Source organism: Archocentrus centrarchus, chromosome 24, assembly GCF_007364275.1.
Source record: "Archocentrus centrarchus isolate MPI-CPG fArcCen1 chromosome 24, fArcCen1, whole genome shotgun sequence".
NCBI classification, from domain to species: Eukaryota; Metazoa; Chordata; class Actinopteri; order Cichliformes; family Cichlidae; genus Archocentrus; species Archocentrus centrarchus.
Window position 1 is genome coordinate 27,835,088 of NC_044369.1, and position 288,358 is coordinate 28,123,445.

Here is a 288,358-nt window from a genome sequence, read left to right on the forward strand (position 1 = left end):
GGAGGGGCAGTCATCTGCTGTGACTGGCTGGGGTCAACTGACTACGACAGAGAAACCCCAACAATCAGGCAGCTCTGCAGCAGGCAGTAGAAAATCAAACTTGTGAGCTCGCTAGTGTTTCTACCATCTCATTAACATTACTGTGAGGAGATTTTCCCTTCAGTAATGATCACCCATCTGCAGCATTTTACACTAACAAAAATATCCTCAGTGAGCTTTACGAGCATGCTACTGCTCCCAAAGGTACTCTGCTGTAAACTGCTGTTACAGTAGCTGACGTAGGCTCATTTTAAGATTAGACATTTGTTCATTTTATACGTGCCTCTGACAACTTGCTTTATACACTGCTCAAAAAAATAAAGGGAACACTCAAATAATACATCCTAGATCTGAATGAATGAAATATTCTCATTGAATACTTTGTTCTGTACAAAGCTGAATGTGCTGACAACAAAATCACACAAAAATCATCAATGGAAATCAAATTTATTAACCAATGGAGGCCTGGATTTGGAGTCACACACAAAATTAAAGTGGAAAAACACACTACAGGCTGATCCAACTTTGATGTAATGTCCTTAAAACAAGTCAAAATGAGGCTCAGTATTGTGTGTGGCCTCCACGTGCCTGTATGACCTCCCTACAACGCCAGGGCATGCTCCTGCTGAGGTGGCGGCTGGTCTCCTGAGGGATCTCCTCCCAGACATTCCCAGACATCCCAACATTCAAAAGTGACCAAAACATCAGCCAGAAAGCACAGGTGCTGCAGAACCACTCCTTTATTGAGTGTGTCTTGCTAATTGCCAATAATTTCCACCTGTTGTTTATTCCATCTGCACAACAGCATGTGAAACTGATCAGTGTTGCTTCCTAAGTGGACAGTTTGATTTCACAGAAGTTTGATTTACTTGGAGTTATATTGTGTTGTTTAAGTGTTCCCTTTATTTTTTTTGAGCAGTGTATTTAGAAAATCTCCTTTTCAGATGGCCGTATTTCTGCTATTCATGTTACTTCAGATCTGGCAAATTCTTATTCACTGTGGCGGTCGGTGAAAATGATGGTTTTGGTAATGATATTTAATCAACAGTCTACAAAGAGGTGTATTGCACGTTACTTTGAGATTGGGCTCAAAGAAAAATAGCCTGTAGTTCTGCAGCTGCAGCCTCTTTCAGTTCAGCTATTCCCCAGAAACTTTGCTGGTGTGTGGATTCATTAAATAATAAAGTTTGATAGCAAACTGACACACAGGACTCTCCTTACACACAGTCTGGTTATAATTCTCCAGCTCGCTGGGTGAACAGGGCACCCTTGCTGTCCAGAGCACACATTTTGGCCGACTCACATGGAGTTATTTATTGTGTAGGCTGAGTACAATTTGCAAAAGGCCTGATCTGGCCCGCTTTTGACACATGGTGTTGGCTCGGTTGCTGTCACATGATCCAAGTATGCGTGTGTGAGTGGATGTGTGGCATTTTTCTGAAATTAAGCCTCATTCAGCCACAAAGTTTAGCTGCAGCTCTTAGTCAATCCTTATACTACTTACTGGTATGCTGTACTGAGCTTTACTTCTGAGTTTAAAATATCAGCATTACCCTTCTTGAGGCTCCTGCAGTCTCTCTTAGTGTGATTAGGAGGCTGAGGTACACCGAATATAAATCTAAAGTCAATGAAAGATGTCTTGCTAACTATTAGAACATTTATCCAAAGTTAATCCTACAAGTTTAGCTTGGTAATAACTCATTTATACTCAACTGTAAGCACAACTTACAACTGAGTATAACGTTATCTCAGTCTGATCAAAGCAGCAGCACACAGTAAAAAAAAAAGAATAATTTGACAGCATCCTGCTTTTCTTTTACTCCATCACCACATCCACCCACATCTCCCTGTCTCATTATTTCCTATCCATTGTTTTGCTCTCTTCTCCTGTCCTTTGTTCTCTTTCTGTATTTATCTTCTTTTATTCTGCTCTCGCACTCTTCTCCTCTACCCTCCCTTCCACTCCATCATCCTTCTCTCCACTCATCTTCCTCCTCCTCATTGTGATCCTCTCCCTGGACTTCCACACAGCTCCAGCAGAGGTCCGGCCAAAGCAAAGGGGAGTGCGGCCTCAGAGCTTCATAAATCCAGTCTGTAATCAGCATGTACCGGCCATAATGAGCACAAGATAGTAAAAATATGTCTATTATCTCTCAGCATGAGGCGGTGAGGGAGTAGACACTCTGGATACACACTTTTTTGAAGCTGTTCCAGTGGCATAAATATCTGTCTTTACATGGAAGTATGGACACACACACACACATGCACACACACACAGTATATTTTAAGGGCTGTCACTGGGTTCTACATGAAGTAGTTCCATTGGGTGTAGGCGTTCTGATACAGTGTATGTAGTACTGTAGGTACTCTAACAGAACAGAATGCAGTGATTTCCAGATCATTTCATCCCTGTCTGAAAATACTGTAAAACCAGATGCTGCAGAGGGCGTATTGACACCTGGACTCCTCGGACACGACTGTAAGAATCATGTTCTTTGACTTCGTGAGTCCTTTCAACACAATCCAGCCACGGCTGCTCAGAGAGAAGATGAGGATGATGCAGGTGGAGTCAGCCCTGGTCATCTGGACCATGGACTTAGCCTGCAGGCCACAATATGTTCCCCTGAGGAACTGTCTCCAGTAAGCTGCTGACAAATAGAGGGGCTCCACTAGGGGCCGTAATGTCCCCCTTCCACTTCACAATCGATACATCAGACTTCCAGTACGACTCCGACACCTGCTTTCTTCAGAAATTCTCTGATGACAGCGATCGTGGGTTGTATCAGTGAAGGATGGGGAGAGGAATTCAGGGCCACAATCAGAGACTGTGGACTGGTGCAACCTGCTCACCTTCTACCGGACTGTGGTGGCTAGTGCACTGCTCTTTGGTGTGGTGTGTTGGGGGGAGGGGGCTCACTCTAGACACAGAAACAGACGGGATAAACTCATAAAGAGTGCGAGCTCCACAATTGGGACTCTGTTCAGCAGGTGGCTGGGGTGAGGATGCTGAGGAAAGCACCTTCGGCCACAGGCTGAGACCACCTCAGTGCAGGATGACCGCAGCAGCACTTACAGGCTGTTGGTGAAAGAAAAGGTGATGAAACACTGGGAAATTTCCCCGGTCCTAACCTTTGAGAAATGTGCATGAAATTTACATTTTTTAGAAACGGGCACAAAGATCAGCTTTAGTGGACATTTTGTCCTAAGCAGAACTGGCAGAAGTCATTCACGTTCGTCCTGAATGACAGGACTGAAAATTCTGGCACTAAAATTCAGCACATTGTTTAAAGTAAAAGTAGTTTCCAAGATGAGACTGCATTTAGCTCAAGGTGACTCAACAACATCAGCAAGCACTGACTGCAGCTGGGTAAGTCATGTAGAAACGGTGGACAGAGTGGGAATTAGAAAAGCTGCATATTGTTAGTATTTTTGAAAAGTTGAAGTTTAGGATATGTTACTAGCTGAGACGTCAGCTGGGCTTTAAAATCAAGGCATACAGCTGCAAAACTGTATGTCTGCACAGGCCAGTGAAGCTGCACACTTACATCCATCTCTGCTCAGACACAAAGCCCAGCTTCCAGCTTCCAGCTGACCTTGATCTGTGCCATTTGACTGCAATGTGTACTCTGAATGTGTCGTTAAGTGGAACACAGGTGTGATTAGTGGTCTGCAGTCACTGTGTTGAGCCCTGTGCTGTACTGCTAACACAGAGGCTCAGGTTCACATCTACCCTGAGGCTGCTTCCTCCCAACCTTCCTGCCCTCTCTCTGCTATCCTGATGCAATAAAGGCTGTAAAAATGTTTAACAATACAAACACATTATTTAATTTTTCCAGGCTAACTTAAATGAAGCATTTAAAAGCTGCAATTTTGTTTGTTTTTTTTTAATTTGTGTTACTTTTTGGAAAGTTTGCGCGCTCACAGATGTGTTGCTTTGCTTTGCCCCTCTCTAACCTCTGCTGTAGCAGTCAGACTCCAGCAGCTCCAAATTAGTCATCAGTACACATGGGAAACAGAGGAGAACCCCTCCATCCACCCCCACACCGAGACAGATTTATAGATGCAGCCTTGAACGTTGTGCTGTTGCTTGTGGAGCTGAGCCCATTTTATTCGAGGGGGGGGGACTTCCAGTTAGTCTTGTGTCTCATCTCTTATCCACACTACAAACATTGACATAACTTACTGGTTCAGATTCTTATTGTTGAAATTATATTGCAATCATTCAGCAACAAATGATGAAATATGGATGGAGATACAGACACACACTAATATTGGAGTGTTTATATTGACTTCATGTGATTGAGTTTTACTCAGACAAGAAGTTTTTATAATTATATACAGAGAGTATGTAACACTGACTCTCCAGAGTAAAAGACATCCATAAAATCTTCTGAAATTTGACCTTTTTTTAAGCTGCATTTTGTTTTTGGATGGTTTGGCGGTGCGGGCTCTGCTCAGACACAAAGGACAGCTTCCAGCTGACCTTGATCTGTGCCATTTGACTGCCAAAATCTAATCAGTTCATTTTGCAGTCCAGGAGAACACTCATGCCAAATGTGAAGAAATTCCCTCAAGATATTCATGGTCAGACAACCCCAAAGCATAATGTCTCCAGACCTAACAGATTAACAGCACAGACTTTTTAAGCTCTTACAGTGACAAGTGTGTGTGCAAGTGTGGAGCATTAGAGGACGCCGTTTTGATATGGGTAGTGTATGGGGTGCACAGTCAGTATGTGGGGGTAGAATGGTTCAGCAATCTGACAGCATCCTGGTAGAAGCCGTTTTTCAGTCTAGACGTTTTTCCACGGATGCAGCGCAGCCTCCTTCCAGATGGGAGAGGGGTGAAAATGTCTGTGGGTGGGGTCACAAACAATGCAGGTAGCTCTTTCCCTGCATCTGGTGGTGTAGCTGTAGATGAAACGGTAAATACGAACAGCTGAGAGTTTATGTTTTAGTTAAAGCATTGAAAGGAGTTCGACTGTTGAGGTCTAAATGACAAACTGGTAGTGCATCAGTGACTTGCATCAAATGAAAGTAAGCACTGAGTGCAACTGGAGTAAGTTAGGTAAGTTTGAATCAAAAGTGAAGTCGTAGTTTACATCCATGCCTGCTTAGACACAGAGCCCAGCTCCCAGCTTCGAGTTGATCTGTGCCATTTGACTGCCAAAATCTAATCCAGGAGAACAGGAGGAGAAATTCCCTCCAGATCTAGTGGAGTAACCATGAGACTTTAATTCTAAAATTAAAGTAATTTTTAAAAAATTAAAACAGAAAGAAAGAAAAGAAAAGAAAAAGGAATAGTGTCTTGTATGCACACCTTTATTTTTGAACTGAACTTTGTTAATTCATCTGGTTAATAAAGGCTTGTAAAGCAGGTGTGTTATTAGAAATTGTCAGCTGTGAAGAATGCCAGTACATTGTAAACTGCTGATAACCACAGCTCTCTATCAATACCTACAGGAAACCTAAGATGGACTTTCCAAAGAAGTTAACGGTGCACTTTTTAATCAGAGTTTAGCATCAAGTCAGTTAAACTTCTGGGATATTGATCTGGGCAGTTAGGTAGCAGAGGGGGTTGTTGATCAGCTTCAGCTGCTTTGTTGTTAATGAAATTAACAGCAGGTGCACTAAAGGGGCAACAATGAGACAACTGGGTGAAGGCCGTCTCATTAGGAGCGTGCCCTGATGTTGTCAGGCATGCACACAAGCATGTGGGGGCCACACAAACAACTGAGTATCATTTTTGAGCTGCTGCAATGAAATTTCAGCAAAATTTGACTAACCTGCCACACAATTTTTTTCACTTTGATTTTCTGAGTCACTGGGACACACAAACGCCCCTCCACCATGATAAGGTGGCAATTTGCTGAGGGACAACACAGCCCCAGGGATCACTGGGCCTGCAGGGGTGTGATTGGGAGGAGCGGCCTGCCTGATCTGAACCTGAATGGTGTTTTGTTATTGGACTTCTGTGCAAATCAGTTTGTCAATAATGAACACCATGTTCAAACATAAGGATGTCCATAAGTGCACATGGCACAGGACACCCCAGGTCAATGATTGATTTTGTAATCTTATCATCAGATCTGTGGCCGTATGTTCTGGAGACTCAGGTAAAGAGAGGAGCTGAGCTGTCAACTGATCACCAGCAGTTGGATCAGGTGGTGGGGGAGGATGCTGGACAGACCTGACGTACCTAAACATATTGTGAGGGTGTGCTGGGAATGCCTGGCAGAGGCCCCAGTCTGTGAGATCTTCAACTCCCACCTCCAACAGAACTTTGACAGCATTCCGAGGGAGGCTGAGGACATTGAGTCCGAATGAACCATGTTCCACACCTCCATTGTTGAGGCTGCTGCTCAGAGGTGTGGTTGGTGAATGTCATGGTGGTAATCCCTGAACTAGATGGTGGTCACCGGAGGGAGCCATCAAGCTGAAGAAGGAGTCCTATCAGGCTTGGAAAGCCTGTGGGTCTTTGGAGGAAGCTGATGGGTACCGCCAGGTTGAGTGGATCGCGACTTTGGTGAGGCCATGGGAAAATACTTCTGGCAAACTGTCAAACGACTCAGGAGGGGAAACAGCACTGGTGGGGCACTCCTGACTTCAACTGAGGCTATAGTTTTTTTTTTTATTTTTGGCCACAGCGGCTTTTTGTGACAGTGGAGAGAGACAGGAAATGGGGGAAAGATACAGGGGAAGACACACGGGCAAATCGGCGCCGGGACGCGAACCCGGGCTCAGAGTAGAGCTGCTGCTCCTCTACATTGAAATGAGTCAGTTGAGGTGGTTCAGACATCAGTCTGCGATGCCTCCTGGCCTCCTCATGGGTGAGGAGGGGCAGGGGCAGACGCAGGACATGCTGGAGACACTGGCTGTTGGCTGACCTGAGAACACCTCAGTGTTCCCCTGGATAAGCTGGAGGAGGTGGCTGACGAGAGGAAAGTCTAGGTTTCTCTGTTTGGGCTGCTTTTTTATTCACTTTACGTTACTTTTAAGTCCCTCTGCATGCTCAAAAACAACTCTAAGAGCTACTCCAGAGTAAACAAATCTGGAACTGAAAGCAAAAGCTGAAAAATATGCAACAGATTAACTTAGATAAGCTTATTTATTAACACTCATAATTGGTAAAATTCATGAAAAGCTTACATCTATGCCATTCATTGGGAGAAATCTAACTCTGACACACACACACACACACGCGCGCGCACAATAAGCCTGATTAAATTTCCCACAAATGCAATTAAATCAGGTTTATTACCTTTTTTTAAAAAACACATTTTGCTGCTGTCTATGGTCACACTAATCACTTCCCCACACCAAATGAAAAAAAATATCAAATCCTTCTAATTACAATCTGTTTTTTTTAAATGCTTTTATTACAAGGAGCTCACGTGGGGTAGGTTGAGCTCGGATGGGATGAAATATATAGGAAGTGTTAAACCATAACAAACCTGTACGAGCGTTTACTGTAGTCGGTGTTTAAGTGAAAGGAAAAGGTTACATTCTGTGGCATAGCTGTAATGAAAACTAAGTGGTCAGATAGCTGCCGTGTTCCCACAACAATCCCTCCCTCACAGCTGTCCATCCTCTTTACTCCTCCACACACACACACACACACACACACACACACTAAAATCCACATAATGAAGAAAGAAAACCTCACAAACCTATTGTTTATTTATTTAAACGAAAGCACACAGGTGGCCAAACTCTTCCACACTGTGAAATTAACATCTGAAAAACGCTGTACAACATTTATAATTAAGATAATAGAGTTACACACTGAGTTACACACTGTTCCTCCATGTAGTGATTCTTTGATTAAACAAGCAGCCGTTTTATTTCCTGGTATTAAATCAGTTCCTGATCAATCTGCTGTCTTCTGCTTAGATAAGGATGAAACAGTCTCAACAAGAGTAAATGTGAACCTGTTTGGGCTCCACACACACACACACACACACACACGCACGCACGCACGCACGCACACACACGCACACGCACGCACACACACGCACACTTTGATATTCAAGAAAAAAAAAAGGATTTTTGCACAAAGAAACATTTTTTTTTCTTTAAGAGACATTTAAATTTAAGAAAAAAACCCCCAAAAACACCAGAAGTTAAAAATGGCAACTTTCATTGTAGCTGATGGTTCCAGCCTTCATATTCAGATCAAATAAAATGACACATTTTTTCATCTTTAACATCTTCAAAACATTTGTCTTGCTTTCCTTCCTTTGCTTTTCTTTAAGTATGTATCAGCAACAATGTATCACATACTTTAAAAGTACTGCTCAAAGTTACCAATTACTGCACATTAATTAACCAGCTGGTGATAAGACACAGGGTGAAAGTGACATCTAATCTATTTCACTCTTTGTCTCCTTGTGAGGCAGGACTCATTGGGTGTGTCCCGTCCTGTCCAGGTGGAGGCATGTGACTGGCTGACAGCAGCTCTCCCACACTCCCACAGTAGAGCAGGGAGCGCATGGGCCATTTCTGAGGAGAGAGACAGTAACAGAAATTAGATCAACTCTGATCAGGCATCCATTAGGATTCTGTAACACTATGCTTGAATTTTACTCTAAGCACTTATGTCATTGTCACGGCACATTCTGCAAAATGTAAAGTGGAACCAGCTCATTACACTCACAGTGAGATAAAACAAACATGCTTGTCTTTTTCTAATCGTACCGTCACCAACTTTAACATTTAACATGCTCACTGAGGCCTGTGCAGACTGACATGGAGCTCTTGGGTTTGTTGCAGTTTCTCTGAGCTTGGGGTGAATTTGGGACTCCAGAGAAGACTGACAGCTGTCTTGAATGTTTTCTACTGGTGAATAATCTCAGTTATTTTATTTTCCCAGTCCCCACACACCAAACCATACTTGTTGTGTGGGGACTGGTAAAAATAAATAAATAAATAAATAAAAAATAAACGCATCAAGTGAACTTCCAGCTGGATCGTAGTGTATGTGTATGTGAGGATGTTAAAATATTTTATGCTTTTCAGATGAAAGCTAACTTTGTATAAAACATTGGAAACTAGTACTAAAGCTGTGCTGTTAAGGTCTTTGAGTTGTGATTTGGTGCCATATAAATAAAACTGAACCTGAATGCCGCAGAGCAGCAAACTTCTCAAACTTTTATAGACAAATACAGAGAATATAACCTCCATGTAACATTTGCAGTTTTATGTTTATCAACTGATGGTTTAAATGCAATATTAGTTTTATGGACTGAGGCCTAGCTTACATTGGCATGTTATTTAATGCACTTATGGTGGTGTTTTGTGCAAACACTATGAACAGATCAGTGATTCCAGAGGGCCAAAGTACAAATTTGACTTGTTGATAAAAGTCTATATAATTATTAAACAGGTTGTATCATGCATGTCAGTAAGAGTCTGTAATCATTGTTGGGTCTTTATCTTACAATATAAAAGCACCTTGAGGCGACTACATAGATAACGCATACCATGGCTCGCAGTAAGCTGTCAGCTCCTTACCTTAACAGGATGCAGGTATCCACCTGGCCTTGAGGGCAGTGTTTGCTCAGTTAGTGTCCCTCCTTGGTCCAGGGTCTCTGTCAGGTAAGCTATGTAGTTAGTAGCCAGAATCAGAACATCCAGCTTGGAGAGCTTGGTGTCAGGTGGGACTGAAGGTAGAGCTGCCTGCAAAGAGGACAGAGCCTTTCCTTCAACTCTGTACAAAATGGGCAATGAGTGTACAAGAGATGGAACGACTCGTGTTCTGAGTCAAGTCAACAGAAACTAACATCTGTGTGTCCCGCATACCTGCAGAGTGTGGAAGGCCTGCCGCAGGTTGCGTACTCGGCTCCTCTCTCGAGCTGCGTTTTCTGGGGATTGCTGACTCCTCAGCGCCCTGCTCAGGACCACAGACCCACAACCAGAACCAGAGTTCGACCTGGACCCGCACACTGATTGTACCTGCTGCGAAGAACAAGCTAAGAATCTGACATTTCTACTGACATTAAACTGAATATCTACCGGTAGTATAAAAAAAAAGGCTTCAAATGTTTTTTAAAAAAAAAAAAAAAAGTTTTTTTTTTAAACATCTGAATCCAGAAGTACTACCACCAATATTTTACAGCACAATTCTGACATGAAAAGAGCAGCAGCGTGTTTAAAGTTAAGTTCTGCATCAACAGACAAGAAAACAAGTCGACCTGCATGATTTTATCAGCGCACATCAACACACCATCGCTGCTGCTGCTCAACAACATTATGCAACAACTACCAACCTGAATTTCATGAAATGTGGTCGGCATGAACATAAGAACCAGTTACACTTTGTTCTGGAATTTTTTAAATGCCAACAGCAGAGGACACGTTCTCTTCTATAGGTACTAGGCTTTTGTTAAGATAACCCAGTTTCTTGGTGATGTTTCCATGTCTCTACCATTAATGTAAAGTTATTAAACCAAACCATGGAAGATAAAAGATGGAAGAGTTCTCCATCCTGCACACATTGCTCTGGAAAAACACATTATTACAATCTAACACTGTATCAGCCTGCACCAGTCTGTCAAGAAATATCGACTCCATTTGACTACTTTTAATAAAACAAAACACATTTTATAGATGCTTTCAAGAAATTCTTCATATCGTGTAAGAAAGGTTTTGCAGTCTCAGTTGCTGAAAATGATCAATCACTACATTGCATTATTTGTCTGCATAAATCAGAGTCACGCGTGAGTTTAAGTAGGTGAAGAAAAGAAAAAAAAAAAAAAAAAACTGGACCATTGCTTCACACTCACCCATTTCTTGGGCTCCCGACCGCTGCGTGCGCTCTGCTTGTGTCCGTGCAGGGAGGCTGGGCTCTCGGCCGCAAGAGGCTGCCGGCTCTGTGGCTCAGCTGTGGAGCAACAAACCAGCTGGTGGTTCTCTGCAACCGACATGAGACCTTCCAGAGGATTCACTGCCATGGGTGGGTGCTGCAGCAGATTCCCTTTAAGTCGTAAGAACTTAAATTACGGTCATTCAGTCTGTTTTCTTTGGCTGGATGAAGCTTTATTTTCCAGCGCTGGATATTGTTGTGAGAGTTACTTTCTTTTTCTAGGTACTCTGCTGAACCCGCAACAAAACACAGAGTCTGAGGTCATCTCTTCATCTACCGTGAGCACATCTTTGAAGTTAAATCTGGATAGAAAACATAACTGAGTGAAGAACAGTAGAAATGCTCATCTGATCTCATGAAGCCATCTTTGAGATCATTTCTTGCTGTGGGCGGCTCCAAGCTCCTTTTCAGAGTTCATGAGAGCTCTGTGGGACCCCAGTTCCACTTTGGCCCTTAAACAATGGCTCCTTTGCTGCACATCACTGTCCATCCAGGGACCCCCTCCCAGTCTGACCGTCTGTCTCATTCCCTCGCTCGCTCTGGCTCTCCGTGCCTCTCTGCTTGCTTCCTTATCGGGTGAGGTAATGTGGGGAACTTCATGAGGTCCTTATCTCGGCCGGCCGGTCATCCTGATCCTCCCCTAGCTGCGTGGGTGCCAAGAGTTGCAGGCAGGCAGTCAGGCCTGGGGGAGTATTGCTATGGGAGGGTGTCCTGAGCCAGGGCACTGGGGGGCCTTGGGAACCTCAAAGCTGTGCTAACAGCTGGACTGGGGTGGGAAAAAGAGTCCTGGGGCAGTGCGACATTGAATGTAACCAAGGAGGGAGAAATGCATTTTGGATTGTTTGCAAACATTTGCAGTCTTTAAGCACTTTTGACTTGAAAAGTCATAAATCTGATTTTGTGGCAAACTAATGTTTTACATTACACCAGCAAGGGCTCAGGATAGCAAGCTAGCCAGAGCTGTCAGATCTAAATCTTGGGTAACCCCAGCAGTGAGGCTCAGCTCCCTGTTCCACATATGAAAGAAAGAGCCTGAAGTGCAACTACTATTACAATAACTGCCTCAGAGGCAACTTACTCTACGTGGCATGCAGCAAAGGTCAGCCGAGCGGGTAAGCAAGAATGGAAGCAATGGAATCATCATCTTGATTATTTAAGCCTAAGCTTCTTAACAGCAGAACAAACACAGCCACATAATTCACTTATTAAATCTCACAAAACACAAAGGTCTGTTTAGGAAAGGCCATTACATAAGAATGATTTAACCTGCTCAGACCCTGTCCAGAGTTTACATTATAAACTACATGAACGGAAATTTATGGGAATTTAGAAACTGGAATATTGCTTGTGCTGAAACTCACTCAAGTTGGTGAAAAAGAAAAAAAAAAAAAACACACTAACTGGTTAATGTGAAACCTCCCTCCAAGTCACAACTGTTAGAATAAGAAGAAATATACCACACGTATGCACTCGTGCACACAGGAACACTGTTTTAATGTATTTGGCAGCGCAGGAAGATTTTGCAGAGAGGTCAGAGTGACATGTCAAGAAAAGAAATTCCACTAGACCCAAAGACAGTTTAACTTGGGTTATAATCATAATAAACAACAATGAACGTCAGGTTGAGGCAAAAAGCACTGATCTGGATAGAAAATTGAGACCATTGTTAGACGATGGAAAGCTTCCACTACAGACTGTAGTACATAAACTGTACTGAAAGACAAAAAAAAAAAAAAAAAAAACAGCTGAAAAGGTTCAGGAGACCTTTGGGGAGCGGGACCGCTCACATTTGGTCCCATGATGAAGTTATCTTTACCAAAGTGCTCCGAACAGCCTTTCCATCTTCTAACACTTCAGTCATGAATTTATAAGCAAATTATTGAGAGTACACAAATTGCCGTTAACTAGGTTAGAAATAGCTGCTTGAATACAAAACAACAACAACAACAACAATATATAACAGAAACATACAGTGAATTTAAGTTGTGAGGCTTATTTTTTTAAAACTTGATTCTTGATGTTGTGCTGATGTTTAGCAGTCGATGGACAGACAAGAAACAAGAACAGAGGCACACGACACGCAGCAAATGGTAGCTGTAACCTACAGGAGGGAAAGCCTTTAGTGTGGGAGAGCTCATTTACAGAACACTTCTACCACCAACCTTCACGTCTGAGCAGCCTTTTACTGCATCAAGTAATAGTTGCTGTCCATAGAGCCTTAACCAGCAAACTAGCAGATGGGTTGCCAGATTGGGTCTGTGGCTTTGTGAAATTAAACTTGGATTTCTTAAATTTCTACATAGATGAAATGTGCAGAAACACATGCATCCATCTCAAAAACGAGGCTTCAGCAGTGGAGCTATGTGCAAGGCTCAAACTGCAAACTAAAATGCGAAAACTTAAAAGGAAGTGTCAGTTTTATTGGGTCTAAAATGGAGCAAACTGTCAGTCTGGTGATCTTTGAATGGTAACATCAGGGGTGAAAGTAAGCCGGTACGGTCCAGTACTGCGTACTACTAAAAGATTCTGCGTTGGTACGCAGTACCGGCAAGAGTTCATGCGGCTGTGGCAAGAATTTAAAACTGCTTTCACCCCTGAGTAACATGCACAAAATTACAGAACGCAGTTCTGAGTTTTATGTCTCTGGTGACTTTCAGAGACAACAGCAGATTCTGAAAACTCAAAACACTGTTTCACCCTTCTTTATGAAACCAAACGCCATCATTCAAATAAATTAAATGTAAATAGATTCAGTATTATACTGTATTCAGTTTATTCGAGATCAGGGAACACTGACTGGGATTTAACCCTTTCTTCACACTCTTACTTTACTGTCAGGCCCCTAATGATGAATTTCAACTTACCAAAGTAATAAATATTTTTTTAAAAATTAACTTTGGGCTGAGGCTTACACCAACACCAAGAAAGTGTAAACTGTGGCAAGTAGCAAATCAAAAGCTAAATGACACAAAACGATCCACACTGCAGACCCTTGGCACATAAACCAAAGGCAGCGTCTGCACAGTGTGGAGAGCAAACTGTGTGGAATGTTTAAACAGATCTGACTTCAAAAAGGTTTTCAACTTCCAAAAGTCAGTTTTGAATGACTCTGCAAAATAATTAAAACATAATCTGAAGCTTTAAGGTAATCAAGTGTTATCACTGTTGTGGCTTAAGTGCAGAGGGTTCATGCTATCAGACAGAGGAATGCCTGGCACCGTGTTTGTGCTGTCAACACAATACCACCGAGTGACCCCTGACCTCCCATCTGCAGCTGCTTAGTAAACTGTTCTCAGAACCACGAGGCTGAGAGATGCTGTAAGGAAGTTAGAAACTAGTGAACTGACCACAGGACTGAAGGTGCTGGTACTCGCAGAAAGATTTATTTTTTTCTCTCAATAAACTGTAGTTAAAAGATGGATGTAGCCACCGCGACATCAGCCACTGTGGTGTAAAGTCCTGTTTTGAAACCTCGACTTCAACCTAGTGGCTGTCGCCATCTTGATGTTTTGAAACCAGACGTCGTGGGAGAGAGAAAACCTGATGGAGAAACCGAGGCTCTGCACCATCATATGGGAGCAACTTTGTCAATACTGAATGAAAATGACCCTACAGCATACCCTGCTTTGCCATCTACTTTTCCTTTAAGTTGGTCAACAATTTGCAAAGATGATACCATGTTGTATTTAACAAGACATGAAACTAGCAGTTGACACCAAAAGCCCATCAGTGAAGTGTTTACTGAGGGCACAGATCAAGCGAGAAGCTGGATCATTTTTTCCCCACAGACTTAAACACAACCAGGATTCTCACTGCAACCAGGGTTGCCACCCCCTGCTGGCCTTTAGTGAGAATGCAGGTTCAAGCATTCCACCTTGGCTTTACTTTTCAGACCCAGCAGCTACGCCCATCTTTTACATACATTTCATAAAAATAAAACTGCATTCATTTTTTTAAACGCATTACTAGAATGACATTTTAAAAGTGTATTGAATATAAGCTTAAGTATGAATAAATGAAGTATGAAACAGTAGATTGAAAACAACCTCAGATTTTTATATTTCATAGTAACCCAACTTCTCAAACTTTCAATTACAGCCATTTCTTTTTGTTTCTCTTCTTGACTAAGACTGCATATGACTTTATCATAGTGTCAGAGAGCTATACTATCTTACAGAATCCACTTCAAATCAGAAATACAATCCTTCATCTAAAAATCACAGAGTCTATGCTCACTTACTGCTCAGGTCTTAGTTCCTGTTGATGTCTAGCTATACTTCTGAATTTGTTCTAGTTTGTTCACCTTGCCAGTCCACCCTCTACTCTTTCATCTTCTCCACAATTTTTGTGAACTTCTGGATGTCTTCTGCCATCAACTGAGGCTCTTCCATAGCAGCAAAATGACCACCGCGGCCCATGGGAGTAAAGGACACAAGTTTACGGTATTTCTGCTTGACCCATAGCTTTGGTGTGTGCATCAGCTCGTTGGGGAAGCAGGCGAATCCCGTGGGAACATAGACTGGTATCCTGGGAGGAGAGGGTAACAGCCATTCTGAATACTGCAAGATGAGGTCTTTAGATTACTCCTAACCTGCAGGCTAACCCACAGGGCACAGAGCTGTGAAAACTCTTAAAAATTCAGCAAATTTCAACCCATCAGATGTTGCAGACATGCTTTATGGGGTCTGGTATTCCAATCTAATCCAACTTTATTTATAGAGCGCTTTAAAAGACAACAAAGTTGAACAAAGCACTTTCCAGATAAAAGACAGCAATACATTGGATTGGATTGGTATTCATAACAGCTATGAAAAAAAATAAATAAATAACAATGGCCGTTTGCTATCGCTCACCTCGCATGTGGAGCATCAAGACCTTTGCCAAAGTTTTCCTTGTAAAACCTCATGGAGGAGATAATGCAGCCAGACGTCCAATAGATCATCACATTTGTCAGCAGGTCATCCAGAGAGAACTTCCTGCAACACACGAGCCCGCTGATATCACACTTCTGACAAAAGAAAGACTAAGGAAACAACTCTGTTTCAGGATATAGAACACTGCTAAATACATATGCTACTACCAAAATTCACAACTTCCTGTAATCTTCCAGAATCATAAGTCTAATATTAATAGGCCATATTTTAATGCTCTCTTGTATTCACCGTGTGAGTCCTCCATCCTCCAGGTTCCTGAAGTCGTGGTTTGTCCATGTGGAGAACTTCTCCAGAATGTAGGCAGCTAGACCCACCGGAGAGTCATTCAGCCCTCGACCTCAAGAGACAGAAAGTCGAGAACAATTCAGTGTACAGAAAATATTTTTAGGAGTCTCGAGCATTTTTATCTTTTCTACAAAAAATTTGAAGAGCGATTAAACTAAATTCCCTAGTCAGACTTAAACCAGGTTATGCAGCTTGAAACCATCTTCTCTGCTCTTACCCACGGTGTCGGGCTTGGTGGCCTGGATGTGCATGTAGCCAGTTTCTTTGATGGATTCTACCACCAGCTTCTCCATGCAAGGAAACAGTCGCTGAATATCAAAGTCAGTGAAGTCAAACAGCTTAGGGAAGTGGCGGCCAAGCATGATGGACAAAGCCATGGAGAGCCCGGGCTTGGAGGGCGGGGCAAAGTTCACATGCAAGCCTTTGACAGTTCTGGGGTGTTAAAAAAAATAAAAAATTACAACAAAAGTACATCACTGTTTAAAAAAAAACAATGTACAGAAATAGGTAAATGTTTGTATACTTCACAGAGGTCGACTGTTAGAACAAGCAGTTGTATACTACAGAAAAACAATGATATGCTCTGAGTTTATTAATTTATAAGCAGTAATTTTCAGGTACTGAGGCAGTTCCTGTGTCACATACTTGGGTTCCAGCTGAGCCATGTTGGTGGTGACCAGCCAACCCCAGTCTCCTCCATGAGCGTAGAACTGCTGGAAACCCAGACGCTTCATCAGCTTGTGGAAGACTCGAGCCGCGCAGACTGAATCGAAACCTGTTCACACGAGGATGGAGTTAGAAACTTTGTCTCACAAACAGCGACATCTGCAAAGAGCTTCCTAGTAGATAATCATTCACCCTTACTTTGAAACTTCCGCCCCTGCTAACGCCCCCACCCCTTCATTGATATCAATCAGCTGCTTCTCCTCAGACGATCTCATCCCTACAGTTAGCCCTACTGCAGCTTCACCATCTTAACCTGCAGCCTTGCTCTGGTGCTCAACTGTGAGCTAGAGGGCCACTCCAACCTGAACCTGCAGCAGGTGGAGAAGTGGTTCACATGGTGCTTTTTCCACAGCCCTGTACATGTTTGTGCACATATCAAGTGCTGTGCAATAAAAGCTGAAATATTTTGTTGTCTCATATTCATCATTTCCACAGCAAAGATATAGAGACTGTTCCAATACTATGGAGGGGAGTGTTTATCAGCACCAAGCCTCATGCTGTTTTAACCCATTTTTTTTTGCTTATTTGACAAAAATATGGAATTACATTTTTTAATCCATTCTTTTTGATTATTTAATGTCCTTCATATACTTTGTAACTGCTTAGGATTTACTCATTAGATATTCCAGGTGAAACCACCCTGCACCCAACATTTCACCTACATCAGATATCATTACTGTGGACTTTTGACCCTTGTGATATTGTGAAAAGTCTAATAGTGATAACGGGATAAATGTCCCACAGCTAGCAAAGAAACCCCCAAGCTCACCTTTCTTATGTGGCGCTTCAGAGAAACCATACCCTGGTATGGAGGGACACACCACCTCAAACACCAGGTCGCCTGGGCCCGACGGCTCTGTGAGCAGAGGGATCAATCCATAGAACTCATAGAAGGAGCCGGGCCAGCCGTGAACCATTATCAGTGGAACAGCACTCGTCCCTTCTGGAACCTTTTTGGGTTTCACATGCAGGTAATGGATATCAATGCCTGGACGGAAGTTTAACAAACAGGTTAGAGAGAACAAACAAGATTCCCCTTCATGAACGTGCCAGCGGAGCAATCCCACCTTCAATGTTGGTTTTGAAGTGAGGGTACTGGTTGAGCTTGTCAACCTGTTTCCTCCAGTCAAACTCATTTCTCCAGTAAGAGACCACCTTCTGCAGGTAATGCGAGTTGAAGCCATAATTAAACTGGCTGTCCTCCAGTGAGGGAAAAGGACGCGTCTGGTCGATCCTTCTGTAGAGGTCCTGACAGGAAATGAGAGAAGACATGTATATGATATGATATGATATGATATGATATGCAAGTGTATGTGTGAGATAAAATTTCTCAAGGGCCAAATCAGCATCTATCCTGTGTGACAAACTAAGAGAGAGACTAACCTCCAGCTCTTTATCGCTGGTGGTTACTTTGAAGGGCCGGATGGTGTCGTCCTCCCCAGCATCATGCGGTGCTCCAGAACCCCACCAGCCATCCTGTGTCATCAGAACCTGACTCCTGCTCCTCTGAACCAGGAAGTAGATCAGTCCACCAATCACCAGGGCAACCAGCACCTCTGTGAACATGATCAGAGGCGTCTGCAAGAATGAATGGAGAAAGATGGGACAGAGGACAGGATGAAATGACATGAACACCAAGCACAGGCATCATTTAAACTACACAGAGGCCAATTTTACTATCAGTCACTTACACACTGTGCTGTGGCTTTCTTCTCAAATTTTGAAAGTTCAGTCACTGCTGAATCAGTCTGAATCCTGAGCGTTTGGCTCAAAAGGATTACCTGCACCAACCCTGCACCTTCCCCTCCAATTACGAGGGTTAAGCAAAATGTCAAAGAAGTAACTTAAAGGGCCAAATTGTATGTTATTTTTGACATCAATTCACGGACCGGAAGTGGGCGTGGCCGGATGTGGCCCGCGGGCCGCAAGTTTGGACTGCTCTAACAGTAACGCAGTACTGTGCAAAGGTCTTCAGCCACTCCTCAAGTCTTCATATTTTGCTAGGAAAACGGTTGCAGTGATTTATTAAAATGAATATTAAATAAATAAATGGAAATACAGTAAATAAGGCAAAAGCAGAGTTTGTACAATTCTAACAAGCTTGAAAGTCAAGATCCAGACAGGTCATGTTTGCAAATGAGAACTGGTCCTCAAACATTTTAGCTGGTAAAATAAAAGGTTTAAAAATATTTGGTTATGACCACCTTTATTCTTCAACAGAGTCTGAACTCTCTGATTCAGCTGTCTGTCATTTCTTTAAGTTGTCTCAGGAATAGTCCTCCAGGCTTCTTGAGAGACATTCAAAGTTCTTTTTTTTGTTCTGCTCTGTCCAGATGATCTCACACTGCTTCAATAATGTTGAGTTCTGTCCATGACTGACAGTGTTTCATTGTCTGTTTGTTCTGTCCAGGTATGATTTGACTGCATTGACTGGATTTGGGATCATAGGCATGCTGAAAAATGAAGCTGCCAATCAGATACTTTCCAGATGTTATTGCATGGTGGATCAAAGTCTGTCAGAAGGTCCACTTAAATGCATTTTTTTAGTGTTTTATTTTATGCTTTTACTTATAATAAAGCTACTATTGGTACTTTTAGTTGAGTTGAGGTTGAGGACCTGAATAAAAACATCCACCAGTCTGACAGACTGTCACTTATTTCGAGTCATTTTCACAGCCACGAGTTTAGAAAAAAAAACAAAAAACATGGAGCGCACAAACAAAGGTGTCACTGTTGTTTTGTTTGGTTGTGTTTGGGGCCAGCTAACAGGATTAGAGAACAGGGCAGAGATCCTGAGAGCTGCATGACAAAGCTGTTCACATTCAGGAGGGCTGCACACACAGACACACTCACACTGCATTTATCTGTGCCTACCATGCAGGCAACAGGGCATTTCAGAGCCAGCTAACACAGGTCAAACTGCCAACCACCGGTGGAAAAGTCTGGACTGACACCACGTTTGCTTATGACGACCTGTCGGCCATCAGCTCCTCTCAAATCAAATAAAGTGGGTCTGTTTTCTAGCGTAAACTCAGGGTGCCCAAAAAGTCATGACCTGCCAAATGTCTAATATCTTTGCTTATATTGGTAAATACACTGCAGTCACCAGGATTTATGAAGGGTTTATATATAAAATAAAGAAATCACCTGTTCTGCAAGTATCTTTATGACGATAATCAATCTGGTCCTTTTTGGCCACTTCCAATATTTTGATAGAACTGTGATCTTATATTTGCTGCTATTTGTGCTGCCCGCTTGGCCCGGTCAGTCTTTAAAAAGACATTTTTAATGTCAATGACACTTTTTATTCGGATAAACAAAGAATTAAAGTCGCTTTGCCAAAAACTGACTGCAGCTTCTACCCTGTGACAGGAATGTTGTTTCTGTCTCACAATGACATCACTGTGAGACATGTTTGACACATGTTTCGCAGATTATAGGCCAGCGAGTCGTTTACAACTGTTTAAATACAGCCAATTATTATTTTTTTTTTTTTGGCAAATACCGGAAACCACTTTTTGGAAGACAATCATGTTTTTTGGCACAACACCTCCGTACATACGTATATTTAAAGACAGGTAGCTGCTGCTCTGAGTCTGCGCAAAGACGCTACCGTCTGCTCACGGAAAAATAAATACTATTATAAACATATAGAAATGTTTCCGTTTCACTCATATTTTACTCACAAATATTACAATAACGCTGTTGGTCACTGACGAAAGTTACTGACGACGACGGAGTGGGAACTTTAAGCGCAAACGCAGCTTTGACAGCGTTTTCGGACGCTGGTCGCTGCTGCTTCTGATAAAGTCACAACAGTTCAACAGTCGGGGAAATTTAAAGGCACTCACATTAGACAGTTCCGGTCCAAAGCTCTGCACACCGAGGCCCTGAAAGCGTGTCCTTCCCGGTCCTGACTCACTGAGCTCCAGCAGAGCTGCAGCCAACGGTGTGTCCAAGTTCACCGTCTGCAACACAGCGAGCACGGAGGGGCAACAGGCGAGAGCAAACCTTTGTCCTGGAAACTTAAAGCCTGTGGAAATATCAGAGAAGGATCATGGGGGGTGTAGTATTTTATGAAAAAAGATATTTAAAGCTGTATAGACCCTTTTACCGCCTCCGTCACCACTGCTTACAAACTGTAAAAGGGTCTGTTAGGCTGGAAAAGCAGGAAATGAAATGGAGACCAGGAATTTTATAGTTAAAAATAATTTCAGTTTACTCAAAATAAAAATGAAATCTAACTAAAAGGATAATCTGTGCATTAAAAACTGAGATAAAAAAAAAAAAGTACATTTCAGTTCAGTTTTAATTCAGCTCACAGCAATAGTTGTCTCAGATCAGGACTGAGGAGCCTTCCAGTGCCTCAATACAAGCAATGGACCCCCCCCCCCCCCCCCCCCCCAAACCAGCCTGATGGACGGGCCTGGGGGGTCCAGGCCTGCCCAAAAAAAGTCACTGTGCCCCCTCAGCTGAATTCTGCTGATACATTTCAATTACAGGTGCATCAAAGCCAGAACAAACAGACTCAAGAACAGTTTCTTCGCCAGAGCAATCACCACCCTGAACTCACACACTCACCCACTGTAACTGTGCAACACCCACATCTCTGTGCAATATTAGATTATTCATACTGAACAATATCTAACATTCCTATATGGTGTAATATCCAGTATTCATTCACTAGTGCAATATTCATTCACCAAGTGCAATATTCATCATCTTCATTATTATATGTATACACATATTTACTTTTCTTACAATGCACAGATGCACCAATGTATGTATATATTTTTATACATTCTATTTTTTTGTATATTTTACACATTGTTTATTTTCTGTATATCTCTTGATTATATTGATTATACTAGATTATAATATTTTTATTTTTATTTTCGAGAGTTTGATTTTCTGTTACATGGCACTGAACAGGAGTGGCCCTCCAATCTCATTGTACATCCTGTATAATGACAATAAAGGCATTCTATTCTATTCTATTCTATTCTACATTAGTTGCACTGCAAAGGACTGGCAGTTAACAGTGGATCTGGGCACATTATTGTGACTGTCATTCCCTCAGAGGCTTCAAATCAGCTTGCCCTGATAAAACTGACTGTGCACTGGGAAGATCACACAGAGGAAGACGTAATCTGTCATTTCTGCATGATAAATAAATGCAGAAGAATAAATAAGAAATGTAGCAATTGAAAAGCTTTGTTTCTGAAAGGCCAAGACAAGACTCTGCTCTTAAACCAGCTGAGAAGCCATACATGTGCATTTGTGACTTCATCATGGAGCTCAAACTTGTGCAACAACAAATCATTGTGTGTCAAACTGACCCAACATTCCTGTCGAGGATGATCCCCAGTGAGAGCTGGATCTACTGCTGTGATCCAGAGACCAACAGCCAGTGATATTCCTTAAGTGTTTGAATCAGAAATTTCAAAAAAGTTATTGAGACTTCCTCCAGCAGCCGTTCAGCCAAACCACAGCTTCTTTTTGAGGCCGCCTCACAATTCCCTGTAGCAGCTCTTCAGAATTCCAGTGTTGCACAGTTATGAGGAGTTTGAAGAAGCCATCGATTATGGCATCCAGAACTCTCCTGGATTTGGACTTCCCTAACTTCCAAATCTTTTTGATCATAAGCCAAGTTTAACCTCAGCATTTGTGGTTTCAATCAAAAATTTACATTTTCTGTTTATTTTTTAACCCCTTGCATGTTATTACAGTTCATCCTGCATTTTGTGATGAAACATTTAAAAAAAAAAAAAGCTCTCTAAACATCTCAGTAAATTAGAATATCAGGATTTGTCATTTCAAAAACACAAATCATAACTTGCAAAATTTTAAAAGGCTTGAAATATTTTACTGTGTAGTGTATCTCGAGAAATGGCTTTTTTAAAATGCAGAGAAACAACAAACAATACAGAAAAAAATCTGCACTTTTATTTTTTTTTATTTTAATAAAAGTTTTGTGAACCCATCTTGGTGAAACAAATCTGCAGCTCCATATGGATCGAGCTGTTTGATGTTACATTATTAAAAGGAGAAAGTTCTTTATACAGTAGAACACGTGGTCTTCTGCTTTATTCAGGTAGAAAACGTACCCAGTGACAGTTTACAGGAAACAAAAAAAAATTCTGTAAGAAAATTTGTACCTAAAGGTTGTTCAAAGTTGCTTTTTGAGAATTTGTGTCAGAGCTAACAGTATCCACATCTAACAGATAATCTCTGTTAGCCATATGTTTGAGTGATATTTCATTTTTGACTGCAGTGGGCCAGCTTTCCATCATTAAACGGACCTGAAGATCGCCACACAGACTGCGCTGAGCTGGCAGAATGTCATCAAACTGGTGCAGGACTTCCTGAGACACTTTGACTCCACACTCTCTTCCACCAGACCTTAGGTCAGTCAGAAATAGGAACAAAGTCAATCACTTCACCGGGAACCATCCTTTAAGACTGCAACAAAGTTTTTTAAACTTGTCATTTAAAAGCATCTAGATGTGATTAAAAAAAAAAAAAGTATGATTGTTTAAGTTTGAAATCGGGCCACTTTGCTAATAGAAGGTATGTGCGTGATGTCATCAAACAGAGCTAATGGCAGTTATGCAGCACTGAGAGGCAAAAAACAAGAAGCAGGTTTAGTTTCTATGCAGCAAAACAAAAACACACTAATCACTTGCAACAGTGCATGGACCACCTGCTGTGATCAACCTTAACACCATTCTGTTTAACGAACTCTAGTGATGAGGTCAGCAGAAAGGAGTACACAAAACAAGGTGTGGTCCTCAATCTTTTTTATAAACAAACACAAGGCGGAATAACAGCAACATGGCCAGATTTCAGGAGGCACTATGACCTAAAACATATGGACTAAATACATTACCTGTGAGGAAGGTGATACACGGCTTCTGGTTTACCAGAGTGGCGCACAGGTCAGAGGGTGTGATTGTTCCAGAGGTGTTTGTGCTCATCAAGCTCTCTTTGCATAACACTCATAAACACACAGTGGAGAAGGGATTTATGCTCATGACTGCCGCTGAAAAGATGCCTCTCTCTCTCAGGTCACTGAAGAGTTCAATCCAGAACTGAGCCCTAATGACAGAATTACAACACACACAAAATGTAACTAAGGCAAGTGTTCAATGTAACCGTTATGTCTTATAAAAAAAAAAGAAAAAAAGACTGAATTCATGTGAAGAATCCTGAACTCTAAACTCTTCAGTCATACAATTTAAAAAAAAAAAGGCAGATTATGTTGTTCTGAAATGTAACACCAGTGCACTGTAAAATGCAACAATTAAGCAATTTGTAATAAAATTATGAATCCATGTGTGATTTCTGCATTTACTGACTGAGCTTAAGAAAAGTTGTAGCATACAAGCTCGCACATATAAAAATAATAGTTTGTTTCTACATGAATACTGAGGCTGGGATCACCTGACAGTTCCAATCCACACAGAACTCAAAGGTAATTGATACCCTCAATATTTTGTACCACAGTTTTTTTTGGTTTTTTAAAATTATCTGAGATGAATCACTCTCATTTAAAATTTGAACCACTCTTCTTAAATTTGCTGCTTGAGGGCTCAGATCTGAAGAGGCCCTTCTCCTAACTGTTGCTTTTTAGATCTCTACAGGCGTCAGCTGGGTCCCACAATATGGACAATCCATTGCCTGGTGCAGAAACACAAAGTAAATGCCTGTAATATCAAAATGCCATATTAAAATCTACACACATATTTAGGTACACTGAAAAGCAATACTGAGAGCAGTAATCCACATTGTGATTACTTCACGTTTGATTTCGTTTTCAGGTTAATAAACTTGTGATATTGTGACAAACATTAATACCTTTCACTCACAGTACTTGTTCTTCAGTTAAAATAAAATCTGAAGCTTCGTTATTACATAGCTAACACTACTCTGCTTTTTAACAAACTCTGTAATTAGCTATGTATGCATATTTCATATATCTACAGTATTATGTGGATCACGCAGTTAACACACACATTACCTTCTATCCTTTTGTCCCTCACAACACTGATGAATCCTCCGTCCTTAGCATGTTTTAGTTTGTCCGCAGCTGGTCCGTCACGTTATTGTCTCCCCAAAAACACTTCTGCTGTGTTTTTGTGAGCATTTGCACTGTTGCCAACTTCTGTGTAAGAAGATTCACTGTCGGCCTTCTCTGAAAGTTGCTAGAAGTCGCTAAAGAGGCCGAAGCGAGGTCCTGGGGGGGCGAGGTTAGGGTTTCTCTCAGTGCGGAAGCGAGGTCCTGGGGGGGTCCTGTCGGTGCCGAAGCGAGATCCGGGCAATGCCGAGGCTGTATGTCCACAAAACTACTGGCTTTCTGGGATATCACTAAAAAAAAGTCTCCAAAAAAACAAAAAATTAAAGAAAAGTCACTAAACTTGCCCGTTTTGGGGGGGCGGGGGTCCTGAAAAGTCCATTTCCATTTTTATTCCAACTCCCGTTTTGTTTTTTCAACTTCCCTTTTTGTTTGTGCGCTTTTGCACCGTTTTTCTATTTGCTGGTGTTTTCTTAAGTTTTCCTGCATTTGTCCTCTTGGGGCCACTGTAATAAAGTCCAGATTCACGCAGTCTTCTCTGAACAGTTGATGTTGAGATGTGTGTCCTACTTGAACTCTGTGAAGCGTTTATGTGGGCTCTTATCTGGGGTGCTGTTAACTTGCGGTTAGTGAGGCAGCTAACTCTGATGAACTGATCCTGTGCAACAGAGGTAACTCTCGGTCTTCCTTTCCTGGGGCGGTCCTGATGAGAGCCAGTTTCATCACAACGTTTGATGGTCTTTGCGACTGCGCTTGGGGACACTTTCAAAGTTCTTGAAATCTGTCGGATTGACTGACCTTCATTTCTTAAAGTGATGATGGACTGTCGTTTTTCTTTACTTAGCTGAGTAGTTTTTGCCATAATATGGATTAGAATATTACTCAAACGGGGCTATTCACTGTATACCAACTTTACCTCTTCACAACATAACTGATGGTCTCAAACACATTAAGAGGGCAAGAAATTCAAGAAATTAACTCTTGAAAAGGCACAGCTGTTAACTGAAAGTCACTCCAGGTGGCTGCCTCATAAAGCTGACTGAGAAGATGTGCAAAGCTGTCATCTAAGCAAGAGGTGCCTACTTTGAAGAATCTACAATATAAAACATATTCTGGTTTAACACTTTTTTGTTCACTAAATAAATGTCATATGTATTTCTTCATAGATTGGATGGCTTTAGTATTGCTCTACAATGCAGAACATTTTTAAATAATAATAAAAATAAAAAACACTAAATTAGAAGGTGTGTCCAAACATTTGGCTGGTACTGTATCTACCTAACCCCAATCAATCCAGTCTTTTTTGGCCACTTCAAATATCTTGATAGAACTGAGATGTTATATTTGATGCAATTTCTGCTGCCCTCTTGGCAAAATCTGACTGCAGCTTCTACCTTGTGACAGGAATGTTGTTTCTAGCTCACAATGAGTTGATATCATTCACGAGAGTCATGTTTGACAGATTATAGGAGTCGTTTACAGCTGTTTAAATCCAGCCTTCTTTTTTTTTGGCAGACGGCAGCACCTCCGTTCACACGTACACTGCAGCAAGAACGGCAGCTGCTGTTCTGAGTCTGCGCAAAGACGCTACCGTCTGCTCAAGCTACAAACACAACTGATAGAAATGGTTCAGTTTCACTCATATTTTACTCATAACTATAATAACGCTATTAATCGACGGAGTGGGAACTTTCAGGCGCACTAATATGTCAAAGTTAAGCGCATCCAGCTGTTTACTGAAGCTAGGCCGGGTAAACGCAGCTTTCAAAGCGGTTTCGGATACTGGTCGCTTCTTCTTATGAAGTCAGGGAAATTTATCCCCACTCACGTTAGACAGTCCCGGTCCAAAGCTCTGCACACCGAGGCCCTGAAAGCGTGTCCTTCCCGGTCCTGACTCACTGAGCTCCAGCAGAGCTGCAGCCACCGGTCTGTATAACGGTCTGCAACACAGCGAGCACCGAGAGGGAACAGGCGAGAGCAAACCTTTGTCCGGGAAACATAAAGCCTGTGGGAATATCAGAAAAGGGTCATGGGAGTTGTAGTATTTTATGGAAAAGATATTTAAAGCGGTATAGACCCTTTTACCGCCACTGTTTACAAACTGTAAAAGGATCTATTAGGCTGGAAAAGCAGGAAATGAAACGGAGACCAGGAATTTTATAGTCAAAAATCATTTCAGCTTACACAACAACAGAAATCAAACAATCAAAACTTGACATTTAAAACTGAGATTTTAAAACATGTACATTTCAGTTCAGTTTTAATTCAGTTCACAGCAACAGTTATCTCGGATCAGGACTGAGGAGCCTTCCAGTACCTCAGTACAAGCAATGGACACCCCCCCGCAGGTCAGCCTGATGGACGGGCCTGGGGGGTCCAGGCCTGCCCAATAAAGTCACTGTGCCCACTCAGCTGAATTCTGCTGATACATTTCAATTAAAAGTTACATTAATTCATACAATCTGATAATGAAAAATGTAAACACCCAAATCACACATAAGTTACTGCGGCGCGAGCTCAGATTCATTATTGGTCCACAGCGATTTGGTGCTTCTGCAGCAACCCCAGCAGGACTGAGGACGACACTGAGCGAATGGGCCTGTGCTCCAGCACATCAAATTCCTGATCCAACCTGTATGTGACATCTTACTCAGCCACGAAAACCTCCAGATGTGGAGCATGGCTGAAACACCTTTCTGTCCACTCTGCTCTGGGTGAGGGACACTGTCCAAAGGCCCTTGGAGAGGCTCACTACCAAGTGTTGCCATGACCAGGCGCTAAAGGCAGTTTCTGAGAGTTTCTCCACTGTCCTCTCAGAAAGCACATAACATTTGTCAAAGCAGGAGACAGACTGAGACTGCGACCTCGAGCTACTGCAGGGTTCTTTTCCACTGAACTGGCAGAGAACAGTGGATCCGGGCACATCATTGTGACCAGACATTGTCATTCCCTCAGAGGCTTTAAAACAGCTCGCCCTGATAGAACTGACTGTGCCCTGGGAAGATCACATAGAGGAGACCTTTGAGAGGAAGCTGTAATCTGTCTTTTCTGCATGATAAATAAATAAGAAATGGAGTAATTGAATAGCTCGAGAACATACAAAAAGCTCAGAAAAGCTCGAAAACTACCTGACTGAAATTTGGATGATAAGGCGCTCATTCTGTTCTCCCTGTACAGTACTGCTCTTTACATTTTGTAACACAGTAATTTAACACATCGGCGTTGCATTGCTGAAGTAACCATACAAACGTTACTGAGAAAATAATGATGTTATTACTTGCTTTACATAATCTCTCCAATAGTATATGCACTCAGGACAGATAGAAAAAAATCAGCAAATGTGCCTTTTCTTGCACACTTGCTCTAAAATGAGCTGACTTTGGTTGATGTGGAGGGATGACACCAATTGTAGAGCGGTCTACAAATTTTAAGAAGTGGAGACATGAAAATTACTAATTTTTTAATTGCACAAAAGGACAACAACATGACATTAAAGTGCAAACTGCACCCAGTCCAGAAACAGCTACCTACAACTCTAACCATAGACTGTATATAAAAGATGGACTCAGTCACCTGTGACATCAACCCTTTGGCTTTATTGTTTTGAAGCCAGGAGTGACATTATTTAGATAAGAGGGCCATATGCTTGTTGACTAAGTGTTGAGCTACTTATCAACAAACAAGACTGTGCTCCTAAGTCCAGTACTGAAAACAGTTGTGTTATACAAAGAAATCACCCCCTGGTACATCTGCTATAAAGGGAAACTATCCATAGAGGGCAAAAACGGTTTTGTCCCAGGTTATAAACATGCTTCATAATGTTGTAAAGCTGAGTGTTTTAACATGGAAGTCTGTGGGGATCGACTTGTTTTTGAAGCCAGACTCAAGTGGCCGCCAGAGGAACTGCAGCTCTTGTCATTTAGTTATTATTAATCTCTGGCTCTCTTCCAGTATGTCTTTTGTCCAGTCTCTTTCCCCTCACCCCCAACCAGTCTCAGCAGATGGCTGCCCCTCCCTGAGCCTCCAGCCTGGTTCTGCTGGAGGTTTCTTCCTGTTAAAAGGGAGTTTTTCCTTCCCACTGTCACCAAGCGCTGCTCATAGGGGTCATTTTGACTGTTGGGTTTTCTCTGTATTTATTGTGTGGTTTTCACCTTATGATAGACAGCGCCTTGAGTCGACTGCTGTGATTTAGTGCAATATAAAACTGAACTGAATCACATCCACATTAGCTTCATTTTCAGTCTGAAAGATTTCTGCATGCGTTGCTTGCTGCTGACGCAGAGCATCTGCACTGCTAACACAAAACTAGCTGTTAATAATTCCACATCAACAGAAAGATCTTGTGTCCTTTCATTAGGACCGAGATTTGTGTCAGTGTGTTTCACACATTTTGTTGGTGGTAAATATGTGACGATACATCTTACAGACATGTTATAAATATGCTAGGGTCTACATGACATTTTAATCACAGGATCACATTTGCAGTTAAAACAATGATAATACAGAAGACAGGAAAAGGAAATACTGTAAATCTTTATTTTGTGCTGCAACATTTGTACATTTGTATTAGCTTTATCCAGCTGCTGTCACAACTACATCCTCACAGACAGCCTCCTGAACCTGGCAATATCCTTATTTGCTGCTGTCATATATCAAAGTACATCCAAATTATTGCTCTCCAGTCAGTCAAAGCAAACAAGTTTTGCATTACCACAGTAGGTCCTGGAACAAAGAATGGTGACATCTCAAGGATCACACTTACTGTTGTTCCCTGCTCTATTTAGGTGAAGCGTATATACACCATTGTGTCCAGAACCAAGGCAGATCTAAGGGTGGAAACAACTACAGTGGTCAAAATTAGGAACTTAAAACTAAAAAGCAACATTAAATATCTAATAAGAAACATTACTACCATTACTACTTTTAATTAAAACAGGATTTTAAAAACAAAAATAACAATATTTACATGGTATTCAGTCAGAACAGCATAAAAAATGCTACCTAAATGAGTTATCTATTGCTACTTGTATCATCACCTATAGCTGCACAGGCGTAAAAATATTTAATTTGGATCTGAAAATGCACAGGACACAAATGCTGACACAGCTGACAGCTCCTCATGTTGTCACAGTGTAAACTTCACTAAACGGTCACTGTCAGCTGACCCGGCAAGTTAAAGCTTAAAAAAACCAGATTGATGTGGCACTGCAGGGAAATTATCACCCAGGTTATGACAGGAAACTAACATGAAATTACAGATAACTGAGGAAAATGTGGAGTGAGAAAAAAAAAAAAGTTCTATCATCGGTGATGTGAGAGTCGCCACGTGCTCATAACAACAACAAAAAATAAACATATTAACAAGTTTATGTGACATTACACTCATAATTACACACACTGCCTCCCAGAGAGCACCAAGGAGGAAGACGTGGACAGTGAGTGAATCTGAGGTAGCAAAGCCAAATTTAAACACTTTGGAAGTGATTACGCGAAAAGAAAAAAAATAAAATAAAAATGCTTTAACGCATTAGTGCATTTTTTCTTGAAGCCTCTAAAATCATTTTTACAATCTCAAATCAAAACTAGATCTCTATAAAATTATTCACATCAGAATTAAGACAAAACTTTTCTAATCTGACTTTCCAACAACGTCCCTGGTCCTGAGAAGAAACACGAGTCCTAATGTACAGCTTATCAGAGAGGGTAGCATTTTTCATCCCATCCTTCACAATACGCACAAGCTGATGAATTCTAACGGGAAGGCGTACTTACATAATCATTCATAATAGCCAAGCTGATACTGTAGCATTTTTTAATAGGGGCACAACGAGTAACATGTACCAAAATGCGAAGCGTGTGGTGTTATTTTTGAAGTATAAAAACAAAATATGTATATACAAAAATATACATCGTAACAAGACATTCCTAGCAGAGGTGTTTCATTTTTTTTCCCCGCATTTTGTAAACTTTTACGTATATGTTTTTATTTATTTTTTAAATGATAAAAAAGGCAATTCTTCAAAAAGTCTATCATAATTTTTTTTTTTCCTCCATCAAAAAATTCAGTGCTCCTTCAGTCCGGAATTAAGCAATCTTTAAAAACAAAAAAAAAAAAAAAAAAAAAAAAAAAAAAAGTATAAAAAGGTCAAATGAGTCAATCCATTCATATTTTTGAGAGCCTTCACACAGCTGTTTATATTGGGTTAAGAAAGTCCTCAGCTCTGAGTGTCCGGGGTCGATGTCCTCAGTAGACGCGGGGAATGATCCGGTAGCGGACAGTTCGGCAGTACTCGTCCCACGCCGAGCCGTACTTCCTCCTGCACTCGCTCATGTCACGCGAGTCTCGGTGTACGAGCAGAATGATGAAGTAGATCATGTAGTACCACGGCAGGAGGTGACTGAAGCCTGCAGGGACAGCGCAAGACAAACATCTTGTTAACATGACAACAAAAAGGTCCTGCTCTGAGCACAATTACCTCCTTTGTGTTTCTCTAGTCTGGTTACACACACACACACACACACACACACACACACACACACACACACACACACACACACACACACACACACACACACACACACACAGACGTAGAGAATCAGAGCAGACTGATCATCTGTTTTTCATCTGCAGTCTCCACTTTCAGGTCTACTGAGGCCCCGTTTACACGTTGCCGTTTCAAAATGAAAACGGCGTCGTTTTGATGTGTTTCACCCTTCCGTTTACACGACAACAGAGTGAAAAACGATGTGTTTCGGAAACTGGGTCCAGAGTGGAGCGTTTCAGAAACGCACCAGCTTGCGTTCTCGTGTAAACACTTGAAACCGGGGTGACTCAAAAATGGGTGACTCGCACATGCGCACTATGGTTGCGACGGCCACAGTTTTCCGCGCACGCGAATTTGATAAACAGTATTCGCGGATTCACGAGTGCTTCTTATGCTTTTCTTGTGTTTTTACCGTTTTGTAATTCAGCGTTGTGTGCAGCAGCGATCCAACCTCATCGTCAGTCCACACAAAACCTCTCACATTGGCCGTTTTGTAAGTAATGAACAATTTGCCGCACAACCTACTGTGTCCCTTCACGCATGCATGTCTTGGGTAAACAAGCTTTTCAAAGAGAAAACCAACGCCAACTTGTGGCCTGGCATGGGAACTACATCGTGTTCATCGTTTCACGTGTCATCGTGTAAACGCAGATCGTTTCTGAAACGCTATCGTGTAAACAGAAGGCTGAAATGCATCAAAACGGGGCCCTAGATTTCTTCAGAAAACGTATGTTCTTGGCACGATATGTTTTGTTGAGTAATGACAAACAAACAAACCCACTATGTACGCTCTCAAGTCATCAGGCTAAGCAAAACCAATAAAACACAAACTTCATTATGACAGGTTTACTGCATCATTGTAGGGCTTCTTGAAGCTGGCTGAGCCCCATTTGAATCATTTGTTCAAAAATCACACTATGTCCACAAGAGGGCAAACCAATACAACAAGAGGCCTAACTCTAGAGAGCTACATTAATGTCAACATAACATTCTCTGTTTCTACACATCTCAACATCAACAACTGAAATAAACAAGTTAGGCAGTACAGGATGGATATTTGATGCTTCTTCAGCAGAAAGCTTGACAGCTGCTAGAACTAAAGGCCTGCAATTAAGCTGATGTTCAGCCTCTTATGTTCCCTATTTGCCCCACAAGAGTCTATCTGAAATCTGAGCCAGTGAGGGCAGCACCTACTGCACACAGCTATTCTGACTTTGATACACAGTATGCAGCACTGTTAACCCTTCAGCGGTGCTGGGTCCGACAACTTTCCAGGTAAAAGCGTAGATTTGAACTCCGTGGTGCTGGAGAAAAAGATGCCCGTCAGCAGAGCCGCTTTATTTTCCATACTTTAAATATGATCAAATGTAGAACATTCATCGACAGCTCCAGCTCACTGTGGGAAGGAGCTGGAGTTTTCAAACAACTGATACCAATAGGCTGCTATTATTATAATGTTGCTCTCTGCTGCTACCAGTTGCATTGCCTGTCCTGTTCCTTGGCTCCTTCTGTATTTAGCATCCTACATTCCTTATTACAAGCAGTGTAAATGTCACACTCACCACAGGGTAGGGACCAGGCCAGAGCCATGATGAGGTCTCCCAAGTAGTTAGGGTGGCGGACCACTCCCCACCAGCCAGAGACCAGCAGACTTTTCCCGGTAGCTGTGGGGATTGTTTTCAAATCTGCAGGAGACAGAACAATAAGAAGATGATTAAAGACCAACATGTCCCATTTATCACACACACACAATAACTCATTTATGCTGTATTTTTTCCTGCTGTAATGTTTACAATAAAAAAAGCACGATCAGGTCCAACCTATCACAGGATCAGATTAACTTGAGTATTTTAACTATTTTTGGGTAAATAAACTGAATGAAAATAAGGAGAGGATGCTATGTGAGTAGTAGAACTATTAATCAAATACAATGCCTTAAAGATGTGAGAAAAATAATCTAGAATGACTTCTGCTGAAGTAATTCAGCCCAGAGATGCTCTAATAACAAACTATCACCATGTGGTTTCACAACTCAGCCACAGTCAGTAACTATCACGTGGAGTCAAAACAAAAATGTGTCTTTAATGGACTCTTTAATCTCAGTATTTTTATTTTTATTTTTTTTACCTCAGAGGGAAATAAAGAAATGTTCAGGCAGGAAAAGAAAAATGATCTTGTTCCATAACCAAGACTTAATTTGGGATAACCCTACAGGAGAACTTACGGGACAGTTTGGGGTCTGATGGGTTTCTCCTGAAGGCATTCTTCTCAGAGTTGGATTTTCTGAAAATGTAGAAGCCGATGACTGAAATACAGAGACAGAGAGGACACGGCCATCAAACACCAGAATGACTCAAATGTTAAGTCTTTCAGAAATACACCTCCTCTACGTAGTAAACTAAAAGAACAAATGAAGAGGATGAGTGAGTTCAGTTTGATGCTCCCACTCACGTTTGAGTATGACGATGGCTGTGACTGCTGGGAGGCTCAGGGAGTTGGGATGGCTGACCAGGTAATAAGCTTGCAGGGTGTATGTAAAAGGAACCCACACCAGATCACCAAAAGCCAGCATGAAGCCAAAACCATCATGCATCAAGTCCATGGTGGTCAGAATGGCCTCCTGGGTGATAAACACAGAGTCAGCATTTGTGTCATCTGAACAACAGATATAATGGCAAGTTCACAAGTTTTGTACCTGACCAGTTGGTTAACGTGAAACTGTAATATATTTGAGAAAAGTGTTGATGTGCTGCACGTACCTCATTCCAGAGGCCGTCCACCACGTAGAGCAGCTGGAACAGGTTCACTAGGATCATGGCATATGATGGAGCATCAAGATTCTGCTGCTTCATCTCAGCCAGTGCCATGGCAAAGTTGATCAAACACTGAACAAAGAAAGACACATAAAGCCAAGATTATTATCAAAAGGCAGCACCAAACCAGGATGTAAAGAATTAGCAGAAGACTGAAGCCTATGAAGCTCTATAAGCCATCGAGGTTTTGGAGACACACGACCACTAATCACATGACATTAAACCTGGCAAAAACCTCCTCGTGATTGCTTAGGTTGCTAGCACACCACTGTGGCCATAGCTTGAACAGAAGTGACAGACTTGTCTACAAACACTGTCCAGATTCTCTCCAAGCTGTAGTGAAACTGTGAAAAGTGCGATGGAAACAGGAGATGGAGACCGCTGGCCTTCAAAAGAAAAAAAGTGGTGGAAACAAGCTTCCATAAACATGCTTCAAAGGGCACTCCATTTCTGGCTTGTGTCACACTGAGCTGTATTACTGCTCGGCTAGTAGTTAGTCAGCATTTGCGGACAAACGTTGAAAACTACAGGCAACCGTGGCAATCTGCGAGCAGCCAAAGCAACCACTAGGAGGTTTTTGGTCCAGCACCTTTGAGATTTCACCCAGCGACAGCCGCCTTACAACCAGTCAGATGCAGCAGAGAGCACAATATGTGCAGAACATTACAGACACGCTATACAGATGAAGCAGTAACAGTAATTTTAATTTGAAGCACTGGTTTGATTAGAATCTTGAGATTACTTCTCAATTAATGAAAGTGCTCACTACATGTATTTTTTATTTTTTTTTTTAAAACAAAAGATATCTCACCCAGCCAATCAGTCCAGGGCGCATCTCACAGAAGAATTTCAGATCAAAGTTTTTGATGCGGGGATTAAGCTCATGTCCTTTGAAAAAGTCATAAACCACATTGCCTGGAGACAAGACAGAAGCAAATTTAAAACCTGCAGATTTACAACAACTGGTAAATTAAAATAAAATAGGTACAACAGAATCTATGCGATCAGTGAGCTCCTTACCAGAGTTTCCTCCTAGTGCCAGCTCTGCTGAGCTGGCATAGCGAGAACGGACATACAGGTAGATGCTCAGCAGGACGGAGATGATGAAGGTGGCTGTCGCCAGCTGCAGGAAGTGGCTGTGGATGTAGGTGAGATCAACACCCTGGAGCACTGCTATAGCCGCCACTATAGCACTCACCAATATGGCAAAGAAACCTGAAGGTACACAGAGAGGTTGACAGATAAATGTACTGAAAACATAAACTAAGCATCTTCTCATTCATTCAAAAACTACAAATCAAAACTTACGAAGCAGAATGGTTATCCAATTACAGAACAAACATTTGGTACAATGTGGGAAAATATTTAAAAAAACAAAAACAAAAAAAAATCTCAACATAGTCCCCTGGGCTTACTAATTTTTCAGCCCAGAAGAGCAGATGCTACGTTTAAGCTTTGGGCTTCTAGAGGGTTTGAAATGATTCAAGATCTGTACGATCCACACATGATGTTAGCATGTTTTGTAAAAGCACGTGAAGCTTATGATTCACTCTGCAGACCACTGCTGAAATAATGATGATGAAGGAATTTTTAAGAAAGATTATAAAACTGATGTGATACCCTGTTTACAGTTTACATTCTGAGCTCAATGCATGGAAATAAACTGGAAATCAACATGTGCTGTAAGTCATACTTAGACAATGAATAACTCGTAACTGCAATTAAGACATTTCTACTTCATTTGTGTCCACAGCACCACAACTAGAATAAGAACGAACAATTATACAAATACAACCATGACAAAAAGTCAAGTGGAATAGTTCTTTGTTGTAAATTATGCTGTTTTTTTTTTTCTTAATTGTTTGACATTTTAATGGAATGGATTTGTTTGTGTGTTAAATAATAAAATTATTTTTTTGCCATTGTGTGTGTGTGGTGTAACATTTCTGAAACACCAGCAAAATGTAATTCCTTTTCAAAATGAACACACCAATCTGGTAGCGCAACACAACACAGCTCACTAAAAGCTTAACTGTCAAATTGCTGAGTGGTAGAGAAAACTTATCAAGTTCACTAAATATAACAAAGGGAAAAAATATGGATTTATCAGTTCAGATGAGGCTACAGTTACAAGTGATCATTACTGAACTGAATTAATACGTTTTCATTGGGAGCTGCTTCATAACGACTCACCATTGGTTCTGTACTTCAGCCTCTCTCCAGACCTTAGTGGCATGCCCTCACTCAGCTACAGACAAACAGACAAAAAAAAAAAACCATCACTTTAGTGTTACAACTTTGATAGAAGACTAAGAGACTCAGGTTGAAAGCCAAACACCAGTTTAGGATGTACATTTTGACAAAGTGCTGTTTAGACTGAAATGCATCATGTGTATTTGATTTAGACACTCAGTGAGCAGGAGGTATGCCCAGTTAGTGGAAGATGCCAAGCAGAAAGAACAAGAGCTTCCCTTTCTCCTGTGAAATGTCTCAGTGTTACTACAGACCTTTAATCCAATTTCTGCCTGATGTCTGCACAAATAAACAAAATAATTTCCAGCTCAGGTGGGTAATTTCCAAACCTGTTAATACAGAGAGCTGGGCAGCCACCATCCTATTAGGCTGTATCTAATGATATTACACAGGAGTATAGGAGGCTGCATTCATGCATGACTACACTTATTTCTTCTGTCTCTAAATCATACATTTATCCTTGCATTTACAAATTTCAGATCTTCTCACTCACTTTTCCAACGGGCAGGATGTAAAGCAGGGCCTGAAATAAGATCCAGAGGATGACAAAGCCAAGAGCCTGGGCATCCCAGAAGGCGTCAAGTGGAGGCAGAGGAGGGGGGGCGTTGACCAGACTGGGGTCCTTCAGGTTGACTTGAAGTATTACAAAGAGAACCCAGGCTGGCAAGAAGAGCAGCCAGAAGTACGCTCCTGGGGGCAGGAAGACACAGCAGGGATACTAATGATGTCAGTTTGGTCAGGTTCAGTCTTCCCTTAGCATCTCTGCACAACTAGCTAAACACCACTGATACACGGACAAACACACACAGAAATGAACTGATTACACAGCTGAACCATATGTGAGTTAGAACAAGGTCTGTACAAGCTCACAGCAGTGAGGCTGTGGCACGGCAGCCAAACAGAGAGCAAAGAGCTGTTTTCTGTATAAACATGACAGTGTTTTATTCTTTTAGTAAACCAAGCTGTGTTTATGACAATACGTGATACATGGTAAGTAAAATGTGCAAAATTCTGTCTCCACTTCCACTATCAGCGCAGTGGCAGACTGTGGACTTACATGAAGTAGGTCAAGATATAAAGAGCAGACAGAAAAGTAGAACCCAATATGACAGTCCCTAAACAAATACTACATTTTAGCTTCTGTTTATATTGTGTCAGAGGAGATATTAACATAAAGCACACAAAAAGAAAATACATGAACAAAAAATGGGATTCGCTTCATTTACGTGTGCACCAGACAGCATTTAAAATTAAACTCTGAAAGAATACTACATGAAATACTGACATGAAACTACATTTCCTCCTACCTATCTTCCCACCAAAGTCGAGAGGGGTGGAGTGGATGGCGGCAGGAGCCGGAGGCGCCTTAGCCTTTTCTAGCAGTTCTGGTTTGGCATCTCCATCGGCCTTCCTGCGGCGTAGATTGTAAGGGCCTTGGTTTTTCTCAGACTCTGCCTCCACCTTAGCTTCAGACTCCTGGAATATGATTTAAGTTTATTTAGAATTATATACAAATCAATGATCACATCTAGATTACAGCATAAAAAGCGTAACCATTTCAACAACCTAACAGATCAGCAGGATACTGCAATCTACCATCTTTATCAAAAAATGAAAGAAAAAAAAGGTAAAAAACTAAATCATAACAAAATGAAATGGCAAAATTCAAAGACTCCCAGCATTATAAATTCAAGGCCCATAATAATTGTCAAAATTGCCCCCCCCCCCCCTCCCAAAGAAATTTTTTTTTTTTTTTAGCCTGTCATGTCTGGCATCTTTCACAATCGGAATGATGATCCGAATGCACTGATGTACCAAACATATTTGCTTTGACAAGAACAGCTCTATATGTTTCCTATAGGCTCTTCTTGTTAATGTTTGCAATTTTATTTTTATTTATTTATCTTTTTATTTAGTTATTCATGCCAAGTCTGACAGGCAACAAGGAAGGGGCAAGAACAAGAGGTGGGGGGGAGAAAAGGGGGGGGGGGGGGGGGAAGAAAAGGAAGAAAGGAGATAGAAAAAAATTTAAAAAAAATAAAAAAAAATAAAAGGGGTTGATATACTCACACACACACACACACACACACACACACACACACACACACACACACACACACACACACATATGCACCTACATATACACACACACACAAACACACACACACAAGTTTATTGTTTGTAGTAATGTGTGTGTATGCGCCTTTGTCATGCAATGTATTCGATAATGAGGGCGAGAAACTGCAACCATGCCCCCCGCGATCCAGAGGTAGATAGGGAAGGACCCAGGGGACCCAGGCCATCCACAGCACAGGAGCTCAGAAGACTGGGGGCCACACATCCCGATGGCAACCGCGTACACTCCCCAGAAGAGGAAGGAGGGAGGCTACAGACGGAACCCCCACAATCCAGGGGCTAGAGTCCAGAGAGCCAGAGACGACGGGCAGCCCACCCCCCCCCCGGCAGGCCGGCACCCCCAGCACGAGCCAGGCATGCGGCCCCCGAGGCCCCAAGCGCCCGAGAGCAGCCCGACACCCGGCAGAGCCCCCCCACGCGCCAAAGAGGCCCAAGCCCAAAGAAATTTGATCATGCATTCAGAAACACCTGCACAGGTCTGAACAACTTACAACCCACATTTACAGCCACAAGAGAGCAAACCGATACAAGACACAAAACTACAGCTATAGTTACATTTATCACAACATAAACACGGCTTTTAAAAGACATCTACAAACCTACACCACTACCCACACTCACAAGACAGAAATGAAATAATTAGGACATTAAATGTCCTATACAACTTAACCTGAGAAAAAGATTATTGTTGTTTGCTGCTGTGAAGAAACAATAATCAGTTTCTCAGCAAGAAACAATCAGAAATCTGCGATACTGTATATGAAGCTTTTTACCACAGAGGTCAAAGTTTTGTATCTCATGCAGCAGATTACTTCACACAGGACTTTTTTTAAAGCTGGCAAAGTAAAGCAGCAGCACATGTTAGTACAACATGTGACTGGTTAAATGAAGCACAGTCTTGTGAGAGGAGCCCCTCTCAGTTAGAAAACACGCATTGGGCCCCCAGCGTGCATGCATCATGACATTCCATCAGCTCTAACTTACCTCGAAGCCCGTTCGCTTTCAGAAAGTCAGTAGCGCCTAGAATATCAGCTGGTTTGCTTTTTGTTATCCCTTTGAACCCACTTTTTTTGGTTTTTTTAACTTTAAGCGATCTTCATAAATGCTTCATTTGGGGACATTTTAAACATTTTCAGCAAAATTTCCAAACAACGTTTTTTTTTTTGTTTTAAAGTACAAGACAAAACTCACCTCAATGACTTTGCTAGCAGTGTTATTCTCCTCTTTCTTTTCATGCTTATTGTTGCTACTGTTCTCTGCTGGCGTTGTCTGTTGCTGCTCGTCAAACAATGGAGGGTGATTGATGGAGATGACAGAGAGACAAAAAGGGAAAAAAAAAAAAAAAAAAAAAAAGATATGTGAGGAACAGACAGAGGGAACGTGAGTGTTATGGTCAAAAGCCAGAATGACAGACTCACACTTTCCCGACAAGGACAAAGTACTGATGATTTAGGACATTTGACAATGGGCTGAATCTTGCCAGACAACTGTAGACCGTTTTATTTTAAAGGCCACTTTATTTGTTAATGGGACAACTTCAACTTTCTGTATCACGGAGACTTGTCATCTATAGTGATATTTTTCTTTTTTGTTTTATTTTGGTTCCACACTAGGAACGTTCCTGGCAACTAAATTGCATCAATTAAACAAAAGAGAGAGAGAGAGAAAAAAAAGAGACAGGTCGAGGAGTCTCAAAGGCAGAAAACCCTCAGAAAATATTCGAAACTGAGCACATTTTGAACAAAGATAAACATTAGCCAAACAAATATTTTGTGTGTATTTTCATAGCCAAATGAAACCATTAATTACATTCTTTATTAATCAAATCAGGTTTTAAGTGTCGCTGAAATGTGCGGCTCTTTGTGCCGTGCATAACATAACCTACAACACGCATGTCCCTTAGTTTCTTCCATGCTAGTCTCCACATCCTGGTGCAGAATATGGTCACACCAGCTTCAGCTGACTGGTTATATTCGAGTTCCAAAGTTGGCATATAGTTTGTTACACATCGAAGTACTGCTGAACAGCACTGGTTAGCACGGCTGTGTCTCGTTCACTTTCCATCTCTGATCATTTACAACTTCCACTCCTAGAGGGTGCAAGAGAGAAGGCGTGGCCACCTGACTTGGCTACAGCCCCAGGCAGTGGCTGGTGCCATCATAACAGCTTTGAATTGGTAACTTCTTTTGTATAATAATTAAATGAGAATAATACATTTGCCTGTCTAGAAGTTCTAGAAAGGCCAGCAACATTTAAACACCTAGTTGTGCAGATCCCTAGTATGCACAAGAGATTCTTTATCTCCAAAAAATGTGATGAATTACAATCCTGTGGTATGACACGGTAAGTATTTTGTGTTGGAGCACAAAAAAAAATCACCACTAGTGTATTTTGTCATACACCCATGTGGTGAGATGAAATAGCAGAACTTCATCAATCACTGAACCACCATCAGCTAAAAATTAACTCAGTCTTAAACATGACGCAATATTACTGTCTAACCGAGACTGTAACTGCTTCTTCCAGGTTTACAACACTTTGCGGAAATGTGCTGCTCTGAGGGTGGAGAGCATTGCGACCTAGTCGCATTTCATTCTTATTGTTACAAACTTTTCATGAAGCATTTGGTGGGTACTTAGCTCTCTGCTTCTTCATTTTTCCATTTCAAACTCCACACATTATTCTGACACATTTCTAACTGACGACACCATTTGATGGGAGTGAAGTCTTACAAAAGTGAGTGTCAAGGCTACTGGGAAGTCATCAAGGCCATGTCTGTCTAAACAACCCATTGGCAAACACCATTACAATGAAATGATTGTGAAATTAATACAGTCAGGTAAGTGCTAAAGAACAGGGATCTCTACATATAGTACAGTACAGTACCTTGATTGTGACAGTTACCTGCTATACATTGTTTTTGCCAGCATCCTTTAACCTTTCTATCAGCCTTTCCACAACCACAAATATTAAATGATCAGACAATATCAAAGCAGCTGCAGCACTTACCAAAGGGCTGAGCCTCACTTCCACTGTATCCTTGAGCTTGCTATCCCTGCGAGAAGACGGTGCACTCTCTGTGACAGCTGTGACAGCTGTAGCAGCAACCGCTGCCGTAGTACGAGAGGATGAGCGGCGTGTGGTCCTTGCCGGGGAGCGTGAGCGGCTGCGACGGCGGCTTGGTGAGCGGGAACGAGAACGAGAGCGGGTCTGGAAACCACTTACACTCTGAGGGAAACAGGAAAGGGAAAAAAAACAAAATGAAAGAGGTCTGCTATCAGTTGCAAAATTGTTTAATCATAAAGATTAAGAATTAAAGCTGAATTTTCAAAGGGTATTATAATAGTTTGGATATATTCCTGCCCCATACCCATGACAATCCAGCTTAATATTTAGTGAAAAAATGTAGACATTACAACCACAGAGAGCCCTTTTGAATTAATAAGTGAAGAGTCAGCTGCAGTTACCAAGATACTGTGACTCTGGTCCTACCTTAATGTCTTGCTCCTTGAGCTCCAGCTCCGTGCCATCTTTGTAGATGACAGTATAGAGCTGGGTTCTGGGCTTAAAGCCCAGCACCTTGACCTCATAGTACAGGCTGCTGCCAGGCCAGCGGCCCATCACCGTGTCCCCTTTCTGGTACTTCACAGTAGGCATCTTTATTTACCTGAAAAGGAGTGAAACACAACAGACCAAGAGCTGAGTACAGAAGAAAGTGCAACAAGGAGGGGAGAAAGTGGCTGAAAGTGAAACTGAGAGGACAAGAGACGAAGGGGAGCAAAGACACTTGACTAGACTGACAGGAGATGTAAATAAAAGCAGAGCATCACTGTATAATTAAAAAAAAAAAATCAAAATAAATCAAACAACAAGTAGCAATATCTAGTACATTTGGCATCATATTCAAGCGCGAGGTAACTTGCCACTCTAAATACAGTTAGGATGAATCATTTGGTAAATGGACTGGGTCTTATATAGTGCTTTCTACTCTACATGAGCAATCAAGTGCTTAATAAATGCTTATCATTTGAAACAATGATGGCATTGTCTCTGCTTGCAGCCCTTTCTGTCTCCTTATGTACCACTTGAAGCACAGCATGCGTTTATACTTAAGCAGTCTGCTTGAATGGTGATAGCAGCATCTCAAAATCTCAATGGGTTCATCGTCACTTGGACAGCTTTGGCAGTTACTTTGTCTTTTGATACAGTGCAACTATGGCCGGACAATAAAGCTGTAGAGTGATTGTCAATAGTTAATGATCAGTCATCTTATTAAGTTGTTCTGACGCTGTACCAAACTATCAAAAAATTAATCACAAACATGAATAATCTCACAAAATGTGCTTTGCAAACACAGAAAGATGCAGCTACAGTAACGTCATGTTAGTGAAGCTGAGCGTTTTTGCATAACCATGTTGGCATTTTGAAGCCAGGCATGACAAGCAACGGTACATCCAACTAAGAAATCAGACACAGCACCCTGATAGGTTACTGTAAGAGTCTGTGTCTGCATGCAGCGTTTTTGCTTCCACTGTGTTCATTTTCTATTCAAATCCCATAAATCACAGCAGTGACAGAGCTCAAAGTCCTCAGCAGAAAAATACGCCTAGCATAAAGCATTTTTGTCAACTCTGCCCAAAGCACTCTCAGCTAAAAACAGCGGGACTTTTGGAACAACACCGCACTTGTCGAGAAGAAGTCCTTTGTTTCTCATGACCAAAATGAAGGAAAGGTGAGACTAATGATAACACTGACTCACGGTGGAGGGGAAAGAAGAAGAAGAAAAAAAAAGCACAGAATAATGTATTTTTTGTAACCTAGTAGCGATAAGTGTTTGAGAGCTGCACTATGAAAATTAGACCATGAGTTCTTCTGGCATAAAAAGCACTGCCTGTGGACACAGACCCTAAAGTGTAACCTGCTTTATAATCCTTCTGGACACTAATCAGACCATAATTTACAAAATATCATATTATAGTCAGTAAAACCTGTACCTAGAATTTGAGACCATAAGCTCAGCATTAAAGTGTTTACTGAGCTGATGGAGAACTTCTGTACAACCACTCATTTAGAAAGAATGCAGGTTTCTGCACTGGCTTCAATTTTCAGAAACATAAGCTAGACCATCTTTTTGCAAATTACTGCATGAAATGCAATTTATAATGTAAGTGCACAATGAAATAGTACTGAGAAAGTATTAAACCAAACATGCTTTAAGCTGTGAGAGGGTCTTGAGCTAAAATAGTAACTTAAGCAGACAAGAAAACCTACACTGAAACTACATTATTAGAGATAACTGGGCTGCAGTGGCACCCCTCACCAAGCATTTACGCTTTGAAGAAATAAGAGAAAATATATCTAACCTGAGGACATCATAAAGCTACGGACAAGACCTAAACCCCAGGGGTAAACCCTCAACTAAACAGCTATACAAAAAAAGTCCACCCAGTCTTCACTTCTGATTTCTGCTTTTGGCAGATGTGTGAACCAGCTTGTCAGAACGGGGGTGGTGAAACTTTCTGAGCTCATCCTCATATAAAAAGGTTAAATGCCACTTTTAGCAACCAACTGCCAAGCTTGTTTCCGGCTACATAATGCTACCCTACAAAAGGGATGATAAGTGATGATCCTTACTGTAAATTTAAACGACAATGATCAACCACTATTTGTCTTTTCTATTTATATCTTTGTTTAAATGGTGTCTGTTTATCCACCCAACCAAGCTATAAATATTCACAGTTTACAATGTCACAACTGACAACCTGTATTAACTACACTATGGAATGGCAAAATCCTATAGTGGTGCTCACCACTGGACACAAAGAGGAGGGCCAGGCGAGGTCAGCATTATGGAACATTAGTGACCCGGGAGGCTCAGTAGTGTGTAGAAAACCAGCACACTACTGCAGAATTGCTGACAAGTGTGTCCCTGTTAGGTTTACCCAGAGCAATGTGTCCCAGTGACTCACTCCATTCAAGTCACAGCCAACCAGGCAAGGAATTTTACACCACCAACTGTCTCTGTATTCATAAGTGAATTTAATACTTGTAAACTTACATTTATCTACTAATAGTCCAGTAATGAAATGTTGCAAACATATTTTTACAGGTTAGTTTGCGGGAATCTGTCTGTAGTAGCTGCAACTGCACAAATGACAAGAAGCTAAATTGTAATTTATCAGCCACAGCATGAACCCAGTGTGAGATGGTCACTTTTATAACTGAGTTCTCAGAGTCGTCAATCATCCTCCAGAAAGCAGCACTTGAAATTTTTACAATTTTTCAGCTGGCAATTATTAAGTTTAACCATGCACAGACCATTCTGTAGAGGTCAACCAACCAACCTATAGTAACTGATTTAACTCCTCGATTTGCCACCTCAAGAAAACATGGGACAAAAACAACGATAAATTAGCACATTAGCATCCACATGGAAGGAATGTCTGACTTTACAGCGTTCAAGACAGGCTTTGGTTTCAGGCTCTACAGTCAGTTCTGTGCTGATAACAATTTGAAGTCACATACCCCAATGACAGCATCCTGTCAGCAGTGATGCTAATTAAAATTCCAGTGGTTATCACAGAGCCATGCTCCAGTAAATGGCAGGTACCATGTAGGAAGTGCTGTGAGGTTCAAACCAGTCATTTAGATCAAAGCTATTATAGTGAACTAAAATTAACTAGATGTGAAGAAACATTTTAGTGAACTCAAAAACTATACTTTAGAAAAAAAGAACTAAAATGACCTAAAGACTTTTTCAGTATGTATGAGGGTTTTTTTTTTAACATGAGTTTACTAAGATGCCTATATGACTGTTGTATTAGTATATTACTGTATTGTTCTGAATGTCCTAGATCTTACAATCTGACAAATACCACCTACATCAATAACATCTAAAACTAAAAGTGAAACTAACAAAGAGGAAATTAAAACTTAACATTTTAAAATATTAAAACTAAACTGAAACAAGCACACCCATCTGGGAATCAAAAAGCCAAACTGAAAGTGAATTAGAAATGGAAAATATTAAACTATATTAACTCTTTTCCAAGTTGCACTTTCTACCCTCAACTGGCAGAAACTAAGCATCATGCAGCCATCAAAGAACCACTTTTTGTTCAACTTGACAATTACAAGGTTGATGAAACACTGACAAGCCTGGTGCACATCTCATCAATCTCCCGTTTGCCTTTATAATCACACAGCAACTTCGTTGATTTACAAAGACTACACCCACTGCTAACTGATACAATCTTGTAAAAACACAAAAATCCACAACATGTGCGTGAAAACCCATCTCACAACACGACACACCCAAAGTATGTCCCAAGGCTGCTCTCCTGGCTGGCGTGCTGGCTTCCATATGGGATGTGGTGAATCCTGACTGAGTAGAGTTCCCCCATCAGATCAGCCTCTGGGCTGATGAAAGGATATGACTAACGTGGGTGGAGTTTAAAATAGAAGTCAGGGAGAGACCCCCTCCTCCCCACCGCTTTGTGCTGAAAAGTGCTCCACCTGGTACGGAGACCATTTGAAATGCAATGTGTGAGTAAAAGTTGTCCCACCAAAGGTTAGAAAAGATATCTTTGTGAGCAAACCAGAAAATTACGTATTATTCAAACGTCCCAGGAGTAGGACAAACAGACCTGCTCTAAGAAACGAGACAGACAACGCACAGCAGCACAAATTTTACTCTCACTGTCAAGGCGCCATCAAAAGTCAGCTTACTACAGTGTATAGTCACACTGTAGTTCACACAATCCTATGTTAGTAAAACATTTTACATAATAATATTTAATGAAAATCGTATCAAAATCTCTAACAGGGGACAAATGTAACTAATGTGGTCCCAAATGTCCAAAAAAGCCCACTTTTCTAAGCACTTGCCTCCCTTTTCACTGCGTTTCTATTATATATATGGGATATGACATAGACGCAAATACCTGGAACTCGTCAAACTGGCGCTCATAACAACCGCTTTAACTGCAGTTTTTGCGCTTAGGCTTACGGAGTAACAGGCGGTGCTCTCGGTTAATGCCGGTGTGCAGGAGCTGTTTCTTTAACGAAATACGCTAGCATGGTTAGCTCGGAGATAGCGCTGATGCAGCTAAAAGCGACAAAAAGGAAAGGAGGGAAAACGTCATGCATTCAAATACTGTTGGCGAAGAAACCAAAAGCACCCGCCATAGAAACAATGCGTGGCCACGCAGGAATAGGTTCGAGAAAGCTAAACTCACTGACAAGAACTCAGCAAAGTCTTTTAAATAATGATGCACAGGCAGCTGGAAACACGACTGAGCTAACGTTTAGCGTTACGATGTGTTAAAGACGACGTTTCACTGGCGGGCACCGTCTAATTTATGAACGAAGTATGTTTGCCTATCGTTAATCTGGATGTTGGCGAGTAGCCCGAACAGAGGTGGGTAGTTACCATTGCAGTTCCCCTTCCCAAAACCCACAAATTCTAATAAAACTTTGACCTATCGATGAGAAAGGTTGCCACTTCACGCTAAAAATAATAAGTCCTACTGTTTTTCAACTTCAACAAAAAGCAAGTTCACATTCCAGAAATTAGACGGAAGCCTACGACGCCGTTATACGGCCAGCTTGAATTAGCTTCGGCTAAGCCCCAGTTTCCCAACAAAGAGAAGCGTAAAGATAGTTACTTCTTGCATCTCAAACACATACGCCGGAAAGCTGCACTTACCTTAATATTGCGCGAATGATTCCAGTAAATAAAACAGATAAAATATCCGGATCACGACGATGAATTAATAAAAGAAGCTTTATATTTCAAAAACGAACTTTGCTAACGTTTGACGTAGAGCTCGTCCTCCCTCCCTCTTCGGGCAAAATCCACCAGTAACTCGGAAGGCGCGAAGGCTTTCGATTGGTTAGTCCAGCGTTCATTTCAAACGATTCTATAATTTCATTGGCTATTGGTGGATTTTAACTGTGTTGGGATTGGCTTTGAGGGAGTCACGACTATTTTGTTTACTGGTATCAAATGACCGTCAGCCGAAACAGCAGTATAGGTAAAAATATCCCAAATTAAACAATATTTAAATGATAGGAATACTTTTGCTTCATAATCGCGAATATTCTGGAGGGCATAACGGAAATTACTATACTGAAACTAACAATAATGTAATAAAATAATCACGATGTAACTGTATTATTAAAATATATATTGCAAGTAATATAAATGTAAATATATGTTAATACTTCACAATTGCTACTGTTCTTGATAAATGGTTTAGCTGATTGCAGTAACAAAAAAAAAAAATGTAGTGAAAGTGAATGGGAAACATCCAGATTTGCTCTGCAGATAACTGATACCCATTCTTACTTTGCATGCACAAGGCAAAGGCTCTGGGGACACATGCTTTCACATAAATCACTTTAATAACACACCTGTGCTGCATGCATTTAAATGCAGCATTTATCATAATACATTACAAAGTGTTTACATAAAAATTGCATCATTATTTTGCTGGGTAAACAGTTTTCTGTCATCATACTTCTTGTTTGCTGTAAAGATGATGCAGCAAAAGGAAACCCTAAAATCAGAGTCATTGTGCATTATCTTTCTCATTATAAAGATACTGATTTAGGGTTTTTATTGCATACAACAAATTGGGGTGCCCATTCAAAGAGGTTTGGGCCTTTCCCCCAAGAGAAAATCATCAGGATTGTAATCAAAATATTTTTACACCAATTTTTATAAGTAAGGTTTAATTTCATAAAGCACAAAAACACATTTATCAAATGGCAAAACCCCCCCAAAAAACAGGAAATGTATACACTTCTATTCACGCTTCTATCAGTAGTCACCCCCCTAAAGACCTGTTTTAAGGCAGAAAAATACCCCCTCTGACAGGTCTTACTGAACCAGCTGACAAAACTGGACTGTAACCTGTTGGATTGTATGTGGGCTTCTCTCTAAAAAAGATCCGAGGCCTCTAAAACAGTCTGTCCTATTTAAAGTGAACTTGCACCTGTTTGAATATCTGCTAGATTAAAGATTATTACAGTATGTTGTACTGAGTATGTTACTGGTGCATGTGTGTGAGCTGAGGATGACTGCTCCAAACACTACCAGTAAAGTGAAGCAGAAACTGAGTGTGACAGCAGAATACCGTGACTTATTTGCATGGGGGACCTGATAGTTGTGACTCATTATTGGCACCTGCCGCTCAGAACTAAAGCTCAGAAACGCAATAGGAGGAAGAGGGCTGATTTTGAAAATTCAAACTCGCCAATCGAGTTAGAGCATCGGTGCCGTCTCATCTTCCTCATCTCTGCAGCTCAGAGTGTTTTCCTGTCTCAGTGCAGCTTTCACCACAGTACAGCTCCTCCATGGCTGCAAGTCAAACCAAACCTCAAATGAACTGCAGATGCACTGCCAGAGCGCTCTATCCGCTCCACCCACAGGAAGTGTTGCTGTGTGTGTTGTAAGGTGAAGCTTCACAGGAACCAATAAAGTGAAGTTTATGCTATGAGGCAAGTCACCCAGAAAATTCATGGTTATTATTAAATCCACAACAAATAACAATTTAAACTCAAATACTGTGCTGTTTATATATATATATATATACATACACACACACACACACATATATACATGTACATATGTATATGTGTGTATACATAAACATTTTAATGCAAATACATTTCTTTTTTGTAAAATAACCTAAATGAAAATGTACAAATTCAATGACTGTCTTCTCATGAGTCAGTATATTGGCATATTTACTTTTAATAAGATTGAGATGTGCATTGTTGTAACACTTTCTCCACGTCTTGCACCTTTCCTTTGTTTTTGTCATATTATACACATAAGCTGCATAAGAAACCCCAATTTGACAGCGAGCTGTAACTAGAAGCCTCTGCAAGTAAACAAAGACAAAGCAAGTAACCAACGACGAGCCCCCAAAAAACATTATTTTGCACTTTCAAAAAAAGAGGTGACAGATCCAGATCTTGCAAAGTGTTTGAGCATTAATGTATTCATTTGACTTGAGAAAACCTATAACTTGCAGTATTAGGTTCAAGTCTTAGTCTCCATCTCCCTCCTGTCATCCTTTTACCCAGCAGCAGTCTGACTGAGCTGACAGATGTCAGCGGCACTAAAAGGAAGACCGTGTGCAGATCGTGAATGCTTTCGATAACTGAGCTCAGTTTCAGTTAGTTTCCCTCTTCCTGTTCACATCTGCTCAGCGTGCACGTGACCCTCTGTGTCAGACATTTTGTCACTGTTGACGGGCTGTGAAACGGAGGCTGATCTGGTGCAGTGACAGATGTGGGAGGAGAAACTGGCCAACTGAGTCCTACAGAGAGCTCAGAGGCTGGTTATTGACTTTGAGAGGGATGCATCCTACTTATTTGCAGCTCAACGTTTCCATTCTTGAAGTCTCCTAGATCAGTTTTGTGTAAGTCAGTGTTGGTTTATCATAAACAGGGCTTTGGTGCAGCCCCTCACTTCATTCCTCTCTGTGAAACAAGCAGTTTCAGCCAAAGTCCTTCTAGAATCAAGGAGCATTTATTTGGGCAATTATTTTAAAATTTATTTCAAGTAACTTTAATTTCAGTGCTTAACAGGACAAACTGCACAGAATTACCAGTCCTAACACAAAATAATGCTTTAAAAAATTTGCTTGTTGCTCCTAAGTGTCTCTGGTGTTAGCTACCTTTCACATCCATTTAAGCCCACTTTTTAAAAGACTGGCTATTCCTCACAAAGATGTGACCAGCATAGGTGGTGCTTCTTTGAAAATACCATGTTGGGGATGTCTGAGGTCATACAGAGGCAAAAATAGAAAAAAAAAACCCCAAAAGTCTAAAGCCTCAGGTTTTGGCTCACAGGAATTACTTGTACATATGGTGAGATAAACATAGTAAATCTTTCAAAGAAATTAATAGAAGTGTCCTCTACAGGAATCATACCTACCCCTCTTAGTGCCTAGGGTGGTATGCATCTCTTTCTCAAGCTCAGGTCCCCTATCAGAGGTCTGGGAGTTTGAGGATTTTGTGCAGTACCTTAGCTCCCTAAGACAGCCCTCATGTGGACAGAGAAATCAGATGACGTGCCTGGAAGCCACTCTTCCAGTTAGGGGGGGTCCTATTAGCACTGAAACTACCTTTGACTTTACCATCCGCATCTGCTCCAGTTGTTCCTTCCTGCTCCATAATGTAGTGGTTAACACGTTTGCTTGGCAAAAGAAAAGTCACAGGAAGGCCATGTGGCATAAAACTCTTCCAAATCAAACATTTGGAGCTACCCACTCTGGTGACCCCTTGTGACAAGGGAGCAGATAAAGTTACTTTTCTGCTCCAGTTGTTCCTTCCACCCCAGTACTTGATTTTCTCATGCTCCTTGTTCCTGATTTCGCCATTGGTGGCTTCCCCTATTAGGACTTGAGGCCCTCTAATCCATGTGCCGTGCAGATATTCTTGTTCACCATCTCAGCCACCTGTCAGTGTATGCTGTCCCAGCTTGCATCTTAGATTTTGCTATGTGCTGAACTGTCTTTTGGCTACTTTTGGTACAACCTGCACATTGGGTCCTGTGCTGTGGTAGACCCCTGCCTCTATTGATTTAGTACACACGTACTAGATCCAAAGATGTTAGTGTGTAGCATTCATGATCCTATATAAGTGTTTCCAGGATTACTGTTGCAGTGGGATATATGACCTCATTGGTTGTGAGACCGATAGTATAAAATAGTGAGTAGACTGAATATCTGCAAGCATCTCTCAATGGCAATTTGTCAGTGAGTCTCTGGCATCACCAGCAGTTTATATTGACCGTTGTGGAAATGTAACATTAGCTTAAATGTTCCCATAAAACTCTGAAAAATGAGTCTCAAAAGTCTTGTTCAAGTTTAAAGCGGTGATCACCATTTAAAGAAACCAGTTCTAGTATTGTATTGCAATTTTTATTTCATTTGCTCAAACAAAAACAATGTTAGCATGTAAGAAAAGACTAAACATGAGAACAGTATGGTACAATTCAGATGATAAAAGAATAAGTCTGGAAACCTCTCTATGAAACTTACTTCAGCCAAAGTCATCTCTGCAATTATTTCTGCAAATTCACAACTTTCATTCCCTCAGCTGGGCTTACAAAGTGTTTCCATCATTGAGCAGACTTCACAGCTGAGACCAAAACAGTTTGTTTTTTTCCCCCCTCAGAGATTTCCAAGCATGTAAAGAAAGCTAAGCTGCTGAACACAAGGTTTCTGTGACATTTAAAATGGCATGAGGGAACACAGAACACTGCAGCCAGACTCATTTGGACTTCCAAACAGGGCTTTAGGTTTACCAAAAAACAAAAAAAACAAACCACAAAACCCAAAAATCACACACTGAAGATCATCTTTGAACCCTCATAGGCCTTGTGTATCAAAGTTTGATTGTACTTCTGAACTGTAAGAGAAGCAACATGGAAATAAATCAGTTATTTTTAAAAAAATGTGGTGCAAAGATGTTTTCTTGGTGGGAAACAGTACCAAAGTCATTGAATTCTCCCTTTAAATCAACAGGACCAAGATGAACAAAGAAAAAGAAACTGCAGGTGATCATAATGACAGTCCCATAGATATTATTACTAGTCAACTTTAAATCTTTGACATATTAAATGCAACTTCGGAACAAGGCACAAACCACACAGCTCCACAAAGAGAAACCTTTCTCGATCAAAATGTTTCACTTTCATTGTGACATCTTTCTGCTTTTGACAAACTAACAGAAAAATAAAATAAAAAGGCGACTTTGCTGAGAGTGATCATGATTAGCAGGAGACCGCCGGGGTAAAATCCTTTGGTGAGGGAGCCACACTGTTGGCAACAGAGGCTCTAAGCAACTGCTGTCACGCTGGATTGCTTTGTGGGGGGGTTTTTTTGTCTTAAAGTGCAATCGATGCTGTGTAAACACTCTTGGTGAATGAGTTGATGAAATGGCTTTATTAAGAGGATAAACCTAAAAATACTCCTCCACAGATCATGGCATGTCTACATATGAAGTGAATGGTTTTTTATTGTGTTCACAGTACTTCTGAACCAATCTCAAACTAATAACAGTAACTGAAGGGGAAAATGTCAATTCTTAGCGCGTGATGTCTGATCTTATGTAGCAAAGCTATAGCATCAAAGCCCTTAAACAGTTGTGTAGAATGAGATCCAACAGAGGTGCCAACAGCCACCGAAAGATAAGATTATCAAGCCTTCTGCTCGGACAAGAAGTTTAAAAGCTCTGAGGATAACTCATTAGCCAGTTCACCCAAAGGTTCATCTAAAGGGGACCAGCCACCTATATTCTACAGTTAAAGAGAAAAATTTGACAGTTGTGTTATGGTCTCTTTGGTCTGGGAAAAGTCTGAAAATTAACCCTCATGAAGTCAGGTCATCTCAGCCTGGATTACAAAGAAAACCTGCCATTACACTGAGGGATTTGAAAGGTTTCACTTACACGTGCTCGTCATGCTTTCATTTTTCAACTGCTAGCCAATGATAGCGGCTGCTAGCCAATGATATGTCATAAAAACATCCATAGAATGAAAGATGGTTGCTTGTGAAGTCTGTTTAAATAAAAATGAAGGAGCTGTGTAATCACCTTAATGCAAATTTACAAAGTTGGACACAAACAGCTAATTTAGCTAATGCCAAGTGCGGATCAGCACGCTGTTAGCCTGCCCTGTGAGTAACTGGTGGTTTTTGATTTGACGGTTGCATCTGCAAAGATACCCCCCCTCCCAAAGGTCAGGGACTAAAGCAACCAGCACCTGAGAAGGCTGCCTTAGGGAGGCTAATGAACCGCTGATTAGCAGTTAGCGGTATCCGAGCTAGCTGCCTGTCAGTAACTTCCACAGAAATGACCAGCTTCTTCAATTTGATGCCAAACAGCATGTTGCAATGACCTCAGTCTTTTGGCATATTTTCAAGACACGATTTTATTTGCTACCGGCAGCGCTGGAGCATGTGAACAATCTGGCTGGCAGATGCTATAAAGTGTTCTCAACTCTCTCAACAGTACAATCAGCAAAGGATCACAACTCTGAGCAATGCATTGTCACCCCATTCAAAGAGAAACTTGTGACAGTGCTGCCAGAGAGTGACCTGTGGAGATGGTATGCTACTGCTTTTTAAGATCTCTGTTTCATGCTTGCAAAAACTGAGATTCCACAAAATATACATTATAGATGCTCACTTTAAAACTCCTGCAGAGCCCCCTGTGGCTGTTAGCCACTTATGATACTTGATTGCATTTGGAAAATGGCCCCTCTTCAGGATCTCATTCAGCCAACAAGAGTACAGACTTTTATCCGTTACCCCCACCTGTAACGTATCTCTCTCACATTGATTGTATTTTAAGCACTAAAGTTAGAGACATGCTGAAAGTGATAGTTCACTTATCTATGTCAAAGCATGGGGTAAATACAGTTTGTCATGTTAAGGACAACAGCAGGAGAAAAAGGCAAAGAAAAAAAAAACAGTAAGCACTGGTGAAAGAATAAATGGCACATTCATGTCCTTGTATGGACACCATCTCTCAGATATTTGGGTTGTCCGGTGCACCTTTTGAAAAAAGTTTAACTGTATAAACGCTTTAAAATGAAAACAACGGATAAAGAAAAAAAAAAAAAAAAACAGTTCATCTCCAATGTGGCTACAGATACAGTATCCTAGGATTTATAGAAAAAAAATGTGTTATTTAGAAATGAATTCCATGAAATTATGTCTTACAGTGTTGCGCTGCTATTCAATCACATCAGCCTTCAGTTTTACAGAAAGGTGGCGCGGTGACACAGTAACATCCAACAGGGCCTCAGAAGGGCCAAAAAAGGACAGACAGACACTGAAATGTTTGGTGGAGTTCAGGAGCGGGGCTGTAAAAAGAGATGCTACACTTATTGCTTGTATTAAAACTTGTGACGGGTAATGCAAATTCGTGGCAGACCTGTGACCCTCGCTGTACTGAGAAAACAAATGCACCGAACGGAGCAGATAAAAACGACAGACTGAGAGGGAAGGATGAGAGAGAGAGAGACTCTTTAAAATCAAAGGAACATCTATCTACACGTCTGGCCGGGGTGCATGGATTGTGAATCAGCACTTCTGCTCAACAGGTAAAGTTTGGTATAGAGCGTCAGTGTCTCCTCTACCTGCTGCTCAACAGAGAAATGACAGAATGCTTGCTTCGGGAGGGAAACAATGCCTCTGATGATGATGATTTCACAGATGAAGAGACAGGCCAGAGAGCATCCTGTTTAAAGATTGGATTATTGAGCTACTCATATGGCCGTAGATCCACACAGAAACAGACATGGTGGAGAGATACTCTTTTTTTTTTTTTTTGTCTAACTTTTTCTCTCTTTTGTATATGTTCAGGTTAAAATAGTATTTGAGGAAGACGAGCTTTACAGTGTCCTGCAGTGGTGGACTCCACCAGAGACTGTCGGTCCCTCATACACACACGCTACCCCTATGGCATTATGGGAAAAAAAGTTTTTAAGTTTCCATCCTTCCTCTCTCCGCACTCTCGACAAAACTTTTGATAGCGAATCACAAGAGTTCTGATTCTTAGCAACTTGTGGTTAATACAGTATCACTGAAGAGTTCACTATTGGATTTATTTTCTTCTTATTGTAGGACAGAGAGTGAGGAGCCATCTTTGCATAAAGACATTCGGCTCCTCTGTCCTCCAGGATGCCCTCAGCAGGAGGGCGAGAGGAGAGAGGGGGCTGTGGGAGGGGGCAGTGGGAACACGAGGCTTTGCAGAGTGGATTCTGTGAGTCACAGCTATCAAAGACTACAAATCTCCCACCACCACCTGTCCGCTGTTGTTCTGTCTGACACCGCTCTGCACCAAATAATGTCCTCTCTGTGTGGTAATATGATTGTTGTTGTAATCGCCATCTCCACCATTTTTGTTGTTTTCCGTTGTTATATTGTCATGTCTTAAATGGACCGTGGTTGTCTGTCGGTTCTCGTGGATGTTGCTAACAGGGAGTCTGGTTCCTCTATGCTGTGCTGGATCTACCCAGCTCCTCCCGGATTGCTGAGAAAACAGAACAAAAACACAGGCATGTTCTCAACTTGGATCACAATAAATGAAGCCAACAACTTCTTCTAATGGTCCCTCAAGGACGGCTTCAGGACTGAGTCAATCTCCCAATGTTAAAATGCCCCAAATTACAGTATTAAGAAGCAGGTTTACTGCTTGGTACAAGAAATAGCTTCTATAATTTTACCCATCATGACAGCATGACATGACATGCACAGCAGGTGAACCTTTGTATAAGTGACAGAGTGCTGTAGCACTGAACTACACTTCTCCATGGTGTATGTGCTGTTGGCCCCTATTAGAGCAATGCCAATGGAATTATCTGCCACATAGTGCGACTTCCTTTGAGTTACAGACCTATATAGACCTATACCAATAACATGATGCTTCAGATGTGGTGAAATTTTAGTATTTTGGTAGTCTCTAAATTAGCACTAATGAGCATATATCTGTTTTCTGCACCACATACACTACAATGCACTGCTAACCAAATATGCTAGCTTGCTTAGTGGATAACTTAGCACTTTAGCTTCTTGTCCAAATATGATCACATCTAGCGCCTAAATAAATAAATAAAAATTTTAAAAGTGCAGTGTCCAGAAACCAATGGGTAAAAACCAGAGGGGTAAAGGCCATCTTTTATATACAGTCTATGGACACAATGCTTCTATACTATGATGTACAGCTAACTTGGTTTGTGTGGCACCTGCCTACAAATCCTGCCTACTGTTGCAAAACAACAAACGGCATGTGAACAGACAGCTTGTGGCTTCATTTCATGAACATAAACCTTAATCTCACATTTAAAGGTGTGAGCCTTAATAATTTTGCACATTACCTTTCAACATCAATGAGTGTACAGTGAACCCTCGTTATAACGCACTTCACCTCTTGCGGCCTCGCTGTTTCACGGAAACTGTTTCGCTGTTTTTTTTAGTGCAGTTTTTTATGCTTTTTTTTTTTTTTTTTAACAGTCTATGAACACGCATCGTGTTCTGCGTCCTGATTGGCTGTCAATCTCCTCCGTCCCTCGTCTCTGTCCAGCACAGAATGTGTTCGGCTTGAAAACAGGTTTTGATCTTTGGTTTCCTTCTATAGTACTGTATAATAACTGTAAAAAATAAAGCTGACTACTTTGCGAATTTCGCCTATCGCGGGTTATTTTTGGAACGTAACCCCCGCGATAAACGAGGGTTCACTGTACATTTCTAAGAATAGAGTATGCAAGCAAGTTTTTCACTTCCTGTATTTAACAGCATTTGAGTGTAATATGGGCTGTCGTTGAATAGATTAAGTAATCCCCACAGTAGAAGGATGGAAGGATTACTGCTGCATTGTCATGTTTAGTATTTGATGCATGGATTCACTGCAAAGCCTTCATGGTGTTTCTGCAGGACGACTAAATGTAGTGATAATTACCATCAATGAGCTCTTCTTTTAGTTTTGACAGTTCCTTCCTCATCTCATCAAGAATGTCCTAAAAAAAGAAAAGAAAAAAAAAAAAAAAAAAAAAACAGAACAAAGTCACATTTCCATGTAAACATGATAAATATCAGTGAGGGGACAAGCTCATGTGTTCATTTCAGCCTTCTGCCTGACAGCTTTCTTTGGTGTTTGGATTGATTTACTGTAGGCAGAGACACTGCCAACTGGTAAAAGAAGATTCCATGTGTACTTTACAAAGTAACTAATCCCTGCTTAGGGAATCCCTGTAGGATTAGGCTAAAGACTTACTTAATGACACCAAGATGCAAACAAATGGACAAAAGTATACAAGGAAGTATTAAAATGATGAGCCTCAACTTTGACCTCTAAGTTTTTGCAGCTACAATTTCCCTGAGTGAGAAAACGGCAGTGACGGTGAATTGGGTGACGGAGTTTGTGGGCCGTCATGTCTCACAGTCTTCCTACTGTGACCAGTTGTAGTGACAGATAGGGAAACCCCGACGGACTCTTTACTTATCTAAGAGGCTCATTCACATTAGGTCAGAGGGAGGAGCTGCCTTCTAACAGGACTGCACACACCCACAGCACCACACTGCTGAACCTCTAACAAGGCAGCATGAATAATGAAGAAACAGCTCACACTGACCAATGAAAATACCAACATCAACATAAGCTATGCATAATTTGTTAAAGACTAATGATTTTTTTTTATACTCGGGACATAACTTTAAACTATTTAGACATCAGAAGAAAGTTGTTGCATCTGCTCTTAGGAATGAAGGAATGAAATATTTGCCTAAAAATGTCTACTTACCTGTTTCAATCTGTCATAGTCAACAGCTTCTGTTGGCACACCGTTGGCACTTAAGGATGCAGTAGGTGTAGGAGTGGATTTAGGCCTATGAGAAAAAACAGTACAAATAAACTCAGTGTTAAAAAAAAAAAATAAGACCTTGCAAGAGCATGATCAACACCACCAGGTACAATGTGATTATAATATGAGCAATAAACACAGGTTTTAATCTCAGTAAAATGATTTAAAACCAAAGAATGTGACCTCATACTAGAATGTCAACTTTTGTTTAGATGCTTGCAAAGCAACTTGCCCTACACCACAAGAGAAAACAGTAGCTGATAAATACGTCTCAAAATTTTATTCCACTTTAGCCTGAGCAGGAACTGTACACAGTTGAGATGGCCAGTTGAACAAATAAAAACAAATTAGATGCAGTATTTTACCAGCATTAGATCCCATTTTCTACACAAGAGCTAAAACTCGCCAAACATGTCTGTTTATTAGTACGCTGTGACTGCACACACATTGAGCGTTTTCTCTCAGTCTGATATAAAATGTGCACATGTGTTAGCAGCCAAATCCTGGTTGACGCATGCACAAACACTGGGAAAGTGTACACAGACATGCAAGGAAATACACGGAAAAGCAAGCACACAGTCCTCAGCCGCCTACGAAACTGAAATGAAAAGGAACCCAGGTTTTTACAAGTGTACAAACAACCTCTGAGCTCGAATCATTGTACTGCCCTCCTCCATACTGGATGGACCATTCAAACAGTCCACCATGTTGGTTGGAAAAAGTAAGTGAAACCTCAACAAAGCCAGAGTTAAGAGTTAAATGTGCATGATAATCTTCAAAAAAACATCACGTCTATCTTGTTGTTTCACAAGAAGCATCAACAGCTCTCAGAAGCTTTATGGTTGAAAACGGTCTAGAAAGAGTAGCAAAGTAACTTCAGAGAGTTTAGATATTATTCTACTCACAGTCAGACAAACTGTCTGTAAATAATAAGCGCAGCTACTGGGAGTGGGATCAACATTCAGTGTGGTTAAAAACACCTTAAAAAAAATCACAGCTACATTCAAAAATGATAAAGTTGTGCTACTGTTTGGAAAAACAATTCACTATGAATGACAAAACGAGTGCTGCAACATGAAAACCTCGAGGTAAAGCACAGTGGAGGCAGCAGCATGAAGCTCAACAGAACTTGGGTATTCATTCACACATCAATATGATCTCATGTCTCTGATGTCCACCTCAGTGGATCATACTGGTAATACACCAAAATATTAGATTCACTTTTCACACAGTGGCTCAATCTAACATCGCACATACAAGCTCTGAGGAGCTGGCAGGTTCAAGACTGGGTGCATTGGATATTTGCCTTTTCACATGTACCTCTCCCAGCTGATGTCTAGGAAAGTTAAGGGTCTGAGGCAGTCACACCAAATATCCCAGGAATGTGGCTGACCTCAAGCTTCTCTGGAAAGAATAATAATATAAAATTTCTTCTGAACACTGTGGAAGACTGAAAAGCTTGTAAAGGTTATTGCTTCCAGATAAGGTTCACTTACATTTCCCACCAGAACTGGAAATATTCAATGTGTTTGTTATTAGCTTATGCACATAACGTTTGTCTAGACAGAGATCAGACCACATTCCTAAGAGTGCAAATACACTTTCCTACCCCCATCTCTTTAAGGAGGAAACCTGAGGTATGGTACAGTTTCCTTGAACCTCTTTTTTTTATTAAGGCTGGTCTTGCCCTACACACCATGTGAGGGGCAGAAAACTCACAGAGCAGCCAGTTACTTTCAAGAGAGGAAGTGTGAGGAATGGGAAATGAAGGAAAAGGAAGTGACCTAAGCAGCAGGTCATTAGGCAGCTATGGGACTGGAAAAAGAAAAAAAAAAAAATTTGGAAATGGTTTGTGTGGTGTGTTTGCTTTATTTTTCATGGTGGCCCCAGAACAAAAGAAACAGTGGAGGTAAGAAACAGATTGAGGAAGAACAATCACTATGCAGAAATTATACAATATTTGCACAAAAATTAAAGAAATTAAACAATTTGTTTGGTTTAATGTGTGTAGTTTGGTGTGTATGTGTAGATTGTATGCAGTCATCTGTATGAATGAAAACTTTGTTGTGTTTTCTTTAAAATTTTAGTAGAGGTTTACCCCAAATGCTACTCACTGCACCACGATGGACCATAAAAAAAGTAAAATTAATGTTTCTTTCTGTTCAGATCATAACGGTTTATAAAGTTTGAAATGACTGTAAAAAATGTTCAGATGCAGTGTAACACTACAGGTGACAGACTGCTCAGCTCTCTATGGGCTGCATATTAAAGTCAATTTTAATAAGCTGGAATCAAAAACGCCCATCTGGTCTCCTCTCGTGTGTATGCACACACACACACACACACACACACACACACACACACACACACACACACACACACACACACACACACACACACACACAGTTATCTGGGAGAGCCTGCTGGAACTGTTCTGGCTCTTTAAAGATAATACTCTGCCAAGTCTACTCTACACTGGGTGGACACACATTTTTGTGTTTGTGTGTTTGATAGGGTGGGTGTACAGTATGTGACGCACACATATGGATTTCCCTGTTTTTAAAAAAGTTCCGAGTGCAGCGGGCACACAGCATGCAAACACAATGACTAGATTACATTTGAAGTCCAACCATCCACACACACGTTGATTTAGAGCACACCACTTTGGACCAAATGGCACATATCAAACAACAGACGAACAGAGGCAGCCCCCTGCAGCCTGACAAATGTGGTAAAGAACACAAAGCCAACACACAACTCAGTCCAAACATCCAAGCATTTCAAATGAACTCCTCTCCAACAAAACCATCACAGCAAACCTCAATTTTAAAGGGAGTTTGATTTGAAGAAAATGTTTTCTCAAACTTTTCAGGGCTTTTTCTCTCTACCTGTTGGAGGAATCTGCTGCCATGGGATTTCTCCACGGAGACTCGCGTCTGTGTGAGCAGCAGAAACACTGACTTTACAAATTACAGTGTTAGATCTGTCCACGCATAGCAGAATGCCAGCCTAATGGGAAAACTCCATTTATGAGTCCTACTAAGGGGTTGTGTAGATGTACAAAAAAAAAAAAAACCCCAATACACTGTTTTGTGATATGGATTTCTGATATAGGTGTTGTTAATTACTTTTTTTTTTTTTTTTTTTTTTGGAGTTCCTCAAGGTTCAACACTGGGCCCCACACTGTTTATATTGTATATAAACAGCATATCCAGTGTCTCTGAATTGTTGTATCTTATAAATTTCATGTGCTGATGTCACTCATTTCAACTACTTTGTATTCTGGGAAAACTTTGAAACAGCTTCTGATTTCAGTGGAAACAGAATTGAAAGTTTTAAATGTTTGATATTATAATTTATCCCTGAATTAAAGTAAAATAAAGTATATAACATTTGCCAGTAAATATTAAAAAAAATTAAGCTCGTCGCTGCTGAAATAGTGTGAGAAAATTGATTTTTGGTTGTGATAACATCACAAATTATTTTGGAAATAAAGAATCACAAATCAATATATTTATGTTTTTGTTCTCTAATAGTTACATAGATTACCTACCATGTGGTGGTTTGAAAAAACAAGTACAAATACTATAAACCAGCAGATTATTTAAAGGACACGTTAAAATGTTGTGATTCAGTTGATCTTAACACCAACACAAAGTAATCAACTTTATTTTAAGGTGGTTTGAAATAAGAGAGAGAAAACATGAACTCAGGGAAAAGGTACGTAAAAAAAAAAAAAAACTGGGGCCAGGACAAATTTTTTAAAAAAAGGATACATCTCTATCAATGGGTAAACTTATGGAATAGTTATGATGAAGAATTATGAATGTGTAGTTTGCTATGTACATTAAAAAAATGATGTAAACACAAAACTACGATGTGGTTATTTGTTTGTGTCTTGTGTTATTTATTTTAATTGTACAGCTGCCTGATATACACAGCTTTCTACCAGAAACTATCCATTTTGATGGAAACCATGAGCTGTTCCTAAAACTTACCAAAGAAAACTGAAAATAAATCCACTTAGTCTAAAAATAATTCCACATTTACTGTTGGTTTCATCAGGTCAACTAATTCATTCAAATTCCCTCATCTGATCAGGTAACTTAGTTGGACATTTTAAAATTTCTTAATTTGCTAATGTTATGAAATAGCTGTCCCTAGATTGATGTAGCGTAAATAAGTTATGGCAATAGACTATATATGGTTTCATCACACTGGCTAACCTTATCTTTTAGCTGGTGCTAACAGTTATAAGTGGAAATGCTAATTGGCTAAGTTAAGCGTGATGCTTAACGGGACTGATTTTAGTCATCAGTAAATCATGTCATGGGAAACTAACATTTGATTTCTGCAGTAATCGCATGAGGTGGTTAGCCAGCTAGCCACAACTTAGCTAGGAACATCACCAACACATCGCCATCACATACATCAGAGAATGATGTAGTACCATATTTATGGCATCTTATGCTTATGAAGTACATATTTTGTAATATTTGGGTGACTATTGTGCATACCTGTCAAATCTCCCGTTTTGGCCAGAAAACTCCTCTATTTTACCCCCCCATCCCGCCGTCCTCCTGTATTATTTTCCCGTAAATTTCCCGTATTTTAATATAATTTTTAAAAAGCATTCCTGTGCTGCTCCACACTGAATTCTGTCACTACCTTCGCGAGAACTGCCACCTGTAGTAGCCTGGATGGCAGTTCTCGTGAGGTTAGTGTTCCCGGAACAACAACTGGACCTTGGTTGGGCTCAGTGTTGCCAACTTAGCAGCTTTTGAGACTCCCGTAGCGACTTTCTTTTTTTTATTCCAAAAAGTGACTAGCAACAAGCTTAGCGCCTACCCACTCCTTCCGCCCCCGTCCCTGGACCTCGCTTCGGCCTTTATCAAGTTTTGAGACAGCCGACAGCAGGTTTTCTTACACAAGTTGGCAACAGTGGCCCGGATAAAGGAGGAGGGTTGAATGTTGCTAGCTTCATTTCATAAAATTCATTTGTAGTTCTAAACATATTTAGGGTGTTTTTTTCTTCACTTTTTGTCTCTCCAAAGATCTTATTCCTCTCTCCTACAGCCTCGATTGGAACTACTGCAAATGGCCAATCATGCAAATTAGGTGATGATGTCATATAGTAACTCTTATTTTCGGCGGCAGAAAATTTCCCTTATTTTAAATACAAAACGTGACAGGTATGCTGTTGTGTGTGAAAATGTGTGGTAAGGAGGCTTATAAATCCATCCTCAAGCTCACTCAGGTTAGCAGAAAAATAGTTTGAGAGATTTGCCTGAGTTATGAGACATTTCACTGAACTGATGGAGCATTTATGTGCTTAGGATGTGTAAAATAAGATGGATGTTAACCACGGAATGATACATTTAGACAGTGAAACTTTGGAAATCATAATTTCGATGGTACATGTGTTTGAGAGTCTTTTTAAAAAAAAAAAAAAAAAAAAAACTTCCCGAGTAAGTCTAGCCAAATCTGATACTTCATTTTCTCTCGTTCATTCTCACACACAAAAGTGTAAGCTGATGATCTGACGAGTGTGCACACGAAGGCCACAGAAGCTTTAGTGATGTTAGCCAGCACTGGACGGCCCCAGCAGTGCATCATGCTAAAGCTGGGTGATGCTAATGCTTCGATACGTCCTCCTATAGTTTCAGTGGCTGAGAAGAAATTATGTTCAGCTGCGTCACTGCAGCCATTCACATAGGCAATGATTATCATTCATATCAGTGTTAAAATAAAGAAAAGTGTAACTAAGGACATAAATGTGCTTAAAATGTAACAACAAATGACAGCATAGCACAAACTTTAGAAGACTTTTCCAACAGAGAAGCAGGAAAACAGTGTACCTTCCAATAACTGGAGATTTGCTACCATTCATGGTGTTTGTTCTTTCCCATGGCTTCCTGGGCATGTCTGGAAAACAAAACAAAACATAAGAAATACTGAAACCAAACATGAAGATCAGTTATTCAATAATCAACAGGAAAATGCTAAATTAATGCTAACTTGGTTTCAGGAAGATGCTCATTAGCTCCATTGTCTCAGTCTTTGACACTCACCTGGTGTGCTACAAGCTGACACTTTAGGGGTCGTGTTTATCTCACCCACCTCCTGTTGGGTACACAGAAACAGGGTTCAAAGATGAGTCACAGTGAGGGTCAAGAGTACGGCTTGTGATAGAGTTTAAACAGAATCACTGGATGTCTTTTAAAGAAGTTTCATCTATAAGACCAACTTTAAACTGACTGAATTCATTTTACATTGAACCCTAAAACTTTCAGAGACTAAGACAAAATGGTGATGTGCAGGAATGAAATGTTGTCACATGACAAAACAATGCTCCCTTTAAACTGACCACATATCTAGAGGCACACATTGTAAACATGGACTGCAGTTACTATGTGCAGGTAGGATACTGTAGAGGATTTGTAATTACCTATAAATAAGTTGACTCTTAAATACCTGCATGCAAAAGTATTTATACTGGCCCCTTGGCCTCCCTACTTCCACCACCCCTATTAAGCTTCCATCACCAAATTTCTGTTGATTTTCCCACATTAAAAGCCTTGATGGAAAAAGCTGGATTTTGACTTTGGTTTTTTTTCTTCATAAAACATCTATAAGGAAGTGTTTAGTTTTATATTTAGTTTAGTTTTTATATTTTACTGGTATTCAATATTCAAAGCATAGAAAGTGTTATGGCACATGTTCAGCAAATAGAATTTGTGTTGTGGCTTTCTACTCTGGAATGATCAAGACATAACGAGCAACAGAAAACTCAGAAAACAAAGCAACATCTCACTAAACACAACATTTAAATCAATCATTAAATCAATTACATTTAAGTCCTTTTTTGTTATCTTCTATTACTGCTGGCTCTTACGTTTCCTTTTATTCTTCAAATTTTTTTTAAATTATATGTTGGTTTAATATTGCAAAGCATCTGTAAAGTGCTGCATAAACAATGATTGTTTATATCTTTATTACCACACAACTCAAAGACCTTCTTTTTTGCAATTCAGGTAAGTACTAGAACCTTTACACCAGACTGGAATCTAGACTGTGCCATCCTCTTAAGCCATGTAGACTTTCATACTGATGAAGCACTGAGTGATCGAAGAGCAGAATGAATCTGAATGATTCAGCAGACAGGAGAGCTACTGTCTGATGCAGCAGTAATGCCATTTGGACCAAATTCAAACACAGTGCTGATATGACAGACATGAGAGGCTCGAACCATGGCTCTGATGATACTTACTGATCTCTGGTCAGGCTCAGGTGACGAGCCCTTCTCTGCAATTCTTCTCCTGTAACATGTAGAGCCCAGACACAATGAGCACGAGTTAAATATTGACTGATAACAAGCATCATTGTATTTTTTATATGAGACATACACCACTAGAACAGTGCATATACAAACAAAAATAAGGAAAAGCAGAATAAGTCCACTATAAGATTTATAAATGATGTGAGTCTACCTCCTGGCCAAAAGGGCACTCATCTCCTCCATAAGCCCTCCTCCTCCAGGAAGAGGCCCGTTTCCTCTGGCCTCTGATTTGGCCCCCGTGGCCCCCGTCATGGCTGCTGCCAGAGCCGCCCCTGCATCGTCACTCTGAAGGGCCACAAGCAAAAACACATCTAAGATCTTTATAAATAGAGGAAGGTATTGACACGGTTTTGAGAATTAAAAAATATTTTATATCATAAAAGCCATAAAAAATGAAAAGCCAATATAATTTCTGCCCATATTTTATACTCATGTTAAAACACACAAGTAGCCGTGTAGTGTTTGGCAGGCTGTGAGCTTTACATGAAAACCTCCTCTGAGCCGTGACAGATGGCAACTGTGTGTGTGTGTGTGTGTGTGTGATCATGTGTGAACATGGTGTGTATGCATAATGTTTTAGTGACAGTGACTGTGTGTGACAGCTGTGTATCACAGAAGAGACACACAACTGACTGTATGCATACAAGTGCTTTCCTAATGCTTCTATGCACTGTGTCTCAAATGGTTCACATATGAAGACAGTAACGAATGAAGCGCTCACCCTTGGCACTTTGCGCAGCTTGGCTCCAGCGAGGGCAGCAGCCAGGCCTGAGAGGGGGCGGTCCTCTGCAGGAGAGAACAGTCCGGTGGGAAGAGGAGGTGCTGGGGGTGGTGGTGGGGCTCCGGGAGGGGGACCTGGTGGAGGAGGGGGCGTCCCGCCTGGAGTCAGTGTTGGAGGGAGCGGAGGAGGTGGCGGAGGTGGAGGGTGGCCGGCTGGGGTGGTGGGGGTGACGGCCGGGGTGGCGGCCGCAGAGTTCACAGTGGAGCCGGGTGGCAGGGGTGGAGGTGGGGGTGGGGTGGGAGTGGTCAACCCCGAAGTCTGTCCCACGTCTGTTGGGGGTGAGGGGTGGGATGAAGAGTGAGGGATGGGTGAAGACAAAGGGAGAGAAAATTAATTAAGAAGAGTCGTGGTTCAGACACAAACCTGCCGACTCCAGGATGTCTGGATAATAACTAAACATACTCCAGGGCTTAAATGGAACTCTGGGGTGTGACCACACAACAGAGCGTGATTGCTGCCCATGCTGTTAAGGCAATGAGTCTGTGTTACATTAACAGAAGTCTATGAAGTATCTTGTTGATTCTGTTTTACGCTTAAGTCAATCAAATATCACTGTTTTTGCTTACTGGTTTTCTTTTGGGGGCAGGGCAAATGTTCTTTAGAGCAGGGGTGCCAAAATATTTTGCATGGAGGAAAAACCCTCTATATATCCAGAGTATATGATTTCTCAGCAGCAATGACTGATTTGACTTTTTTCCCCCCTCCACTTAGCAGGGATGTGCATCTATCAGCTGTGCATCTCAGTACTGACTGATATCAGTGTATCTGTGTCTGACATTTATCTGTCATTTCATATTGATAGTGTGCTGGCTACCTGTAAGCAACTGTCTATCAGACTGATTGTTAATTAAACAGCATTATTGGCACAGAATTTCATGATTGCTGCATCCTCTATTTTCCATTATTCCTTTCCAAATTCTTTATGTCAAATTTCCCTGAAATAAAGACGAAAGCAGAGCAGCAATAAATGTTTCAGCCAAAATAAATCTTTGTTCGGTTACATACTGCCACTGGATCTGCTGTGCAGTAAAGGTGGATTTTATTTTCCAATGGAACACAACATATTAAAAAAAAGGTATGATGGCATGCCACATCATACCAGAGCAAATTTGTTTTATTAACATGCACATTAGCGAGTGGATTCGTGCTTATGTGGGAAGTCAGTCATCACAATTGCTTTTAATAGTTTACTGAAAACCCTGTTTGGACTATTTACAGTCCAATAAACAGAACATGTGATCCACACCAAGCATTCGATTAAACTTTCTGATGCAATGACATGCACACAGACACATGCACAGCAATGCATAATGACCAAAAGACATTTATGAGAGGAAGTTGGGCAGAAGCATTAATTCATAGATGAGTCTCTATAAAACAAACAGATGTTTGCTTCATGTGTGATATTAAAGCAGTTTGTTATCAGTATAAATCCATGATCAATAACCTATGGTGGAATGTGAACCTGCTGAACTGTGGTCAATATGAGACAAACAGACCAGCCTCTATCAGCCAACCAATGTGATGAGCTCTGAGGGCCAGAGGTCATCAACCTTTTTGGCTACTAAAATAATCATCACAGGACAAAATCAGCCTCTTTTCCCACAATTTTTTTTTAGCTCAATCACTTTTAGGTGCATTGTCTAGAGGTGCACCAATAAGTTAAGAAAGTCATCATAATGGGCTGATCTATTTCATGATGTTCTCTGTTTCTCACTTGTCAGAAGCAGCACAGCTATTGCTAGTGGGACAATTAACATACAGAAAAATAACAGCAAAAGGTCAGCAGTTGGGAAGCATTTCAAATTGTGACACCAACCGCTTTTCTTTAAATATCTGTAACAGTTTTTCACTTTACTGACTGTGAAAAACCTCATACGATCCCTCTTATTAGCTTCTCTCAGTACGTTTGGCTCAACACTTGTTGGACGCTTTTATTGTAGTTAAGGTAACATAATGGTGTTGTTGTCAGCTTGATTAATATTACTTCATCCGTCTCTTGTGCCTGTGTGTGTGGAGGTGCACTTACAGTGAGACAGAGCAGGGGAAGGAGAAATGAGTGAGACCATAAATATCAGCAGTGTGAAGTACAGACTGTCACACTGAGCAGAAATCAGACTACTGCAAATAAATTAGATGAATATTAATGAACATAAATACAGTTCACTTATTTACTTTTTATTTATCTTGGTTCGGTTGTCATTCATTATTGTAGTCATGAATACTAATTTAGGGCATTTATATTCTTGCCTGTATTTCTTACATTTTATTTCTCAAAGGTGGTAAAGCAATAAGTCAAACCTGATTTTTAAGCAATAATTCATCATCTCTTCCTCACAATGAGGACTGCAGCTCGTTAATCTAACAGCAGATTGGTCCTCTGCACTTGGACTGTGACTGGTGCACTCCTGACATTACAGACCAACTTCATGTGAATGAGATTTGAAAGGGGACAGCCTGTGCTTCCAGCTGTGCCTGCACACAGGGAGGGAGTGTATAAAAAGTCTAACTGCCTTACACACTGGCTAGTAAAGAATCAAATTATGGAGAGTGAAAAGTCAAATGTGGAAATCGGATTACAGGAAAATACACTGAACTTTGTCTAAGAATGATGAAAGAAAACCAAATCTGGCAAGTGATGAAGAAAGCAAGAGTTTTATGCAGGCCCGTCAAAGACACAGACATGCCATGCTGAAGACAGACAAGACAGATTTCATATCCAATGAACAGCCAGCAAGCACATAAAAATACACAGACTTCATGAGACTGACAAAGAAGATAGACAAGCTGGAACTACAATGGATTGAGTTGAGTTACAGCAACCAGGAAAGAAAACTCCTCTGAGATCAGTCTGTATCATGGGATTTACTTTGTGCTGTGGCCAGTTCAGTAGCAATGTAAACCCCCCACCCCCCCCTGTTAGAGTGTGAGTTGCAAGCAGTGAAAGACAGAGGGGAGAAAAGCAGTGAGAAAGACAGAGCAGAATGCAGACTGGAGGCCTTACCCTGGGGCTGGGGCTGACAGGAGGAATCCCCCTGAGCCGAGTGGGGCTCTGGGCCTGCGGCTGTGTCCAGCTCTCCTGGCCCCGACAAACCCAGGCCCACAGGGAGGGAGAGGTGTTCAGCAGAGGCAAAGGTGGCGGCAGCAGCTGCAGCGGCAGGGGGCGCTGTGGAGGGAGAGGGCACACCAGGAGCCTGGGATGAGGAGGGGGGAGACGAGACGAAGGAGGAAGATGGAGGAGCTATGGGGGAGGGGAGAGGGGGAGGAGTAGGTGGGGGAGGTGGTGTTGGGCAGGTAATGCCAAGGGGGGTGTGGCTGTTTGGGATGGTCACGGGAGAAGGTGCGGGGAACATGGGTGGGCCGTTGGGGGATGGGGAGGGCGGCTTTTGTGAGAGAGGGGATGGCGCAGCAATTGGGATAAGTGGCCGTGGACCTGTGGCCTTCCCCGGAGGGCTGCTTATCATGACCGGGGGAGAGGGGGGCAATGGAGTAAAATTGCACGCTGACCACACCACAGACTTGGGTGGAGGAGGAGGAGTCGGGGCGGGAGCAGGCGCAGGTGGCGGGGCTTGAGGAAAGGCCTGCTGTCGCCTCGGAACTGTAGCGTAGTGAGGCAGGACGGGGTGGAAGGCAGAACCGAGCGAGGTGGCAAACCGGGAGGCCGAGTGCCTGAGTGGGGGGGTTGGGGGTGTGGTAGTGGAGGATGGCGACTGGGTCCCAGGAGCTGGGTAAGCGGGTGTGGACAGAGATACGGGTGTGGAGGGGGTCCTGCCGTACTCCTGAGGTGTGGGGGTGCACAGCGTGCTTTCGAAAGCTGAATGTGCGAATTGGACAAAACCGAGGTCAAGGACAAGACAGGACAGAAGGGGACAGAAGGAAGGAAAGAAGGCAGGAAGGAAGCAGCCGTCGTGCACACAGGAGGGAAAGACAGCAGGTCAGGAGAGATAGACGGAAGAAGGGAGGGAGGAAAAAAGAGAAGGGGGCAGATGAAGCAGGAAAAACCAGCACAGAGCTAAACTAAAGTCTTCCTCCAGGTTGTGTGTACTTTCTTAGGCTGACGTGATGCTACAGTGTTAGTGAACAGGTGTTAGCACTGTGGACAGAGCCAGAGAGAGAAAGCTTTCAGACTCCCGCTTGCTGAAAGAAGAGGGAAAGAAAGAACGTACTGAGGAGGACAGTTAAATAAAAGCTTACCACTTACAGTGGGTACGGAAAGTATTCAGACCCCTTTAAAATTTTCACTCCTTGTTTCATTGCAGCCATTTGCTAAAATCAAAACAGTTTATTTTATTCCTCATTAATGTACAGACAGCACCCCATCTTGACAGAAAAAAAAAAGTAGAAATTTTTGCAAATTTATTAAAAAAGAAAAATTTGAATATCACATGGTCATAAGTATTCAGACCCTTTGCTGTGACACTCATATTTAACTCACATGCTGTCCATTTCTTCTGATCCTCCTCGAGATGGTTCTACTTCTTTCATTGGAGTCCAGCTGTGTTTAATTAAACGGATTGGACTTGATTAGGAAAAGCACACACCTGTCTATATAAGACCTCACAGCTCACAGTGCAGGTCAGAGCAAATGAGAATCATGAGGTTGAAGGACTCAGAGACAGAATTGTGGCACAGATCTGGCCAAGGTTACAACAGACTTTCTGCACCACTCAAGGTTCCTAAGAGCACAGTGGCCTCCATAATCCTTAAATGGAAGAAGTTTGGGACGACTAGAACTCTTCTGGCCGTCCAGCCAAACTGAGCAATCGTGGGAGAAGAGCCTTGGTGAGAGAGGTAAAGAAGAACCCAAAGATCACTGTGGCTGAGCTCCAGAGATGCAGTAGGGAGATGGGAGAAAGTTCCACAAAGTCAATTATCACTGCAGCCCTCCACCAGTTGGGGGTTTTTGGCAGAGTGGCCCAACAGAAGCCTCTCCTCAGTGCAAGACATATGAAAGCCCACATAGAGTTTGCCAACAAAAAAAAACAAACACACACACATGAAGGACTCTCAGACTATGAGAAATAAGATTCTCTGGTCTGATGAGATGAAGATTGAACTTTTTGGTGTTAATTCTAAGCAGTATGTGTGGAGAACACCAGGCACTGCTCATCACCTGTCCAATACAATCCCAACAGTGAAACATGGTGGTGGCAGCATCATGCTATGGGGGTGTTTCTCAGCTGCAGAGACAGGGCGACTGGTTGCAATTGAAGAAAAGATGAATGTGGCCAAGTACAGAGATATCCTGGAAGAAAACCTCTTCCAGAGTGCTCAGGACCTCAGACTGGGCCGAAGGTTCACCTTCCAACAAGACAATGACCCAAAGCACACAGCTAGAATAACAAAGGAGTGGCTTCACAACAACTCTGTGACCATTCTTGACTGGCCCAGCCACAGCCCTGACCTAAACCCAATTGAGCATCTCTGGAGAGACCTGAAAATGGCTGTCCACCAACGTTCACCATCCAACCTGAGGACCTGCAGAGGATCTGCAAGGAAGAATGGCAGAGGATCCCCAAATCCAGGTGTGGAAAACTTGTTGCATCATTCCCAAGACGACTCATGACTGTACTAATTCAAAAGGGTGCTTCTACTCAATACTGAGCAAAGGGTCTGAATACTTATGACATATGATGTTTCAGTTTTTCTTTTTTAATAAATTTGCAAAAAAAATTCTACATTTCTGTTTTTTTCCTGTCAAGATGGGGTGCTGAGTGTACATGAATGAGAAATAAAATGAACTGTTTTGATTTTAGCAAATGTCTGCAATGAAACAAAGAGTGAAAAATTTAAAGGGGTCTGAATACTTTCCGTACCCACTGTATCTCACTCTGATATAACAAAAAATCCAGAGTAAAGACCAATGTGCCAGCGTGATGAAGCTCATTCAACACCAGAAACACTAGAACAGAGAAATGAATTCTATACATCCTATGCAGCATAGTGGCTACATTAAACAATGGACATTTCCTCAAATGTAAATGTCATACTACTGTATGACTCCAACAATATTAATAAGGTATTAACAAAAAGAAGGCGCTTGATCAGGTCATAGTGATGAAAGTTTTGTGGATAATCATACAGCATAACAGTTGCAGGAAGAATGACCACAGCATAATTCCTAATACAATATTCTTATGCACAACAACACTAGCTGTGCTATTCAATCTGACATCATAGATGGCTAATGTCTGAGAAGTCTGTCACCTATTTGCGCTAACATGCACCTCTGTCAGGTGATGTCTAGAGAAATAAAATCAAAATGATCTGAATGCCAGTCTTTAAGTCCAGCAGCCATCTTGAAACATGTCCACGCACTTATTTGGTCATTTTGAAGCATTATCAAAGTTAATTAATAAAATATAAAAATAAAATTTGTGTCAAAGGTTTGGTGACTTGACCCAAAATAAAGATTTAAAAAAAGCTTTTTTAAACCAGCAGTTATACTTCTATCACCACAAGATTCTCTGAGTGCCACGCCTCTCCGATAAAGTCTGACAGAAGTCAAAGTACATCTTTCTAAAAGGCTGGTTACATACAAATTTGGCCATCTGGTAGATAATAATTTTGCAGATGATATGATTGCCTCTGTCAGTCTATCGCAGTGAATCATGTTGATGGTTGTTTAAAGTTTTGTGATTACCTTCAAAGGTGCAGCAGCTTTATACTCTGCAATCCATAACAACTGATACCCATCTTTCTCATCTTATCGCTCATTTTTTTTCCCTCCAACATTTGTCTGTCGGCAGGTGAACATTTATTTGCTCACATTAACACAATCTTCACTCTCCACCTTCCCTACTTGCCAGGTTAGCTTCCCTGTCACATCGGCCACTTATCAAGAATGAAAATCAAGTTGAAGAATCACTTAAAAACAAAACAAAACCAAAAACACAATCGCAGAGGCAGAAGTATGAGAGGATATAATGATCCAAAAACTGCAGCCCTGAGAAGACGACTATGAATGGGACATCAGCCAAATTTAAGTTTTGATTTTTAAATGTCTGTTCCTGGAACTTTTTGATCACACCTCATTCATTTTAATGGGATGCAGGAGGATCAGTGGAAGCACAACTTCCTGTCTTAAATCAACTGTGTGTTAAATTCCATTAAATTCCCTCAGTCCAGCCCCCTCTAATTACTTTGATTGTGCTCCTCTAGTGCTTAGCATAGCCTGGACGGCGCTCTCTGTGGCTGCCATATGTTATCTGTGTGTGTGGATGGTGTAATCCTCAGTTCACCTTCTGCTCTACTTCACTTGACTTGTGCTGTAATTACACACATTTTTTTTCTCCTCTAAGTCTTGTGATTGGATTTTAGGTTTTTTTCCTCAATGTTCAGTCTAATACTCTGGACTTACTATAAGCTTGGAAAGAAGGGTGACACTGACATGATAAATATTTACTGATTGATTTGTACTGCAGATATCAGCTGTTTTTATAGGCACTCTCACTGCCTTACTTTTTCAATAGCTGCTTATTAATTTGAATCCTATGTATTGTGGAAAAATAGACACTATATTTTGGACTGGGGGTGGGTTTGTAAATAGTTTTGTGTGTCCCCATAAGGACATTTGTTTTATTATTGGTGTTTCCCTCCCTGATTGATTCCTCTTCTCTCTGCTTATTCTCTCAGATGAGTACCCTGAGAACTTATGCTGCATTTGCCATTTATCCTAACTGGAGCTAATGCTCCCTCAAACTTAAACTCCAGTTCACACCACACACAATCTACCCTCCATGCTTTCCTCCTCCTGGTTTCAGCCAGCTTTCTTACATTCATCAAAAACAACAGCTCCCCACAACCTTACACTGTTCTCTTTCTGCCTCTCACTTTCTGCTTTCTCTCATCTTCCAGCTTCTCCCTGTGGTTTCTATTTCTTCATCATTCCACCACCTGTTCTTTCATCCTTTCAATCTTTGTCTCCCGGTTGCTCAGGGCAGGTCTTGTGACTGAAGAGGCCCCGTCCTTGTTCTGCCAGTCTACAACAATCAACACATGAGTACAACATGGAGAGTTGGACACATGCACACAAGAAAATCAAGTGCAGAGGAACGGGAAGACAACAAAGCCGTACTGCAGTCAAGCTCGCCTGTGCCAAACCGGCCCCACAGCCTGGACATAAATGAAGACACAAAAAAAAAGAGAAAAGGCCCAACAGAAGCAACTATGTAGCTGTATATTTTACACACACACACACACACACACACACACTGCTCCTGACAGATCACAGATTTTATGACAGATGCCCTTTCTGATGCAGCCCTCACATTTATCCAGGTCTGGGATCGGCACTGGGACTACACTAGCTCGTGACCCCCGGAGGATGGGTTTGTGTCTCCTCCTGATCTCGGAGAGGGGATCTTTCATGTATAAGGAGAATGTGTTAACCACACATTTTTCTAATTAATATCTATAGCTCACAGATTGTATAAAAAAGATGGCTGTAGACACTCTGGGAGGCACGAGTTTCTAGACTCTGCATTCTGAAGCGCTATCATCCAACTTTAAGCCAATCCCCAACTTAAAGCAAATATCCAAACAAATGAAAAATGTATGTATTGTAAATTTGTTATGGAGGGTAAAACTGTTTGTACCAAGCTGTACCAGCTGCTTTTTAAAGCTGTAAAGTAAGGCATTTTAACATAGGTGTCTATGAGGATTGAGTTGCTTTTAAAGCCGGCCTCCAATGGCCATTTTATTAACTCAAGTCTTTATTGCACTTCTCATGTTGCCTTCATTTTTTATTTCTGGAGGTTGGCTCTTGGTTTCTGGACTCTGGATTTTGAAGCTTCAAAATTATCGCGTTGGTTGTTGCTATTTTTTTAATTTATTTAAAAATAAATAAGTGTCTATATTTAAACTAGTGGGTGGAGTGCTAAGTTATTGGCTAATGCCAGCAACCCTGATTAGTGAGTTGGAGTCATTAGCTATACAGGTAAATGCACAGGCACATACAGTGCTAAGTAACAGACTAATAAAATACTAATATTTCACTCTACAAAACTTTAGGTTATTTGTATAACCCTAGTTCTCAGAGTAGCATGAGTGAAACCTCTCACTATGGGAGGTGCCTCTCTACATATTCCTCAGAAGCATTTCTCTCCTTCCGCCAATCCTAATTGGCTGGTGATCGCAGAACCACACACCCTTGAGTTGCTTGTGCTACTACGGAGTCATTATTCAAGACAAGCACCTTGTCTTGCTTCGCCCCAGCGAGAATGGCTGTCTGGTGAGTCATGTCATGCATAATACTCTGAAAACTGGGGTTATGCAAGTAACCTGATGTTGTCATTCCTAGCATTTGTTTCAATGTCGCACTATGGTAAATGGAGACTCCTGTATTGCCAGACAAGCTTATTTCAAGCAATAACCAGCAATTAGCAAACATCCCACCAGTCCAAGTGAGAACCAAGAGTTCAGCACTACTTGGGCTACACTTGAACTGAACACATCCAGCCTGTAAAACTGGACAAAAGTCTGTGGTGAAGACAATCTTGCTGCTGCGCAGATGTCCTGGATTGACACCCCTTTAAACAGGGCCTAGGATGCTGCCAGACCATGAGTGGCGTGAGCCCACAGATACTCTGGTGCCTCCAGCCCCTGACTCATATAACCAAAACCAATTGCCTCCATACTCCACGGTGAGAGCCGTTGCTTAGTTGCATTATTGTCGTTGCACTTGCCCTTATGAAGGCCAGCCCAGAAAACAAGATGGTCAAACTCTTAGCCCTGTCCAAATAGGCACGCAAAACACAAATAGGGCACAGCATGTGTGTCCTACTTGTCACGTGTACACATGACCCAACCACCTTAGGCACATAGGCTGGGTTGGGTTTCAGCAACACTCTGGTCTGCCCTAGGACAAACTGACTAGGGTGTGCTAAAAGTACATGAATATCGCTAACATGTTTAGCAGAGCAGCAACATTGTCTTCACAGATGCTTGAAATTGACCTCCTGCACTAAATGTTGGTCTATGCAAGACCACAGATGAAGGGGGGGCTGGCTAGCCGTTTTATCACTAAACACCAAATAGCAAACAGCAACATGGCAGCCAAATACACTAACAGTGAAAAAGGCCTTTTGTTTGTCTGGATGTGGGTGGAAAATGGTAAAATGGTCTGCCTTTAATGGGAGTATGGGGTTCCTGGAAGATGCCATAGCCAGCCACAGATGACAGAGGGTTGGGCTTTGGCAAAAATCAATCCGCTACACAGGAGGCATGCACAGCAAGCCGTGCTTCTCCATGGCCTCAAAATCCAGGAAGCCCCCTGTATCAGGCTTCTGCTGCTGACCAGTCGGTCCTTCAATGAGAGCATTACCTCTTCCAGCATCTCCTGGAAGACTGGGAGTAACTGTTTTGTCACCACGGTGGCCTGGAACAATTTACTCCCCCTGTAACATGATTGGTGGTCTCCATTATCATGCTGGGAATATTCAGCCTGGATGCAGCACTTTTGCACATGTTCTGTTCTGAGGTGTCCTCGTCATTAGATATGAGCAGCCCTGAGTTGCCCTCATTGTCATCCCCATAATCTGACTCCAGTACATGTTCCATTGGCTGCGGCGCAACTAGGTCTAAGCTGTGAGCCCCGGCTGGTGCTAGTGCACGGTTCGGCTTCCACGTCTCCTTCCCCGTCACCATTTGTTGGAATCCTGGCTGTGGGCAGGAAAGGATCTGTTTCCGACAGGCTAGCTTGGGCACATGAACTGGGGCCTTTGAGCACAAGCTGGGCACTTTCCAGCCCGAGGCAACACGAGCAGACCTGGTGTGTGTGTGTCCTTGCAGCAACAAAATATAGACAAAATGCAGAGTCGAGCCACGGTCTCTACTTCCTCTGGTGTGACGGCTCCATCGTCACTTGCTGGAGTCCTAACAATAAGGATAGCGGGTATGCTAACTACAGCAGAAAACGGTGTTTGCTGTTATGCTAAACCCTACAACTAAAACCACCTTACCAGACTGCTAAGTGGTATGACACCCTGGTCTATGGTAAAGACTTGGGCTCAGGATGAAATGAGCAAAAAGGGCAGCCTGGTGACAGAAGTTAGCTCAACACTCCTGTCTATCAACAGTTAGGACAGCTAGCCTATAATGCAGGTTGAGATATGCTCCGAAGCGAGAAGTGTTTGAATAATGACTGCGTATTAGCACAAGCTACTTATGGGTGGGCGGTTCTGTCTGACATGGTCGTTGCAATTGCCAGCCAATCAGGAAGCGAGAAATGTTTCTGAGGAATACGCAGTGAAGCGCATCCTACAGAGAGACATTGAAATGAATGTTAGGAATTTGAACTGAAGCTGATACGTCTTGGGCGGTCTGTACCACACAGAGAGCCATATTGTTAGTCACATATTTCCATGGAAAATTCTCCAAAAGGCACCAACAGCACAAATCCAGTCAAAAGGTCAAATTGAGTGATTTAGAGAAAAACTGAACAGCAATCACATAACGGCCCAACTTCTTGTTAAATTCTGATTTGATTGTGAGAGGAGTGAGATTGTGTGCTAGCAGCTCTCTCACAATGACTGCAGTGTTGCTTCAGAATTTGTAAATAGCAATCACTGCACCCGGTTTCTTTGTATGTTATTCTGCATGACTGCATTCACATGCACGTACACACACACCAACACAAACATCCAACCCCGGGGAGGGTCTCACCAGCATTCTCCCTGATGATGTATTTTTAGGCTCTGAGTCAGGCCACTGAACTCTGCCTGCCTCTGTGTGGATGCTTATGCACGCATATGGTAATTGGCCAAGCGTGGCACTGAAGCGTGTCATCCAACACGCCAAGCCTTCCCTACTGACCCAGTAATGGATTACAGCAAATTTCATTCTTATTTGACAACCTAGAAGCTGCCTGGATATTTTTGTACTACATGAGCGTGCACCCACCTGCGGCTCCTCCCCATCCCTGCTGCTCTATTTACGTGGTAATTACATTTGACTGCAAATATTTGCACTCATTTTCTATGCTTGACTGAACTGATTTGTTTCTTTAAAAAAAAAAAAAAAAAGAAAATCTTTTCTTGCTACATTGACGAAGATAAATCAGAGTTTATGAACAGCAGAATTTTTATTTGTGCATGGGCTGACAGCACACTTTCTAAAATGACACATTAACACTTGAATTCATGAGGCTGGACTGACTCTCCCCCCATGCCTCAGCAATCTGTTCACAGTGCCTGGCAGATGAGCTTCCTGTAACTCAGCACCAATGAGGATAGATGAAAACCTAATGCTTCTCTTCATTCAGAGAGAATCCACTTCCTGTATTTTCAAGTACTGCATGCAGTAACCTGTTTTTGGACCATCAGAGCGTTTCTACTGGAAGCATGTTCACCTGCAACTTCGGAATAATATATTATTTAAAAAGGACCTATTCTGCTATTCCTTATTTTCTGTTATATGTATACTGCTCCAGTGGTGTAATCTCACATTAAACATGACAAAGGCATCAATGATGAGGTCAGCACATGTATTCCCTATGAACCTAAAGCTCAGGCTTCAGGCTGATTTTTCTAGCCTTGGCTCTTTATGACATCAGTGGGAGCAGACATCCCTAGTATGGTCATCTCAAGCACACAGCGCTGGCTGTGAGCACAGAAGCCCCTCCCAACTACTGTTCAAATTTCATTTGCGAGCTGCAGCCAATCAGAAGGCGACTCTTTTAAAGGGAAGGAAAGGCGCTAGGACTGATCGTTTTAAGTCCACAGATTATACTCCTCTGTGGACACTGACACAGCTGGAGACACCAAAGCCAAGGAGTCGATCCCGTTATACTTCTTTGAAGTCCACGGCCTGAGGCGCACGTGTTGTTGGTGCACTGTAATTCAAAGTCTCTGCAGATGACAAAATTTACGTCATTCAAACCCAAGCGGGCCCTAGCGGACTTGCAGACGTGCAAGTATCACCAACGCCTTAGACGGATGAACTGAGGGAACCCAGTATAAAATAAATAAGCATAAAATAAAGTAATGAAAGCTCATTCAAAAAGTCAGCATGAATACAAAGAAAATCTAGAAACTGGAGTGCGCTGCTGATGGACTTTATTAACCCACAATGCACTAGAAAAGCAGGCGCTGCTCACTGCTGGGAAAAACACACTGAGGCATTTTGAATTGGGGTGGATGGGAAAAAACACAGTGGTTAAAGGATAACCCATTTTCAGTGAATTCTGCTTTATAATAACTGAACTAAAATTTATACTGCTAATTAAAATAGTACACTTAAAACACCACACATATAATAAACTGCTAAATAATAACAGTAACGATCTTGCATGTAACAGAGACACAAACATTTCACTAATGTTCCACATGACACAAATCACCCTTTTAAAATGTACTTTGGAGAGACATTAATGAATGATAACACTCATCATTGAAATAATCTATAATTACTTTTATAGAGCTTGCAGTCACACGTGAGACAAACTGATCCTTTGGGCAGAAAACGATCACATTACTAATATTCCAAAATGAAACTGAAGTGTGTGCAGGAGCAGAAAAAGCAAAGTTATTACTCACCAGCGTTGGAGATGCGTCTCCCTCTCTCCCAGTCCTGCTGCTCTCTGTCCAACTGCTCCTGCTGCTCCTTCTCCAGCCGCTCTCTCTCCACCTTCTCCCTCTCCATCAGTTCACGCTCGGCACGCTCCTGCTGCTCCTGGCGCTCCCGCTCCAGTCGCTCTCTCTCTGCCTGAGCCTCCCTCTCCTGACGCTCCCGTTCCTGACGTTCGCGCTCCTGACGCTCCAGCATCTCTCGCTCCAGGCGCTCTCGTTCTTGACGCTCCCTCTCCTGACGTTCCCTTTCTTGGCGCTCCCGCTCTTGGCGCTCCTTCTCCTGATGCTCTCTCTCCATCTCCTTCTGTCTCTGTGCCTCCTGAAGCTGCCTGGAGGAGCAAAAGAGAAGGAGGAAGAAAAGGAGTGATGCACGCAAACCGGAGAAGGGAAAAAAAAAAAATAAAAAATCACCTTGTTTCTATTGTCTTGAATAAATTAACAAAAAAAAAACTAAGAACCTGCTTAAGTCTACAATCGAATGATGAACGTGTTTATTTAAGTAACTGAAGAGATGAAAAATAAAACCAGATAAAAGAGTAAAAAGTGTCAATGCTGTGAATTAGTTGATGACCCTGGTGACCTACAGGCAATTACATCATTACATAAGACACATCATTATATAATAAATTCTCCTAGGCGCAATGACCATGCTGTTATGCAACTTCAGCCAACTTAGTTAAAATCTGGCCACATTAAAAACCACATACACCGAGCGCCTGAGGTGCACAGAGCCAGGTGTCTGTCAGAAAAAATATGACACGCAAATGTTCAAAACTCTCAGCCACCCCCCCCCCACCAAAGAAATCCTAATATTGACCCTAATAGTGTGTTCAGCACAGATGGTGTTTGCAGATTCATGTTTGGCCACTAGGTGTCAGCAGAAGGCTGAAGGTGTCGGGCACTGCAGCAGCAGAGGGAGACGCGAGGAATGGACCGTGTGAGGAATGCATGCGAGTGTGAGCGCTTGTGGAAATGAATTCAACTATAACAGAAAGGAAGCCATTTTTCATTTGCTGAGATTCTGTGACGAGATCCCTGCGGGGGAACTGTTCTGTTGTTGCAGCAGTTTGGGCAAAAATATCAAAAAAAGAACATTAATAAGAATAACCAACATAACACAGTGTGAAAACCAGGACTAACACATTAAGCACTTTTTAAAAGCAGAATAACTGAAGAAAGACCAAACAATATTCAAATGATGCCCCGTAGTCAGGGCTTTTTCAACAACTGCTATCAGGATATACAAGTACTTAATACTGCAATAATCCATACAACACAGTATTCTGTGTTTTCTCTGACTGCACATGACAGTAAAACAAATCTCTCTGTTTTGGACTGTAGATCAGACAAAACACTAAATTTGTGTTTCCAATATTCACAGTTCAGGGTTTTTGCTTTTTATCTACAATAAATAAATGTGACATCAAACAATAACTTTATATAATTAATCTTACTGGATTTTCTCAGATTATTTTCTTAAATGCAACATGTGCCAGCAAGCTGACAGGAAAAATAAGACATTTTGAGACCTTTTTTTTAAATTTCAACTTTCAGATTCTTTAATGACAAACAGGAAGCCTGCAACTTATTCTATATGACACACACAACAGGCTCTTGTAGAGATGCGGACTCAGTGAAAACGTGTGTACAGACTCGATAAGCTGTGCGGCAGAGCTCACTGGGGGAATAAACTGGAATTTTATTTTTACAAATTAAAGGAAAACCCATGGAAAAAAATCCCATTAGCTTTTTGTCAAGTGAACAAGGATGATCCCAATTACCAGGTTGACCTACGAAAACATTCCAGCAGCACTCTGTGGGGTATACATTTTTAATTGTAGTGCCCTTTTTGGGTGTGTGCTACAGGTGTTAGTAAACTGCCATCACCATCATGTGTTTGTCAGCCCCTCATGAAGACCTTGTCTTCTCTAGAGCAGGTCATGCTGACGATAAGAGATCAGCACATACAGCCCCACCTGCTGCTACACTTCTTTAAATGATACCGTCCATGCCAGGAAAAGCCTGTGGAGCTCAGCTAGTACGAAGAGACGGTCTCAGCACTGTTTACTACCACTGAGACTGCAGCTGAAAGAACACAGCTACATGCCAAAAGAACAGGCTACTTAATCAACACCTTCATTTAATTGTAATTACAGATAAATTACAGCGAGGCTCTGCCCCTCAATGGGCCACTGATACTGAGAGTTCTATAAGCTTCCACGGTATTCCCCCCTGGCTGTACATAGACGTTTTTAAAGGTTATAAAGTGCTTTTTCAACCTTACTGAACAAACAATCACACAGTGTTTTTTTTTTTTTTTTTTTAAATACTTTACATACTATATAGTACTTGCACACACACACCTCAAAAACTACAGTTTTGGCCACAGCAAATGCGTTCAATATAACCTGCATTATGTGTTTAACTTATTCTTTTTTTCTTAGGGTAAGTGAAGCCAGATAAGGAAGTGATATCCTGTTGAAATAGCTTCACACGACACATCCCTGCTCCACTGAAGAATACACAGATGAGCCATCAGAGCCTCCCTCCTTCATTGTAAAGCTAGCATTGTTTTGTGTCCTTTAAATTGTTGCTCATTTGTATGACACAGATGTCAAAGAAGCAACTCAAACCAGCCTACTGTAAATAAAAGATGTGTACACCTCCATACACACTAACAGGTACAGAATTGATGCACAACTAGGAAGTAAATTACACGGGCTGTCCCGAGTCCATCATGATGGCCGACGAGGAACGTGAAGAACATTTGTTTACAAAAAAAATATCACAAATAGTGTGTGTGTGTGTGTGTGTGTGAATTGGGGGAAAGAGCAAGAGATAAAACGTGAGGCAGGTGCAAACTGTGGGAGGGTGTAATCTGTCAGGTTCTCACACAAACACACACAGTTCCCAAGAAATCTTTCATTTAATTGAAAAGCCTAGACTGTTGTCATAGTCGATGATTAACTGGGTCATAAATTACATTGGTTGTAAATAAGTGAGTGTTACATTCATAAATTACACAAGAAGAGAAATGGTGGGAAATGACGCTAAATGCCAAAAGGCATTTTCTCTCTCTCTCTCTCTCTCTCACACACACACACACACACACACCCCAACTGAGATGCTGTCAGGTCACTTGCCCTCACTCATCCTGTTCTTCTGAAAGCTGACTCACAGCTAAAAGTCAATCATCAGCACAAACGTTGCTTAATGCAAACACTCACTCCCTTTACTTCCATCAGCCTGAGGGGGACGCACAAACTGCACTCCACCTGCCACACACATGCACACACACACACACACACACACGCGCGCGCGCGCGCGCACACACACACACGCAGAGGAAGGTTTGGATTTGTGGGTTCTTGCACAGCAGCAGATATTTTCCAAACCAATGCAAGCAGGTGACTTCACTTATGAAGCCAAGGAAAGGATGACAGATTTAACATCTGTTTCAAATCCTAACTTTACAGTGATACGTTTTAAACTGCAGAAGGAGTTGGCACATTTTGGAACAGCTTCCCAGGCAGGGCATAAAATAAAACTGGAGTTCCATTTAACATCATAATATGATGACAGGCAGGATTAATGACTGTTCACAATAAAAGTTCACTCAGGTCCACTACCTCCCCCACCCTTCTGTGCACATATACTTACCAGCCACTTTGTTAGGTATATCTGTTCAACTAGCTTGTTAACACAACTATCTAATCAGCCAATCACAGGGCAGCAACTCCAAGAGATGGTCAGGACAGCCTGCTTAAATTCAAAGTGAGCATCAGAATCAGGAAGAAAGGTGATTGAAGTGACTTTGCACGTAGCGTGGTTTGTGCCAGACAGGCTGGTCTGAGTATTTCAGAAACACACGCAGCCATCTCAAGGTTTTGCAGAGAATGGTCCAAAAAAAGAGAAAGTATACAGTGAGCGACAGTTCTGTGGGTGAAAAATGCCTTGTTGATGCCAGAGGAGAATGGCCAGGGTACTTTGAGCTGATAAGAAGGCAACAGTAACTGAAACGCCCGCTCACTTCAACCAAGGTATGCAGAAAATCATCTCTGGATGCACAACATGTTAAATCTTGAAGGATGTGGGCTACAGCAGCAGAAGACCACACTGGGTGCCACTTCTGTCAGCTAAGAACAGGAAACTTGAATGGTAGAGTCAGAATTCCTCATGAACAGCATGAAAACATAAATCCATCCTTCCTTGTATCAGTTGTTCAGGCTGCTGGGGCAATGGTGTGGGGATATTTTCTTGGCACACTTTGGGCCCCTTAGGATCAATTAAGCATCATTTAAACAACGCAGCCAACCTAAGTATTGTTGCTGATCATATCCATCCATTTATGAGCAGTGTACCCATCCTCTGATGGCTGCTTCCAGCAGGATAACACACCGTGCCATAAAGCTCAAACCATGTCAAACTGGTTTTTTGAACATGGCAATAACTATACTCATTGTACTCAAATGGCCTCCATAGGCACCTGATCTCAATCTAATAGAGCACCTTTGGGATGTGGTATAATGGGAGACTGACATCATGCATGTTCAGCCAGCAAATCACTTGATGCTACATCAAAATCTTGAAGGACTGTTTGTAGCACCTTGTTGAATCTACGCCATGAAGTATTAAATCAGTTCTGAAGCCAAAAAGGGGCTCCAGCCCAGTACAAGCAAGAGGGACGTAAAGAAGAGGACAGTGAGTGTATGTGGAAAGCATAAGGCGGGGAGAGCAGCACATAAAGGAGCAGCCATCAATGACAACAGATCCTGTATGTCAGCAATGAAGTCAGAATGAAAGGAGGAGCTGGGGGTGGAGGTGGGTTTCAAAGGAGCATGCAGATGTAAAATAGTTTTTCTAGTATTCACAACAACATACTCACACAGAACTTTATGTTATGTACTTAAAGGATTTTTTAAAATCCATCACACTCAGATACTGATGGATGCACTGGGAACAAGTGTGAACTGAAGAATCGGTATCTAACCGTTAGATAACCTGCTTTATGTCCTGCGCCACCACCAACCTATGAGGAAACTGGATGTGTTAAAGTATCAGCTGAGCAGTCAGCTAACGTGGTGGCACTGCAGCTCAGCTCGACTTTGCAGCCTGCATGAACTAATGCTGCGTGCTCAGTTTGACTGCTGCTGGTTTAAAAGCTTGATGAGAGAAGAACAATTTAACAGGTGAATCATTTCAGTGTTTTAGCTTCATTATGACTGATTCAGAATAGAAGATGTACTCAGTCTATTCTGACCAGCAAGATGCAAAGAGGTGACGAGATCTAAGAAAAATCTCTTCCTTCAGCACTGGTATGAATCAAACATAGCTTTCTCCCATTTCCCACTAGCAGAGAGAGAGAGAACTCCAAAGGACGGAAAGATGGAAGGAAACGGTGAAAGAAACACAGCATGGTATCACCATGACCCAATAACAGGGGAGCCCATGGAAGGCTGCTCCCTCCTTAACTCCCCCTCACTCACACACTTAAACTGTCCCAGTTCTCACGGTGCCTCAGCTGTGCATTGATGTAATTACAGAAAAAAACGGGGCAAACCTGGATTCACGGCCAATGGAAGCACAGCAGAGCCACGTCTCTGAGGATTTCACAGTCTTCTCTGGGGGCTTTCCTCATCTACAATAACCTACACTCTGATGGCAAATTAGTCCCTGTGGGATCCTCACTGCTGCAACGGCATCAGAACATCTTCAGGATTAAATATAGCTCATAATGTCACAGTTGATGGCAGTATCATCAGGCAGATCAGAAGGGGGTCCACGTTTTTCATTCATTTTCCAATTTTCTGTGTGAGGATAGCTAAAGCGCTAGCAGCAAAATGTTAACAGGGTTGCAGCTGGTACAACTGGTGCAATCTGCCAACCAGCAATGTTGGAAGGCAATCTTTGTGTTCTAAATCCATATGTGCTTTATTAGACAGAGAGAGGAAGTGTGGAGCTAATCCTCTGTAGTGTCTTGTTTGTGGAAAAAAGACGACTGTTAGCTGTGGTTGGAATTCCTGCCTGACAAGAACGGATGAAAACACCTACAGGTCACTCATAAGGCTTCCCAACAATTTAATATTTTTGCAAAATTTAAGGTCATCTGGTCCTGGAGGAAAAAAAACTGCTTGATGGTCAGAACATGAACAGAAGGGCTTACGGGGGACTGGCAGTGATGCAACTCACCAGCAACACACACTAATTTAGTGGGTCCCCTGGACTCTCAATAACTACAGAGGAGCTTCAGCTCCTCAAAGTTTCCGCTACTGTTATAAACCAGTGAATTACTACTGAGTTCAGCTGCTGAGGATTGGATTTAGAAGTTTAGTGACAAAGTGAATTTCTGCTAAAACACTGAGCACATCAGGGGTTATTACCAATCACAAGCTGCCTCACAATGAAGGCAATTAAGGTATTTGAGAAAAGGTTTTCTTCACATAATATTGTGCTCTATTTCAGTCAGAATTACTTTTAAATTGTAGAATATATACAGAATATAACAAAGTATATATACTATAGTAGATATTATGAGGTATGAAAAAAAACTCCCATATTTCTGATCTGTGTGTTATATTGATTACATGAGCAGTGTATTCATGGAAAGGACCACTGGGGTGCCTTGAGTGAATTTTAACAAGTTATTCCAATCACTTATTTAATCTGAGCAGTGATAAAACAAACAAACGTGTTTTTACATTTTCCCAATACTGGAGGGGATCCAGTGCTGATAGATGCATCACATTTCCATACTTAACTTCTCCCAGTACTGTAATGCTGAAGCAATGGTATCATGAAGCTAAAGCAACAAGCTGACTGACTGGAGTCAGCCAACTGTGTGGACAACATGCATTCAAATAAACGGTGTCTAAAACAAGTGACAGGTTCCAGTTCAGCATCTTGCTCTTAGAATTTTTAATATTTATAGCCAGCTTATTACCTTTTAGCCACTTTTAATAATACCTATAAAGATCATTTCCAACTCTGTATTTTTATTCTGGGATACTAGAGAACAGCTTGGCATAATTCACAATTTAGACAAATTTTCCTTATTCTTCTTATAAAAGGGCCTCAGGTTCTTCCTCAGGATGAATTGAGCCATCTTACCTCCCTTCCTGCTCCCAGGCCACCCTCCCTGATGTGGGGATTGACTGCCCCTCAAACAGAAGTTTTGAACAGCAGGTGGGTGGGGCTGCTGTGCTTCTGACCATATTACAGATATTCACTTTATGACATCAAGATCATCAGCAGCCCGATGACCTCGATATTTGCAGATCTTAAAATTTGAAACTTTGGCCATGTTACATATGTTTATAGTACTGTTAAAGCTGCACCTTCTGTGTATTTTGCTTCCAATGAGGCAGACTTTCATGTAATTTTTAAAGTGGTCTTGAGCAATAGTTCTTCAGGCTTTCTGAGGGTCTTTCAAAGTTTTGATTTGCATATTTTTTTTTAAGGTACTTAACACTGACACACGAATCATTCAAGCATAAAAAAGGCCCCTAATTTAAGAGATGAATCACTGTTGTGTCTGCACATAAGACAACTTAGCAAAGAACCAATTTTAAATTGCACCAACAAGATGATTCCCAAAGAGATATTGGTCCAAAACCTGCCATATCGTGGCATGGTGTGCTGTGAGTCCTTAAAAAGGAGGAAAATGGGTGAGTGGAGGCCAACAGAAGAAGTGGTAGGTTTAAAAAAAAAAAAAAAAAAGAAAAAATTATCTACATACCTGGATAGAAAACACAGTGGAACACCATCAGTCATGGATCGGCCTCCCCAGAGCCCGGACCTCAACATTATTGAAGCAGTGTGGGATCATCTGGATGGAGAAAAAGGCAGCCAACATCCAAAGAAGAGCTTTGAATGTCCTTCAAGAAGCCTGAAGAACTGGCTCCTGGGTGGCTTAGTGGTGAAGCCGGCGACCACATACATATGCCGCGTTGCGGTGCGGGTGGTGCGAGTTTGCGTCCCGGCCTGCCGCCAATTTGCCCGCGTGTCTTTCCCTGTATCTTCCCCCCATTTCCTGTCTCTCTACTGTCAATAAAAGCTGCTGTGGTCAAAAAAAAAAAAAAAAAAAAAAAGAAAAAATTTGAAGAAGCCTGAAGAACTATTCCTGACACCACTTAAAGAAAGGACAAAGCTGCTTCAGAGAGTTCAAACTGTGTTGAAAAATAAAGGTGGTCAAACCGAATTTTGACTTTCAACCTGTTACAATTGTAGAAACTCTGTTTTCGCCTCATATACTGTATTTCTATGTATGTTTGCACATTTTTTAATAAATTGCTGCAACTGTTTCCCACTTTCCGAGCAAAACAAAGTCAAGACCTTTGCACAGTACTGTATATATGAGACCAGAAATAAAAACAATAGATCCACTGTAACATCCATGCTACAGCGTTGTGTTTCCACAGGGACTTGTGTCGTAGGGGCACATTCCAACAGAGAAACATGAACTACTAGAGATGGTGTAATTTATCTTGTGTCTTCTCCATTTTGGTGAAGGACTTGCTGAATCAGTCCTAATTAGAGTGGAGAGGCAACCTCAGCTCTACTGCTGTCCAAGTTTGTTTCCTTTGTTGCAGTTAAATGGCTCTGCTGGTGTTGATGAATGTCTTCAGGCTCAGAGGATATTCCGACTCTTGACTGATGGAACCAGAAAAGCACACAGGAATCATGACTTGGTTGTTTCAGGATTCCAGGTGGAATATAGAGTTCTCACTGCAGGTTGATGCTTTTAGTAGTGCGCCAGCAGCTGCACAAATGTATACAAAAATGCTGAAATTTATGATTGTAACACACACACACACAGCATTCTTCTAAGGAGGAGATCATGACATTCCTACACAATGAGAACACCAAGTTAAAGTATCCCATCTGGAGAGATGTGGTTGTGATGAGTGTGAATGGGGGTAACCCGTGTTCTCTTGTATCTGTATGTGGAAGCAGGACACAGAGCCTGCAGTCTGTCGGGGCGACACCTTCGAGGGTTACTGTAGCTTTTCAGCTGATGTCATGCGATAATAATACGTGCATTCCTGTTCAGTGAGAGCAGCTTCTCTCACAGCCGGAACTTCACAAACACACACACACACACACACACTTTCATTAGGTAGGAATGACCGATGATTCCTCCTCACACACACTATTGTGGAAAAAGAAATGAGTGAAGTCCCTTTTACTTAGTGGAACGCTGTCTCGATGGTAAACAATATATCAAATATAAATTCTGATCAGCTCCTAATTCAGCAGTTACACCTTCTGATTGTGAAGCATTTTAAATTGGACATACTGCCATATCTAATGCAAAGAAAGTAAAACAACTAATAATCATGAAAGACTGGTAACGAAAATGAACGCAATGATGCTCATCATTATCAGTCATGTCCAGAATATAAAGCGACTTATTAATCTCAGGCATTCTGCATTTACAAATGTCCTTCATTATAATAAAATTTTGCTTTAGTAAAGTTTAGTTCTGTCATGGTCTGCTGCCTGCTAGCCTCCCTGTCACCCTGGATCAGGAGGTTGAGTGGATCTCCGTCCTTCCAGGCAGAGCCTGGATTCGTCCACACCTCGTCAGCTGTGGTATTTCAGGACCAGCTCAACCATCCAGTCTCTGCCAGATTATCTGCCTCCTTAGAGTGGAAACTAGGTTCACTGACGTTAAATTTTGGTCACTGCCATGTTGGTTTTTGGGTCTATATTTGGACCAGAAGGTGGAATGCTAAGTTATCAGCTAAAGTTACCAAGACTGATTAACAACCAGCATCCACAAACTGTGAAAGCGCAGCACACAGAGATACCTGCTGGTTAGTCATAAGTAGCAAACTAATAAAAATCCTTAATTTCACTCAGCAAAGCTGAAGCAGCAGGCCATATTATTCCATATTATTGATCAAATGATTCCATTCAAATCCTTCAAAGGGCACCAACAGCACAAACATGGCGGAGAGGTTCAGGTCAGTGTCTGTGGTGAGGTCTTACAGGCTGTTATCTGTGTCAGCATCACCTGCCAGTCAAAGCAGTCACACAAATTTAAGTCTTAACATTTAAATGAGTGAATTATAAAAAGTTAACACCTCAAATAATTGATATGAAGAAGAGAAATTAAATGCAGAAGCCAAACAGTTTCATCTACCTGACTAAAATCAATCAATAAATAAAAATGTTATGTTCATGGCTGATACTGTGTCCAAACTTTTGTCGGTACTCATATATATATATATTTTACAGTTTTCTGTCTAACAGATGGATTTCAGCGACATCCGTTGTCTTTTCCAGAAATCTTTCATGCAATGCCAGTTTGACAATATTTAATAAATTTGAGTGTTTCGTCACTTCCAGGAAATTGATGCCACAACTCCCACATTAAATTCCCTTTTCTATACAGTCTGCATATTTCCTGCCTCCGATGGGTGAATCAAAAACAAGCTCCTCTTCCCTCCGCATCCCTCTATGCCTTGCAGGGAAACGTCACAGGATTCAAAGCTGTGAAAAGCCTCCTGCACCATTTAACTGGCGTCTCACTCGCCTCGTGACAAGAGTTGCTGGGAAACCGTTGCTATGGGAGCGTGGGCGGCAGCACGGCACACCGCGTGCACATACGCACACACGCGCACGCACACATATTCCTTTCCTCTTTGCAACAACTTACTATGACTGACTTCAGGACACTTGGGGAGTCAGAGAGGATTTGGGATAATTTTGAAAACATCAAAAGGCTTTCTGTCAAAACTGAGAGCCACAAAAACCTGGAGGAAAACAGCTGCACAGGCACAACGCAAGTAAGTATAGAACAGAATCTGCAGTCAGGGTGTAAGGACCAAAGGGGCGCAATAGGAGTTCATTCTTTAAGGTGAACAAGAAATGCTACAAAAACTGCAGAAACACTCGCTGGATTTCTCTCATAAACCACTTGAACACTTATAATGAACTGAAATTAAAAAGACGTCAATAAGGTGGAAATGGAGCACATGAGAAAAATTAGTGTAAAGTGAAATAAAACACCTAAAACAAGAAAAGGAAAAAGTTTGAAAGTCACCATCAGGTTCAGCGTTATCAGTGGACAGGTGTCCCCACAGCGGTCTCGGCCTGGAGCCTCTTCCACGCCAGCACCTCACACATTCTTCCACAGACCCCCCCCCCCCCCCCCCCCCCCCCACACACACACACACTGTTTCCATATTACCAGCAAGCTCCAACGTTCACTTATTGATTCATTATTAATTGAATACCTTAGTACTTAATGACAGTCAGCGGTCTACAACACAGCACAAAGTTTGTCGTCACAAACGCTCGCTGAGAACCACTTTCAGAAGCAGCAGCTGTCGCTCGCACACGCTCACATTTTTACACCGTAATACGTCCACTTTAACAACGTGAAGAGAAGAAACCAACAGTGTGAGGGTCTCTCTCTCTCCACGTCGATATTCTCGTTAAACCGTGTCACGCTGATTATTCACCGCACCTTCCTTTTTCCTTGATATTATCAAACATCAGAAACACGATTAAAATGTCAAAAGTTTCACATTCAGCTTAATCAGATGCCAAAAAAGCTAAATTAAGTTAAACTGACAATAGGAATTAAATGTTCATTTAACACTGAATCACCTGTAAAGAGAAGCTTCTATGTGATGTCAGTGTAATCTGTCTGAGCGCCTGCTGTTTCAGGTGATTTGTTTTTACGTCGTCATAAATCACAAGAGCTTCGATCCATTAGCCGTAGGACTCGCTGACCCTGGAAATATTTCTTGCATCTATATAGCGTTTCATACTGAAACTCTGCTGTGGCTGTGAGACATCTCGGCTGTATGAACACTTGTTCTTCCTCGGCTGAAAATGATGTCACATTCTGGTTTTGCCATTTTGCCACAAGTGACAACTGCGCTGAAACTCCTGGGACACTCAAAGTCTGGCAAAAGCTGCCGGCCAGCTGGAGTCAGTGGCTCGCTTGATTGGCTCGCAGAACCAGGAAATGTTGTCTGAATGGATAGGAGCCCAGATGGACCATATGGACCTACTCTATTAAGAATCCAGCCCAAATGTGCAATATGCACAGACACACACTCTACGTGTCATGTGACCCACCGAAAAGAGCCTAACCTTGCTATCAAAGCTAGAAAACATACTGGTCTTGGTGGTGTGTATGCTTGTATGTACAGTGTGTGCGCTCATATCCAACACCGTCATTTGAGAACATCTGTGGATATCACCGCACGCTTGTGACGATGTTCACAGCAGAGAGCACGTTTCCACCTGCAGCTGCAGTGCTCTTCATCCTCCAACAGCGAAAACGAACAGAAACACATATTTATGTTTTCCCTCTCCCATACCTCCATCCTCGCTTTCATTCAAGACGATGCAACACATTTCCATTCTCTCCCCCGACACACTCACTCGCTCCCACACAGCGCACAGCTATTTCTACCACAGCCCATTATTTCCAGCTCGTGTCTTTTTAATCTGAGGGTGGTACCCTGCATTCCTGAACAGGTGGTTGAGCAGCACTTTTTCCCTTAGCTGCTGAACGAATGAACACATCCAACAAATACTTCCACCGATCCGTCACTCATTCCTGAAGCGGTGCGGTCTGCCTGCCCTGCGTCTGTGTGTTCATGAAGAGGAGGATTAAACAGGAAATGGAGAAGACATGGTGATTACTATGAAGGTGAAGGGCAGAGAAAAAAAACATGTGCATCATTTTTTCCTCCTATCACATGACTCAGTGGAAAATCCCTTCACAGAGATGTTTTGATATTCTAGGCTTCCCACAGTAGAAGGATCTCAGTGTTTGCTTCTCACACAGAGCGGAGACCCACAAGTGAGCAAGATGAAGCCACACTGATGAGTGTGGAATGTGTCTGAATGAACATGTGTGGTCACTGAGGAACGAGGTGGTCCATTTGATGGTTAGCGGATCTCAAAATGAGGCATAGAGGAATTTGGAGAGAAGGAAAGAATCTGCTTCCCATTTATTAACCCATATCCACAATCTCCAATTCTTTATTTACTCGCCCTCTCCATCCATCTCAGGGTACAAGGCTCAATGGATTCAAAAGCTGCTGCCACTGATAATCAGCACAATCACGTGGAGAGGTATGATGCATCTGTATCCACATCCAAAAGAGGACATCATGAAGAACATCTCCACCAGGGCCAATGAGAAATACCGCTTTCAAGTCTGGTGATGGGGGTGAGCTCAGAACAGTGAGAGCCAAACTGAACCATACTGTAAGAACAAAGTGTGCCCATGCTGGGAATATGCTAAATTTCTTCTGTGACCCTAGTAACACTGGGTACATTTGGCAGGGGAACGCCAACACCCCTGCAACAAAAGCTAATTTTCACCCTGACGAGAAAGCGCTGAATCTCCATGTGGCTGATGTCCGACCCTGAGCAAAGGGAACGTATGGAAGGCTGCAGGTCCTGACAGCATTCCAGGACGAGTGCTCAGGAAGTGTGCTGACCAGCTGGCACATGTCCTTACGGACATCTTTAATACTTCGTTGGAGCATACTGCTGCTGTTCTATCAGGTTTCAAATCTGCCACTGCCATACCAGTGCCCAAAAAAATCCACTATCACATGCAATCATACTGCCCTGTTGCACTCCCATAATGATGAAGTGTTTTGAGAGGCTGGTAAAGGACATCATCATCTCTACACTGCGTCCCTGACAGTCTGGACTGGGCACTGGTACTGTGCAACATCATTTACCAGCTTCTTCTGACTATTAGCTAACCCAGACAATGGGCTAACTGCCCAACATAACAGCTAGGTGGCCTTAGTGTGCTACCTTGTCTCTGGCAAAATACTATCTGAAGTCACATGATTCAAAAATTATATTTGCAGGCCCAACAGTCCTTCATCTTTTCCCAAAGCTTACAGTGTGTTTGCATTCATTTTAAAGAAGCAGAAGGATTGGTACTATTGTGTGTTTCATTTTTACACTACTCTCCTCACTCTGCCTCTTCTCCCACCATCACCCTCCTCACTGCTGTCATCCTATTCTCTTTGGTCTGCACATCCTTTGCTCACTCTAACGGCTTGATCCTGGCCTCTGTATCAGCAGATGACCTCACTCACTGATCTACTTGCTGCCTGTCTGTCATCCGCTGCTAAGTGTGGAACGTGACCGGAACTGGGAGAAAGAACAAGGCAAGGTAAGAAGGAAAAGAGACACGACAGCAGGCAGAAACTAAAGCACGAAAGAGAGAGAGCAAAAGGAGAAAGGAAAAAAGAAGAAATGGAGAAGCTGGCAGCCAGACTCACATTCACCTCAAACAATTAAAAGCACCACTGAGTCACACAATGTTTTACTGAATGTGTGAACAAGAGAGAAGCAGAGCATGACTGAGGGATGGCACAATGACCACAGCAGAGTGTGGAAGAATCCATATTTTAGCACAGATGATCCTTGAAGTAATCCGACCTCTATCCCCTAACCCTGGTAGTGACTGTGGCTTCCACACAGTCACAAGCATTTGGGTAATTATGGCGGTCACATAGCCAGGACAGATCCTAGAAGGGGTCCCTACACAAAGTACGCGTATCACATTTCATAATGTGTGAGCGCCAAATACACAAGGACGGACACACACACACACACACAAAGATGCAATTAGGTCTGATCTCAGCTAGAGTTCATGTCCAGTATTGACTCCTATTGACTCCATGCTGATGGGAAAAAAACATCATGACTACTCTGCCTAACATGCTGTTGGTCTACAGTGCCTGTGAAAGTGTCTGTTTGGCACTGAGATATTGGCAGCAAATCTTTTAACTCATAGAAGTTATGAATGTAATTTGCTGGTACTTTCCTTTCACTCTGGCAAAAGCTTCTTTTGGGGGAGGGGATGCCAGAAACAGTATATACATGATTACACTTCACGTGTGTCTGAATTCTGCAGGAATGCACGGATCATCCTGCAAAGGAAACTCACACCAGCAGAGACTCATGACCATCTATCCCAATAGGGCTGAAAAATCTGCTGTGAGTTTTACCAGCTTTGCTGTAGCAGCTGGTCAAAAAGGTGCATCTAAACCTCTGCTAACTATTCCACGCAAGAAGCACAAACGCATCACATTTCACATCACAATTATAGTCAAATTCCAAGTGTCCAACTTTTGGATAATGGGACCCCTGGATCCATCACGTTTCAAGCTTTCCCTTTGATGTCCCTATTTATTTGTCCCTTCATTTCATTCCCTTCATGATGTTACGTATGGTATGTGCTGCTCTTTGTCCAAGTTGTTGCAATAAGGTGGAGCTGGTTGGCTCATGTGGTGCACACTTGACTATAAAGAGCACCAAGTGTGAGCATCTCAGTATTTTCTGCCTGAACAGGTTCTAAACCTTCGCCAACAGCTGTCCTGCATTAATGCAGCCCTGTGTGTAACTATGTAACTGTGTGTGTGTGTGTGTGTGTGTGTGTGTGTGTGTGTGTGTGTGTGTGTGTGTGTGTGTGTGTGTGTGTGTGTGTGTGTGTGTGTGTGTGTGTGTGTGTGTAACTGTTCCAGGGCGTCTGTATTACCTGAACGAAAGACTGGCCTTGTATGGAGAAGAAAAACAAGGTTTTGTCTGAGTATACGTATGCATAAGCCTGTATATCCACAGCATCTGGAGGCATTATGTTCTAGCTGAGCTCTTCTCGTGCTCACTTGAAGAGCGACTGAGTACATGTACATTACAACTGTTTGTGCATCATTCTCTGGTGTTCAGTTTAAATGCCAATACAGCCAATCACAGGGCATAGCTACTGTTTTTCTGTTTATTTTGCTTATATCATGAATTCAGGCTGCTGGGTCTAAACTGTCCCCCTAACCTGTATATAAAAGATGGACACAAACACTGTGACATCACCGACTGGTTTGTCAGTACTGTTTTCCTTAGGGTAAGTGTTTTGGTTTGTTTTGTTTTTCTTGCTCTAAATCCCACCTTGCCTTATCATCCTTTTGGACAGTAATGGGGAACCATAACTTACAAAATAATAATCACTGACACATTAAATTAGTGACTGACACTATAAAATCATTAGGAAAGGGTTCACTCACTACCAACAAATTTTTTCATGCAGTAAATTAGAAGTAAAAAGTTGTCGATCACTGCGGTTTTTGTTTACCGACACGAACTGAGGACAAGCAACTGTTTCACATGTGTGCATAAAAAGGCATGGAGGGCCAGTTTTTTTGTTTATGCTACAAAGTAAAGAGAATTGTTTTATTAGTAAGAGGTGAAGAAGCGAGTGAGGCAGGCTGGAGTGGGTGGTAACGAGGGTCAGGGGTGAAAGGGAAAGTTTACAAGTTTACAAGACCTTTTTTCTGTGCACTTTGGCAACAATCGGCTAACTTCTGTTTGTGTGCAGGGTGGAGGAAAACAGTGAAGTAGTCTACAACTTTTGGGGGGGGGGCATATGGATATAATATTAACAAATTGTATATATAACATATTAATTTGATTTTTACTGCGGTAAAGTGCAAATTGGGATTTGTGTCAGCATCATGCAATTATGCGCCACTGCATCCCAGGCCATGCTACAATGTAACACAAAAGCAATGTAACAAGCAGTGTAAAGAATTACTTTGTCCAGGTAGTACTTAAGCTTTCTTTAAAGTAATAAGTAATGTGTAATGCATACTTTTTGGTAACAACCCCACCAGTGCCCAACACCGATTTTAAGCATGAAAACTGGTTTTGCTGCATATGGGTGGTCCTTACCTCCTCTGCAGGTCCATCTCCTCTGGTGTGGGGCCATTCTGAACCTGGGGGCCCTGTCTGGGCAATGTGGGGCCTGTAGAGGGCAATACACACAAAGACGACAACTGTTAGTCAGCTCACGTGATCATTGTTTCAGCCAAAGCACCTGACCTATCAACATGCAAGGTCGTATAAGGTAACTCAGGTCGAGAGCTGTTGAAAACAGTGCAGAGAAAACAGGCAGATTCTGACGGTTGTCACAGGAACCCAATATATGGCAAAATATCTGCAGTTTATCTGACTTCTGTAGATCTGGGGCGGCTTCATGTCCTGTAAGGCCATTTCTGACAGAGAGGCGCGTATTTGCCAAGAATGGGAGGTAAATATTTGGTGCTGCGCTGTAGCACATTCTGAGAGAAAGAAAAACAGCAACACCAAAAACTCTACCTCTACACTCTAATGACCTCACATTTCATATCAGATCCAAACATATATGACAAAAGTATCTGTGCCATATAATCTGATTTGGTACTCATTCCTTGTGCATACACAGTCTGCTACACTACAGGTTCAAGTCCTTCCACCTCTCCACCCTCCACAGAGCAGGATTCTCTTTCTCCTCATGTTCACTGAGATGTGTCTCAGGCTCTGCTGACGGGGGGCTTTGAGCCCAGGGGACAGAGTGCGTCCAGTTAGATTTGTTTTTACAGGAGCAAAGGAGTCACATCACCACAATAAACACATAAAGACAAAAATAAAGGTGCTTTAAGTTGAAAATAAAGTAATAAACACTGATGTTGGGGCTGGCAATCAAAGTCCAGAATGTGCAAATGACTGAATGAAAATTATTTTATTAGTAACTGATTACTGAATTTAGAACTTTCAGTCATTTTTCTAAAGAACTTTCTGAGCAGGAACACGATGTATCCATATCACCATAAATACTACATGATTCCAATCATTCATGCGGTGCAGTTATTACATTTGTTTATGTTCTAAAAATAGAATCAGTATTTCCGTCTTCTACAATCTCCACCATATCAGCACACGCTCTTATTAGCTCCTCTGTCATCTTTCATCAGCCAGTTTATCAACAATAACTGAGCAGCTGCTACAGGTAGGTGGGTGTGTGTGTTGTGTGTGTGTGTGTGTGTGTGTGTGTGTGTGTGTGTGTGTGTGTGTGTGTGTGTGTGTGTGTGTGTTGTATGCAGATAGAGCAACAGACAAGTTAGAATCATAATAAGGGTCCAACTGAAGACAAACACACAAAGCTCTGAGAATCTGTCAGGTTTTCATACCAAGCATGACAATTTATATTAAAGGTGACCTGTTCTGTTCCACAGTTTTATTCTTGGAAGTAGCATTACATTATTTACAGAAACATGTGTTTGTTTTTTTTAATAAGTCTGTCTTGTCCGGCAGCTTTTGTAATCAGAATTATGATCTGAACGCACTGTTGTGCCAAACATATTTTCCAAGATGAGCTCTACAGATTCACTATAGGCTCCTCTAGGTAGTGTTTTTTCTTTCATTTATTCATTAATTTGTATTATTCATATACGTGTATATGTATTATGACAATGCCAGAGCTGAGACAGAGAGAAAGAGAATGTATCTGAGGCAAAGAAAGACCCAGGAAACCCAGGTCGTCCGCAGCCCCCCCAAGAGCATTTAAGACCCCGGGCCACACATTCCATTAACAACCACATGCCCACCCCAGCAGAGGTAAGAGGGACCCCCCCTTGCCGAAGGGCAAGAGCACCAGAGAAGCAGAGGCAACGGGAAGCCGGTCATCCCAGCACAGACTGATGGTGGAGCCCCAAGGCCCCAGCAGAGACCCCGCAACACAGAAGAGGCCGCCCTGAACCACTACCCCCAAGGGAGCGGGCCAACAACCACACCAGAACATTCGGCCACGTCACAGAACCCCAAAGCGGCCACACCCCTGGGGGGCAGCAGTGACCGGTGAGGAGCTGCAGAGAAGATTATTTACAGTTTGAAATAATCTTCAGCCATTTTAATCTGGGCTTCGGTGCAAACGCTGTCTGGAACAAACCATTTTAGCTTCAAGCCAGCTTTCTTCTGATTGGCTGCCCCTCATAAATAGGAAGTGGATGAGTGTTTAGAGCAGTCTGAAGCCTGAGCTTTTGGCTCACAGGGATTACTTGTACATATGCTGACCTCATTATTTGAAACATTGGCCAGAAAAAGGAAAAGCAGAACAGGTCCAGTTTAACCTAAGGGGGAAGCAGGATTTGAACAGAGGAATTAAAAATGAATGTTTGTCCAATATCTACACACATTCATTAGGGACATGCTTTTATGTAAAAATATACACTAACAAAGACCAAAGAACAAAGTCCTGGCATGTGTGAAACGCTCACAGACAGCACTGTCTAATTTACACTTGCTAATGAGCCAACTTTTACCTTAAGATGAGCATGGTCAGAAGAACCAAAACTGTGCTCTGTGCATCAAACACACACAGAGCAATCAGAAGATTCTGGGTCTGCATGGAGCCGAGCAGGGAGCAGATTTGACTGTAATTAGTATTCAGCCAAGTGCTGACCATATCAACAGACAGAGAGAGAGAGACAGGAAGATAAAACAGGCAGAATCTGGGCTGCAGCCAGGCTCATGACTGCATCTGAATACCAACTTGCTCACACACATTGCCTCTACTTAACACTGCCATTGGTATAGACAGCAGCTACTTTTCCCACAAGGGGAGAATACGAGGTTTGCCACGACTCTGTCAAAGCAATCAGAGCACAGGAAAAACAGATCTCTATTTTACTTTTTTTTTTTTTTCCACTTGCCATATCCCAGCTTTTTTTGGTTCAATTTCAGACTTTTAGATCATCTGTGGGAAATGGTGAAGAATTTTCATCACCATAAAAGGACAGTTAACAAAAGAGAATGCAAGTGGAAGCAGGCAATAGGTGAAATACTGATAATCCAGTACAAAGGGGATGTAGGAGTCAGCTTGGTGCCATTAAAGCTTCTGGTTGGTCCATCTTTTGCTGCTAAAACAACCCTGACCAGATTTTAGCAACACATCCTTGAAGTCCTGTAAGCTGCGAGGTGGGGCCTCCATGGATCAGCCTTGTCGAGCACATCCCACAGATACTCGATTGGACTGAAGTCTGGGGAATCTGGAGGCCAGTTCAACACCTCAAACCTGTGCTCCTCAAACCACTCCTCAACCATGTTTGCTTTGTGGCAGGGCGCATTATCCTGCTGAAAGAGGCCACGGCCATCAGGGAACATCGTTTCCATGAAAGGGTGTACATGGTCTGCAACAATGCAGGTAGGTGGTATGTGTCAAAGTAACATCCACATGGATGGCAGGACCCCAGGTTTCCCACCAGGACATTGCCCAAAGGATAACCCTGCCTTTTCCCCATAGCGCATCATTTTATTACATAAAAATAAAGGCATTTACCATCACACCAACAGCCATTTTAAAATCACTTATTAACCTGACAAGCAGGTCTTTGTGCAGTTTCAAACCTAAAACCTTCTTGCTGCCAGGAGACCAACGCGCCACTATGCCACCAAGCTATTTGTTAAATTGGCTAACTCATGTTACTACCACGTCTTCAAATCCCACCTCTAGCAAACTTGGGACAGCATTCAGAGGGAGGCTGGGAACACAGAGTCCGATTTTCCACGTAGTTTTCACTGGCCTCCATTGTTGAGGCAGCTGCACGGAGCTGCCATGAGGTCGTGCCCATCGCAGCAGAAACCCCATTAACCAGATTATGGATGCCAGAGGTCAAGAGGGCAGTAAAGCTGAAAGAGGAGTCTGAATAAACGTGGTTAATTTACTGGATTCTGGAGGTTGCTGGTGGGTAAGGACAGCCCAAGCAGTCAAAACTCCGGCGTGCGAGTTCAGTGAGGATGTGGAACAAAATCTTGGAGATTTGGGGGCAGTGCTGGATATCTCAGTGGGGGGGGAAGCAGTTTTCCTCCCCAAATATATACAGGTGGGATGGAGTGCTGCTGGCCTCGACTGGAGACAGTCAAGTGGTGGAAGGAATACTTTTAGGACTTTTGAGTATTTTCCCAGAAGAAGTAGAGCCAGAGGATTTTTTTTTTTTGGAGGGGGGGCAGCCTATCCATCACTGAGGCTGAACTACCGAGTTAGACAAAAACAGGTCCAGGAGACACTGGAGAGATTGTCGTCTCAGCTGGCCTTGGAGCCCCCCCCCCAAAAGGAGCTAGAGGCAGTAGCCGGGAAGAGGGAGGTCCGGGCAGCTCTGCTTAGACTGATGCCGCTGTGACTCAGACCAGATAATCTATAATATATACCCATTTAATTATTAACTGTAGTTTGCATCTTTCAAATTTAAACTGTTTTAGGAACTTAAAACTCAGTAAATATTTAATGAGTTACAGAACTCTAATGAAGTTATTTAGATACGAGTTGCAGCATCTGCTGCAATAAGGTCAAAATTCCTACACATTTTCATAGGGAGAAGAAAATCATGGCGGCAAAGGAAGAAAAAAAAAAAAAAAGTTTTAGATTTCAAAATTCAAAGTGAGACAAACTCAGAGCCTAAATTTGAGAAATAAAGTTGAAATGCTGAAATCAAAGTGACACAAAGGTCAAGTTCTCTCAGCATTTTCTTCTTATTTGTAGAGTATTTGAACAAAGCATGTCTGTCAGTGCTTTCAGCAAACTAAACGTGTCTGTGGTTTCAATATTTATTTAAGCCACTTTTTTTTTTTTAAATCCGTGGAGCAGCAAAAATCCTCAGAGGAAGCTGTGCATCAGTGGAGTGTTTAAAAAAAGAGAACGGTACAGCCCCCTGTGGTGTGTGCTGACTGGAAACCGCTGCAGACAGTTACTCAGTGACAACACATCAGGTCTAACTACACTTTTCATCAAAAGGTTCATTTATATTTTCTGAGGACAGCCAGCACTCATCCATAAGCATTATTCCTACCATACCTTAGACCAGTGTTTTTCAACCAGTGTGGATCTCCAGTGTGGATCTCCCAGGGCACACTAGTGTGCCGCGGGAGATCGTCAGGTGTGCCATGGGAAATTATCCAGTTTCACGTAATATGCCACAAGTGTCTGTGCTGTAGTAGTGACTGGAGCATAATCATGTAATACTCTTCCATATCACTAGACTAGATAGCAGCAGGTAGCGAACTGCATTGTACACAAAGAGAATTAAGCCGCTTTTCCATACGGAACTACTCGCCACGGGTCGACTCGACTCTCCACGATTTGACGGCATCTCCATTAGAATCAGGAACACTTTGCCGGTCCTTTTTCCTTACTCACTCACCCGAGGTTCTAAGCGATCAGAGGCGATACAATGTGACGCGGAGGACAGCCTGCCACTGATTGGCCTGGGAGTGTCGTCACTAGCGGAGGCATGAGAGCGACTCCTTCACCACAATCATTTTTAAAACCCCACAGCAAGAAACTGGTGGCATTCAAAGCACCGGCTGAACGCCCAGACCGACAGTTCTCAGCGGTAGTTTTGCAACATGAGAGCCATCTGAAACGCACACAGCATACATATTATAACCCTACTAGCCGAACAGCTGGTTAGCACAGAGCCTGAGGCGGCTGATCAAAGGAACTTTGAATTACCGTAATAACGTGACCATTTGTCCTATCGGTTTCTGAAAGCTGAGAAACTGCACTTCACAACCAATATAGGGTATTACTGTGGTGTTATTACGGTAATTGTTGCCGTAAGTCCGCGAACGGCGGCTCTTTTGAAGTACACTGAGCAGATTATGACATGTTCGGTGGTATAGGGTTATAGTTAACAATGATAACCTTCATCCATTAAAACATTGTACGGGGACTTATGCATGATGATGATATTAAACTGGCATTAGCTGTGAGCTTGCCTCTATCTCATGTATTGTGTTGTGTTATTCCTGGTAACAGAATGCTTTTGGACAGAATTAGAGTTTGAAAAACACTGAAGTTTTCTACTATAAGACCACATTGTTGTGGCATTTATGTTCATGCTGTGTTTTTGAAGTGGACATGTTAAGTGCACTTTTTATTTGAAAGTATATATTATATGACAAAGTTCTTTTTTGTGTTTATTTGATTCCTATTCAAGACACTTTGATAAGAATGACTATATTGTTAATATAGGCTACAGAGTATCATTTTTTAACATTTTTGGCTGGTGATTTTGTCAATGAAAAAAAAAAAAATGTACCTCGGCTCAAAAAAGGTTGAAAAACACTGCCTTTGACCAGCCCTGGGTATTGTTGGTTGTCCCTGACGGCTTGTGTGAAGTCAATGGGAAATTAGGATTCTGACCTAAATAAGCCACCAAACACTCTTTGATAAACTCCCCATCAGCTTACTGTTTCTTTTGATTTTGTTGGAAATTTCAACACAACTTTGTTGCTTTCATTTTGAAGCCAACTGCTATTTTTTAAATTTACATACATGTGTGTGCAAGCGAACGCAGCTCCACTGCAAATGCATTTTGAGCCCACGTTAGAGACGTGAATCAGCTCGCCCCAAAAGATGAATGTAGAGTTTTTAACAAGACATGGACTTCTAAGTATTTATTTACTGAGGTCAGAAGTAAAGCTGTGTGCTTAGTTTGTGGAGAGCAGATTGTGGTGTGTAAGGATTACAATTTGAATCGCCATTATGAGATTAAACATGCAGAGAAAACAAACTGGGAAGAAGAAAGCGGGAATGGAAATCTGAACCTTTGTTAGCAAAGCTGCAAAAGCAACAAAGGCTTTTTAACCACGTGTTAAACATCCAGGAGCGGGCGAGTCCGGCTTTGTGATTTACCACCAAATGGCAAAAGACAGTCAATAAGCCATTTTCTGATGGGGAGTTTATAAAAGGGCTCTAATATGCCCTGAGAAAAAACAATGTGTGCCCCCCCCCCCAGGTGAACGGTAACCAGATGGATCAGGACATCGTTTTTCAAATGAAACTCCAAATTTCCCACCAAGTGGACAGTTTTGACTTTTTCCCCTTGGCTTTGGACCACACGGCCCAGTTACTCATCTCAGTACGTGGAATAACTGATGGAGGAGCTGGCAGTAATGAACTGAATGAAAGGGACTACGACAGAGTAAGGTGTTCACAGAGGTTGCTGCATGCTTGGATATGTTGGGGCTGAAACGGGACCAACTGGCTACAGCTGATGGCTGTGCAAATCTGACAGGGAAACATGTCTGATTTTTGAAGCAGATGCAAGAACATGACTGAAATGAACCCAGAGCTGAAATCTGTATTTTTGTGCTGTATCATCAGGAGGTGTTGAATAAGTCGGGCTAAAAATGAACCGTGTTGTTTTAGCTAAAATAGTTAACTTCAACTTTATGTGGCCCCTTGGGGAAATTACCTGCCCAGCCCCACCCTAGAAGACTTAGAAAAGACTAAAGTCACTCTTGCGTGTGTCACAGGTCAAGAGGTTTTAGTCAGATTAAAGACTGGAGATTCACAGGATCCCTATTTGCAGGACTACAACTACTACAGTTTCCCATGATAATTTCCCATCATGCTCCTGATAGAAATTTATAAGAAAAAAAAAATTGAACAATGTAGCAGAAAAAAAAAAGTTTCTTTGAACAGCGTCGCTCTCAGCCGCTCTGAAGCCTCACTGCTCACTCACTCAAAGCAGAGGGAAAGCCCTCAGATTTCTGCTAGAGGAGTAAGGACGAGCAGCAAAGTAACCACATTAGCAACAACGAGGTGAACTCAAGCGTGATGGAGGCAAGAGCAACCGAGATGTCAGGTGCACAAGCTAAGATGGGTTTTATTTCGGACTTAAAAAAAAAATCGTCAGAATCCCAGCACTGAAAAACAATAGTTGATTATTTGGGCCCAGCCCTATATTATTTGATCGGGTATTTTATAAATAAAACAGCATTATTGTAAATGGATTTTTAAGCTAGTAAGGAAGAGCTGCATCTTAATAATAAAAGGTGCTGCTCCTAAAGTTACTGTGCTTTAAGCATGAACAAACTGAGGAACAAAACTTTGGAAGCAAAATCAAAAACAAGGGAAATAATTTAATTCCTGCAAGACGCCTTTCTGAGCAAGCCTGAGGATAGCACTGGCTCTGTTTCATGTGAGCACAAAGTAGCCTCCTCTACATGTAGCTTTTTATCCACATCATCTCATCACCATCTTGATGATTTCCGTCTAGTCCAGGCTTGAAATACTACCAAATTAAAGCAGTCTGTATCTGTATCTGCAATTGCTGACATGGTCCCTCGTCTCCATCTTCCGCTGCCTGTGGGTGTAATTGTGTTACTGTCTGCTCTAATACAGCTTATGTGCTAATGACAGGACTCAGACAGCAGCCTAACAGGGCAACAGCCCCTAAAGCTGCTCAGGAGGGATGACTTTAAATCAAATCACCAGGTCAGACGCTCATTTAGGTCTCGTTTTCTCATTAGACCAGCTTTTTATTACCGTATCTTAGTATTTAACTATTTAAGTACAAGGAAGTAACTCAGAGTGCCCCCTCGAAACATTCAGCCAGCCTCCTTTCTTGTCAAATGGACGATATTCAGAGAGCTGAATTGATCCAATGACCCAAGACAGCAGCACTTAGACTCGGCTCGCTTCCAAAAACACTATTTGACACAAGGCTGGGAAAACAAGAAGAGGCAAAGAGTAACGACAAAGAGAGGCATGACATACTTAGAGACGAAAAACTCCACAGCAGTATATCATTAGATCACCATCTAGTCCTAAAACAGACTTTTAGAAAGGAGAGTGTTTGCTATACGTCATCTCAGCACGAGTACAAGGCAGACAATACTTCATAGGAGACAACAAAATATCTATAATTGCCTTCCACTTGCAAATCTGATAGCTAACTTTTCTTGAGCAGACTCCAACCTTGAAATGTCCCACAGATACAAACAGTACAGCAGCCACTGAAGGCCATGACTCCCATATACCTACATAAGGGCAGCATCACTGCGGGCCTCCTCTGGCAGCAAACATAGCGCCACAGTCCGTGTGAGGCCCCGTCTGAACCGTTGCCAGGCCTCAGAGTCACTACCACCCTACTGCCAGCTCCTCTTGCACAGTCCTGGGAGGTCACATATAAAACCATAGCTCAGGCTCTCCAGAGGCTCCTCTGTCAATTTCCCGTGCCTTAGTTCTGCATTGTCCACACCGCTGGAGGTTTCTAAGGCAGACTAGTGCTTATGAGCTAAAGTTCCATCAAAAGAAGACCGCTTTTAATAAAATAAAATATTGAGTGTTCTTCTGGTGCAGCGGTGGCACAAGTTCTTTATCCTCTGCAGTCTGATGTCTTGATATCCAGACGGTTCACCTTTCAAAATGATGCTGGAATGCTGGGTGTGGTTCCTCTTTGTGCCAGTTCTCCAATAGATTAGAATTGATGGGAACAAAGGAAGAGGAGAGGGAGGGATGGAAAGTAGGAGGGAGGGATGAGCATAAGAGGGAGTGAGAGAGAGCAAAACTGCTTGAGATTAAGAGCGAGCAGAAAGAAACTGCCGGAACATAAAAAGATAAAGAGAGCAAAGGAAAAGAAAGAGAAATGGAGACAGAGAGAGAGAGAGAGGCTGATACAGGATGTGGTAGGATCCTCTACCTGATGGGTTGGTCGGCCAGTTTGTACTTCCTGGATCCATCTATTATTTATACGCTGGATACAGAGAAGGACACAATGCTGCTGCTCTCAGTATCGCTACCAGTGTGTGCATGGGGAGATAGAGGGGCTGAAACTCCGTGGTTTGTCATTTCACATAAATGTAGAATGCCTAAATTATTCATTCATATGATGAGAAATAGCATCAAACAAAGTGTTGGTTCACCCAAGTTAGAAACACACACAGTGTCTAGACCTGCAGACAGAATGGGTTTTAATCAGCCTGAGGCTTCTGTGAGACTTGAGTGGCACCGGACAATAACCACACCTCTGAACCTGCACACTGACTGCCACAGAGTTGTTTTGTGATAAAGAGGGTAGTGGGGCTACGTTGTCGAAATGCCTTAGGGGGTCACTATGCAGCCCTTTTGTAACCACCAATGTTCAAGACCCCCAAAAAAAAATATGTAAATTTACACCATTTCTGCAAAGTTTCATGAGCATGTTTGGTCCTTCAAAATGAGTCAACGTTAATGATGAGTACAGGTGGAACAATTCCTACGCACTGAGTGCTCGAGCCCTAAAAACCATCCAAATAATGATTTTACTTGATACACAACAGGATTTATCAGCCATTGTCTGAGCCTGGAGTAGGACAAAGATAAAATTAACTATCCATGTGCCATTAAAGAAATTACAGACAGACAGACCCAGCAGCCTGAATACAGATGTACAAAAAAAACACTTTTCAATGTACTATAAATAACTGTTAGACCACAAGAGCTGGACACAAAACACACAAGAAGAACAGGAAAAAGAAAAGGTGACACGAACCAAAAGAGACAGACTGTGTGTCTGTCAGAATGAATGAAATGAGCGGACGGGCTCATTGTCCTTTGTTTTACCCTCTGAACCATTTTTTAACTGGCAGAAAAACAAGCTGTCATCAAACCTGCCAGCCGTCCATGTGTATACAAGTGAGGAGCTGACACTGTCAACTGCCAGGAGGTCAAAGTATTTCTGTAATGTATGTGGCTGCAGTGGATGAGCATTTATTGGCTGCATTCCTCCATAAACATGTCCATCCGTCAAACTGTTAGGCACCAACGTGCTAAAAACCACACACATGTTATAAATAATGCATGAAGCTCAGAGTCTCTGCTTTGGTACACACTTTGATCCACAGCACCTTACAGGATCACGAGGGCCCACAGGTTTTTTTTTTTTTAGCATGCATGGCTCCAGTGGGGAACCAATGCCAGTAATGTGTCACACACCTAAAAGATGCAATCGCAGACAGACTCCCCTGCAAAACTGAACGAAATTAACCGGACTGGATGGCAGAAAGTTCAGAGAGCAGGATTACAGGCACACATTTTTACACACACACAATCCTCACAGTATCATATAGATCATGATGTCATCCTCCAAGCTCTGTCGTCAGGTAAAGTGACAGCATCTATAGCAACAACCTGTGATTGGCTCCAGCCCATGTAGTTAAAGAAAACAACACCGATTATTCTATTAAATATTAAACCCGTGTTCTCCACCTATGTGTAGGCAAAATGCTGATTGGTTTAAAACGGGCTTGAATAGGAAAGGAAGCAAAAGTGGAGTTCACTGTGAAGAGGAAGAAACATTTAAAAAAATGTATAGCCTTAAAGTTACAGAGTGTAAAATCTCTCCACTAGCTGTCAATAGATTGCAGTCAACTGAATTCTGTTTTCTTACTCCTCCCAATTCAAGTGCATAATCCTAGCTATGGTAGCTGCTATAGGACAAAACATGTTTTAGTCAGCCAAGAGAAACCAAAAAGATGACATTTACACTGTACTCATAAGGCCAGTGTGTTTCTACTACTGTTTGGACCAGATCTGGATCTGAGGTTTGTCATATCTGTGGAAGGCTGTCAGTCACCTCGGCCGGTCCACTTGAGGACACGTGAAAGGAGTCCGATACAGGTCGATGAGTCTGAGAAGCTCATTTCTGACCGATGACAGCGATGAGGAGAGTCGTTGAGGATATGCTGAACAACAGTAAAACTGCTTTTGCCGCTGTTAGTTTCACTAATACAGCCAAGAGTGTAGCCATCTTTGTTGTACTCTGACACTTACAGAATAAACTCTCATATGATGTGTAATCAAACTGTTTATCAGAGGTAAAGTCTGCTTTTTAGGATGCTTGAGCTAAATGTTAGCTGTTGTTGTTTAGCCAGCTTGCTGTCAGCTATCTGTAATTGCAGTTTAAGTAATTGCAACAATATTTGGAATAAATAAAGATGTTTATGCACACTCTCATTTGTTAGAGCCCTGACTTCAGTTCAGGAGATGAGGCTAAAGGTGAGGAGGAATGACATTTTAATAAGATGCCGGTAGCGCCGTCTCTTTCCTTCACGTTTTCGATTCTTTGCTGTGACTAAATTCTAGATTTTTCCCACCAAGCAATAGACAAGTCACCCACTTCTGACCATCATGACAGAACGCAGGTTTAAGGTGCTTCAACAATACCTTCAGACCCACTACATCCATTTTTATTTTTTTTTACCTCCAGTATGTGCTTTTCATAGAGCAGTGCATGTCTGAAGTTCTCCTACACACCGGCCAAATGCAGGCAGAATTGTAAGAAATTACAAGGAACTGAGTATTTGTGACTGAGCTGGGAATGTGCCCTCTACCTCCCTGTCATGGTTCTTGCTGAAGGGTCTTCAGGAAAGCAAGGTGAAATGGTTCTTTACGGGTCTGCTTAGTACTCTCCATCAAAAACCATTATATAGGATAGCAAAGGGAAAATGAACCACCTTCCAATTCTCTTTGGCTTCCAGCTCTTCTCATCAATTGTTCTCCTGCTACCTGTCCACTCCCTTACCTCTGTTAACCTCATCAATGACTTCATCACTTCAAAGCAACCTTGCCATGATTAACCTTATTGGATGGCTGATGTCACACTAAGGAGGAACTTAAAAGCTCACAGGTGCACTCCATTAAGTGCAATGACTTTCAAGGTCTATTGCAAAGTCTTAAGGAAAGTCACATTCTTCTCTTGGCAAAGTGAATGAATTTTTTCTTTCATGTGTCCAAATTTGAAAGGACCCGGGCCTCTGGAAAACCCTGATAAATAATTTACAAGTTAAGAATTAAACTTGTGAACTTTTTCTAAAATGAGATGGAATTTTTATTTTTTTTTTTACCTAGTTTGGACCTGTTCAAGGCAAAGCTTAAAAAGGCTGTTACTCCTTAATTTAGGAAAGGAACTTTAAGACAGGTTTTAGCCCAATTACTCAGAGTCTGACTCACACAGAAATGGTATCATTACAGGACCTCTGACTTGATCAAAGAGAGTACATTAATTATTATGTTAATTAGAAATAAATCCTATTACAGACAGACTCGCAGGAGCTTAAAGTAGCTGCGGGTCCAGGGTGAGCCGAGTCGTCTCCATCTGCTTTTGCATCTCCAACTGATTCAGTGTGTCCTGTGTGTGCAGGGATTATTTTGGGGCTCATGGGAGTCAGGATGTCTAGAGGGGCAGCAGGATATTGATATCCATAACTGCTCGGCTCCACATTTCCATCACCACCCCATGAATGACTGCTGGAAATCCAACTCCAACCCACTGCCCTGTCAGAATATCTGAGTGACAAGACAGGGATGATCCTGAATCCATGTCAAATGACAGGGATCATGTGTCAGTGTGACACAACATACAAAAATGTACTTAATATAGTTTCAGATCTGCCTGGCAACATGTGGAACGGCTTATTAGATGGCCTTGAAGGGTTACGGTAAACAGGGTAAAGCAGGAGGTTAGAATTAGCAGGAACCAGATAATGAATTTTTGAGGTCACAGATGCAATGAGAAGCATGGTAATGTTTTTTTTGTCTTCTGTGTGAGTGGACTTCTTTCTGCAACCACAGGACTCTCCCCCGCTGGCCATTTAAATGAATACAGGTTTGAAGAATTTCCACTTTTAATCAGATGGCTCGTGAGAAAATCCAGAATGAAAGGGACCTGTGGAGCTACAGCCAAAAAAAAAAGACATGGGAGCATACTTTAGCAGAATGATTTTACAGACGAAAAATCAGCTTCCCTGTTAGATTAATTTAAGGATACAGCTTAAACATTACTTTAATTCAATCTGGATAAAGAAATAAAATAAAATTTTATTTACAGTCAGTTACGGTACAACAGGATTAATAATTCAGGATGATTTTGGGTCAGAAAAAAAAAAAAAAAAAAATCAAAAAGCAGAAGGCTGCGTCACCAAATGGCCCTGATCTAAAGACTAAGACACGGCAGAAAGCCGCTCTGGCTGGGATGTTCCTGTAAAGCTGCTACCTCCACCTCACCCACGAGAATCTTTTAGACACACAAAACCAATACTGCCATGAATTATATATTACTGCATGACTCATCAGCTCGCCAGGGTAATGGCAGCAACAACAACAACAAAAGCATGACACAGTTTGGGCCAGCGTGTGAGAGGATACACAACCGGACAACAACAAAGAGGTGCAGCGCTGTAGTCAGATGCAGTTTTCAGTCGTCACGGTGAAAACTTAAATTACAGCAGCATAAGAGGGGGCAGGGACTTTAAATCACTTTTTATATAAAATCAATACATTTATACAAATATGTAACTACGCACACTTGTCAGTAATTTTAAACTGAATTTACGGCCCACCTGCAGTACCTTCGCGACCCACCCGGGGGCTGTGGCCCACACTTTGGGAACGACTGGTCTAGATGATCGCTGACATCCCCAGCCTCCCAGCTCCTACAGAACCCCATGATTTTTATTTAGCAGATGATTAATGAGTGCCAGTTAAATAACACAGATTTGGTTGGTGCAAGAAATCTTTACATTCCACGCTGTAAGATTAAAGCACAACTGACTGGTGGGAAAGTAATGACGAGCAGGAGATTTGGCACATACCATATAATGGGCCATTAACCAGAGACCAAAGGATGGAAACTTATTAGTGTGAGTCAAGTCTTGTGGTGTCTGTGGATGTTTTAAGCATCTCAGCTGAAAGATGATGACAGCCATGATTATAGCTTGGTTGCTGGCTTTTTAACTCAAGTGTTTTGTTTACTTCCTCGTGAGTTTTGGCCAAGTTGAGGAAGTTTTGGGTTCCGAAAGGGGTTTTTCTGCATTCATTATGATCTTTCCGCTGAGCTGGTCCCGTACTCAAAGGAAAATGTGCCTGTCCATATTCTAGACAGTGTAGGCATTATTTGGTCTCATTTAAACTTAACTGGCTGCCCATCTATCATAATGGTGATTGGAGTTTGTTCACCTGAGGGAAGTTACAAGTTTATTTTGAGTCTGACACACTTCTAGTGTCAGTATAAGCATAGACCTCAGCAACATCACAGTTGGACAACCAATGCAGTGGCCATAAACCAGGATAGGACAGCTGTCTTAACAGGAGAAGGAAAGAAACTAAAATGGCTTGTTTTAGACAGTGGATGCACCAAGACCCAGTTTAAGATAAATAAGGATCATTTTGAACTTTGAGTCATGCAAAGCTACTCTAACAAAGTCCACAAATGAAAATATGGAGCTAAAAATGAGCATATAATGTCCCAATTAACACATGTTCAGACTCCTCTCAGGATAGTTGGTTTCCAGTGCGTTTTGTATTTTGAGGACTCTGAAAGCCTGTCACTGCACTGGCTTTTTGGAATTTCTATCCTCATAACTGCGTTTTTACCCTTGAACAGCATGCAAATAAATCTGCATTTATCATCACACAAACACAAAAGAACTCGAGCTGCGGCTCACGTGTACAATTAAACTTGTTTCTCTTTCAAAGACCACGAGACCATGGCAACTGTGGTCACTCTTCCCTCCAGCCTTTCAACACTGTTGCTACATGACAACTAGAGCCCAGCTTAACCAATGAAATTACAGGGCAGCTCCGTAGCCAATCGGGTCTCTGCAGAGGCCTCACTTCCGGCTGACATGTGTCTGAGGCTTGTGGCACAAAATGCTGAACACTGACACACACACACACACACACACACACACACACACACACACACACACACACACACACTCAGAGATTTTCAGCACATATTATTACTAAGAGAAGGCAGCAGTGGAATATATTTATGTGACAGTTCACTTAACTCAATGACACTGAGTGAGGATGAACCATCTCCACCTTTTCTCTCTCTGCTAACTCAAGAGTAAGGATGTGATGCCTTGCTGATGGATAAACTCTTTATTGTACCCATGAAAGATATTCTATTAAAAATGATATTAAACATAAATAGGATTTGCAGCATATTTTAAATAGCAGCAACTAGAACGTGTTTGGCTATTTTTTCCTATATTTCTATATCTTATTCTTAATCAAAGACAACACAGATGGACACAAGACAACATAAAACAACGAAGCAAACTAGCAGAACAGAGCCCGCCTGCAACAGTCCTGTCAGGTTGACTACTCACTCCTGAGGATGATTTGAGCACGGCTGATCTTTTGCTGCTCCTGGGGGAATCGGTGAACTCTCGCTGCAGCCGGCATGTCTGCGGATACTTCTGCAATGAGGGCCCTAAGCGCTCCTTGTTTGATCAAACCACAGGGAGCAACAGTCAGAATATACACGAGCAAAGCTGGTGGACCTCTCACTTCTCAAACCCTGCTTTTCTGCCTTTTTGAAACTTTGACTCCTCTCTTTTTCTCTTACCCTGTCCTATTGCACACAGCTTTCCCTGCGTCTCTAACTTCTTTGCCTCTGTCTCTCGAGTCCAGCTGTGCAGTCGTCTGCCAGCGTGCGTTTTGATGCCAGAGACCGTGAGCTCATCGAGAAATAGAAATGTGGGGCAGTCTGTGGTGGTGGGGGGGGGTCTTCTGATGCAAGCGTGATCACGCGCCGTCACATTAAAACAAGCAAAACACATGCCAGGCTGGCGCGGTGCATGGTTGCTGGACCCAAAATTATTTACACATCCTCTCATCCATGACCTGCAAAAACAAACCCCCTCCGCCTGGGGGTGGGGGGTGGGGGATGCACAGGCTGTTTCCATGGGACGAGGGATGAAGTGCCCCTGAGTGAGCCTCTCTCTTCATCTCCAGCTCTCAGTTTTCAGCCCCTCCTCCCCAACAAAGGTTTCACAAGACCCTGAGCCACATGCTGCTGGCAGCAACAGTAAAGACTCAAAATAAATGATGATCCCCACTTAGCAACTTTTCACATGTCTCTGTGGAGACAAGCTTTTGCCAAGTCTGACAGTGGCTGTCCAGGCAAACAGACCAAAGAATTAGACACAGCTATTCTGGCAAGGCTTTCATTCCAGAACTGTTAGCTCATCTCACCTCCATTTGGTTAACGTACCAATGCAAATAGCAACCTTTAGGAAGGCTGGAGGAATAAAATCCATGCTCTAATCGAAAATCTTATTGCTCCAGGTTACAAAGAAAGATATGCACAAGGAGGAAGACCAATGAAAAGGTAAGCCTTAAGCCTTTAACACAGACAAAGAAGTCAGAGGATAAACAAAAATGAATGTACAGATGAGGGGAGGACCAGCGGCTGTACTGTGAATGCAATTTCAACACATCCAGGATGTGTTTTCCTTCACTGGCTTCACTAAACCCAACATCAGCAAATCGTGCTGAAAAGTCACACACAGGTCGTTATCAACTGGATGTGTCAACTCAGGGTTTCCCCCAATTAAGCTGCAAACACGGCTGCATAAAGAGAGACAATGCTGGCAGCATATGACCGGTCACAAACACGGAGAGCTGACAAAGAGTGAAATATATCACAACAATTTCAAGAGGTTAAACACATAATAAAGGCTAAAAGTAATGCAGATGGTGCAGCCAAAGCAGCAGTGTGCTTATGTCTGATGGGATAAGTGCAGTGTAGAACGAAGTATTAAAAAAGTGCAGTAATACTATCTGTATGTAGTAAGTGCTTTGAGTGGTCAATTATGCAGAGAAAGTTCTATTAAAACAAACCAAAAAAAAAAAAGAAAGAAGTATTTTTAAAGCCAGAAAGGGGAGCTAAAAAAAAAACAAAAAAAAAACCCGACACTTTGTCAAATTCTACAAGCTGCAACCCATCAAGTGTTAAATGCTCCAACAGCAAGCAGAGAAATATGAACGTGAAAGCAAACCAGGAAGTAGTGCTTCATAGTACGCATTTCTGGGATCCACGGAAAACAGCAACACTAGGCTTTGGGAACACACACACACACACACACACACACACGAATAGTCAAGAGAAAGAAGTGGACCTTACATACACCGAGCCTGAGAAATGAGGCACAGGTGGAACCAATGACAGGAGGTGGATGATCAAAAAGGTGATAAAAACAGAACAGAAAGGATTTACATTTGATCTGATTTAATCCACCTCTGCTGGCACTCAGTGATAGAATGTGATAGTTATACTTATAAGGCTGATTAAATTATAAAAAGAACAATTATAATGTGATGATATTGTATTTTTATTTTCAGAAGATGAGAACTACTCAGCACTAGCTTGACAGGTGCATTCCACTCCTGTTTACTCAGGCCACTTAAGATATTTCCAAACAGCTCCCTCCACCACAACGGACTTCAATTTAAAACCTCAAAACTGTGACTGCTCCACATTGACATTCACAGCATCATATAGTGAATCTACTGTTCTACCACATCCCAGAGGTGGCAAGAAATTTTGGTGCTGTAGCTCAAGGTTCAGCATGCTGGGCATTCAGAGATGCTATTCTTGGTTGTAAAAAGTGGTTATTTGAGTTACTGTTGCCTTACCGTCGGCTCAAAGCAGTCTCGCCATTCTCCTTCGACCTCTGGCATCAACCAGGCATTTTTATCCAGAGACCTGCCGCTCACTGGATATTCTCTCTTTTCAGGACCATTCTCTGTAAACCCTGGAGGTGGTTTTGTGCAGGAAAATCCCAGTAAATCAGCACTTTCTAAAGTGCTCAGACCAGCCTGTCTGGCACCACATTCAAAGTCACTTAAATCACCTTTATTCCTCATTCTAGTGCTCAGCTTGAACTTCAGCAGGTCGTCTCGACCATCTCTGCATGTCTAAAAGCTTGGAGTTACTGTCTGATTAGAGATCTGTGTTGATGGGCAGAGGAACCGGTATACCTGATGATGCAGCCAGTGAGTGTACGTTTCAATTTAAAACCCAGAAAAGACACCAATAAATGTTGTTTAGAAAAGATAAACATTAAAGTGTTTGTGTCACTTCATGTTGGAGTTCTCTCAATGTGATGCGAGTGGGACGGCTGTAGCTCAGGAGATAGAGCGGGTTATCAATCGGAAGGTTGGACGTTCGATCCCCGGATCCTCCACTCTGCGTGTTGATGCTGGTCATACTCCTTCTGCAACTTTTTCAACAGTGTTTTTTCTAAGCAGCGAGCAGCTGGCACACAGGTCAGGCCAGGACAGCGCTGTTTTTCTGAGCCTTTATTCAACCAGGCCACATTTAAATAAAACTGCTGGGGAGGGGAGGAGGGGGATGAGAGAGGGCACAACATTTATCCATCCATCAACTCATTTCTACCTATGACCTCATATCCACCTTTATGTCTGTAACTCTCTGCTCTTACCCCCCCCCCCCCCGGGCTGTGCCTGGACCTGACAGAAGCGGATTACCAGCCAGACCACAACAGACGGCTGGCAGGTCTGTGACCCATCCCTCCCTCTCCTGATCCCTGCCTTCCTTCCCACTCTACTTTGGCCTTTTTAGGAGAAAAATAACAACACAGATGAACTAAGTGTGTGCTGACTGCACCCCCACTCATCCACAGTCAGAACAGAAACAGTCAACAGTGAGGTGGACGAGCTGGTTCCAGTGACGTCAGACGGTGACAGAACTGCGTGTGTGCCGTTTGTAGAAGTCATCCACAGTAAATACACACGCCTACTGTATACAACCCATCATCACAGTGATGAGTGTTTGCCTGTATTTTAAGTGCTCATAGATGCACATGTGCTTTCCACATGGCAGCAGGGAACCATATCTACTTGCTTCCCTCAGATGGAAACTATTCTGTGCTTTGTTCAATAGCTTACTCACACATTCCTACCCTCAGATAAACACACGCACACATCGCAATTCTCTCACCTGCATATATAGGAATCCTTCCTTACATAACTAAAAGTGTGATGACAGTGAGCTGGTTTTCAATGTCAGTCAAACAGCAGCAACATAAAAAAGGACTGCTGTGCCCTCTCTGAATCCTTTCAAACAGCTGAAATCTTAATCTTCTCTGGGTCAAACTGAACTTCAAAGAGACATCAAAGCACGTCCTGATGTGAAGCAGCATTTATGGGAGCAAGAAATCAGTTTTATCTCTCGTGATATTGAGTGTGGGCTTCCCTTTTGCAACTGTGGAGCATCTCTTCATTAGATACACTCAGGAGGGGGCTCAGAGGAAAGGAAATAAATCAATAAGTCACGGAGGGCAGAGGTCATCCTGACGTGGTTTCCACATGTGCTAAGATACTTTAATCCACTGTCAGCGAGGATTTATTAAGGGTTTAATGCATGACTCCTCGCTGTCGCTAAATCAAGACCCCTGTAACATGATGATGTCCCATCAGTTCATTTGTTCTGTATGTTTGGCTTCCTGGTAAGGTCTTTTGTACACTTGGATTGGCCTTTTTTTCCTTTAACCTCCGTCTAACCCTCCTTTTATCCAAGTTTGCACATCAAAAAAGTGCCCAAACTATCTACAGTATGCTATTTGTTCTCAGGACTCAAACTGATGGAGTCTGCACTGAATCAGATAAAAGAGGTTTTAAGTGATGCAACTTCTGTGTTGAATTGAAATCACTAGTACTTAATCTGCCTGCCTTCTCAACAGGGGTGTTTTAGATCCTCCTAATGCATCGCTGAGTCAGAAGAAAAAAGCATCAATACCAGGGAGAAAGAGACTGCTTCAGCTGCCTCATGGAAGTTGCAATGGACTAATTTTTCATATAAGAAAAGTACCTGTGCCATATAATCTGGTTTGGTGCTCATTTCCTCTGCGCGCGCACACACACACACACACACACACACACACACACACACGGCAGGTTCAACTCCCTCCGCCTCTTTTTAACATTTGGATTTCCTACACAAATAAAATATGCAGAGTTTCAGATATGTATGGAGTAAAGTTATATCCACACTAAGGTGTGTCACAACTACTAAAAGTTTCCAAATAATTAGATGGCACACTTCTTAGTCTTGTTTACATGATCCAAAAATCAAGCAGAGGATTAATTCAGGCGGCCCACAAAGTTCAGCTAAACTGCAATCACGGCCGATCGCCTGGTGGCTGCGCTGAGACTCTTCAGCTTGCTGATCTTAAACAGGGTGTTCGGTTATTTAACCTGATTTAGCCTGGCCACAGTTACTGCAGCGGCTAAACCCACCCGACCTGACTAAAGTCATATCTGTCGCAGTATCACTGCCAAATATAAATCACTGCAGATGAAAACAACTTCTTTTGACTGTACCGTACCTCTGACTACACTGAGTGTAAAAGCAGCTGCACAAATGAGTCTGACTGGAAAAGCTAGCTTCAGGAGCGGCTTCCATGACTATCCTCATCCTGCAGTTTGTCTTGTTCCAATTAACTGTGCTCACTGGCCGAGGCCGTACCATTCGAGTCACGTCTCCACTGATTACTGAACCGATCCTCTCGAGGAGAAACTCTGCCCGGATCAGGTCGCCGATTTCCACTATACTGTGAAGCACTTTAGGTAAAAGCTTAGACAGCCAGTTCTAAGTGCTACTGAACTGTAAATCCCAGCTTTATATTTAAGCACTGGTGGTGAGAGAGCCACAAAACAAGTCAAACAGAACTTCCCATTCAGAATATTCCTCTTGTCTTTATGTTTATTATAGTGGTCACGGCATAAATCATTACTGTACACCACATCAAAGGGAAGGCATTAAAAACAATCATTAAAAGCTTCCACTGTATGACTCACATGCGTGCGCTAATATGAGTGATGTGGCTGATGCTGCATCATATGGCAGGGTTCATCCACCCTCTGAGTGAGTGATGGAGGGCGAAATGCATGTGTAGCAAGGGACCGTCAGGTCCACGGGCAAATGCGGCCGGGACAGGCGCCACAGAGTGCAGCTGTCACGACAGAAATACAGTAGCAAAACAGTGGGGTGAAAGGGGAAACCCCTCTGGCTTCTGTATGGAGCTCACTGCACCAGGGGTGGCGGGGCAGGAAAGGAGTGTGAGAGGAATGAGAATGACAGGGAGCAGAGGGGAAACCGGAAAACAATGTTTGGAATATTTCTGGCATTTCCAATAATCTGATGGAACAATCTACTGACTTTGATACAAGGATTAGGAATAACTTTATACTTCTGCTCCAGAGGCAGAACATATAAACACATTATATGTAACAAAAGTAATGACAAACCCAGATGCAGACTCCATCATGTTAAAAGTACAGTAGCTGCATATTCATTCCTTCAGCAGCATTACATATTTTGACTTTTTTTTTTAACCAATAATCCAAAAACTGTGTCTGTCTGAGGTCATTTGGGTTCTACAGTGGCTCCACTCCATGTGCACGGGGAGGGGTATACATGCTCACACAAACACATTTGACCATCAATGCATTCACCTGCCTTTAAGTTTAATCATGGCTACCAAGTGCCTAACATAAAATTTAAAAAGGGCTTTTTTTTAGGGTGGGGGGGCTGGTCATAGTCCAAGAATCAAAGAGTTCCTGTGGGACCAAAAAATGTGTTTTTCTGCTGGTAATTCCTAATAAAGCCCAATCAGTATGGGATTTTAAAGAGATATTGATATCTGGGGAGTTAAGAATCCAATATTTCAATCAATCCATCCATCCATCCATCCATCCATCAATCCATCCGGTTGCTTCCCTGTGCCTTCGGGCTGGGGAACGTGTCCTGACTGCAATCTCATTGTACATCCTGTATAATGACAATAAAGGCATTCTATTCGATTCTGTTGTTTGCGCCGAATGACAGTTCAGAGCACCCAACCTTTTTGGAGTGGCTGAGCGGGCTGCTCGAGGGCGCTCCATCCGGTGACTCCATCGTCCTGCTGGGAGACCTCAACGCTCATGTGGGCAATGACAGTGAGACTTGGAGGGGTGTAACTGGGAGGAACGGCCTGCCCAATCTGAACCCGAGTGGCGTTTTGTTATTAGACTTCTGTGCAAACCACAGTTTGTCCATAATAAACACCATGTTCGAACATAAGGATGTCCATAAATGCACAAGGCACCAGGACACCCTAGGTCCCAGGTCGATAATCAATTTTGTAATCGTATCATCAGATCTGCGGTTCTGGACAACTGATCACCACCTGGTGGTGAGTTGGATCAGGTGGTGGGGGAGGATACTGGACAGACCTGGTGTACCTAAACATGTTGTGAGGGTGTGCTGGGAACGCCTGTCAGCAAGATCTTCAACTCCCACCTCCGGCAAAACGTCGACAGCATTCCGAGGGAGGCTGAGGGCATTGAGTCCAAATGGACCATGTTCCACACTTCCATTGATTTTTTTTTTCTTGCTTTTGGACAAAACAAATAGATTTCCCAAACATTTTTAGTTATTTGTTTGTTTACACTTGGCCCGACTCTGCTCAGATCAGCTATTTGCCAACAGGAAAATTGCAGGGTAATATCAACACTCACAGCATGGGTTTAAGTGCGTTTCTTCAGTCTCTCCTTTACTTTGTAAATTATCATTTCATCACCGATTTAGAAATGCCATTACAGATATATCGGCAAATAGCCAATATTGGCCCACAAATAAATCAGCCTAATTTTTATCATGTTTTTGGTCGAGCAGCAGGGACATAACAGCACCATAAGCCATTTTAGAGGATCCAAAATTTTTAATTTTTGGCATGTAGTGAGCAGGAGCAAAGAATTCGAGAAATAATTGTAAATAATTATTTTAGTCATTCATTGAGAGCTAGCTCACCCCCAGCTGCTCCCGTAGCTGAGGAGCAGCCAATTTCTATACAGTGTAATTAACAGGAAGTGGAACGGCTCTCCTACCTCAGCTCTATCACTCTAAACCTCAACACTGTCGTCCCCAAGAGAGCTCGACACGTACACATTATAGTTGCTTGTTTTGAGTTTTCCTTTATTTCTCGTTCACTCGTGTAGTTTGAATGAGCAGTTCTCAAGAAAGCAGCGACCCACAGTAAGCCTGTTCAGCACAACCACACTGTGAATATACACGATGGCTTTGTGACTGCCTTAATGTGACATGTTCAAGGGGACATCTGTAAACTGCACATACAAAAACATGGTTATATGCTCATCAAAAGGACACTGAACTAGTTCCTGTTATTTTTAATTTAGCAATTAACAGAAAAGAAAAAAATAAATAAAAATATGGGTGACTCAACATGCACTACTTTATCATCCTAAAAAGCTTTGGTGCCAGCACCTATTGTAGCTCGACTCCCACAGTCCTAAACGACTGTCCACAGAGTTGCATTTTGATTTTCTCTGGTCATATTTGGGATGACAAAATCCTGCACAAATTCCCTTCAGCTCTGTGTAAATGTCTCCTCATGTCACTCCACTCTGTCTCCCTCACTCTCTGCAAAGTCTGTTTTGCCTCTCACACGCAAACACACCACACATGTCTTAGCCCCATTAGCTTGATGAGGCGCGTCTCTATCAGGTTAATTAGTGGATGGGATTAGAGTGTGATGAGAGGTATGGCTTAGGGAGAGAGGAGGGAATGGTAGAGGAGAGAGGGGGTCACGTGGAGAGCATCTGGATGCTGGGATTGCACAAATGCAAGCAGGCTGCAATTAAAACCATCTTTATTGTATTAAAACAGAGGAAGACAGGAAGGAGGGAAGGAAAGGTTTCCACAGAGACTTCTCTTTCAAAAATAAGGCAGCTGAAGACGAGTCTCTACTTCAGAAACATCTCCCAGCCTTTCCCACAGGGAGGCGAATGCAGGCACGCAGGAAGGGGATGGAGCAAACTAACAAGCGTGTGTTCAGAAAGCCAAGGTCATGGAAGTTGGAGTCTGCAAATATCTGCTGCAAAATTAGATGAATCTATGAGCGGATGTGAATGAGACTCTGCTACTGTCTGCGTTCTGATCAGATCTGGAGTCAATAATATGTTTGATAAATGAATTTATTGTGAGAGGTGACTGGTAATCAAGCCCAGGGATGCTTAAAATGAAAAAAAAAAAAAAAAATTTAGTGTTACCTCCTGGCTGCGCTTTGAGCTCTAAATGAAAGTCATGTTCCAAATGTTTGCTTCGTGCAACAAATTAAGACATTTCACGCTGATCACTGCTTCTGGAAAAAATTGTTTTGTTCACTCAAAAACATTTTTATTGCCGACATATGTTCTTATTATTTTTTTTTTTTCCCCCACACAAGTATTAATCTCATGTGCTACACCTTCCTGTCTGTGTTTCATATCCACAGGCTCCTCTTGGCTGCACAGTTAAGTATAAAGTTAGTGGTGCTACTTCCAGTAACGGGTCCAAAGTGCAGCAGGAGCTTCAGCTGAATGCTACATTATTGGATATGTGGAAATTCCTCAGAGCTGTGCAGTAAAAGAAATGAAACCCATCTGAGGCTTGGGTTTGAATGGACTTTCAACATATGAATGCAAACATCAGGAGATGCTTATAACCTCTGAAGCTGAACTAATGTGAACAGAAAATGCTGGCAGTGTAAATAGGTGGGATGTTAAAGTATATTTGTTATGTTGCAGAAATTTTAAGGGTGACTGCGAGTTCTGGACCCCAGCGAGGGGAGTTGGAGGCTGCTTGCTAATGTTAGCTGACACAGACTTAACAATCCACCTTCTCATCCATATATGGTCACTTCTGGCTCCAAAAAATCCCCCTTCAAAAAAACCATTGTGGCAGCACAGACAGTGTAACACGAGTGTATAAACTGCATTGTTTTTAATGGCCACCAAGAAGCAAACTTCCAGTCCGATAGCCTGAGCCCTCTGCTAAGCTCTGGCCTCAGTAAATACGTTCCTGATGGGTTCAGTCACTAGTTTCAGGTTAAACTGAATAAAAACATTAAGTCCATTTTGTAAATTTTGGTTTCTAAGTTTCAGAAATTATCCAGGGTTTGCTCATTGGATAATAAGTTCTGATTGACATGTCATTAGCCAATGACTTGTCAATGAATGTGTAGTTCCACAGTCAGACCCCCCCTCCCCTCCACTTCTTCACATGCACACTCAAAACATCAAGATGGAGCCTCATCTGAGGTTTCAGGACAGGCTGGCAGCCCAGATGCTAAACCGAGGCCTTAAAATGTAGTCATTACTTCCATCTTTTATATACAATATAGAGAGCATCTGATTATTGAACAGTCTGATTATCAGGACTGATATTCAGCATATTTACAGTTGTTTTTTGTTTTGTTTTAAGAAATACATGATAACAAGTAAATATGCAGCCCCACAGAATTATTTACACATCACAAGTGAAAGCCTGCAAGCTTTAAGCAGAGAGCAGTGGACTCCCTCTGAAGCAGAGCTGTGGCTCGAATACAGGCGAATATCACTGAAGCTGTACTGAACATCACAGCGCTCTCTGTTTGACTTCATTAGTGATGAGCATCCCCCCAGTTATACTGAAATGCCTGAATAAAGCATTTTGCAGCAGTAGCATACAATTCAGGCTAAGGCTAACAGGCTTAACATCAAACTAGCAGGACTGCAAATCACATCTAAAGGACCTTTAATAACCTGCTCCAGCTGACAGGAGTCCCACCCTAGCACAGACGCCGTCACACAAAAACAGGAGGAGGCGAAAGGCTCGTGCTGGCAAACTGCCAAAGAGCAAAAGGTATGCAAGCAGCTAAGAAAGCAGGCAGCTACGAGCTCCCCAAAAACAAACAGCTAATATTTTAAGGTTTTTTTTGTTTGTTTGTTTTAAATTAAGCAATGAAAGCACAAGTTCATTTAAGGGTAAGAAAACAAGGAAGAATATCTGACATAAGTGCCGAAGAGGAGATGGAGAAAAGAGGGTTACGCGATGCTGTTACATCTGTTACTATTCTTTGTTTTTATTTATTCAAGAAAGGGAAGCGCACATTATTTAATATAATCATGTAAATGTGCAGCGTTAGCCATTTAGACTAATTTTCCTCTGTAGTCCTTCGACAGTTGATAAACAAAGAAAAATTACAGAGAGCAAAAGAATATATCTTCTTTAGTGTATGCAGAAATTTACAATACAATGACACGCAAATTACTTCATGACAGCATGTACACTCCCTTGGTGTACCTTGGTGTAGACATGTGTACATGTAGTACATGTGTAAGTACTAAAGAATGAAAGCAGCAAAGTTTGGTTTCTAAATTCTGACGCTGAGATATTGATGGTGAAGCGCAGCTGAGAAGCACGAACACTCAGGAGGTCTCACCTGTGTCCTGCGAGTTGAGCACCTCCAGTGCGTGCATCATGGCACTGGCAAATACGTTGGCGTCCTCCTTGCTGCCAAAGTTGAGGCCGTAGACCTGCCGGGCATCACGCCACTGGTGGAAGGTCTGTGTGGCCTGGTTGTACTTCAGCCCCTTGGGAATGGCACAGTTTATCACCACCTGCAGACGCCCGCGAGTCAGAGAGGGAACAGAGAAAAGAGACGTTTATGATTTCAAGTCTGGAAGAGCCCATGCTTTACCTCAGGGGTCAGAGCGCTGTCTGCTCTTATGTTTTTAAAGGGTCGTGAGATTAAACTGACAGGAAACAGCATTTCAAGTTAAAAACAAAATGAAAAAGTGACATGTTTGAAGGCTCGGCTCAAACAGCTTAGACATCAAACAGATAAAAAGAAACAAACAAAAAAATATGTATTTTGGTCTCAATCGGTCATTCTCTCTCCAGGTCATGATATTAACACAAACACCTCTTCAATCTCACCCCACATATATTACCAAAAAAAAATCTCTCCAATTAAACACAATGTGTCAACAGTGCGACACTGTCGCCTGTTACGTTATTTAAGGTCATTACTTGCTCATAAACAGACTTTATGATCCCCTCACTCTGGTCTAATTTAAGGTGCCTTCAGTGCTCACATCAGGGATTTTTACTGCCCGGGGCGCACAGCCAGAGACGCCTCGAGGTGCTCTTCTGAGTTAAACAAAACAAATGAGGTCCCAAACTGCCATCCCCAGACCCTACAAGAGACTGACAACATTTTCTTCTCTCCACTCCTTCACATGCAAAGTGAGAAATATTTTTAGAAGATCACGAACTTTGCAAACAAAGACAAATTAATCATATCTGCTTTCTCTGCTGTTAAAGTGAAACCTCTTTTTTTTTTTCCCAACAAAGCGTGCATAATTGAAGCAGCATAATCAGCATTATCAGGAAATGTTTTGGCACCATGATGCAGTTGATGTACAACACACCCTCTCACACACACACACAGTATTTTGTTACAGTTCATCTGATATAGCCCATATACCCTGAAAAGACGTGTAATGCGGATTAATCTCATAATCGCTGTGCCATCTCATGTCCAAACTAATAAGAGAATAAATTCAAAACATTCCCCAACAGGGACCCAGCGGTTCAAAGCTTATCATACGAGGTTTGGTTTCTGCCGCTTCCTGATGTAAATGAAGGATTAAACTGTACTGATACAAGGCTTCAAGGTAATACTTCCTCCAGAAGACACAATACTGCTTTGGCCAATAAAATACCTGCAGACAATCTGCTCATTTATGGAACACAAGGGAAGAAGTTTATTTTACCACAGAAATGATCTAGTGTTTATTTTTTTCCCTCTAAATGTCTCTCTGGTAGCTAAGAAGAATTCCCATAACCGCTTCCTATTGTTGATTGACCGGATAATACAACAAGCAGCAAATAAATGTGCAGAAAGACTGAAGTCTGTAACCGGAGATGCTTATTGTGGATGGCAGTGAAACAAATAAAGGAAATCATATGATAGGCAGTGCCACACAGTGAGAATCAGCCTGGAGTGTGAGGCGCCAACACAAACACAGCCAGTCCAGCATCTGACTCGTCCATGTTTTCCTAGACCTCGTTATTCATGTTACCCACACGCCCGCAAATAATTTTCATTAGTTCTGTACTGTGAATATGAGACAAGTGTTTCAAGATAGTCACAAAACTCCATTGTCTAAATGCTCCAATTTGCTTCGTATGTTAAAATTCCAGATGGGAACCAGATGTGAGATTGGAGGATTGGGAAGCTGCTATAAAAGGTGTTCATATAGTGTCAGTTTGAACAACACAGATTTTGTGCTGTCCCAGAACAAAGATCCCCAACGTCAAAGAGTCACTGATATATTTGGTCTTGTGATGGGCTGGGAATGAAAGTGGTGACTGTCATTACTCAGTGAAAAAGACCAAATGCCCTTACTGATGAATTCCATTAAGACTCCCTTAACAGTTACCATTATTACTTTTTTTTTTATTGGCAACTAGCAATTAAAGTCAAAGTTATGAGGGCATAATTGTTCCTTGTCCTAGAAGGCTAATAATAAGAAACATCCAGAAATCCAAGTCTCAATAACTTTGAGAGACTGCTGGATGGCAAAAATACTATTTCTGAATGATATTCACTGTTCTGGATGGACAGAGCAGCATTTCCCACACATATACTTTACTTGGGGGGGGCTGCCCAGGTATATTTTGAGATTTATTTTTTCATCTGTTCGAGACATGATTGATTAAAATTTCAATCTCTGCTAACGAGGCAGCTCCAGTTCTTCCCATCTCATTTGTTCCCTGCAGGGAGGCTGGTCAGGTCTGTTGATGTCTCATCTTTCTTGGGACTGCAGCTGTTGATGGTAGTTTTCTTCTGCCCTAGAGAGCCACTGCAAACTGGAGGACCACTCTATACGGACGGCCACACATGAGCAGTTTTTCCTGTTATTCTTCTTTCAAGTCCACTTGGAGTCTCCCTGAAGGGTGTGTGTGTAGTTGCTGAATTATAGTTGGATTCACCATTTGATGAGCAACTTTACATCACCTGAAACCAAGCAGACCCTAACAGACTCGCCGATGCAGAAACTACAGGAAGAATAAGTGGTTCAACTGCTACACCAAAGTCATCGAGGTAACACACAGGCCCAGACTGGATTTAGAGCAGCACAGCATGGACAAAGACTCAAAACTGGGATGTTGCAGTTATGATTTTTGCTCAATTTATGATTACAGTACAGGTAATTCCACCTCCTTAGCCCTACTGTTAGTTATTCATGCTGCTCATGCCACTGGCTACAATATTTGACCATTATTTATAGAGCAATTTTAAGAATCTACAGTAAGGCAGGAGATGAGAAGGGAAGATGGTGGTATCACACTTTACTCTCCTCCCCACCTGCAGGAAAACTCACAATAAGAGGGTTGCTGAGACAGTGTGTGCAGCCCCATGGGGGGGCAGAATCACTGACAAGCTGTACACACACACAAACCCCTACACCTTTTCTCTCAACGGCTTCATGCTGTATTGATCTGCCAATGGATGAATATACATGCAGAGCACATTCATACAGCTGTTTGCGAAAGTTTGGGCATTAAACAGCAGTCTGAACATTTTCAGCTCTCACATCTTGCAGCTTCTCTCGCATTGGGTTTCCTGCAGGGCCATTTGCCTTTTTTACAATCCAAGAATTTGCTCAAGGGTGCCCAAACTTTTGCATACAACTGTGCCCATGGTGCATCAGCTCTGATTAGGATGCTTTTATCTAAACTGAGGATTATCTTTGCTCTCAAGCTATGAGCCATTTCAGCTAATCTGAGCTTCTTTCTGCTCAAATGTCCTCATTTTCCAGGATTCTGCTGTGTACGATTGAATCACTGTGTGTTGTGTGTTCATACATGTGCAGCTTGCCTCAATATACAATGCTTGCACATTTAGGCAGCAGGATGTGCTGACAAACACAGAAATAAGAGGAGCTGGAGAGAAGAACACGGCCGAGGACTCAGAATACAGGTTCAGTGGAAGGTCAGCACAAGTGTGCAGTCCTGCATTAAGCAGAGGGATTTCATTTGGTTTGCACCAGCTGATGTTTTTCCCTTCCAGTGTATCTTTTGTTATCACAGGCAAAATCTTTCACACATAGAATTAGGAATCAATTGTGCACTTAGATATTTGTTCTTAAAAATGAAGTCATTTCCAACAGATAAAAACAACTACTTCAAAAGAATTACCAGAACATTTTATAAAGGCACTTGTTCTTCAACTTTGTGTTTAGTTACTGGGACCAGACATGGATTAGAAACTCCACTAGAGGTAAGGGCAGGGATAAGGTTAGAGTCAGGCTTTGGGCCGAGCAGGTAGATTTTCAGAAAACAGAAGACGTCACCTTTCAAACACACTCATTCATTTTGGCATTTAAGTTTTGCTGTTAAAAGCTTCATAATTTTGGGGGTTCCAAGCTGGATTTTAACTGAATGTGACCCACTTCCCTATTCCTAACCCTAGATGGGTCACCAATGAACCGGTGGATTTTAAAATGTTATAACCAATTGGGTACTCAAAAAGGGGTGGCTGATATAACCTCTAAATTATATCATGATATTCCAAGCAAAATTTGTGATAATACTTTTGACAATATAGAAAAAAAAAAAACCCTGAACAATGTTTTATTGATGCTAACAGGCAGCAGCATTTATAAGTGCAAGTAAATGAAGAACACTGCCAGTTATGGTCACTGATGCCACACTTTCTAATTGGACGTGTAAATCTATTGAAACAAGGTGGCAGCTTATCTATAGTGCAATAGTGCTCTACTCTTTCCCCTCCCTGATCCTGGTTCTGCCAAACGTTTCTTCCTGTTTTTTGTCTCACTGTCGCCAAGTGCTTGCTCGTGATTGTTGGAATCGTCTCTCTTGATATTACAATATTATATACTATATTGCGTGGTAATAATTAAACTGTGTCAGTAATGCAAATGTGGTCACATAAATAACTGTGTAATTGTTCTCGCATGCTTTGGCACCGTTCTGGTCACACATATTTTTCTGTTCAAATGTTCTACAGATATTGTGACAGTAACACTATCATGAAGCAAAAATGTAACATCATGACAGTCTCATCCACTGACCTGATGATCCTGGATCTTGCGTCCCACTACACGGAAGGCGTTGTTGCCTGTGTGGTGGTAAATGTGGACTCTGCTGAAGCCCGTGGAGCCACCGGCTGGGACCCACTTCTTGTTGGCATCGTCATATACCATGACAGCGGCTCGCGCCTGGCAGATACTCTGTTCACTGCAGGAAGAAGAGACAGAAGTTCATTCGACTGTTGTAGAAATCTAGTCTTTGACTTTCCCCATTTCCCTGTAAGCCTTTGAGACGACCTCGTCTTTGTGACTGCAAGTACAAAGATGATCCCACAGGTATACAAACAAGCCAAATGAAAGCTGAGCGTGCTCCACATGAGCTGCTGTTATCATTTAAGAGACAACGGCATCTTTCCTCTGCTCAGTACGGCCTGCCTCTGCAAGCTGCTTGGTAACCCACCTCCATCCCAGCTCCTCCTCCTCTGATGCTGTGTTGGACTTAATCAGTGTCATTGTTGCTGCTCTGTGCTGGGGGTTTTGCTCCTGCTCTCCACCCCATGCTGGGTGGGGAGGTCTCAGAAGAGAACCACACTGCCAATTATGAAAAACTGGAGATGGTCCTGACTGAACTAAGTTTGTGGTAATAGTTTATGTGACTGCGTGTCTCTTCTCAGTAATCACTTATATTAATCAGTGTTTAACATGGTCCATATTTCCTCTGTAATCAAACATAGCAGTCTAATGTCAGTTTAATCATAAACATATTGCCTCTTGAAGGCAGCAAGCAAATGCCTTCATTACTGTAACTGATCAATTTGAACCGATTCGCATAAACTTGAACTGCAGTGCGCGCTGACTAAAAACCCACAGCCCTTCAGATGCCTCCGAGCTCCTCAGTGACACATTACTAATCATCCAGCTGCACATACCCTTAAAACAGCACAAGAGGAAAGAAGTGAAACATGAAGAGTGAGGACCCAGATGGGACATGAACAGGTAGAGAAACAACGTAAAGACTGACAGCGAGGGAAGACTGCGCATTGAAAACACTGCCTCCAGTATTTTCTGCTGCGATGGCTACATCTGCTGCCACACAGCTGATTTAAAGCTCAGCAACTCTCTGGTACTCAGTCGCCTTAGTCTTCCTGTTAGCTTTGCAGCTTTGGAACTGCAGTTCCTGGAGTGGCCACTTGAGGCTGGCTCCAACAACAAATCACTCCATAGGCTCCTATGTTAAAATGCCCACAATACAGCTTTGAAAGTTACATTTTTTAGAGCCTGATACAAAAAAACTAAAACAAAAAAAACCAAACAGTTTTGGTCTCTGGATGCTTTCCCGTCCATAACTGTACAGATTGTGATTTGTTTTTTTACATCTCATCTATCTGGTTTTACTTGAGGGTTAAAGTGAGGGGTGTGGCCGACAGACAGATGTGGCTTACAGCTGTCTTCCAGGCCTCACCTCTGCTAACTGCACTCAGCTGACTGGACCTCCTAGCTGTGTTTGTGGTATCAGTGCCTTTTGGCGCATTTTAATAGAACAGTGTAGATAACATGGCTTGGTGTGCAGCTGAATGTAACAAGTCCCAAATCTTAGCTTTTGTTCTGTGTAGTCCAAAAAAAATGAACAACTGCTGTAGTGAGTGAAATGTCCATATTTTATTAATCCATTAGCACCAATTAGCAAGTTTGCGTGCATGTGCATTGCAATTGTACAGATTTTAGATGCAACTTGCCAACTGAGCTTGCTAACATTAGCTGGCAACTTTGAAAATCACAGGGTGACAAGATTTAATTATCATTTAAAAAACAATTTCCACCTTTGAGCACATAAAAAAAATTAATCTGTGTCACTTAATAGTTACACACAGTCTTCCTTAGCGTGGCGACATGTCTTGGCAATTAATAACAGACGATCTAGACATTGTGTGTCTGTTGTGCAGCTGGGAAACGCCAAAGATTTTTTTGTTTTATGTTTATTCAAAAAGGTCAAACTGAAGAGCAGCAGAAGCTGGCAGCCTCTATGCCATCCCTGCCTGATAAATATCCATGTCTTTCAAACACCATCTCTCTGGCTTGTTATCCATTTGTAGCCTCCAAGCCCAGTCTGATACTCATAATGGCATCATGATCATCATCATTTCCTGACCTAGAGCCAAATTTGGTGGGCTAACCTATGTTAGAATTTACACTCTGAATACAAGCAGTTAAAGACACACAAGAGAAGACGAGAAACAGAGGGTGTGTTTGAGAGACAGGAAGTGTAAAAATGACAGGCACAAATTGCTTGGGGAAGGGTGAAAAGGGAGTGAAAAGAGTCAGGGAGGAAGTGATGAGAGGAGGCTGTATCCACTTCCTCGGAGACGCACACTTTTTTTTTTTGGTTAAATATAAAAGAGTCAGTGTTAGAAATGCATGAAAATAGAGGCTTTATACTGAGAAGAAAAACACTTCCCCGAATGTCAAACATGAATGAGGCTAAGACACACACACACACACACACACACACACACACACACACACACACACACACACACGAGTGAAAACAGTCTCCTGAATATGCCAGCGCTACTTAACATGCATCTCACTCCAGGTTTGAAAGAATTTTCTGTGGAATTTTAAAAAAGAAACTTCCTGAGACAGCTCCAAAACATTTACAGCCTGTGTGTATTGTGCACGTGTTCACTCCACAGTACAAACTCAAGGACACAAACACACACACACACGAACAACATGATTCCATATGCACAGATCCTCACATTTCCAGCTCTCACAAACACTTTCACGCCTCTGCTTGAATGTGCTTCATTATGGTGGGACTGCGGTTAACACCCCACAGCCACTGATGAACTTACAATATGATTTAATCCCAAACCTCTCTGAAGATGAGACTTCACACCTCAGCCCTCATCTGACATCAAACTGGTTATAGCTCCGAGCTAAAACACACTGGAGCTGGAAATGAAGGCACGACCATTAATTCATGATTACTGTGAATTCTTCAATATTCTACAGGCACATTATTGAAACCTTACATCTCTATTATACCGGCCAAACGAAGTGAGAGCCAGTAATGTTTTTCCTGAGGCTCAGAGGAGCAGCTACAGTGATTAGCTGTGGGAGTGGAGGCTAAACCATGTGCATACAAGTTTTAGGTCTCATGTCCTGATCCCCTCCACCCCCACCCCACCGATTTAGCACAGAAGATTTTTTGTAAATAGGCAGGATCACCCCCAAGATATTCAGTGTTTGTTCATTGGGTGAGTTATCAGTTTTTCCAGAGTTGGGATTCAGATATTTTTTCCTTTCACCCATAAATAAAGAAACGGAATCTAATCTCAGATTCTTTGTCTTAAATCTTGTTCACAGCAGAGATCAGTGTGCTTCGGTCCAACACACTGCTGCTAATTTAGCTAACTTGTTGCTAGATTTGACTGCTAGCCAACTGTCCCCTTTGGGCTGATTCTGTTTTCAAAAAAGTCCTACAAAAAAATAAATAAAAAAAAATCTGTAGTGCGTTCAGTCATGCCTTGCTCATGCTGCACTCAGTGTTTACTGGATGAGCGAGCAGCCAGACTTCAGAGGATAACGGTGCAGTGGTTCACTGCGAGGCAGAAGAGAGACCTTACAAAGCCCAGAAACCTGCATTTGGGACAGCCTCATAACAATGCAGTGTATCCACTGTAAGCAGACACTTGTTGTCACGGTTATTGTGCTTTGATCTCTTTTTTGACTTTGTATATTTCCAGGGCTCTCAAAGTGCCAGCAGACTAAACCTTCCTAACAATGTTGTCCAAATAAATAAATAAATGAATAATAATAAAAAAAAAATACTACCTCACTGACAGAGTTTAATGTTAAGTGTTGTTTTTGTACTGGTTTATAGTATCTCTGCTACATCTCTGAAATGACATTACAAATACAGCATTTTTCTTGTGTGAGTGACACTCAGATGTGAACATTTTGTGGACTGAGACCAGTTTCAAGAAATGCCAGGTTATTTGCTGTTGCCATTTTGATCATCACTGTGGACAAACATTGTTTCAATATCAATATAGAATCCAGCCACTTCATTAGGTATGTGTGTTCAGTGGTTCAGGCTGCTGGTGGTGCTGTAATGTTGTGGGGATTATTTTATAGACACACTTTGGGCCCCTTAGAACCAACTGAGCATCGTTTAAACACCTCAACCTGCCCCAGCGCTGCTACTGACCACAGTGTACCTCCTGCTGGTATGACTTGGTATCCCAGGGCCTCCTGGGATTGTACAAATGGATTTGAGACACAGGCTGAGTGAATGCAGCCATTCAAAAGGAGGCACCTCGAACCATCACATCTGAGCAGAAAAAAAAAAAAAAAAAAAAAAAAGTGATCTGGTGCATATTTTGGTGACTGTGGTCACTTTGTTTGGTCAGATATGATGTCACATATTCTCTTAGTGTGGAATAGGCTCAAGACCACTGCAGACCACAGCCTGCAGCGCTTTAAGTCAAACTCACCGCAATGGGTAAGAACGCTTTTAAGCAATTTCTTGACTTTACATTTTTATGCCATGAATGTACTACAGCTTGCATGTGTGTGATTAGAAGTGATTCTGTTGAAGGTCTGAATCCTATGGCAGACCGTTTTAACATAAAATCCATTTGTCTGACTATCCGTAATTACATTTCAGATATCTAAAACTGCATTTTGACTAGACAAAACTACATTTTGACTATCCAGAATGGTAATTTAAGATATCCGCAATTACATTCTGACTAGTAAGAATAATAATTCAAGATATCTTCAATTACATTTTGACGAGTCAAAATTCCTTTCAAGATATCTCAAATTACGTCACCGGAGTCGTCATTTGACGGGTCACACATCCGTAATTACAATTTAAGATATCCAAAACGTAATTATAACTAGTCAAAATGCAGTTTTAGATATCTGAATTTAACGATTGCGTGAAGGCCCCCTTGTGCTGTACTGAGCTGTCCAAACAATTGCCTGTGTAGAATTTCAGGTGGCTGCAATGGTGCTGGCTGTTATGGACAAAATTGTAATAAAATGCAACAATATAGAAAGAGCTCCTCAGTATGGGATATGCGGAGAGCGCGAGAATCGTGAACTTAAAGACTGCTTCAGAAATATGCACAGAATCTCTGATTTTATGGCCGTTTTAACAAACTGCCTTATAAACATTCTGCCAAAATGCTCCGTAACTCAAGATCTCAAACGTCATTCTGACTAGTCAGAATGTTAATTTAAGATATCTTAAACAGAAAAGCCGTCTAATTCACGATATCTCTAATTCATTTTGAGATATCTTAAAAGGCATTTTGACTAGTCAAAATTACAGTTCTAGATATCTCTAATTTAGTTTTGCCTAGTCATTATTTGCTTTCAAGATATCTAGATTTAATTTGCACTATTCAAAACTATTTATCGCCTATCTAAAAATACATTTACGATATCTTGAAATATGGTGTCATTTAAGATATCTTTAATTAGAATTATGACTAGTCAGAATAAAAAACAAGATATCTTGAATTAACTTTATGACTAGTCATACAGTAATTTAATTGTAGATATCTGAAATGTGAGTTTCAGATAGTCAGTAATTCATTGAAGATATCTTGAATTGAAGCCGCCATACAAATGAATGGTAAATCTGACGTCATTTCGACTAGTCAGAATGTAGTTAGAGATATCTCAAATAGGTATTTTGTCTAATCAAAACATAATTAGAGATATCTTAATTTACTAATACGTCTAGTCATAAATCAATTTCAGATATCTGGAATGTAAGTGTGGTGAATCGGATTTTATGTTAAAACGGCCTGCCATACGAATCCTCTTTGAACCTGCTGCGAGCTAAAAGGCCAGAGGAATCCGGACAGTCATCAGGGAAAGAAACCGTACAATTCCCTCTTATTTACATTAACAGCAGCATCATTAGCATTCCTAACTGAGATGAATGTCTTTACAGCTACTTTAGTGATATGTCTCAGACAGTCACAGTGAAATGCGGGCTTCTGCTTAAGTACTTGACTGGTGTAATCTAGTCCTGTTGACCCTCCTCGTCTCCTTAACCCTTCCACTAAACACATCAGCTACCCTTTCCCTGCCTCTGTCTCTGAGCTAACACTGCGACGCTGTTTCTGTATCAGGATGACTACAGAAACAAACACTTTTTCCTATTTCCAGGATACTTCAACAACAACGTTAGAGAGCAAGCAAGCTTATGTTAGCTGGCTAGTTGCTGCATTAGGTGAGAAGCAAAGGCAGTATATAAGATGGATGGAGCTTCTGGTTGTGAACAGTGAAACTAATGCAGAGGTGCCTTAAAGCTCCATCCTTTTAATGACCTGCAGGGGCCAATACCCGTGGCTGTAAAAAGACTGGTCATATAGAAGTGGGAGAGTAGACTTGACCTCTAAATGCTTTGCTGATGAGATTACGGTCTCATATTGGTCTCTGCTCTCATCTTACTCTAACACACAAACTCCTACTACAACATCCTGATTTCAGCAGCCAAACCTGGCACACAGGTACATATTAGTCCCCTGAAGGTTCCCATCTATATCACATATGACTTTGCTGCCTAGCAGCCACAAACTGGCTAAAACAACCCATTTGTAGAGTTTTGCACTTTATCAAAGCATGATATTTAAATTTCACAACATCTAATTTATATCCACAAAATTTGAATATTCTGATATATATGATACAGTGCCATGAAAAAGTATGTACCCCTCTTGATTTCTTAGGGTTTTTTTTTTTTTTGCATATTTGCCTTTCATGCTTACAGATCTCAGATCTGCTTACTTTACAAACTCCTTTAAAGCTCCTTTACATTTCATGTAATACAAGATTACAGACTAAAAATACTGTCTTCAGTTTTTTCTGGATGCCATTATAGACAAACCACAGTTTTAAATGGGTGGATATTATTTGCCTGTTAAAAGGAAAAGTGGATGAACGAACACACACACACACACACACGCACACTCACTCTAAGGACAAATGTGCAGATCTGCCGAAAATAGAAATGGAGAATGGGATATGAAATGAGAATATTTTCATCTCCTTCATTAATGTTAATGAAGCTCCGAGTTTGGAGCGGTTCTGACTTCAAAGAGGAACAGAACAGCTCCAGGGGCTTCACCGCCGTGATGTCACGTCCTGCCAGAATCAGAGTGGGTGAGGTGCTGTGGGTGTACAGGGAGCAAAGAAGTGCAGAGGAGAAGAGGGGAGCACAAAAAAGGGAGGCCAAATGAAACAGAAATAAGACATGATGGGAATCACTGATTTGCCTTTCCCTGACCTGAGCTTATTGAAGCAAGGCACGGAAGACTGTGGTGTAAGTAAAATTTCTGATTACCTGCCAATTACAGACTCACTCCATCACCACTGCGCCTGGAAATTGCGACTTATTTCATGGCTGATAGGCCAAAGTTACGTAACCAGCCAAGTGACTTATCTAAATATAGAAACAAACCAAATATGGCTAACTGAAATCTCATTCAATGTGTCTGCCAATCTGACAAAGCCAGGAGCTGAATGATGAATTCATTCGTGTCATCATGCCAGCCACACAGATCCTTCTGAGCCACCGTATGTGGAGTATCACTGTGGTATCAGTGTGCTGATCTCGTCACAATACAGACCATAAGCCTCCACACTAAACTGTCTGATTACATTTTAGACCAGATTCCTTAATGTGCTTATTCATGGCAGTGCTGCCAGTCTCCTGTAGGTTTATTTTGGTACGAGCTGCCCAGCTTTACAGATGTCCCCCACACAACATCTGTGTTGCCACTCATCTCATGGTGCTCAAAGCACCAGAACATAATTAGAAAAAACTAACCAGGAAACTCAAAAATAATTAACAAAAATGGGCAAATTATTTTGCCTCTACCGAACGGCACATGCCCACCATAACACCGTGCCGAAGGCAGTGTGCATCCATCACAGGATGAGGGGCACATGCCAATAACAGCGTGATATAATGCAAACACAACAGTATTGCTACAGTACTGTTTTTATACAGCTGTGCTTACTGGGCATTCACTTTATCCCCTTTTCCTGGATTAAAGATACCGTGTGTAAAATCTCACCACTAGATGTCAGTAGATTGCAGACTTGTCAACTGCTTTCTTACCCCTCTAAATTCAAGTGTACAATCCTAGCTACGGTGGCTGCTGTAGGAACAAACTAGCTGCTGTTCATCTGTAGTGAGTCATTTACTCTGAAAGAGGCTGCAAAACTTTGTGAAAAGCAGTCCGATACGAGTCCATCTGTCACATCTGTGACAGCAATACGGAGGTAAGTTAGTGAGGATATCCTGAACTTTTCTGTTGGTAAGTGCTGCTGTTAGCCGCCATTAGCGAAACTATCTGTGATAGATGTAACATTGTTGGACTCGGACACTTGGCGAATAAAAGTGTGTTTTTTTTAAAGACACTCGAGCCTAACATTAGGTGCATTGTTTCTACTAATAGGGAAGGGGGTATCATTTTTTGCTTTGGTTTTTTTTTGGCTTCCAAGCACTTTCCTTTATTACTTTCCGAGTTACACCAATGAGGTTAATTTCATTAAACTCTCAGTGGTGTTTTTTGGCCTGAACAGATGTACAATCACTGAGACTGTAAACACTTAGTTGCTCAGACTCAATCAGGCATCAGAAAACAAATTAATAAAAGGGTGCCCCTGACACGTACAAGCGCACACACAAACACACTTCTCAGAATAGATTCATTAACATGACTCACAACAGAGGAATTTCATCTTTCTGCCTCCTTCTTGCTCTTTAAACTGACTTGCTGTCTACAGTTTGCCCCATTTGGCTGACAATAAACTGACACTCTGCTCTGAAAAGCCAGAGTCAGCCGTTTCCAAGCTGGGGGAGGATGATAAATCCTGTGAAGCTGAAACTAAACTTGCAACTGAACCAAAATGAACGTTGGGGAAAGCTTTTCCCAGCTCGTGCGTGGAATTCAGCAGGAGTTCCCGCTGTGAAAATGCACAAGAGGGGAGGAATAAAAGACAGAAAGAGAAGCATACTGGGATTAGGAACAACATGAAGGTTTGTTAAGGGAGGAAGGCAGCTGGCTGTAGACAGAAGGAAGGAGCTCAGGATGGAGGAGCTCTAGGGAGCATCCCGGCCACATCTGCATCCTTCCTTTTCATTCTGCAGCCATGACTTCAACTTTCAGCGCACCCTCTCTGTTTTCAGCTCAACTTCTAACTTTCTGTCCCACTAAATCACCCTCCTGCTGCTTTCTTCAAACCGTTCTTTTCTCTCTCTCTCTCTCATTCCACTTTCCATTTCATTAATCAGCCATCATTTATTGTGTGGTGTAGGGGTTTGCTCATATGGAAGTGATCGGGAGCAGACGGGGAGGGAAGACAGAGGCCCACAGACTAGAGAAAGTTCCTGTTCATCCACTGCCTGCAGTTCCTGTACTAGTGTTAGGTAGCAGAGAAAATTAAGAGATTTTCAAGTGGGCTCAGGAGACTCTCAGGGGTGACTAATAAGGCTTGATTTCAGGATTTCAATATCTAGACAAAATGCAAAAGAATCTCTGTGAGGGATTTGCTCCATATCCTCAGCAAAGACCTCCGAAAACTACAGAATCTGACAGAAATCCCATCAAAGTTCAACATTAAGCTGTAAACAAGAGCAGCAGCTGCCGATGTTCTCACACCTTCAGCCTTTACGTTCGCTCTGCCTTCCTCCCCTTTATCAGAGGATAAAGGTGAGCCATCAGAAATACGCTGACCTTTCCTTTTCAACAGGAAACTTGGACACAAAAAAATCATGCCAGAAGAATGTTAACTACCTTCAAGAGTGTCAATTGTGACATTTTCGCATGATTTTAAACTATTCAGCATGTTTCATAAATTATATTCAAACAGAAGTCAACACATCAACTGGCAACAGAAGTCCTCTGGTCACATCACAGTCAGGACTCGGATCAGTGAGATCATGCAGATCTTTGTGTGATTGATTTAAAATCCATTTGTGACAGCAGTCCTGTACTTCCCACAGAATCAGTGGGCATTTGTGGAGTAAGCAGGGGTGCGCGCGCACGCACACGCACGCACACGCACGCACACACACACACACACACACACACACACACACACACACACACACACACACACTCACTCAAAGCTCTCATCTAAATTATAAATGCTATACTGCTTTAAATACTACTAATACTACCTTTAATAATCTCTGCTTTAACTGATAGCAACCACAGAAACTGTGTGATTACTACTTTTAGTGTCAGGATGACCACAGACTCACAAAACTTACAAACTAGTCAGTGAAGACAGCAGACAGTGGGTGATCCTCACAGTGAAATTCAGTGACCAAGTCCCACGCTCCTACTGTAGACCCCCTGTTTCGACCACCATAACTTTTTATAGGAACTACAGACCAAGTAAGAAACCCAAGCACACAGCCACATACTGTATGTATGTGTTGTATGTCTGCAAGGAGATTAACTACTTTCTACTTTTCTGATAAACACATATGCGCACACACATATACACACTGTATTGTGTAGCCATGAGAAAATACCCACAGCTCTTAAGTGTGAGTCATCCACTCTACCAGATGGTAGAAGAGAAAGATGGATCAGGAGAGGACCACCATGTGGCATGATAGCTGTAAAAACACCTGAGGTGTGACAATGGAGCCATCACTACTAGTGGCTATATATAACCCAGCACAGCCCACTGTGTGTGTGTGTGTGTGTGTGTGTGTGTGTGTGTGTGTGTGTGTGTGTGTGTGTGTGTGTGTGTGTGTGTGTGTGTGTGTGTGTGTGTGTCTCAGATAGATGGCACTAGCCCTCCAGTCAGATATGAACAGCCACAGCAACACTCAGAAATGAAACAAGCAAAGGTCACCATCTGGCCAGTAATTTGAGCAGTAATCAATAAGGAGTTAATTTTGTCATTTATAGGTGCTATAAATCCTTAAAGGGATTTATGACCCCAATGCTGCAAAACTGGGACTAAAATGACAGCTCACTGCACTAAACTGTCAATAATAAGCCAGAGAAAAAGCTCCTTAATGAACAATGACACTGAAAAAACCTCAGGATGGTATCGCTGGTGGTGATGGTGGGGTGTGTGGGTGTGTGTGGTGGTGGTGTCATCATTATGTGATTACACTTGGTTTGTAGACAAAAAAAAAAAAAAAAAAACTCTCACACACACATCATTTTAAATACACACACATCTGCCAGAGCATTAGAAACCAATGACTAATGTTAATGTGTTTTTGGACCAGCAAAACATTTTCATGGTTCTAGCAGCCATTAAAGGCAGTGGACTCTTTTCTGTGTGACTAAACTGCAGGAACTGGGTTCCACTGTAGTTGTTAAAACTCCAGTTTTAGGATTCTTGGTAGAATGGTAAATGGACTGGTCCTTGTATAATGCCTTTCTACTCAGTTGAGCACTCAAAACACTTTCTCCTGTGCTTTGACTGTGCCTCATTCACCCAGTCACACACACACACATATTCGAACAACACTTATCTATACCCTAGTGCTCTAACATTCACACACACACACTCACTCTCTGATGCATCAGGGGCAATCAGTATCTTGTAGGACATTTTCCAGCATAAGAGGAGCTTTGAGTGTCTCAGGTGTATTGTTATAGGTCCACACAAAGTAGACTCCACAAGGTTGATGCGTTTGTCAGGTCATGTTTGTAAATTAGAACTGGTTCTCAAACATTTTACCTGGTAAAACAAAGGTTTAAAAAAAGAAAAACAACAAAAAAAAAACTTCATCCAATATCCACGGGTTTCTGGAAGACCGTACGCAGGCTGCCATGACAGACTGCTGCTTCCGCTGTACGGTTTCTTACTTCCGGTTACCCAAAAATTCAGTTACTTTGTGCTATAATGGGCGGCTTTATTGTTGGAACATGAGCTCGGATTCAACTTGTGCTGCTGTCTTTCTGTTTCAGTAATCTGAACATTCTGATATCCAGATAATTGATATACCTTCCACAGAATAGCAGAACAGAATGAATAGAATAGAATGATTTCCCTAATCAGCGATACAGGAACAGCTGACTGTCTCCACCGCTCCACTTTCCCTTAGCATGACCCATGCTAAGTGCTTAGCTTGGCCGATGCGCTTGCTCGGCTCTGCAGCTGCTTTAAGGAAAACAACGTTGCCTTGTTTGTTCAGCATTACTTTATTGATTTTATTGCTTTGAAGGTAATCTGGTGCTCTTATAATTACGTGATTCCTTGCCATCAACACCTTCGGAAAAAACAAGGCAATTGATAATGTCGCTGTAGCTGACTTTGGGCCATAGTTTCATGTCATTTACACAAGTGATGGGTGAGGCTCTGTTACCTCGCTGCTTTTTAAAACATCCTTGCAATGTATCCACCTCCAATGTGGTACCATTTAGGCCAGGTAAAAGAAACTGCAGTGTCACAATGTTTAAATGTGTAAGCCCGCAACCGTAAACAACAACGCAAACGGAAGTAAACTACCGGCTTCCGCTATGAATTATGGGTAATGGCGTAAAGTCAGGAATACTGTGGATATTAAGCAGTTTAAGATGTACAGCTAAATAAAACAAGCACCTTAATCACAGCCAGCAATGCAGCTCCAGCACAGTTTAAAGTAGCAAGACATCAGTTGCCCCACCCAGCCAAGAAGGACAAGTTCATTTACTAAAACAGTATATCAAAAGGATATAACGGCCGCTTCTGAACGTGTTCTGCAATTCAAAGGTTGCAGCTCCACCCTGGACTAAGGAGACTTTATGCTTAATAAGGAACGCTAGCTGACACTTAGCTTATGGAGCTGAGAGATGACCAGATGTGACTAAAGGCTAACAGAAGCTGCATGAAAGTTAACAGTCTACAAAAAAGACAAAAAAAAAAAAAAAAAGTATCTACAACACCAGACATGCATTTTGTTACATCGTCATTGCACAGTTACCATTAATGACTGTAAAAACAAAACATTAATGCTTCTTTATTCCATTTAAAAGTCAAGGAATTTAACAAAACTGCTACGTTACAATAGCACCAGCTTTGTCACTCCCTTAATTATTTTCAAGTCACCTAACGCAGGTCATTATGATGTAAAACATTACTGTTTGCTAATTACCTGAACCAGTGAGTGGACTAAGTTGCAGTCTTGTTTAATGAGTTTTAGGGCCAGATCCACAGAATCCTTTGGATTCAATTAGGCTTTGTGGAAGTCCCTCACAGAAACCATTAGCTGACTGGAGAGGCCGATCCTCAGGGGAATGATCCACAGGTGGCACCCGCCCTTCCCACTGATCTGTCCCCCCCCGCACACACTCATCTTTTATTAGTGACTCAGTCCTTCTCAGCACCACAGTAACCAGCATCAGTGTCACCCCCTCAACAAGCCCACTCTGGCCTTTGCTCAAAGGAAACACCACACTGCCCCAAATGGCTTACACAGAAATCAAAGAATAACTCAGACACATTTGACTGACATATTAGTAAGAAGAGCAGGAGAGGTCCAAAGTTATTTTAACAAAAAGAAGTCACGACGATAAAGGAGCAACTCTTTGAGGGGAAAAAGCTGAATACATGAGTGAAGTATAAGAACGGAGGGAAAAAGACTAAAGTTCCACCAGAGATCACTCAGAAATGACAAAAACCAACTGGAAATCTTTCAAGTTAACAAAAACAGGAGGCCGTTCCAAGCATGCACTTAACATACTGCAAAACCAGATGACTACTCAACCCAACACAATCCAGCTTTTCAATTCTCTGTTGTGTTTGTTCAAGCCACTATGTTATCACTGGATGACTGGGCATGTTTATGACACACGCGCACGTATATCTAGAGGTGTTTACAGGTAGTTTTCATGGCTCAGATTGCAGCCTGTGTATTAACTGGGGGTCTGGCTCGTTTTACAAGAGTCCAATCACATTCCTATTCACACAGGGACAGAGTACACATTGATGGCAGAGCAGGTCTGCACTGGACTAAGCTTTCACTCCTCCTCATAAGCCATTGAAACACACAACAGAAGCCTTCAGATGCAAAACTGTACAGGTCTGCTTCAGCAGTCAGAACACAATGCTGGATTAAGGCTAAATGTCCTCAGAGTTCATAAAATACCTCTAAAGTTCTGTTTGCTAAATACTCCCACAGTGCTCAGAAATCTCAGAAAGCACCCTTTATTTAGGTGAGGCCAGACAGAAGGCAGTTATGCACCATGGCTTTTAAAATAGGTTTGTAAGAGTAATAAAATAGTGAGTATAGTTATCATACACAATTCTTTTGGTAAGATGTGTCTCTAAAGTTCAAAGTTTGAAGCTGGTTAAGGTGTTTTAAAAGTATGCCATTAGCATTCAGTTTATTAGAATAATGCTAGATCAGACACTTAAATGCCAAAGCCAAATAATAGACATGTACAGAAATATTTTGTTGGAGTGTAATCATTTTATAGCCAAAACCAATGCATTAAGATTTAAAGAGGGTTTTGCTGAGTTTATAGTTCTATATCTGTTTTATTACACATCCACATTTTTTGTTTTGACTTTTGTTTTCTTGAGAAGTACGCATCAGGGAAGTCTCTTTAAACGCAAACCAAAACCCCACAAACCGTGCATCTTGAGCCACCCTTCATTTCTTTTCATTTTTCTAGGAAAAATGGTGCAGCGACTGAATAAAACGTGCAAAACATACTTTTCTGCATTCATAATTCCATCAATTTTGACAAGATCTCCAACACTACTGGCTGAAAAGCCCCAAACCATGAGAGCGCCTCCACCCTGTTCCACCCACTGCTGTACTGCCTCTGTACTTACTGATTAACACTTGAGCCAAAAACATTCAATTAGACCCGTTACCACGTTTTTCAATCTAGTTCTTGAGTAATTTTAGATACCTGAGTTTTTTCTCCACGTTTCCTTCCTTGAGGTTTCTTGACAATCACGCTTCCACTGAGACCATTTCAGAAAGAGGGGTGAGAGATGTGCCCTGTGTCAGGTCTTTGCTTCATGACATGACTTTCAAATAATCATCTTTTGTTCTCACTTGTCCAGTTTCCTCAGACTTTAAGGACTCACTGCACAGAATGCCGAGAGATGGCAAGTTTTCAGCAAATGGCTTTCTGGGAATCATCATATTGCTGCCAAAATGCTACTTTATGCCTGTCAAACTGTTTTTCATAGAGTCCAAAAAAAAAAAAAAAAAGAAATTATGTGTTTGTGTGACAGGCTGATAGTAACAAAGTGTCTTAAGATGCAATTTTAAATAGGTCCTTTGCTAAGGTGTCTTATGTACAGACAGCACTTGTTTAGGTGCCTTTTCTATGCTTGAATGATCCATGGGTCAATGTTAAGTAGCTTAATGCACAAAACCAACCAACAACAACAACAAAATGCAGCATTCCTGATCAGGTATAAGGACTGGATGGAAAAAGCAGCCAATGTCCAAAGAAAAACTTTGAGAGACCATCAGAAACCCCAGACAACTATTCCTCAAGACCACTTTAAAAAATAATAATTACAAGAAAGCCTGGCTTCTTTGAAGTCACAAAGAAACACAAACCTAATTCTGATGGGGTCAACTTCAATCCCAGCAGATCATCTGATCTCACTGTAAATCAATGGCACCTAATGCCTCACGTGATACTTTTCCATAAATCCTAACAGCAAGTCTCAGTGACTTGCAATGCTGGAAAGTAACTCTGCAAGCCACCTCTAAAAAAAACTAAACAAAAGTTCTTAGTTTCATCCCTTCCTCTCTCCAAGTGAACACATCTGGGCTATTGAGCCAAAGTAAAACACTCTGACATTTTAACAAACCAACATCAATAAATAAACAGTCTTCGTGTTTAACATCACGTTACAGCTGCTTAGTGAACATGTTAGCAATGTAGCTGGTTGGATCCAATCAAGCCCTCAGGGAGGAAGGCACACGGGCATGGGAACAGAAAATCCTTCAGTCAACTCAAACAGGGTTGACTCCAACAGGAAAAACACTCTCGGATACACAAATTGAGAAACAAAAACTGAACTGAACTTTGGCTTTTAGTTGAGTGAAAAAGGATTTTATGACTATATATAATTATTTTCTTTTATAGCTTTTGCTTATTCAACACTAGTATTCATTAGCTTCATTATTGATCTATTGAACTGACCCATGTGTCTTTTCTTGGTAAATGCCAAATCAGTGATCAAATAAGGAATTATCTTGTCTTCATAACTGTTGAAAGCCCAAACCATAGCTATATGCTCCGTATAAATTAATGTCCTTCTCGTGCTTTTACGGTTTGTGGTAACTATTTTTAAAACTTCGAGGAAATGAATTTTTGGATCGACTCCAAAAATATCAGTTTCTGTCTGTGAAAGCCAGGAAAGGGGCAGACAATAAAAGATGGCTAGCTTAAACAGATGGTGGCTATAAAATGTCCACTATAAGCTAAAAGAAAATGATTATGCTGAACTGGGAATCATGCAAAGCTACTTGAGTCAAAGAAAAACAAAATGGAGTTGGAAATGAGCGTCGCTGGTCCCCTTTATGAACGCCAGAAACAGAAATAAATCCGGGTCAAAAGTGTTTAGTATGCTAACAAGTTTGCAAAGGCAAAGTTAACATCCTGATTCCTGGTCCTACTTCTAAAACAGACCAGACAATGTGACAGAAAGACTCTAAAATCAACAAAAACAGTCATTCGTGAACATGAGGCCTTCTCTCCCCATTGCTCAAACGTGATCATCGCTTAAGGTTCCTACAGTATGAGCACAACAGCAGCCGGACTTTGCCACAGATTAAGTCTGTGACAGCAAGTACATACCGGTGGATTTCCATTTTGGAGGCCAGTACACATCTCTGACTGAGGATGAAGCTGGAGGCTTTGGACTGTGGACCAGAAGACTGGATCTGCATGGCTCCACACAGCCTTCCTGCTGAAGTAACCCAGCCAGCCCCACTCGTCACTTCTCCACCAGCCCTTTCCTACCTCAGCTCTGCTGTCTCGGGGTCTTGTTGCAGCTGCCTCTATTTTGCCAAAGTAATATCCCTGCTACCAAACAGCTTTCTTCATCATCCAAAGCAGGGTGCCAGCCACCCCCTCCCCTCCCCCCACCCAACCCTTCCCCCTCGTCTCTTTAAAGCCCCCTTTTCAGGGTGATTCCTTCCTTATTCATACATGCGACAAACAAGTCAGCCAGCAAGCAGGCAGGCGAGGGAGCCATCCAGACAGTCAGCCAGCTGTGTTTTTCCCATGGCAGCAGCACCAGCCAGCAAATATGCGCACGCTTCAGTCTTGGCTTTTCGCCGCCGTGGCGACAGCAGGGGTATCCAGGCAACAGGCTCCCGCTCCTGCACAGCCCACTTCAGTGCTCCTGTGGAAGAGGCTGCTGTGGAGAAATCAACACGGTGGGATCCCGCAGCTCACAGCGGCTCAACCCAGGAGGTTGCGAGTGGGGGCAGGGGTGTGAAGGGAGGTATCCTTCACGTCTGTTGCTCTCCTTCCCTTTCTCTCGCCTCGCTGCTCCTGCTGCATCTATCTCATACCTTTTGTCTCTCACTTGATCACCTCTTCTTTCAGCTGCCTCTCCCCTCCCTCCCTCCCTACTTTTATCTCTGTGGCTATCTACGCTCACGTTCTCGCTCACACTCTCTCTCCCCCTAACTCACCAATACACCCACCCAACTCCGCTCTCTCACTCTCTCCAAAATAAATACGCTAAGGAGAGTGAGGAAGAATGAGCAGCCAGAATTAGTGATGTATGGTGGAAGTGGAATAAGGATTAGTTGAGCATTTCCCAGCGTGTGACATACATGAGGGGTTCTCTCTCGTCACAGCAGGCAGACATTCGCGGCGCTCTTCATTCCCGCTTCTGTGTAGTTACAATCAGTTCTTTCAGTTTCAGCTATAATCAGCTGGCACTGTGCCGAGCGATGCCATGTATCAGCGCACTGAACATACACACTGAACAGAGTCAATAATGAACCCCACTTTTATGAATCTACCTAACAAGTCACTAGTGCTGCCAGTCAAGCCCACTATTAAATGCAACATATGACCGCTTTCGATAAAGGCTCGCGTGAAGCAGGATCTGTATATAATAGGGGGATTTTTAGCCAATATTTGGGCTTTCCCACTGTGCTGCTATTCGCTGTTCTGCAGCCCTTACTGGGTTGTATTGGTTGCTATGCCAACTTTTATGTTAAATTGGGAACGAGCTGGGCATCTCTATTCCCTGTTATGCTTTGTTATGAGTATGCAAAGGAGCCTCAAGAAAACACTCATATTTTAAAGCTTTACTTATCAGTTTTATACCTGATAACCTGGTACTGAGAGAACAGAGTGTCATGTGTCATGTTTGGGAAGCAGTTTCCTTTTGTGGTCGCATGGCATCCTGCTGACGTGAAGGTGAGATGTATTAATTACTGATGTGATGAAGAGAGATCAGGTGATCAGAGGGCATCTGACATACTGTATGAAGAATAAAATGTACTGATCACCATAGTCCACCTTCTCCAAATTAAACAGGACATCATCAGGCTGGATTTTCATTTCAGTTATGATTTGGGCTTTCAGCCCAATTTATGTTATTAGCTCGTCCTTTTCCTTTACAGCAGTGCATTTCTGCCTCTCTCTAAAATGTAATGCAAGCACATTTACATAGTGCTTTTCTATTCTTAGTGACAACTCAAGGCACTTTAGACTGCAAGCCACATTTTAACCACAAATCGACGGCCAACTTAAGAGCCACCAATTAACCTAACATACATGTCTTTGGGCTGTGTGAGGGTGCTGAAGCACCCAGAGGAAACCCATGCAGGCACACAGAGAAAATGCCAACTCCATACAGAAAAGCTGGGATTTGAACCAGGAAGCTATTTGCTGTGAAGTGACAGTGCTGACCATTGGACCAGCGTGCCGACCAAATTAACTTGCCAATTAGTTTACGGCTAAGCGAGCAGCTTTAATATGTCATTGCCAAGTTAAGGGAAGCACTGCTCTGTAAGATCACTTCACGATTGCACAATTTGTAGTTCAATGTGACAGAGTCGAGAATATTCACAAATTCATTAAAGAGCCTCATTAGTGTTTGGATTCAATTTCTTGAATACATGTGCAAGAAGCTGTTGGGACGTTGTTTAAAGTGTTCACAGTTTTGATTATTTCATTGTTTTCTTACTTTTAAACTAGCAAGTTAGACATTTTTCCCCATTTAAATCAACATTTAATTAGTTGCCAAGTACATCCCTAATCCTGCTCACACAGTGTCCAATCAGTTTTGTGGTCTTTAGGTCTGGAATCCAGTTTCATATACTTGTAGGACTGATTCCATGCTCATTTAAAGATAGTGTGATGAAAGGCAGTTTTCCTGGCACAAAAAACCAAAACAAAACAAAAAACCATCAACCACCACAACAGCTGCTGAAAGCCAAACTCTTATTTTAAACAGCAGTATCAATGTATCCCTACTGTACATGATTTCCAGCCCTCATTTCACAGGTTGAATTTGGCCTCCTGTGCAGCTGTCAGATCAACTTGTTGAACACGTTTTCTTTTTTTCAGGGTTAGAATTAAACTCGTGTTTCACCCTGAAGGCTACAAACTAATTCAAGAATGGATGTAATTACTACAAGAGCTGAAAATAAAGGACTTTTAAAAAAAAAAAAATTCCCATCGGACAGCTGGCTTGACAGGCATGAAATCAGCCACAAATAAAGCAGTGAGTTTCTATTAGTGCGCAAGGGCTGACATGCGCTGTGCTTTCAGGGTAGGACACAGAATACATAAAACACATGGAGAGAGAGACACACACACACACACACACACACACACACACACACACACACACTCTCTACACAGGGCTGCAAGGGAAGGCTGTACCAAACTCTCGGAGGTCGGAACAACAAGAGCTGGGGGATACATATATGCGCTATTGTTCAGCACATTAAATCTGATGCTGAGGCAACACTGAAAAACTGAGCCTTCAACACAACACACTACTGAATGACACGTGCATACAGACACAAGCATAAAGTACAGCAGAAGCAATGGATGCACCAAATGTATAAATGACTTATCTCGCATCAGATTTAGAAATAAATGAAGATATAATTTTATACAATTACTGGTTTGGTCCTAAAGTAGAGCTGTAGAGCTGCCAATGTAACAGACAGACTTATTAAAGGGAGAGGCAGCATGTGCCCTGGGAAACGGGCCCTGACGGATGAAAGGTCTATGCAGAGAGCAGTTTGTCACACTCCACTTAAGCACAGAGCCGAAAGCTGCCTAAAAACGCTGCGCACACATCACGAGCTATTATAATCAATTTGGGGGGGGGTTGAGGAAAGAGGAAAAGGGAAAAAGAGGACAGTGTGAGGCACCTGTAATAAGCTGCTGCCTGTTTTAGCAGCACAGATGATGCGAGGGAGGAGAGGAGAACAGGGGGGAGGAAAGAGGGGGTGAAGAAAAGGGGAGGGGGAGCGAGAGAGGCAGAGCGACCAAGCGAGAGAGAGAGAGAGAGAGAGAGAGAGAGAGAGAGAGAGCGAGAGAGAGAGAGAGAGAGAGAGAGAGAGAGAGAGAGAGAGCGAGAGACAGAGCAAGCGAGTGAGCCACAGAGAGAGAACAAGTGAGCCCAGTCATCAGTTATTTCTATCTGAACATCCATTATAAATGCTTTAGTGATGTGACGTCCACCAAAGCTTAGTACCTGGCACACTTAATTTAGTCAGTGTTTTAACCTCCAACATGCACAACCAGACTTTGGCTGATCACTACAGCCAGCAGTGACTTTGCACAAATTCAGGTTTGTAATTTGGAAATTAACAGCCTCACAGTTACAAGAGGCCATTTTATTTTGTTTAACAGCACTCAAAACTGTGTTTACAAAAGGAGAGAATAAAACAAACTTTCAGTCAGGATCACTGTAATCAAGGATTGTTACTTCAAGAGAGCAGAAAGCAGCAGCAAAACCAAGCACAGAGCAGGTAACAACAACAGATATAATGTAGATTAAGTCAAACAGCAGTCTGATCAGCCTGAAGGAGCAGGAGGGGTGGAGGTGGGTTGCCAAGCAGCTCGATGTGCAGTGGTACCTATTCTACTCATTTTCAGCTATTGTTGGACTCTAGTTAATAAGAGCTTTGAATGATTGGCAGTTCAGCTTTTTCAGTGTATTTATTTTATACTGGACACCATTATTTTACACTGTGTGTGTGTGTGTGTGTGTGGGGGGGGGGGGGGGGGGGGGGGGGGGCTGACAGGGATAACCTGTACACATACTGACCTTATAATTTGAAACTTTAGCATTTTTAACATCTTAATATGAGCATCCACTATGGTAACAATGGGTAAGAAATATGGAAAAACATACTCAACATGGCCATATCTTACCACTGGCTTTACTAATACTGATCCAGGAAAAAGGTGAAAAGAGAATGAGTGTAAGATCTGAAAAAGACAGATGCTGGAAATAGCTCTGCTAATAGAAACAGAGCAGGAGAAGAAAGAGATTGAAGTGAGCAGCAACTCTTTTCTCCCCCGAGGCCTGATGCCATTTCAGGTTGTGTCACCGCAGGAGGCTGCCGGGCACAGGTGGCTCAAATGCCACAGACAAACACACAGCTCATAAACCACGAGCTACTTCCCACACAGTTATTTCAAAAAAAACCCCCAGAGACATGAACACATTGTACTGCATCCACTGAAAAGAACAATATTAACAGATTGTATACCAGAAAGCTGCCAAAATATAGCTTTTACACCACAACATGAACCATACTGTCATTTTTTTAAAGTCTTGCATTTAATACATTTTGTAAAGAAGCTTACAAAAAGTGTGAGTAACAGCATTAGGTAGTAAAGACGGACATTTGGTGCTAATCTGTAGAGCCCAACCAGAGACAAGAAATTAATCTCCTTAATCTCTTCTGAGTCCAACCAATGTAAAAATTTTAAGGCTGATAGTGATACCAATATTTGGTGATTTCAAAATCCGACATATCGGCTATATTGCTACAAGTCATGGATTACTTGTTTACTTGGTTGTTGTGTTTGTGGCATTCCAAACGTGTGTGTTGAGCATCGGCCAAGCTAAGCACTTAGCATGGGTCATGCTAAGGGAAAGTGGAGTGGTGGAGTCAGCCAGCTGTTCCTGTATCACCCAATTAGGGAAATCATGTAATCACGTGGCAGCTATTCTGTGGAAGGTATATCACTTATCTGGATATCAGTGTTCAGATCACTGAAACAGAGAAACACTGGACTGGCCGAAGGCTGTGATCGGGTAACCGAATTTTGTCATTAACTCTGGCTCCGACTTTGGGTAACCGGAAGTATAAAACCATACAGCGGAAGTACAGTAGCAGTCTGTCATGGCAGCCTACGTACGCTCTTCCAGAAACCTGTGGATAACAGGAATGACTACTCAGCTGTTGAGTCTCTAGCTGTCCATGTCCACAATGAGTAAGATCTAGGCTTCAGTCCAACCACAAACTGTAGACACCTGAGAGTCAAGGCACAGGGCACAGAGGCACATTTTAACAGAGAAGCTAGTGTTAGCTCAGAGCAGAGGGAGGAGAGGAGAAATGGCAGCAGAATTATAACCTCAAATGTTTGCCCATCTCCAGTGCTTCACTCAACAGTCACGATCCAGAAAACATTCCATGTATTTTTGCAAGTAGCTCGAGTCAAAACTTCGATTAGCATTTGATAAATAATGTAATCTAAGATTAACTTTTAATATGAACAAATAAAACAGAATTTTATTCAAATGAGTATCATTTACATTTTTATTCTGATTTAAATGAACCACAGTCCACTTCATTTACTTTGAATACAGCCAGTCTGTAGATTACATGGTCACAATTACAAAAACACCAATAGTAGCAGTCCTGCTGTTGCTGCTTAAACAGTCAGTATGGTCAATACAGGCCTCAAAGGAGAGTTTCTACTGCAGAGAGCAGTTTAAAAAACAAACAAACTTGTGGTTGTTTTTAGGGAAGTACTGACAGTGACATTATTATTATGAGCAGATACTTTCCCCCAGTCTTTTATTTTTGCTTTGTTCTTATTCATCACCTCTTTGTTTCAAATTAACAAAAAAGGGCTCTTTTGTCAAGATATCTGACTTGTTTGAAGTCTACATAACAAATTTTGAATTTAGTCTGTGCTAAATTGCCACTGGCATCTGCAAACTAATATATCGGTGCATCCTCACGTGTGTTGCTTGTAGCCCGACATCAGGACAGATCAAACACAAAGACTGAAATAAACCCACATAAATATTACAACAAAATCTGCATTTAATTATAGACACTGTCTCTCCCTTTCCATCATCACCCACTTACATCAGTGCGGTCTTGAAGTGGGCCTTTGACCCGGTCCCACTGAGAGGACAATAACTCACTGTCAGCCCTCCTCTTTAATTACACTCAAAAAACAGCCTCCTCTTCTTAATGTGTGTGTGTGTGTGTGTGTCTGCATGCGGGGGGGGGGGGGGGGGGGGTGCTGAGCAACGAGGATGACATCACTACACTAGTCAGCAGTACTTTTTGCCTCAGCAGGCAAGAGGAAGGGAGGAGAAGGAAAAAAAAAAAGGAAAACAAAAACAAAAGCACAATTATAGCTGACTAAGAGGAGAGAGGGGGCAGCTTTTATTTTCTGTAACTGCCATATGTCTGTGTATCAGGCATTTAGTAAACAGATGCATTAGGTTATATTGGAAAAATTTCATTGGTAGACTAACATGTTCAGAACATTACATTGACTCAGACTAGAAAAAGTCAGTTTGGACACAACAGAGGGATCCTGGTGGGACATTTGACATTCAGCAATTGGTTAGTCTTGCAACATTAAAGCTTCAAATTATCCATAATGCATCATTCATTCTACAGCCCCAGTCTCCCAGCTCACGTCATGGATCTTCCTAAAATAAGTCATGAAAACTTGAATCCATGGGATCTTATCAGATCCTAAAGGAATACACCAAATGCTTTTAGTGTGGAATATTTCTGCCTTCTGAGCCCAGTATCTGCATTTCCTTGAATTGCTGTATGTGTATTCTAGTCAGGCATTCACATAAGATGATATCAGCCAAAACAAGTCCCTGCAATGATAATGAAACAAAGCTCTCCTGTGTGTACATACGTGTGTGTACATAAGAAACAGAGCTTTAGGATTTGGCAATTACATGAAGTTAGTCAAAGTTTTCACCCCCCCAAAAGAAAATCTCATTAGGAGACTTGGTGTGTGGAACAATCAAAGTGTTATGGCAACTGTAGGTACACACTCTCCTGAAAGAAAAAGATTTTAATGATGGAAAAAGACAAAACATTAACTTTTTAAATAAATAAGGATGAAGAGCACAAACCCCGAGATTAAATAGGGATAGTTATGGGTTATTTAACAGTAATAAATGATTTGATTAATGTAAACCTGGACAGTTTGCCACACTACAAGCACTATTTGGTTATACAAAATTGTTATTTTTAAGTTCTGTTTTTTTTTTGTTTTTTTTTTAAATGTGATTATTGTATTGATGTGACTCTACTCGACTGCTTTTGCAACAGTATTTGTTTCTGTTTTGTACAAATAATTTTGTCATCAGCGACTTCACTTAGCTTTTTAAAGACCAGTGATGAATGAAGGAAAATTGTTGTGGTACCAAACAGTTTTCCAGGAAAGTTTAACAGCACGCAGGGACAACAGGGAGAAGGGCAGATGATGCAGATGAGGGGAGCTGAAATATAGCCTGAGAGAGGAAAAGAAAGCTGGATGTTGGTGGAAACCCTCGAGCTGAGCCTAATCTTGGTAGAAAGGGTAGATGCCAGTAGTCCATGAATCACAAAAAATACTGCTTAACCCAAGTGCCTCCAGAGGACTGGCTCATCTATGCTGACGTGGACATAAACCCAGAGATGATCAGCTGCTGTCAGAGTTGACAGCGAGCAGACGGTGGAGCAGTTTCATGTCATTTAGAAAAAATGTCCAACCCCAAAAAACACTCTCCTGCTGAAACACAGACATGCACGTCTCTCAGGGGACATGCATGGCTAATAAGCTCCGTATCAAGTGGCAGACAGGTGCGCCAAGACTGCTAAGGAGGTTTGTCCACAAGACAGTGCTGGCTCTGTGGTAACAATAGTGCATTTAATCCCTAACAATAACCGATATAGTTGCTGTTCTCATATAGCACACAGGGTGTGAGAACACTGCCTGCAATACACAGATAGCTTCTCATTACTGCACAGATCCAAAACTGACCGGAATACAGCAGAAGAAAAAGCAGCCTGTGTCCTTTAATACCTCTCCTGGGATGCTTTCAGGTACCCTGAAATGTACATGGATCATTTTACATGACAGGGCACCAAAGAGGACAACCTGAAACAGATAGGGTTCAGCAGGAGCCTGGCATGCTGGACAGGCAATTTTTCTCTGTTCTGAAATAAGTCAAACACTTATGCAAAGCACTATTTTTTTTTGGTTTGTTTGTTTTAAAGCTTTGCTGTCATCTACTGTGACATACTGGATACATACCTTCACAGCTAATGACGTGACAGTAAATCATTAGTGAACATTTCAAGTTCACATCAGAAAATACATTTTACAGAATGCTTGTGATCTCTTTAGTAAAAGCAAAGACAAAAGAATCACTGCACACATACAAACCCATGAGCATTTTCCATTGTCTTACTTATGAGTGCACTATATACACTATATTGCCAAAAGTATTCACTCACCCTTCCAAATCATTGAATCCAGGTTTTCCAATCACTTCCATAGCTGCAGGTGTATAAACCAAGCACCTAGGCATTCAGACTGCATCTATAAGCATTTGTGAAAGAATGGGTCGCTCTCAGGAGCTCAGTGAATTCCAGGGTGGTACCGTGATAGGATACTACCTGTGCAACAAGTCCAGTTGTAAATTTCCTCTCTCTACAGTCAAGGGTTTATGGATGAGTTGTTGGCGTTCTCAATCGCTTCGACTCTGTTATGATACCACTAAGCTGTAGACCACATAAAAATCACAGAGCCACTCAAGGATGCTGAGGCGCATAGTGCGCAGAGGTCCCCAATGTTCTGCAGTCAGTCAGACCTTCAAACTTTCTGCGGCCTTCAGATTAACCTCAACATTAACCCACCTTGATTTGCCGCCAAACGCTGTGTACAGCCTCCAGTTACAACAACTGCAAACCAAGCACTAGGTGACATCTTTGCTGTTTTTTGACAAACCAATAAATATGCTTGGGAGAAACAGGCCATGGGAAGGAGGATAGACAGATGGACTGACCTCACGCCCGAAGAACCAAAAAAATACCTGGGCTTGTTGCTGTATGTCGGTCTGCAACTTCCCCAAAATGTCAGACTTTTGGCCTACCCAGCGACAGTGATGTCCAGAAATAGGTTCACTGTTATCACCAGCAACCTTCATAGGAGTGATCCAGAGGAGGATACAGCAAATGAGGGGAAAAGGGGAACAGAGGAGTATGACCCACTCCAAAAACTAAAACCTCTCCTGGAGATGATCAGAACACGCTGCAAAAATGTTTATCATCCAAAAGAGCATATTTCTGTTGCCCCTAAAGCCCGGATAAAAGTCAAACAGTATATGAGGGACAAGCCGACAAAGTGGGGGCTAAAGTTCTTTGTGCTGACTGATGTAAATGGGTACACTGTAGATTACAAGCTCTGCACTGGCTTTCTTTTGATGTGAGCTCGTGAAGAAAGGCTACCTGGGCAGTGGCTACATAGTGTACTGTGACAATTTTTACACCAGCCCTCTCCTTTTTCATCATCTGAGCCAATAAGGGTTTGGAGCGTGTGGCACTTACCACCAGGGCAGGGTTGGTGTCCCCACAACCCAAGAAAATGCTCTCAACAAAAATCAAAAAGAGGCTCCATCTGGTGGATATGTGACAGTAAGCTGCTCTTTGTCAAACGCATGGACACCAGGGAAGAGTCCATGTGCACCACTGTCCATCCTGTTTACACTGGGAAGACCGTCCTGCGGTGGCAGAGGGACAATGATGGGCAAAGTCAGAGGATCCCCGTGTCCAGGCCTACAGCAATGGCTGAATACAACAAATACATGGGGGGGGGGGGGGGGGGGGGGGGGTGGACCAGATGTTGGGAACAAACTGCACAGGAAAACCAAAAGATGGCAAATGACTGTTTTTCAGCACCGGCTGGACATTGCTGTCACAAATAGTTTCATTGTGCACAAGGAGCTCAGCAAGGCACAGCAGCAGAAGACCACGACACGCCAGGCTTTCCAGGAGGAGCTGAGTGCACACCTAATCGGCGTGCCACTGACCGGCCCACCTCGTCCTCCCACTCAAAGGCCACTTCCCTATCCCAACATGCAAAAATGAGTGCACAATGTTTACACAAAGCAAAATAAAAAAATAAAGATATAAAAATAACTTGAGTTCCTTCTCTCTCTTTTTTTTTTAAATTTACACACACACACACACACACACACACACACACACACACACACACACACACACACACGGGCTGCAACAAAAGGTTATTTTGGTAGTTGAATAATGTGTCAATTATTTTATCGATTAGTCAACGATTATTCCAATCTTACCTCACCTGTTCAAGCCTGCCCACCTGTTAACATCACCTTACTGTCTCTTATAAATAATGACCCATAAAAATACGAGTTTGAAACTAATCAAATGGATTTTTAACATTAATGTGACATCACAATAAATATCAAATAAACAATGCATATTAAATGCATATAAAATTTTATTTTTAAATGAAAATATAATGTGCATATAAGTAAATAAAAGTGGCCTCTGTCCAAAAGTTCAAATAAGGCTTCAAATTCAATCAAAAAAAGATTTTTCCGTCCAAAACAGCTAAAAAGTTTACAGCTGACTCAGTTCATGAAGAGGTTTACTATTCAGAATGAACGCTGATAGTAATGCGAGAGAGAAAAAAAAAAGGAACCAGTAGCTGCTCCTATTGTCCTTCACTCATTAGCTAACATAACTGAAATGGTGCCACTTAGCAAACATCATCCATGAGAGCTTGTTTCCGAGAGGCAAACAGAAACATTACTGTACAAACATTAACAGGTATCAATGTTTTAGAGAGGCCCTAACTCTCTAAAACATACCCATCCAGAGCTGATGTCACAGCTCCAGGGTGCCGGCGTTTTAAACGCTCAGCACTGCAGTGATGCAGTCGTGGAAGGAAAGCTCTGCTTTGCAGTCTGCATTCAGCTTTATTTTAGTTTCTGTCAAATGCTTCCACACCTTTGACAGTCTGTCTCCATTTTCTTTCATTTTCTCCACCCTCCTCTCTGTTCCACCATCATTATGTTGTTCACGTTACGTTCTTCTTCGTTAGTATTGTTGTTATTGGCAGACAATGAAAGCAATACTGTCCCCATATCTTCCTGTAGAGTATTGCAGTTACAAAATCACATGATAAGTGGAAGACAATGGATAGATGGGTTATACAATATGACGCTTCAACGTCAATAAATCTTTGCAGTCCTAACACACACACACACTATAAATAAAGAATTGAGCCATCCCATTTGTCTGTGCTACCGCTATTGGCAGTGGCATTGAAGTGAATTCATCTTTATCACATCACTTCTATCATTTAATCCTAAATGGTAGGTTTCAGCGTTTTTTTATGTAGGTATCAATATGGTCATAGTTGTTTTGGTATAATTTTGTCAGGGTTTTATTTATCGTTACACCTAGATATTTTAGTGAATTAGCATCCCGATTTATTTTTAGTTCCTTGAGTTTTTGATTTGTAAGCAGCTGAACATGAGAATTTGGGTTTTCTGAATATACCTTATAGCCAGAATACTGTCTAAATATATCCAATATTTGTGTAAACTGAGTAAAGGAGTTTACTGGGTTTGACAGATAAATCATAACATCATCTGCAAATAAGCTTAGTGTGTATTTGATTATTAATTTCAATTCCCGTGATCAATTTACTTTGCCTGATCCGTTTGGCCACAAGTTCAATATCAAGAGCAAAGAACGTAGAACTGAGACAGTCCTGTCTGACAGAGATTTGTACTGGAGAGGGGAACCAAAGATCCATTGACTTTTATTCTGGCTGCAGGTTTGTTAGAGACTAAATGCACTGAATTGATATTAAAATCAAATACAAATTTTTCCTGTGCAAACTTTAGAAACTCCAGTTAACTTTACTGAAAGCTATTTCAGCATCTAAACTACTCAGTGCTACCAGCAACCTATTACGTGTTTTGTGTACAATATATAATGCCCTGAATTATTACTCATAATCCAGTTAAAGGTGGTGTGGTGGAGTCGATGCTTTATCAAATGTCACGTACTGCTCAGATGGGAATCCATCACTACCAGGTGCCTTAATTCTCCTATTGCTTTTTGGATTTCCTTTGTAGTGATCTATGCCATTATGTTTTTATTTAGTTTTGTGCCTATAGAGGGAGATCCAATTAATCAAGTAACATTTTAATTTCATTTTGATTTGAAACTGATGATTGAGAGTATGGTTCCTTGTAATAGTCTCGGAAAATGTCTGCAATCCCTTTTGGGTCATATTTAGGCTGATTTGTTTTGGGATCATGCATTTTATTAATAGTTACGTCTGCTTGTTATTTTCTTAGTTTTCTCACCAGTAACTTTGTAGCTTTAGAACCTAATTCATAGTAAACTCACTCAATCATTTTGACATCTTTACATGTTCCGCATCAAGCTTTCAACTGAGTCTTTAAATCTTTAGTTGTTTCTAGTTACAAATGTTAAAACTTGAAAGCAAATGCATACGATGACGACTGCAGTGAGGATGTTTTTGGCAAACAGCTCAGTGTTTCTGCACACATAGAAAGGTATCAGCTATGTTAAAAACACCATCCACAAATCGATTTGCTAGTGGAGAATTCACTCGCTCTTATTTTGAAAATTCAGTTGCAACACTGCCACTCCCTATCTTGTGCTTTCTCTACTGGCTGGCTCACTAGCCAGGTTGTGTTTGTCCTTGTTATTATTCAGCTGATAATCCGGGGAGGATCTCGTTCCTTGCAATTAATAGCATTTTTTTTTGTTTGTTTGTTTGTTTTCATTTTTGGCCACAGTGGCTTTTATCTGTAGTGGAGAGAGACAGGAAATGGGGGAAAGACACGCGGACAAACTGATGACAGGCCAGGACTCGAGCCTGTGTCACCCGCACCACAACGCGGCATGTGTATGTGGTCGCCGGCTTCACCACTAATCCACCCGGGCGCCCGCAATTAATTGCATTTTAATTTCAATTAAGAGTTTGGCTTCCTGAACTCACTGAAACAAAGTGTTTTATATATGTATTATAATAGGAAATGATTACTCTTGCAGTCATTTGTGCTATGACGCTCTCACTTCATTATAAAATCAAGCAGATCCTTTGTACTTTTACAAGATGATCAAAAGAGAGCCATCTCTGAACTAGATTTATCTAGAGGAAGTAAAACTCAACACTTCTGTAAGACAGCCCGTGGAAAGATTACAAACGCTAGGCCTTTGCCTTTGTTCGTCCAGGGAGTGTTGGCTGCCGGCTGGGACTCTCCTGTCACTTGCACTGTGGCTGCCATGCAGAACTTTCATGGCACGCTCCTGCCTGGAGCTCCCTTCACACCCACCTCATTGCCTATGACACTCATGCAGGCTGATGCTTCAAAAACATGTCCTCTCCTCCACCTTTTTAAAAAAAAAAAAAAAAAAAATTTAAAGTTGAAGGAGAAAGTGAGCTAAAAAGATAATTTTAAGCTTATGAAATGCATGCCGTTTAATTGTGACTGTGATTTTTAATATAATCAAGCAGCCTTAGTCCACACTGATAAAACCAAATACATTCAACATGAATATCTAGTATTTAACAGCTTTTACATTTAGTAAATTCTGATTGAGGTGATTAAATGATAGCAAAAAATGTTAATGGTGTCTGAGCAATATAAGAGTTGAAACATCAGACTGAAATCACCATTCAAGGCAGCAAAGCACAGGCCCAACAGGACAGCACGATGCTTTGTATGGGACAGGAGCATAACTCTGTAGCTGTCATTTGACCTGCACTGAATCTGCTGTCCAGCCTGGACAATGACATCATTGTTGCTAGGTGGACCGTTCTGGAAACCAGTTGGTCAGTAGGTGATACAAGGAGACAGAAAATATTTGCAAACAGCAGGTGAACTACCAAGATAGAGATAAAATGCACCCCCCAGATAAAATGCCCCACCCTCAACATCACGTACACTTTTTACAACAACCCAAGGAGCCTGCAAAGTGCTTTTTTGATTCGAGTTTCCTCTGCTGCTCTAGTCCTTTAGGAAATACAACAGCAACTGTAGAAGCAGTGAAGGAGAAAAGTACCCTGTCACCACATGAAGAGATGAATCCTGTCCTGTAACTGAGCTCCAAACTCCCTCTGATTGGACTCTGAGGAGTTTAACAGCCACTGCAGGTCTATAAATATGAAAGCTTCTCATCTGGCAAGAGTGTTTTTTTGTTTTGTTTTTTTTAAGATATGGGCTCCAAATAATGAATGAATTGGTGGATGGTGCTAAAAGCTACAGTGAGTGCTTCAGCTGAGCTTTAAGAGTGCCCATAGTGAAGAACAATGGTTCAGACAGACAGGGCAGAAAGACGGAGCTCCTCAGCCATAAACGGGCTTCTAGGATCCCTCAAAGCCTATTCTGTCAATGCCAAACCAGCTTTGGAGGTTATAATGTGTAAACATTTTCCCTGTCTTTACTTAATACAGAAAATTAATCTTCCTTTTAGATCATAGTGTGACCTGCTGCAATCGTCACACCCCTAAATCCCACATCACCTCCGCTGCTCTAGACCGCTGAAACTTACGAGTCACGAGTCATCCTGGCGTCGATAACCGCTGAGTCCGGCACTTCCACCTACAAGAAAATCTGTCGCTGGAAGATTTGGTTTAACTGTTCAAGTGTCCACTTTCTCCACAGGCTAGCTGACTGAGCAGCTGCTTTGGCTGGCTGCACGACTGACTGACTGACTTGACTGCACAGTGGAGAAAGTGACAGTGGACAGGCAGCCACCCAACCACAAGGCCTGCTGGATGCACCCCCCTCCCCCCTTTCACCCCATACACCCACTGACACTCACACTCACTGGAGCCTGGGCTAAAAGTGGAGCAGCTAGGTGGGGGCATCTGGGGAGTTTAATGAGTCAGGGGTTAAAGAATCTCTACAGGCCAAAAATAGATACTGTGACCTGCACACATCAGCCTGGCTTATGAAGGCTTGTCAGCAGTCTCCCAATACGAGGTGACTGACAGATGTTACCATGTGTTACCAAAGAAGGAACCTGAAAATCAGGGATAACATCCATACATATGTTTTAACAGAAACCAGGTAATCTGCTGGCAGAAGTTTCAAATGTTGGCCAACACTTCAGTCTAGCTGACTGAAAATAATAATTGTCTCTATTTGAAGGGGATTGTAACCACTACAGAAAGGACTTATTGCAGTTGTACGGAGAACATCGCATCTTTCAGAAAGCCAGTAGTGTCATCACCACCTCCTAAAAAAGAAAATGACAGAAGCTTCTCTTAAAGCATGTTTAACATTGTAAATAGTCCGTTGACTCAAACCATTAACCCTGTGTGTAAACCCAACTAAACAGCAAGTAAACTATGTCTAAAAACAGGGGACTGCACTCAGGGTACACATTCAGTAGTTTGTATCACTAACACACAGTCCGTCTTTGAATAGGGACGCACTGATCCAATATTTTGATTGAATATTCAATATCAACCTTTTGTTTCATCAGAATATCAACATAATAGGACAAAAGAGAAAAAACACTACTGGCTGGAAAAATGCAGCTCCTTTAATAATGGCCACTTGAGGCTCGTGCCAAAAACAAGTTACTCCCCACAGAGTCTCATGTTAAAATGCCCAACTTTAAATGAATAAAAAGCATGTTTACAGCCTGGTACAAAATTGTTTTTGTACTGCATGAATAATTTTGATAACTCGTTGAACCGCCATCAACATACTGGTAAGACTTAAAAATGAGGTGTGTAGCTGCTTTGACAAGTGTGCTGGAAATACTTGAAGAATCCAGAAACCAGTGGGTGACATCACGGTGGCCACAGCCGTCTCTTTTAATAAGCATTTATGTATTTGTTTTTTTTAAATATATTTTTCCACAGTGGTGCGTCAAAGTGGTTATCTGGGCTGTAGTCACATAACCTGAGAGACTATAGACCTGTAGTCACATTGTTGCAAAAATGCAGTGTCTTTTAATTAATAAGTGATAAGAGAAATTATAAGAAGCTACATTTTCTTAAGACAGGAATTGTGAAATTAGACTTAATCGAGGATTTCTTGGGATATTCCTGCCAGCAGCGGCGCATTAGCAGCCTGTCTGCCAACGCTGAACTGAGGGCAATATGCTCATAAAGCTTTTCTTCTACATAATTAAAAATACAGTCAACTGTCTTTTTGCCCCAGCTAAACTCAAATTAACACTGCCCTGCTGAGACTGCAGCAGTCTTCACACAGACTTAATGCCTCAGTATATTTCAGATAAAGTGCATATTAGATCATTAAGAGCCTCTGAAACCCCCTCTAACAATCATACCACTCAACGCTGTGACTTGTCTCAAGTGCACAAAAGTGAAGGTATACAGAAGTTACAATTCTCTCTCAAGGTTTATTTTTCCATCTTTCACAAACTCTCTCTGTGAGCAAAGACAGTTCTTGTAGAAAGATCAGGAAGACAGATCAATAGCATTTGACGTCGAGATCATTTGCAGGAAGTCTGAAGGACTGAAATGGAACCTTTCATCGATTAATGAGTCTCAAATGTGTATTGTTCAATGTGAAAATCTCAGAGTTGCTTAAATTAAAAAGTAAAGACCTTCAAATGCCATTTGCATGAAAGGATGTGAGCATTCTCAGCCTTTAACTACTGTACTCTGCTCTGTAAGGGGCCTGATTGCACTTAAGTACAGGACTGATCTGAAAGCTACTAGATCAATGAAACTGCAGGAATAGAAGTACTGGGGGTTTTTGGCCTCCCACAGGCTGACAAAAATGCAGTCTGAGGGCTCTGGAGTGAAACACTCAAAGGACTGGTTCTATAGACAATTCTCAAAGGTGTGTCAGGTCAATATGAAACCTATTCATGTTTTTAAAGGAGCTCTGCAAAACTTCAGAGATCTATTGATATTAATGACACCCACAGTTGGCATTACTTGAACAATAGTTGGCATTCTATTGCTTGTGTTAGCACGTGGATCACTCTCACATTATTGTGGAGCCAACGTCGATCCTACATCGTTATTGCTGTACTGTTGTGTGTACTACACTGCATCTACTTTGTACAACTACTAAGAGACCAGCTGTGTATTATATACCAGAATATCAGAATGGGAACGGTGTTGACCTGGATGCAACAAAGCTACTAAAAACAGGCAGGAGCCCACACTACGGGAACCACTGTGTGGAGAAAAGAGTGGATTTGTGGGACGGAAGCTGGAGAAGATGCAGAGGGAGACCTGCACAGGTGAGATGACAGCACATCACTGCATCAGACTGCAGGAAATGCTGCACGGCAAAGTCCTGAAGACAGAACACGTCAAAAGCACCGTAACAGACAGTTTACTTTATAAGAGGCAAAGGTTTAAATCACCGGCAGCTTCAGTCTTTTCTGGAGGAAATACCTTCTGCATTTGGTGACGTACCTGATTACACAGGTGCGACGAGCTGGCTGAGGAAATCTGTCAGTTCATGGAAAATAAGAAAGAAATGGAATAAAACTAAATAGCTTGTTGTTTGTTGTTTCCGGGCTTTTTGCTGATATCACATCACATTTTTTAAATCAGAAAAATTTGCAAATTTTTATCAGCTTGAAATATTCCCATTTTTCCTGATGTTATTTTTGAAGAAAAATATAATTGAATATTTCATTTAATGTGTTGAAGAAAATGTTGCTGTATTCTGGCCATTCAAATTCATATTGCTGATTAAAGTATTTTCAGTTTTAGACTGTTCAATTAATCCTGTTTGGCCCACGACTTAGACTGTGTTTGCAGTTTTGGCCCATTATGCGATTGAGTTCGACACCCCTGGTTTATGGTATACTGAGATAGGTCTGGCACTTACTCACTCATGGCCTTGACCCTAATAGGATATGTAGATCAGAAGAGTTGGCCAAGCCACTGTGGAGTTCAAAGATCAAATATATCCAGTGTCTCTTCCGTGCTCCTATAAGTCAGTCATGTTTGCTGGTGTCACCCACTGCTACAGTATATCAGCTCTTAAATAGCTTGAGCTGTCTGCATCTGGGGGTTTCCATCTTCTACTACCCAAATAGAAACAGCACATCTTTTATTGTGATCTACTTGGACAAATGTTTGCTTTTTTCAATTCAGAACAGAAAGTTTTAAAAAAGGATAATCCTTAAATCAACACCAGTGCTGCTTTTGTCAACTGACACACAAAAACCTAAAATAAACCTATTAAACAAAAAGAGCTGCCAGAGTAGTAGTCCGAGCCTCAGAAAGGGATGCATCCCAAATGTTTTATATTACATTAGCTCACTCACTGAACTTCTCACTTTATGCAATTCCAATTTATTCTTAAATCTTTAATCATCACTGTGGTTACCAGTTTTCTCCATTGTTTACTAGGGTTGTAGTCTCAGGCCCAACTGGTCCATTGTTTGGTCCATATGATGTAATAAGTCATCTGTGTTACTTCATAAGGATAAAGACACTACATCAATACTGATCCATTATTTCTGAACTAACTGCTAGTACATTTTTTTATTCAGAGTTGGCTTCAATCTAATTAACAAGTTATCGAAGAAGTCACCTTTATGGCTGCATTTTGCCAAAAAAAGTCAGTTTTAAACCCTGCAGCAGTTAGCAGCTCTACAATCAAACATTAACATCAAATAGTAAGCCAACAGGTATGTTCAGATGTGCGGTCCTTTCCGTTTGTACACTGTTCAAAAAAAAATAAATAAAAAAATAAAAAGTTATCAGCCTACAGAGGGCTGAATTCAAAGAAACCCCAAAAATCAAAGTGTAAAAATGCAGGCAAAATTGACTAGCCCGCTGCGTCTCCTTTCACGTCTCTTCAGGGTGAACCCGCTCATCTTTGAAAAGCACAGGACGTCAGTGGTGGACCTGCCAATTCTGGTATCCTATGGCAAATAGCAATCAGGCCCCACGGTGCCGGGCAGTGAGCACATGACCCACTAGAGGATGTTGGGCCCTGAGGCCACCCTCATGAAATCGGTTTCTGATTGTTTGGTCAGAGACATTCACACCAGTGGCTGCTGTAGGTCATTTTTTTTTTTTTAGCTCTGGCAGTGCTCATCCTGTTCCTCCTTGCACCAAGGAGCAGATCCCGGTCCTGTTGATGGGTTAAGGACCTCCTACGGCCCTGTCCAGCTCTCCTAGAGTAACTGCCTGTCTCCTGGAATCTCCTCCATGCTCTTGAAACTGTGCTGGGAGACGCAGCAAACCTTCTGGCAATGACACTGATGTGCCATCCTGGAGGAGTTGGACTACCTGTGTAGCCTCTGTAGGGTCCAGGTATCATCTCGTGCTACCAGTAGTGACAGTGACGCTAGCCAAATTCAAAACTAGTGAAAAAAGTCAGAAAGAAAACTATTTCACAGGCAGTTATAATATGCAAGCCATTCATCTGATGCATCTTGATGCAAAGACCTTTTGGCCTTAGTTTCACTTTACAGTAGTGACAGATGAAATGTATATAAATATTATACACACTAATCAGATCCAAAGGTAGTCTAAGTGAAGTTTACTTGTGAGTGCATTTTATGACTAAGGAAGCAAACTAGCAGTAATGATTGAGTATTTTTATTTTTAAATAAATAACCGTGGTTGAATGAACCAAAGAAAGCGCAGACCCAGTTAGGAAAGCAGAATTATCCATGGCAATAGACCTCCTCCTTGACTGAACAGATAAAGAGCCAATGTATCACTTCTTTTAAAGTTTCCCACTCCCCCCATCCCCTTCCTCTCTTTTAAACACTCTTTTGTTTATTGTTTTGCTCCATTCCTCCCTCAGTATCTCTTTTGCCAGTCTAAACCCTCTCTCACTCTCCATTCACAGTCTCTCCCCTCATCTCTTCAGCTCACCTCTCATGCTAATGGGCCATTGATGTGGTCTCTATGGTGATGTACTTTTCATTCCATTGGAGAGGAAAAGGACGACCGACAGAGGACCAAGCAGCCGGTCAGCGTTTGAATGTGTGTGTGAGCACAAGGTCGTGTATGAGAAATTACAGGTGTTTCCATTTAAAGCTGTGCATGCAAGTGACCACTTTGACAAAAATATAAGTGGAGAACAAAGATTCAGAGATAAGTCTTCACATGTTTTAAAGATGTAGTGTTATTTCCCTTTGACTCATCTTTATAAATACTGGCTCTATTTTAAACAATCAGCACGCAATGCTTTGTTCATCATTTTAAACAAGCGACCTCAACTATATATAGCTTCAGTGGTTACACTGGCCTGAGGACGGTGCTCTTATGCTGAAGCTTCAGAGCACTGTTTGACTTGTTGGCTTGACAGCAACAGGTACTGCTTCTGGGTCAGTAGCCTCAGGATCTTCACTTTTTGTGGATGATGTGTGACCTCTAGCTCACACATCATCTCCTCTGCTGGAGAGGTATACACCCAAGCGTGAATCACCAGTGAGAATAACCACCTCCAAACCTGAGGCTATGGTACTTCTGGGTCGGGAAGAAGTTGCTGCCTTAAGTGGAGGAGTTCACGTATCTCGGGGTCTTATTCGAGAGAGGAAAGTAGACCAGGAGACTGACGGATGGATTTGTGCAGCATCTACACTGAACGATGTATCCGTCTGTTGCGGTGACCAGAAAGCTGAGTCAAAGCTCGCATAGGGGCCTTACAGAGATGTTCATCCATCCAAACTGAAGAGTAATGATGTGTCTCAAATTGCATATTTCCACACTTTTTGCGCATGAGTGCATTCACACTATAAACTACGACTACATACACTACGCTACGAGTACCTGGATGGTGCATCGATAAAGATAAAAGGTTAAATGTGGAACACTGCGTACTTCTTACTTTCAGTGTCGCTAAAGCTCTTTCAGAAGACAGCAGAGGGTGATGCTAAGGCTAACTGGCTAATTACGGCAACATTTTTTCCCAAGCATCAAGGTTAGCTGTGCTGTGGCTTTGTTCAGCGTTTGTGGGTTCACAAAATGAAGCAGTTTAACAATCAGACAAAAATCTGCAGCTGTTATTTCCAATGTTCAATTTGAGGCAACACTGAAGTTCATGCAACACACAAGAATGTATTGAGAAATGCCACCATTTATCTATTCATTTAATTTAACTTAGCGCTATGCTAAGTTAAAATACTGTTTAGTCTCATTAACTTGCTTTAAATGCTAAGCTGTGTGCAACAGCAATAAGAAAAGAGCAGCATTAAACTTTATCAGAGCTGATACATCGAGGTGAAATAATACACAGTGGTGTGGTGGTTAGCACTGCTGCCTCACAGCTAGAATGACACCTAGAAGGTCTGGGTTCGATTCCACCTTGGCTCAGGCCTCTTGCTACTGTATGTGGAGTTCTCCCCGTGTCTGCGTGGGTTTCCTCCCACAGTCCAAAGACATGCAGTTACTGGGGTTAGGTTAACTGGTCACTCTAAATTGCTCATAGGGGTGAATGTGAGTGTGAATGGTTGTCTGTCTCTCTGTGTTGGCCCTGTGACAGGATGGTGACCTGTACAGGGTGTAACCCTGCCACTTGCCCTATGTCAGCTGGGATAGGCTCCAGACCCCCCCCCCGACCCTGAACAGGATAAGCAGAAGAGAATGGATGGATGGAAAAATGACTAAAAAAAGTTATAAAAATAAAGAGTTCTGGTTACTGAACAACCTGAGCACATCAGGTGTGCTTGCATATGTCTCTGTCATTCAATTTTTGTAGAGTGAATTGTTTATCATTCAACCACCAGGAAGTACAGCAATTCCCAATTAATGACACACACATGCACACAAGGAAGGCGTGTATTTATTATGACCAAATCAGAATAACTATCAGAGTCTGCTAAAAGGTGTGAGCACACCTACAACCAAAGTGTAAGCGTGCATGTGGGTGAGTGTGTACATGAAAAAGCATTAAAAAAAAAAAAAAATCTTGATCATCACAGCATCACAGTGCTGACTTGGCAGAGCAGCAAATATTTGCTGTGTTTGGTAGCAACACTGTGTTGCTACAGTAAGCACCGAGAGTCCCATCTATCAGACTGAGAGTGTGGTTACATGTGGACACACGAGAACAGTAAGTGGGTGAAAGAGTAATGGTAAGAATCATTTCCTGTCCACAACAAGAACAATAATTAATTTTTCCATGATGTGAAAGGGACTCTGGTTCCATCTGGAAGCCAACCATGAAAGAAATGCTAAAATTATATTATTTAGAGGTTTTGGCACAAACCTTCTGGTCCAGACCTAAAGCAGATCCTGGCAGACCGAGGTGCAGGAGGCTGAGTCTGACCCAGCGGGTCGACAGCCAGTGACAACACAGAATGATAAAAACTGCTGTAGCTATAAAGGAAAAAGCTACGCTAGTCTGATAAAGACTGAATGGAAGATCTGAAATAGGGAGGAGGAGGAGAAAGAAGAGGCTGGACAGTACATAGGTTCTGACTGGGAATTTAGCTGTGACTCAGTTGTTACTAAGCTGCAACCTCTGGGGCTGAAAAATTCCCCACTATGGTTCCCAACGATCTATATACCAACTAAATAAGAGGAAGGGGAAAAACAAACCAAGCAAGCATTAGAAGTATTGCTGCTATTTAGAAACCAGAGTGCTTCTTCCACCAGTCTCTTCTGCTGTACCTTGTCAGTATATTCACTGTATAGTATAATATATTAAATGCTGCAGACTTCTCATTCTTGAATCTTCTCTCTCACAGATGAAGTGGCTGCAGTCAGCTCGATTTCCTGCTTGTTGTAATGATTCCAATGGCAACAAGATTTGGGGGTAAAAAGTATCAGATGTACTTAAATTCTTTAAAGCAATGGTATGAGTGCAGCATATCCCCCTCCCCTGCCCTCCATCCATATGCTGAGTAAGTTCCAAACACTTACTGTTTTGCCCAAATATGGCTAAACACACTACTTCTGACGGAGCTTCGGAGGGTGTCTAAATACACGAGAGCGGTGCGTTTAGCCACATTTTGGTGCAACTGTGAGTGTCTGGAACATACCGAGCTCAATCGAACACTGAGTCAAGAGTAAGACATGTGCTGAAACCCTGCCTCTGTTTCCTCAGCCTTTTATTATCACTGACAGCTTCGCTGAACGTGTGTGCTCTGTTCACCCACCACCGTCAAGCTACAGATTTTAGCCACAGGCAAAGTGGTAATGTAGTAGTCATATTAATCTACAGTCACTTAGTGATTTAATGTTTTGCTCAGTAACTTTTAATGCAGAAAAAATACTTTTTTTATGTAAAATATAACATTAAATTCCTAATTTCATTTTTAAAGGCATCTGCAGTTTATGTATTTAACAATGAATCAAAGGTCTATGTGTAATGCAAACTGTGAAGCAGGTCCTCTGAGCTCAATGAAACATTTTAGCCTCTTTCGGCTCTTTGTGTTGGTTTAATGAGCTGATGTGCTCTCATGTCTCTGCTCAACTTTTCCCCCCCAAGTAGCAGCAAAATGATTTCAGTGAGAAAGCTCTAACAGACCACTGGATACTGCCAACCCAGCACAGTTAGAAAGTAGGCTGGTGAACACAGTAAAGCACTTAGCAGCTATAGAGACATATCTCCCTCAGGAGCTGCTGGAGAACAAGAAACAAGTTGGAGGGAGTGAATTTTACACCTACAGTCATCAGTAAATTAACTGCTTTCTTACATCTTGTTATGCTGATGAGATTTTGCAGTTTTACTAGTCAAACTTCATTACATCCTTTTAACAATAAGAATAAGAGTAGATTTAAAAGTAGTTAAAAGCGGTTAAAGTTCCTTTAATTACTAGCTTGCTCTTCTCGATCACGTTCGTTAGTGGCTGACACAAAGGCGTCTCAGGCAGCTCCCACAAACACATTTAAAGATAAAACAAGCCTTCATTATTTTCTACCTGAAGTAACCCACAGCATGAACTCTCCCCATCTGATAAGAGCTGAGAAAAAGAGAAAGATAACTGCAATAACTGCACCACTGAATATCAGTAGGTTTCTAATCCTGAGATGCGAGGCCAGTTTCAGTGTTGTACTCACAGCGGGGGGTAATATGCACTTAACAGCCCGCACAGAAACAGTCTGTCTCTCTTATCCTAATTTGCATACAGGAATGACCTCTTTACCCCCTCAGAGCAAATTCAACACCACGCAGTAAAAACAGACACGCCTGTCACACGGTTCAAAAAAATAAATACACGCTGACTGTGTTTCAGCTTCACCAAAGGACAGGACCTACTGCAGGGATGTGCACATGTTTTATCCCCCCACACACACACACACACACACTGCTCCCCCCACAAAAAAACTTGCACACTTATGGAGACACGCAGACCCTCGAGCATCCTTCAACAAAATAAGGGTCCAGTGTTCCAATGACTTTCTTCTTCGTCACTTTAAAAGCAGAGGGCAGTTTGTGAAAAGGTCTTGTTCGACTCCTCCTCTGCATCCAGTTTGTGCTGAGCCTGTGGAATTCCACAGGAGTCCGTCTGTGAGCCCCATTGATGCATTCAGGACTTCTGTGGAGCGATTCCTGACTGTGCCAGTGTGCGTGTTGTCCGTGTTTTGTTACAAGGTTGTGTGACAGGCAGATGACATCTGCAGACATGTAGGATAATGAGATGCATAAAGTCGAAACACACAATTGTAAGCGCCGCAAAATAAAAAGGGAGACGTCCTTGAAGGTTTTGCAGCAACTTGATGGTCATGTGAGATTCTAAGAGATCATCATCAAAGGCTGTGTGAGCACAAAAACTGTAAAGAAAAGATAAACGCAGGGGGAAAAAAAAAAAAAAGTCTTGGAAGAAGAGACGAGGCAGAACTGTTAAAGCACCACTGCTATGATACAGACAGTAGAAGCATCCATCCTGGATTCTCTTTGGGCCTTCACAGGTCACCAACTGTGGTCCGGGGACTGTGGTGAGCAGATTGCAGAGCTTCTGCTGTAATACAGAGACAAAGCTGAAAATACTGAGACTGAAAGCAGAGGGGTGGTTAACAAGCTGATTGATGGTGGAGTGACACAGAGGAATCTATCCTGCAGAGAGGAAGAGAAGTTGTGTCCCCACTTGCACATTGATGCTTTAGCTGCTAGCAGCAAGCAGTGCAAGCTTTCATTAATTATCATGTTAGCCCTTTTATTAGACTTGACTTTAATTTCATTCTCACTTTGCAACAGCGATTATTAATTAAAGCAATAGTTCAAAAGAATTAGATGGTGCACTTTTAAAAAAGGGTGGGGGGGGGGCTCTCGGTTTCATTAATAAGGTGTTTGGCTGCTGTGAAGAAGCCTCAGGCCAAAAGCCATAATTCTATAGAAATAATTTTTAAATTAAACTGTTTCTCTAGCTCGCTCTAACTCTATTTTCTGGGCAAGTTTTCCAGGGCTCGGAAGAAATTGCAAAGAAAAAAACAAACAAACAAACAAGCAAGCAAGCAAGCAAGCAAGCAAGCAAGCAAGCAAACAAAAAACAGCAACATACACAATCCGTATGGCGATCAACCTTGAGGCAGAAATGTGAAAAGAAGCCCGATTCTTGAGCCTCTGTACCTGATCTGGTTTATGGTGATGTGATCAGGTACACATACTGAGCTGAAGTAAACATAAATCACCTGGGATGACATTAGCCTCACCGGTGAGCTATGAGACTGCACATGTACGCACACATGTGGTTCCATGTTCCTCTATGACGCCTTAAAGCAGGATCCATTCCCAGCATGTGTGCAGCTCACGTGAAGATTCACGGGACAGAGAACTGATATTCCACTCTCCTCCTGTTCTTCACAGAGAGCAAGTGAATCCCAGGATGGAAGAGCACAGCGGTGACTAAGTGAAATGTGATACAGCAGCTAGCCACACAGCAAAGTACACAAAAGAAGGGTGTTTTTTTTTTTTCTTCCTAAACAAAGGGGGCAAATCCCATGAATCACTGCCACATCATCATTATTGAAGGAACAGGAAATAACAAGAGTCTCTAAAGAAGTTGTTGCAGAAAATGATAGAGAATGAAGGAAGCTTCAGTACCTTCTCTCAGGCCAACACAAAAATCCTGATCAACTGGAACACAAGCTTTTTAGGGCTGTTCCAAATGCCCTTCATTTAATTTTGGAGCGTTGGTCGTAATCATGGACTGAAAACAACAAAACCGCACACATTTTTCAGTCAATGGCTGTTCCATGGCTTCAGATATATTTACACATGACTAATCAGAGAGATAAACACAGCACAGAGAGAAAGCACTGCTCATCAGCCAGGAGGGCAAAACATTGTGAAGCATTAAGATACAGTTCACATATATTAAAACACTAGAGGGGTGTGAAAAGTGTCAGATTTAGCAGCACAGTCACAAACTCCAGGAATATACTGGGTGCAGGTCTGTGGTATCATCTCTGTGAGGCGGTTTGACCCCCCCTTGACCAGATGCTCTGTGCTGCTCCTGCCATTTCTGGGGTGCTTTTAAAACACAGTAGCAGCTACATCAGAACAGAACGGAGCTCTCCACGGTGTACTCCCAGAGCCACCAAATAAATAAATATCCCCACAGTCTAATATTTGGGTACAGACATGTTTTTTGAGATATCAGACACTGCAAAATGCAGGTAAAAACAAGCTAATAATGGAAGTGAAATAGAAATTAGTATTTTTTAGTGTCTGTGGTTGATCAAAGGAATCCTAAGGCTCAATATACTGAAGTCATTTAATTTAAACATCTTTTTCCAGAGTGCCACCTTCTCATGTTAAAGGAATGATGAGAAAATGTACATAAACAGTTTGGGGGTTTTTTATAGGATGGGATTAGAGTGAATAGGAGGTTACATAAGTACTCGGTGACAAAATAAAAGCCCTTTTATAGGCTGAATCCTCTGTGTTAGGTAACGGCAAACAGTGAAAACAAATTGGTAATCTCTGCCGTGCACTATCACATATTACAATGGCAGCAGTGCCGGTGACTATTTTTGGACCTTTGCACAAACCGTTGCCCTGAGTGAAGGCTTGATCTGCACATCATACCGTTTTTACGGCTCCAAACTGTTTCATATTCAAACTTCAAGTTCTTGATATCTCACAGCTTATGCTTCGAAGCCTTTGCGAACAGCAGATAAGAGTGTCGTCGCAGCCTTTGAGCACACCACTGGCTGTTTGCACAGAGGTTTTTACTCTCAGCAAGGAATCTGACAAAGACAACAGGAGCTCCGCCAATACGTCAGCAAAAGAAACAAGCTCTTATGAAGCTGCCAGCTCCCCTCTTCTCACCTGGCTTTCCCTTTGCGCTGCATTTTCCCAATCACTGAAAATATTTGTACAAGTCCAGATCGCAGCCTCCTGTTAACGCTTTATTTTAAAACCAGTCGTAGTGAAATCCTCCCCATCACGGCCACTAAGCACGCTGGTCCTATTGGTGTTGAGCCAAAACTGTCTGGGAGAGTCACTGCTTTCTGCAAGTGAACACTGCAAACTGTACAGCTGAGTTTATCATTTTCAAATTGCACACAGAGAGAAGACAGACAACACTGTGAGACAACAGTGTTAATATTCAGACAGTGCTGCTAAGCGTTGAGACACCCTCAAGCATGTCTGTGATTGAGTGTTTGTGCTTTACTCTGCAGCAATTCCAGTCAATGCCAGTGGGGCCCGATCTCCAGTGGAGGTTACGCATTTGTTGGAACTGCATACTGATAACCGATTACTCCCAACACCAGGCCGAGGAAGTTGGAAACTTCTTTCAGCTACACTCACAGATCTGAACACACTGTGTAACTGCTGTCAAAGCCCTGAAAAATTGGACATGTTTGCCGTGTGAAACAATGGCTGCAACCCATCTGTTAGTGTGGGCGTGAGAAACGCAGAGCAAACAGAGAAAAGTGATTGAGAGGAAGAAGAAATGATAGAGAAACCACCACAGAAGTGAAGAGGAAAATAAGAATGAGAGGGAAAGAAGTGAGAGACAGAACAGCTGATGTATTTTTACAAGCTGGAAACAGTGTTCATTTGACAAAAGATCTGCTAAAGAGCGAATAATGCTCCTCCTGTTGGTGCTGGCTGTGCGTGTGTGCGGACACATTTTACAAATAATTTGAAAAATCTCTATATAGGTCACTGTCTATTCTTCACCTAGCTCAAAAATAATTAATCCGAGCCACCTCAAACTTGGCAGGTTGACTACAGGAGGCCCGATTAAGCACAGTGCCAACTTTCCCAATGTTAGGATGAGTGGTTCTCGTATGGCAAAAGAAAAAAAAAAAACAATAGGATTGTTTTTATGTGAGTGCGAATATAAAAGATGAGTCCAAAGTCTTGTGAATACAACTCTAATTTCTTCGACTACGAACTCTCCCCCTTCTGTGTGGACACGAACTCAAGTTTGTGGGTACGAGTAGAAAAGTGTTGAAATGACGTCACAGGGTGGAGTAATCGATCCGCCACTATACCAAACACAGCATGCTCCAAATTCAAAGATGGCTGAGGACAGTGGACCGGGTGGAGCTACCAGCTCAGGTGACACATGTATGCAGTATTGATATACATATATTAAAGAAAAAAATTACTATTTAAAGTAATACCTGAGCTGGTAGCTCCACCCGGTCCACTGTCCTCAGCCATCTTTCTTCATGCCTTTCAAGTGGCATGAAGAAAAAAATAAATAAATAAATAAAAATTCTGCCTGGCTAAAAAGTTCAGGTTTTTACAAAGTTGTGTCACTCTGATGGACTCCACTGCTCACAAAGACAGCTGTACAACTAAAACACTAGAAGAGAAAGCTGCAACCCACAACCTTCACCCTCCAGTAGAGCCACAAAGAGGCTCATCTGACACATTCAGGGGACCTCGAAATTGTAGCCAAAAAACAAAAATGCATTAGTCAGTAACAGGCAGTTATCATGAGGAAAAACAGCAGCAAAGAAAGTTACCAGATTCCCTCTGATCACTGATAACAGTGACTTTCACTGTGTAACAGGCAGCAGCAGCAAAGAAACTTTTAAACCACAAAGAACCTGAAACAAGAAGCCAGATGGAAGCTTCACATCGAGCTCCGTCAGCAGCTCTGTGCCTTGTAACATCAGAAATGTACAAAAAGATACACTTGCAAAGACGAGTTATTCAGATGTCCTTCACATTTAAATGAAAACAAACAAAAAAAAAAATACATCAATAGAAATGATAAAACCGAGAGGCGGAGGGAGGGAAAGCAAGAGACCAGAGGGAAAAGAAAGAAGGAGAAAAGAGAGAACGGGCCGGCTAAGATGAGCGGTCAGGATGAAGCTTCTTTATCTTGAGCTGATAAGAGCAGACTTGGCTCACACAGTGTAGCATGTAGGGCAGATACTGCTTTAGGTCTCTCTCTCTCTCACACACACACACACACACACACACACACACACACACACACACACACACACAGATTACCAGGCTGACTTTGAGGAAGTTTAAGGACATTCACAAACATGTAAACAGATTCTGGTGTCATTGCATTATTTCCTATAACAGAAGCCCTCACAATCCTTTAAATAGAGACAGCGTTTTCCTTTATAAACACTTCTAGAGCTTAAATGATTAGTCAATAAACCTTAATCAGCATTATTAGGAGCAGAATTAAATCAATGAATTATTTAAGTAACTTTGGTCTGTAGGAAAAGCTCCAATCAATAGTGGATACACATTCACAGTACTGAACAGCTTTTGTTTTGGAATAAATACAGTTTTATCCTTGGAATTATTAACTGACATTTTTAAATTAAACCTTTTGTTGACATCCTGCAGTTTGGACTTTATATTATGAAAATAAAGTCTGCCAAAAATCTCTGAACCTTCCAGAAACACAAGTCAAAACTATAGTGTGTGTTAGAGCTGCAAGAAATATTTCACTTTATATTCAATTTTAACTGGCTTCTCAGATACGCACGCACGCACACACATACACACACCTCCCTAATATTGTGAAGGACAAACTGTTTCTCAGCACTGCAACAAAAATTAATTTCCTAAATGTTGTGGGTGATCAGTGTCCTCAAGGGTCCCATTTTGGCTGACAAATCAAAATCCAGATAAGATCTTCAAACACTTGAATACTGAATAAGTTTATCCACTGAAAAGGGTTATTATGAAGGAAAATTTGGTTTTCCTCAGTTTCCTGAATTCTGTAGCAGTTCCCTGATAAATTAAGCTTCCTGTGTTTTACACTTCCGACATCTCACATGTTGCTTTAATTACAAAACCCTCCCCAAAAAAACAAAAAATGCACATTATCAGTTAGTTCATTCATATGAATGGTTGAGTGTGTCCAAACTTTTGACTGGTACTGCATGTATATATTGTAAGGCAGGATTTTTGCTCCACAGTTCCCGGCCCTTCTTGTTAGTGGGATTGTTTTGGTCTGCTCAGTGGATTTGTTGAAAGTAGGGATGGAGCACTCCGATGTTTGGATCAGATTTTGACTCAAAAACCTGGAAAGGACATTGGTGGCAAAAAGCTGATCTACAGGTGATCCACTGAACAGCAGTAAAATGAGGTGTGCTCAGGCAGAGAAGCAGAAACTAGTGCAAATGTAAATGAGCAGTTTGCAGTAAAGACTCACTGAGCTGAAATGGAACTCGTGTCAATAAATAGATGACCATCTTTTAAATTAAAATCATTCATCTTTTTTTCGCTGTCTTGTCCTCTTACTGATAAATACCATTTCAGTTAATATATTACTGGATAAAATTACTTTTTCACAAAGCTAAAGCAATATTTGTCATGCTGTCTCACACATGAAAGAATGATTCACAGTCAAGAATACAGCTTTGTAGTTTAATACTAATATTAGTTTGGTACTTTGGATAACTTAAGCCAAGGCGTCTGTATCAGACAAACTGGGAAAAGTTGCATTTCTAGTTAAAAGGAATAAAGACGAAAATACAACCAGACAACACCTCTACTTAAGTATGTGCTCTACTTCAAACTACACACATGCATACTAAAACACAAAACCATACCACTTCACTCCAGCAGTCATGCAAACAAACAGATCAAGCATATTTTCTTAGTGTTACTAATGTAGATTGGCTGACTGATTTGTACAGATTGCAGTTTGTGACCCCTGACCTTAGCAGGAATCACACTAGCACATGCACACACACAGAGGAGGGGAAAGGACAGACAGCTGCTCTGGACGAGGGTACAGATGGACAAACACAGCAGCCACCTGTTTTTACTCATCTCACACGCTCGTTTACATCAAGACGGTCATCCTTCTTCACCCACAATCGCAGCATCCCACCACACAGGCCTCAAGGGCGGCGCACACTGTTGTCCGCACACAAAGGCAACATGTTTTAACAGTTGGCAGACTTTCGCACACAGAAAGGGCCCACAGTGAGTGTGAAAGGAAACAGAGCGTCGAGCCTGGAGTGGATCAGCAATCAGCCTCCACACCTAATACACACACACACACACACAGAAACAAGTACACACACCCCCACAGGATGGCTGGCAGGGCAGGGTATTGGGCATTAGAATGGCTGGGGCATTACAGGCTGCCACATAAGCCTCTTCCAGTTTTTACTACCAGTGACATCTGCTGCCTGAGGTTACATGTGTGGCTGCGGCACTTACACTGATAATACAGCAACAGCGGAAATGTGATCTGCGCAGGCATGAGCCGGCGCACAAGGAAAAGCTGAAAAACTGCACTGCATTCAACTAATTGAGGTCATTCGGTTCCCCGAGTATAAATACAATAAAAGCAACAATTTGAGGGGTTTCAAACAGCTCTGTTAACCCTGACCCTGTCATCACAGGCAGCCCCGCACAGTTACAGCAGTTTTGATGTTTTTCTAATATCTATGCATGATATTTTACCACAGCCATCAAAACAAGATCCTTATAAATCGAGCTTATCAGCTTCTCTGAAGTAAAGACTCCTGGAGCATAGCTCAGAGACGCATAGTCCAAAATGTAAGCAGTCGATGCAGATACATAGACTGACTAGTGCTGATAGGTGCATCTGATATACGCGCTGTAATTCCAAGCATGATATAAACTCTTCATATTTCAGCATAATTGCAGCTTTTCAAAGTGTTTCCAATATATTCCAATATAGAAGTCCTTAAGAGGAAATCTGTATTCGCCTGTATCAAATTTATAATAAAATAATCCATAGACAAATCCCTTAGGGGTGGGGGGGGACGTCAAGACACAAAAACATAGATAATTGTTAGACTAATTACTTTATATTTAAACATACACCACCTAACAGCATACTCGGTAATACTGAGAATGCCAACAATGTGTTAGAATAAGAAAAGAAAGGAAGAAAAATAAAAAATGCTCCAAAATAATTTGTGGGCAGGAGAGGAGCCGTCTGCTCCAAGAGACGAGACTCCAGTGCAGCACAGGCAGCTCGTACAGACACAACCAGGGAACCAGGTGAAGCAACGGCAAGCTGCACTTCAGAGATCTGCTGTGGAAACGCTCACATTAACAAAGCAGGTGCTGACTTTGTTTAAAAACTGTGGCAACAAAAATAATACAACAACATACAGTAATACTGTTGTCTATACCATAATGATAGTTTTTTTTTTTTTAACTTCGTGTTTGTATGTACACTTCAGAAATTATGAAAGGTTTCAACTATTGGAGTTTACCCATAGACTGTATATAAATGATGGACACAGCTATCATGGTGCCAGCCATTAGTTTCAAAGCCTCAACATTAGCACTGATGGCTGCAGAAGCACTAAGTTATCAACTAAACTGTCAAGAAGTAGTAGTGGTGGTGCCAAGTGACAGACTGATAAAATACTAGGATTTCATACAAATGCTAGTCTCAAAACGCTGGTGATGTCACTTTGACTAAGATGCTCTGCAGCCCGACACTACAACAGTTTCATCTTCAACAGTACTGTAATAAACTGTGACATACTGAGTTTCCCTTTAAAGGAAAGCGGTCATTCAGGCTGTATTTTGTTAATGCTATTTAACTGCTAAGCATATCTTATCTAAATTGGATTGACCTCGCTAATTTCAGTGTGTCCAGTGCAGCTGGAGGAGAATTAGTGGGAAACTATCCATCAGCCGATGCTGAATTCTTACAAAATGAAAAGAAATGTTTTGGCATCCCCACTGAAGTGTTCCAGAGCAGGACCCTGAATGCTCACCAACTGCAGAGCTGCAGCTCTTCAGCTGACCCTGAGCCTTGATTATCAGGCCTCGATTATACTCTACTGGGGACACAGACACGGACAGCTGGAGGCCCGACGGCCAAGTGGTCGTTCCTGGTATCCCTCTTTGAAGTCTGCTTTAAGTCCGCTTGCCTGGGGCGAATTGGTGCATTGTAATATAAATTCTCTATGGACACGTCCAAGCAGTCACCCCCCCCCCCCCCCCCCCCAAAAAATAAACATAAATAAATAAAAATGGACTCAGATGTAGATAGTATATGGCTTCAAATAGCAGTGAGAGTGAGACTAAAAACACATGGCAGTGTGTACATCAAACACTGGTTTATCTTAAACTACAGCACAGGTGAGTCTGTGCAGTGAAGAGCAGGCCCGTGAGCCTCTCCCAGCTGTGATAAAACAGATTGAGGTCTAGTCCAAGTTTCACACCTCTAATCCCACCTGAATGTCATCTTAGCCCTGCCTCCTGCTGATTTGTTGCATAATAGACCAACAGCCAAGGTGCACACAGATAAAACACACACATTCCCACACTAAGAGCATGCAGGCACGCATAGCACATTAAAATAATAAAATAAATTGGAGCATAAAATCTACCCAAAAACAACCCCTGGCTGATACGGCAGACCACTACTTCTGTCATGTGAGCAAAACAAATCATTCCAACTTCCAGTGGAGAAAGCAGTAATCTGGTGTAATCTGACTGTCTGCTGTGAAGATTACTTTCTGAACTCCTCCCACCACTGGCTGCCTACCAGTAACCCCATATACAATCCCAACCTTGCTCTGGTCATAAGCCATCTACCCATGAAGTTTGGTAAGTGTAGGCCAAACGTTCTTGAGTTATTGAGTGGACACTTCAGTGGACACCACCCGGATGCCTGCCATGGGTGCTCACGTAATACGTCCCATCTTTCCACGGGCGTATAATTATAATAAACAAAAATTTTTAAATGAAAAAGGACCCAGCATGGGGTATTAAAACCCCAAGGTCCTGAACCATGCAAAGTAATTAGAACTGTTAAAGTACAACCACAATTCTTTGTGTGTGTTCTCAAATATCAACAGGTGATAAGCAGGCAGCTTTTAAACAGCAGCTGTGTGACTGTGAGCTGTCAGGGAGCAAAAAGAGTTACATCAGAGACCTCTGAAATTTTAATAAGAGCTTCATTTCAGAGATGAGGTGTAGCTGCTGCAAGAAGGAGAATTTGAAGATCTCAGCAGGTTGGCTGCTCTGTACCGCACACGCTGTTCTGTATAACCCTGTGGGTCTCCTGCAAGATCAAAGCCAGCTGATTGGTGAAAGAATGAACAGGCTGTGACAGACTTCCCTTATTTTCCTCATTTCAGTTTCTAAGTCATTCTTTAAGTGCATCTGAAAGTTTTAAAGATCACTAAAAATGACAAATATTATAAAAATGGATGCAACCATGGTTATACCTAACAACTTTAATAAGCCAATACTGACTTTGTTCAATGTGCCAGCAGATGGCACATCAATCTGCCTTACCCACAGTGAATCTGCTTCTCACTTAAAAATCAAAAACAGCATGCACAAACATTATAAGCACCGGCCATTATATCCTGATTGTAAACGTCACTTCATCAGAAGTCAAATACCGGCCAAAATCAAACCCTGGAGTTTCACTACAAACGAGGGATCCAGACTAGATGAAACGCTGCCCTCACTTAGCAGCACCTGAAATACTTTTTTTTTTTTTTAAATATTCATATTTCAATAACTTATGTCAGTTAACTTTTGGTTCTAAGAGGTTATACAGCACCCTCTCTCTCACTGTGACAGGAAGGTGTAAATGAGCAAGCTGGAAAATATGACAGAGCTACTGTGCTAACCAGCATGGTTCTGCAGTACTTCGATCTACACAATGAATGAATCAAGTTTGTGTTAGGCACACATGGTTACTGTAAACTGTTTAGCCTCATCCTTTAGACTGCTATCAGCTGTTTGCTTTCTTAGTCAGCTACTCAGTTGACTAGTTCCCTACCACTGTCCCCCTACCAAGAATTTCCCTCTTTTCATGAGAGTCTCTGCTGCATTTTACAGTCGTTTATGGTCATGCTAGTATATCAGAATTTCTTTCAGACTTCAGTCCAGGCCTTTGTGTAACTTGGCCGAGGTGCAGAGTAGCAAATACAGTGCAAAAGCAGAAGAGCAGACAGCAATTGTTAATGAGACCACCCCTGACTAAACACAGTTAAACTAGATGAAGCAATGTTCCCATTTAATGGACCGGTAAATTAGTCCAAATAAAAACACCATTTCAAACTATTTCAAGCTTTGACAGAGACCATCACACAGGACTTTTGATTTTTAAAGCAGATACACCAACAAACAAAAAAAAAAATGCTGAAAATATAATGTTTACATTGTTAAATTAAGTACTGGAAGCTCAACTTTTAACTGTCTACCCATTTATTTTTTTTATTTATTTTTTTTTTTTTTTTTAAGAAATGCAGTACAAATGTTTCCACAAAACCCTGGAAACCAAAACCCACTGAAAGATCCAAAAAAAAAAAAAAATGTCAGCATAGCCCCATCCACATACTGTACACACACACTTGGTGCATTGCTTTATAGCTGAGAGAGAGAGACAGAGATATTGCCCTCATACTTTACTAAGTTTGTTCTGTAAATATGCTTAAGTACTATAGCTGGGATAGCTTTTTTGGAAAGATGGTTGTGCTCCAAGTGTTGTAACAGATTGGTGGCATTACCTTTGGTTGCTGAAACTATTTTTCAGTTTTCTGCTTTTTGTTTGAAGTCATTTTTTACTAAAGCCATAAATGTGTCCAAACCATGGACATGGTATTTTTATTTGGCACAAGCTACTTGAGTTGCACAGTCTATGCTTCCATGACTGGACAGGGCAGAGTCAAGTGACAGCACACTCAGTACAATATTTTTAAAGAGGACAGTACAAACTGAAGGAGGGGGCATTAACAGAATTTAAAAACAAAAAACTGAAATTACTGACGTGGGCAAGATTACGTCGATTAGAGGTTTCATTTTTCACCTCAGCCACATCGAGAGGCCAAAGTGAATGAAAGTAGGAGCACAGAGCCCACACATATACAAAGCTGGGCACTTATTGCTGACCCAGCCACTGCAACCATAAGCCACCGTTAGGTTTAATGGGTCAAGGGTCATGTGGCAGGAACTATGTGAAATCAGCGATTTCAGTCAAGTCGTGTCAACCCTGCAGTGACTTTTAGGAATTTATGGAGGACCAAACTGCAACCCAATCATCCAGCTTCTTGCAGCCTGTATATTCAGCAGAAAACAACTCATTTGCAATGCTTAGACATTTATTGAAGAACAAAGTAATCACACTCTCACACAGCTATTTCCAAGCTGCAACAGAAACCCCAGAACATGCCTCACTTTGAAATAACTCTTTTCTTTGAATCACCCTCAAACCTGCACTTCTTGACATGTGTGTTTGTGTGTGTGTCGTGCACATGTACTAAAGCCCCAGTGCTCTCCAAGAGCTCCTTTTTACACGTTTGTATCGCTTTGCTTTCTAAGAAAAGTAGTCCTGCCTATGAATGTGCCCTTAAAGGACTTTCTGCAGGCACATATGTCGCCTTGCCAAATAAATCAAACTAATGTGCGTCAGGTGATGGCAACAATTACCTTCAAATCCAAAAACATTAGAACATGGTCCATCTCACGAGCTCTGATATGAGATACGTAATATTTCTATTCAGTCTGTTAAAGTGATAGGATTTTGTTATTCAGTCATGGTTCATATTTCCTGTTTAATAAACAAAACAGAGGAGGTCCGCACACCAAAGAGCTCCTTGGAAAATTTTAATCCATCATAACGTTAAAACAGTGACGTTTCATACAAACAACACTGACACAAAGAGCTACAGCATTTGCTCTATATTATGTTAAGACTGCTAACGTATTGTGTTAACTCACTGTTAGCTATTTTACACACACGAGCATCCACTAAATCACAGACTACAGCCCAACAGAGCGTACTTTGCTGTATGTAGAGGACATTAATCATGATCAGTGCTCTTCCTGGTCCAGGCTGTAAAGTGGTGAATAAACTCCAGTGTTTCTTTGTGTTTCTCTCAGTGATGCACAAATGGAACAAGAGTGCCGTGCTGGCCCAGGTGAGTTACAGGGGGTTAACAGAAAACCACCCGTCACACTGTCGTTATCACAGTACCACAAAATTGCGTTTTTAATAACATTTTGATCTCTAGTACAAAGTTTGAAAATGAATAAGAATTAAAACTAATGTTGGAGAATTCTGTGTGTGTGATCCTTTTTACATGTTTGTAATGCTGTGCTTTCAAAGTAATCCTGAACTAGTGTTGATGCTAAAATCCTATTTTTTTAATAAACAGTATGAGCTGAGGAGCTCAAGATGCGTGCAGTCCTAATCTTGTGCATCCCACTAGTGTGACAGAAAGCACTCAGACTGTGCAATGTTGAAAATATGGAACTGTAACGAGGTCCAACCCAGGTAAACAGCTGTCACATCTTTTATAGTGAAGTATTCGTTTAGACAATGTGACAGACCCTGATGCTGTTAGAATAACTGAATGGAGTGCAGGTCTGCAAGAGGCTTCAATGCTCAAACTAATTACTCACACAATATCCACATTTTTAATTTTAAAAAGAACACAATGGCAAATGCAGGAAAAGGTAATGGAACTCCATATACATGGTTTGGAGCCACAGTGGAGCGATGGATAAACTATGTCTGGTCAGCGCAGCCTGTTGAACACAGCTGACTGCTGGGAGTTCATGTGTCAGATGATTCTCTCCCGCTGCAAAGGCATTGTGCAGGGGAACAAAGACAGAGAGGTTTGTCTGGGGTCGCTTCATTATGGAAGCCAAATGAGGCCTGACTGCGATGTGGCTGACCTGTTTCAGGAGTCACATTCGTATGCTCCTCCCTCGCCTGTCTTTTGCTTTCTCTCCATCTTCGTGGAGCTGCGACTCTCAGTTCCCCCTCTGTTCATTCAGGACGCAGCGAAGCCACAACCGGCCAAACAAAGAGGGTCAATTCGGCGGCATTATTGTGTTGCCGGGGCGACCACTTCTGATGACAGAACCATTTGGCTGCAGGATTGTTGAGAGGGTGAAGCAGAGACGTGACGTTAAGAACCCGCGCGCTGCTTTTACCAAGAGTTTTATTTTACTGTCATGCTAATAAGAAGAAATGTTTCTATTTGGATGATAATTAAGCTGATATTCACCAGAACAGCTGACAGGATATGAGCAGCAATGCAACATTTGAGAATGGTTATACTGGAAAGTAAAAAAATATAATATATAGATAATGAGCATAAAACACTAAATGACAAACTACTTTTAGTAATTACTTGTGCAATAAGAAACCAATCACAGTTAAGTACAAGTTGATATAATGAAGTAAAACTAATGCATTTCAAATAGTGAAGTAAAAATCAAACATTTACAGTTCTGATAGAATAGGGACAGCATCGAGAGACGTCTTGTCTCTCTACGCTCTCCTTTTTCCTCTTCTTTCCCCTCAACCCCAGCCGGTCAAGGAAGATGGCTGAACCCATTTCTGCTGGAGGTTTCTTCCTGTTAAAAAGGGGAGTTTTTTTCCTTCCCACGGTCACCAAATGCTTGCTCATAGGGGATCATCTGATTGCTGTGGCTTTCTGATACTGCAGCATCTTCACCTTACAGTATAAAGCACATTGAAATGGCTGTTCTAATTTTATATAAATAGCATTTATTTGAACTGAACAGAAAAGATCAGCTCATTGTCACTAGTCCAGCTTTTGAGTCAGGATCATCTGATCTCAGGCCAGTTATTGGACCTGTAAATTATAAAGAAATGTTTTAGTGTAACCACTTGTCACATTTGTCTGTAATGCTGTGCTATTAGGCATTAGCTACTAATAATTTTTACAATGCCTTTGCAAAATGATACATTTGAAAATAACTCAAGTGCATTAATGTGCAATTATCTGCATGATGGATAGAACGAGAAAAACAAAGCTTAAGCTGCATCCACAATGGAAGCAATCTGCAGTAAAAACAAACAACATTCGAAGACTTCCTGCAACTATGGGCAAAATAACCACTGCCAATAAGTGGGCGGGACTTGAGAAACTTCTCTCAACTTCACTGCAAGCAATTAAAGAAACTACCAATGAGAGTGAGGGTGCACGATACCGCCGACTGTAGCTGCACACTGGTAGTAAATACGTTAGAGGGTTACCTAGGCAACCAGATCCGGGGATGTCTGCAAATGACCAGCAGTCAAAGTGACGCTCATTCCAGTGTGAATGCAGCATTATGCAGCACGTCTTTATGCACAACAAATGCTTGACATCAGTTTATGCGGGAGACAGGAAAGCTACCAGAGCAATCTGCAAATTTTGAGTGCTGATTACTTCAAAAAGAACATGACAGTGAGAACAGACAGAAATAATGATCCACCACAACACAAAAACACTACAAAAACATCTTTATATACACTTCAATTTAAATCTATTTATATAGTACCAAATCACAACAGTTGCCACAAGGCCCTACAACAAAACAGAGAAAACTACATCAAACAAACAACCCCCCCTATGAACAACACTTGGGGACAGTGGGAAGGAAAAACTCTCTTTCAACAGGAAGAAACCTTCCAACAGAACCAGGCTCAGGGAGGGGCAGCATCTGAGTACAACACAAAGAACACCATCCCCACAGTTACGCATGGAGGTGGAAACATTAGCTGTTTTTCTGCTACGAGTAAATGATGACTTAATCGAGGTACCAGAAAATCTTAAGAGCCTCCTTCCCTCAGCCAGAACACTGAAGATGGGTCATTGATGGATCTTCCAGCATGACAATGACCCAAAACATACAACCACAGCAAGAAGGGAGTGGCTAAAGGGGCACATTAAGGTCATGGAGTGACCCGGCCAGTCTCCAGACCTCAGTCTGACAGAAGATCATGCAAATCAATTTATAACTTTCATGTAATCTGTTTTTTGGGAGGTATTTTTGGGCAATATTCTGTCTCTGTTAAAATGAAATCACCATAAAAGTTAGAGACTTCATTTCCTTGAAAGTGAGCAAGCTTTCAGAAACCGTTCGACCTGACCCACGTTCCTCTGGGGTCCATTATCAATTCTGACCGTGTCTCACGCAACCGTTCCCCTTTGTGCTTTTTTTGAGCTTTCAGCCTAACGATTCCAACCGGGAGGCCCGGGCCTAATGAGTAGTGTAACTAAGTACTTTCTACAAGGGAGTAAATAAGGAAAGTAATCCATTACTTTTAAAAGCAATAGATCAAACTTTGCTGCGCTCTAAGCCAGACCCGTTTTTCTGTATGTGATTATCTTTAAAAGGGAGTTGAGAAGGTTTTTTGTTCATGGAGTAGCATTTAGCTTGATTTACGGCATGAAAAGAAATCAGTTCTTAATCCCTTAAAGGTGCTGACAGAATGATAAGTTAATGCTTTGATATAAAGTATATCACAACTGCAATGGGAGAGGGCTCTTTTAATGCATGCTGGTCATACTATTATCTGCTGAAAATCATCCATCTGCCTGTAGGAAAAGGATTAACATATAGACACAAAACAGTCACCAGTAGAGCTCCAGTCTCTCTCACACACACACACACACACACACACGCACACACATGCACACACATGCACAAAAAGCTCCAGCATTATGAGCCCCCCAAGAGCATTTCAAACTAAAAATGTATCCATTTCCCCGGCAATAAAAAAAAAAAAACACTACAGTTATCACAAATGTGCGTTTGCTGCTGATGTGTGCGTTAAATCTGTACACTGTCCCAGCAGAAGGTTCAAAGAGTTAGCAACCACAGGGGAGCAATAATCCCTTCAGCCATAATCAGTGTGCATGCCTCTGTTCGTTTACTCCTTTTTAAAGAATGAACAAAATATAAGTTTATTCATCCGTCCATTTCTCATCTCTTTCTAGGCTGACTCTGCTGTGAAGGGAGGGAAATTTACTAATGCTGTTTTATTATTGATTTCTAGCTGGCCTGCTGCTTGGTGCCTCAAGCCACGTCCACAGCTCCTTTACAGCATGGGTTGTGCTGGAGGGAGGGTGCAGTATCAGTCCTGCAAGCAGGGGTTTCATTTGGTCCGTTACAATAATTCAATCAGCTGTTTTATTTTGTATTAATTTCTACAACATTAAAGAACATTTTTCATTTCACTAGCAGCGCTGATCCCCCGCAGCAGAAGAAGTCCATTGAGGTGGTTTGGGAATCTGACTATGGTGCCTCCTGGACACCTCCTGGGTGAGGCATTTAAGGCATATCCTACTGGGGGGAGATCCCAGGCCAGAACCAGGACATGCTGGAACACAGATGTTGCTTAGGAACACCCAAGTACCCTGCAAGAACTTGAGGAGATGACTTGTGAGAAAGAGGTCCAGAAACACTGTGCCAACAGGGGTGAACGTGTTCTAATTATTACTGGGACATGAAAAAGACAAAGATTAATTGAAGTGAATCGACCACACCCACAGTCTGATTAGACCTCTGTGCATGCATTTGCTGTTTAATCTCACGCCACACTTCATATAATGTGGCTGTTATTACAGGACTAATTAAAGCATAGTCCTGTTTACTACCACATATCCAGTGACCTGATGCTGGCCTTTTTCCCTGAGGACAATTTAGCGATTCGAATTTCATTCAGCAGCTCAGAGGCCTCCTTGCATGCATGCTGGCTCACTGGGAAACTTGTTAATAAACAAAAAAAATTTAAAAATAGCAGCAGTGGGCCAACAGTTAACTTAAAGTTAAATTAACCTTTCCCATTCTCACCGTAACTCAAACCGCCAAGATAGCCAGCCTAATCAATCATATTAACACTTGTACATGTGTGCCGTACATCTACTTATATAAAAGCTTTCTTTCACAGAGTTTAGATTAAAAATCCATACTGTATTATAATTTCAGTTTAATAGCAGCAACAACTTAACATCTGAGACTTTCAATCAGCCATCAGAAAGAATCACATAAAGCAGAGGAAAGTCAAGATGAGGCTGAGACCCCCAGGAAAAGCTTGTAAGTGACCTCTGAGTAAAAAAAGGACCTTTAACCCCCCCCAACGATCTGAAACATCCAACTGATCTTCAAGTATTGTGACGTATTCAAACTCAGCAAGTAACGAGAAAAAAGGTTCTGCGTCACATTTGCTTCACCTGATCTGCCATCATGCCTGTCACTCCTCATTGCATGCTGACCAGCAGAGCTGCAATGGCATAAACATAATCTCAGAAGAAGTAGAAGACAGTGAGGGGGACAAGTGAGAGGTCGGCAGAGCAGAGAAATGCACATTCATGAGCTGTCGTGGATCATCACTCTAGTGCGGTCTCCTGCTGGCAAATTTCACAGCTGAGCGCACCGTGGACATGCAACTGGGCAGAGCAATGACACGTACTGTTGACTAACACCGTCTGAAACACTCATGCACACAGTCAGGACCTCGTGCTCAGCGGAAATATGCACCAGCAAACATATGCAAAAAGTATGTGCTCAGGTGTTACTCACCCAACAAAAGTTAGTCAAGCTTTTTTTTATTGGTACCTGTGTTTCTTTAGTAAATATACTTTGTTCTATAAGCTGCACGAAACTAGATATGTTATCAGCATGTTCTGACACTGACTCAGACCCCAAAAGTTTTATAACTGGCAAGCCTTGCAGTAAGCTACGTGAACCTACACACTATAGTTGTAACAACATGCCACCAGGAAAGAACAAAACTGCTATTTTAAAAAAGACATATCAGCATCTTCCCAAGGCACTCCATCCATTTATGTAGGAGCATTTTGAGAGATTATCAGGCTAATATTATGGCTTGTTGTGTGGTACAGACAAAAAACAGAAAACACGTAGCTTTCGAGTTGGAAAAATTAAGCCAATGCAGAAATGCCTAAAAACCTACATTCTACCTTAAGGCCACTGCACAACAATAGCTGTGGCTACATAAGACTTCCAGTCTTATAGGAATCTATGGAAAAACTGCTTTCTGACTTCATCCATTTAAAGTAACTGGCTTCAAAAAAGAAACTTAGCTAAACATAGCCAAAGCTATAAATGCATCTGAGACCAACGGATGACGTCACAGGAGCTACATCTATGTTTTATACTGTCTATAGAGCTGAATAGACAGATCTTTAATGGCATGTTATTAGTGGTAGAAGTCAAAAACACCAAGAGTGTAGCTATTTATTTAAAAAAAAAAAAAAAATGGCCCCTGGGGTTGTATCCTTACCTCCCTTATTTGCCTACTTGGCACAGCCAATAACTGACAAGATAACAGACTAAAAACCTGTTTGACACTACTTTTAAAAGATCCCCTAGTTTCTGAATATGTGGCTTAAACACAACTGCCCCCCCCCCCCCCCCCCACACACACACAAAAAAAAAAAAAAAAGTCTCTATATAAATGTATTTATTTTTAAATCTGGGATAGTACAAGGGGGGTTGGGAACCAGGAAAAAATAAAAAAAATTTTATGATCCAGGCTAAAATACAAAGTAACTTTCCCTTTTGATACATTTCTATCATTACCTGAGAACTTTTCCTACAATCATGTATGTGCGTTGCCAAATTAAGGACTTTGCATTGACTTGATTAAATAGATCTGCTGCCAACATCACATCACATTCAGGCAACTAATAGCTTTTGTTTAGCATTAGGTAAAGCATGTTGAAATTCTTCAATATCATATTAGGATATAAATGTGTCTTTCATAGCCATCTCTGCAACCATTTACTGCACTTGAAAATATTGCCACACTAGGACTTGAGTTCGCCAATGACTGTAAATCATCACTGGTGTTAATTAAATGAACATAATTCATTGGTGCTGAATGTCTTCGCTCTGACAGCCACCTGTCCCCCACTCAAAACACATTCAGCACAAGGAAGGATAGCCTCAGCCTCATCAGCGACAGATGCTGGAGAGCTAACCCTGCCTCAGGTGCAGATGCCACATTGTGGCTTCACAGCATTCCACCTCTCTATCCCAGTGAGTGATGTCAGTGGCAGAAGCTCACGAATTCCACAGGAGGGCAAAGTAAATACCTCACAGGTTAAATACACACAACTTACCTGTCAATCATACACAGCAAGGGACACAGTCAGAGCTCAGTAAACACCTTTTACTATCAGTAATGACAGTCTGGCTTCTTCAAGAGGGCATCAATATTGTTTTGTACCTTTAGTCAATTTCACATGATACTGTTTGTATAATTCTCTCTACAGCTAAGACTGCAGAACTAGAGTTATTATTAGATACAGTGAGACCACAGTTGCAATATTAAAACAGTGTGCAGCCATATTAAACAGGTGTGAACCTGTGCATGAAAAGTGTGAAAGGAAAGTCAGTGAGACACTGCTACTGACACTGGCATCGCACCTCCTCTTTCTTATCGAGGTAGTGACACGAGCAGGAGAAGGCTGGTCTCAGGTCAGTGCCACGCAACTGCTACACACACTTACAGCAACGAGACTCAGCAGCCTTACAGTCATATTAGATATGATGTTTCAAATAAAAAGGTTTGGCTTGTTGCACTTAAAGGCACTTGTGAAATCCGGTTTCTAAAAACAGCTTTAACAACTGCTATGACTTCATGCCCAAAACATCTTTGCACTGTGTTGAAGAGCTCGAGTGTTGAACTAGGGCTGGGCCGCACTTTCATACCTTCAATACCAATTTACACCAAAGATGGTGCCGTGAGCCACAGTATAACTTATTTTACCAGGTAAAAGAGCACATTTCTGAATCCATGCGAGTCAGTGTTACACAGTCTTATTTACAACAGCAGGCTGGGAACAGGCAAAGCTTCTTGAGGAAGCATTTCAGCATAAAAAAGTTTAATTACAAAAAGGTACCTTTAAGATACAGAAATTAGATAAATTTTCTGGATGCAAAATATTCCATATCTGTATCTTTACACTACATTACTCATTTCATAGTTAAATACCAAACAGCATTTATTATCTGTGTAGCGCCCCTTCTTGGGAAATGTCAAAGCAGTTGGGGTTTAATTATGACTAAGTTGGTTTCATTCACTGTACAACCAAAAGACTGTCAAATAATTCCAGTGTTTAATACTCAAAAACGAAAAAAAAAAACTGAGCACTTGCATAAAATTGTAGGGAAAAGTTCACAAATTTCAATTTCACCAATTTATTCCAGCCACAAACATGTTTTGAGCCAAGTGGCCTTCAGAGATGCTCTGATAAAAGCCTCCTGGGAACGGCACGGCTTTGGTTTAGCACCGCAAACTAATGCACAAGGAAGGAGCTGGGAGATTAAATTTGTTTCTACAAGATATTAGAAGATGTCAACATGAAGCGTCGGGGCACCATGTGATGCCGCAACAGACTCGATGCTTCTTGGCGTCGAGTCCAAAAGGGCACAAACCAGCAGCGACGAGAGATCGTAAAAAGCCGACGACATTTCAGTGACGGCCGCTGCTGACATGAGGTGGGCAAGTCCTGAGATTATGGTCAACACAATGGTTGTTATGATGTCATCACTGCCAAAGTTCAAAGTTCATTTTTTCCAGTATGGAGCTCTCATTTTTGTTCAGCTTACAAAATGCATCCTTTCCTTTCCAACAGTGCATTTTTTTTTTTAATACCCTTCCCAAAAAGCCAAAATTCACTCTCAAAAATCCTACATTAGACAGGCTCTAATCTGCAGGAAGGTCACAAGGTTTCCACAGATGAACCTGTGGAAGAATCATTAACAGTTGCCTGCAACAGCCTTTGTTTCCAGATTTTACCTGCTCAGCTTTGGGCGACACGTGACAGTTTGTTGTTTTTGGCTCTCTGTCGCCAAAATGTTTATCAGTAAAAATGCATTTTAAGTGCTTTATTTGCCAACTGCCCCTTTTCAAAAGGAACAAAATATCCTTGAAAATACTAGTCATAAAAGGCAGCAAACTACCATTCAGGAGAAAAAGGAGGTAATTTCTCAGTCTGGTCTGTAATATCCTGACTGTCCAGGGAGTGACTCATCAGAAAAAGACAGGGAAAAGGCACAGAGTTAAACACAGGTATCATTCAGCAGGAAGAAAAACACCAAGGACGTGATGGCTGGTGGTAGCTAACAGATTAGAGAAGGGAGCCTGTAAGTGGGAGGCCAATGATTTGAATCACGAGGTCAGCAAGGACACGAAGTATGAATAAAATGAATGAGTAATGCTCTCTTTGTAGATTACTGCTGAGACACCCTTGTGCAAGGCACTTAACCTTCAGAAGCAGCAGAGGGCCGTGGCTGTGGTGAAGACGTTCATTCTTTTCTGTCTGTCTCTACCTTAAAAGTACCCTAATATACATTTAAGTAAAGCAATATGTTGACCACAGTGACTTAATACTACTGAGAGCTCAGTGTCACATCTTTCACTGTAGTGAATCAGCAATAATCCCAGGAGAGCTGGCTCTGTGTCGGCCACAAATCCACGCTGTGATTACTTTGCTCCTCTGGGTGACTTTACCTCAGCAAACAGCCAGTCGGCAGACGGCTGAAACGTAAGACCCGAGTCGTGAGGGATGAAACTCGTCTGGAACGTCAAATGAATGGAAACTTTTTTTTTTTTTTTTTTTTTTTTTTTAAAGGGGGGGGGGGGGGGGGATCCTGGCTTGGAGAATACTGCAAAGCGGGCCTTTTTGGAGCAGATTGGAAGGGAAATGAGAAAGTGAGATTAAGGACGGATTGGCTGAGAGCGGCTGCCGGCGGGGGGGTGGGAGCCAGGGGAGATCAAAATCTTCCCCAAAAATCTTCAAAGGGAAATTGTTCCAGCACAATACCTTCATTCTCCTGTCCTATTTTACATGCAGTTAACATTTTATAGTTCAATTCACCAACATCAATAAAACAGACACGATGGAGAGAACAGACAAGAAAGCTGAAGGGAAACACATCACAGCTTTGGCTTTATAGTCAACTGAGACTCTTCCAGATGATTAGTCTATTTTATGATTTCTAATATTTTATATGAAATATTTATTACATGACATCTCAGGCATCACAACAACGTCAGGTCACTTCAGCATTCATTCTGCATCTGGAGGGAAACTTGGACCAAGTCCCTGCACTTAGATGGGGGACAATAATACAGAAAACACAACTGCAAAGATTTATAAAGTTAATGGCCCATTCAAAAAGTTCATTAAAAAAAAAAAAAAAAATCTTTGGCATATAGGATTTCCCATCTGGATAAGGTCTTTGAAATACTTAAAGTTGTGTTCAGTTTGTGTGATAAGAGTTTAATACCAATTCCTCACACTTCACTTTAGATGAAGCATTTATTTCTACAGCAGGGCAGACACATCAAACACTGCTTCACTCATAATAACAGAGCTGTATCAGTATATATCCTAGTCATAAACTCACACTTCTGGCATTATAATCAGAGGATCTATTAATCTGACCTGTAAAGAAGAGGAAAGCATCCCTGTCAAGATTTGAGACCGGAGTCAGTGACTGCATCTTCAGCATTTTAAAATCAATGTAAAGTTTATTCCAATTTCAAATTAGCCTTGGGATGACCTCATTAATATCTCATTTGGACTGGATACCATAACTGGCTGCAGTCAAGCTTCAACTCATGAGGGACTGGGGCCGTTTCACTCTTCTTCAACAGTTCCCCCCGGCGCAGCCGTTAGACTAAAACGTTGCAGGCTGCATGGAGTCCCGCCTCAGCGCCTGTCATTCATCTGTGGCGTGAACCTGCAGCGCCTCGGAGGCACATGGCCTTTCAGCAATTGTCAAGACTTGTTACCATGACACTTCACAGCCCCATCACCCTTACAGTGCTGCCTATCAAACAGCCAGAGATAAGCTGGCAGCAGTGGCACGTGTGCCCTGACAGAACACAGGGGAATGAACTGACAAGCATTTTATATACGGCCTCCTCCTTATGGTTTAGGAATGTGATTTGAGCAGCTACCTTTGACCTTAGGAGTCAAGACAAATGCACGAGCCATGCTGCTGAATATCTTCAGGGTTGAAGAGTTTGCTGTCAGTGGCATTTCTTTTAGGCCTTGATGGCATCCTCAGTGTGTGGTGCTCTATGCTGCTGCAGAGGGAGAGATTTTTAAAGATGCTGTTTTCACACAAACTTTGAGGGGCAGGGGGGAGAAAGTCAGGTCTAAACATAGACCCGAGTTGTCCTTTCTCATGCTTAGTATGCAGTAGGAGGTTTCTGTCTCCATTCTGGAAAAACTGGTTGGTTCAGATGAGGGAGCAGCTCGAGTCGAGCGTGCAGGAGAAACAGCAGGCTATGACAACCTGCTAGCTCTGAAAATACTACACTCTTACCTGCTGTATTGCCACATCAGTGCAAGCATCACAACTGCACATCACACATGAGTGCTGGCAGGTTAAACGCCGTTTAATGTCTGAATTGACTGTCAGACATTTGTGTTCATACAGGCACCTCATCAAGAACTCAAATTGAGGTCTTGGATCCAGCAGCATATCTGGATCTGAAATGTTTAAGATCATCAGTACTAGTCTCTCTCTCCCCCCCCAGTTTGATATCCGTTTGTGAAGTTGTGAAACAAAATGTCCAATTTTGCCCCAACTTGCAAAATAAAGAATCCTTCAAAGATAATTCCTGAATCCAGATCCAGTATCCATTCAGCTCCTAAAGTTTAGTACATGTAATCTGGGCCAAACCACTCCTCTGATTAAAATCAGAATTTATATTTCTCTGTACCTTTATGAGAAATTCTGAGAGACAGAATTTCAGACAGACAAATCAGACACGATGTACATTGATAATATGCAAAGATTGCTAAAGCCATAGAACCCATCAGCTGGAGGACTAATGTTGACTATTTTGGAAACCAGACATCACAAGCACTGGATGGAGCTAACTGAGAAACCAAGAACACTACACACTCACACTTTTACACAATCTCACTACATTTTGCACCCTGATGGCTACTGGAAACAATGCAGGTTCAAGGCACTACTGTATTCTCAGACGTGGAGGCTATGCTCACTCCTTTTATGCAGTGGTTTGGGTTTTTAATAAGCCTCTTTGGCCTCTGCAAAGTAGCAGTTGCTATTTTCTGACATTTTAAAAGACAAAATGATTTACGAAAGAAACAGAAGTTTCACTTATAAACTGGTTAATTAGATACTTAAAAATAATAATAATAAATGGAAGTTGCAGCCTTGAAGTGTAGAAGCTTCACTGTGACTGGTGCAGGTTTTGGAAGAAAAAGCAAACTGACTAATAGTGTCCTCATGTTTTATCAACTCCTCCATCCACCCTGACCTCCCCCCAGCACTGACTCATTTGCTCTACGTAAATAATCTAACTGCCTTCTCTGTTACGATTTTAACAAATGACTTTTTTCTGGGATCGCTGTATGACCAAGCTGTATGGAAAAGTGGTACAGAGCTTTGCTGGGGGGATTCTGGAAATGGCTAGCCAACACCTCCAGGAGTATGTACCACACAGCCACTGGGATAATGACTTTTGTGGTCACAGCCATATGGCCCATGAGCAAAAAAAACCCCCACACAGACACAAGTGTCCTGCATGAGTCAGCTTTGAGCAGCTGGGGCCGCCACTCGCTCACACACCTGTTCCACAACAGACACACAAAAAACACATCCCTTCTAAACAAGCATTTCCGACTCTGAAAATAACTTGTGTTTAAAAGTTACATCAGTCTTTAGTCCTCTCTGCTGCCATCAGCGCTTTGGTGAGGTTCAGTTTCAACACTCTTCCTTGTAGTTTAGAAGAAATGCTCCGAGGCATATAAGAGGCTAAAAACAACTAATGAGGGAGTTGTTAAGAAATATGAGGAAAAGGAGGGGAAAATAAGAGACATGAGAAGTTAGTGGTTTCCATTCTGGGACACGGACACAACATGCGGCTCTTTGAAACAACCAAAACTATTGTTAACCACAGTTTGGCCTACAGAGAGATTCCAACAGCTGGCCTCAATTAAGGGCTTTCTTTAAGGAGGTAGGCCTCATGCACACTGCATGTCTCACTCTTTAACACACACACACACACACACAGAGCATGAAACCAAATAAAATCAAGATCTCAAACTTCTACAAAAGCTGTTCTGACATTAAACCATCTGTATGGATGTGAGCGTCACAAAAGCAACATCTGATAGGAAATATCTGACACACACCGCTGTGCCATGTTAGCCATGTCAAACATAATCAAGTAAAACTAGCACACATTCCTGTGTGGAAGGCAGCTCTGTGTGAACTGGGGGGGGGGGGGGGGGGGGGGGGGGGGCAGCTTTCATGCATGATGGTGTATCTAAACAAGGCCAGTTCCAGATCTTGACACTTAGGTGGTAACATTACAGTGTGGCTGTTCATGTAGGAGGCATTTCAGGAACCTCAAGGCTTGTGCAACAATGTTACACCGAACCATGGAAAATAAGGCCACAATAAATGCATCGCACATCATGACCCCCAGAGAGAATAAAGTAACAGCATTCATTTTCACTCCCACACTCAGCTCTGTGTGAGGCTGTGTGCGCACCTTCTCTAGATCAGCTGAACATGTGATCAAACATTTGTTTAGTTCAACTTTGAACTCATTTGTGTGTGTCGTCATAAATGGCATCCTAATATATATATATATATATTTTTTTTTTTTTTAAATGTCCAATACTGCGAGGAAAACTCGCTTGGAATTTCAGATAATGAGAGCCAGGGTCACTGAGCAGGAATGAATGGAAAATTCTGACAGAGCTGCTGAAACGAAGCCCACATGGATTTTGGCTTGACAGGGATTTTCAGTCAGTGGTTAAACAGCACTGAGAAAGACGCATCCAGGGCCTGTACTACGAAGCAGGATTTTGGATCATCCAGGTAACTTCAGGGTTAACCCTGGCTTTCTGCACTCTTAAATCATAGTAACTTATGTCCCAGATCAACAGGTATGAAATCACCACCTACTGACCAATCAAATCCTCCAGACAATAGCATCACCATTCTTGGACGATCCCTCAGACCTCTGCAGGGAGAGCAGGAGGGTCTAAAGTCTGTGTTTCAATGATGAGCATCATTATACATATATACACATATACATATATGGAATTATATATGGAAAAAAAAAAACATATACATATATCTTTTATACGTGCAGCTTGTTCAGCTGTACCTTACTAAAAACCACTGAATGAAGCACAAACTCTGTGTCAGTCTCATGAGAATGTGCATGTATTAATTTGCAGAAAACGCACAGATGTTGTTACACTCGATTCTAATCTGCAGCCGAGTCTCTCTCACAGTGCTGGAATTGCAGCTATTAGAACACACACACACACACACACACACACACCAAGAACACCTGTTCAATCAATCACATTCATTTCCCTTTGATCTGAAACTAAAGTGATTTCCACGTCTCCTTTATCAGGCTGTGGGACAATAAGCTTAACTGTCTAAATGGAAGCGGTTTAAAGTTTCAGAGCTGTAATGTGCAGCCGTCACCTTCGAAACAAACAGCAGCGCTCTGGGCGCGCTCAGCCAGAAAACAATTAACTTGAATTAAAATGTTTGTTTTTACCGCTCTGTGCACTAAATCACCAGACTGATTTTCTGCAGCATTAGTTTCTTGCCTGTTCTACCACTTTTGCATTTTTGCTGTCACACTTTTTATCCTCTTTATAGATTTTTGATCGTGTCTCAAGAGTAGGCGACACTCATAGGGATCATTTTCTGTTGAAGAAAAGTCACATGACCCATGAAAAGCCAGGGGTGGGCAATCCCAGGCCTCGAGGCCTGGAGCTGCCCACCCCTGGGTTAGAGGCTGCCAACACCACCCCTTTCATGTGAACGTGCGGGGAAACTTAACGAGCTGATAACCAGCTTCGTGTGATGTTTATCCTGATCGCCAACGTTAGGCTAAGTGGATCCAGATAACAGACACCCTGGATATCCTGGACAACACACCCAAGTGACAAGAATCAACAAGATGGCAGAGAGCCGTACTGCAAATCAAAATGAATGGGTTAGCGAGGTATGTCGAGCTTTGAGCCAGCGCTCAGTGTCACGAAGGTGTAGATCAGCGTGGTAACACACGCTGAACACATTACACGGTCTGCGGTGCAAACTGTGTGTCGTATTGTGGCGGGAATTTGCACGCATTTAGCCAACGATGCTTAAAATGTAAATGTTTTGATCTGCTGCCAAGTCTCTAATTTTAAATGCTGGAACTGCAGCTAACAGGACAAAGATTAGAAACTGGGTGAGCCCATTTGTACTGTAGGCTTTTTATTACCAGGACCATTCAAAGTTTATCTCACTTTGATCTGGTCACATTTACGAGGCTACGGGACGGTGTCACAACTGAACACACCGGAGCAACCAGCAATGTTTAAAGAGATGTGCAGCTGGAAAATTAACATTAACTTCAGGATTAACAAGATTTCCTCTTCCCTGCCTTATTTTCAGGAAGAGTGTTGGCTTTTCCAGTCATGCTTTTTAAGTTCTTGATAGATCTTTATCACACACTCCTCTGATAATGTCTCTGTCTGGAGTAGGTGGCACTCAATCCATCCATTTGGAGCAGAAGACGAGTCAATTAATGTGTCTAACACCATTTTTATGTGAGAGAGCACCAAGCTTTGGGGTAACAGAGAAAGCTGATACCTACCGTCTCTGACTGGGGGTCATCACTGGGTCTCTATGTAACCCTCTAACGCTCCACCCCATCTATGCTCTAATCTGAAGTTGAGAAAAGTTTAACTCAAGACCTGTCAGCGGTTATTTCGCTGTCATCACTCGACGTTACCAAACGTCACTGACTCTCTCTGGTTTCTGGTGTCCACAAACTGCTGGTGTGGACACCCCTTAAAATTAATGTGGCTACTTTTTTCTCCCTGAAGTTAAAAAAAAAATGCACAAAGCACTTCTTGTGGCCTTTTGCGTGATTCTACGTACCAATGTTGGACAAGCGTTGACATTTTCTAAGATTTTCAAACACGAACACTCACACCGTCTGTGGAGCTTGGAAAAGACGACCGCAATTCTTTAAAATTCTTGAAACTTTCTAAAAACCAAATGGTGGAGAGTCCCAGGTATTTAAACTCTAGTGGGGGTTGTCCCCTGCAGGTGGCCGTTGACCTACTGTTGTTCATATGTATGAACAGCCTTTTGGATGAGAGCTGAAATGTCTTCAAGAAACTTAAATAAGTCCAGTCGCCTTTTTCAATGTCCAGACTACCATCACCTGGATGACTGAGAACCTACGCAGAGAAAGGCCTGCACTGTTTTGCCACCACCCTCCGGAGCATTGTGGTCTGGGAGCGGTCTTATTTCCACAGTAAACTTGCACTGAGATGTTTAGTCATTAGTGCCAGAAACAAGGTCAGTCTGCTTGCCAAGAAGAGTTTTGTCATGAGTCAAGTAAAGTTTAAAGTTAGACTTTTTTTTTTCCCCCATAGTGGATATATGAAATAATTTCGGCACAAACAGGACTCCATAGGAATAAGAAGCCGTCTTCTCGTGCTTCAGAGTATAGGCTTTCCGTTCAGGAGACATAATATTTGATGGGAAATAAAGTCTTCATCTAAGCTGCACAACAGCCACACACGCCAAGCTATGATGGTCGTCAGGCGGTGCATCCAACCTGCTGCAGGAACACCGTCAAATCCGCGTCCTCCTCGGTGCACTTTTGACATGTGTCATCAACTCTGTGTTTAAGTAGCTATCATGTGTCCTCGCCATTTGCGCAAGGCTTGTTCAGCCTGGCTGTCTGTGAGCCTCGTGTTTATTTGCCAGCCATTCTCCGTGTGCTCCTGCGTGTATGTGTGTGTGTGTGAGAGAGAGACAATCATGAGGTGGCATCAAATAAATGCCACCCCATCAGCAGCGCTCAACGATAATCCTCTCTCATGCAGAGCAGGAGCAGCAGCAGGAATAAGCGAGCGCCATTCCAAACCCGTGCACGTCCATGAATGCAGCACAAATTCAGGGGACCGCTGAACGCGTCCGCCGGCGTTAATACAAGCTGACCGCAGCCACCCTCTAATGAGGCAAACACGGCACTGCCAGCACACGGTGCTTACTGATATAAACCGTTATGGAAGCAAAGTTGATGTCATTTTGTAGTTTTCATTCCGCTCACACTTTCATCGGTTTACACCCCCCCCCAAAAAAAGCACTCACTCCTCTCACATTAATTCAAAACGAAGACAGGGGCTTCTTACCTCATGGTGAAAGTGTTTTCAGGCCAAATATGTCACAGAGTCCTTTGAGTATCGACGACTGACGAATGAGTTGTGTAGTTTTCACCAAAGTTGGCCGCTCGGTTCAACGCTACAAGCGACCAGAGATGAATGGGGACTCCGACGACGGCGTGACGAGAGATTTCACAGTTTGCGGGCTATCCGGTAAAAGTACAAAAAAAGAAAATAAAAAAGAAACAGTCGACTCCTACATGTTCTAGAGCATCGCGGCTCCGCTGCTGCCAGTGACTCACTTGGAATAAAGAGAACAGCAGCGTTTGTCGGCTCTTTCTGACGCGCTGCGGCGCTGTGCCGCTCGGATACCGGTCTGCTGCCGCTGCCTACTGGCCGCAACATGTGCTGCGTTTAAGGACACGCTGTAAACTCCTACTCTGAAGTGTCGCGGGAATAAATGTCCTCAAAAACAGACTTTACCAGCGCCAAGTGGTTCTGGAGGGAAGTGTTCCCTCTTGGCAGCCATCTTGAAACTCCTTCGGGCGCTTATTTGGGCATTTGTTATGAAGCATTATCTAAATTTGATTTAAATGGTCACAGGGACGTAAAAGCTGCGTGTCTACCGTCACTGCTCATCTAATGAAAACCGTTTAAAAGGTTTGCTCACTCTGCCCCAAAATACGGTTTTATAAAGCTTGCAAGCTGCAGTCTACCCCCAGCTTTCCTGTTGGGGAATCCTCCAGCAGCGTTCAGTCCAGGAGTCTCCCAGGGCTGTGCGTTTCTTTCTTCGCTAAACCTTTTATAAAAATGAAGCTTTTTTTTTTTCTTTTATAAAAGCAAAAGGATAATTTAGAAAGATAACTTATGTAACCAATTCCATTTTGCTGCGTTTTTTTTTTTTTTTTTTATTAGTTTATTTCGTACTGGACCTGAATGCAGCAATTTACGCGGATTGTCGGACGTAGCACGTACAGGTTGCCCTTGACAACTGAGTTGGACAACTTTGTCTGTGTTTCTGTGTTAGATGCTGAGCTGGGACAGAGAGACTAAAAATATGACAAAAGCAGCGCGTGTGGCTGTATCTGTTAGCTTTTTTCCCCCTGAAATCACATTTTTATGACAGCAAACCGTTTTTACGCCCTGGTTATGTATTTACATAAGGCCTATAACTCCCACATGAAGTTCAAAGTAGGATACAGTGTGGATTCACGTTTGGTTAAATCCACGGGTGTAATTAAGCAGAGGAGCGAGTGAGTGGGGGTGGGGGTGGGGGTGGGGGGGGTCCTCCCCCAGGACATTTTCTACAAACACCTCATTTCCTTTTCAGCGTGAAGGTGGAAATGTCAGGAAATCAGCAAACAGTTGTTTGCCTGTCTGTGAGAGTCAAAGTGTAAGGAGCTCATTATTCTGTCTGATTGTGTTCATCTCCCCTGCTCTTTATTTTATTTTATTTTAATAAAGTCCTGGACTTTAACAGCTCAAATTGAATTTGTTACATTTTCTCCACATTGAAAACATTTGACGCATACCTTCTAACTGGAAAAAAACAGGGGAATGCAACCTCAAGATTAGCAGCAACCATTCTAAATTCATTTCACAACTTTTTCTTTCTTTGTTTTTATTGATTTATTTATGTCATTGTTTAACCTCCGTCACTGCTGCTTCCACAGTGAGATCAAGTAAGGATCCACTTCTCCTGCCTTACACGATACCTTTTGGTCATCCTCAAACTTGTGTGACAGTAAATTAAACCGAGTACCAGTGTACACTGTAAATGGAACGACTGAAACATCAGACGCTGGTGTAATGCAGTGGTTGTCAAACTTTGAGAGCTTTCTAAGAGACTGATTTGAATGCACAGATTGCAATGTGCTGCTGGAAACAGATGCGAACAGCGCGGACACTGGCAGACAGGTTGATTGCTTTACTGAATACATCGACTTCTGCAGAGACACAGTCATACCTACAAAAACTGTGCACAATAACAAACCCTGGATCACAAGTGACGTAAAGGCAATCCTCAACCAGAAAAGGGTAGCTTTCAGGGGCGGTGACAAAAAACGGCGCAAACAGGCGCGACATGACCGGAAGAAGAGCCTGAAAACGGTGAAAGTGGAATACAAAAAGAAGCAAGAAAGGAATCAACAAAACAGCAACATTGGTGAGGTGTGGAGAGGAATCTGTCACAGAGACAGGGGTCAGATTAGAGCTAGGAAGACTCTGAAGGCTGCTGGCCCTGATAGTGTGTGTCCAAGGCTGCTTAAGGACTGTGCTGCCCAACTGTGTCAATCTCTACATCCTGGATTGTACCGGTACCAAAAATAAAGTGTCCAGTTGAACTAAATGACTACAGAGCAGCGGCCCTTACATCGCACATCACGAAAACCTTGGAACAGCTGATTCTGCACCCACTGAGACTTGAGGTTAAAGACAAACTTGATCCCCTGCATTTTGCATACAAACACATCGGAGTAAATGATGCTGCCCTCTACACGCTTCACTGAGCCCTCGCTCATCTGGAGGAATCTGATGCTTATGTGAGAGTTCTATGATTTTTCAAGCGCTTTAAATACAATCCAACCAAATATGCTCAAAGACAAGCTCACAGGGATGGGTGTTTGTTTGCTTCCTGGATCACAGACTCTGACAGAAAGGCCACAGTTTGTCAGGTTGGTGAACTGTGTTTCTGGGACATTAATGAGCAGCACGGGGTGCTCCACAGGGGACTGTGCTGGCTCCATTCGTTTTCACATTGTATACAGCAGGCTTCAAATCTAATTCTGAGTCCTGCCACCTCCAGAAATGCTCGGATGACACTGCCATCGCGGCGTGTATCAGGAACAGGCAGGAATCTAAATACAGGGATCTCGTTAAAGCCTTCAGCGACTGGAGTCACAAAAACCACCTCATACTGAAGATTAAGATGCACCAGGATACCATCCAACATCTCATCAGGAGCACGCCCCGACATTTTCAGGCATGCATACGAGCACGTGGGGGTCATCAAAAAGTACTGAGCACCATTCTGGACCTGCCTGCTGCATCAGTTTTTCACTTTGATTTTTGGGGGCCTTTGTAGATTGATCATTTCGATACTTGTTTTAAACACACACACACACACACACACACACGAAAAGAGACAACAAAAAAAAACATCCCTTCCCTCAAAGACCCACTGGTGTCAGAGACACAGACAGCTGACGTTCTGCCACAGGTGGTGCTTGACACAAACTGTGTGATTTACTGCTCTGTGTGTGCGTTTATGTGTGAGTGAGCTGACGCGGGAGTGTATGCAGATGTAGTAAAAAATGGTGACTGTTGATCCCTGACGATTATTAATGTGCACGTCAGCTAGACGCAAGATTGTCATCCTGTTGTCACCATTACAGGTTCACGGCCAGAGCATGTGTTTCTACTTTTAGCTGGCTCCCTGAATTTCAGCTCTGTGTGTGTGTGTGTGTGTGTGTGTGTGTGTGTGTGTGTGTGTGTGTGTGTGTGTGTGTGTGTGTGTGTGTGTGTGTGTGTGTGTGTCATATCACACGTCCATCATCAACAACATCACTGATGGCACAGCAGCAAGTGAAGCCAGTAGTGTAAGCCCCTTACACACAAAGGGGCTGAAAGAGGCTTATCAGAGCTGATGCCAAATCAGAGCGTTAGTCCAAAATATTAAAAACACTATTTCTTTATGCAGTTCAAGGAGATACTACTCATCCACCCTCGACTGTACAAGAGCACAAGCGTAGAAATGAACAAACCAGCCTTGGCTTTGCGGTTGTAAACAAGCTGAAGGGAACGGCATGACTCTATCATTGTTGTAGAGTGTGGAAGACGGCCAGTCCCAAACATATCTGATAATTATATTTCTAGGAAGCTGTCAGATGTCCTAAAAGAGGATTATGAAAGAGTATTTTTTTTTTTAAAAAGGGTTGAGTTCTTCTAACTCTGTGTGGTGGAAAGGACACACCACAACATGAGCAGAGGCTATAGTTTGTAACATTGCCTCTGAGATTCTTTATGACCTGTGCTGTCAATATAACTGCGGAGGGTCACGTCACTGTGTTCTTCTTTGAAGATGGAGTGCCTGTGTGTGTGTGTGTGTGTGTACGTGTGGAAGCACTAACATCATTCACCCTGAAATTCAGAATCAATGCAAGTCATCCACTCGAGTGACTGAGCTGCGACTGACTCAGCTGATGATGAATGAGCCGTCAGCACAACACCCACTCCTCACCAGCTCCGGTATTGTGACATCCAACACAATGAAGCAGTAAATGTCATTAGATCCGAGGGAAATGAAGCGTGCTCTCACTGCTCAGAGGGAAAAGAGCACCATCCAAATCCTACCGCGAACAGCCCCATCTGAACTCAGGAGTCAGTTTTCTTTGGCGCTCATTAGGTCTCTGAAGTTCACACCAGAGAAACGCCTGTGAACTCTTGTCTGCCATCTAGTGTGCAGATGATGACATTGTCTGAAGAAGTTGGAGCACTTCTTACCAACACTTAGTAGTAAAAAAACATCTTTGTATTTGGGTTCTGTACTTATATACGGCAGTCAGGCTCTTGTGCATTTTTGAGCCATCTCCAATCACACATGTAATTCACAGAATTTCAGTCATTCTGCTTTTTACTGCGTGCATTTATTTGACAGCTCTGATTCCTGCTTTATTTTCATTCTCTTTCTGATACTTTGGGGGTATTGACTCTTATCATTTGAGTTTTGGGGGAAAATGTGAACAGTTTAAGATGTTTGTGAGTTAAAATGATAATTTTCTTGATTCCCTGTTTGTTAAGATTTGGGAGGAATAATTTAGTAAAAACAAAAATGACAGATTTTGAGTTGGTTTTGACTTTTTGGTTTCAGCTTCATTACCTACTTTAACCTGGTTTCCTGTGTGTTTAGTTCCCTCAGGGTTTCCTCCCTCTATCCTTGGCCCTGCTGTGTTTCCTTTGCGATTGTCCTGATCTGCTCCTCGTTCAGCCGTCCGTCTGTGAGGAGTCTCGTATGCTGGTTTGTCCCTGTCGAGTTGTTCAGCTTCGTGCGCCTCATTGTTTGTTTTGCTGGGCCTCAGTTTAGTTTCTTGAGTTCAGTTAGTTCTTTGCAGTGGAGCTCACTTAATTGAAAAAAAAAAAAGCTTTTGAATTTTGATTTTTTTTTTTTTATTTATTAAATTTGAGTTTGATATCAAAACGTTTCAGAAACGTTGGGATGGGGACATGTTTACCACTGTGCTGCATCTCCTCTTCTTTAGATGTTTACCTGAAGATCTCAGACACTCACTGCTGCTCCTCAGTTCTTGTCCTGTGTGCACACAGACTCTGACTCAATCTGTCTCACTCTGGATGAAATCTCTCACCTCTTTACACCTTTTTGTTGTTGTTGTTGTTTGTTTAATCAACCTCTACTGTGAACACATTCAAAAAGAACATATTTTTTTCAAAAATAATCCTATTTATCATTTCCATGATTTTCTTTTGTCCACTATTTTCAAGTGTGGAATTTAAATAAGAAACACTACTGTAACATTTACATTTTACAGTGTCCCAATTTCTAGAATGCATTAGTATTATTAATATTATTAGAGGAACTAAGGATGATTATATGATAAAAATCAAATGGTTTCAGTGTCAGTTTCTTTTGTTGGATTCTGCCATCTAGTGGCTGGAATTGGTGTGCAGAGGAGATGAACGCAGGTGATGCTACCTGAAAGGTGTGGAATAGGAAGACCGCGTAGGGTAGGTAGGTGGGTAAAAACGCGCATCCTACTTCACAACAGTGTTTTCGGAATTTTAAAGAAGGCGCTTACAGGGCCAGTGTGCTAATGGTCTGCGGCATTTTATTACATATTACACATCACATATTTCCCCCCGCAGTTACTTTCCCCCGAAGCCAAAATCCACCCCACAAGTATGAGAAAACATCCGACGACCTTAATCTGAGAAGGCAGCGACAGGGCTGAATGAAGCCAGCGCAGCAGCCTCACGGAGGCAAACCCGTCCACAACAGACCTGATGTGTCCGGGACAAAGAGACTAAATTTACCTCCGTCTCGTTTTAAGCAGATTTGGAAATTAAACGTGTAATCCTAGTTTCTGTTTTAGCACCGACGCTGTTACACTGAGCGTGATCAAACCTGTCAGTTTGGTGGAAACATAATCTCAGACTTTTTCTGAACACTTTGTAAGTTCCTCACAGTTTACCCCAAAGTCAGAACAGAATATCACACAGGCTGAAATAGTGTCTCAGTTTTTGTGTATACCTTTATAAAAATCCTTTTTGTTTGTTTGTAAGTCAATACGACACAGTACTTCACCCATTAACCAGACTTCCATACTTTAGTCTTAATGAAACATTTCTGCACAGTTTTTCTTCAACAGACGCAACTCAACAGCTGACAGCAGAATAAAGTTGATTACAGGGTGTCACTAAAACACATCAAATGGACTAACATGTTTAAATAGTAATGGGACACCTTGAGTGAGATGACTGTAGTAGGGTTTAATCCCGGGATCCGGGATTCCCGGGAAATGCGATCAGAACCATTTCCCTTTTCCCGGGAAACGTTAGACGGGAAACTGGGAAAAAAAGTCGCGCGCGTCGATTTGACTTTCAGAAAGAAAAGAAAGTTTCAGAATGTTACATTTAAGGAAATATTGAGAGAAGGGTTCGTTTAATGCGAAAAGCATTACTCTTCATTTCAGGCACGTTCAGCCTCCGTTTAAGGCTTCAGCCTTCATCTCAAGCGTTTTAATAGAGGTATTACACAGTTGTACTTTTTTCCTCTTTAATTTGTTGAAATCGTAGGCAATGTGTTTAGCCTAAGGTATTTTGTATTATATAATTTTATATTATTATATATTGTTATATTGCATTATATAGCCTATAAAATATGCCTGCCCTGAACAATAAAGAAATATCTGTTTAACTTCGAGTGTTTCTTTTCCTCGTTTGCAGCCACTTACTAACAATCATGAATTAGGATGCAGGCCTAATGTGTGAAGGAAGTATCATGAAATAGATTACTTTAACACATTTCGCTTTTAAAAGGGAGTTGAGTAAAATGTATATTTTTTAGGCTATAAGGATTGGCCAGTTTTTCAAAAGACGATTCACAACGAACCTACTTTAACCCTTATCAGGGGCGGTTCTAGGGGCGGGGCCACAGGGGCATTGGCCCCATCTGAAATCTGATTGGCCCCCTGAAGTGCCCCTGTCCTGTCACTCATCTGTCCTTTGTCCGAGAGCGAGGATCAAATTATAGGTGGATGCAATTCCATGCCGAAACACCAGTAGCGCTAATGAGCCAAATAGGAATGTCCAGTGTGAATAAAGCTTACAGAAGAAAAAGAAGATTTGAACAATCTCGCGGAGAAAGTTTTTTAACCGACAACCAATGCTTGTCTACATTTTTGATGAGTTTGTTAGTAATGATAAGTCATAAATCCCTTTTTACTCACAGCTGTCACACAGCTTAAGTCTGACAAACATTAAATTAAGAAGCAAAGTTAGTTAAGAGTAATGTTAACTGACGCCCTACTTGTGTTTGGACATGAATGTTAGCATTTCACTAATTCATGTACTTCTTTGTAATCTGCATTTGTGTGTTAACATTAACTATCACTGCCAAACATTGTCTATAATGTTTGGCAGTGACAGAGAAGAATATGAAAAGAAAGGGTCAGTCTCAGGCGGGAATTCAGCAGTTTTTGAGCAAAAGAGTGAGTCTGCCAGCTGAAAATGAGCAGGGTGAGAGGAGGGAGAGAGCAGCAGGACACAGTAGACCAGAGGCTGGTCAGGAGCAGGGCACCTCCAGTCCCTTTTCATCAGGTCAGGAATTATTTAAGGAGAGCAACAACAGTTAATGCTGTAATGTATGAAATGTCTGATATTGTTGTTTAATGAAATGGCACATAAAGTTCAGTGAATTCTTATACCTCATGGTTATAAGATTTACCATAACTTTAATGGCTTTAATTTTTGTTGGTTCATACATCTACCACAAATACTTGGCCCCTCTATGAATACTATGGCCCCCTGATGGCCCCTTACTCAGAAAAATCCTAGATCCGCCACTGGGCATTATAAATTTGCTGTTGCCAGAATGGCAATGACCAAGTCGTTGTGCATTACTCAAGGCCCTGTGTTATGTCATATTATAGTGTAGTACGGTAGTTAACTTTTCAATGACTATTACAGCGTTCCACTGGTGGAGATATAGTGCAACAGATGTCGCCACGACAGCGTGGCTGATAGTGTTGTAGTCAAGACCACCTAACCCGAGACCGAGACAAGACCAAGACCAGAGGGTATCGAGACCGAGACAAGACCAAGACCAGAGTGTATCGAGACCGAGACAAGACCAAGACCGGAGTGTATCGAGACCGAGACAAGACCAAGACTTTTAGGGTCCAAGACCAGTCAAGACCAAGACCGAGGGAGGGCGAGACCGAGACAAGACCAAGACCAGTGCCTGACGCTACATGACCCAATAAAATGTGAAACATGATCAAAATTCCTTCTCAAATTGATCTGAAAGATCCACATTCCCATAAAATCATCCTGATATTAAACAGTCACAGCTCAAATAAATATAACCATCTGTATTTAATACTCCTGCGTGACTTCCATCATTTATCACAGAATGTAAAACAATTATTCATAGTTCATCACAATAGTCTTAACTTTTCTCTGCCTTTCATAAACAATGCATAAAGTTGTGTTGTTTTTAAACCAACAACCTTTGTAAAAATGGGTGCTTTTTCAAAACCACATAGCTAAATGTGTAAAAGTGAAAAAATGGCAAACACTCATCAACAGTAAGTAAGCTGCAGTATGTAACTTTTATAAAAAATCAGTTTTTTACATACTTGTTAAAACCGTCACGACAGTATGAGACCGATAATCAAAAACAACCAATCAGAGCCAGGAGGAGGGTCTTAGCACTGTCAATCACTCCTCGTGTATGCTGCTCAATGTAGTTAAGCGCAATACTTCAAGATTTGGTATCGATCCTATGCCAAGTAAACAGGGACAATATCACCGATACCATTACTTTTTAATAATTATGAAGAATTTCCATGAAGTTTAACTGCTTTGGGATTTTTTCCTTTGAATCATTAATTAGTTAAAACCCAGGATATGGGCAAAGTTTATATGTAAGTAGAAAATACTTTATCAAAATAAAAGTTATTGTTCTGCAACAATAGAACATTAACAAAACAATTTTCCCCACACATTGATGTCTGGATTTTTTTCATAAATGAAGTGTACAAAATCATCACTCAAGAACAAATGCAAACTTTTTTTCCAGGTAGATCGTTCAGAAAGTATAATAAAAAAAATTTATAAAAAATGTCCCTTCATTCATTAATTTTCTACAAATTTAAATTTAAATTTGATTTAAATGTTTCATAGCAAAATCCTTTTTTTTTTTCCCCAAATAAAATATGTTATGTGTCACATGACAGTATAACAAAACACTGTGGGGAGGGGAGGAGCAAAGTGTGCCTGTGCTGTGACAGGAGCGACACTTAGACAGTCAGCTCGCATCTTTGATGAAACTGCAGCACTGCATACAGGAGAGAAACTGAAGCCAAAGTATCGATCTCATTACACTGATATTGATCAATACCAATACCACCGAACGATTGCTAGTGCTAATGGCAGCCCCCCTTTCCCCAGTACACTGTGGTTATAGGTCTGTTCTGGTGGTTACAGCTGACGTAAAGAAAAAATAACAGCTGACATCCTCTGCACAACACGCGCGCACATTCAAACATGCGCACTCACAGCACAGAGAAGTGGGGGCGTGGAAAAAACATCTCAGCGATCCACTCGTGTTAAAGGGTCGTTTTTTGTTTGTTTTTTTTTTCCAAATGATGGAAATCAGTTGCACCGATGGAGAACTAATGTGGAGGAAATGCTCCGCTTACACGGAGACACCTGAGCCGCAGAGTTGAAACGAAACATCAAAGCAACAAATTTGTGTGGAGGATTTTTAATAATCGAATTGCGTTACTCCAAGAATCGTTGCAGCCCTAAAACTTGAATTAAATTTTCAGTTTGTGGATCAAAATACATGAAGGTTGGTATTTACCTTTCATGCTGGGATTTTTTTGTTGAATCGGAAGCCTGAAATTTTCCTTTGATCTTCATTTTCCCTCTTACTTCTCTTCGTGTTCATGCCGGTTGTTATTTCGATTTATGCAGCACACACGTGACCATAGTGAGATCAAATGTACACATTGTGAATGAAACTGTCCGTGCTCTGTGGTAGATTGCAAACTGCGGTGAAATGATACAGGAGTAAGCAGCGATAATAGCGGCGACCCAGCCTGGGCGGAGTCTGCGAGGTGCGCTCCTTTGAGAGGCAGAGGAGCACAATCTTTGTTGGATTTGAATCAGTACGTTTTGCATCCAATAAATGCAAAGATGTTAAATAAATTGGACAGTATTCTGGCAATTTAGTGATATTTCCAGAGCTGTGGTCTTGACTGGTCTTGAAATAAAATCCCGAGTCCGCAAGGTCCGAGTCCATGACAAGACCAAGACCATCAAAAAGCGGTCTCGAGACCAAGACCGATCTCGAGTGCTACAACACTAGTGGCTGAGCCTTTATCAATGCTGTGTGGAGATGAACCGTATTGTTTTGCATCAGCAGTTGTAAAATATCTTGGTATAATTCCATGTACAATGCAGGAATATTCGTATTATATTTGTTAAGGGCAGAGGTGGCAAAAGTACAGACATTCTGTACTTAAGTAGAAGTACAAGTACTTGTGTTCAAAAATACTTTGGTAAAAGTCGAAGTACTGGTTCAACTTCTTTACTTAAGTAAAAGTAAAAAAGTACAGGCTCTGAAATGTACTCAAAGTAAGAAAGTAAAAGTAGTTCTTTGGCAGACATTTCTACCTGCTATTTTTGTGTAAAGCTAACCGAACCTCATTATATATTACTGTAATTATATAAAATAAACATGAGAACACAAATGTTACTCCAGTCTAAATTTTAATCCTAATGAATGCACTCAGCTTGAATCTGTTATGTAGGACAAAAACTGTGAAAGGCAATTTAAGCACAGCTCTGTTCTCTGTGTCCTCCATAGTAGAGGGTGACTGTGCCTCCACCTAAACACAAACATGAGGATACTCAGGGGTTACAGTGGGATTCAGAAGGTGGAGGAACCCTAAGATCAGCTGTAGCGGCTCTGCATGGGGAGAAGAACCACAACTTTCTATTGTGAGCTGCAGTAAATGATGTTGGTGTGCAGGCTGTGATCAGCTGACCTGCTGCTGCTGCTCTGAGGTTTACTGCTCTGTGTGGATGTACTGAACTCACAAAGATGTAACCCAGTATTTCACAGCTATCTGAGCTGATCTCCATCCCCTACACTGACAGCATACAGGCTGCATAAATGTTGGATTCAGTGAATGAATCTCAGCATCAGCAGCTTTGATTCAAACTCATCTCTGCTGCACTGATGTAACCTGTAACTCTGACCATGAACACAAACACTGTGCTCCAGTCCAACACAGAGCTTTACTGTAAATACAGTACAACAAGCTAACCTGTTTATCACACTAAACTACAGTATTTTCATACAATCTTTGAATTACACAACGTCAGCATACCTCAGTTTATTTTGCGGTCCTTACCTTTAAATCTAACCTCTCTTCTTCCTCTCCTGTCCTCTTTCTCCATCTCTGAGTGAACTTCTCTCTCTTTTCTCTCCCTGAAATAAAGCAGCTCTTCTTTTAGCTTGCAGACACACTGTGTTACAAACTGCACACACTTTGTGTGTTTGCTGATATTTGTTGAGCATTTAGAAACGTTGCATTTACCTGCCACATGTTACTCCCTTCATGCTCGCTCCTCTTCAGTAGCGCTAGCTAAGCTGTTTATGTGCCGCAGCGCAACTTACGGACTCGGTCCGGCCCGATTATAGCGCTATAAATGATACATTAATTATATGGGTTTGCGTATTTAATCCCTTTGTACCCTTTAAGCCCCGGAGGATGGAGGATAGGCCAGTACGATTGTCTCGTATCTGTTATTATTCCTCCGTTTAGCCTCAGATCATTTGTTTGACTGCGCACTGACTGGAAATGCAAACTTCTCCCTGACGTGTTAAAAAGTAACGAGTCTGTTTGAAAATGTAAGAAGTAGAAAGTACCGATACTTGTGTAAAAATGTAGGGAGTAAAAGTAAAAAGTACTCAGAAAAATAAATACTCAAGTAAAGTACAGATACCTAAAAAATCTACTTAAGTACAGTAACGAAGTATTTGTACTTCGTTACTTCCCACCTCTGGTTAAGGGAGTGTTGAGGAAGGATACAACACCGCATAGCTCGAGCACTCGAATGCCGAGATGTAGGTTTTATTGCATTAATCAAGCCAACGTTGCCCCCTACTGGGCATAACAGGACATAGCTGGAAAGCTACCTCTACAATATCAGAATAGGTTAAGCCCGACAGGCTACAGAAGGCCTAATTAAAATAAAAAAATAAAAAAAAACTTTTTCCCGGGATTTGATTCATGTCATTTTCAGGAAAAATATTAAACCCTAGACTGTAGCAGCTCATGGCCTAGGGTCACCGTAGCTGTTTAAGGGCACGGCTTAATTTTGGCATTAAAAGCTGCCATTCCTGTACTTAACCATTGAGAAGGTCAGGATTTCAACAGCTGGTTAAAAATCTGTGTTAGCTTTCTCCACTGGTGTGTGTTACAGTACTTTGTATACAACTGTAGTAAATTCTCTGGTCTGCTTCTCTGTTAAAACCATAGGTCTCACATGGATTAAAAAAATAATGATTTATTATCTCACTGTGCAACCCCCATGAAGGATCCTACATCTGCATTCCTTAATACTAGAAATATGATTCTTCTACTTGCTCAAGGCAAAACTAGAATTTCTTGGTTTTCCCTCTTTGTCTGCGTATGTGTTGTAGTGAATTGTAGCAGTCTGTCAGTTTTTACTGGTGTATTGGTGGGTGCACATGTGCATGCCTTTATGTATATTTTCTTTTTATCAATGTGACCCTAATTACAGGACATAAAAAACAAGACAAGACAATTTTTGTTTTTATTTGCCCAATTGTTTTATTGATGTTTGAATTTAACACTAATTTCTTGGTCTTTGTTTTTCATTGCTCTTTTTTGGTCCAATTCAATTTTATTTATTGAGCCCCAAATCACATCAAGAATTATGCTTATTGACATGATTACTATTGTTTTGACTGTTGGGTAAATGTTGTTGGGTCTTTACCTTAGAATCAAAAGCACCTTGAGGCGAGTCTCCTCAAGATGGTTTATTTTGAGAGACCCTATAATTACACAGAAACTCCAGTAGTCAAAACAACCCCCTATGAGCAGCACTTGGCGACAGTGGGAAGGAAAAACTCCCTTTTAACAGGAAGAAACCTCCAGCAGAACCAGGCTCAGGGAAGGGTGGTCATCTGACGTGACCGGTTGGGGCTAGTTGGTAGCTCATTGTTATTTCTTTGGAGGTAGAGAAATTTATGGGATTCAGGTCAGAGATAAAAACAATGATCCTTCAGGATCTGTGTGGTTCTGTAGCCAAGACAGACTGGTGTCTGGGACCTGCAGCAGCCTGGGGTCTGGGAACTGGGTCAGGCTGATATTTCCTCACTTGGAGAGGCATTGTCAGGTTATCAGGGATCATAAAGTGTGGTGACTCAAATACAATCCCTCTGACTGACTTATTTTTTGATACTCCAGAGGACATCTCTGTCTTCTGGCTCTTGTTTTCCAACTTCTCTCACTGGGAAGTATGACAATGGAAAGATGAAAGAATTCATTTCACACTCACAGACATTCCCCTCAGTTGGTCTGCCGTGCTCTGAGTTTCTCCCAGCTGTTCCAAGCCTTGGGCGAGCAACCCATCAGGATTCAGGTTCGCACAAATACTGTGAATTAATGACCATATTTACAGTATTATAAATAGGGATGGGAATTGATAAGAATTTAGCGATTCCCATTCCATTATCAATATCACTTATCAATTCGATTCCTTATTGATTCTCTTATCAATTCTCATTGGGTTAGTGAATAAAATATACCACAAATGGGTTGGTTTAACTCTTTTTAATGTAAAATAGAACAAAATTAAAATTAGTATAAAAAACAAGAATTCCTCTTTCAAAATTAATACTAGAAATATTTTAACATAAACTACAACTACAAGGTGTGCGAGAAACAGCCTCTGAGCCAGCCGGACTCTGGCAGTCCTCACCAACTACAGGACAACAGGAGATGGAGATTATTCATATTCATACAGTATAGTGAAAGCAGTACAGCCAAAGAGGGTTGTAACTGTCGATTATTCTATTGATTGAGGGATCGGATTAGAAATACATTTTTCATATTAATGATTCATGTGTATTTTTTAACTTCCATACTGCAGTTTTTTGCTGTGTGAAACAAACAGCGGTGGATGGAGCAGCTACAAAGTTCTCTTTTCTTCACCTTAACACTTACTGATCAGGTGGTTGATGAAGGACCTCCAGCTGTTTCAAAATAAAGGTTTTAAAGGTGGTTACAGGAAAAAGCGCTGCTGTTTTGGACGCCAGAAAAACGTTTCCTTTCGCTCCATCCGAGCTCACCGTCTCGGTAACGGCTCCGCTTTTTTTGCGCTTGCTGCATGTCAGGGTTATAATAGTTTTGGATTTTACATTATTGTTTAGTTTTAGTTAGTTTTTACTTTTTTTTCTCTAATTCAATTAGTTTTAATTAGTTTTCAGAGCGGTTTTGCTTGTTTTTTATTAGTTTTTATTTTAGGTTTAATGCTTAGTTTTAGTTTAGTTTCGTTAGTTTCAGTATTAGTTTTAGTATTTTCACACTTTGTCAGGTGCAAGATTCAATGCGCAAAAGTGACTATTGTGTAATAAAAACTCAACAAAAGATACCATAAAGAAATATATTCAACAACCAACAGTTCACAAGACAGAAGCACTACATGCTAAATGTGTAAAAATTAGGACACACATGAACATCAACAGGGAGAAACAAAGAAAAACATGAACTCCCAAACTCAATAATTCTACAATAAACTCCCAATAAACTCCAGTGTCAGTGCAGTAGATTAACAACAGCTACATGTGGTGTTTGACAAAAACAAACTCTTTGAAGGAGTCAAAGCTCAAATCCAGCTGCATCCTGATGTTCTCACCACCTGAAGCTGCTTCTGTTAGCTTGGTTAGATGCTCGCTGATTAGACTTGCAGGGTCTTTGCAGCCTCTGTACACAACAAGTGTCCGACCTCATGTCCGCATTTATGCTTGTGTAGCTGTGTGTGTTGTGTGTGTTAATTACCTTGTGGTCGTGTGCTGCAGTGCCAGCTGGGACTTTTTTGGTCCTTGCTCTTTGTGTTCAGTTTTTTGGCTGCAAACATATTTGTCCCTGTTTTTCCACTTCCTTCATTTCCTCACGTCCATTCCGACAGCAGTCTCCCTCCAGGAATTTGCTGACATTTGTGAGTCCTTATACTAATGCTTTGATTATTATTCCTGATTGTTATTCTCTCACTGATAAAGTAGACGGAAACGCACAAGAACTGAACAGGTTCATCACAGCGTTGCGGCAGCGTGGATGCTGCGTCTGCTGCTTTCTCGTGCACACGCACGCACACAGCTGCCCGACGGCGCTCCCAGAGCGGAAAAATGATCAATCCACAATAATTTCAGTTAGTTTTTTAAACTCACAATACAGTTTTAGTTAGTTATCTTTTTTTTCCTTTTAATTGTAGTCTTTATTTATTTCAGTTATCGACAATGTTTTTTCAATTTTAGTTTTCGTTATTTCGTTCGTTTTCGTTAACTATAATAACCCTGCTGCGTGTGCACAGACTAGTGATGGGTCGGTCGCGAACGATCCGGCTCTAAGAGCCGGCTCTTTGAAGTGAACGACGGAAGCCGGCTCCTGATAGTGAGCCGTTTCTTTTTTCTTTTCGTTCGTTTCCTTTTTTTTTTTTTTTTTTTGTGGAAGCCGCACGTGATTGGTTAAGATGAATGGTAGCATATGATCGTCTACACTGAGCGGGAGGGGAGGGGCCACGGACACATTGCGCAGTGAGTAAACAAACACCAGAGAGGGAGGGGCTCCTGCAAAATGCGCTAGGAGACAGGAAAGAGCCAGAGGAAGTTGTGCGTTACATAGAGGCTACACGTGGGAACAGTGAGGAAAATGAGTGACAGAAAGCGTAGCAAAGACTGGACACATTTTAACCTTATACCTCCAAACATGTCGAACGAGACACCACGTACTTCAAAAGTGCCGGTGTTTGCGAACTTCTGGTCACAAATACCGTAATACCACTACATGACTGTGAAGTGTAATTTCTGAGCTTTCAGGAACCGTTTGAATTTTTTCAATAGCACAAATGGTTGCCGAGTTACAGTGAAAAGCCAGCTGATCAAGTTTCTTTGACCAGCTGACTATGTCTTAATCAGCTGTTCGGGGCTTGTAAGGTCAGGAAACCCGCGATTCAGCAGCGATCGCCTGGCGTTAAAGGATTATTCTGATAGACAGACAGAGTGTAGACTGCAAATTTAAAATTTAATATCAAGCAGGCTGCAGAAACAACCTACATAGGTATACTGTATACGAATTGTTCATCCCTCAGTGTAATTATAAGAACAAAACAGGGCAGGTCATCAGGCAGGAGAAACAGGATCAACTCCTCAAAGGCCCTTGGTGTTTCTGATTTCCAATCTTTTGTTTTATAATTTGTATTTGGAGCACTCTATTATATGTTGAGTATATAAAGAAATGTTTGATATAGGCCTAATGTACGTTTTTACATTAGTAATTCATTTTACACTTTTTTTTTTTTAATTAAAATCTAAGGAGCCATTTGGGAGCCGAAAGAGCCGGCTCTTCTTTGGGAGCCGAGCCTAAAGAGCCGGCTCTCTGAAAAGAGCCTGAATTCCCATCACTAGCACAGACTGCACGTAAAACAGCTTCATTAGTATTGCACTATATGCAATGCAAAGGGGCGCCGCACAAGAGGGGGGCGCCAAAACGATGTGGGTTTTCATCTTTCCTGATCTTACAGCTCATGTGCTTGTCCAGCACAGAGTGTGACCTTGGGTGCTGGGCGGCAGGCGTTGTGCCAAAAAGTGATTTCCGGTATTTACCAGAAATGTATAATCTGAATCAGAGAACACGAACAGGACAGAAAAATGAAACAACTGGGAAAAAAAAAAATAGACACAAGTACTTTATATTGCTGCCTTACAGCTATCTGAATACTTGCTCGCTGTGTTGGTGTGAAATGTTTGATTTTTTAAGGCTTTTTCAATGCTTATGAATTTTTTTTTAAATCAACAGACTTCTGTAAAGCTGCAATACAATATTTCACAGTTTCAATATTTATGTTTCACTTTAGAGCTCTTGACCACAACCACTTGGGGGCGACATACAGAAATTGCTGCACCGTAACGCACAGTAACATTTCCGGGTCGGGATCAGTGATTAATTTCAAAACAAAAGCTTACTGGGCCCCTTGAAATTGCTCAGAAAAGCAAGAGGCCATTTGAGAAGTACGGCAGTGTAAGTCATATGACACTGCACAAGATGCATTACACCATTCAAATAAATCAATCAATAAATAAAGTCAAACCCAGAAAATAAATGTAAAGAACTGTGTGTAGCTGAGACACTGGAGAAGAAACTAAATCATTAATGTTTTTCTCTCTCCTCCAGTAACATTACTTTTACTCAGTGTTAATTTTTTCTCTTCTCTGGGCTCTGTTCACCCGATTTATATATTTCTAAGACACTTTTATAACCTTACTCAGATCAATGCTGAAATAGACAAACAAAGCCAAGTCCCAGTTAGAGTTCTTCCAGATAGTTATTCAGGCCTACAGCCTACTATTATTTAAATATTTACGTCCAGCATACTGAGAGTACAACTGGTCCATTTAACCACCTTAAACCAAGTTTAAACCAAGTTTTGCGTAAAAAGTCTAATCAAGACGAGGATTTCCCCTAAGCTGGCGTTTCACTTCTCTTATTTTGAAAGTATATCCGGGCCGTCGTCTCTTCATCCTGATTGGTCGCGGTCACGTTGCTGCTGATGTGGTCTTCCGAAGTTAGCAAACGTGAACAGCCGATTCAAACTTGTTCCCTGCTTTTTTAATATCGTATCTGTGTTGAAAACAATGCCTTACTATCAGACGTGGGAGGAGTTCGCCCGTGCAGCAGAAAAACTGTACCTGACAGACCCCATGAAGGTAAAAACAGCTTTATTTGATCAGGATCCCGCGGGAGAGCCTGCTAGCTAGATAGCACGTCCGCGACGTGACTGCGCTGACTGTGTGTGTGTGTGTTTTTTTAAATTTATTTTAAATTCTCGCCTGTTGTCTTTTTGCAGGTCAGGGTGGTTCTGAAGTACAGACACTGCGACGGAAACCTGTGCATTAAAGTGACTGACAATGCTGTGGTAAGTACACCGACAGAATAACGGCGGCCGGTGAAATGTGAGGGATTCCCATTAGAAATCCCTGAAAACTGCTGTGGTGAACGAGCAGCCACAGGCAGCTTTCTTTGTTCTCTGATTAACTTTTCGCTGGCACTAGTTTGTGTGAGACTAAATAGGGTCGTTCAGCGGAGTAACACAGCAATCCTCAGCAGCTGCGAGGCTCTGTAGTTTGACACAGCTGTGCACTGGGAGGGGGTGCATTTTATCATTATTTATTTATTTTTTTTAACCACCCACCTCTTCATTTCCTGCGTTGTGCTGTTTTTTGTGCACTAACGTGGAGCTTTTGCCTGTCAGTTTTTTAGTCGAGATGTCTGTTGTTGTAAAGTCGAGAATGATACACAGTGTGTGTGAGCCTGACTGTAATAGATCCCAGATATGAGCTCAGTCTATACTGTTGAGATCTGGCCCCACATTTACAAAGCCTATCACTAGGATTAGATCCTGGTGCTCAAGTGCTAAGAAAATTCTTAGAATTATGTTGTTATTAAAGAATTTCTCCTTTCACGTTTGGACAAAGTCTTCATAAAGAGAGGTGATTCCTAAAAATAAAAACTTAGCCCTAAAGAGAGCTCCTAACAACTGCAGTGGAGAGGAAGACTTAGGAGGTTCTTAAACAGGGGAGAGAATGACAGAGGATGTAGATTGCTATGGGAGGGCATCAGCATGCCACTCTGCCCTCTTTTTTTTTTTAACCCTTTAAGTGAGATAATGGCATGTGGGTCATTTTATCTGAAATTATCATGAGCCTTCTGCTTGACCGTCTCAGATATGCATAAAAATGTTATTATGGTCTGAATGCAGTATGTGTGTGATGGCTGGAAGCGGCCCATGGGCTGGGAGTTTGGGCACCCCTGCCTAACACTGTGGCTGCTACAGGCAATAAGTGCAGGGGTCAGGCTATTGGCATTCTGACTGTTGGAATGAATGCTGCAAGAATTGTTATATAAACTTAACACAAAAAGTACATTTGGAAAATTTGTATTTGGTCAATCTGCCAACCCCAGACAGTAATTGACTCTTGTTTGGTGTCATTTATTGGACTGGATGGTTGCTGGTTGAAGAATGGGTTGCCATCCCACAGCAGTGTGTGACCAGCGTGAGGAGGAGGTGCCAGGCTGTTGTGGCTGCGTGTGCTTCTTCCACATGTTACTGAATTATCAGACTCCTTCAGGGCAATGTGCATGCTTACAAAGTGGGTCTTTGGACCATAAAATTTCTAGGCAATTTGGAAAAGGCAGAGCGGAAAAGATCTAAAAGTGTGATGATCTGAGATGAAATGACTTGGAGGATTATAGTCATTTGTACTTGTGCTCTTGAGAGCAAATAAAAACATGCTGAATGGACAAATCAGTAATATCACGCACCATGTGCTGCGTTTTTAGTGTTTCGCAAAACCCCATGATTTATGTGACTCCTTAATCAGTACCACAAAATGATTGTCACTCCAGTTGTCATTCGTGCTTAACTGCCCTCATTTGGTGTCTTTTCCATCTCCACAGTGTTTACAATACAAGACAGACCAGGCCCAGGACGTGAAGAAGATCGAGAAGCTCCATGGGAAACTGATGAGACTCATGGTGTCCAAGGAGACGCACAGTGGTGCCATGGAGACGGACTAAAATGCTCTTGAAGAGCTAAACTTTTGGAGCTCCTGGACTTGAGTTCAGAGGACATGGAGATTACTACAACATCAGAGGGAGATGAGGCTCATAGATGGGAATGTGGAGAGATGGATCTGGCTGCCTGCACTGGTTTAATGCTGTCAGAAAAGCGATATCTATCTATCTATATATATATATATATATATATATATATATATACTGTATATATTCTATTCTCTCCAATTTTTTTTTTAAAGATACCTTCTTACTCATTTAAAAGCCCAGTGTCCCAATTTTCATTTGCAGGTATTGTATTTACATCCCTCGTGGCATAAATCAAATAGGAGGTCAGTGTGTGCTGCTCAGAAATGTAAAGTGGGGGGTGGGACAGTATCTGCTGCTGTGTAAGCAGCTTTGGCGCCTTGAATTCTTTAAAGACCTTTGCATTAATTTTCAGTTTTGAAGGGAAACAAAGATGGCAGATGAAGACACTTTATATGTTTTTACATCTTTCTAGCTATGTCATTATTGTGCCACATGAATGAAGCACGGCTTTCTGATTTCCCAGCAAGAGAATGGAGAAACCCACAGTTCCCACACTGGCATATTCAATAAATATTTGTTTACTCCAGTGGAGCAGTGCCTCTGATATTGGTCTTGTTCTGGATTATATTGGCTTAAACAGTCACACATCGCATTATTATGCTAGACAGAAGATGACATTGAGTTGGAATTAGTAAAGTGAGATATAATTTATCTTATTGAGGACTGTGGCTCAGGAGGTAGGGCAGGTCATCTACTAATCAGACAATTTGATGGTTTGAGTCCTGGCTGCTCCAGCCTGCGTGCCAAAGTATCTTTGAGCAAGATACTGAACCGAAATCCGTTCATCAAAGTGTGAATTCACTTCAGTTTTATTTATATAGTGCCAAATCACAGCAGGTGCTTTATATTAAGGTAAAGACCCTACAATAGTTACAATGTTAGTGTTTGTTTGAATGGGTGAGTGAGACATCCTGTATAAAAGTGTTCTGAGTGTCCATTTATCCTAAATTTGGGAATTTCTTTCGTTGAAGCAGTGGAGAAAAAAAATCTAATTAAATACAGCAAAAATAAATGGCTTAAATAAGTACAATGGTATGTAGCTCAATAAAAAACAAGGCCAAAGGACGAGGCTAAAATGAAGGCAAAGTAAATAAAGTATAAATCCCAATAACAGTATTAAGCTGTAATATTTAACAAAGTTAGTGTAAAATCTAGTGTAGTTGTCCTGTAAGATGAATACTTTTAAACATCTAAATGGTTTGGTGATGGCTTCGCCCAGCGTGGAGAAAAAAACCTGACAACAGCACTGCGCTTCTTTTTTTTGGTTTAGGTTGATCCAAACTGGCAGCAATGATTTTTATAATGACCTGTTTCTTTAACTCCATTAAGACCAGGACATGTTGTACACTCCCACAGTAGCATGTAGTAGTAGTGGTGATGTGTTCTGTATCCTGGAGTTCAGCCCATACTTCTTCCAGGAGCCAGTTGTGGTTCTTTGCACAAGCACACATGCAACGGACGTTAGTCTTCTTGGTTGCGCGGGGTAAGCAGCTTGTGAAGTACCAGGCCAGTGTTGGCTTTGTGGATTTCAGGGTCAAATTGTACATGAAAGTCTGGAACTGACACGCTCTCTGCTGGTTGTGTCCTTGGCCGCATGGCAGATATAAAATAATCTATCACCTGCTGAGCAAATGATCTCGAACCTTGACCACCATCTAATGAATGCAAAGAAATTGGCCACTTCTGATTTAATATGTGCAGCACAGGTTTTTGTTGACTGGATTGTGAAACATGGTCAAAGAGGTGTGTAAGGTCTGCTCACTGAAATCAATCTCAAACTTTAAGGCTCAGAAACTGCACCCCCACTTCGATGTTTATTTTGAAGCAGTGTCAACACTTTCAAGAAGCTCCTCCACTGACTCACTGCTATCAGTTCTGTTTTTCCCACAGAATCTGGGCCTGAGCTTAGCTGCACTGCGACGAATCGTTATTTCTGCAAAGTGCTTTGCAAAAGAATGTTTTCATTTTGATTCCAGCTTCTTGCAGCAATGGCTGGAATTTCTTATCACCGATGTGTTGGGAATGTTGAATTTCCTCCTTAATAGAATCTGTGAGCGCCGCTGAAAGTTTCTCAGACTGAGTCTGACTGCACCTTTTTGAATAGTGGTTCTGTCACTTGATCCAAAAGGGGCACTGTAATTTCAGTGATCGCCTTGTTTATGATATATTGGACAATTTTTAGAGCTGCAGTATTACTGTCCTGGGAGACTATTTTGTGGCCTTCCTTCTCGTGTATTTCCTCTAATTTGTTGTCTTCTCCCACTATTATTTCCACATCTGATTCCTCAGACTCCTGGCTCTGCAGCCGACACCTGCAGAGATGGTCCATGTTGTGGATGAAACCTTTAATCATTCTGGAGGGAAGAATGATCATATTATCGAGCCTTTTAGGAGGAACCACACATAATCCCTCTGAACTTGAACTGCTGCTGCAGGAGAAGCGGTTTGCATCTTGTGTATGTGCTGCATAGACTGCCTCTACATCATATAATACCTTAAATATTAGCAAACATTTTTAGCTCTTCCATGAGTTAGGGATGCGATAAAACAGCAGTTTGTAGGAGCTGAAATGGAGTGCAAATGTGGCCTAAGAACACGCTTGGATTTTTTTTTTTGAGACCTCATTTGTTCTGCAATAATAGATAATTAAAGTAGAGAACATATAAGCATATAATGTGCCTGAGAATAAAGCTGTATGAATGAGACTTTATGCTCTTTATAAATACACACCACTCACTAGCAAAGCAAAATACAATTGATTTACCATCACTTGTAAAGAAAGGATTTTTGCATTTTATTGTCAAAAAGATCTTTAAATAAACATTCAAACAGTCAACTTGATCATTTTAAATGCATATGTATAAAATACCTTATTGGCCAGACAAAAAACTAAAATACATTCAAAACGAAATCCCTCAAGTATCCTCACCAACCAATCGACAGGCTCCAAAACACACAGGCTATGCCACTAGTAAAGACACACATTCTCACACAAATCACATCACCTCATTTGCTTGACAGGAAGAGAAAATACAGATTTAGAACTGTTACAAAATTTCCACCAGTAGAATTTTTAAAGAGTGCAATTATTTTTCCAACAGTAGAATCACACAATCAAGACCCGCAATTTTTAACAGTTAATACTACACAGTTTGGTGGTATATGGCTAAGGCATTTTTCGAAGGCTTTATTCAAAGCATTTCAAGGCACAAGCACAAAATTACACACATTACAAAATAAAACAATTTTGTTTTAGACAGAAATCCAGATGTGTGTATCTTTTGAACAGCACAAAGGCAAAAAGAAAGAAACTGGCTAACCTTTGGACTTTTAAGATGAACTTATGCTCAGCAATTCATGCCAAGCACATTTGAGCCACAAAGTCTAGTTTGTTTTACTAGTGTGATCGCTGCCTACTGTGCCCTGACCAGGCCTGGTTTATTTAGGGTCAGGAACTTACATATAGTGTGATTATTAACTGTGGCCCAGCATGCTTCCTAATCAGTGGCTTAGTTAACAAAGGTGAGCGTAAAGTGTGTCACCGTGTCCAAAAAAATGCCCCAAATAAACTAAAATATCCATAAAATCATGAGCTTAATTTTTCTCATGCACAGTACAACGCCTTATGCAAATACATCCATAGTGTATTTCCAGTGCTTCAGCTAGTTTAAATGGCAATATGAGTAGCAGAACAGTTTAAAAGAGTACAAATTTTGATTGTTGTTTGTAATTTAATGTCATTTGAATAAATATATTAAAACATTTTAGTAGCATGCAAGTATGGAAAAAAAAATTCACATTTTCAGCTGAAACATTCAATATTTCCCAAGTACATCAGGTAGGAATGTCCCTTAACAGGAAAAGCAAAAAACATTTGCTTGGCCTTTAACCACACCAACCAGCCTCTTGGTTTGTACGGTGGCTCCATTTAGTTTCTTAAGTGTTCCATGACTTACGGTTGTCTCCCCTGCTGCGACTGGTTGATCCCATGCCACCTTCACCTTTGGCCAGAGCTGTAAGGGCTGCCAGGTTTGGGCTAGACCCCGACAGGTTGGTACTACGGCGCTTTTGCTGCTGCTGCTGCTGTTGGCGACGGCGTTTGGCACCGCTACGGGTTACTCTGTCAGGTCTTACCAGCACCCCATAACCAGGGTTGCAATGGAAGTAGTGCTTACCACCAACTGAGCCATCGTTCTTTCCTGAAAGAGGAAGAATTGTTTGAGCTTTTAACTGGAAAGAATGAAGAATGAGGTGAGATCAGACTAGTAAAAAGGTGTCAGGTCTAGGCTCAACCTACCTGCTGGTACCTCAAGTTCCACTCCAACCCAAGTACCCTCTGCAAAATCTGTGGGTCCCACATATCGCACTGTACCATTCTTATTGGCCCCCACAGTCACAAATTCCCCTTCTTTTAACCAATCAGGAAGAATGCTAGAAGCAGCTGTATCTCCCTCTTCTGAGTCAGATATGATTTCCAGGCTTTCCATTGGCACTGAGAGTCCTGCCCCAAAGTTGCTGGCTTGGTCTACTTGAGCAGGTTTACCCTCCTCCTCACCCACAATCTGCACAAAGGACTTGAGGTCTGAAGACTTCACTTTCTGAATCTTGAAGGGGTTGGCTACTGAGGAACCAGATTTGGAAGCGGGAATGAGGCCCATGGCAGGTTTGACAGAAAGTGCTGGCTGCTGAACCTCACTGGTGGCTGAAGATGAGAATAAGGAGGAGGCACCATTTGTGTCAGGGAGATCAGAAGTTGACTGTTCCTTGGATGAAGCATGAGCACCCAGGTCTACGGGTGGATCTGGATCAGGAGCTGAGGCTTCAGACAAAGCTGGGATTAGAATTGGAGATAGATCTTGAATACTCTCAGAAGCTGTCTGGTCTTGTGTGGGCTGTTGGGGCTGTGGGACGGTCGATTCCAATTGCCTCTCTCCTTCTTGGGTAGATGGTTGTGTTTCATTAGAAAAAGCCACTTGACATTCTGCTTTGGTTGTGGCAGCCACCTCAAGATCGTCTTTTGAAGGAGTCTTTGGTTTACTTTGGTCTATATGCAGTAATTCTGTCTGTTTGGTCTCATTTTCTTGTGCTACTGCTGAATCTTTGTATGTCTCTGAATGATCTAATCGTTCTGATCCAGTGTGGGCAACCGTTGAATCTTGTTTTTGTTCGGTCTGGTCCGGCAATTCTGCTTTTGCAACTGGATCGGGTTTTTCTACCTCCTTTAACTGGTGTGTTGGTAACTGATTTGCTTCTTGCTGACTGAGAGGAACATCTGATTTGGATGGCTGCTGGTTCATACTCTCTGCATCTGCTTTCTCTTTCAAATATAGCAGTGACTCCTGAGGACCTGATTGGTCTAGAAAAGGAGACTCAAGACCAGTGTCTGATTGTGTAGTGAAAGAAAAAGGAGAGACCTTCTGCATCACACCATTTTCCTCTTTTTCCTCATCTAGCACTGCTTCAAAGTCATCTGCTCTGCTATCAGATGGCGGAGGCAAGTCCCAGCTCAATGTGTAGACTTCTGACAACGTTACTGCAGATACGCTGGTTGATATGTATCCACTGGAAGTGTCACTCACTGGGCTGGAAGTGGAGTCTTCGGTCTCTGGGATGATTGGAGGTGGAAGATGCACAGATCTGGGGATCTCCCTTTGGATGTCAACAGGAATGGTTTCCTCAGTGGGCACCTGGGGGGACACCGTGGAAACAATGGTCTTAGTCACCCAAAGTGCAGCAAAAGACTGAAGATCTTAGTTTGAAATGTTGCCAGTTTCCAAAGATGGAATTACCTAAAATCACTTTCTGGCTACAACCATAAACTGTATATAAGATGGATATAACCACCCTTATGTCAGCCACTGGTTAGTGAAATCTCACGGTGAATCCTCAAGCTGAATGTTTTCACCGTTGCTGTGGGTCTGACTGAAAAACTGATGGGTGACTTGTAAATCACAAGGCAGGTCTGCCCTAAAGCATACCCTGCTTTGACCTCCTTTTTGACTGTAATCGGGGACAACATATTATAAAATAAACATGGCAGCACTGCATTAGATTCACTTTTCAAACCTGGAAGCTACATCACTATTAAGTTACGGCCACCTGAGGACAGCAGAAATATTTGAATCACAGCGACCTCATGAATCCACTGAATCCAAAATTTCTACAGCCTGTATGCTGTCAGTGTAGGGGATGGAGATCAGCTCAGATAGCTGTGAAATACTGGGTTACAGCTTTGTGAATTCAGTTCATCCTCACAGAGCAGTAAACCTCAGAGCAGCAGCAGCAGCAGGTCAGCTGATCACAGCCTGCACACCAACATCATTTACTGGAGCTCACAATAGAAAGTTGTGATTCTTCTCTCCATGCAGAGCCACTACAGCTGATCTTAGGGTTCCTCCACCTTCTGAATCCCACTGTAACCCCTGAGTATCCTCATGTTGGTGTTTCGGTGGAGGCACAGTCACCCTCTACTATGGAGGACACAGAGAATAGAGCTGTGTTGAGATTCCCTTTCACAGCTTGTGTCCTACATAACAGATTCAAGCTGAGTGCATTTGTTAGACTTAAAATTTGTTTGTATTCTCAAGTATTATTTTATATTATTACAATCAGTGATGTCAGTAACGCGCTACTTAGTAACGCGTTACTCTAATCTGACTACTTTTTCTCGGTAACGAGTAATCTAACGCGTTACTATTTGCAGTCCAGTAATCAGATTAAAGTTACTTATCCAAGTCACTGTGCGTTACTTTTTTGCATTTTCCTCAGTACAAAGATATATTTTTGCTTTCTTCTTGCATCTCGGGTAGTGATGTCTGGCAGATGCGACAGTTAAATCCCGTTTTCAGCATGAGGACAATAACAGCACAGCGACACAAATGTAAACAATGCAGGGAGGAGAGAGATGCGCGTTTTCCAGCTGAAATACAGACACTATAGTGAGTCTGTGTCAGCTAAAGATGACAACATCAAGGTTAGCTGTGCACTTTGTGCTGGCGACAAAGTGCTATCTAGCTTCAAAAACACTACGTCAGACATGAAGTAACATCTGGAGTCACGGCACAGTCAAACTTACAGAGCGAGTCGCAACAGTGGTCGCAACAGCTGTTGAAAGTAACTAATATAGTAACTTGTAACTTTTTAAAGGAGTAATCAGTAGTCGGACTACTTTTTCAAGGTAACTATACCATCACTGATTACAATATATATATATATATATATATATATATATATATATATATATATATAATGAGGTTCAGTTAACTTTACACAAAATAGCTGGTAGAAACGTCCTCCAAAGAGCTACTTTTATTTTCTCACTTTAAGTACATTTCAGAGCCTGTACTTTTTTAGTAAAGAAGTTGAACCAGTACTTCGACTTTTACCAGAGTATTTTTTAACACAAGTACTTGTACTTCTACTTAAGTACAGAATGTCTGTACTTTTGCCACCTCTGCTTACTAGTGGCAACAACCAGCAAGATTTTATTGATACAAAGGCCATTACTGAATCTGCTTTTATTAATGATTTCTGATTCTGTGTGTGCGCGTGTGCAGGGTGGGGGCTGGTGACCCATGAAGCTGTAGTGCATGCTTCAGGTCATTTCCCTTAGATCACAAGGTACAAATACCCTCTTTGGTGCTTGGAGGATATAGTGATATAGTCTGCTTTTATTCACCCTGAGAATGGAACAATTTTTTTTCTGTGGCACCTTCTCAAAACCAAGATTGCCTTATTTTTTCTGAACTTTGGGGTTGCTGCAAGTTATCAAACTGTGGCGGTAAAAACAGAATACAGTAAAGGCTTAATATAAACTTGATGAAAATATAGATTTTTTTTGTTGGATGGCCACATGGTAAGCACAAATTTACTGTAAAACTCAAGCACGCCATTGTGGAAAATGCTCTGGAAACCCCCATAAAGGCTACAAATTGACTGATTTAGTATTTAACACAATACACGACAGAAACTGAATGCTGCTTTCTGTTCATCATAATACATCCAAAAGCTGTTTAAGGAGACATTAAAATTTGGATTGTTCAAAGACACCCAGAGACTGCTTAATTACATTACAGCAGCACACACACACACAGTTGCTTCCACCTTGTGTGTATACCTCCCTATGTTTACATCAAGAGTTCACTGTAAAAGCAAATTAAATAACTTGGTACAAAAAGTTCAGAAATTTGTGTTTGGTGGATCCTTTCTTTGTTCTAACAATGCTTCTTGGTACTAAATCTTGTACTGTTGGAAAGCCTGTTTAGTTGCCCTTAAATGGTGGCACATTTGTAAGGAAAAAGCATTTGTGGGCTGAGCAGCAGAGTTGAGTGGGGGGGAGGGGAGTTGTGCCAATGAAGAATGAGCCAAATTCACTTAAGGTAGAATAAATTCACAAGTCACTATAACTTTTTACACTGATGAAAAATTCTAGGGTTTTTTTTTTTTTGGGTTGCCATTTAAAAGTAGAATTGAAATTCAAAGAATAGGTTCTTGGTGCTTACAGATACCCACAGCATAACACCATCTGGGGCTGGAGAACTTACTGGCTGCTGGTGTTTGCTCATGCCCTCTTCAACACTGGCTGACTGCACCACGATGCGCGGCAGACTCTGTGACAGGGATGGAGTTAGAAAGCTGTTAAAAAGTTCATGTGATTTCAGATAAAACATCACAAAGCTGCTAATTAGCACCGAGAGCTTTTCAAGCTGATTTCAAGATGTAATCATGGGGCCAATCAGTTCAGTCCACTTCAAACCTAAAGATTTAATATTAACAGACGTTCCCAAACAGACCTGTTCATTATGCACTGCATGATGTGGTGATTAGCTGCTGTGTGTGTGTGTGTGTGTGTGTGTGTGTGTGTGTGTGTGTGTGTGTGTGTGTGTGTGTAAGCCAGAAACAAGCATATGGAAGAAGATTTCATCTGATTCAAACTGCCATGCTCTCTCTCTAGAAGCCTTGAAAGATACTGAACTACTAGAACTAACTTTGCCAGCTGATCATCTGTTTCAGCATAAAATGATGATGCAGTCATCTTTTATAATTATTATTGTATATTCATGTAATAAAAAGGAATGAAATAATTTACTTTGGTAATCACATTTCAAGATGTTATATGAGATGCAGACAGTGCAGTAAATAGTTGCTCATTAGACTCAATCATCATAAACTAGTAAAACAATCAGTATAATTGCACCTTAATTATAATTGCACCCATCATTATTTATCCCTGTTCAGTATTCAAGTTAAGTTACCTCTTAAAAACTCAATATGATCTCTCAACAGATTAAATCAAAGGAAAACAGAAAAAAAAAATCTTGATATTTAAAAGATGTGCGACTGTGTGCTCAGCAGACACAGTCGGGGGATTTTAATCATGATAACTGAACTCATGCACCCATCAGAAATGAAGCTGCGTGATTTGGGTCATGTAGCGCTCTGACTCGACAACCTACGTGGACAACATCAGAAAGCAGGTCAAACACGTCTATCCTACCACTGCCTCGCTCGGGAAAGTAAACCTGCAGGTCAACAAAACACATCAGGTACACAAGAATGGCTGCTTCTTTAAGCACTTAATACGAACAGATGCACATTGTTGCTTTCATCTCACTAATGAATGAATGAATCTCTGTGTGCTTTAACAATCATCCATCTCACCCACTTTAAGCTTGGTAGGTGCACTGCTGAGGACCTGTGTAAATGTAGTGTTTAGCTGAGGTAGTCGTTACTGGAATCTCTGGCCTGTTGTGAAGCAATCAGTGAGGGGAGCTGATCACAGTTACAAGCAATCATTGTCAAAAAGGTACAAATGTACCAAAGTCACGGTTCAGTTATTATCAGAGGCTCTTATGCTGCTTTTGTGACCTCATGCTCATGAGGTCCTTAAGAGTAAGCTGAGGTCACATCTCACATGCACTGCTTATGTACAATTTATTTTATATTAGTATTTCACATTGATAAACGCTCCATCCATCCATCTTCTTCCACTTATCCTGTTCAGGGTCGCGGGGGTGTGGGAGGTGGGGGTGTGTGTGCAAACTCCACACAAACTTCGGGCCACGGTGGATTTAAACCCAGACCTTGATTGATTAATGTTGATCATTAAAAATGAAATTTTTCCTCAAATCTGCATTTTCATTAAATCCTAACAGTGATGACAGGTTTATTTATCTGTGTCACAGCACTCTATTATTGTTTTTTTCCTCCTTTAAACAAATTGATTTTACAAAAACATACATTAGCTGTATACATTAGAGTATACAGCTTTACAACTCAGAGGTGTGGACAGTTATTTTTGTGGCTGGCCTTTTTGGATATCAGTGTAGGAGTTCCTGTTTCAGAGCTAGAAGATTTTGTATTTAAGTGAATCATAGAAACATCATTTCCTGAGGTTTGCAGCACACAGTTTACTGGGATTTGTACTGAATTTAATCACCAAAAACAAAAAGGTGTGTGTTCAGTTACTTGAAATAAGACAGATTTTAAGCATTATATTAATATCTGAGTATTATAATATGGAGTATGGACTTTAATGAATACTTGCAGCTTCAAACATCCTACAGAAAAATACCAGCAAGAGCAATGTGTGCATTTATGCATGTGGCACACTAACAGTATTTTGTTAAGGTGCAGACCGGTCAGGGTCTAATAGTAAATAATGTTTAGTGTTCTTCTGCAGATCAGAGAAAAAAAGACACCATCTCTAGCTTATAAAAGTGAGATATATGTAGCTAAGACCAAAACTTTTACATGTCAGTCACTTCAGGGTTTTTGCTCTCAAGTCTAAATTCCACTCATGTGCAAGTCAAGCATCAAGTCCTCAGTTTGTTTGACTCAGTCTGATTTTAGTCAAAACAAAAGTTCAAATCTGCAGCCATGAGGTTTTTAAATTACAGCAACGATGCAGAGCAGTACCCAGACTCAACAATGACAACACTGCACTTCATTTATTTCACCGGATGTGTTATAACCTGGTCAGTTGGATCCAATTTGGAGTCAGAGCTACAATCACTGATCTAATCACCCTTTGGCAGCCTGGTAATATTTGCGCTACTCCAAGCTTTTGTTTTGCATTGACCGTTGTAAACATCTGTGGCAGGAAGATGTTAATTAGAGCAATACTCGTGAGCAACAAGCACCAATGAGGCTGACGGGTTCTCTTTTCAACCGAACACCACAATGCATTATTCCTCTGATTAGGGCCTTGAGCTGCAGCAAGAAGCTAATCAGTCAAATGAGACACTGTAGTGTTTGGCTGCTATGAAAAAGCTGCATGGTTCAAGATCAGTAGATGAGGAGGTGGCGAAGGAGCAATGTCAGGATGACAAAGTTCACCTGCTCTTAATTAACCCTGCAAATGAGCTCCTGAAGCAGAATCTCTGATGTGATCACAAACATCAAAGAGCACGTCAGTCAATCAGGAGACTGTTTGTACTGTATGTGCTTTCATTCTTAGCTCAGTAACTCAACCTGATTCTGACTCATTCACTGTTGTTTGCCTGCTTTTATTTTCAGTCATTGGCTTTGAAGTACTTCAGTCTTGTGTGTCTGATATTCATTAATGCTAATAAATGGAGAAAAAAAAATGGCTTCTTTCTCTGGCAATCATTCATGAGGAATCCCCACAGCAGACACATTTGATTTGGCAGTTTTTTGTTTTTTTTAAACCCCCTCCCTCCCCTCCCTCCTGGTCTTGAACCAAGGATCTTTCACATTAGGTGAGTGTTTAAACCACTACACTTCATTTTATAAACCAGGACATTTTAAATAAAATAAATGTAGACATTGTAGTGTCATGTACTGGTTCATTCACTACTGTCTTGAATACTAAAATTTAGTGGTGTCAGGCTATTGTCGTCCTAGTTTTTCAGAGACAGATGCCACCAAATTCAGCTAACAGCTCGTGTTGGCTAGTTTATTAGCAAGCTAGCACTCGCTGCATATCCATAAATTGTGGCAGAGTGCGCAGACAAAGATACCTGGTAATTAGTGCCAACATATTAAACACAAGGATTTCACGCACATATATTTATATCTAAAAAATTAGCATAGGCTTTCTGTACAACTACTTCACAAAAATAAAAAAAATGCCCCAAAATGGGAAGAGACGTGGGTAAATTGGCGATGGGCCGGGACTCGAACCCGCGCCGCCCACAACGCAATGCGGCATACGTATGTGGTTGCTGGCTTCACCACTAAGCCACCCAGGCCCCCAACAAGGTTGTATTTTAATGTAATGATAATGTCCCATCTAACATACTGTCTCACCAGCTGGTCACACACCTGTAAGACAACATTAAAACTGATTCATTCTGTTTATAAGCAAGGCCTCATGGTTCCAGATAAGAAACCCCACAAACATACTCTTAAGTTGGGATCATAGTGTCAATTTCCACTACATATATTTAGTATTTAAAATTCTACATGGCCTAGCCTCACCACCATTTACAGATTTTTATAATACAAGCAGCAGATACACCAGATCTGTGTCAGCAAGTACTCTGTTCATCCCACTGAGGAAAAGTGCTTTCAGTCAGTGCGAGCTGGAAGACCACACCACTTCATATGTGTAATAGTGAAACACACAGAGCTTTTAAACACACCCTGAAATAATGGTTATTAGAGAATCAAGTCTGTGACCACTAACATAATCACTCCTTCTCACACCTTGTCTGCTGGCTTCCTGTGTGTTTATGTTCTGCTCACCGGACCTGCTTCTCACCTGCCTCCAAGACCTACTGTAAAGCTACAGTACTTACTGTGTGTTTAAGGCTTGTTTAAACCTGTGTTTGTCTAACCGTACCTTTTTGTAGCATCTCCTTGTGTTTGCTACATGCTTCTAAGTGCTACATCCTTTGTATGTCCCAGTTAGTTAAGGAATAATACGAAATTTTAACCTTGCATGTTGTTCTATACATCTTGCCCAGGGACTGCAGTTGAAAATCAGCTGTCTGGCAAACACTGGCACATTTACAGAATGTCGATTAATGTGTACCGTTTCTGGAGGAGAAGAAAAAATAAACTCTCCATGTTTTTGGCTGAATTCAAATGTTTTTTTTCTGCCTCAAAACCTTAAAAACCACAATGTGATTGACACTCTGATGCACTTTTTGTTCATTTACTTCTGAGGCATTTATATTTGTTATCTACTTAATATTTGTGTATTCATTGGTAACGGAAGAAATCAGACAAGCTGTTGATGAGGAGATGAAATATTTAGATTCAGGTAGCAGTGATTCATAAAAACTTTAAATCCCCGATATGGACACAAGCCAAATACAAACTTTAATCCCTAGCACAACAGACTGAATGAGCGTACCTGCTGATGGACAGCTGTCTGGTCTCTATCTTCTTTTCCACCAGGAAGCAGTGACTTCAGTAGCCTGGGTACAGCCTTCACTAAAGGGAGATAAGAAGGAGTAAAGCCTGAATGCTCTGCTCTGACGAAGACAGAAGAGAAGAGGTTGCAAGAGCACAGATGAAGAAGGGGTTGGGGGGGGGGGGGGGGGGGGGGGGGTGGAAGAAAAGATAAGATTTTTGAGAAGGGAGGAAACTGAGAACTGTGGGCAAAGAAGAAACCAAGTGCCAAACAGAGCTTCAGAGCTTAAGGATAGATAAATTTGGCCACTGACTAAAGCATCAAATGCACAGCTGATGACATCAAAGATAGCAGAGACGGCCAGAGAAAGAGTCCAATAGAAGATTTTACTTTTATTTATTTTTTTAAATCAGTTGTACCAGTCTCTGCACTCAGGTTCTGGGACAAGGAGGCCGGGAGTGTGCGTCTGGAAGGAGGCGGCACCACAGAAAGGTCCTGATGGCTCTCCCAGCCCTGCAGACACAGGAGGAGACGACAGAGAAGCATTTCAGTTTTTTATGACCTTTAGCAACGTCCACTGGAAACCAAACAGAAGTGCAATATAGCATCAACTATTTATCCATTATGTTAAGCTAACTTTTCTATCCATTCACTTTTAGGAATTTAAAATATTTTTTAGTACCATTTTCGTTACAGTTTACCTGCAACTTTTAGGCAACATTTAGTAATTATTCACTGAAGTTAAACTCATTACCCGTTTACCCTTAATCACAGCACAGCATGTATTACATGCACCAGTTAGTGTTCTGTCAGGGCAAGCAAGGCAAGCATCACTTGTCCACTGAAATCTGAAAACCAAGGTGAAAGCAATCTCTAGGACCGCTGTAAACATTTGCTGCTAATTTTATGGGCTCAGTCACTCCATTTTGTAAATTTTGGTCATTCCAGTATAATAAGGATGACAATCCAGGATACGCTCATTGACTACCAACTTGTGACTGAGCGTTACAATAAGCATGCAGTCTCAGTCAGAGCTGCCCCTACACGTCACATCTGTGCTCAAAACGGCAGGATGGTGACGGTGAAAGTGGTCATCTTGAGGCTTCAAAATGGTATTTCACAAACTAGTGGGTGACAACACGGCAGCTACGTCTATCTATTATACTTTCTATGGTTTTTCATAGAGTCCTGCTAACCAAGAGACAAGAGGTTGCAATAACTGTCTTGACAGAAGTAGTTAATTAGTGAGTCTGGCCACTTGGCAGCCAATCTGGGCAGTTCTCACTTATCTCAATGAAGAGACCCATGACTTTAAATTAACTGATCACTGGGACAAGAACTGCATGTAAGACTTGCCAGTCATACTGAATAAAAACTGCTTTAAAACTCTGGTGACTTTGCCCCAAAATAAGATGGAGAAGCTTTTAAACCCCACAGAGGTTGCATACACGTAATTTCACAATATTACTATGCCTGAAAATGTTTTGAACCTCTATTGCACAGAGACCAATCAGAATTCAGTTTTCTGTATTGCTGTAAATCAGCAAAAACGATCATGTAAGTTATGAGTACTGCATTCACTTTAAACATACTCTGCTAAAATAAAAACGTCAGATCTCAATAGGAAAAAATATGATAATGCTGATATGGACTGGGTAATGTGTTGGGAATAGAAGGATGCCATATTGTTTGATGGAAATGAAAATGAACAACATACAGAGGGGCTGAATTCAAAGATACCCTGAAAATCAAAGTGAAATAAATGTTGCAGCAGGCAGCTGGGCTCCACGATGCCTGCCAGTGAGCACAGGCGTTTAGGCCACCCTCATGAAGTCTGTTTGGTCAAAGACAAACACACCAGTGGCTGCTGGAGCCAATTTTGCATGTCATCCTGTTCCTCCTTGCACCAAGAAACAGATCCTGGTCCTGCTGATGGGTTAAGGACCTTCTACAGTCCTGTCCAGCTCTCCTAGAGTAGCTGCCTGTCTCCTGGAATCTCCTCCATGCTCTTGAGACTGTGCTGGGAGACACAGTAAACCTTCTGGCAATGGCACATATTGATGTGCCATCCTGGAGGAGTTGGACTACCTGTGCAGCCTCTGTAGGGTCTAGGTGTGACCTCATGCTACCAGTAGTGACACTGACCCTAACCAAATGCAAAACTAGTGAAGAAACAGTCAGAAAAGATGAGGAGGGAAATGTCAGTGGCCTCCTCTGCTACTTAACTGACCAGATCAAGATCCCAGAAGTTTAACTGACTTGATGCTGCACTCTGATTAAAAGGTGTTCCTTTAATTTCTCTGAGCAGTGCATTTTTAATGCAGAATGGACCCAGACATGCAAATTAGTACAAGTATTATTAACATTATCACAAACATGCAATTGCTATGAAAAAAATAGGAGCGTAAAGTAGCATAATTAGTTACCAAACAGTGTCTCACCTTGAAGTATTTGAGGTTATGAGTGGAGGAGCACAGATCCAGACTGCTGGCTGACAGCTGGGTAAAAGGTCAGTCGGTCAAGCGATTAGATGTTAGTGTGGCAGATTAATGTAAGACTGGTTATTAAAGAAAGTCAAAAAAGAATGCCCAGAATGTAAACAAACCTCAGGATATAAAGATTTCCACCCAACCAGTAACCACAGGAACACTGAATTGTGTGAGCCCTCTTACCCGGTTGATGTTCGGAGAGCTCAGGCAACGTGTGGCAGCTTTCCCTCTGAATACCAGATGTTCCCTCACAGCCACCTCCTACATGCACACGCACACACGCTTAATTTGTGGGCACAGTACCTCTGAATGTCTTTGGTCTGTGTTTTAACAGTTAATTTGCACCATTTCTTTTTTTTTGGCAGGATGGAGAGGAAAATGTTGCCATGCTCAGAAATGTTTTGATTTTGATTGAGCTGAATGATGAATAACAACCTTAATAAACTCAGAACAGATTCACATCTCAGGTGAACTACATTCCCAGACCTGTCTCAGTCTGTCCAGAGTGAGGATGTTCTCCACAGCCAGGACACTACGAAGGTATTTCTCTATGGCCGCCTCGCTGTCAGCTGACTGATCATCCTCGGCACTGGCAGCCAGCCTGGCCAGCATCTCCCTGTCCTCTGGACCGTGGATGTCCTGTGGGAGCAAGGATTAATACAGTAAGAGAAGGAAGCTTCAAACACCCAGCTGGGAGCCTCATTTAGATGATCCTACCTATTATAATGAGCAAATGAGTCCAGAAGAAAAAAAACAAACAAAAAAACCCTCAAAACACAAGATCAACACTGCAGCAAATAAAAACAGTTACTTATCTTTGTTCACAGCAAAGCATGTAGACACAAAGATCTTTGAAATTAGGTAAACACAGCCTCAACTGAACAAGACGGAACACATGACCTATTACACAGTGTCATCATTTAACAGAAACTAAACCGAATGCAGAAAGAACAAACACCAAGCACATCCTTACCGCTTCCACAGGAATTAAAGAGGGAATGTAGCAAGGCAGATGCTACTAATCAAAAGCGTTTGATTAACTGATAATCAGCAAGTATGAGAACCTCTATAAAAACAAAAGCGCTGGCAGTTTGCTGGTCATTCTGCAGTGAGAAAGAGGAAAACATTCAGTCTCCCAGGAGTGGATGCCCCAGAAGATTTACCCTTGCTAGATCAGGCCTAGCAATGCTCAGAGAAATTGAAAAAAAAAAAACAAACAAAACAAAACCAGGAGCTACATCTGAGACTCAACTGGCCTCAGTTAGCATGCTAAATATTAAAGTTCATGATGATATAACTGGGAAAGGAATGAACACGTATGGCTTATTTGGATTGGTTTCCAGGAGAAAGCCTGGTCTCTCACTATTCATGTGTTTGTAAATTTGACTTAGTGGGCTCATGCTCACTGCCTGAAATCTGCTTACTATCAGCATACTGCCACAACCCCGTGTCTCTATATAAGGAAACGAGTTTGCCTCAAGGTGAAGTGGAGAGAGCGGTGATGATGTAAGAGAAAAACTTGCACCGCCAAGACAAGAAAATGAGAAAATACAGCTTCAGAAACATAAATATTAACATCTGAGAAGGAAGCTGGAAACATGACAGCATTCCAATGGGTTTCCAGAGTGATGACCAATCAATAAATAAGTAAATAAAAGTGATGTTCAGGCTGAAATAATGGAGGTTGTAATTATTGTTTCCCCTGACACACTCACTGTCAAAAAGGGACAAGTTTGGACATCAAATTTGATATGAAAATAAGGACTGTTTGGAGTAGTACCTGTTGGTTTTACTGTTTAAATAACTTTAGGACCTGGTAAGGACTAGGTGATATTTTTCTTTTTGGGGGGGGAGTCCCTGATCTGTAAAACCTTAGAAAAGAGTGTGTACTTTTTACCATGACCATGTAAGTACATGAAATACATGGTTGTTGGTTTCAAAATACCCTTTACTTCCTTTCTGAGTAGTAGCGTTATGTGCTGGTACTTACTCCTGGGATGTTAGAAACTATTTCAAAGGTGACTCCACAGCTGGAGATGGTGCTCCGCTGAGACATTCTCTTCAGAAAGCTCTGGGCAAAACCCTGCAGGACAATCACAATACATCAACTCATCTCTACGGTCATGGGCAATCAAGCACTACTGACCATGCTTCAAGGACACACACACACACACACCTACCTGTCTGCCAGTAACACTGACGCAGATGCGTTTCCTGAGGACCAGCTGCATGTGGGCCGGATGGCTCAGCTGCACCACTGTGCGGACTGTAAGGTACACCCTCTGGTCAGCGGGTGCCACGCGACTCAGCTGGGTGCACTCGTGGACTGTTGAGTCCCAGGATGCCTCAACCTTCACCTAAAACACATTCGAGATCTTGTAGTATTTATATTCTTCAGCCTGAATCAGGCAAAAATCAGGCTGTATGTTTCTAACTTGCAGAAGAAACCTAAGACACTGCAGCCTCCCCACCTCTGGATCATAGTGTTTAACAATATGGAGGTCAAAGAAATCCTCCTCATCTTCCCCACTGAGAAGCGCATCTAGCCCCCCAGCCAGCGGGGCTGAAAGACTGGACTGGAAATCATCCGCTGAAAGGAAAACACACACACACAGAAAGTGAGGAGCTTCACTATCACACACCTGGTTCCTAAAAGCACAGGTGATTTTTGCCACATTCTAATTCCAACAAAAAGGTAAGACAACATACCACTGAGATCCAGAAACAGGACAGGAATGTGCGTTTCCATTCCAGGTACAGGAACCCTGTGGACAAAGACCGATTAAACAGCCAGCCAGAGTCCAGAGATAACAAAAGAAATCCCACAGCTGATACTGAGTCAGCACAGACACTCGGAGGTGCTGACTTCAAACTGGGAAAAAAAATCTGAATGGGGATTAGTTTTGTGAGCTCAAAATATTAAGGACTATTTCACAAAGTAGCTTACAGAGCTCCTCAATCAGCATGCTTTACAACCTGATCAACCAGATGTGCTCAGGACAACAGCTTTTACAACAGAACATGATTCACTGGAAAAACTCAGTTTGTTTGCAGGCAGTTAAGCTAAAGTGAGGTTTTTCTTGGCACTCATGAGATGGTGGTTAATTACCCAGACTGAGCGCCATAGTCAGGGCGCGATGCACGTGCTATTTGACACACAGGCAATGGGGCAATGGCACAACCACGGTTAGCAGAGAGCATCCCAGTAACAACACGAAGCATTGTGCCATTGCCAGGTTATTCTCTACATTGGGCAAAGCCATCACCAAGTAATTTAGACACAAAGCTTGAACTGCTGCTATTTAAGGTCAAGTCATTATTCATGTTGAAGGAAAACAAAAATCTGACCTCTTTTTCTTTCAAATGAATGCAACACACACACACACACGGAAAATGGTATTACATGAAAAGGATAATTTAATAAACAAATTATATATATATATATATATATATATATATATATATATATATATATATATATATATATATATATATATATATATATATATATATATATATATATATATATATATATAGCTCTTCCAGCTGCTCTCCCTACAGATCACAATGTCCACAGAGACTCCTGCCTGACCTCTTCTGTCAGCCTGCTCCATCAGTATCACAAACAAGAAGGGGCTCAGAGTTGCTCACGTAATCCCACCCCCACCTTGAACTCATCTGTCACTCCTACACACTTCACCACTGTCTCGCTGTACTCATACACATCTTCCGCCACCCTCACACACTTCTCTGCACACGTGGGGAAGTATGGAGGTACCGCCACATCTGGACCAGCTGTCTTTCCACTCTTCATCCTCTTCATAGCTGCCCTCATTTTCTCCTTACTAATCCTCTGCACTTAACGATTCACTAACTCTCCTCTATCTGGCATCCCCTTTCTCTCATTTTCATTATGCACCAGCTCCTCAAAGTACTCCTTCCATCCTTTCACCACACTCTTCAAACTAAGCACATTTCCATTTCTGTCCTCAATCACCCTTTCCAGCTTGATCTCCCTGCCAATCAGTACAAGTCCTTTTCTCCTTCCTTAATGTCCAGCCTCACATACAACTTACTATAAGCATTTGCCTTTCCCGCCTCTCTTTGCGTACCCTCCCATTACTCCTGCCTACCTTCATCATCTCCCTGACTATCCGACTTTTTCTTTGCCAACATCTTACTTTGAATGTTTTCCTGTATTTTCTCATTCCACCACCAAGTCTCCTTGTCCTCTTTTCTCTGTCCAGAGGGTACATCAAATACCTTCTTGGCAGTTTCCCCTCACCACTTCCTCTCACCTTCTGCATAAGATGTAATCCACTTGTGTGCACCATCATCATCTTATACATCTTATATGTAATGCTATGTTCCTCTCTGTTCTTGAAGTTCATGTTCACCACAGCCTTTTCACAAAAAAAAAAAAAAAAAAAAAAAATCCACTGTCATCTGTCCTTAACACCACACCTGGAAACACTCTCTACCACAACATAAAATCCAAGAATCCCAGCTTCACACAAAAACAGCTGAGCAATGATGTCATCAAGAACAACCACACTTTCCAAAATTTCCAGTGTTTATCTTAACTTCATTGTTACAAATATCTTTCAATACTATGTCTGAAAAATGTAGTTTATTGAACAGTTTCTGATGCACAAACTGCAAATTAACAGCGCACTAATTTGCTTAAATAACTAAAAGCGAATAGAATTGTTTGGATTTCCGTACATTAACAGAAATAGTTTGTTTTCCTTCTGTTTGTTTTATTGTGGAAATTTTGGCTTCAAACATAACAAACAGATATTGCTGACTAAAAGAAGCAAGAAGCAAAGTACACCCATACGCACCTCTCTGCTGGTGCTCCAGGAATGCCACTCCCAGCAAATGGAACCAGAACAGCATTACGCTCCTCAGTGAGGGTCAGACGACACTCCAACAGCTGCGACTCCCTTTCAACATCGTCCTCTGACTTATCTACAGGCACGTTCACAGGCAAACAAAAGAAAAAGAAAACGGAGTCTTCAGATGATTATTGGCACCCCCCCCCAAAGTTTCCAGCACCTTGTTGACTCTTTGCCATGAGGAATTAAAGCAGTTCTGAAGGCAAAACAAGATCCAACCCAGTACTAGCAAGGAGCACCTAACATTTACCCCCCTCGTCCTTTCTTTCCAGATTGAGTTTTCCAGCTGTACCTGGTTTAGAGACGATCTTCTGCAGCTGCTGGTCCAGATATTCCTGTCTCTGAGTGAGTGTGACCAGCCACTGTTCCCTCATCCTCTCCAGGTCCACCTCCTACACATACAAACAATACAAACACACTCATGTCAGATGGATAGAAACAACCTCTGTTACAAGCAGACAAATTATACAGTTACCTAACAGCTCTTACCTGATAGCTGTCCATTTCTTCATCTGTGCCCTAAAATGTTAATTGAAACATGTAAGAGATAAACAATTTTTAATCTTATGCAGCAGGGAGAGTCTAAAAATAAAAATTAAAAAATAAATAAATTTAAAAAAAATAAAAAAAAAATGGTGGCCTTACCCATTGTGGGTCATTTTTGGAGAGATGCATCTGTCGGACCTTTACATCTCCAATAGAAACAGAAATGATAGAGCCTGCAATGAGGGGCATGGTGCCCGAGTCTGGGACTGAGCGCACCTCCACCTGTACTCGACGAGACTGTCCCTGGAAGTACAGAAAAGAACAGTTAGAGATAGTCTAACTCCTTTCTTTACATTTACACACAAAGGTCCAAGGTACCTGTTTGAGCTGCAAGATTCCTCCTGTGCGGACATCTTTAGCAGGAACCACTTCTACGGCTGTGAACTCTCCCGCCTCATTCAGCTCCATCACCTGCACCCACAATTCAAGGCGACGGGTCACCTCACTCCACCTGCAAGACACGGCACCATCAGGGCACAGTAAAAACAACAAGATTTGGGCCCCCCCCAGTGGCCCAAATCTTCTTCCATAGTCTTGACCTCTGCAAACACTTTCCTGTGAAATTTATGGGCTCAGTCACTCATTTTGGGTCATATTAAGTAAAAGATCAAGTCTGCTTTGTAAATCCTGGTCATTCTGTTATAAAATGAAGGTTTCTTTGTGTAACATGCTCAGACAATGAGCGTGCAGTGTCACAGTCAGACTCGCCCCTCCTTGTCGCATCAGCTTTTTGCAACCAAGATGGCAGCGGAGGAAACATTTATCAAGGGTTCAGAAACCAGTGAGCAGCTGCTATACTGTCTATGGGCTGCACCAAGACAAACAAGGAATAAAAAGAATATTTTGAACTGTGAATAATGCAAAGAGTCCAAGAATAAAGACATGGAGCTGGAAATGAGCACAATAGGTTTACTTTAAACATGTAAAAATTACAGCTGTTTTATATACTGTCCCTGTGCTCAAGTCCAGTCAAGAAACAAAAAGAAGTCCAGTCGCCTTTTTCAAGCTCCAGAGACTACTATGACCTGGATGACTGAGAATCTACACAGACATATCGTCCCTGTGCTCACGGGCTCAACTGTAGCTGGGAAAGTTTAGAAGACAATTAAGGTCAATTTAACCCCAATAGACACTCAGTGGACACTTTATTAGGTGCACCTTGCTAGTACACTGGAAACATTCCCCAGATTTTGGTGCGTTCTGACATGACAGCGTCACACAGTTGCTGCAGATCCATGTTACAAATCTCCCGTCCAACACATCCCAAACGTGCTCTGTTGAATTGAGATCTTTTGAGCGCAGTGAACTCCGTGTCATGATCAAGAAACCAGTTTAAGATGATTTCAGCTTTGTGACATGGTGTGTTATCCTGCTGAGAGCAGCCATCAGAAGATGGTACCCTGTGGTCATAAAGGGATGGACATGATCAATAACAATACTCAGACAGGCTGTGGTGTTTAAATAATGCTCACCTGGTACTAAAGTGCCAAAGTGTGCCAAGATAAGATCCCCACACCATTACACCACCGCACTGAACTGTTGATACAAGGTGTTTTTCTAGTCTTCTGTTGCCCAGTTTTGGTTTTTCCTGTTCTAAGCTGACCAGAGTGGCACCCACTGTGGTCCTCTGCTACTATAGTTCCAAGGCTGAAACTTGTTGTGCATTCAGAGATGCTCTTCTGCATACCTTGGTTGTAGCAAGTGGTTATTTGAGTTACTGTTGCCTTCCTGTCAGCTTGAAGCAATCTTGCCATTCTCCTGACCTCCGACATCAGCGAGGCATTTTCTCCCAGAGAACTGCTGCTAACTGGATATTTTCTCTTTTTTTGGACCAGTCTCTGTGAACCTAGAGATGGTTGTGTGGAGAAAATCCCAGGAGATCAGCAGATTTGGAAATACTCACACCAGCTTGTCTTTCTTCCCCATTCTGACGCTCAGTTTGAACATCTTCAGCAAGTCATCCTCACCATACCTGCATGTCTAAATGCACTGAGCTGCTGCCATGTGATTGGCCAATTAATTATCTGCATTAACGAGCAGATGAACACATATCTAATACAGTGACCAGGGAGTTAATATATCCAATATCAGCACATAAAATATGCAAGATTATTCAAGCAAGCAGACAGTTAAACAGCCCCACACGACAAGGCAAGATATTAATTTCACAATCTGCTCCATTTTTGATGTCCTTGTGTTTCGTGTTTGTTCTAAAATCTCCCTTTTCCCAGTACTGAAAACACCGTTTATGTGCTGCTTTTAAGCTGTATTTTAATGAATGAACTGGACCTCTCTCTGAGGGATCTGGTCTTGGCTTGGATGACTCCTAGGTCCCACAGTGCCAGATTCCTGCGATGGTTAGCCTGTTTGTGGCCGTACACTTCGATGGCCACCGCCCCCTCAGCCAGAAATTCCACAAAGTCCTCCGATACTGGCACAGACAACTCCTGAAGATGATGGAAGGCATATTTTCCTTTTAGTGACAACTCAGTTGTTGATCACAACTTATATTGTCCTTAACCATAGAAATTATTCACCTTGGCGCTGTCAAAGACCACAGTACACTGAGGGTCTCTGGAGGCAGATGATGAGCTGGAAGAGGCCACCTCTGGAGCAGTGAACACAGGCTCCTCCTGCCCCCAGAAGTGATACTGGCAGAAGACAAAGTTGGACAGGTGGCGAGGAAGTCCAGTGGCCTGGAGGAGTTTCACCTGGAAGAGGTGGACTCGGATGAGTGGAAATAAGCAAATACCGCAGTTTTTCCATTCTAGTTTCTGACTTTCTGTTGCAGAAGGCAACTAAGCTGTAAAGCTTCCACAAAGTTAAACTCACCACATTTCACAGTACAGCCAGCTAAGAAAATCACAACAGAGTGGAGACGCTACAATCTGACTGCTAGATCCATTATAGATACTCACTTTAACTGAAGAGCTGCCACATACAGGATTATGATTTATATGACATGCCGAGGAGGCATTAAGGCCATCAGAGTTTCAGGGGGGGTTTCCTTAATGTTTGCTGGTCTTGGCTCATTTCTAACAGACCTGTTATTGAAAAATAAATTGCATCTTCTCACCACGCAGTTGAATCTGCGCTCATGTGGCTCTCCATCTGTGCCGCTCAGCTGTTTGTCAGGCCCGCCTTCTTCCTCAGAGTTCTCTGTACCCCGCCACACTTCAACATGCAGCCGACCCGCCACCTGAAAAACACACACACACACACACACACACACACACACACACACACACACACACACACACACACATGCAAAAAAGCTTTTTAGACTTAAGCAAAGTCTGAGCTACATGGACAGAGAGATGAAGCCCATCTGATGCCCCACTCTTACCTCTCCCTTCTGGTTGATGATGGGCACTGCATACTGCAGTTTGATGTCGTAGAACAAGCAGGCCAGGAAAACATTGGCCACACCGATCAGACTGTGATTCTCTTGCTCATCGAAAAAAGGGTCAGCACGTTTGAAATAAGAGCGCATCATCTTGATCAGGGGAAAAAGGAAACGAGACAGAAAAACTGCTGTAAGAATGATGAGCGGATCGCTTCAGAGTCCTACTTAACTCACTTTGAGGCTTTGAGTTAGTGAAAACATAATCCCCTCAAGACATTCTCGTGTAGTCCATCCATTCATTATCCAATTTAGGCACACAGTGAGGCTGAAGCCTATTCCAGCTGTCACAGGGTTACCAGCCAATCACAGGGCAACCAGAGAGAGAGAGAGAGAGAACCACCCACTCAGGTTCACACCTACAGCCAAATTAGAATCACCGAAGATGGAGGAAAAATACCTCAACATGCAGACTGGAGGATCCAGAGATTGAAACACCAGCCTGCTCTACCTCCTGAGCAAACATTCTTCTAGCATAACTCCAATTTAATTGGACTCCAAACAACTGAATTAAAGATGAAATTTTCTATTATTTTTTCTGTCTTTAGCCTCACAGCGCCTTAAATGAGCTCCGGCTCAGAGAGGGCCACAGAATTTACTCTACTTCTAATACTCATGTTACTATTAACCTAATTAGGCAATGATTCCATAAAACATATTTCACATGTGTATTTTATTGATGTTATTGATGCAAAATGTGTTAAATTTGTGGTTATTTATCTGCTTGAATGAACGGGCTCCATCGTCTCTCAACTCACTGGATTGTCTTCATCCAACTCTTTCCACTCCTGGTAGAGCTCCCTCATGTCCACCAGCCTGTTCTCCATCTTCTCCAGAGCCCAAATCTGCTTCCCTTTACCTTTACGCCGGACCTGGATGGCCGGTTCACTCAGCACTGCATCACGCTGCGGCAACAGGAAAACACAATACTGCTTCTTAACAAATACTGGGAATACACCAGTTTTTCAAATAATGTAGCTTTTCCATCCTCACATTCAGACACTGCTTTACATCAAGTTCAATCCAAGAGACTTGAAACTATTCACACTATTCCTGCAAGTGTGTACAATCTGTCAACCAGAGTGTCCCGTACTTCTACCTGTTTGGTTCAGAAGGTGGTGGATGTTGCTAGAGTTGTCTTTTTTGTATTTTAAGTGTTCCTGCCCCAGAAATAAAAAAAACAAAAACCCACAGCATTCTCTCCTCATCAGATGGTGATCACCCAAAAAAAAAACCCTCTGTTTTTAAAGCAGCAGAAACCCCTTACCTTTCTGTTGGCATCCAGGTTGGCGGCAGGTATCTGCAGAGTGACCAGATACTCTGTCCTTTTGTTGAGCTCCTCAGCAATGAAGCTGGCCTCCTGGGCCAACAGTCTAGCCCGAACTATCTGCTCTTTAAGACGTCGCAGGCTGCGGGTCATCATGGCCTCTCTGCAATACACAAACAGCCCAGTTGTTTAGAGTTTTCTAGATTTCTTTTTGGAGACTTATCTGACTGAGATAAAAGTATCACCTGTCCTCGCTCCAGCGCCGCACGCGTTTGTGCGAGCTGGCTGCAGCACCGCCCGGGAGGCCTGATGCATCCAAAAGGTGGGAGGGTTTCTCAGGGGTGAGTCGCTGGCGGAGCTGCTGCAGCTCCTGTTCATACATCTGCCTCTGGCGCTCCAGAGCACAGCGTTTCTCCTCCTGGTGCTGCCTCTCCAGGGTCTGTAACACTGATTGCAAGGGGTCTGGGAGAACAGGAAGCATAGGATCAATGGATGGATGAAGACAAGCTATTATTCTGGGTTTAAGTTTTTGGATTATACTGTTAAAGCCATTTCATGGAACCTAATGAACAACATGCTTTTAATAAAGGATAAAGATCCTTTTTTAATGCTGGCACAGTGGTGAAGTGTGTAGCACCGTCAACTCACAACAAGAAGGTTTTGGATTTGAATGTGCCAGCCAGCTGAGGCCTTTCTGTGCGGAGTTTGCATGTTCTCTCTGTTAACTGGTGTTCAAGTGGAGTGGAGATTCTGAACTGGCCGTAACTGTGAATACGAGCGTGAATGGTTGTCTCTTTGTTAGTTCAGTGCGATGACTCCTCTCACTCTATATGTTCCTTATTTACTTCCCAGTTTTGTGTAGCAGGCAGAGGCTGGGCCAAACAAGTAACACACTTGTTAGCACTTGGCTAATTATTTTAAAAAGGGCTTGGTGCTGACATTATCTGTCCCTTCTCCCCGGCAGGCAGAGCGCATTTCGTTTGAGTTTTAACTTTATTTGGTGCAAACAGCAGTACCTGCATCCGCACACCTACCACACTGCTGACTTTAGCCATTACAATTTTTCAAAAAAGAGAAAGCTTTGAGCTGGTTCATGACCCCTGTGACAGACTGGCGACCAGTCCAAGGTACTGCAGCATTATGTGTCAAGGCTGGGGCACGGGGGTGGGGTGGTTAGCACTGCTGCCTCACAGCAAGAAGGTTCTGGGTTTGAATCCACCATCTTTCTGTGTGGGGTTTGCTTCTTCTCCCTGTGTTTGCGTGGGTTTTCTCAGCGTACCCTGGTTTCCTCCCACGGTCCAAAGACATGCAGTTAGTGGAGTTAGATTAACTGGTGATTCTAAATTGCCCATAGGTGTGAATGGTTGGCTCTGTAACAGGCTGGCGACCTGTACAGGGCGTACCCTGCCTCTCGCCCTGACAGCTGGAACAGGCTCCAGGTTCCACAATTTTAGATGCAGTTTTTTGCAGACTGATGAACCTCTCCCCATCTCTACATCTGACAAACTCTGCTCTCTACGATGCTCTGTTTGTTACTGATCTGTTGCCACACACCCTGATTACTAGCTGTTACTCCAGTTTTGTTTTTTTACTTACTTTTCCAGCCTTTTGTGGCCCTGTGTGAATTTGAGACAGCTTGCTGCCATCAATTCAAAAAGAGCTAATATCGTTTATTGAAAATATTAAAATGTTCCAGTTTAAACATTTGACATATTTTTTCTACAGGGATTTGCAAATCTTATAAATCCATATTTTAGTCACATTTTATACAGCATCCCAGCTTTTTTGGAACTGGGGTTGTATCATTGTTCCCAAATTTCTTGTTTCAGTGTTTCGTGGAAGTTTAGAAATTAATTGTTCTGTTCACTAGCATCAAAACTATCATAATGTAAACCAAAACTTGAGCATCAAATTTGGCAGCATTTGCAGGTGTATTTAGCTTTTGTTACTGTTGACTGGTTAAACTGAACTGTCACCGTTTTTTTCTTTTACGACGACTTCACAAGAAAATATTTAAAAGTACACATTTTGAAACACCGTTTTTCATTGTGTTAGTCTGACTCACCGTTCTTCCCCATGCCTTTCATCATGACCTCGGCCTGGGCAAACTCATAGCTGAAGCTCCTCTCGCTCGACACGTCGCTGTAGGCATCCAAATCCCCAACCTCCAGACGGTCGCTACTCAAACACGTCTTCATTGCAGCACCCTCCTCATCCTCACTCCCTGTGTGGGGAATATGTCTGGGTAGATTGATCCTGTGTGCGTTTATGCATATGGAGAAAGCAGCGAGTCAGACAAAGAGGAAGTGTCACAGAGTGAGAGAGAAACGAGAAGTTTGTTACCACATGTAAATAAGTGTCAGAGAGATGTTGGTGTGAGAAATAGAACAGATTCAGGTTCAAACACTGCTGGTGAAACGGACCTGAAAAAGTGGTTGTGTCCCCACAGGATCCTGTCACCGTGAAGAAGCTGCACGGGATTCACAACTGCAACACCATTCACATGTGTTCTGCACAGAGAAAACAGACCTAAACAGCAGAAGACAACTGGAAGAACAACAAAGCATCTATGACTGCAGAAACTGGAATCAGATTGTTGTTGGGAACCTAAATAATTTTGCACAATGAACTAAAACACAACACAAAAAAAAAGTCCTTTTTACCATGGTCACCTGCAAGGTTACCATGCTTTACATAAAATGATTAGCTGACAAATGGATAAATGGACCCAAGGTTCATATGATCAAGGTGGACTTTGAGGCATATGACCAATAACTAACACAGAGACAGGTCAACTGCTGGCAGAGCAAAATCAAAAAAGTACGATAGAAAAATATTAAGAGGTTAAACTTAATACAGGCTGAAAGCAACAGACTTTTTTAAAAGTTGCATATTTTTGATTGCTGTAAGTTGCACATATTTTTTTGCAATACTCAATGTCAACACTGGCTACAGTGTTTCTTGCTTTTGAATCAAAAATGTCACGGAGAACCAAACGTGCATGTGTGTGAATGTACACAGTGAGTACTTTCTAAAACTTGTTGACACTTCTGAACTTTTCCAGAGTTACTTTAAGTACTTGTATTCACTTGGGGCAGCAGAACAAGCTGTAAACAACATACTAAAGTCACCATGTAAAGCTTGTAACTGCCAGCATTATAAACCCTGCAGGAAAGCGTATTTTCTATGGCTGTGCGACTGACCCACAAACCTGTCAACCTGAATGCAGCTTTGATAGCATTGGAATGAGCTGCTCTTCTGCAGCACTGTTAACATGGGCTGGCTACATACCTGGCATTGCGGTGAGGAGTGAGCACCACCCCGTTGTTCTCCGTGACGTCAATGACACAGTGCTCTGCTTGGATGGCCATCCCACACAGCTGGATGTCCTGTGAGTTGGCTGAACCCACACGTGTGTGATCCTGGATACAGGAGGAGCCACATGGAGGGAAAAAAGAAAAAAAAAGGTCACAAAATACAGTATCTAACACTGTGAATATAATGAGAAATGAAAGATTTGTATATGAGTATCTATTTGCTGTCGTGCATGATGATCAGCTGCACCTGTTCAACTGCTCTTTAATGCAAACATCTAATCAGCCAATCACATGGCAGCAACTTAATATATTTAGGCCTGTAGACATGGTCAAGATGACCAGCTGAACTTCAAACTGAGCATCAGAGTGGGGAAAATCACTTTGAACCATTGTTGTTGGTGTCAGACTGTACCGAACTAGTGGGACTTTCCTCACACAACCACCTTTAAGTTTTACTGAGAACAGCCTGAAAAAAGAGAAAATATGTGGGCAAAAATGCCTTCTTGACGTCAGAGGAGAATGATGAGACTATTCAGAGTTGACAGGAAGGCAAGAGTAACTCAAATATCCACATGTTACAACCAGGGTTTGCAGAAGAGCATCTCTGAACGCACAACATGTCGAACCTTGAAGCAGATGGGCTACAGAAGCAGAGGACCACACCGAGTGCCACTCGTAACAGCTCAGAAGTGGAAACTAAAGTTGCAATTTACACAGACTCACCTAAATTGTACAAGAGATGCCTGGAAAAAAAGGTTACCTGATCTGATGAGTCTTAATTTCTGATGCAACAATACTTAAGGCAGTTCTGAAAACCAAAGAAGGTTCAACCCTGCACTAAGCAAAGTGTACCTAATAAATAGCTGGTGAGTGTATAGTATTTGTGTGTTTGCCCAGTACTTTTAGGTAGTAGACCAGCAGCTCGTTGAGGGCGGGGTCAGCGTTGAGGTTGACCAGAAAGCGCTTATCATCAACCACTCTGATACCAGACGACTGTAGAGAAATGCCCAGGCTCTCCAGCTGCCTCTGACGCTCCTACAGAAAGCACACATCATATTCAACACATGGACTAAATCAGTGATTATTCTAATCTTTAGCTGCTCGATGAGAGAAATGTGAAGCACCTTGGCTGAGAGTACTGTGAAAAATAACCTCCATAATGCCTTAAATTGTGTTACTCAGGCTGAATAAATGTGTCTGCAGTACCCATCAAGCTCAGTAAATTAATGAATTCTGTTTGAGTCCAACAGGAAATATATTTTTAATAATATTTCTTTGGTCCTTACAAAGAAAAATGACAGAGTGTGTATGAGTGTGTCAACCGCTGGGGCTGAAAAATGAAGCAAGGCCCATCACCGATGGGGATATCCTCCCGCAATCAATGAAAATATAAAATAAAAAAATAGAAGTCAGGATAACATGACAGCCCTATTTCATAACAGTAAACCTTCAGCAGACATGTGATCACCTTCTGAAAAACTATTTTGCCCTATTTTGGATGCCTTGCTCTGAACTTTTATCCAAATAAACGGAGAGCCTGGTATTTTGTAATTATCTTGAACATTTCTACAAATACTTTTTGGTAACTAAATCCTACAACAGACAAAGTTTCCATGGCAAAGAAATTAGAGAAAGCACAAACTGCACTCTTGTACAAATATGGTAACTTGTAGCTCCAAAAACAACACACGGCAGCTGAAATACCAACAGTGAGGATTTAAAATGAGTCAAATGTTTTGACATGTTTTGTATAGTCCACTGGATTTGTGTGGACACACACACACACACACACACACACACACACACACACACACACACACACACACACACACACACACACACACACACACACACTACCTGTGCAATAGCCTCAGTCTTTCTAAGTTTCTCCTCCCAGGTCACGGTCATCTCTTGGATCAGCTTCTCAGACTCTTCCAGTCGCTCCTTGAGCTCGGGGGCCTTCATAGACTGAGAATGACAGCACTGCATTACACTCTACACACATTACTTGGTTATTATCCACAACGCTCACTGATCTGGCACAGGCTGAAGGACGCCAAAGTAATCCAAACCTCAGCCTCGGTGAGCTGCTCCTTCAGTTTCTCCACTTCCTCTCGCAGCTCGCGGATGATCCTTGCATTGGGGTCTTCGTTCACCACCGCGTGGTTGACGATGTTCTTGGCCCGGTCGGCGTAACGCAAAGTGGACAGTGTCTCATCGTAGTTGTCTGCTGCTGGGCTGATGGTGGCGACCATGGCGGTGCGACTGTTCCCTCCTAAGCTGTCCTGCAGGTACAAACATTGCTTTAAATAATTCAGTGGCAAACCTCAAACTCTGAGGGTTAAACAAACGTAATTATGTGAAAGGAAGAGGAGCACACCAAGTTTGAGGGAGGCAACTGTTAGGAATTATTCTTTACTCAGTGAATAAAGGACAAATGTTTAAAGGTAAACTCCAGTAAATTAAATAATAAACAGTGGATCAACCAAATAATATACAATTAAATAATACATTAGACAGAGAGCAACTGATCAGAAAGTAGTAGACTAACTTCTCTGTTTTAGTGTATCTTATCTTGAGGACTGGCCACAAGGACACATAACTAAAACATCAGGAAGATGATGTGCTTCATGACTGCACAGCTGAGGAATCATGAGTCATGAAAACCAGGTGGTGACGAAGGTCAACTCATAGCGCCCAGAGATTGTTTATGTTATAGATAAGGGGAGACTGACAGTATAAAAATGTTTTGGTTAGACAGGAACATGGGCTCAGAGAGAGAGAGTGAGAGAGAGCACACACACACAGGCCTGTCTGCCCCCCCACATGCATGTGTGCATTTTCCTGATTCTTTAATATATTAAATGTTTTACTTTTTTAATTAAAGTGTTTCAGGTGTCTTCCTTCACAAAAAAACCTGTTTACCTGACACAACAGCTTATTTTAATTGAAAATGTCTGTGACATGTATTAAAGTGAGTGTGCAGTGCAAAAAGAAACTGAAGCTGTCCTGTTTGTAGATTGTGGAACAAAGTTTGCCATTTTTCCTTTCTTGTACCTTGAGCAGCCAGGTGAGCACAGAGTCTCTATAGGGGACAAACTTGCTCTTGTTCTTCCCTGCTCCCTGATCAGCCAAAGCTGAGATGACTAAACCCAGAGTGCTGAGAGATCTGTGGGGAGGAACAGAGAAAGGAGGAGGATAAAAAGAGCTGTAATGGTAAGATTAAAAGTCCACACACAACCAGGCTGAATGCATCTTTGTTCCATGCAATCAGTGAGTCTATAATGTGAAAACAGACTCTAAAACCCTTAAACAGACCTTCGTTATCACTTCAAAAGCTGTATGCTGATGTGCTTTTACAAAACTTCATTTAGTTGCAGAAATTAAAAATGGGCTTTCTATTCAGGGTGAGTTTATTCCTCAGTATTTCAAAAGATGTAATAATATCACAGTCGGGAGGATACAGATCTAACAGAGCCCTGAGGTATAAATGTGGCTTCTGCTCTTCCTGGAGGGAAAATCTGGTTACTCAGCACTGGACTGTATAATATTCATCAGAACCACCTCAGCTTGAAAGGGCTGAATACTTATCATTAAAGATGTTCAGAGTCACAGGTAATGAGTTTCCAGTAACTTCACACACACACACACACACACACACACACACACACACACACACACACAGGTGTCTGGACGGCCTAGACTGAAGATAAACAGCAGGCTGAATAATTCCCTTTGAACCTGCTCGATCATTTAATGTAGAACCCGGCAGTTAAAAAAAAAAACATTTAAATAAAAATTCAGATCACTGCTGTGTCAGTCATCATGATTAAGATTTATTTTCAGTTGACTCACTTGTTGATATTGCTGCCTTCTTTGAGCCTCTCTCCTGCGGCTCCGGTCTTCGCCGCCCGCTCACTTCCAGCCAGGTCCACCAGACTCAGCTTGCTCACCTTCTCTCCACGTGTCTGCAGCAAACAGAGCGACGCAACAACATAACACACATCTGGGTATTATACAAACACAAGTTACCATCGCGTAACAGGATATATACACACACATTTCCGTGGAAACCCATCTTGAGCCACCACTCATTTCTTTAGATTTTGCTGGCAAGATGGGAAATGGGTGCAGCAATTTTGTTGCCACTGGATGGATGATTTTCAGTCCAGTTCTTGTGTAATTTGACATGCCTCAACCTTTTCTCTCAGTTCCTTCTTTAAGAACAGCTTCTTTGCAGCCACCCTTCCACTGAGACCATTTCTGGCTTCAGTGAACAGCAGATGGATCAGCTGAAGAATCAGATGCCTCTCTCAGGTCCTGCATCAGCTCTTTGCTGGATTTGTTTTACACGTTTTTTTGACATGAGGGGTGGCTCAAGACTTTTGCACAGTATGGTGCAAACACTAAAACAAAAGAGTGTCAGGCTGAGCAGAAAACATAAAAATAAACGATAGTTGACCAGTTCTCTGAGCACTAACTGATCATATTTATCTCCATTCAGTGTGAGGATCAGCTGCTTTTCTGCTTTACATCTTTGGACTTCTAATAAGACAAAAGTTATTTAAATGAGTCGCCTTTTTCAAGCTACGGCCATTTCATCAAATGGACAGTCAAGCAAATAATTGAAAAAAATAATTAGTTGCAACAGAGAATGTCCTGATGATAGGCCTGTTATTAAAAAATGACTGATTCTGCTTGTTGTAGTAACTGAGCATGTGTGAGAGCGTCCAGCTGAAATCCGTGTCCCACGTAAGAAGAAGTGTGCGTTACCCCTGACTTCAGGTCCATGAGCGTGTGTGTGAGGATGACGTTGAACACAGCGTGTGATCTGCTGCTCTCTTCGTTCATGTTTGTGGCTGCCACCGTGCGAGACTTATTTCCCTCTGACATCAGAGACTCGATGTCCTGTTGAAAACACAAAAAAAAACAAACGCACATCTCATCTCTGCCCATCCTTAAATTACTTTATGCTCATTGGAAACACAATGTAACAAAAAAAAAAATGAAACAAATACAGTTCATAATATGGTTTTTTACATTTGGTTTACCTTGTAGCTGGCCACAGCCAGGCGGGACAGACCGTCCACATAAGGCCCCAAAACTTTGTGCTCTCTGACTCTGAGTGTTTGTCGGCTTCTGCACAGATAAAGAGGCAGTCACAGCTCTGAATCCTTCACTCCAGCTCATTTCCACTAATGAAAATTGGCCAATTTTCCTTTCAAGCTCATCTCCTTGTGAACCTCTGGACCACTTCCACCAGGAGAGCTTTTTTTTTTAGATCACACAGCAGAAGTCCTTTTCTAAACACTTGCACAAAGAGCTAAAAATTCAACTTTTATGTCAAATTGATCCTATTTTATTATATCTTTAAATATATTTTGCCAACTGAGTCCACTTTATCTTGAGGATTATCTCTGCTGATGAGAGCGGGGTCTCGCTGTGAGTCAGAGAACAAACAGCAGAGTGAACAGTGTTCAGCTTTGAAGGTGCTACATCAGGTGAAGCGCATTTGTTGGTCATTCTATCTCAAAGCAGCATGGGTCTTCAGCTCGAACATCTCAGAATTGCATAAATATTTTATGGTACAAAGTTATACATTTTTTATTTTTGGCACCTACGGCCCTGGAGGAGGCTGATGATTCAGGTAAAGCTTGCTCCATAAATGATTCAAGTTGACGAGCCGCTGTTTTTGATGCTGAGGAGCTCTGACACACGTCACAGACATGTCAGTGCAAATGGTCAGAAAGACACTTCCACATAGATATAAGAACAACATAGGCAGCGGTCTAGTGGTGCACAAAGATGATCTTGAAAGAGAAATCCGCATACAGACGGTGTTTGCTCTTTATGGGGGAGCAAAACTCTGATTGTGCTTGACTGAGTCGGATTTCGTGAAACAATTGCAACTGAAAGCATCATTTTTGCAAACATCCAAATAAAGTGCTTAATATTTATTTTATGCTTAGTTCACTTTCATTTTTTTGAGGATTTATTTTTGTCATACTGTATTTATCTTACCATCATACACTGGGGAAAAAAAAAAAAAGCTTTTTTTTTTGCATCTGTTGCACTGCAAATTGCCTGGACTTCCTAAACTGAGCACTTCAGACCCTGAATGTTTTAAGTTATTCTAACATAATAAGCCTGAAAGATGAATGAGGTCAAATTACAGGATGTATTTGATGAAACTGTATCTTACCCTTTTGGGTCAAGCAGGTCTCTGACCTTCTCGTTGTAAATCTCCATGTAGGAGACCTCCACAGTGAAGCTCTCCCCCTCACGGGCCTCCTGCTCAGTCCTGATGAACAAGGAGCTGCAGAGTCGAGGAATCAGACCAGGCTGCTCTGGTGAGCCCATCATGGTGTAGGACTTCCCAGAACCTGAAGACAAACAGTCCATAAATGGGCCAAATGAATTCTGGATTTACATAAAGTAAAAGAAGCAAAAGAAATCCTCATAAGCTGCTCATATTCTGTGCCACCAAAACAGCAAAATGGAAAATACATTCGGAAAATCTTACAGAGTTCCAGAACCTGACAGTGATTTGAAGGCATGGAAGTCAGTGAGAAATAAGACCAAATGATCATTTAATACAGAGTGCTGCTAATGATTTTGGACAAACTGCATCCATGATGCCAAAGCAACAAATTTACTTCTAAAGCTTTTAGGCAAATTGAATAGAAATAAATTAACCTGCCAAAATAAGACAGACAAATCAGTGTCTGAATAAGTTTTGTACCATTTTGTACAACTAACTCATCCAAACCTCTCAGACACATGCAAGTCTGAAACGTGGGCGTTTGAAAGGTCTCGGCCTCCTCCGAGTGAATAACGTGGTTTGCTGTAATGCTGCGGTGCGCCTAAGCTGCAAACAAACAGCTTAAAGTGCTACCCGGCCCATGTTGTTCATTTGTAATCGCATTTCACAGGTAAGCTCTGAGGGGGGGGATTGCTCAGAGAACTTTACAAATGTAAAAACAGCCTGAAAGAGTTTGTAGACCTGAGGAAGTTTTAAAAAGTAAATAAAAAAGAAGAACCAGGCAAATATTATTATTTAAAACTCCAAGTGATTCAGACTGTTTTACATGCTAGGCTGGTTTGAGCTGTGGGCAGGGACGGGCTGAGCCTGCAAAAACCTGGACCCGGCCCATTAATCAAAAGTTAAGTAACTTTTGTTTTTGTTCAGCAGATGGAGAAAAAAAAAAAAAAAAAAAAAAAGCACAGAATATACTAGCACCACTTCTAACTCCTGATAACTTTTAGCCACTGCATGCTTTCTTAATCTCAGAGGTAAAAACACCAAATAATGTTTGTTGCATTTTCTCTGCCAAGTCTACATTTGTATGCAGAGCTGCTCTACCTGTTTTAGCAGATATTGTGCCAGTAAGATGGGCTGTGATGAGCCTGTTCCTTCCTTAGTTAAGCTGATGTGTGTAACATAATAATGCATTACTTATGTGTTTAGCCGTGGGTCTCATCAGGGGAAAAAAAGTTTGTTAATGCTCTTACATAAATCAGATTTAGCCTTATTCATGTTTTCTGTCTGGCTGCAGGGCAGAATGTCAGTGACACAGCAGCTCATCCACCTCACGCTTCATCACAATTCAGAGGTTACTGCAGTGTGAAGTTTTGTTGTCGCTGGTTACCTGTATTGTGCAAACTGATGAGAAATCAAATCCACTGAGAAGTCAAGGAGCCTTGTAAACAGTCGAATCCTATTCAAGTTTAACCTGTTTCACTAAAATCTGACCAGTACTGTAGGAGGAGTGTCTGATAAACGCTGTGGAAGGTTGGACAAAGGACGATGGAAGTCTCGCCATCGCATAAGCTCATCGGTCCTTTGGTCACAACTAAAATAACGAGACAACAAAGGTACGCTCATTTCCTAACATGTTGATTGACAAGCTGTTAGCCAGTAAGTGGGCAGTGCCCTCCAGTTTCACAGCAGTGAAAACCCACAGCACAAAGCTTCACAACCACAGACAATATGAAACATTTGTCCAGGTTGGACAAATGAAGCCAATGAGGAAGTGAACTCTATCTGAAGGCCACCAGATGGCAATAGCTGAGCATGCAGAAGGACCTCTGGGCCATTAGAAAATTATGGGAAAACAGCCGTTTGTCTTAAAGTGTAAATACTTTCCTGCTGAGTTGATGAGGTCACGCACTCATTCTGGGTCACATTGAAGAATGAGAAAAAAAAAAAAAGAAGTCTCTTTTGTAAATATCTGCTGTACTGTATTTATTAAAAAAAAAAAAAAAAAGGGGGGAAAAAAAAATGGAGGATTATCTGCTCTGTGAAACCGAACGCTCATTAGCTAACAACTTGTGATTGCCAAGACTTCAGCCAATGAGCGTACAGTTTCTCAGTTAGACACACCCTTTCTCGTAACATTTTTTGCAACCAAGATGGCGACGGCAGAAATCCTCATCTACAGGCTTCAAAAAAGCGCCTTCGGAAACCAGTTGGTGATGTCACAGAAGCTATGTCCATCTTTTAAATACAGGCTATAGATTTGTCAGGGTTATGTTTAAGATCGCGTTCAAAAACATCTCAGAGAAACAAGATGCCAGCAGATGAAGTTTCTCAAACATTTCTAATATTGCAGTATTTTATAGAAATTTTTAATTAATTTGAGCACTACAACTGAGTATGAAAAGGCTGTGGAGAACAGTATTCACAAAATCTAGTTTACCGAACTTCCTGTTCTTTGAGTGCAACAATAAAACACTTCTGAGCTCATCGGACTGGATATCTTTTTAAATATTACCTGTCTGTCCGTAAGCAAAGATGCACGCGTTGTATCCCATGAAGGCATTGTTCAGCAGACTCTCCCCAAGGCACTGGAACACTACATCCTGACCTGCACAAACATTGCAGAACACATCCCAAAGTACAGACTGTAACATGCTAAAATCAGAAACCAGACTTTTAACACAGAACAACCCCCCCCCCCCCCCCCCAAAAAAAAACAAAAAGCAAAAAACCAAACAACATTTCTGGAATGTTTTCACAGCTCTGAATCGACATGATGAACATTTTGTTCAACCTCAATACACCTGACACAGGTTGCTGAATTATGAAAAATCCTTAGTTTAAAAAGAGAGCAAAAACATTTCTTCTCAGATCTTATCTGTGCTAAGCCACAACAGAGGAGCATAATGTATAACTCTTTATCCACCCCCTCAACAGCCCCTTTCTTCAGCTCCATAAATAGCTCAGAATATCAGGAAACACTGTCAGGAGATAAGTTTTTGAAATGACTCACCAGCCAGTGAAGTTAGACACAAGCTTAAAACTGAACACACTAAACCATGGAGAGCACAAACCACTGAAAATGTACCAACCTGCAAACTTGTCTTTCTGAGATTCATCCATAGACCAGAAACAGTAGTCATAGGCAAAGACCTGCGAAAAAAACAAAAAAACAACAACATATAAGTCTGTAATTTCCACACAAAATCATAAACATGTGATTATCAAATTCAGAAATTAAAATGATGTTGATTTAAAGTTTTATTAAATTCTTACCTTTGGTTGATTCCTGGTGACAGAAAAGAGAGAAAACTGTTGGTAACAGATATTTAAACTAACTTGTCATAAACTCATCCATTTACAATCTTAAATGAACACTATGGATTTGCAAAGGACACAATCATTCAAAAATAGCAGTGATAGCAGCACTTTCAACATCTGTTCATCTGACACTTCGGTCTGGCTCCTGGATGCACTTTTAAACATTTAGGGGGAAAAAAAGCAAAGATGCTTGATGAGGACAGCAGAGAGAAAAAGTCATCCTGAAGGGAGCTATTGCTTCATTACGTTTTCCCCCTAGACAGTCTGTGGAGTCTTTAAAGAGTAGTTGTTCTTGAAAGAGTAGTTGTAAAACAGCTAACTGATCATCTGCAGAGGAACGGTTTATTTGAAGAGTTTCAGTCAAGTTTCAGAATTCATCACAGTACAGAAACAGCATTAGTGAAGGTTACAAATGATCTTCTTACAGCCTCTGACAGTGGACTCATCTCTGTTCTTGTCCTGTTGGACCTCAGTGCAGCTTTTGATACTGTTGACCATAACATTTTATTACAGAGATTAGAGCTTGCTATAGGTATTAAAGGTACTGCACTGCAGTGGTTTGAATCATATTTATCTAATAGACTCCAATTTGTTCATGTAAATGGGGAGTCTTCTTCACACACTAAGGTTAATTATGGAGTTCCACAGGGTTCTGTGCTAGGACCAATTTTATTTACATTATACATTATCCCATATTGGCTTCTCTTCATTGGCTCCCTGTTAAATCTAGAATAGAATTGAAAATCCTTCTCCTCACATACAAGGTCTTGAATAAATCAGGCCCCATCTTACCTCATAGTCCCATATCACCCCAAACAGAGCACTTCACTCTCAGACTGCTGGCTTACTTGTGGTTCCTAGGATACTTAAGAGTAGAATGGGAGGCAGAGCCTTCAGCTTTCAGGCCCCTCTTCTGTGGAACCAGCTCCCAGCTTGGATTCAGGAGACAGACACCCTCTCTATTTTTAAGATTAGGCTTAAAACTTTCCTTTATGATCAATCTTATAGTTAGTGCTGGATCAGGTGACCCTGAACCATCCCTTAGTTATGCTACTATATACCTAGGCTGCTGGGGGGTTCCCATAATGCACTGTTTCTTTTCATTCACCTTATTTACTCTGTTTATACTTCACTCTGGGTTTACCGTATTTTTCGGACTATACGTCGCTCCGGAGTATAGGTCGCACCAGCCAAAAAATGCATAATAAAGAAGAAAAAAACATATATAGGTCGCACTGGACTATAAGTCGCACTTTTTTTTTGGGGGGGGGGGGGGGGGGGGGGGGGAGGGGTTGATAGAATCCGAGACCCAGAGCACAAATTCCATCTTGAACGGCAATTTAAAATAATAATGGATTAAAGAACAGGACGAACACGGTTACACCTACGTTATGCTAACGTAGCACATTCAGCTACATGACGCACAACGAACACGTGTTCGGTATTGTAACGTTGTAAACACACTTCCAAAGTCGGCGATATTCACAACAAAGGTCGTCTTTATTAACAGAAAAACGGCTGCTGTAGGCCACAGCCACGCCAACCACAACTACAACAGCGGAACAGCAACACACACACAGGCAAGCTCTCGGTCTTTTTCTCTCTCTCCATGCTGCCTTCACGAACCTCCCGAACAGTCCGAAATCCCACAACATCAACACGCTCTCTAACTAAGAGAATCGCTACAGTATGTTAACGTAACATTAAGTTATTCAGATAACCATAGCATAAAGAACATACTAACAAGTTAACCAAAACATCAATCCATTGAATTCTTCATCCTCGGTGTCACTTCTAAACAATTACACTCCGTAGACGAAGCGCCGCTTCCTCTTCTGTGTCGCGTTAGTCAGACTCGTCGTCAGCTGCAGTTCCAATTATTCCAGCCTTTCTGAATCCCAACAGGATGGTTTGTCACTGAAGCCCATGTTTTCTTGATCCATCCAATGACTTCCAGGAAAGTTGGGTGGCGCATTCTCCCAGTTGCCGTTAAGCTGTGCTCTCCATCCATCATCCACTGCGCCCACAGGTTACGCAAGACTGCCTTAAAGCTGCAGTTCACGGAGATGTCAAGTGGCTGGAGTATTTTGGTTCATGTGTTATAAATGTCACATATACGTCGCTCCGGAGTATAGGTCGCACCCCCAGCCAAACTATGAAAAAAAGTGCGACTTATACTCCGGAAAATACGGTAATCATTAGTTATTATTAATCTCCGGCTCTCTTCCACAGCATGTCTTTTGTCCTGTCTCTCTCCCCTCAACCCAACCGGTCACAGCAGATGGCTGCCCCTCCCTGAGCCTGGTTCTGCTGGAGGTTTCTTCCTGTTTAAAGTCAGTTTTTCCTTCCCACTGTCACCAAGTGCTTGCTCATAGGGGGTGGTTTTGACTGTTGGATTTTCTCTGTATTATGTATTACTATCGGTTGTGATTTAGCGCTATACACATAAAATTGAACTGAATTAAATTCATCCAGGGAGCATTTAGCCACTGGATTCTTTCTATAACCCGCTTCTATTCTATGGAAAAAAATTAAGTTCTCTTTTGGAGTAATTTATCTTCACTTAAATTAAACTAGTTCAACAGTGCAAAACTGGCTTACCACTTCTAATGGAGGATATTATGAGGATAGGGTAAACATCACACCTACGGTGGCTGCTGTAGGACAAACATTTATTAGTCAGCCAAGAAAGATCAAAAACATAAAATTTAAACCCCCTAATGGCTGCAGCCATCTGGCGTATTTCTACTACTGCTAGTGTTGAAACACCGTTTTTGTACACGCTATATTTGAACATATTTGAATAAATCAACATTTAGCAGTAAATCAGGAATTAAAATAGGAAAAAAAACCAAAAACAAAACAGATGTGCCAATTAGGCATTTTGTGTTTTTGCTGCTTAGTGAAACTTTCTTTTTAGTGGATTGAACATTGTTGGACTTGGACACTGAGCGAATAAACTCTCATGCAAAGTGAGAATGTAAACAAACTGTTTATCAGAGGGAAAGTGGGATTTTTAGGACACTTGAGCCTAGCATTAGCTGGCATGACCATCTTTATTTAGCCGGCTCTTATCAGCTGTCCGGAGACGGGAGGATCACATGTCTAATTTGGAGGAAGAGGATGAGGAGGAAATGCGGGACGAGAGAGCAGTGATGGGAGGCAAATGAAGAGGAAAAGAAAGACAGTGAGACAGAATATACAGTCTGCGATCTTTAGATTAAACTTAACTTATAGAAAGGCGTACTACGTGTGTGGCTGCACTCTAGGCACTTTCATGAAACAACTGGGCAGAACAGTGATGTAACTTTGGCCGTGTGTTTGGGATCATTGTTATGCTGAAAAATGAAGCCATTAGCAGTCAGATGCTTTCCAGATGGAGGATGGTGGATCAAAAACTGACTGTAATTTTGTATTCATAATTCCATCAATTTTGACAAGATTCTGACCACCACTGGATGAAATGCAGCCACAAACCGTGACAGAGCCTCCACCGTGTTTCACAGATGGCTGTAAACACTGTTGTCCCTCCCACTCTCTCCTGACTTCATGCAGACTGACAACGTAAACCAAAAATTTTTTGCTACACAGACGTAAATTTAGCCCTGCCCAAACTTCTGAGATGTGCTGTCATCAAACTCAAAAATTACCTTATTTTTTTCCTTAAAAAACCCCCCAAAAAAACAAAAAACAAACAAACAAAACAAAAGAAAAAAAAAACACAGTACAGCTAATGTGTTTTCTATGTTCTATTAGGAATAAAATATGGGTTTTTGTGATTAACAAATCACTGCATTCTATATTTTATATTTTATATAGTGTCCCAACTTTTTGGGGAATTGGGGTTATATTTTTGCCTGTCAAACGATCATCTTTGGCATTTCTTGTAGATTTGACTGAAAAAAAATTGCTCAAGTCACTTTGCTATTCCATAAAAAATTAAATAAATAAATACTTGTACTTACACACTATGTGTACCATTGTAAATGTGCAAACAGTGACCTCACAGAAATGTAGCCACAGTTATAAAAGTGCAAAAATAATTTTCTTATCTTGCGGAGGCAAAGCAGGAGATAAACAGGAGAGAGTGCAGAATAGCCTCAACTCATCTCCATTTGTTTTGCAATTTTCAAGTAGGGTCATGCTTTAAAACCGGCTGCATAAGCTGATGAATGAACTCAAAGAGACATGAGGGGTATTTCCCCAAAGTCTAACCTGCATAGAGCCATCAACTCAGCGGTCTCCTCAGTCATGATGGCTACCACGCTTGCTGCAGAAGCACTAAACTGCTGTGAACTAAACTGAGCATGCACTGCAATAACTTCTCTGTGATAAGGGCGTTTTTAAGTTTTTCACTACCAAACTGTATGAGTTAATGTAACTTATAGCTGCAGTAGTATATCAGTAGAATTCAGCTGAGGGAGCAAACTGACTTTACTGAGTGGGCCTGGAGCCCTGAGGCCATAACACTGATTCTGAAGCAGCCAATGACCAAAGGAAAACTCTGAAAGACCATCAGAAAGCCTGGAGAACAACTGCTTAAAGGCCACTTTAAAACCTTAAAAGGCTGACTCCTTGGAAACAAAATATAAAGAACTAAGGGCTGGCTCAAGACTTTTGCACAACACTGCTCACTAGTTATATTAACTGTTGAACAGTTTTATTAAAAATTAAACATTCTTGGTGCTATGGCCCAATGGGTATCAGAAACAACATCTGTGAGCTTTTAATAGTTTGGCCAATTTTGTCAGCTGAGGCTGTTTGGCACTGGCAGGAGGGTCTCTGTGCCCAGGAATCAGTCTTACAATCAATTATCTAAAAGACTGCAAACACACAGCACGTCTCCCTAGATGGTTTCTAGATGCTGTCCATAAACACACGTGATGTTCACTAAGTGTTAATGGCATTTAAAAAAAAGCGCATCCCCACCACAGTCTTTGTGTTTAGCCCAGCCAACACGGTGTCACAGCATTCCAGCAAGTGACTGTCAAATTTAATTATCAGACGTGATCCATTCGCCAGAGCAGCCTCGTGGTGCTTCCCTTCATTCATGCAGCATTTGACATTGAGGGTCATTCCATGTCACCGGACCAAATGCTTCCAGCCGGATTTCCCTGATTGCAGGATGATGAGGCACTCAAGAAAACAGCCAAATTTTAGCTTACTGTTTATAGTTTGCTCATATAAATATATTTGTGATGGCATTAGAGAGATTTAAGTGTTTTCTGGCAAGGCATTTTTAAATAGCTACATCTAGAAAACTACTTAAGCCATGCCATCCACATTTAAGTCAAATATCTGCTGCTGTAACTTCAGGAATGCAGAATTTCACACTTATAGCTTAAGTTCAACATGAAATTCTGAGGTATTGAGTTTGCTTGAAAATTTGATAGTTTACTGTTGGCACCACCGTATCTGAAGGCCTGCGCAAAAAAAAAAACAGCTTCAAAGACAAGGGGCTGAAATTTGGAACACAGATTCCCGTATATGAGCTGCACTCTGAAACTACTCAAAAGCAGATGAACGTGTTTAAAGATATTTGGTGATTTAGTGTTAGCAACCCCACCAAAATGTGAAATGATGTTCTGCCTCCCAAAATGAATTTTTTTGTTTAAATCATTTTTGTTTACAGGGAGCATCCATGGCCTCAGAGTGTCTAACAATCGGTGTCTCATGCACTAATTACCCCAGTACATTTTAGCTCCAGAAATAATGAACCACAAAAATTGGTGATTTTTATTTATTTTTGGTCAATTAATGTGGAATGACTTTCGAGGCTGTCAAAATAAACCTTCAAATGAAAACATGAAGGTTTATTTTACATTTAAAGCACATAACAGCACATTCACAAGAACTGATATTTCCATCATTAAAGATAAAGAGGGAATATTAAACTGACATTTATAGCAAACCCATATGAATGCTACTGTTGCTCCCAGTCAGCTGTTCAGCTATTTAAACTGGAAAATAGACCAATTATGCTCCCATGATCGTAATTCAATTACCGGTAAGTGCGTTTCCACGTTTTTAGTTCTTGGACTCTAAGTCATTGTGCTTTACTCCTTATTAAGTAATGTGAAGCCTGAGCTTTAAGCTCACAGGGATCATTTCCACATTAACAGAACTTTGGCCATGTTTGATGAGAATCTACTGTTGTGTGCATTATATATGTATATAAATATAAAGAGGTACACTTAAAAAGGTTGTGATTAGGAACTGATTATGTACTGTTTTGGCTGCAACCACATGCTTAAAAGTTTTTATCTGCTTCCTGTTATTTCTTCTACTACAATAAGTCTCGTGACATTTTCTTCCTGAAATTTGTACTTAAGAAAGTTGACTGAAGAGTCTGCTAAGCATGGAAGATGATGAGCCCCCACAATGGCTGTTGACTTCTTATCATGGAATATAAAATGCTCTTCAAAGTAGAGAACAGAAAAAACAGCAAGACTACACTACTGTAAAGGAAAATTGAGGCTTTCCTGTCTGTGGCATGTTGGAAGATGGCTATGCAAATCTCCAAGAAGAGGAAGTTCATTGCAGATGGTATCATTAAGGCTGAGCTCAACGAGGTCCACACTGGGGAACTGCTGCGCACTCTGGGGTGGAGGTGGGTGTGTGGACGGTCACGTGATCAAAAGGCAGAGGTCCCCTGAACAACTACACTGAAACAGCAATCAGCCACATCCTGGTCAAGCAGGAAGATCAGCAGGACTCCAGCACAGTGGTAACAGCAATTGTGGAGGGCAAATAAAAGTCTGACAAAAAGGGGGCCAATACAAACATGCGCATCATGTTCCAGGGAGCACAGGTACCCACCAAACAAGAGGGTTTTCCACCTAATGGAAGTGAAACCCCTTTATGTAAACACTACAATCAATAAATCAAAACAAACAAAAAATGGTAACATAATTGTGTACATCTTCCTTGCAGACAGGCAGTCTTCCCTGCAGCCTCATTTGTACCATACATAACTAAAAGCAGACTTTACTCAAGCACAAAAAAAAAAAAATCAAACTGAAGCTTAAAAGGGCTGCAAATTTAGTCATCGGCATAGAAATTGTGGAACTGTAATGAAACAAGGCCTCCCTATGAGAGACTTGGCTGGTCCATAAACAAGCAGCTTTAAGTCCTGTCCTCTCCTGGGATAGCGAGGACATTCCTGAGATAACTGGCAGCCTTACAGCTCCAAGGAGTCACTAAAGGAGGAGGAAGGCAGCTCAGCAAGTCAATGACTAAGAATGCATGAGTCTGTGCAACGAGTGAGTTACAAATCAGAGTCCATTTTTGGAGAATTTTATGTCAAAGTGAAGACATAAAGTAACTAAATGAAACAAGCAAACTTTATGATGCTTTAAAAGCTATCCCAGCCGCCATGTTTAATCACATTATATATAAATGTGACAAAATTCATGAAACTGTTTCACAGACCCACTCACTGTTAGTGTCCTCTCAAGTTATTAAAGCAGTAACAGGGGTTCATTAATCTCTACCTTCTCAAGGGTCTGACAGCCCCTGCTGTGCTGTAACATATTAACACCCCCTGAAGACTTAGCAACTCAGCTAAACCCATCAGGCAGTGAGCTGAGTAAGCAAAAACTAAGTGGCTGTCTGTGACTTCTGCAACAAGCAAGCTTTTGCTCATAATGTCATACAGCAAACAGGGAAACTAACTAAGAATGCCTTCATACAGAAATACTGGGGCTCTACATTAAAATTTTTAAAGAGATTATTGTCTCTTTCCATCCTGTTTATTGGGAATTTATATTATAAGCTAAATGCATCAAACAAAGATCTGGACACTGAAATGTGAGCAGAGGATTAGACATCAGCTTGCATGACAACTGTGAGTAGGTGCTTCACAAAGTAACTGGGTGATGTGAGAAAAGCAAGCCCTGCAAACATCAGCTTACACGTGCGAAAGAGATAATAGGAACATTTTTTTTGTTTTGGGTTTTTTTTTTTGTTTTGTTTTTTTTTAAATAGATAAGGTCAAACATTCTGACCTTTGTGCTGTGCTGGGACCATTTGTGTCTGCGCTGCACTGAGCCTGTAAAACCTGTTCACACAGAGCCCCAAAAGGGGAACCACAGCGCCGCTGAAGCATGTCAGGGCAGAAGAAACACACTGATACATACGCATGAAAAAAATGCATAGGATAACAGTGAAATATGAGACTCCCATCTCTCTACAAAGACAGTGATTCATTTAATCCATGTTTGCAGGGGATCGCCCCGAGGCACGATTACATACTGATCAGGGTAACCTAAACAAGTGCCAAGACCTCCAGGGAACATCTGCTTCCACTGCTACCACTCAATATCTGGCTCACTGCAACAACAGGAGAGGAGGGCTGGGCTGTTGTATCAAAAGCAAACACAATGATCAAAAACAAATGCAATTTAGGAAAGTTTGTGCACATTGCAGAGCAATGCATTACACCAATGTGACTTCTGACATCATAAATGTAACTGGAAGCAATTTCTGCAACGCAAACCTAAATCCTGACACTGTCCTCTGCTCCTTATTCCTGCTTCTTAAAGTGTGTGTCAAACTACTTGAGTAGAGGTGAGCTGGAACTGACACACCCTTTGTAAAAGTGTAACGATGCAGGAAGGACAGAAAGGGAGGAGGAAGAAATGGACGGGAGAATTACAAGGAGGTTGGGTGGAGTGAGTTTTAGATCTGAGCCTTTTCCAAACAACTGGGTGCTAACCTGAAAAGCTGGTTAGCTTCTCTCTAACTCAGCTGACAGTAATCCTGAGGGAATTAAATTAGTCAATCTATGATACTGTCAGTCCTGTTGTACACATATATTAGTGGGGCAAAACCACAGCATGAAACTGGGGTCACATTGACTTAACAATACAACTGTTGTTATGAAGAACTTCTACAAACCATCCAATAGAAATGCAGCATGAAATGAGCTACTAATCATAGACTGTATATAAAGGATGGACACTAACGTGCCATCATACATTTGTTTGTGAAATTCCATTTTAAAAACCACACCGCCACCTTGGTTTGCCAGAACTTGTCACAGGCGAATATGACTGAGAAGCTGAAGGCATGGTGCACTCACATTTCAATCACCCTGCTTATGATCTGTTTTACTCACCATAGCACTGTTGTCCATGATGCTGTGTTAAGATTTTGAACTTCTCACTGAGACAATAAGCTTGTCGGCAAAGTGTTTACAGAGGTCATAGAACAAGTGAGAAGTAGGGCCATTTTCACACAGACTTCTCTATAACTATCTGCAAACAAAGGCGTTGCCCCCTGATGGCCATTAGAAAGAACGCAGGTGTAAAGCACTTTTTTTTTTTTTTTTACTTTTTTGGCCTTTTGCAGCTTATTTGAAAGCTTACAGTGGAGAGAAACAGGAAAGCGGGAGAGAGACATTTGGGGGAAGACACGCAGTAAATGGCCACAGGTCGGAACTCGAACCACGTGCCATACATGGTCACCTGCTCATCCACCAAGTCGCCTTGGCGCTCGGTGTAAGGCACTTCTGCACTAGCTTCAACCTTCAGACCTGGAGGCTATGTCTATGGTGCTGATTCACTGAGACACTGTTAATTAAAAAGCCAAGTGAATTGACGAGTAGAAAACAGCCAGGCCTGACAACGGAGGAGATGCAAAACTAAATGTTTGGCATTCCAAGAAAGAAGAAAATTGTTGTGACATAATGTGCCCTTCAGTAGTTATCATGATAGTTATCCATGAAGGATGTAGTATGTATGTAGTAGGAAATAAGAAATGAATCGCAGCACTGCCCCACAGCCTATGATTCAGCAGCTATCAGTCTACAAAGCTGCACCGAAGTTTATTAGATCCATGTTGCACAATGCGGCTGATGAAACGTCAGTGTGCAGATGCCTTTAGTCAAGAGTAGTTAAGTCCTGAGTCATGCTCAAAGTCCAATCACAAGCCACGACTCGAGTCAGGTCCAAGTCTTGTACATAATAAGTTAAACAAGTTATCATGCGCTGCTTAACAAGATTTTGTCAAGTCCGGTGTCATCAGATTCATGATCCCCAGCAGCACGTGACTCAAACCTGCACTCTGCTAAACAATGTTTCACGATTAAGAGATAAAGCCAAACAAATAATGTGGCTAACCAGGGAGGCTCCACTGTGCACGGGATCAAAGCGGGGTCAGATCCTGCTGTGGTCAAAGCGAAACAAAACAAAGTAAACCACAAAGTGGCTGAAATTTAAACAGTTAACCAGGTTAGCCTCAAACTGATGACAATGTTCTTGCATGCTACAGCTTACCGGGGGTCACCTGTGTTCACAGTGGTGACAGCTGGATACAGAACTGTCTGGTTCCCATCCATCTCCACCACACATTTTGTTTTCAGCTCTTTTTCTGTATAAAGGAGAAAGGATGCCAAAGACGACATGAAATTTTTGCAGTAGAACAGTGTAAAAATGCAGATAGAAAGAAAAAAAAAAAAAAACCTTGCAAACAAGCTGCATAGCCATCATAATGTAGTGTGTAAACAATTTTGAAAGCACTGATATATACACTGGGTGTCATAACTTTCCCTAGAAGTCACTGAGTCACCCAATGCAGAATAACAGGTGGCGTGCATGCATGTGTGTGTGCGCGTGTGTGTGTCCATAACTTCCAAACAGGCCAACACAGAGAGGCAGGAAAGAGGTTTTATTGAGGGCAGTTGTTCCAGACCTGCGCAAATATTACAACTAGTTTACAACTCCCTAAGCAGACAGTAAGGAAAAAACCAGGGTCACACCTTCTCTTCCTCATTCCTACCTGCACTGGAAAGTTTTTAAGGTGGAGACAGAGCTGAAACTTCCTGTCAGAGTAGGCGTTAGGACACACGAGTCACAAGATTTTTTTTTTAAAGGCACTATTTGCAACTAATTGGAGGAAACTGATAGCTAATCTTAAAAGTTCAAGGTTGGTGCTGCTGTTAGCTGACACTCCAGTAAAGCTCAGCTGTTGTGAGAAGTATTTTAGGCCAGTGACAGTGCATGAAACATGTCTGTAATCTTGAAATGCCTACGGGTATCTATCCAGGCAGTTAGCTTAAATTTCAACAGTCACTGGGACACAAGAGCTGCAGGTATAAAACTGCCATTCAAATCTGTTAAAAACCTGCTTAAAAAAAAAATTGATGATTGCCTCAAAATAAGGTGTAAAAAGTGTTTGTCCCCCCCAGAAGTTAAACTACCAAATTCTCCATATCACAGTCCCCATATTTTACCATTTCACTCCCACATTGCTTCCAACTGAACTTCTCTGCAGAGGCCAAAAAAAAGACCTTTTCAGAGCCTGAAGGAGAAAAACTAACCCTTTCCTGAGCCTTATTGTTTACCAAAAGTTACAACTTGATAGCGAGCAAACAGGGACTCAGATATGGGTGCATGGCAGGACTGACACTTCCCTCTGAAGGTGGGCGGTGGCGTTCAAAATGCTTTATGAAAACCAACCAGTGAAGCCACAAATGCTGGAAGTGTAGCAGTTGTGTTACACTTACCTCTCCTGTTCATTGGCCGCACACGAACAGCCACCTTCACATTTGAGTCAGTGAGACTGCTGTCATCCATGGTGGCACCTGACCTGCGTCAAATGAAGCAATAAACACAAGTGAAATGACTCTGTGGATACTTAATATTGCCCACGGTGAGATAGGTCTTATTTATGCTAAGGACACTTGAACGCAGCAAATAAACTGTTCATTTTCTTCATATTTCACTTCAACTCCAGTCCATATAACTCGTGAACGCCTCCACAAAACGATAACAAGCTGAAAAACTCGCGTTTAGAGCAGTGAACTAACCGTGTGAAAGAGTGCGCTGTTTGTCAGTCCGTCTCCCTCCTCTCAGGCACCTTCAGACAGTTACGCACAGCAGCTAGCAGGGACGTAATGAGTTTAAACAGTTTCACATTTACCGCCGATAAAGGTGACCGGCACCCGGACACAGTGCCGTGGAAAGCCTTTTTAAAGTCTAAAAAACACTTACGACGGTCCAGGGTTCATTCCCACAGCTCTTCCACCTGTTGCATTTCCTGAAACTTCCCGCAGGGATCAGTCAAGACATCCCAACTCGCAGCTAAAGGGATTTGCTGTGAGATTTAAGCCGGTCCGTCAGCTGCTCCGCGCAGACACCAGTAGTCGCTCCGAGAAGGGCTCAGCGCCGCTCTGCGCCTGCGTGGTAACGCCGCTCTCAGACAGTTCAGCGAAACAGCCGTTCTCGGTACGCATTAAGCTACTAGGACTCTCTTGGCACTGCTTTACTCACGGATACGTTTAGACGTCAATAAATGACAAATTAAACATCATAAAGACGTTTTACGTTATTTTGCGACAGTCGCTATCGCCGTACGACAGGTGCCGCGTTCGGTCGCAACGTGGAGTTGTTTACAGTGTTCTCTGAGTGCTGTCAGGCTCAAAGGCACATGAAGACCTGTTTAGCAGACTCCAGCTCGTATAGAATTGGACTGAGTGCCTAACGGAAGAAATGGGAAAGCCAAAGAAAAAGAGTAAGTGTGTGACAAAGCGTTAAAACACAGGAAATGCCTTTCTAAAAGTGCTGAGGGTGGTTATAGCTTAAAGCTAATGCTAACTACAGGTCTCAAAGACGATGACAGAAGCTGTATAAACTCTGTAGAGAATGGTTTAGGGAGATTCGTTTTGAAAGAGAGCCGTTACAGTGCACGCTGAACTGTAATTCATTCAGTAAAGCTGGATGTTAAATCCTGGACTCCTGCACATCATCCAGCTGCACAGAGAGCTCGTAAATGCAGCTTCTCGTCACAGTGACAGTAATCTCACTATATTGCTTGTTGTTCTTGTTCAGGTGACCTCAGCCGGGCCGAGCTGATGATGATGACCATTGCCGATGTCATCAAGCAGCTGGTTGAAGCCCACGAGAAGGGCAAGGACATCAATCTTAACAAGTAAGTAATCTCCAGTATGCAGCAGACATACAGGCTGTGCAACAACAGTCAGTAACCAGAACAACAGTGAGCTGATCCCACTAACAGGTACCGTCTGTGTATGGGAAGTTTTGTCTCAGTTCTCTGTAGCACAGAGCTCCCCCAAACAACACTGCTGCAGGGGCACATTTCTTTAAAAACCACTGTAGTTTATTTAGAAATAGCTCAACAGATTAGCAACGACGGTCACTTTCTATAAGGACTACTGCAAAAATGCACGGGTAAGCCACTGATGCAAGAAAAAATTAGAAATTGGTATCAGCTTCATGAGTCAGTCATGTGAAGCCATAGATTACAAATGATACATGCACATTACAGTCATGTTTTTGAAGAGCTTAGTGTCCCATCTAACTTGGTGAACTGTCAGCATGATTGGACAGATGATTGATGGGTTGGTTTCAGGGCTCTGTGAAAGACTGCATAGGCCAACAGTTGAACAATTGAAACATTTTGGGGAATTTCAGCATCTAAGGTATGTAATAACTATAAAAGAATCAGTGAATTCAGGCAATTAGAGACTGCAAACAAATATCAAAATGCTGTAATCTTTAGCACTTGATTAAAATAGTTGTCATTCTGCTGGGTCACTGCATGGCTCAGAAACACTTCTGAAAACCATCACTACATCAACATATATTAGAATTAAGCGTCTACCGTGCAAGGTAGATTTTTTTTTTTTTTCTTGGATGTCATACAAGAAATGCTATTACTTTCTTTGGGCCTGAGCTCATTTAAGGGATGAGGCAAAATGGAAAAACTGACCAATCAAAATCTGAATTTGTTTTGGAAATCATGGCTGTTGTGTCCATTGGGCTAAAGAAGAAAGGACACTGATTGTTATCTGTGCAAACTTCAAAACCAAGCATCTGTGACTGGGTGAGGTGCACTGGTGCACTTGGCATGAACAAAAAATATATCAAAGGATGCCCCCCCCCCCCCCCCCCAAAAAAAAAGCGCTTAGCAGCTGAAATCCCATATCAAGCAACAATGGGAAACATTCGTTTTCTACAGCCATTGATTTCCTCATCCATCCATCCATCCTCTTCCGCTTATCCAATTCGTACTATTTTCAATTACATGTGAGATCTAAGTGATTTGCATTTTACATTTTAATGTGTTTTCAAACAGAGTGAAGACTCAGACCTCAGCTAAATATGGACTTGAAGCCCAGCCTCGATTGGTGGATATCATTGCAGCTGTTCCACCGCAGTACCGTCGAGCACTGGTGCCCAAACTAAAGGCCAAACCTATCCGCACTGCCAGTGGGGTACGTAGTGTTCATTCTCCCATCCACCTATAGTCTGGACTAACAAATGTACAGCACAACATCGATGGTGTTTTAATGCTTTCGCTCAGTTTTAGACTGATTATCAACATTGCTTTAGGAAAGATTGCACTTTAAAATGTATGAAAGTTCAGTCAAACTATAAAAGCTTTAATTCACAAAAATATGAATAGTTATATAATATTTAATACTTCTGTTTTTTATTGCAGATTGCAGTTGTGGCTGTGATGTGCAAACCACATCGATGTCCTCACATCAGCTTTACAGGCAACATCTGCGTGTACGTTTTGCTTTTTGTTGATAGAAAATCTATGAGGATAGATCTGAAATTTGTGCTTTGCAGAGATGAGCAGTGTCAGTGTTATGCAAATATATTAGTGTTCATACAGTTGTACAAAGAACGAAACCTAAAGAGAGGCAGATGTAAAAGCTTTGATGTGTTTCAGCTTTAATTGCTGACAACAGTTTGTTTGATACTTAGATATGTTGTAATTGTTTACTCTGGCAGGTACTGTCCTGGAGGACCGGATTCTGACTTTGAGTACTCCACTCAGTCTTACACTGGCTATGAGGTGAAGCACCTTTATTTCATCTAATGTGTATACCTAAACAAGGCAGCCGTTCTAGTGGTTTACAAGCACATGTTACTCTGATCAAAGTCTTTGTCATAGTGTCTCTGGAACATTTTCATGCTATGCTTTTCAAACTCAGTGTAGTTTAGTGTTAGGGGAAACTTTCTGATTCAGTTCACCTTTATTTATACAGTATAGCAGCAGCTCACAACAGCAGCCATCTCAATGCATTTTATATTGTGAGCTAAAGTCCCTACAATGTTAGAGAGAATCCCAATGATCAGACGAGCCCCTGTGAGCAAACATGTGGCCAACTGCAGGGACGGGTTAGGGGATGACAGAAAAGAGGAGCAAACAGAGACCACAGATAACAAACAGGGCAAAACACAAACTAGCTGAGAGAGAAGACAAAAGCAGGAAGTGATGGAGAAATTGTCCCAGTGCATCATGGGAAGCCTCCGCTTCCCAGCAGCCTGAGCCCACAGTAGGAAAGGGTTTGGGGTCCTCTGATCCAGCCCTAACTATAAGCTTTATCATAAAGGAACGTTTGAAGCCCAATCTTAAACGTAGAGAGGGTGTCTGTTTCTTGAACCCAAACTGAGAGCTGGTTCCACAGAAGAGGGGCCTGAAAGCTGGAGGCTCTGCCTCCCATTCTACTTTTAGGAACTCTAAAATCCACAAGTAAGCCAGCAGTCTGAGAGCGAAGTGCTCAATTAGGATAATATGGTCTTTGGGGCATGATGGGGGGCCTGGTCCTCCGGGACTTTGTATGTGAGGAGAAAGAGTTTAAAATGAAGTCTAGATTCATCAGGGAGCCAATGAAGAGAAGCTATGGGCAAAATATGGTTTGTCTTTTGTTTGTACTCTCGCAGTACCTTGATACAATTTGTGTCAAATGTATCAAGGCTTTTCAAGGAGCTTTTAGAGCAACCTGCTCAGGCCTGAATTATACTACAGTGCATCATTGTGGAGCCTACAATCTGGTCTCTGTAAGTGGCCAACACTGTTGCCAGCATTCATACCTGTGCAGGCTGCACTGACAGTGACATATAATTGCATTTGTAGGGAGGTGCGGTGTAGGGTTTCAGAAGGGTCTGTGGTTACAGCCTACCTACAGCGCAGATTTAAGACTGAAGTCTAAATCACCTAAAATAAGGAATTACTAGTTTTTCAGCATCATGAGACATGATGTTTCTGGTTTTAGCACTAATATGCAAATAAGAGAGACCAGTCCTACATATTTGTTTAATTTTCACATTGTTCTGCTCAAAAATGACTCCCAAGGTTCTCCACAGTGTTACTGGAGGCCGAGGTAATGCCATCCAGATGAATAAAGTTTTATATTGTGTGCAGAGCAATGGAAATGTAAGCTGTGTTTTTTCTGATTTTACCTCAAGAAAACTTATGTAAGGTGAAAAATGTATGTAAGGAAACATCCTTACATCGAAAACACCCTTTTGTATATTCAACATCCTTCCCGGTCCTCTGTTTTTCCAATAGCCGACTTCCATGAGAGCCATTCGAGCTCGTTATGACCCGTACCTTCAGACCAGACATCGAGTGGAGCAGGTCAGTGATTTTCTGTGGTGTACTTTTATGTTTTTTTTTTTTTTTATTTATCTCTTTTTAACCATTCTTCTATATTATTTAGGCCTTTTCCTGAAATTACAGAAATTGAAAGCAGCTTAATTGTATGGTTTGATTGACTGGCCTTTGTTTACTGGATGTGAAATGTATTTCTTTTTTTTTTTTTTTTTTAAATGTTTTTGGTCATTTTTCTTACTAAAAAATCCATTTCCAAAAATCAGCCTCTGATATTATATTTAGCGTGCTGTAATGAGTGTCATGGCTTTCGTTGACCCCAATTATGCCATTATTTAAATTTATGGGCCCATTAGTGTAATGCGGCAGAGCAAAGCCATTCATTAAAACAGTTTATATGGAAATCTGCACTCAGTTTTTTTTTTTTTTTGCCACAGTATTTATCTTTTCAGGTCAGGTTTACGTGTTGGTTTTTAAAGTTTAATTCCAGTTTATTTTTTGAGGTAGCAAAATCTATCACAATTATCATAATTTTTAATGCACTTAGCTGAACTTCCAGTTCTGTCTGGTGAAGTGACTCAGTATTTCTAAATGGTACCAGTTGTATAAAATCCTTGCATGTGATTTGCAGCTGAAGCAGCTGGGCCACAGTGTCGACAAAGTGGAGTTCATCGTGATGGGTGGGACTTTCATGGCTCTGCCTGAGGAGTACAGAGACTACTTCATCAGGAACCTCCATGACGCCCTGTCAGGACATACCTCTAACAACGTGTCTGAGGCTGTCAGGTATTTGATAAACTCAGCCGTGTCCTTCTCTGTGTCTCAGAACAGAGTACTGAAGAGGTCTTTTTACTTATTTGAAAGACTTCAGGGCAGAGCACGCCCACTGTAGGCCGTACCCAGGCCCACCGGTTTTAAGCCCCAGACCCTCATCGAGGGCCACGTACTGGCTGTGGGTTTCAGAGACTTATTTAGATTTATTACATTTACATTTGGCTGTCTGTTTCCCTTAGCCCCATTCGCACTTGTGCCCAGCAGCCCCTGGTCTCTATGATGATATCATTTTGTGCTTCGGTTCTTGGATTCTCTTTCCTGTCATCTCTCAGGGCTACAAAACAGTTGCAGTGTTTTTGCTAATATTTTTCAGATTTTACCTGCACAGTAGGAAAATATAGAAAGGTTGTGGCCACAAGAGGGGGCTACTTAACCATTTTCAGAATTTCACTGATCTCACTGAGTTCTCACAGAGACCTTTGGGTCTTTGAGAAAGGGACGGATGACTGTAATGACTGGATTTAACATCAGTTAACTGGACGTAAGCCTAAAATAAACAAACTATAAAGTTACTTAATAGATTAAATTAGTGAGAGTTTATAACGTCTGTAACCGTATATCCCTCCGTCCATCGATCCATCCATTCTCTTCCACTTATCCTGTTCAGGGTTGGGATAGGCTCAGGGGCTGGAGCCTATCCCAGCTGTCATAGGGTGAGAGGCTGGTGACCTGTGCAGGGTACACCCTGTACAGGTGTGTACAGTCTTTTAGGCCTGTCACTACTTTTTTTGTCCTTCACTTGTCCAGTTTCCTCAGATTTTTTTCAAGCACACACTGCACACCATGCTGAGATATGCCACATTTTCAGCTAGTTGCTCTTTAGGAATCAGCTCGTTGGTGCAAAAATACTATTTTATGTGGCTCAAGCTGTGTTATTGTTGGCATTTTTTTTCTAGATTTAGCTAAAGACCCTCAGAAAACCTGGAGAACTATTGCTTAAGAGCACTTTAAAAAAAAAAAACTACAACAAAGACTGGCTCATTGGATGCAAAATATGAAGATATGAGGGATGGCTTGAAATGTTTGCACAGTACTGTATATAAAGTAAAGCAGAATAAAGCTGTAGCAGTGACACTTGTGTTTAAGGACTTGTGTGAGACAGTGTTGGACATTTTCCCTTAATTACATGTTTAAATATTTATCCAACTGAAAGTCAGTGCACTGAGTGAAACCATCTCATTCTTGTACTAACTCTCCCACCCACCCATCCATTGGTTGTATTATGTGGGATGAAACTAGCGTACTGTGGTTTTGTTTTTTTTGTTTGGTTTTTGAGCGTTTCCACCATGATTGTGTTTACTTTAAACTCCGCTCCTCTTCCTGAAGGAAGCAAAGACCTTGATGACGAACTCCACAGATTAAAGTGTTGGATGAACCCATTCAGAATTCAGGGGGTAAAATAAGTGAGGCCACTCTCACTAAGTCCTCTGCACTTACTTCCATCGATTTCTCACTTACTGAGTTGGGGCAGCTTTGAATGAAATTGGACACACATCTGCTCGGTATGGATGAGTAGCAACTCCAAGATGACTTGGAGGAGATTCAAAGTAGAAATGCTGTTTTCTTTTTTTTTTTTTGGGGGGGGGGGGTGATTGAACCAAATAATGGCTTTTTTCCCACTGACTAGTTTGTCTGCAGGAGCTATTTACTTTCCTAAAGTCTGATTAGGCCCAAGAGGCTAGTTTGTGTGATTGTGTGTCTCTTCTGATATATGTCCCTGTGTGTATACGAGTGTGTTGTGAATCTTGCCTGCGCTCCTATCAGCATACTTTGTTGAGATGCTAAGATTACGGTAATTGTGGGGGCTGCGTCTGCTGCTCAGGAAGCGGGAGACACTTGGTTTGGCTGCCCTTATCTCTGTGCCTCAGTGTGTGTGTGATGTGTGTTTGTGTATCAGAAACAAAGGCATGCACATATGATGTTCACGTCTCTGCTTCTCACCATGCGCACCCTGCTCCTCATCTGATCACAGCAGCGAGATACCTAGAGATAATCGCCTGAGATAATAGACTTTTTATTGATTCATCTCACACAATCTGATCATTCTCTCTGGAGCATAAACTCTTGTAATTGGTGTAAATCAGCCAGCAGACTGTAAAAGATGGACATTTATTGGCCGCAGATACAGAATTTGAAGGAATATGAGCTGTCGTGAGGGCAGCTAATGGTCATTGGAGCAGCTGGAGTGGAGAAAATGACAGCTGGCCGGTGCGGTGAAAAGAGACGTGGTTGTTTGGTCACTTTGTGTTGTTGCTGATTTCGATCAGTCACTCAAATAAGTTTTAAAGTGGCGCTGGGGCCAGATTCAGACTAGATGGAGCTCATATTGTTTCTGTCCTGAGATTACATTTGCAGAAGACAAGAGAACATGCTGCATCACATATCACTCACATTCTCCATCTGAAGGCTTCTTGTAGTTGTTTATTGCTTTATTAATCAGCAGTATTTTCATCAGCCTGAGTCACATGGCAAAGCAGGGAGACTTCATTTGGTGAGCAGCTGCAAAGGGTTAAGTTTGGCCTGCTGTTAATAATCAACGTGTTAGGTTTTATGGTCATCCTGCATGTTTTCCCAAATATTACTGAAATGGGAAAGGGTGTAGGCCACGGCTTTTCAAACTGTGGGGGTGGGCCCCAGTGGTAGGCTGCAGAGCCACTGCAGGTGGGGTGTGGAAGACTGGGGGGGGGATATTGAATGAAACTTAGGTTGAATAAAATCGCTAGAAAAAAAAAGCTTTCTAATGATCTTGTCAAAAATGATGGATTATTAGATGATTATGAACTCAGAAACATACTGTCAGATTTGAGTCACCATGCAGCCATCTGGAAAGTGTCCGATTGGCAGCAGCTTCATTTTTCAGCGTGACGATGATCCCAAACACACTGCCAATGCAGTAAAAGCGTGCTCGAGCCGAGAGCTCAGGCCGGTCCAGCTCCCCCGGCCCCTCCCCTCTCTGTCATATCAAAGCGGTTCTCCTGCTTCTTCCCGACCTGAAGATGTACTTCATTTATCCCAAAAGTTAAAATAAGGTTTAACAAAATAGCTTAAATAAGTAGAACAGAAAATAAATACAGTATGACAAAATAAATCCCTTAATAATAAAGTGTGTGTGGGAGATAGTACCCAGTAAACAATGAACAAAGTGTTAGTAAGTTGCTCTTGACTCAAGCAAAACACTTGTTAATGTTTCATTTAGCATTTTATCTATTTTGCATTATAAGCATTTTTGTTCCTATTGTGCATTTTCTTTATTGGATTAATCAGTGTGTCTTTAATGTGAGGTTAGTGTTAACTGTCTGGATAATGAGCCGAGCAAACTCGCAGCATGTAAATTGATGTTGCTAAATGATCCCAGTAATATGTTTCCTACATATAGAAAAACATTCAGTCTCTGTGAGACTAAATAGTGAAATTAAAAAGACATTATTATTATTATATAGACATGAAATTGATCTTTTAAAAACACCTAATGAGCAGAAACGAGCTCAGCAGAAGTGAATGAAACTGTTTTCTCCTGCAGGTACTCGGAGCGCAGTAATACCAAGTGTGTGGGGATCACTATAGAGACGCGGCCCGACTATTGCCTGAAGCGACACCTCAGTGACATGCTGGGCTACGGATGCACCCGGCTGGAGATAGGGGTCCAGAGCGTTTATGAAGATGTGGCCCGCGACACCAACAGGTCAGCAGGGGAGGCTGAACGTAGATAAGAAAGTATAAGTAATGCGACGGCAGCAGGTTTGAAAGAATTTGTAACCCTCAGGTTATTTTCTGCCTGTGTTTTCTGCAGAGGCCACACAGTGCGAGCTGTGTGTGAGTCGTTCCACCTGGCAAAAGATGCAGGCTTCAAAGTGGTCGCCCACATGATGCCAGACCTGCCGAACGTGGGCATGGAGAGGGATGTGGAGCAGTTCATCGTAAGCGTGCTATCTTTGCTTTTTTATTTTTTTAGTTTTAAATACAATTATACCATTAGATTGGACTAAAAGTGAGAACACATGTTAGGAATGAGGGAGATTTGCTAAAATAGCAGGTTCTGGTAATAATTTGTTAATAATGGGGAATCGCTTCCAAATAAAGGTTATATTGTTGATTTGACTTTGGGAATAAAGAAGGTGATGATAATCCTTTAAAGAGGTTAGCTGGGTTGTAAAGAGTGTCAATCACTGTATTCTGCTCAAGGTTAGCATCCAGCAGTGGATTTGTTTCAGCATATACAGGAAATGCTGTAAATAACAGAAGTCAGTCCCTGTGCAGTATCACCGCCCAATGATTTCACAGTCCTGTCACCGTACTCTGATGGCATTACTTCTAAGGCCTCAGTCACACGAGCCTAGAGACCAGTCGGCAGCCTCCCTGGAAACCTCTATGCTATGGAAAAATGTGTATTCCCTGAGCGACTGGTGAGTGGTTGCTGGAGCGTGCTAGCTTTGCTGGGTGAGATTGGTCGCAAAGAATGTGCTGCAACAAAAATGGCCCTGCGACTGCTTTGGATGCTAGCAGATTGCCACGGTTTGTATGGAAGATGCTGACTTATCTGCAAACACTCACTAACTAAACGCCAAGCGGTGGTAAAACTTGAAAAGGGAAGACCGTTCGCCTTCAAAGTAAAAGCTTTGCCTTACTGCTGAAAGCTCAGAAAGCGAATTTCTGGTTTGTGTCGCACTCTTCAGTTTCACAGCTGCTTAACAAGTTGTTAACGAGCGTTTGCAGACAAGTCAGCGTATTCTGTGCAATCTACAGGCTACCGTGGCAATCTGCTAGTGACCAGTAATCACAAGGGCGTTTCGGGTGCAGCACAGTATGCCCCCTTTATGACCAACTTCACCAAGTGAAATCAAGTAACCTCCAGCAACCGCTTGCAGGCTGGTCAGGGAAGACACACTTTTCCCTGGTGGTTACCAGGCAGTCACCAACCAGTCTTTACTCCTGTGTGTCTGGAGCCGTGGGTGAGCAGTGGGGTATTTTGCTCTTATGTAGAATTAAAAACTAAAAGTTTAAATTTACATGAAAATTCAAGTCTCACAGTAAGAAGTCAGTGTAGCTCTCATTACTCACATTTAGAGCTTTAATTCTTGTTATGTTATCAGTGTTGGTCTGGATATTCTTATGGCTATTATTCATAAGGAAAGTTTTAAATGGACAGAACTGCATCAACGAATTCTTGAGAAACCAAACGAGTAAAAACTTCAGACTAAAAATAGTTCATCTTTACACTGTGCCGATCATTAGGTTCGTTGTTTGTGGCATTAGTAGTCATACCTTCTCTCTTCTGCTTGGCATCAAAGTGCGTCATCGCAACTCATCTCACAGTGGTATAAGTATCAAACTACATGTAGCATCTCAGAATAGAACTGGAGATGTGGTGACAGTCGCTCACAGTCCCAGCTGTGATGTGACTCAATCGAAAATCCTGTCAGATGTCACTCAACAGCAGGCTCACTTTACTGCTCTGATTGGAAACATGGCTGAAATCCGAATGTGCAGAATCAGACGGCGCTCCATCGCAGCGCGTCTGACGGTAGGATGTAAACGATGAGTCGGTTTGAAGCTGTGTGCCCTTTGAGCTCATTTGTCTTGTTTTGAAATCAGGTGATTAAAACACAATGAAGGAAAAGAGCTGAGATTACTGATTGGTGCAGGTGAAATGCTACTCACTGTGTGATACTGATTTCCATCTCTTTTACCTGATAGTGAAACAGTTTCGGCCTTTTTTTTTTTTTTTTTTTTTTTTTTAACTGCTGTGTGATACCTGAGCTGGCAGGGGTTTGAAGGAAAATCTTGTACGGGGGGGGGTGTTTGAAATCTCCTCTGTGATAAGCTACAATTTTACTAAGATGCAACTGAAGGACATGAAATTGTGCAAACAGTTTAGTTCTGCTTTTTTTTTTTTTTTTTTTGCAAAAATTTCCATAATGAATTAATATCTCTGTGTTTTAGCAGAGGAAATCCTGATGATTTGAATGGATAAATCAGTGGAGTCTGCATGTTCTCCCCGTGTCTGCGTGGGTTGTCTCTGGGTACTCTGGTTTCCTCCCACAGTCCAAAGACATGCAATTAGTGGGGTTAGGTTGGTTGGTGATTCTAAATTGCCCATAGTGTGAATGTGAGTGTGAATGTGTGTCTAGCTCTGTGTTAGCCCTGCAACAGACTGGCAACCTGTACAGGGTGTACCCTGCCTCTCCCTCTATGACAGCTGGGATAGGCTCCAGCCCCCCCCCCCCCGCGACCCTGAACAGGATAAGCGGAAGAGGATGGATGGATGGATGGATGGATGGATGGATGTTACTGGGACAGCCACTCCTGAGAAGATTGTGGCATTGTGTTAACACACATCTGAATGCTTCAGACCTGCAGACTGCTAGAATTTCTGCTAAATTTTTATTTTTATTTTTTTTTAGGTGCTCACACTTCCTGATTATCAGTTAATCAAGTGCATTTGATTGGCAGCACCTGGTTGCTGCTTACCCACTTAATCCCTATGGAATAAGTAAGGGTGCACTCTTTCACAGAGGTTTGTAGAGTTCTGTGAAAACTTTCCTTTTCTCATGACTTTATCACTCAGGCTATGTGGTGGAGCAGATAAAGGGTTGTGGTGATGGTCATCCTTTTGGCGGGTTCCTTCATTTCTGCAGAGTGCTTTTAATGCTTTAACCGTTGGGTCTCATCACCTCTCTGATCACAGCTTTTCTCACAGCTCAGTTACTCAGTTTAACGAAGAACTCTGTGAAGATTTTGGCGGTTCAAACTTCTTCCATTTTTCAGTCAGTGAAGATACCGTGCTCCTGGGAACTCAAAGCTGTAGCAGATTATTTATACTCTACCCTGATGTATGCTTGACTTCTGTTTTATGGTGAAGAGCTACAGAGAGGCCATTGGACTCACTTCCATGCAGTGGGGACTTGGTACAAACGGGTGTCTCCTCTTTCTAATCTATGGCCTGTGAGGCTCACAGCCATATCTCGGTTGACAGCCCCCCACCCCATGAAAGCATTTTGGCCACCTCCGATCTTCCGAGCATCGGCAGTCCTGTGGGACTTTACTTTTTCTTCAAAGCAAGCAACTGAAGTTGTGAAAAGCTTCCCAAGGATTTGTTTGTGTGTTTACTGACCCACTCATGCCTGTGAATGTGTGTCTCATTGTAATATGGAGGGCAGCAGCAGGTCAGCACTGTGAGAGGAAGCAGATTAAAAGTGTATTTGCTCCTCTCCTCTCCTCTCCTCGACACTTGTCCTCTCCTCTCCTCAATTTCTTTCTTTGCCTCTGCTGTCTTTGTTTCTCCCAGACGATCTAGAGTATTTTCTCCCTCCTGTCTCCTTGCTTGCCTCTTTTCTCCCCATACTTTCTTCTTTTTCCCATTATCTCTCACTTTATCTCTTTCTTGTCTCTCCTCTCAAGTTGTAACTTTTCTCTTGATGCTTTTCTCTTCTCTCCTGTCATCCATCTCCTCGCTCTCGTCTCCTCGACCAATCACACGTCCCCATCTACACCGCCTCTTTCATCGCACTGACACTTAGATTATACAACTTGTGTGTGACTCCCCTTTGCTCCTCCTCATCATATCTAATCTTCCATGACACACATCTTGCTAGTGAGTGGAAAAAAAAAAATGAATTTTCACTCCAGGATCCAAACTAAGCGTTTCAGGATCCTCTTCCTGGTATCCATAAAAATCAAAGCTACAACTCTTACGCACGGAGCATCCAGAAATAGCCGGTTTGAAGGGTGGGAAGAGGAAATTATCAGAAAAAGTGGGGTGAAATGGAGACGAGATGAGTGCGTAGATTCTCATTAAGATATTTTGGGATACATTTCTATTATCAAATTAGGGTACACTTTAGTTTACTTAATACCTTCTGTAAAAGTAAACTGTAGAGTATGTTCATTCTATTAGAAAGTCCTTATTTTACATCTGGTACATAAAGACACAAACAGTTCTTCACCACATTTTGACCCAGTAATTCACAAAAGGAATAGAAGAATATTTAAAAAAACATGCAAGAAAGTTTTCAACAGATCTTTGCCATCCTTGCACATGCCACATTCTACATCAAAGGGTCATTAGGTGTCCAAAAACACTTTTACTACCTTAAACTTTGGAGTTGCAACAAGTAGTCGCTCAGTCAATTGGCAACAAAGCACAATTTTTGTATGTGTTGAAAACAGGAAACAGGAAAGGTACAAAAATGTTGCTTCCAACTTCTCTAAAGTGAGCGATGTTGGACTTTGTAGCAAGGCCATAAATGACCAGGCCTTTTCGCATTTTATCAGCAGGGATGACTAATAGCAGTTTATTTTAGTTTGTCAAAATGTTATTTTAAGATATCCATAGAACAGTTTTGACTTCTTATAATGTAGATTTTCACATGTAGATCACATCAGAAATTATATTACAACTAGTCAAAGCAGATTTACAAATATCTTTAATATATAAATATATTGCACGCTGGAATCAAAACATGCTGGAAAAAGAGTTTGATTATTGGAAATGCCATTTCCAGTTTCAGATATCAACAATAGCTATGTTGATGTGATTAGCATATTCATTTTGGTCATGTGGCTGATTTTAGGGATCAGCAGTTACATTTCTGGTAAAAATGACTCTATGCAGTACTGTTAAAAAAAAAAAAAAAAATTAAGAAACCCCATGATTCAGTAGAACCACATTTAGCAGCAGTGCTTTAAAGTATTGTTTTCTGTATGACTTTCAGTTTCTCATACACTGTATCGCCAAAATTATTCACTCACCATCCAAATCATTGAACTCAGGTGTTCCAGTCACTTCCATGGCCACGGGTGTATAAACCAAGCACCTCGGCATGCAGACTGCTTCTACAAACATTTGTGAAAGAATGGGTCACTCTCAGGAGCTCAGAGAATTCCAGAGTGGTGCCGTGATGGGACGCCACCTGTGCAACAAGTCCTGTCGTGAAATTTCCTCACTACTAAATATTCCAGAAGTGGTAGGCCACGAAAAATCACAGAGTGGGGTCAGTGGATGCTGAAGCACATGGTGCACAGAGGTCACCAACTTTCTGCAGAGTTAGTCACTACAGACCTCCAAACTTCACGTGGACTTAAGATTAGCTTAGTGCATAGAGAGCTTCGTGGAATAGGTTTCCATGGCCGAGCAGGATTATGGTGTGAGGTTGTTTTTCAGGAGTTCGGCTCGGCCCCTTAGTTCCAGTGAAAGGAACTCTTAATGCTTCAGCATACCAAGACATTTTGGACAATTTCATGCTCCCAACTTTGTCGGAACAGTTTGGGGATGGCCCCTTCCTGTTCCAACATGACTGCACACCAGTGCACAAAACAGGTCCATAAAGACATGGATGAGCCAGTTTGGTGTGGAAGAACTTGACTTGCCTGCACAGAGTCCTGACCTCAACCTGAGAACACCTTTGGGATGAATTAGAGTGGAGACTGTGAGCCAGACCTTCTCATCCAACATCAGTGTCTGACCTCACAAATGTGCTTCTGGAAGAATGGTCAAAAATTCCCATAAACACTCCTAAACCTTGTGGAAAGCCTTCCCAGAAGAGTTGAAGCAGTTATAGCCTCAAAGAGTGGGCCAACATCATATTAAACTTTATGGATTAAGTTCATATGCATGTGAAGGCAGACGAGTGACTACTTTTGGCAGTATAGTGTATCATTGAGGAATTATGGCCCAGTCTTTTTTTACAGCACTACATGACCAAGTTTGGGCAAAGCATTAGCTGTTGGACAGGGGGCCTCACATTTGATTTGAATACTTTGGTATACAGAGGAGTTCATGGTCGGCTCAGTGACTGCAAGGTGCCCAGGTCCTGTAGCTGCAAAACAACCCCAAGTCCTCTCTCCTCCACCACCATGCTTGACAGTTGGTATGAGGTTTGTGCTGGTCTGCTGTGTTTGGTTTTCACCGAATGTGGTGCTGTGCATTATTGTCACACAACTCCACACTGACGTCATCTGTCCAGTGGACATTTTTCCAGAAAACCTAAACCGTGCTGCCATTTTTAATTTTTTAGAGAGGAGAGGCTTTTTCTTGGCAGCCCCCCATACTTGTTCACTCTTTTTCTAATTGTACTGTCATGAACTTTAACATTTAGCATGTTAACTGAGGCCTGTAGAGTCTGAGATGTACAGTGGCTTGCAAAAGTATTCATACGCCTTGAACTTTCCCATATTTTGTCACATTACAACCACAGAGAAAAATATATTTCACTGGAATTTAATGTGAAAGACCAACACAAAGTGGTATACAATTGTGAAGTGGAAAGAAAATTATACATGATTCAAAAAATTTTTTACAAATACAAAACTGAAGAGTTCAATTTTGGTCTCATCTGACCAAATCACCTTGTTCCACATGTTTGCTGTGTCCCCAACATGGCTTCTGGTAAACTGCAAACAGGACTTTTTATGGTTTTCTTTTAACAATGGCTTTTTTCTTGCCACTCTTCTATAAAGACCACATTTGTGCAGTGCACTCGACTAATAGTTGTCCTGTGGACAGATTCCCCCACCTGAGCTGTGGATCTCTGCATTTGATCCAGAGTCACCATGGGCCGCTTGGCTGCATCTCTGAGCAGTGCTCTCCTTGTTCGGCCTGTAAGTTTAGGTGGACGGCCTTGTCTTGGTAGGGTTACAGTTGTGCCGTACTCTTTCCATTTCCTGATAATGGATTGAACAGTGCTCCGTGAGATGTTCAAAGCTTGGGAAATCTTTTTATAGCCTAAGCCTGCTTTAAACTTCTCCGCAACCTTATTCCTGACCTGTCTGCTGTGTTCTTTGGACTTCATGATGCTGTTTACTCCCCAATATTCTCTTAATCAACCTCTGAGGCCGTCACGGAGCAGCTGTATTTGTACTGAGATTAGATTACACACAGGTGGACTCTTTTTAGTCATTAGCAGTCATCAGGCAACTTCTGAATGCAATTGTTGCACTCAGAGAAAAGGGGGCTGAATACTTTTGCACAGCGCATTTTTCAGTTTTTTATTTGTAAAAAATGTTTTGCAATTACAGATTAGTCAGTGAACATTTCCAATAGTGAGAAATTAATTCTTGATATCAATAATAAGCATTTTCAGTAGTGAGAACCGAGATTATGTTAGCTGGGTTTATCAGCTGGGAATTATAACATCCAAATTAAATTAACAGTTAAAAATTGACTACTTGTAATGAAGTTACAGTATTTGATTTCAAGAATTAACATTTTGAAAAGTGAGAAATCAACTATGAGTATTTTTTTGTTAGTCTTTCTACGTACTACTTGTTACAGTTGTTGTTATGCTGTGAATAAATATTCAGGGTTTTTTGTGACTGCTGCCTCCTTTTTTGGTTTGTTTATCACTGTCATCACAACTGCTGTATGTAACATTTTTAGATATACTTTATTAGGCAGCTAATTTCAGTAAAAACTGAACAGTCCTATTTTACACAGTTTAACTGGGACCAGGCTGCACACGGCCACAATTTGTAATTGTCTGTCGAGCCCAGTGGAGTATTTCTCAGCTAAAAAGCCAGATTTTTCCCTCAGTTGAATCCTAATGGTGATTTTCTATCTGTTAGATTTTTACTAAATTGCTTTTTTAAACTCGAGGATGTTTCATTAAATGGAATCCGACGCTGTCTTGAAAAGTTTAAAGCTCCTGTCTGTGGGTGTGGAAACACAAGTCCCAGTGCTTCTCTTACTCATGGGCACCAAAGCAGCTCACAGGCTGCACCGTGTTTTTGCCAATAATCTTATTTAAAGACAAAGACATATGACAAGGCTGCAAAGATGATGGGTTAATATTTGTTTTCTTAATGAGACCAGAATGTATGTGTTGTTAATTTTAGCCATATTTAGCCCAAGACTTCCCCATGACCCTTAAGCAGATTAAGCAGAATAGAATGGAAATGAAATATGAATGAAATTTCCAGCTCGTGTGATGCAAATGGGGAGTAAATGCTGCACACATGATGCAAAGAGCTGCCAGTATTTCAGTGTCGGGGTGTTAAATGTGAAATCCTGCTAATAATAGTTTGATTGAGGGCCTCCGTTTGCATTAATCTCAACCAATCAGACATGCTTTCTATGCAGTGTGTGGCTTGTATCTGTAACGATCCCACTGAGGACCTACTGTCTGCCTGCATCCCAGACCTGTTTAAATCTGCAGAGGGCAGCAACAGGAGAACTTTGCATCCTCCTCGTGCACATCACGCTTGTTCTGATAATGAAATTCGATTACAACTTCCTCCCAGCCTGAGATCCTCCCTCACTTATCTCCAGTGTACAGATGCTGCTACTCTCAGGGGAGGCATCCTTAACAAGGTTCCTCTCCACCAACCAACAGAAGCTGTGATGCGCAATCCAAAGTCCCCACAATAGTCTCAAGTCTCCTTCTTTTGGTATCGAAGCATTGTTATTTGTCAGATTGGCTCCCCCTCCTTTCTCCCCTCTCTCCCTTTAGCTGCACTGCAGGGCCGTGTGGGACATGTCCTCGTG

General features: G+C 41.8%; 7 protein-coding genes across 14 annotated transcripts in view; 2 read left to right on the forward strand and 5 right to left on the reverse strand.

Moving 5' to 3' along the window:
- Positions 1 to 7,332: 7,332 nt before the first annotated feature.
- On the reverse strand, positions 7,333 to 11,013 carry tcf23 (transcription factor 23). Of its 2 annotated transcripts, none has more exons than XM_030721136.1 (4): positions 10,823 to 11,007; positions 9,840 to 9,992; positions 9,552 to 9,716; positions 7,333 to 8,540 (listed from the first exon to the last, which is right to left on the reverse strand). In XM_030721136.1, exons 1-4 carry the CDS (start codon positions 10,988 to 10,990, stop codon positions 8,412 to 8,414), a joined length of 615 nt encoding a protein of 204 aa, XP_030576996.1. In that variant the 5' UTR covers positions 10,991 to 11,007; the 3' UTR covers positions 7,333 to 8,411. The 2 variants fall into 2 exon arrangements, with proteins under 2 accessions (XP_030576996.1, XP_030576995.1); XM_030721135.1 differs by having other exon boundaries at positions 7,335 to 8,540; positions 9,840 to 9,995; positions 10,823 to 11,013.
- Positions 11,014 to 12,379: 1,366 nt separating this feature from the next.
- ephx1 (epoxide hydrolase 1, microsomal (xenobiotic)) lies at positions 12,380 to 26,851 on the reverse strand. Of its 2 annotated transcripts, none has more exons than XM_030721134.1 (9): positions 26,750 to 26,851; positions 18,231 to 18,425; positions 17,915 to 18,095; positions 17,617 to 17,835; positions 16,767 to 16,896; positions 16,339 to 16,553; positions 16,065 to 16,173; positions 15,756 to 15,878; positions 12,380 to 15,429 (listed from the first exon to the last, which is right to left on the reverse strand). In XM_030721134.1, the coding sequence occupies exons 2-9, from the start codon at positions 18,411 to 18,413 to the stop codon at positions 15,222 to 15,224; spliced, it is 1,368 nt and encodes a 455-aa protein (XP_030576994.1). In that variant the 5' UTR covers positions 18,414 to 18,425; positions 26,750 to 26,851; the 3' UTR covers positions 12,380 to 15,221. The 2 variants fall into 2 exon arrangements, with proteins under 2 accessions (XP_030576994.1, XP_030576993.1); XM_030721133.1 differs by lacking the exon at positions 26,750 to 26,851 and adding an exon at positions 20,699 to 20,890.
- Positions 26,852 to 29,443: 2,592 nt separating this feature from the next.
- Positions 29,444 to 47,518, reverse strand: lbr (lamin B receptor). The gene is made up of 14 exons (XM_030722215.1): positions 47,376 to 47,518; positions 42,161 to 42,335; positions 41,678 to 41,896; positions 39,860 to 39,943; positions 37,840 to 38,008; positions 37,026 to 37,222; positions 36,473 to 36,527; positions 35,300 to 35,494; positions 35,091 to 35,194; positions 34,226 to 34,351; positions 33,918 to 34,086; positions 33,691 to 33,771; positions 33,029 to 33,151; positions 29,444 to 31,326 (listed from the first exon to the last, which is right to left on the reverse strand). The coding sequence occupies exons 2-14, from the start codon at positions 42,323 to 42,325 to the stop codon at positions 31,166 to 31,168; spliced, it is 1,848 nt and encodes a 615-aa protein (XP_030578075.1). The 5' UTR covers positions 42,326 to 42,335; positions 47,376 to 47,518; the 3' UTR covers positions 29,444 to 31,165.
- A 4,074-nt stretch (positions 47,519 to 51,592) lies between these two features.
- enah (ENAH actin regulator) lies at positions 51,593 to 200,001 on the reverse strand. Of its 3 annotated transcripts, none has more exons than XM_030721300.1 (14): positions 199,672 to 200,001; positions 128,093 to 128,258; positions 123,430 to 123,607; positions 96,463 to 96,535; positions 79,708 to 80,069; positions 69,177 to 69,986; positions 66,113 to 66,441; positions 65,543 to 65,676; positions 65,323 to 65,371; positions 64,124 to 64,175; positions 63,911 to 63,977; positions 57,993 to 58,077; positions 57,152 to 57,209; positions 51,593 to 55,726 (listed from the first exon to the last, which is right to left on the reverse strand). In XM_030721300.1, exons 1-14 carry the CDS (start codon positions 199,674 to 199,676, stop codon positions 55,689 to 55,691), a joined length of 2,406 nt encoding a protein of 801 aa, XP_030577160.1. In that variant the 5' UTR covers positions 199,677 to 200,001; the 3' UTR covers positions 51,593 to 55,688. The 3 variants fall into 3 exon arrangements, with proteins under 3 accessions (XP_030577160.1, XP_030577158.1, XP_030577157.1); XM_030721298.1 differs by lacking the exon at positions 199,672 to 200,001 and adding an exon at positions 159,909 to 160,022; XM_030721297.1 differs by lacking the exon at positions 199,672 to 200,001 and adding an exon at positions 144,874 to 145,055.
- Positions 200,002 to 217,703: 17,702 nt separating this feature from the next.
- Positions 217,704 to 220,388, forward strand: srp9 (signal recognition particle 9). Its single transcript, XM_030720906.1, has 3 exons — positions 217,704 to 217,900; positions 218,041 to 218,109; positions 219,651 to 220,388. Exons 1-3 carry the CDS (start codon positions 217,829 to 217,831, stop codon positions 219,768 to 219,770), a joined length of 261 nt encoding a protein of 86 aa, XP_030576766.1. The 5' UTR covers positions 217,704 to 217,828; the 3' UTR covers positions 219,771 to 220,388.
- A 2,285-nt stretch (positions 220,389 to 222,673) lies between these two features.
- On the reverse strand, positions 222,674 to 270,899 carry LOC115773945 (kinesin-like protein KIF13B). Of its 4 annotated transcripts, none has more exons than XM_030720902.1 (42): positions 270,672 to 270,899; positions 270,488 to 270,560; positions 270,185 to 270,262; positions 268,956 to 269,049; positions 258,634 to 258,646; positions 258,450 to 258,510; positions 257,873 to 257,965; positions 255,301 to 255,481; positions 254,150 to 254,237; positions 253,872 to 254,006; positions 252,954 to 253,066; positions 252,156 to 252,267; positions 251,171 to 251,383; positions 250,956 to 251,066; positions 249,999 to 250,133; positions 249,073 to 249,203; positions 248,205 to 248,291; positions 247,847 to 248,037; positions 246,027 to 246,243; positions 245,782 to 245,944; positions 245,273 to 245,419; positions 244,458 to 244,607; positions 244,188 to 244,310; positions 243,649 to 243,822; positions 243,401 to 243,558; positions 241,430 to 241,562; positions 241,211 to 241,354; positions 241,055 to 241,084; positions 240,858 to 240,957; positions 240,512 to 240,638; positions 238,377 to 238,432; positions 238,139 to 238,257; positions 237,848 to 238,024; positions 237,658 to 237,750; positions 236,154 to 236,306; positions 235,851 to 235,928; positions 235,620 to 235,676; positions 233,598 to 233,691; positions 233,179 to 233,258; positions 228,401 to 228,466; positions 224,155 to 225,544; positions 222,674 to 224,056 (listed from the first exon to the last, which is right to left on the reverse strand). In XM_030720902.1, exons 3-42 carry the CDS (start codon positions 270,252 to 270,254, stop codon positions 223,794 to 223,796), a joined length of 6,120 nt encoding a protein of 2,039 aa, XP_030576762.1. In that variant the 5' UTR covers positions 270,255 to 270,262; positions 270,488 to 270,560; positions 270,672 to 270,899; the 3' UTR covers positions 222,674 to 223,793. The 4 variants fall into 4 exon arrangements, with proteins under 4 accessions (XP_030576762.1, XP_030576761.1, XP_030576763.1 ...); XM_030720901.1 differs by having other exon boundaries at positions 270,185 to 270,267; XM_030720903.1 differs by lacking the exon at positions 235,620 to 235,676 and having other exon boundaries at positions 270,185 to 270,267.
- The window catches only part of elp3 (elongator acetyltransferase complex subunit 3), a 24,105-nt gene continuing 6,576 nt past the window's right edge, over positions 270,830 to 288,358 (forward strand). Inside the window, exons 1-9 of the mRNA XM_030720905.1 lie at positions 270,830 to 271,191; positions 271,509 to 271,608; positions 272,776 to 272,914; positions 273,142 to 273,212; positions 273,441 to 273,504; positions 275,005 to 275,073; positions 275,678 to 275,832; positions 279,401 to 279,562; positions 279,671 to 279,797. Of these exons, the coding sequence (XP_030576765.1) occupies positions 271,170 to 271,191; positions 271,509 to 271,608; positions 272,776 to 272,914; positions 273,142 to 273,212; positions 273,441 to 273,504; positions 275,005 to 275,073; positions 275,678 to 275,832; positions 279,401 to 279,562; positions 279,671 to 279,797 (909 nt within the window). The 5' untranslated portion in view covers positions 270,830 to 271,169. The remainder of the gene's footprint in view (positions 271,192 to 271,508; positions 271,609 to 272,775; positions 272,915 to 273,141; positions 273,213 to 273,440; positions 273,505 to 275,004; positions 275,074 to 275,677; positions 275,833 to 279,400; positions 279,563 to 279,670; positions 279,798 to 288,358) is intronic.

Coding starts and splice junctions, on each gene's coding strand:
- ephx1 (XM_030721134.1), bottom strand. CDS start 18,413: ATGTTCACAGAGGTGCTGGTTGCCCTGGTGATTGGTGGACTGATCTAC. Junction 18,096..18,230: donor CCAGCGATAAAGAGCTGGAG/GTTAGTCTCTCT, acceptor ATTTCCTGTCAG/GACCTCTACAGAAGGATCGA. Junction 16,174..16,338: donor CACCAAGCCCGACACCGTGG/GTAAGAGCAGAG, acceptor CTGTCTCTTGAG/GTCGAGGGCTGAATGACTCT.
- enah (XM_030721297.1), bottom strand. CDS start 144,965: ATGCAGATCCAGTCTTCTGGTCCACAGTCCAAAGCCTCCAGCTTCATC. Junction 63,978..64,123: donor GTCAGCTTGTAGCACACCAG/GTGAGTGTCAAA, acceptor TTTGTTTTCCAG/ACATGCCCAGGAAGCCATGG. Junction 57,210..57,992: donor ACTATGACAGATTGAAACAG/GTAAGTAGACAT, acceptor TTCTTTTTTTAG/GACATTCTTGATGAGATGAG.
- tcf23 (XM_030721135.1), bottom strand. CDS start 10,990: ATGGCAGTGAATCCTCTGGAAGGTCTCATGTCGGTTGCAGAGAACCAC. Junction 9,717..9,839: donor AGGCCTTCCACACTCTGCAG/GTATGCGGGACA, acceptor TCCTCTTTGCAG/GCAGCTCTACCTTCAGTCCC. Junction 8,541..9,551: donor GATACCTGCATCCTGTTAAG/GTAAGGAGCTGA, acceptor CTCTCTCCTCAG/AAATGGCCCATGCGCTCCCT.
- lbr (XM_030722215.1), bottom strand. CDS start 42,325: ATGCCTACTGTGAAGTACCAGAAAGGGGACACGGTGATGGGCCGCTGG. Junction 34,352..35,090: donor GCCCTGGACTGATTGGCTGG/GTGAGATATCTT, acceptor TTCTTTGTTCAG/TGTTTGATCAACTTTGCCAT. Junction 31,327..33,028: donor GGCCTGGTCCCTACCCTGTG/GTGAGTGTGACA, acceptor CTGTCCCTGCAG/GCTTCAGTCACCTCCTGCCG.
- LOC115773945 (XM_030720902.1), bottom strand. CDS start 270,254: ATGGATGACAGCAGTCTCACTGACTCAAATGTGAAGGTGGCTGTTCGT. Junction 257,966..258,449: donor TCAGAAAGACAAGTTTGCAG/GTTGGTACATTT, acceptor ATGTTTGTGCAG/GTCAGGATGTAGTGTTCCAG. Junction 246,244..247,846: donor GAAAGGCATGGGGAAGAACG/GTGAGTCAGACT, acceptor CTGTTCTCCCAG/ACCCCTTGCAATCAGTGTTA.
- srp9 (XM_030720906.1), top strand. CDS start 217,829: ATGCCTTACTATCAGACGTGGGAGGAGTTCGCCCGTGCAGCAGAAAAA. Junction 217,901..218,040: donor ACCTGACAGACCCCATGAAG/GTAAAAACAGCT, acceptor GTCTTTTTGCAG/GTCAGGGTGGTTCTGAAGTA. Junction 218,110..219,650: donor AAGTGACTGACAATGCTGTG/GTAAGTACACCG, acceptor CCATCTCCACAG/TGTTTACAATACAAGACAGA.